This window comes from Gouania willdenowi, chromosome 6 (genome assembly GCF_900634775.1).
Source record: "Gouania willdenowi chromosome 6, fGouWil2.1, whole genome shotgun sequence".
Lineage (NCBI taxonomy): Eukaryota > Metazoa > Chordata > Actinopteri > Blenniiformes > Gobiesocidae > Gouania > Gouania willdenowi.
Genome location: NC_041049.1, coordinates 71,432,543 through 71,672,955, shown reverse-complemented (window position 1 = coordinate 71,672,955; position 240,413 = coordinate 71,432,543). Strand labels below are relative to the sequence as shown.

At 35.7% G+C, this 240,413-nt stretch overlaps 6 protein-coding genes and 1 long non-coding RNA gene across 17 annotated transcripts; 4 read left to right on the top strand and 3 right to left on the bottom strand.

Annotated features, from left to right (window-relative positions):
* Window positions 1–6,739: 6,739 nt before the first annotated feature.
* On the bottom strand, window positions 6,740–70,596 carry kif21a (kinesin family member 21A). 7 transcript variants are annotated; one of them, XM_028448803.1, is made up of 36 exons: window positions 70,203–70,596; window positions 47,923–48,145; window positions 44,590–44,772; window positions 42,504–42,644; window positions 41,361–41,492; window positions 41,111–41,281; window positions 39,631–39,746; window positions 38,521–38,716; window positions 38,267–38,456; window positions 37,180–37,246; window positions 36,903–37,106; window positions 36,631–36,702; window positions 35,511–35,595; window positions 35,327–35,432; window positions 34,042–34,230; window positions 32,967–33,166; window positions 31,482–31,589; window positions 31,317–31,385; window positions 31,096–31,238; window positions 29,760–29,904; window positions 29,409–29,603; window positions 29,216–29,317; window positions 28,362–28,527; window positions 27,408–27,428; window positions 26,170–26,227; window positions 25,854–25,908; window positions 25,363–25,565; window positions 23,961–24,086; window positions 18,723–18,788; window positions 16,755–16,891; window positions 15,438–15,612; window positions 13,495–13,659; window positions 11,801–11,918; window positions 11,553–11,723; window positions 11,279–11,478; window positions 6,740–8,307 (listed from the first exon to the last, which is right to left on the bottom strand). In XM_028448803.1, exons 1-36 carry the CDS (start codon window positions 70,244–70,246, stop codon window positions 8,217–8,219), a joined length of 4,833 nt encoding a protein of 1,610 aa, XP_028304604.1. In that variant the 5' UTR covers window positions 70,247–70,596; the 3' UTR covers window positions 6,740–8,216. The 7 variants fall into 7 exon arrangements, with proteins under 7 accessions (XP_028304604.1, XP_028304605.1, XP_028304607.1 ...); XM_028448804.1 differs by having other exon boundaries at window positions 41,111–41,278; XM_028448806.1 differs by lacking the exon at window positions 18,723–18,788.
* Window positions 70,597–73,028: 2,432 nt separating this feature from the next.
* LOC114464552 (proton myo-inositol cotransporter-like) lies at window positions 73,029–86,796 on the bottom strand. 4 transcript variants are annotated; one of them, XM_028448844.1, is made up of 13 exons: window positions 85,992–86,175; window positions 84,579–85,052; window positions 82,903–83,062; window positions 82,612–82,817; window positions 81,180–81,288; window positions 80,117–80,280; window positions 79,400–79,514; window positions 78,452–78,577; window positions 78,222–78,334; window positions 77,272–77,424; window positions 75,666–75,838; window positions 73,566–73,634; window positions 73,029–73,476 (listed from the first exon to the last, which is right to left on the bottom strand). In XM_028448844.1, exons 2-13 carry the CDS (start codon window positions 85,009–85,011, stop codon window positions 73,468–73,470), a joined length of 1,830 nt encoding a protein of 609 aa, XP_028304645.1. In that variant the 5' UTR covers window positions 85,012–85,052; window positions 85,992–86,175; the 3' UTR covers window positions 73,029–73,467. The 4 variants fall into 4 exon arrangements, with proteins under 4 accessions (XP_028304645.1, XP_028304644.1, XP_028304643.1 ...); XM_028448843.1 differs by adding an exon at window positions 77,587–77,597 and having other exon boundaries at window positions 73,029–73,634; window positions 77,272–77,420; window positions 78,229–78,334; XM_028448842.1 differs by lacking the exon at window positions 85,992–86,175 and adding an exon at window positions 86,763–86,796 and having other exon boundaries at window positions 73,029–73,634.
* Window positions 86,797–87,736: 940 nt separating this feature from the next.
* On the top strand, window positions 87,737–135,724 carry lrrk2 (leucine-rich repeat kinase 2). Of its 2 annotated transcripts, none has more exons than XM_028448838.1 (52): window positions 87,737–88,353; window positions 91,131–91,216; window positions 92,266–92,375; window positions 93,364–93,476; window positions 94,020–94,154; window positions 95,917–96,051; window positions 96,484–96,615; window positions 98,359–98,478; window positions 98,552–98,712; window positions 100,373–100,455; window positions 101,545–101,651; window positions 101,723–101,852; window positions 101,946–102,070; window positions 103,665–103,792; window positions 105,101–105,245; window positions 105,849–105,988; window positions 106,061–106,186; window positions 106,477–106,647; window positions 108,197–108,455; window positions 108,528–108,710; window positions 110,723–110,829; window positions 110,983–111,055; window positions 111,554–111,750; window positions 113,789–114,039; window positions 114,326–114,474; window positions 115,337–115,430; window positions 115,520–115,706; window positions 115,776–115,957; window positions 116,609–116,832; window positions 117,424–117,551; window positions 118,273–118,491; window positions 118,579–118,780; window positions 119,501–119,589; window positions 120,344–120,528; window positions 120,588–120,742; window positions 120,820–120,966; window positions 122,067–122,258; window positions 122,335–122,481; window positions 123,932–124,044; window positions 124,163–124,353; window positions 125,107–125,267; window positions 125,472–125,642; window positions 126,247–126,347; window positions 126,507–126,713; window positions 127,913–128,106; window positions 129,648–129,720; window positions 129,801–129,991; window positions 130,159–130,311; window positions 131,448–131,638; window positions 133,627–133,695; window positions 133,817–133,943; window positions 135,351–135,724. In XM_028448838.1, exons 1-51 carry the CDS (start codon window positions 88,218–88,220, stop codon window positions 133,939–133,941), a joined length of 7,593 nt encoding a protein of 2,530 aa, XP_028304639.1. In that variant the 5' UTR covers window positions 87,737–88,217; the 3' UTR covers window positions 133,942–133,943; window positions 135,351–135,724. The 2 variants fall into 2 exon arrangements, with proteins under 2 accessions (XP_028304639.1, XP_028304640.1); XM_028448839.1 differs by lacking the exon at window positions 135,351–135,724 and adding an exon at window positions 134,877–135,291.
* Window positions 135,725–138,318: 2,594 nt separating this feature from the next.
* slc6a15 (solute carrier family 6 member 15) lies at window positions 138,319–160,415 on the bottom strand. Its single transcript, XM_028449669.1, has 12 exons — window positions 160,281–160,415; window positions 155,092–155,624; window positions 150,391–150,548; window positions 148,236–148,362; window positions 147,984–148,165; window positions 144,788–144,898; window positions 143,626–143,867; window positions 143,330–143,528; window positions 143,065–143,257; window positions 141,372–141,531; window positions 141,117–141,279; window positions 138,319–139,487 (listed from the first exon to the last, which is right to left on the bottom strand). Exons 2-12 carry the CDS (start codon window positions 155,390–155,392, stop codon window positions 139,122–139,124), a joined length of 2,202 nt encoding a protein of 733 aa, XP_028305470.1. The 5' UTR covers window positions 155,393–155,624; window positions 160,281–160,415; the 3' UTR covers window positions 138,319–139,121.
* Window positions 141,230–148,117, top strand: LOC114464976 (uncharacterized). The gene is made up of 3 exons (XR_003674274.1): window positions 141,230–141,352; window positions 144,766–144,986; window positions 147,992–148,117. It is a non-coding gene; the product is annotated as an uncharacterized LOC114464976 (long non-coding RNA).
* A 10,494-nt stretch (window positions 160,416–170,909) lies between the features above and the next one.
* Window positions 170,910–204,451, top strand: lrriq1 (leucine-rich repeats and IQ motif containing 1). The gene is given in 29 exon segments (XM_028448350.1): window positions 170,910–171,107; window positions 172,732–172,828; window positions 172,921–172,988; window positions 173,072–173,132; window positions 173,704–173,846; window positions 174,941–175,015; window positions 176,083–176,288; window positions 176,290–176,975; window positions 177,137–177,498; window positions 178,095–178,162; window positions 178,164–178,245; window positions 178,312–178,462; window positions 179,327–179,520; window positions 180,628–180,755; window positions 180,913–180,986; window positions 181,721–181,814; window positions 184,793–184,954; window positions 188,348–188,692; window positions 189,188–189,371; window positions 191,545–191,670; window positions 192,465–192,533; window positions 194,058–194,167; window positions 195,379–195,447; window positions 195,548–195,636; window positions 196,487–196,588; window positions 199,827–199,941; window positions 201,428–201,488; window positions 203,316–203,436; window positions 204,276–204,451. Coding segments are annotated over 29 exon segments (4,284 nt in total). The 5' UTR covers window positions 170,910–171,032; the 3' UTR covers window positions 204,443–204,451.
* A 15,193-nt stretch (window positions 204,452–219,644) lies between these two features.
* alx1 (ALX homeobox 1) lies at window positions 219,645–225,882 on the top strand. The gene is made up of 4 exons (XM_028451005.1): window positions 219,645–219,840; window positions 220,340–220,629; window positions 221,443–221,571; window positions 225,459–225,882. The coding sequence occupies exons 1-4, from the start codon at window positions 219,651–219,653 to the stop codon at window positions 225,798–225,800; spliced, it is 951 nt and encodes a 316-aa protein (XP_028306806.1). The 5' UTR covers window positions 219,645–219,650; the 3' UTR covers window positions 225,801–225,882.
* Window positions 225,883–240,413: the final 14,531 nt, after the last annotated feature.

The window sequence follows — 240,413 nt, the reverse complement described above, 5'->3', positions numbered from 1 at the left end:
AAAAATGGGCAATGAGTGTCGCATCCAATCAGAGTGAAGACATAGAGTTCATTCTGCAGGTCCAACACCTGTTTCATTTCCATTTTGAAAGGATTTCTCTCGCTGCTCACTATACAACCGTAAGTGATGTCATAGTCGTTTCTCAGCAAATGGCCTTAAATAAAGTAGTGAATACTCTGACAATGCAGAGAAGACAATACACAAAGGAGTTATAGGCAGTCCCTCAAGGGATTCGTGGCCAATTTGTGAGATTGTTGCGACTCAAACACCTGATTTTGTAGCAGCTTTTTTTTTTTAAATGGAGGCAGAATTTTTTTAGGCTTTATGGTTTTCTTAAACTTTGCATAAACAGGTAAAAAAAATGCCTTTGAATTCTTTCAAAAGGGCTCGGATTCAAAACATTCTAACAAAATATGGGTCATTTCCATCACATTTCAAAGGTTTTCAGGGCAGAGAATATTACAGAGAATAAGTGGTTGTATATGTTTTTACAACAAAAACATACATATAAATAAATAAATGGTACTTTTCCTGTAAGATTCTCCTTGTTGCAAGATTGACTCTGAAAGGCAAATGTTTAGGTAACAACGCTATCCTCACACATCTGTTAAAAAATAAGGACAGCGTATTTTATAAACAATAAAATGCAATAAAAATGGATTAATAGCTGCCAACAACGGATCAGGATTATCGGGTTTATACAATGGGACTGTTATTGTAACTAAAGTGCGTGCAAACATGTATATCGATGCACAAATGTGTGATCTGTTCTTTGGCTTATGCTACACCTGCGTCGTAGAAGAGTCACATGCTTGTAGCGATTTGTAAATTTGTGTGGAGATCCCAACGGGGGCGCATCAGCCTCCGGCTTTGGTAGCTGAAGGTGGTGAAACTGTCCGTAGATTTGTACTGGCTGTTGTGACACTCCTGGCTTTGTAAGATTCGTAAAAATTGCAGAAATGTTGAAAAATAAGCCACGACATCAGGGGTAGCTTGGACCTTTTTCACAAGACCTGCATCCCTGGATAGTCTTCATTGAATCAGATCATTTAACATAAGTCTCCATTCCTTAGTTTAGCTTGATGGGAGGGGGTAATGGTTTTGGGGTGGGCCATCTGGGGTGGGAGGAAGCAGTTTGCGTATGAATGTGTAGTGTTTCACAATGGTGAAGTTTTGGCATATTTCATAATGAAACGACTGCATTGTTACGTACTGTTGTACTATGTTGAAGTGTGTTGTTTTCTGTTTATGTAATTGTATTTTGTGATTATAAAACAAATAAACAGATTTTTAAAAAATAATTAAAAAACATGCAGAAATGTTGCTATGATTGGACATAACAGGGCCGTGCAGTATTTGCAGAGATTGGCTAAAGTTGTATTATATTTGTGAGGGTGGTGTACTTTACAATATGATTCCTTCTACTATTAACTCCTGTCATTATATAATATAAAGGAAAGCATCATTTGCCTTTCCTACATCATATTCTGGGACAGAACCCTTTACCTGTTTTATGACAGACATTAAACCCCAACACTTCATGGGTTTACCAGAGTCTCAAATACATTCCACAACTGTCAGTTTACAAACCATGATGTGTTCTACTTGTGTTGAAAATCAGTTACAAAAAAAAGTGAATCTTCTTCTTTGGTCTAATGGAAGAAGAATCAAACGCTGAAGATTGTTGTACCTTGTGTTTCATCACATGCTGTTATTTCGTGTCCAAGCCTTGCATCAGTGCCAAACGTAAACTGTTCACGTACCTTTCCAATCAAAAGGAAAACACCTGCTGATGCTGATTCAAGGCAGAAACAGAGAAAACCACAGAAAGTGTGAAAAGTTTGAGCTTCACACATTTAATCACTGTGTTACAGTTGCTGACAAGTACATCGCATTCTAGATAAGATCTTTTAGCAAGTTGACGATCATTGATCATGTGTTATTGCTGTAGCTTAAAACTTACAGTGTGTGTTGTTTTTTTTTTTTCATTTCAAAGTGAGACACAGGCACAGAGACGTTATTTAGAGAGAGAGACATCTCCCAGGACACACTGGTGATGCATGAGTTTACAGCTGAATATGTGCATGTTCTGTTGACGTGGTTAGATTGTGCCAGCAAAACCGTGGTAAAGACAAGACAAGCTAACATGGCCAGTACGCATGGGCATCAGACTGGTAGGGTAAACGGTCCTGAGTACCCTCAGAAATCTGTTTTATATACTGTATATGCACGTACACATTTTAAAGATTTTTAGATAATTTATATTCAAATAAAAGGGCCCTGTGTAAAAAGAAGCTGGTTGTTAAGCACAGTTTTATACTAAAAACAGTTATTCATGCTGCATTAGGACCCGAGCTACCACCCCTTTAAAACAGTGCAAATGGTACGACGCTCATGTGTGCACTGTGGCAGGTATTCTGAACTGTGGATGTTACAAGGAGCAGGAGATAGACAGCAGCAGGAAACCATGTCTTTCCTCAAGAAACGAAAACCAGTCCAAAAACACAATGAAAAAAAGGAGAAGGAGAAATGAGTGAAAGCAACTGTTTACTCAATTCTTCAGAGGTCAGCTTTAAAACATTCACATCTTTTTTAGGCAATATTTTATTGCGATCGAAATAAACTACGTGCAATTCACACATTTGAATGCTAGAAAATTTCATCTAACCCTAATCCTAACCATTCAGCTGAGGGAGTGAGTCCGGATATAACTTTCAGTCCCAGAACAAGGGTCACTAAGTCTTAAGTAGGTGGCCAGAGTGTCCCCATGATTCTATCATTCTATCTTTACCTTTTATTAAAAAGATTAATATAGCAATAGGATTAATAGAAGTTTACTAGCCTCACAGTAAAAATATAGAATTTATCAACCTTTCCAAAACAATGGATTTCAAATATACATATATACATATATTTATTATATATACATATATTTATTATATATATACACTACTGGTCAAAAGTTTTAGAACACCCAAATTTTTCCAGGCATTTATTGTAATCCCAGTCGTGTAAGTCCAAAGAATAGCTTAAAATGGTCCAAAGATTAGAACTGAACAGCCAGAGGATAAAAAAAAGGTTTGGTTCCCCAATTTCAGAATGATACTAATAGGCCTTTTTCAGGTAACATGAAGTGTGTTAACAACGTAAATCTGTTCTGCATCAATAAAGGTTGAATCAGTTTGAAAAAGCTGGTGCTACTCATTCCTACAGGTGTTCCTACTTTTCTTGGTTCCTTCCTTCCTCCTCTGTCTGTATAAAAACAGTGTTAGAACACACTGTAGTACCAGACCCTCATGAGCACCAGCTGAACAGTATTGTTCATGGATTCCATCATTTCTTTTTACACTATAATTACCTATATTTGTTCTATGCTTTCATTTCAGAGTGCAATGACACAATAATCTGAATATTTTTCAGTAAAAAACTGGATAAAATGTGTGGTGTTCTAAAACTTTTGGTCGGTATTGTATACTAAATATATATATATATATATATATATATATATATATATATATGTATGTCAACAACACAATATTAATTAAACCACTAAAATGTAGTAGAGCAGATTTATGAAATACAACCAGTAGATATGGAGTCATTAGGTTATTGTGAAAAAAAAGAAAGTTTATATAATAATGTAATAATATTAGTATAGTTTATAGTGTACATAACTTACAATAGAGGTCCAACAAGATGCTTTGTACCCAAGGCCTAAAATCACAGAATCACATGACTATCTTTACATAGCTATTAGCTACCAATTAGCAGGAGTTAAAGCTATCTCTCTGTCTGACACTAAACCCTTAGTGATTATATAAAGTCAGGACTTAATGAGTCACAAGCACAAAGAGAACCTTGTACATGATATAGAGCAGGTGTCTTTAATGCTGCGGGTGATGAATATGTAAGCCTTTTATTCATGTCAGGTCTTCTCTATAGTCTAAGGGCCGTATATTGGTTCACAACGGCCTTGAGGGGGTGATCCAGATGATGAGGGGAGCTCCATCGGTTGTAATGAGAAAGGGACTGATTAAAGACTGCATGGTCTAACTCCTCAGGGTGGTTCGCTGAAAAATGAGCTTTATTATCCTTTTATCACACTTTGCACCTCCTCGCTGTATTATTTCTTTACATCTTCTGGTCTTACAAAGAAAAGCTTTAAAAACTAAGACGTGAATAAGAAAAGAAAAGGGTTTTGAAGGTTTTTGTCTTCCTCATCTTTCGATTCTGCTTTTGCTCATTAGGATAAAAATAACTAAAGCTGTCTCTGGGATGGTGTGAGTTAACTACTGGGCAATGAGTGTCAAAATGTATCTGTGGATACTCCTCCGTGTCAGTAGGTGGCAGTAAAAAAAGACTGAAAAGCTGTAGCGATAGTGAAACATTAGGAGCTTATATTCAAACCAGTTTAGACACTTTTATAATGGAAATGCTTTTCAGAGAAATGAACAAATGTTTACGGAGAGGTCAAAGGTTAATGGTCCGACTGGTCGTTGATGAGAGCACATCATTAGGGTTGCAGCCTGTTAGAAATGTAAATAACAGATCCCCAACTTGACTCCATCAACAAAACATTTATATATTTAAATATTAAATGTTTTCTCCTAACAATAAATATTTATTTATTAATTACAAATCCAATCATTTGGTTTGTTCTTTAAATAACCATACATAATATGTATATTGGTTGATAGTACTACTGTAAATTAAATGAGCATAAGCAACAGCCCCATACACACCATAGGAACTATGAAACCACAGGTGTACCTAATAAAATGGCACATGTATTTTAATAGGTTGTGGAGAAAAGACTAAGTTTAAAACAAAACCACTACAACCAGAGTTTGCTAACTCCCTACACACATGTTAAACCAAAAGACAAACAGCTCGTCCCGCTGTGTAAACCAGTTTAAATCAAGGTGGTCTTCGATGGGAGTTTTTGCACCAGCACAGCTACTTTTATCAAAGTTTAGTTCACAGGGTGGTTGACCAACGATTGGTGTGAAAAACCTGGTTTTTGCTGACGTTGGTCAAAATCTCCCTCTGAGGGTCAGTGATACTCACGGCAATGAGCGCCATAAACCAGCGTTAAAATTGTGCCCATCTCTGCATGTTGTTGAAACAGCTGCTGGTGCAGTTTTTAAATGAGGATTGATAGACTCATATCGCACAAAGAGGCTATAGCGACTGACAGCCATGTCAGATATGCTTGTGAAAAAAGCCGGCTGAGCCATTTGTGTGTACAGCTGCTGGGTGCTTTGGAAAACAGGATGACGCGTGTTTAATACACGGTGTTTGGCTGTCCATGGTTTGGCTTTGTGAAGATTAAAAAGGTCGATCCTCTCTCGGAGGTGTTCAGCCCAACGACTAAACTCAGAGACGAGCGCACAATTAGAGCCTGAGCTCTCACATCAGGTGGCCGGTGATTGGTGCGTCTGATTGACAGTTGTGCAGACTTGACGTCTGATGGCCTCCAGAGCAGCTCCTCAATCATCTGAACAAGTTGCTGAGAGTTCAACAGAAGCTATTCTCACTGTTTTAACCTTAACTAAAGTGTCAGGGTATTAACCTGCAATACTCGAGTACATGTAGCTAAGCTAACTCTGGGAAGAATTTATTTATTTTTCTCCCTAAATTAATGTTTTGCATCTCCCTATTTTTGTTTTTTTTAAAAAGTATGCATGGTGACTTTCATTGTGCGTTTTTGTTTGAGGTTTTATACCACGTGTCAAACTCAAGGTCCCGGGCCAAATACGGCTCTTTGGGGCATCCACATGTCTGGCGGGAGAAAGTAAAAATGACAGAGATAACGTACAACATTTTCCATCCATCTTCTGTCGCGAGGGCAGCATCCTTAGCAGGGAGGCCCACACTCTTCCCAGCCACTTCATCCAGCTCTTCCAGGGGGATGCTGAGGCATTCCCAGGCCAGACATGGTTCCTCCAGTGTGTCATGGGTCTTTCTCGGGGTCTCCTTCCGGAGGGACGTGCCCTGAACGTCTCACCAGAGAGACGTCCTGGGGGTATCCTAATTAGGTGCCCGAGCCACCTCATCTGGCTCTTCTCAATGCTGAGGAGCAGCAGCTCTACTTCGAGCTCCTCCCAGATGTCTGAGCTTCTCACCCATCTCTAAGGGAGAGCCCAGCCACCCTACGGAGGAAACTCATTTTGGCCGTTTGTACAAAGCTCATGACCGTAGGTGAGGGTAGGAACGTAGAGAGATTACAAAATAATTCTTCCAAATATCGAAATTCACAAATTGAAGGAAACGTCCCAATATTTACAGTTTTCCTGTGCTTATGTCACGAGTGCATTCACTTCTCATATTAGATTGTGGAAAGATCTACATTTTTCAAAAATCCATTGTTTTTTTCTCTCGGTCTCAGAAGATTTAGTAACAGAGAAATATCGCTAACATTCTTTAAGCTAAATAGTGACTAAAGTAGACACAGGTCAGCTCTACTCTATGAGTCAAAGTGTTTCTGCTGCCATCTAGTGTCTCCTCCTCCCTTTAAACATCTGGAGAAACAACGTCCTCAGAGGGGTTGGGTTAGAAATATTACAGCAAACAATAAGACATGGTACAGTATCTGCAGGTTTAATCACTCTCTACTACTTGTATGAAGAATAGTTAAAACGTGTTAAAAGAAATAAAGAAAACAATAGATAGAATGCAAATATTGAAATTGTTATCCAACCTTGAGATAATCTTTGTAAAATCATCCACACAGAGCTGCTGTGTTTTGACAGATGGCGTTTATTCTCACCAGGCATCTGACATCAGAATCACTACAGAGTCGGCCATTAACGAACGGCTACTGGAGCTCCACAGGGTTTGAGGGGAAGGCCTTGGTTATTAAAACAAATAGAGAATTAGAAAAACCAAAAACAACACATCTGTAATGGTTGGTCTCTAAACACCTTTAGTGGAGGAACAGCTAAACGTCCTGTCAAAGCTGGTCCTTTATCAAGTGTGAGACTTAACATTCATTCACATTAGAATAACATTGTTACAGTTACAGACATGTTGCTGCTCTTACACTGAACATTCTGAGGGTCAGACTCATACAAACCCTCTGATCCAACATTTAAAGTCTAGATTTGAGAAACAGATGCTGGTCGATGCACTTTAGACCAACACCACTACAGACCACTCCTCTGCTAAAGAAACATAAAATAAAAAGGCATAAATACTAAATACACAGAGCTACATTACTAAGAGATGCAGAATGTGAGACGTAGCAGCTTTAGGAGTTACAGTAGTTTAAGTTTAGAGAGTGTTACGAGCACGTACACAGAGTGAAAATACAAATATTACATTAACCACGAGTGTAAAATAGTCTTAGTGACCTGTGGGATTTATTCATAAAAGAATAACTGGACATGGCACGTGAAAGACTATCCTAGGATAACTGTGATAATCAATAACTACAGCTACAAGATGATTAGTTTGCAGCTGTTCTCAGTGACTGAGAATAATTGTTCCACCTCTGATTAGTAGATTATGGCTCTTTAACTACAGGATGCTCCTAATGCTGATAGGATGCCATAAACAGCATCATGTGCGTGATGTATATTCAGCATTAAGCATGGAGAGCTCAGTAGCTTTGCTGATATGTTTGTTGGTCTTTGAAATGTATGGTTAGCATTACATGTGAATTGTGGCTAAATATTAAACACACATCAAAGAGGTGAGACTTTGTTATGCGACAGTGAACATCTGTGCTTCATTACTTTAACAATAATCTGACAATAAGTGAAGCCGATCTGACACGTAGCAAAGTTTGGTCGCTGAGGACAAGTAGAAGGGTGGGGGAGGGGCTGAAGGTGTACGTTTTTATATGTGATGAAAAGTTCCCAGGGTTATTTAAAGTCTGAGGATTAAAGTTGGGTTGTGAGGACCAGCTACAACCCGTCGCCTTTCCTTGTTCAACATCCTTCAAACTGCACAAGTGTTTGACTCCAGAATTCCAGGTTTTTCCACAGAATCCATCAAATGAATCCTTTGAAATGCAAACGAGTCTTTAGACGAATCCTTATCAGATGTTTCCTCTGAAGAGCTTCTCTGCTGTCTTCAGATGAAATGACGATGGGTGGAATACTCCAAGACATCTCAGAGTGTGGAAATGCGTGGTAGGACTGGGCGATAATGTTGAAGGGGTCAAAGTGCAGGGCAGGCCTCATTAAAGCATGCTGGAACAACCTCTGCAGTGGTCAGTTACTAACCACGTCATCCACATTGTCAACCGACTCTAAAGTGCTGTCCAGTCCACCACGTGCTCGCCAGATCTTCACAGTTCGGTCACTGGAAAACAGGAAAGTAACAGGAAAGGCTTTGGTAAATAGTATTTCATATCTTATATAATTAGAATATCATAAAAAAGTTGATTTATTTCAGTAATTCCATTCAAAAAGTGAAACTTGTATATTATATTCATTCATTACACACAGACTGATATATTTTAAGTGTTTATTTCTTTTCATTTTGATGATTATAACTGACAACCGGTGTTGCAACGTTACTTTTGACAGTAACTAGTACTGTAACGCAATATTTTTTAAAGAAATAACGCAGTTACCGTTAAAATATGGTGCGTTTGTCCGTTACTTTGCTAGCTGCAGTGTACTTCCTGTTTACAGTGACGCTACATTTTTTTGAGGGACACCGTGCCAAACACAGTAAAACAGAAGAAGAAGAAACATAGTCAGCGTGTTTCTGTTTACATCACGTGCACCAATCATGACGAGTCAATACGAGAGCAGGACGAGCTTCTCAGAGCGGAAATATGTGCATTATTTACTTATCTGTCTCCAAAAGATGCATCGGTGAAGCTAAGCTAACGCTGCGTTGGTGGACGTGATGGAAGCCTCTGCACCAAAACAACAGCGTGACTGTTATCCAGGGACTATTGATCAGTATGTTGTTGTAAATAAACAGTCTGTCGCTACTGCTGAGTCATCGCTAACAGCAGCTTGTTAGCCTGATACGTTTAGCATTGTATAGCTGAGAAAAATGCATTTTCAACAGCAGAATGTGCACCTGGAATACACACAGCTTACTTTCATTACTGTGCTAAGGCTGAAAAATTACTGTTTTAGTTTTGGAGCAGCTGTTTTGTGCTTTAAATGCACATCATTTATGGTCGTTTTATAGCAGGTTTTGTAAAGCAGAATTGGTCAAAATTTATACCGAATATTATTCAGATTGTTGACATTTATTTATTTTAGAAAGTTTTTTGTGTTTGTGTATATGTTGAACATTATTGCTAGTTTTTGTACTTTTGAACATTCGAAGGCTAAACACAACCTGTTTATAATGCTGAAGCCACTTTAATTTTGGATCTTTGATTTTGAATACTATTCTTGTCTTTTTCTTCTCTTTGCCTCTGACTTAAAGAGTCAGAAGGTTTTCAGTTTAGTTATGCAGAATGTTTCAGAAATGAATTGAACTTTTGGGTTATGGTTAGACGTCCAGTCACCTCCACAAGGACTGACTTTAGTTTTATCTCCATTTGTGAATTAGACAAGCAATTTTTCCCTTTTTGGAGCCAATATATTTTTATAGTTTTCAATGAGGAAACTTAAAATGAACTCTAGCATCTTTGATTTGAGAACTTGGTTGGTTAAAGAACCAAACCCCTTCAGGCCCAGACAACATCCATTGAGCCAGTACAGAAAAGATGAAGAATCCTGGTGAAACGCACCAGGAAAGGCTTCTCACGTTACACAACAGAGCTGTCGTACACACACACAATTCTGGCAAAAGGTGGTCTACAACCTAACGAATTCTCTCAATCAAAACTTCTACATTCATAGTCCATAATATTGATTTTAGTAAAGTTTTATTAATTTCATTACTTTAACAGAGCGTTAGAAACCATTACATAACACTCATAATGTGTACATATCAAAAGATTAGTGTACATAATGTGAATACTAATGAGTCATAATAACTGCCTACTATGTATCATCATGTTTGTAACCTCTGTAAAATAAACATGAACATATTGTAAACACTGCATTTTTATTGACATTTAAACATTTATTAAACCTCTATTCTGACGTCAAGAACAGAAAACTGTAACAATGAATTAAATGAAGTGATCTAGATTCTAGAACGCTTAAAAACTCAATTAACCAAACATATTCAAATTAATAATTCATATTTTTTATATTAATTACACTTTGTTCCGCTACAAAAACTAATCCATGCATGTGTTACATCTAGATTAGATTATTATAACTCTATACTGTCAGGATGTCCTAGTAAGTCATTAAAAAGTCTCCAGTTAATTCAGAATACTGCAGCTAGAATACTAACAGGTACTAACAGGAGAGAACATATTTCTACAGTAATGGCTTCTCTTCATTGACTTCCTGTAAAATCTAGAATAGAGTTTAAAATTCTCCTGTTAGCATACAAAGCTCTACATGATCTAGCTCCTGTATATCTATAGACACCTGTTAGTGTCCTATCATCCAGGTAAATTGTACTTAAAAACCCTGTTATGTTTATTTTGAAATGTGAGACTAATTACAATCATAAAATCATACTTGTTACGTGTTAAATTTAAGACAATTTAAAACACTGATTTAAGACATTTTAACGACAATTAAGGGCTTATTTTTAGATTCATGAATTTAATGCCTTTTAATACTTTTTAAGGATCTATAAACTAGTCAACTTTGATTATTAACTGTAACTTGATTTAATCAGCTTTGTTGATTTTTGTTTCAGTTTTTTAACTTGTGAATGAGGAAGTTTTGGAATAATCATTTGTGACACTATATTTTATATTAAAAACTGACTTGATGAAATTTGTGTAGTAAATATTAAATTATTAATATTATGTACATATCATGTACATGTATGTCTGTATTTATGTGTGAACATATATGTATATATGTTTGATGTGCATGTATAAACTGTATATATAGAACTTTGTGCAGAATATATATTGAATGTGTTTTGTAAAACAAGTAACATTAATTTCCTAATTATTATTATTACATATTTTTTATATTATGTAGAGAACCATGTTTTGTTTGTTGTGATGGGATCAGTGTGGATAAGATTTTGCTTCAACCTATTGATTGATTAGTTAAACAATTGTTTATTTCTGTTATTCTGAAGACTGCCAAAATAAAATTCTAATAAAAAAAAAAAAAAAATATATATATATATATATATATATATATATATATATAGTCAGACACGCAGGCTTAAGTAATCAATCACAGATGAGAGGATAAACAGATCCTGATGTGGGACTCACTCAGAGGCGGTGAACAGGTGAGTGCTGTTAGTGGAGATGCTGTTGATGGGACTTTCGTGACCTTTGAGCTCCCCGAGAGTCCCCAAAGTGTCCGTGTGCCACAGCTTGAGAACCCCAGCTCTGCAGCCGCTCAGCAAGGCAGGGGATCCTGGCACCACCCCCAGTGCACAAACCCAGTCACGGTGAGCGTTTGGGACTTGCTAATGTTTGAAAAGGAGACGGTTAGTAACCAATAGTGATCATTGTTGTACATTCACTGTTTACTCTGTAGTACCTGCACCAAGTCTTTACGAGTCAGATCCCATTTTTTAATGCCATTGTCTCGGGACCCGCTGAAGAAAACGTCGCCCTGAATGACCAGTGACTCGATACCATCATAATGGGGGGGTTCAAAGTTGTGTGTGGGACCAATGCTTCCCAGAGAGACTTCAGACACATCAAACAGCTGCAGGAGCAAAACAGTGATTTACATCATTTCCAGAATATGAAAATAAACTAATGATGACTTCAGATGAATCCTACCTTGATGTAATGGTCCTTGGACCCAGTGATCACAAGATCTTGGTTATTTCCAGACTGATCCACAGTCAGACACATCACTGGGCCAAGGTGACCAGTCAGTTTTCCAGTGGATGCAAATCTGATAGAAAACAATAAAAACAATGCTCATAAAGTTAAATTAAGAATATCACAAATATTGTTACTAGTTTTAGTTGGAGGCGGGACTTTTTAGACAAGCAGCCAATAGTAGTGAATCTAATATACCTCGATTTATGAGTAAAAATAAAAGTATGAAATAGTATTGGAGATGCTTGTTTACAAATATATTTCCTTTAGGATGTTTTTGACCTCTTTGAAATTATATTTTATTTTATATTTATGCAAAGTTGTTGAGGAAGCATTTGGCACTTCCACTGAGGACTTCACACAGACCATCACTAATAAGAAGAAATAAAAATGACACATAATAAATGATTTTCTAAATAACATTTTAATCTCAGACCAGCAACACATGAAAACAGTAGAGCTTTGGTGCCAGATTCACTACAAACCATAAACGTTTGCCTTCGAGGACAGTCTTGAAAATTTAGACTCAGTTAATTATTATTATTTTTTTTTTTACATTAGCTTTGTAGAAAACATTAAAGTCAAATGAATGTGAATGGCATTCTAATGTTATGATTAGCTCAGTTGCCTTTAATTACGGGGAGAACTTACTCATCAAGGGCAGTAATGTGTGTCATTTGCATTTTCTTTGTAGTTTTTCTTTTTAAGCTTCTTCCCACATTTTTATGACAGAATATTACAAATCTAATTGTTGAGTGTAAGTGGCAATATGCGTAAAAAGTCAGATAATATTTCATTAAAACATAAATTTAGGGACAATTATAGTGTAGTTTAGTATAATAATGTGTTTTACTTCCAAAAGTCAATGAATCCAGTTTGTGAGCAGCTGTTGAATCAGATAGCGTGGGAACAAATATGGCTTTATATCGACACACGGTGCGTGTTAGGCATTTGAAAGTGGGACAGCTACTGTATCTCAGGGAGTGCAGGAAAACAAATGAAACACATGATAAACAGTGTAAGCACATACAGTAAGCTCTGATAGGATGCTATCTCAGTTTGAACACTGATGACCATCTGTTATTTGTCTATTGTACAAATTCAACTCAAACAACTTTTAAACTAATATGACAAATGAACAAAAAACATAAGTTTTTGTGTTAATTTTACAAGTTATTTTAGTGTAAAACCACAACAAACAAGCAGATCAGACCCGTCAGGATGTACAGTGTTAACTCAGCCTTAATCAAAGCTATGAAAACAAACCAACACAGACATAAAAAAAGAAATCATCATTATTTAAAGTCTTTGATGATAGAAATATCAGCTCAATCATCCATGTGTGTAGATGAGATACAGTCTTGTAATTAACGTCATTAGCGTGCTGTTGCATTATTTTGGTCGTTATGTGCCAAAATGTTTGTTGTTTACATATTTTAGTCTGATGATGTATTCATAGTTCAAAAATAAGGTTTGAGGCCCATTTGGAAACATTACAGTATCAAAGATTATTATATTATAAACCTTTTAACCCTTTAAATTCAAACACATACAAACAGTCCACCATGATATTTGAAAGTGTTGTAAATTCCCACTTGCAGACTAGTCTGAACCCTAAAAAGCTGAATGCTTCCACAAGTCCTCCTTACCGTCTTAAATCCCACACTCTAACAGAGTTTCCAGCGGCAGCGTAGAGGACGCTCCCGTTGGGGTTTAGAGCGATCTGGTTGACCTGGTTTTCTCCTGCTGGGATGGCGACGGTCCGACTAATGGCCGACGCACACGCGTCTCCAACATTCACCTGACCAGAAGACCTGGAAACAAAGGAACAACATTTCTACTAGTCAGTAAAGACATAGAGGAAATAAATGAAGGATTAACTCCTCTTTGTTTGTTACTTCCACCAAGGAGGTAATAATACCGTAATTTACAGTCTACTTTTTTCCCACGCTTTGAACCCTGCGGCTTAAACATTGACGCGACTAATTTGTGGAATTTTTCAGTTTTCAAGCTTCATGACGCCAAAAAATTGAGCTCTATCACATTAGACCAGGTGGACAAATGAAACTATTTACATTAAATAGTTAACGCTCCCATTGAATATTGATCAGCACCGGGTAAAAGTCGGAATTCTGCCGGAACTCAGAATTCCGCCACACACACACACAGACACACACACACACAAACAATTATTTAGTGAATTAATTTTGAGTTTTTACTGTTTAAAAAATGTAATATGTTTTTGTTATCTATTTTTTTATCTCCAGAAGATGGATGAATATTGATTTTATTAAATTATTCTTATTATTCCGAGTTCCGGCGGAATTCCGGCTTTTACCGGGACCCATATTGATCAGTGATTTTGTCATGAACACACTCCCTCATCACCATGGCAATGACATGTCAGAAACTGCTTAAAGACGTTAAATTACTGCGTTAATCTAGTTCAGCAGTGATTGGTGCTCTGAGGGTTGGGTAGGTCAGGCTGGGGTGAGAGGCGGGGCTAGAGGAGGTGCCGCCGCCCTCCTCTACCAGAGATGGAGAAGCTTACGTAAAGAGGACAGACAGACGTGTTCTGATTGGCCGATTCATCTGAAGGACACCCTCATCAGCCAATAGGGTGTGGCCTATGTTTGTGTAGATTTTTCTTAGAAAATTGCTAAATTATTGGAATGCGGCCCATATATTGGTGCACTTTATAGCCTGAAAACCAGCGTTATCTATTCATTTGTTTGTCTGTTAACAGAATTAAAGATAAAAAGCTTTTGGATTTTAGACAAATATTTTACCAAAGATAGAACTTAAGCCACAGAAGATTCTATTAAACTATGGAGGGAATCAGGATCAATAAACTGATTCAGGATCAGTTTCAAAAATCAAAAATCCTAATCTCTCATCATTGGGGAAATGTTAAAAAATTAATATCTCAGTTTGTAATTGACTAATGTTTATGAAATTCTGGATTGCATATTTCATTGCAATTTTTCCCCAAAAAATGGAGGTGACCATACATATGGACTACTGTATTGTTATTAATAGGGATAGAAATGTGTTCCAAGGCTTGGTTTTTTTAGTTGTTTGTTTGAAAAGGACAGTGCACATTGATGAACAAATGTAAAAAATTACATATTGGAAATGCACCAGATTCACAAGGCATAAATACAATCAATTAATCAACAATACAAAGTGTATTAATAGAATAGTTACAGTTAAAGTGCTTAGGTTAAGGTGTGTATGTCAGTGTTTGAGTTATTAAGAAAAACCACTCACCATACACATACACAAAATCAACAAATGCAATGTATGTATACATGCGTTTATGCAAAAATTTTAGAAAAAGGTGTGAATTTTAAAGTGTAAATGAACATGTACAATCTTCAGGATCTCTGATCCAGATACAGTAAGTGGCAATATCAACACATCTGATCTAACAATGTGCCCCTGAGACCTTTTGACCTCACAATATAAAGTGTTTGCTAAAGAATTTCTCCCCATCACCAAAAACTCTTTCAGTTTTTCAATCTTGCAAAAATGCAGCAATATCTGTGTAATTAAGACTTCCATGATTAGATGTAGCTTTTTTCTTACTTACGTTAGCGTTCGGATGCACTTGGCAGATTCACGGATGTCCCAGACTTTGATATACGAGGTGGAGACGGTGAAGACCAAACTGGAGCTGTAGCGCACTGACACTATGTTATTGGGGTGTCCGGCCAGAGACATGATCTCCTGACCCGTCACCAGATTCCACACCTTACAGGTTCGATCTGGAGGAAAATTCACACTGTCAGTGTTAAAACGCATTTCATGTTATGAGGCAAGTTGAAAATAAAGCACAGGCTTAATTGTAGCTAGTGATCGATTGATTTTTTTTTTTTTTTTTGTGGAGGCAGACATAGTAAGAGCTGAACAAAAATGGTCCAAAAGTCACAAAAATGTGGCGTGTGGGCTCCGCAAATGGCTGCTCCGATGTGTTGATGTGTATTCTTTCACTGCAACTACCAAGTCAAATTCCTAGTATTGTTGTAAACTGTACTTGGCAAATAAAGCATCTGATTCTGATTCTGAAGAAAAGAGTGAAAAGTGACTAAAATGGGCCAAAAAATATGAAACAAGTGGTATTTATTGGGCAAAAGGTAGCTTACCAGGATGAAAAGTGGCCAAAAACATTAAAGAAAATTGGATAAACGTGTCGCCTCCCTCGGAGGTGTTTCAGGCATGTCCTACTGGGAAGAGGCCTCGTGGAAGGCCCATCACACGCTGGAGGGACTATGTCTCTGAGCTGGCCTGGTGTCACCTCGGGGTCCCCCCAGAACGGCTGGAGGAGGTCTGCGTGGATCGGGAGGTCTGGGCATCTCTGCTGAGACTGCTGCCTCCACGACCCGGCCCCGAATAAAAGCGGAAGAAAATGGATGGATGGAGTGTCAAAAAAAAAAAACATGCAAAAATTGACAAATAATAGGGAAAAAAGGATATTTATTGGCAAAAGATAGTTTTGAAAAAAGTTTTGAAAAGGGGCAAAAATGGGACAAAAAAAAAGGGGTTAAAGTTCCCCCTTTTCAGGTTTTCTGGGTGAATAATAATTAAAAATAAGACAAAGAGTCACATAGTGAGCAGTAATGGCTTCTACCATCTCTGTCCCAGTCCATCACTGGTGGTTGGAGATCTACAGCACCAGGACTTACTAGATATCAAAGCTATTTCACATTTTATTGTATCTACAGTATTGATTCATACTGAACATAATCCAGAATTCCAGGGTTGATTTTCTGTTAGGTAACAACATAGCAGTATGTCGAGGTGTAATACATGTTTAGCACTGTAACAGGAACACCAACTAAAGGCGTAAAGCTGAAAAATAAGCCCTAATTAAAGGAAGGTGTGATGGAGCAACAGACTGGTGGTTTACCTTTGGATCCAGTGAAGAGGAGGTCATCTGTGCAGTCGACACAAAGGACAGCTTTACTGTGTCCCTCTGCCACATGGACGCACTGCAAGGTTGCCGACCTGCTGCTCTTAGTGGATGGCACTTGGTGAATAATCCCCCTGGAAAACACAGACGTGTGACGTTAGCATGGACGTTAGCATGGACGTGACCTTATGAGACAACCTGAGTGCATCAGAAAAGAAAAGACAAACAGCATCATGCACATAATGCAACCCAGTGTGGTGTTAGAAATCAAATGCAGAAAGACATGGAAAAGATTATGAGCCGTCACCTTCGTCAACTGAGAAGAAAAGATATGAATCAATAGTCGAAAAATCTATAAACACAATCCAAGATGCTAAAGAAGGGCATGAGCATCATCTGAAGCCTTGATCGTTCACTAATGGCCTGATGACATTGTTTAATCATAGAGTATTATTGTAAACACACAAAAGCTGTAGGAATAAATATGAGCGTAGCAGCATAGAGTCAATATTCAGCATGAGGGAGGAACAAAAGCTCTGCGTTAGGAAAAATTAATGGAAATGGAAAAAAAAGGCTGATGAATGGAAAGAGATTAATGAGGCTTTGGGGTGAAGTTGGTATTTAGCCTAAAATGCTGACATTGTGCTAATAATTGTCCTGCTTATGAAAGGAAAGGGGTGTGCCCCGGTGCTTTCATATCAGCTGATCAACTAAATCAATGCATCTTTGGGTTTACATCAAATAAAAGTTGAAACACATAAAGGACCAGAGGGATGTTCCAGAAAAAAGAAAGTATCCAGTTCTATTACAGCTGGTATGAAGTGGGTCAATCAACTCTAAGTATGTCAATCTTGAGTTACTCACGTGCACGAGCACGATAAAAAGCCATCATCAATGGAGCAAAGCTATCACGAGCTACCATGGCAACGCGCCGGAAGAGAGCAGCTTATTTCACCCTGATGGAGCTTGACGTTCTCTTGCAGGTATTTGTGGAATATGAAACTATTCTAAAGGCGTGTTCACACCCAATAGTCGTATTGAGGTGGGCGGAGCCAGATAGTAACCCAGGGTCTCTCATACATAACCTGTCAGTAAGCAGGTTCAGTTCACGGAGAGTTACCGTGTCCTTTTGGAGCTTCTGTATTCCAAACTTTAAGAATGTTTTATAACATTTCCTCTTATGCTTTGATTTTTATGCAAACAGGAAACTTTAAAATTAATCAAGCCCTGCTCTCATCTCTCTCCATTTATGAATATAAAAATTATGCTAATGCTTTCTCATAAATCGTGTCATTTCTTTGGATTTGTTTGTTGTTCACAATTGTGCTCTTTTCTCTTTTAGTCACAAAATAAGACACCGTACTATATACAGTATATGATTAACATAACTTAGTAAACACTACAGGGTGAGCTCAATGTTTGAAATGTAAGCTGTTGTTTTTGGATACTGAATGATTGAAGTCCTCGTCAAAGTGCCCTTTGATTAATTTGACCTTATGCTAATGACTGTACTGGATCTGTGATTACTGGAAAGCGAGATGAAACAATTCTTGATTGGATTTTGTAAGCAGATCATCAGGATTTACAGAACATTAAGTAGACTAGGAGACCACATGGTGGGGCGCTAGTTAGCTACGCCGCCTGGCAGATGGAAGGATGAAGGATTGTGTCCTAGTCTGGTATAAATACTCTCCATTTATTGTTCTCACAATCACGTTCAGCACGCACCTTTAGAGCCTTGATCCAGGACATCACAAGTTTAAACAAGTAAAGTTAGAACAGACATAGATAATTCATTGGTAGACGTAGAGAGATTAATATTCATGAGTAAAATGTGTCCCATTAGGCTTTAAAGAGATCTCCTAACACACCATGTGACTGGGTTAAAGATCCCCCATTGGCCTATACACCCACAGAGAAGTATTAGTGAGCTTTGAGGTAAAAAATCAACAGAAAATCATGTACTTGTGTTGATCACAAAGAAGAGGGCGAAGAGATTTGTTGGAATTGAAGTGGTGGCATCTGTCATTCCTAGAGGGAAAAAAGCAATCAGGAGTTTTGGGAAATTCCTTAGAATGTTTAACACTTCCTCATGTTTTAGTATCATAGGACCTGTAATAAAAGTTAATATTCCCATTACACTGAAGTTTGATGTCCATGAATGCTTTGTACCTTCCATTCTGCCTCGTTAGTCCTTTTTATGAATGAAAGGATAAAAGCGACATTCAGAGCACAATTAAAACACATGAGGAAAGAAGCTAATTATTAATAATAATAAAATGTCCACTGACAAAGGCTTTGATGCAGCTTATTCACATAAAAAGAGGTTTCAGAGGAAGAAGCAGATGTTCCTCTTAGTTTTACAAACAGCTGGACAGTTTACAAATGTACTTCCTTTGGGATATTTTTGACCTCTTTTTTTTTTTTAGACGTGTGCAAAATTTTGAAGAACCATTTGGTACTTCCACTGAGGTGTGAACAGGTTTGGGGTCAATTATCATTGTAATCATGTAATTGATAATTCATTACAATTAAGGCGTTCTTAAGGTCTGAACCCAATGGTGTGTAGGACCCTATTGTAATGCAGCGCTTTTTAAAAAAAATTATTATTCTTATTACAAAAAAGTGATCGCGTTTTTGCGTTAAAAAACTCATGAACATTTAAATAGAAAAAAAATAATATTTTGAGAGAATTGAACATGCGCTCAGCTGGCATTGATGACATCATCACTGTGGAACTTCTGCAAAATTCTGACTGGATTTCTCTGATCTGGGTTAATACTGTTATTTATTTTTACCACAAACACATTCTCAAAGATTACACAATGTAACATTATTGTCTAATGATTTACATCTGTTTTATATTCACACAGAAACAAATCAAACACCTCCTAAACCACATGAGGACGCGGGAACAGACGCCATCGGTGAGCCAGACGTTGTTTCTTTTTTTAAAACTAATTTTTATCTATTCAATAAATATCTTTGACATATCAACTTTCTATCAATGTGTCACAATGAGGAAAAACACGTCTACGTCATTATTAAATAATTTATACACACACACACACACACACACACACACACACACACACACACACACACACACACACACACACACACACACACACACACACACACACACACACACACACACACACACACACACACACACACACACACACCTTGCTTTTATAGAGATACGTCTTGCATCCAACACTGCACTGTTAAAGTACTTCACACATTCATATTTTTGTTTTAAACATACATGTTTATTTGGTTGTGTTATTAAACAATCTTGACAATAAAGTTGAATGTTTATAAATATACCTCTTAGCAGCCTGTTCACTAGGATGATGTGCTATGTTTATGGAAGTTATTAACAGTTTGTAGAGCTAATAGATGCTAATTAATTATAGCAGCTTTCATTTGTATTCCAAAAAAATTAGTTATCGTTTAACCCAACCGTCATTCATAGTCATAGCACCACCTATTGGTAAAAGGAAATCATAGACATTATATTTGCACAGAACAATGCAGGAAAGTTTGTGATATAATCCTTGAAAATGATCAGCTACACTTTAACATTTCTGCCACGCCCCAACATCAACACACCTCAACGTGCATCACGTACAGACGTGTGTGTGTGGTTACGAGGGCCCGTTCAACGCTGCTTACAATATATAATTATAATTGTAATTTTAAAAATCTGTTGCTGTCGTGAACGTAATTAAATTGAAATTGAGTTTAAATAATTGAGTTTGTAATTGCCATGAAAATTCTATAAAAATTCTCAAATATAAGTTAACGCAAAACTGGGAAACCATGTTACAGTTCCATGTACAGTTCAACACATATGTAGTTAATAATTATTCAAATATGTTTCATATCAAGCTTTCCTACATTTTACTCTATACTGAAAAATATTTATGTATTTTATTTATTTATTTATTCTGTTTATTTCCAACATGGTTCCATTCACTTTTTTAAATTTTTTTTTATACATGCCGAAAAAGGAGACGAGAGAAATCTAGAGGTATACAGACAACCACACCAAAAATATTAAAACCTATATTTTCATTGATTATGAAGCCGAACAAGGTAATCAATAGATAGGAAATAAATTAGCTGATAGATATTAGTTTTTAGTGTATTTTACAACTGATTTATGACCCGTTAGCATTAGAGATGGTTCACTTTTATTAGGTCATTTATTTCAGGCACAGTAATTGTGTTTAATTGTAATTGAACTTTAGTAATTACAAAATACCTGGAATTTAATTTCTAAGTGGTAAAAATTCTAGTAACTAATTGAACATGGGTAATTGAAAAAGTAATTGTAAATAAGATAAGATAACCTTTATCATCCCAAAAAGGGAAGTTCCAGCAGCAGATAAATAAAATAAAATAAAAAAACTGCATAATAAAAAATAGACGATATATACACACATGTACATAGTACAGAGAGAAGAAAGGACAGTGCTCAATAAAAAACAGAATATATACATATACACACTAAACTAGTTTAATGAAATGAAAAATGTAACTGACCATAACCCTAAAGTGAACTCACAAACGTGAATGAATTATTTACAATATTGTAATCATGTAAAGGTCTCCTTAACTGGAATAAATAGTAGTTTTAGATATTTTTTAGTCGTCTGTATTTATTGTTCATGCTGCAGGACAACCACAGCCCTCCCAGATATGGTGTCACATGGCTGCGTGCAGCGACGTAGTTACTGCATGCAGTGATGTGGGGGAGGAAGTAGTGGGCTGCTCCTCTGGTTCCTGATGACAAGGCTATGAAAAGAGATGGTAGTGCTGCTAATTACGCTGCATAATTAAAGCGTGTGCTGAGCTGTTTAAACAGGGCTGGTAGAAGTGTAGGACTGCATGGAGTCAGAATATGGGAACAACTGAAATCAAAGCCCACCTCTTCTATTTATTTCAACCTTTTACAAATCTACTGTTCCATGTGCTCTTCATTACATCATTTTATAATAATAACAAGGTTGTTACGTACCACGTTCACAAGAATTCAGTCAGATGACTCGGTTCCATCGAGTAATAAAAGGTCTGAGAGGCTCTAGACATTTGCTCATAGAATATCTATGTCAAATTACAGATGATTCAACGAGCATTAACGGAGGAGTAGTCACTTGAAGAATGTGGCCCACATATGGAGAAATGGGTCCCATTCATATATCGGTATGTGTCAATGATTCGGTATCACCAACCGTCGTAATATTTGACTCACAAATACATGAGAAATTGATTTTTGTTTTTCTTTTCTGTCCTGGACTCCAAACTGAAAATCGGGCTGTGATTGAATCCCATAGCACGGCATGAGAACTGAAACCAAAACAATCTGAAAAACAAAGACTTTTTTCAGTGTGTAAACGATAGCTGTGAAAGTGTAAATAACAATAACAGTAGTTTGAAATGTAAAAATAGTGTTCACACACATGAAGTCTCACTGCACAGAACAGGAAAGAAAATGGGTGGATGATGAATACAATGAGAAGAACAAAAAAGTCACAATTAGCTCGAGGCTGGTGGCAGAGTTAATGCTATGCTGTATCTGGAGGTTTAATCTACTCAGATTACACTTTTAGTCAGAACTCATACAGTCAAATAGCAGTAATCCTGCTTTTTGGAACAACAGGGAATAGAAAGACTGTGTACATGACAGAGTTCCAAGAACAACAGAAATATAGGAAAACCAAAGTTTGTTAATAGAAAGCACCATTTTTAAAGAATTAACGCTAATATTCTTAGCACTGTTCTTGCTGTATTTATTGCATTAATAATTATTATTCCATTTAGGAGCATGTTTTATTAGCCTCTTATTATTTAAACATGCTTCAAGAAGATAAACTTTATGTATTCATATTTAAATAGTAAGTATATGTGTTAAAGGTAAAAATAGTAAATAGGTGAGTATATACTTGTGTATGATGAATGTATAGGTGATATAAGATTATATGTATTCCTATAAATTAATATTTATACAGGCTTCACATGAAACCATTTGTTCTCTCTTTGCTTTGTTTGATTTATTGTTATTTAAATTATTTTTATCATTGTGGTAAATACACTGATTTTCATATTCTGCATATGCTACTCTGACATATTGTACAGTAATTATTCTTTATACAGTATGTGCACATGACAACCAGAGCTTTCTACATGCTTCCATAGACATATTCTGCTTTACATAGATTCAGATTTACACTAAAAACCATGAGCTGTGCTTTTTCTTTTTTATCTTTGCAGTTACGTTTGAGTCCAGGTGATGGCAGTAATGCAACAATCAATAAGGAACAAACCACAATCAAAATCAATAATAGTTGTGGTACGTTGAATGGTCGAGATTTTTTTTTCTACGTTTGGCAGATTTTTAATGAACAACAACAAGTTGATGTAAGAATTTGTAAAGATTTCTGTTTCATTGTGTAAAAAATGAGTAAAAATGAACTCAGGTAATCTGAGATTTATGGGGACTTTAAAAACTGAAATGAGGTTTTAGAGTTATTTTTTATTTTCAATTCTTGTAGCTGAAGTGAACCGATGCATGGTTCTACAGTAAAGCATTGTGTCATGTGATGTGATTAAAAACTGTAAGCTTGTCAAAATATTAGTGACATTTGTGTTTTAATGAGAGAACATTTAATTTGACTGTAAAATATTATTTAATGTATAAGTGGCGACAAGGTAAACTTTTATTTTTTATTTTCTAATGTGCATTGTTGGAATTCAGTGCTAAATAAATATTTTCATATTTTTTATTTATTTATTTTTTGAAGCATTAATATGAATTTCATAAAATTGTTTGGTTTTTGGTTTCGGGCAAAAAATTTCATTTCAGGATATGTCTGTCTGTATGGAATATTCCATTATTTCACATTTAATTTGCCAATTTTGGTGTCAATAAGTAACTTTTTTTTTCCTGACAAAAGTGGAAAAGATAGAAGTTGTTGAAATCAGAATCACATGGACCAGAGGAAGAACGGTGAAAAATTACGTTCAATAGTAAGTTTGAGTCAAAGAGAATAAAGAAGAATCCCATGAATCACTGTTATGTACAGTATAGAACTTAGATTTAACACCACATGCTTATTAAAAAGCAGTATTAGTAGAAGCTGTGCTGCGTTTCGTTTTCAGCTTTGCAGCCACAGCGCTTGGCGAACAAGTTCTTACTGTTTAATTTCTTTGACCTTTGCCCTGTCAGCCGCTGCGTGTGCTTTTTCGTACGTCTTCCTGCGAGACAGCGGCGAAGGCTCCGCAGCTCGCCTTTCCACCGCTGGTGAAGCTCTGGTGCCAGAACTGAACGTTGGGTTTGAACATTTTAATCACAAAACACAATGAGGAGACAACACTAAATTAATAAAACATGACACAAAACAAATAAAACACATGATGGAAACAAACAAACATGATCTTTGTTCCTACAAAGAGTTTTATTTTATTTAAAATGTTCATTTCACACTAAGTTTTCTGATAAACTAATGCAGAGGTCACCAACCTTTCTGAACCTTAATGAACTACGACCACTTTAAAAACACTTCATAAATATTAACTTTTCACTTCACGTTTCAACAATTAATTTCTCCTTATTATTATTGATTTAATTTCTCTTTATTGATTAATAGTTCTTTGTTTTAATCACAGTTTTTGCTATTGTTGTTTTAACTTGTAAAGTGTCTTATTTTCATGAAAAGCATTTTTGAATGAAATATATTATTATATTTAACAGTTGATCTCGTAGGAGTTTCTTTTTTTTCTCCTCCTCGACTATTAATGCAGCACTAATGCAGTCGACCTTTTCTGAAGCCTCAAGGTCAAGGTCAAGTGTCAAAAAACAGCATTTTCCATATCTCTATGAATATTTATTACATTTATAAAAAGCTCATCTCAAGTGGACTATTTGATTTAATTAGACCAAAGCTGTACGACCTACCAGTAAAAAGATCAGTAGGGGTCAAAGTTCATGACGTCACATAAAAAAAATAACAATAATAAATACTTTTTTCACTATAACTTGGAGATCCAGTACCATTCCTGCATTATTACTTTTATTCAATTGGTAAAAAGAACAACATTAAGGGACATTACTCAACAAAATACACACAATAAAATGTCTTTCACATGAACAATTGTATTTGGCAATTTAATTTTCAATTGCCAATTACATATTTGCCATGTGAATACAGGTTTTACCTAGTTATCATTACCATTATTGTTTTTCAATCATTTACAAACATATACCTTTTTTTTTTTAAGATGGGCAATGAAATACAGCAGAATGTAACTCTACTACATCTATTGTGGGTTTTAGATGGAGCTGATTGGTCTAACGATACTAAATCTCTGTTAGGCCTTAGAACCGTTCTAGGTCCCAGAATCTCCTTTAGAGTACGTCTACATCTGTAATATGTCACTCGAATTTTCTTAGACAACAGGAAATTCAGCTGAAAATATGTAGCATGCCTGTCCAAAGTGAGTGTATAATGAAAACAGAATGTTGGATGATGTGTGTGGGACGACTGAAACAAAACAGGAAGCAGTAGAAATATACGTTATCAGAGAAACCCAGACTTACATGTTTCCTGCTTTGGAGGAGAACCCAGGAGACAGAGCTGTGTAGTCTCTGCTGGATGAACCCGACACGTCCACGTCTCCTCCTCCATCTGTGGTTTCTGCCAGAGGCAGCATTGGACCAGAGAAGTCTGCACTGGGTGTGTCAGGGCCAGCGTCGCTGTTAGCGTACAGCAGCTCCATCTGGGTGGTGGTCCTCCTTCTAGCCTGGACACGTACACACACATTTAAAAAATACAATCAAACTAGCATCAACAAAACACACGCACACACACACACACACAGGGCTGTACTTTGTATTTTATTTATCATCTAATTTCATTACATGTATGTGCGCGCACACACACGCACACGCACACAGTTAAGAGGAAATCTAAATAGGATGTTAAAAGGTAAATATGACTCCAATGAGAACATTTAAATTACTTCTGTTGAAATATAAAAAAATAAACATAACTGTGATGTAACATTTATTAATGAACATTCTAGACGTACTTTATTCCTTGACTTGGTTTCTCCACAGAGCTTCATCAGATCTGATGCCAAACAGCTACAAACAAACAAATAGAATAATTTACATCGAACTGTTACAAGTTGTGACTCACACACAACATGATGGGAATACAACAATAATAGATTATAATAGAATATATACAGTAACCTAAACAAAGATGAAGTAATCGGCTTTAAAATAAAAAAAACAACTAGAGAACTTCATCCAACAATTCAATAGAACATGTACAATAGCTGAAAATAATGAAAATGATGCTGGACTCTAGTCACTAATATCATAATTATGGGATGTACTCACTTTCCGTCAGCAGACGGGCTCTGGGCTGACTCGTCACTGCTACTGTCGTCTCCGTTTTCTGTTTCAGAAAAAAAGAGAGAAAATCATTTAAAAACCTCTGAGTTATTCTGAGTTTAATAAGTTTGAGTGCCTGAAATCTGGTTAAAATGATGTAAAAGAGAGAATATAAGGTGATGCAGCTTCATGCTACTGATAAACTCAGTCCTCACTGAGTTTGATGAGAAAAGATGAATCAAAGAGTCAGCGTGGGGTCAGCTCAGAAAGGTTATAAAGACAAACAAACGTTTTATCACAGCAGGGCTTGTTTGATCAGAGGGTCACATGATCAACATTCATGTCTGCATTAGAATAATGAATGATCTGAGCATCAATACAGGAAAGAACACAGAGTTATTATAGTTATTTTGTGTTTTTCTACTCATTCTGTGTATGTTTATTATTGTCTTGCTCATTGTGAGGATTTTGTGCGTTTCTGTAGTCCTTTTGTGTATTTTTTCTGTAAAATGTATGTTTTTTGGAGTCATATTGTGTATTTGTGCTGTCATTTTGTGTTTTTGGCAGAAATGTTTGTATATTTCTGTTGCCGTTTTACTTATTTATTAGAACTGTGTTTGCAGAGCCATTTTTGGGGTTTTTCGGATTCATTTTGTGTAATATTGTTGTCATTTTGCTCATTTTTGTGTGTTTCTGGAGTATTTTCTGTGTTTTTCTCTTGTCTTTTACTGTATTTTCCTGCAATGTGGTATTTTTTTGTTGATTTAATCTATTCTTGCACTTGTTTAGTGTATTTTTCGGTCATTTTGTACATTGACTTTGAGGGATGCATAAAATGAGACTGAGGGCCGAATGTGGCCCCCGGGCCACCAGTTGCCTACGTCTGGTGTAGATGGTGTAAATGTGAAGTTTAGATGGCTGACGTGTGACAACATAATGAAAGGTCATTATTTTGCTGCTCCTGATGAGCAGCGCGGTCAGCTGACCTACAGAGCGGTAACAGCCACAATCCTACGGTTCCTGTGGAAGGGGACAGATGTTAGCAGGTGCTAAAGCATGGAGGCAATAGTACATGTAGGAGGGGAAAGAGTGGAGTAAGGTCAGCCAACAGATGGGGAGGGAAGTCAGACCTCGCTGCACCTCATGCACCTGCTCATGTTACACATTTAGTTTAGTTCTGAGTGCAACAAGGGGAGGAAACATGCGTCGTTACACAGATTAAACGCTGAAAGGACTTTACTCACCAGGAGGGACGTTACCTAACTCTGCCAAAACATAAAAACAACAAAGAAGAACAAAAATGTGGGGGGACAGAAAAAAAGGCAATGCACAAATCAAAAACAGTCCCCCATAATAACCAAAAAATAAAAGATAGTATAACATAATGCATACTGAACAGAGGCTGGTAAAGTGTGGACTGTGTCTCATATTCAGTGACTAATATTTGTACAATTTGTTGAGATGAAAAGATCTTAAAATAGGATTTCAACAATTCACCCAGTTGTCAGTTTAAAGTGTAAAAACACCCCCAGGTTTATGCTGACCTGTCACGAGCAGGAAATGGTAAAAAAAAAGCCTTGATTGTGGGCGTTGCTATTAGTTAAGACACGCCCAGTCACAGCAGCCCCGCCTCCACAGCGCTGCACAGTTCCTCATGGAGCTGTCAATCAATGCTCACTGAGGAAACCAGTCCCTCCTCCCATCGTTTATAGGAAGGGCGGGGTCAACAGTGACGGTTAATGACATCACTGATCCAAAATGATCAGTCACTGATCTGAACTCAGCCAATAGAAACATTTTATTGTAATAGCCTCATTCAACCCATAGAGGGCAGTCACTGACATTTTACAAATTAAAATAAAAATTAAAATACTTGAATAAAAAATGTGACGAGACGGGAATCAATAAACTCCATTACCTAATACTTCATTATATATTTATTCAGCAAAAAAAGGTTTTAGGGTTTAAGGCTTAGATTATGTTTAGGCCCCTCCCCCAGGGTGTCCTTACACTTTGATTTAAAAGGACCAGCTTCTATTTAGCAGAAGGAAAGTGAAGCAGAAACATCTGTAAAGGTCTAAACATGCACCTGAGCTGATCACTTCTGACTGAAACAGACGTTCAATCCTTTACATCAATTCCACAAAGTCTCTAAACGTCACTATTGCATCACGAGTCCATCTGGAACGGGTTGGTACCTTGCAGGGCGTTGCCCAGCAGAGCGTCCAGCTCAGGGTTAAACTCCGCCTTCTCCTTCAGCATGTGGAACAGCAGCTGGTTCTGGGTGGCGCTGGTGATTTCAGTCTGCTTCAGACGACCCTCCATCACCTTCACCTGAGACTCCCGCTGAGCCGCCTGCAGACCCTGACCAGGAAACGTAAAGTGGTGAAGACAACCATCTGTTTGTCTACATTTATAGTTATTTTTATTTACTGTATTCATTCATTCTATTATTTGTTTCTATTTTCATTCATTTGTGTTGCTGTTAATAAATACTTTTCCTTTAGAGATTAATATTGTACCTAAAGCCCCGCCCCCCCACTAGGGTTGGGTATCGGTTGGGTTTTTTCCAATACCAATTTTTTAAACAGTTTCAAAGCTTAAACTGGTACTTTTAAAGAAATTAAATCACTGCTCTTTTAATCTGTCTCTCTCATGAACTTTGGTCCTCTTTCACTTTTCCTCAGCATGTTTAATTATTCGGTCATATGTGTATATATATATATATATATGTGTATATATATATATATACAGTATATATATAAATATATATCAGAAACTGGTGGAATTTCACAGACATTAGCAGAGTTACAGTCTTTTAAATGAACGTGTTCCTGAGATGCCTTCATGGTCCCTGGGAAACCAAGAAAAGTTCATGAATCTATAAAACATCTCTGGACAGTTCAGACAAGCAGTGAAGGTAGAACATCTCCAGGTAAATCTGGACTTATGGTCACCATAGTTTATTTATTGAGGTGATGATGGAGCACCATTATTATTATTATTGGTATTTATTTATTGTGGTTAAATAGTTTCATTGTGATGTGGGTACCTTGTTAATTGCCATAGACATGAAGTGATCCAAGAGGAAACGAGCTTCACCCAAAGTACAGGAACCAATCACAGCCGATACATCCACTGTGTCTCCTTCCTCCTGGAGAGAAATAAAAGGATTTTCAGTGCAAATGTTAAAGTTTTTCATGTAAAATGAATGAATGATGAACTCATAGATACTGGTTTCTCACCTTGGTTTCCTCCATCTGCATGATGTTAGCCTGGCAGTCGGCGATGCTGTCGTTAATGTAGTCGATGTTTGCCGTCAGAGCGTCCACTTCCTCACTGAGGGAGACCCCCGTCCTCTCCGCCTCCATCCCGTCTCGGACCAGACGCTCTCTCTTCCTGACCACCTTCTCTTTGCGTTTGGTCAGATCCTCTCGTTGCTGGAACCACAACCACACACAGATCTAACGTATACGCACCAGTTACACGTTTTTTTTGATCATGGCAACAAAACTTGTTAGTTTGTTCTTTTAAAAAAAACATTATGAAATCAGAAAAGGTAGAATTTTACAGGAGATACTCAGCGATGTGCTCACTTTAAGAAGGCGGTTCATGTCAGCCTCCATGTTGGAGATGGTCATCCTCTGCATGATGATGTCAGAGATCCGTCGCTCCAAACACTGCCATTTGTTGCGAGCGATTCTGGTGGAGTAAAGTCCGCCTGTACGTCTGTAGAAAGAGCTGCACACAGAGCAGATGATCTGATATTAAATCATATTCAGGGATGATGATGTAGAACAGTGGTTCTCAAACCTTCTCTAACTTTTGAATAGAAGTACCGCCTTTGGACGACTACTACATTTTGTTTAGAAAAAAACAACTATTGATCATAAATGATGGAATAAATGAGCGATAATACACATTTTAAAGAATCTCATTTTGTAAATAAGTGAATAAAAACAGTATTTAGTGCCTCATGAATAGATTTAATTCTATAGTTTTTTTTTCATTTCTGGTCATCTCCCTCAACACGCCTTATATTATAAGTTCACGTTCTAATCAATATTATTCCCATCATCATTATTATGATGATCATTTTTAACTAAAAATAATAAAAAATATTTAAACCCCATATTTTTAATGCTTCCATTTGTTAATTTCTATCCCTCAGTACCCCCGTAGTGCTGGAGCCTTACATTACTTATATTTAGGGATGTAATGATTAATCGTAACGCAGTTAAAAATGGATTCTTAGGTATCACGATTCACATCGATACTGTGTAAATTGAATTACAGTAACTTCACAGTAAACACAATTGGGGGAAAACACCACATCAGTGACACACGGTTCATTTTCTTTCCAGTATCTCGTGCAGACGTGACTGACACAAATAAACAAAATCACTCCAAAAACACAAGATGACCTAAAAAATAACCAGAAATCTAGAAAACAACAAAAAACCAAAAAATAAAAAACATCATTTAGAAAAATCTTTGTCGGACAGGCAATACATTTACATTTTCCAATGTTGTTTATATATATATTAAAAAAAAAAATGAATGTTATCATTTATTTTTAAATGAGAGACTAATTAATTTACAATGATAATATCATACATATAACGTGTTAAAATGTAAGACCTTTGAAACATTGATTTAAGACCTTTTAATGATAATTAAGGCCTTATTTTTAGATGCATGAATTTAATGCTTTTTAAGAGTTTTTAAGGATCCACTGTAACCCTGAAAAACGTAAATGAAAAGCATAAAAGCGTTATCCCAGTTATTCCCAAACTAAAACTGTTAAATAATGTCTTTCCCATCAAGCACAATCAGGTTGTACGACAGTGTTATTGATCAGTGAACTTTCTGATTAGCACTTCTTTTTGCCGCTCTTTAAAACAATCGTACCAGGTGTAAACGTGACCTCACCGTGTGCCGTTTGGAGCGGCGTTCCCAGAGGAGTACATGCGTCCAGAGGAGGAGCGATGAGGAGAGTCCTGTTGTTCGGGTAGGTTGACTTTCCTGATGACCTTCCCAGACGTAGGTCTAGCCTGTCTCCTCAGAGCCGTCACCTGAATCACATTCAGTCAAAAAGTGAAGATGGAGAAACATAGACACAAACACATAGAAGTGCACAGAACAATGTTCACCTCCTCCGTCTTTCTCCTCAGGATGAGCTCCTGCTGCCTTTTCTGTGCTTCTAATAACTTCAGTTGATGCTGAAAAGAAGAAAAGTGTCATTTTATACTTTAAACTTGTTACAATGAGGGAAAGTGACCACAGCAGGGGAAATAAAGGGGTCTTGGCACCCCCACCTCTTGCTTGCGCTGATCTTTTTTCAATGAAGCAATTTCTCGGTTTCTGCGAGACTCGTTCATGCGGTTTTTCTCCTGCTGCTCCTTCATCTGTTTCATCAGACGAACCTGCACAAATTAACATCAGAACTTCATTTTAAACATCTCTGACTTTTTAGGAGGTATTTATAAACAAAAGTACGCAACAAATAATTGAATCCCATTTTTTTCCCACAGTAAATGTAAAAAATGTTCCATATTATTATTATTATTATTATAAAACTAGTCCAGTTTGTTTTTCAAGCTCAAAGCTGAAAGTCACAGATGGATTATTCTTTCTAAACATGATCATACAACATACAGTACGTCTATTTAAGCTTCATCCATTGTTTGAGATGAGAACAAAATCCTCTGGTTTTCATCATTGATTGAAGTCTTTATTTCAAACAAGGAAAATGATAACAGAATAGTTCAATAATAATAAATTACAACAGCAGAAACAAACCATTGATTTGATCCACAATCACTTAAACCTCTGTGTGTGAAAAAGTAATAGTAGTGTAAATAGATCAAATACATAGTTCAGGTCAAAACTCATGTTTCATGTGTTCTAGAACTTTCCTCATGTTATACGATGTTATACTGTCTACGTAGCATTTACATTGATAATCTGTCATGTGTGTTTACTGTTTGTTTTTAAAATCATTTTCTTCTAAACATTAAATATGTAAAAAACAATTTAGCTTTTTTTTTTTTTTTAAATAAAAAATGTAACCATTAATAATATAATTATGGAGCTAGGATTCACAAACTGTTTACAATTCCTGTGTCCTAGATTTAATGGGCGGGTCAGAAATCATAAGTAACGGAGCCCTTCCCACGCGTGGGCGTGGTTCCAGCGCCTCTAACTGACACGCCCCCAGTGTTTCAGAGCAGAGAGAAGTGTTGGTTTTTCCATGATTTTGAGAAATAATTTTTTCATCTTTCACATGTGTCTCAGTGGACAATGACACATGTTTCTGTGGTGTGAGAACCATCCTGTGATCGTTCCTCCTCAGCTACGTTCTCTGATCAGATCCTTATATCAGGAAAGTGTTCAATAAATCTTTACATTTGTTTATAAACAGAATATATAATAGTTATGGTCTTTAAGTGATGTTTTCTAGTGTAAATAATGAAGGAAGTGCCAGGTTATTTACTCTGTGTGGACATTAGAAAATTCTATATTTGAAGATATTTGAACAAATGCTTTGTTGGTTCTAAGCTCTTCAAACGACATGAAAGTGTATTCCTTGTATAGTTTAATATATATCCTTAGAGTCTGACTGTACACAACACGCTACATAAATCAACTTATTTTAAGTGGTCATATCACCTGTTACTGACAGAAGGTGTTAGCTGCTCACGGTTATATTTAAAAACTATACATTTTTAAATAATAAAAACCAACCGCCTGCTGCTGATTATGAATAAAAGACATGGTAGTCAGTGAGATGAACGTTATACCTTTGTCTTTTTCATCTCTGCCACGTCCATCTGAAGCTTCTTCAGCTGTTTCTCGTACTGTGATTGGTTCTTCAGCAGGCGGGCGTGTTCTTTCTGAGCCGACTGGAGCTTCTGAAGCTCTTTGTTCATCACGCTCAGCTTCTTCTCATATTCAGCCTTTATTTTACGAGCCTTGTCGTCTGTACCACTTTCAACTGAATCTGGAAATGTGTTTAACAAAGTGACTAAATTAAATGACTGTAAAAACACATTTAGGAACAAATAGAAAAACAAGCAGAATGTTTAAACACTAAGGGTGTGATTCATCGCTATATTTCACAATGTTATTATATTATCGATCCAAAAAATGTCCAAATGGGTTTTTTTTACTAATGTTTTACACCCAGTCACTATAGGTGTCAGTGAACGCTCCATCAGACATTGTTAAAATATGTCACTCCTCAATAAATTATAACTGTACTTTATTTTCATAAAACATACTGGACACTTTTATAGATTTATGTATTTTTTTTATAGAATTTAAGAACTTCACAGAATCAGAATCTGTTGCAGAAACAAAAGTTAAACTTTCTTCAAAAATGTAATTTGACAGTTTGATAATAATATTAGTTAATTACCATTTACTTAAACTACAAGTTTAAAAAAATATTTCATACCATTGTGTACTATAATGTGAAATGTGTAATTGTTGATATTGTAATATATATATCGTATTGTTTAGTATCGGGATATATCGTATCGTGACATGCACATTGTGAATCGCATCGTATCGTCAGATTCGTTGTAACACCCTAATTAAGCACGCAGATAAAACAAAAGAACAAATAAAAACAATTGGCACAAATGTAAAAGAATATTGCTTAAAAATTAAAGGTTATCAATTTGTTTGTAAAGCAAATAAGTTTAAATCAATTTCTTAGAAGTTATTTGTCTGAACTTTAATCTTTATTTAAAAAAATAAGAGTCTGAATGCAGTAAATAACTAATTAAAATAGGTCAAAACCATCATAAAGATATGTTTTTTCCTGAGACTGGAGGATATTAAAGTATAAAAGTCTAAGGGCGACGTTCTCACTCATGTTTAGGAGGACACGGTCTCTCTCCAGCTGAGTGTCTTTGATCTTGCACTGCAGCATCATCAGCTTCTGTTCGTACTGTTGTTTCAACGTGTGCAGACGCCGCTGGCTGTTCTCCAACTCATCAATCAGCTTCTGCTTGATGGCGATCTCACAGGTGATGTTGGCCAGATCCTCCTGGAAGTTCTCTGACAAACACACAAATAAAATATACTGTAAAGAAATGAACAGAATGTAAAGAAGCAGAAATAATAATCTGATGCAGAACTAAAGGACCAGGAACTAAAGGACCAGGAACTAAAGGACCAGGAACTAAAGGACCAGGAACTAAATGACCAGGAACTAAAGGACCAGGAACTAAAGGACCAGGAACTAAAGGACCAGGAACTAAAGGACCAGGAACTAAAGGACGCTGGAGGATTGTTTGAGATTAAAATGGGATGTTTCATGACCCTGATGCAGGTCAGTATGTACAGAAGTCTCATCTAAAGTTATTCTAAAAGTCTATTACATAAAGATTATATAAAGTGATGCTATAGTCAGTTAGGGGTCCAAACACCTGGACCTCCATCACACCTACAATCAGAGAACGCACAGTTAGGAGGACCAATAGTCTAGAAGATCCACCTGAGATTTGAAGCCAAAATAACGTTAAATAGCTTTAACTCTTTAATTCATGCACTTTGTATTGTTGAATGACTGTTTTGTATTTATGTACATTATGTTTGTTTTATAACCTGCCAAAGGACAACAGATGCAAATGAGCCTTTTTGATAAATCTGGTGCATTTACAATATACATATATATATAATTTTTAAATGTATTCATCAACGTACACAGTCTCTTTCAAAAATAAAATAAAGACAATACTGATGTCTCCTTGTCCTGTTTTTGACTTGTTATTTTTTCCTCAATATTCTTTGATTATAATTTACTTTTTAATGTGATTTTCATCAAAAGATCTTTTATCACCTCAGGAGGTTTAGAATATGAATAAATACATTTTTCATTGTAATCAGTATAAAATCAACCCAATCAGAGGTGATTAAGAAAATAATAAAGTAACAAAAACATGTGTAAATGCTTAATCAGCATAATTTGCAGAGTGACTGGTATTGATGTGATGACATTTGATGAACACAGGTTTTATACTGAGCTGATCTTAACAATGACTTTTTAATCATTTTAAACCTTAGAAAAACAATAAAAACATCTGCTCATGGATACATGACAACACACACAAATAATGAAAAGTTACAAAGGTTATAATTCAAAGTTTGGGACCTTTTTCATCTGACTCTGAGTCAGATTCATCAGAACTCTCCTCTACATCCATCTCTTCTTCATCTTCTTCCTCCTCTTCATCTCCTTCCTCGTGCTCACTTCCCTCCTGCAGCAGAACATTAGAAAGGCTCAGCATCTTTTCAAAAGGCATCACAAAAAAATATGATTGATTTATAACTTGTACCATTTCCAGGTCCTCGCTGATGCGTTCGTTCACTTCTTTTTCCGTTCCCTTTTCCACCTCGTTGTCAGGAACTTCTTTGTTGGCACTGAAAGATCCAGATGTTGGAGATATTGAGGACAGTAGTTTACAGTCACATGGTACAAATATGTAGCTTCAACCACATTTATCAGGCAAACAAAAACATAAAACTATTACATGAAGGCAACTTACTTTGCAAATAAATGTAAATATAAATATATATATAAAGAATAAACACCAACTCAGTCATTTCCTGCTGTCACAGGTTAAATATGATTACATACACGACTCATTGGCTGCAAAGACGCAGATAAAGATTTGAATATTAATTAAATTGTGGGCGTAGAGAATACAGGGTGTAGACTACAGTATACTTAAACATTAGTAAAATTACACACTTTAAAAAGAAATAAATACAATCTAATTAATTACAGTAACGTGAGAGTTTGTAATTCATTACTTCCACACCTGTACAGTTCACCTGGAATATTTTTATCTTGTAAAAAAAACACTTGATCTTTAACAATAAATCTATTTGTTGAAAGATGAAAGTTTAGATCCACCTACATTAGAAAATAGGAAATGATTGTGTTGGTACACGGTGGGCTGGTCGTATAGAATAAACATTGTAATAGTGATAAACATAATAAAAGCTTAAGCAGCAAAGGTTGAAATAATAACAAACAGAAAACAGACTTGTGAAGCAGAGCAATATTTAGATATGATCGTTGACAAAAGAAGTGATGACAGAATGAACAGAAAAAGGAAAATGGCATCTAAACTGTTTTTATAGCAACATTTAGTGTCTATTAAATTATTGCTAATAAACGTCTTACGTTATTTGGGGTTGTTACAAAAGCATAATACAAAGCTTGAAATATTACAGAAAGTATGACAGAATTATAAAATACATAGATGAAGAAAACATCACATAGAGCTGAAAAGACAAGTTTATAAAGTGAAAAACTAAATCTAATGAAAGTGAGTAAGATCTGCTGCTGCACTCCAGGAAGATAAATACCTGATGAATTAAACAGAAAGATAAAAAGAAGAGTAAAATGGGAAGCAAGGGATGATGGGATAGTGACGAGCTGGGACAAACCTGGTTTCCTCAACCTCCTCCCTCATCTCCTCCCCTTCCTCCCTCTCTCTCTCCTCCAGAAGCAGCTGGAGTCTTCACGGAGAGGTTGAGGGTCAAACGAGAGAAGGAAGAAAGAAATGAACGAGGGAAGAGTGAAGGACAGAATGGTCAGAGGAACAGGAAGACCTAAATGTGTCCCTTAGCACGACTCAACAACACACGTCCTCAAATAAAATACCTTCATCAGATTCTTATTAATACATGTTTTAACATCCTCTGTCAGGTCGTGTCACCTTTTCTTCTTCTTCTTCTCCCTCTTCTTTAGTTTCTCCAGGTCTTTTTTAGCCAGTTCGATGATGTCAGAGGTTTCCTTCTCGGGGGCCAGCATAGAGGAGGTGAAGGGCCCGGGGCCCCCGAAAAACGACTGACGACTGGAGACGCGAGACAGGTTCTTTCTGAGGTTCTCGTTTACGGCCTCGCTCTCCAACAGTTTGGCCCTGAGCAACAAACACATTCTTAACCTTTTAAACTCAATTAGCTGCACATTGAACATTTATCAGAGATGTTTACCGTAGGTCTTCAATCTCTTTGATGTAGCCGTGAATCATGTTTCCTATTTCCTCTGTGCCTCCTTCCCCTGCAACACGTTGAACACGACATCATCAATAAGCTCCTTGTCATTGATTATATCATCCTGGCCCTCATTTATCAACCGTTCATATGTTCAGATCTATGTTCAGTTCGCCCATATTCACGCCAGCTTTGGTTTTTATCAGTTTACGCTACGATCAGATCTCATCATCATGTACGCTAATCTGAGTAAGTCAAATATTAAACAAACCTCAGCTGTTATTCAAACATTTAGAACAGATCAAAACAAATTATTAAGAAGAATTGAACAAAATAAAATGAATTTTAAAAAAGCCCACGTGATAGGTCATAGGTTCACCCAGTGTGCACACGCTAACGGACACAGCGCTACCACTGCTGTCTTTGACCGAGGGAACGCTACTGTTTACCTCAAAGAAAGACATTATTTTTAGCAGTTTTTCCACAACATTGCATTGATAAATGAAGCACGTTTTGATGTGCACAACGTTGCCTGTACAGAGGAAATAAAACCTCATTAATGCTTTTAAAATATAAAATGTACTTTAAACTTTTACAAATCCGCTACAGTATTTAATCAGTAATGTGATTAATGATAGGTGAAATTGGCTGAATGCATAATAAACAAAAGGAACAACATTTAGTCTTTTTTAAGATTTTTTAACGTTCATTTGTTTTAATGTGATATTTATTGCTTCAAGCATGCAGACAATGGAGGTCAATATAAACGTCATATCCGTGTGTCTCTGTTGTGAAGTTACTCACAGCGCACACAGGGGGGCAGACTTCTCTTCTACACAGCTTTTAAATGACCTAAGTCCAATTTTCACACGTTCAGAAAACAAATATTTGTTTTGCTCCACCTTTGATGTGAGAATTTTATTTTGTTAATGTTTCTTTTCTTGTTAGACCTCAGTGGGCGGGGCCTCTGAAACAGGAGGGACATTTGGTCTTGTCGTACGACCAAACGCACTGAGATTTGCACCCGTTTTTATGAAAAGGTGGTAAATGAGGGTCCGTGTGTGTGTGTGAGGTGCAGCAGCGCTACCTGCTCTGGAGAGCGCCTGGTTGGCCTGGTCACTGATCAGCTGTGTGAGCCGTGCTCGCTGTGCGTCGATTGTCTCCTGCATGGCTTTCACTCGCACTCTGAGGTTTCCGTTCTCCGTCTGCAGCATGGAGTTCTCATGAAACATATCGCTGAAGCTCTCCACACCATCCTCACCCACCAAACGTTTGCCCTGCGACAGGGAAACAGCTCGTTATTAAACACCTTCAAACTGCTGAAGTTTTACATCTCCTCACCGTCTTGTACTCCATCAGCTCCATCTGCAGTCGGGCGATCTCCGTCCTCAGAGCGCTGATCTGCTGGCTGGCTTTGTCCTGGTTCACCATCACTTTGTTTTTGATGTTCCTGGCTCGGTTGGCATATTTTAACGTGTTCAGTGTCTCCATAAAGTCACGATCGGACGGACTGATGCATGCAATCATCACAGTTTGGCTGAATTAAAAACACAGAGATCATTTTTAATGTTAACACTAAAAAAGCCTAAATTGAACTAAACAAATGTGGTTATTTTCTCCTCTTGGTAAAACAAATAAAGTTAAAATCCTCTGTGGTCGGTCAGCTGTAATGTGTATGTTTATAAACTAATATTCTTAAAAACATTTTAGGGTTTTTAAAAAGATGTATTGATCATTATTTTACAGGTCCAATCCTGTATGTGACCCTAATCACCCCCAGATATAGAAACTTTACTTGAACTTCAGCAATGGTCTATGGTGTTATTAAATCACTTTGGGAAATTTAAGTTTTGACAGTTTCTGCACATTACTGATACTGAATAAAACCTGTGTTCTTTAAATCAGCTATTCTCAACTGGTGGGTCGGGACCCAAAAGTGGGTTGTGCACCTATACTGGGTGGGTCATAAACCGCTGGTCAGAATATAAATAAATACTCTCAATTTGGACTATTCTTTTATTTTGAAAGAAAGAAACTTTTCTTTTGACAGGCATGCTGTGAAATACATGTTGCATAGGAAAATATATAGATTTATGTTTTAAAAAATATTAAATATTTGTGTTTTCAACAGCTATTTAAAAAAATAAATAAATACATTTGGTGGTTGGATTCTAAAAAAAATAATTTTTAATTTGATTTAATGACCGTGGCAAAATGTGGGTTCCAGGGTGAGAACAGTTAAGAACCCCAGCTTTAGAACACCTTTAAATGTTCATTTAATAGCAATATGTGAATTAAAGCATTTAGCAACACTTTCCAAGAATATTGTCACATTGGACATAAATATTCAATTATTGTTTTGATTCCATGTAATCACAGGAATGTGGTGCCACAAAGAGCTTTCATTGATCCTAAATGTATTGATGATGGTGAAAGAATCAATACACAGACCTGTTTCCTCCTAACGAGTCCTGCAGGAGTCGAGTGAGCTTAGAGTCTCTGTAAGGCACATGTGATGAGCGTTTGCTCCGATCCCCCAGAGCGCTGATTACGTTCCCTAAAGCCAGCTTCACCAGCAAAGAAAGGAAAAAATACGTTATTTTAAGATGGAATTAAGATGAAGTTTTATCAGAGATCATTCCTGACCAGGAAGTGTTTCTGATCAAACTTTAAGTGTTTGAGAACACCTGCAGACAAACAGACGTTACATTTTTAATGTTGTTGGACACAAAAACTGAATTAAATGTGATGCATTATCTGACAATGTTTCAGAAAACGTCTGTTTCTGTGTTTTATGTTTGTTGCTTTATTTGAAAAACAGTCTGTAACTACTGTATATTTGTCATACACGTGTATGTTCATAGAGTAGATTCTGTGCCAAGATTAACTGTGTTTTTATGCAGAATTTAACAATCACGTGCATTTTGATTCACTTTGATCTTCTATACCTTGTACATATTTATCGTAACTATTTTTTAAATTATTATAATTATTGTAATTATACTTTTATTTTCTTTGTTTTGTTCTTCATGTCAAATTTATTTTGTTTTTCTTTGTGACGTCCAGTGTGAACAGCAAAGTAAGAATTTAATTGTACAGATAAACATGTTTTTTACTGTGCACATGATAATAAAAATAAATAAACATAAACGTTTACCAAGCTCTGCCACTAGATGGCAGTCAAGCTTCATGCTGCAAAGTCACTTTACAGATATTTAACAAATAAAAACTATCAACAGCAGTTTTTCAAAATACAAAAAATAAATCCCAATATTCATTTGAAAAACAAATGTCAGTTTTAACCTGAGAAACAATGATAACATTATCTAATCAGTGGCTGAAATGTATTCAAATCATCTTTTATTGAAACAATGAAAAAAACTGAAATCTGTACATCTCACTGTATATAACAAGTTCATTCATTCTTTTCTGAAATTCAAGTTTTAAAAAATGTAAAGTAAAGGTAGATTCCAAGGCCAGTTTCCACTTAAAAAAAAAACTATAAATGTGTGAATGAATCAAACCATTTCAATATAAACAAACAGCTATCAGATCAAATTATTTTAGCATTGATTCCAACATTGTTTGGTTGTTTACAGTGTATATCATATTTTTACTGTATGCATATTTAAAATAACCTCTGCTTGTTCTTTTATTGTTGTAATTTAATGCATTATGTCACTTGTACATTAACATGCTTGTTTATTAATGTGTAAAACTTTCAATACTTTATGATACAGAAAATTAGTTGGAACACTTTACTAAGATAATTAACAGAAAAATGATGAAATTCTGTAAAAACAAAAAACAAAACAATAAATCCTCTTAAATTAAAAACAAAGAATTTTCCCTTGTTTTTAACCTGAAAAATGTCTGAAAACCCATAAAAGATCCATAACCCATGTGGCTGGTCGTAGACATATATGCTCACCAGTCCACAGTTAATGGAAATCCCCTCTTTGGCTCGTTCGCCTGTAGCTCCAGTTCTCTTCAGCCTCTCAGAACCAGCCAGGTCCACAAAGTGAAACTTGGCTGAAAGGGTCTCGTACTCGTCCATCTCAGCGTTACCGTTGGAGACTCTGTTATCAGGCTCATTTTCCTGCTGAGTAATCAAAGTTTAAACGTTATTCAGCAGCTAAAGGATGCGACACTATGATCTACTGATGTGGAGTTCTACAAACATTGCTAGAGGCACAGACGCGGACTTGGCACAGGTGGATGGTGAAGATGGCGTGGGAACGGGAGCTCTGTACGTTCATCTGGGTGCTGGCTGTGGTGCGGGATAGAGCTCCCAACTTTAGGCACTGCATCATCTAAAGAGCAGAACAAAGGTGGTTCTCATGCATTATTACGCTGATTCACTGGAAACATCTGTGTAGTAATGAAAACATCAGCACTACACAAAGCACCATTTAAAAAGACCTGTAGGTTAAAGCATATTTATGTTTGATGCATGTTCTTTAATTCATCAAAAACTGTCTATAAAATATTAGAATATAATTAAATGCATTAGAAATTTTTGAAACATTGTTTTTAAAATTATTTTATTTAAAAAAATTAAATTTGAACACTTCAACTGTTTTACTTTGTAAAACCATTGAAGTGTTCTAAACAAATTTTCCATTTTGTTTAGTATTTGTTTCCATTCATCTAGTGCAGTGTTTCTCAGATGGGGGTACGTGTACCCCTCGGGGTACACGATGTCACTATGAGGGGTACTTGAGAAAGAGAGAGAGGTAAATTAACAAATAAAGTGTTCGTCCTGGTTCCACCCCAGGCGTGAGATGACCTGACATGATACAAACTATAGAAATAAATCTATTCAGGAGCCACTAAATCAGTGGTTTTCAACCTTTGGGTCGGGACCCCATGTGGGGTCATCTGACATTTTTGAAATATTTAAATAGAGGTTTGAAACAACTGTATTTCTATACTTTCACTTTGTGAAATATAAATCTAGTTCAACTAAAATGCATTTTAAAAAAATGAAATCTGAGCTCAAACATGAACAAAAATTAATTCTAGAAAAAAACTGTCTTTGGGGTCACCAGAAATTCTTGATATCAAAATGAGGTCACGATACAAAAAATGTTGTGAACCACTGACCTATATACTGTTTATTTCCAACTTATTTACACAATGAGATCATTTAAAATGTGTGTTACCATTCATTAATTCATCATTATGATGTATAGATGTTTTTAAATAGTTTTATAAACTAAATGTTGCAGGTGGGGAAAGGGGGGACTAGGATTCAGAAATAAGAGAAAAGCCGACTAGAGCATAAAGAGTTTGAGAACCAATCAGCTGGCGCTCTCGTTCACCTCGGCTTTGGAGGTCACGGTCCTCGTGGTCACGCCCACGGTGTAGATCCCTCCACTGGCGTCCTCGTGAATCTTGATTTGAGATTTCTGCTTCATGTCTCGTGTGGAGTCAAACAGGTCGAGAACTTCTTCATTGTAAAGCTGCAAAAAAACAAGTCAAACAGTTCCTCAGATAATAAATGATACAAGAACAGAAGGACAAACTCATCAAAGAAACAATGTAGCAAAACACCAGCAACAGTTCATTATTATTATTATTCTTATTATGTTGTTTACAGTTAATAAATGTGTACATTTTACTTATACCTAAAAAATGACAGACACTACTTCAGCCATCCTAAACAACAAACAGCTACTTTTTAAAAACAATATTATTTATCATTTGTAGGGAACATGTTGAACATAACACACATCATAAAAACATCCATAACAACAAAACACATACAATGAAAACAAAATAGTAACTTTAAAAAAAAAGAGAAAAAACTTAAACAAGCTGTCACTCAATCCCTTTAATCAACAGCTTCTTTCGTGCAAAACTGGACAGAAAATACAATTTTGGACTGATTTGGACATTTCCATTGGCTGATACATATTTTTCCCACACTATAAAACAAATAAATTATTTTATTATTATTTTTATTACTATTATAAACTTGAATAATACAATAAGCTCAAACCCTGCTCTAATTCAATGTGTTCTGAACATTTGACATTAAATTAAAAACACAAAAATCAAACATCTAAGTCAATGTAACTGGGTGTTGGAATTCATCATTAACATATTTCAGTGCAGATATAAAACTTGGTAATATGATGTTTTATTTGTTCCTATATGTACACAGTAGAGTATGATGTCAATGGTAATAGAAGATAAACGTATTCTTGTATTAATGAAGTCAAAAGTAAAATATTCATCTGGCCTTGAAAAGCAGTACAAGCAGTTTATAGAAGTAACAAGTGGACGATAGAGCTGTAACGATTAATCGTAAGGCAGTTAAAAATTGATTCATAGGTGTCAAGGTTCATATCGATACTCTGAAAATTGAACCGCAGTACTTTTTTTTTTTTAAACTGCAGAGTATATTATTCTATTTATCCTTCTCTTGTCCAGAAGCATAGGCAGCAGGCGGAATCTGCTACTACTCTTAAACATGTTCATAAATGATTCCTTACCCCTTTAGCACCGAAAGAATATCTGTAATATTACGTGAATATCTGTAAAAGTCACTTTTTTCTATTAGCTCTGTGTGCTAGCATAGCATCTCTTCTTCACTGCTAGAATATCTGCATGCCAACCGTTACCAGCGCCCTCTGCTGGTCCAAACAAATATCTGCTGTAAATACAGTGCAATTACTTTTTTTTTAAAGTCCAATTGTTAAGGCACAAAATACATTTTCAGTTGCATTTTTAAAAAGAAAAAGAACTATTATGCAGTTTTGCATTGTTTACTATAGAACCAGAATTTAAATTAATAGTCTTCTTCATTTGTATTATTCCTTTATTTATTTCATTCAAGATTTATTTTTAGTTAAATTGCATTGTTTTGAATAGTTTATCAAGGGATTCTTTTGACAATGAAAAATAAAAGGAAAATAATACAGTTTTTCTAGTTTTTTTCCGAAAAAAATAAAGGAATATTTTTCAGTCATTTATCTACAGTCCCATTTTGTAAAATAAAGTGTGAGAGAATCGTATCGTGAACCCAGTATCGTGAATCAAATTGTATTGGGAGCTGAGTGAATCGTTACATCCCTAGTGGGTTTAGTTCATATTTATTATCCACAGTTTTTACACCTCTCTCTGGTTTCAACCCGTTTTTCTCTAGAAGTCTGAACTTTGTTAAAGTCTGAAAGATCAGCACATCTGTTGACTCGTCTAGTCCTGAATGACACGCCCACTAAAGCGTCCCCTAACCCCCACTGACAGATGTGGAGGCTTTCAGTGATGAAGCGTCGATGCTGAGGCTCGTTAAACGATGGCGTCAACAAACACGATCCTGACCTGTGACACCTCTCTAGAGCGTGTTCTAACGCAGATGGCTGCTCGTTTCTGATGGACTGGGGAAGAAGATAAAAGATGTACCTCGAGAAATTGGGCATTAATCTTGAACTCCGGCACTGGGCGTCCCTGGTCCTGGGCGGCCTGCCGGCGCTCCTCGATGCCCGTGTAGAGGTGGTGCACAGCGCGGGGAATGATGCCCAGCTCGTCGTCCATAATATTGACATCAAAACCAGTTCCCATGGTGTACGTCTTCCCTGAACCCGTCTGTGAGGAGAGAATTAAGAGTCTCACACAAGATGCAGGGATGTAGGATAAAAAATAAATGTACAATGCACAGCAAGTGCAAATAAGTGTCATTGTGTTTTAACAGTGTTTCTCAAATGGGGGTACGTGTACCCCTAGGGGTATGCAATGGGACTACAGAGAGACAGAGAGATATAAAATTAACAAATAAAGAGTCATATATGTTGTAGATTAAGCTAAATGTTGTAGTCGTATAAAGGCGGGACTAGGATTCAGAAATAAGAGAAAAGGGGACTAGAGCCTAAAACCACCGTGTTGTAATGTGACTGCTTTCAGGGACAACACTGGTTAGTGATCACAGTTTGTTTTTTATTACTAAAACTCAGAAAATCAACATTCCCCAACAAAACAATCATTTAAGCTACAAACGTAAACGTCACTGTTCGTGATCCAACTCTGAAATTAGGAGAAAGGAACTTTATTGCTGTAAAGAGTGAGTTTTATTTTGAAAAGTGCGATATAAAACAGACTTATTAATATTACTGCTGGAAAAACTTCAATACATTTTAAGTAATTAATAAAAAGAAGTTGATCAACTGTTGTGACCCAAATCCTTTCCAGGGTAACAGGAGATGGTGATTTAAATCTTGATTTAACATAGAAAAGTTTTCATTAATCTAAACAAACACTTCAAAACTTAAATCCTGACCAATGTGTTAGGAGTGACCATAATAATAATAATAATAATGTATCCTTTATTAATGACCATAGTGAAATTCTCTCTCTGTATTTAACCCATTTTCCTTGAAGCGTAGCAGTGGGCGGAGCATTGGGGGGTGAAGGGACTTGCTCAGTGTCCTACAGTGATGGCCGACTACAAGCCCGACATCCTTAACCACTTTATTTTATTTATTCACACATACTTTGAAGTCAATAAATGTATTTATTGAATATGTTTACGGTAACTGGAGGAATTGTACAGTATCTCTACCCCGTCTGTTAATTAATTTAATCATTTCATTTAATTTTTAACACTGCTTTAAAGCTGAATCTGACCATAGCTGACTTATGGAAACATTAAACATATCTAAAGAGTTTGTGCCTCCTAACTGCCTGTATAGAATTAGAATATGGTACAGTGTAAAGCAGGGCTGTCACTCATTTTAGTTCAGAAGCCAAACATGGAGCGGTTTGATCTCAAGTGTTCCACAAATGTTATGTTGGGAAAATAAGTAATTTTAACATTATTGTTCCTAGTTTACACTTCTACATATACATAAAATACTAAATATGTAAGAAACCGATAATATAAGCAATAAGTGACAGATATCAGTCCAAACACGATCTTCACTTTACATTTATTAGATTGTGTGAACAATTTCTATTTAAATAAGGGAAATATTAAGCCATAATTTCAGGAAAATTGAAGGTTTGCCTAATCATGTGATATAAGCACCGGGAAAACTGTGAGAACCTGCAAATATTGTTGAGTTTCATTTACACAAAGTTTTATGTTTTCTATGTCATTTTTACTTTCTCCTGCAGGCCAAAATGGATGATCCAAAGGACCAGATTTGGCCCCCGGGCCATGAGTTTGACATGGAAATGATAATACAAGTGTGCTGAGCTAAAAGGGTTGAAGGCTTAAACTGAGCACATGCACAAAGTAACAGTGGATTAGAAAACCTGTGATTTAACAAAACTTAAGATAATTACAAAGACTTCTTACACGTTTACAACCCTCCCTTTTTATGACTTTCACCTGACCATCGTCTGGATTATATTTCTATAACTACATAATCCCTAATCTGCTCCACCATGATTTCTTGTGTAATCTCAAGAGTTGTCTCAGACAAATGTACAAAAAGCTTAAAATGAGTCTTTTGTTAATCTGTAAATCCTTCGTTCTTTGGTTAAGTTTTAAAAACAAATCAAAATAACCAATAAACAGTGGTTATTTTGTTTTACTGACTTAAAACCAAAACAGAAATACAGAAACATCGAAAACCAGACAAGCAGCGTTTTTTTGTTTGAACATTAAATCTTCTGTTAGTGTGATATTTGGATATTTATGGGAAACAAGGACGAGAGCTTTAAGTTTTAAGCTCAACACACAGAGTGGACCCACAGACGGGGGCAGACAAAAAAGGATCAACGCATACGTCACATTACTGATGAACTGGTGAACCAAAACGTTATTAATACAATCAAAACAAAGAAAAAGTATGTTACGTAAAATATGCACATGATATGTGATTAAAGGAACCAGAGGTGGTGTAATGAATCTACTGGTGCTCCTTGTTTCTTAAGATCAACTTCTGTGTGTGTTGACGGCTTCCGTTAGTGCTTAGCATTATTATAACTTGCAAAATACTATTTGGACCATAACACTGTTAAGATCACCTACACCATAAAACAATTCACTTAAAATGTGAGCAGCTTTATACGAGATAAAACATCCACAGACTGAATGCAAACAGGAGCAGGACCAGAAAACTGCAGAAATGACTCCTAAACAGTCCTATTGTGTGTCAGAATCAGAATAGATGTTATTCACCAGGTACAGTTTAAAAACTTTGTTGTTGGAGCGAAAGAACACAAATCAACACACGGAGGAGGCCATCTGCCACGCCATCATGCTTAGATGGAAAGTGGGAAAAACAGGAGGAAGAAAGGGGAGGGGCGAGAAAAAAAGGCAGGATTTAAACTGAGTTCCATGGGAGAGCTCAGTATAGATCTATGAAAAAACGTCCTGTGGAGACATGGAGCAGGACGTGGGGAGGGAAACCAATTCAATTCAACTTTATGTATATAGAGCTAATAACAAAGTCATCTCAAAGCGCAGGTGCAGCAGATTTCTGTTCTCGCTCTAATTCCCTCGTAATTATCCAAACATCTCACAAACAGAACAATATTTATATATATATATATATATATATATATAGATATATATTTTTTTTTTTTTTTTTTTTTAAACAGAAAAACGCTGCTCATGTGGTTTTTGGTTTTTCTGTATACATGTAAATCAGTAAAACACAATAACCACATGGTTTATTTCTTATTTTGATTTGGTTTTAAACCAGAATAAACAAAGAATGAAGGTACACAGATTATTTTTCTTTCCGTCCTCACACATGCATGAGTTCGTCTCCACTGAGGACAAAGACTTGCCTGTCCGTACGCAAACACTGTGGCGTTGTAGCCCTCAAAGCAACCCTCCACCAGCTTCTCTGTGCAGGTGCTGTAGATGGCGTCCTGCTGGGAGTCCATGTCGAACACGTAGTCGTAGGTGAAGGCCTTGTCTTTGCCCAGGATCACCTGAGGCTCCCCAGGCATCACGTAGGTACAAATATGACATCCTTCAATCTTCTCCCTGGCCAGCTGAGGACGAATCCTGGAGAAAACACACAACGAACATCAGGGAACATCATTTATGGCCAAATGGATTAAATGTAACATTTTCCTTCTGTTTCTCATTGTTTTCAATTGTAATATTAATAAAAAATAATGTAATAAAAAAACAAAAAAACAGTATGGATTTGACTAGAACCGTCTGTTTCTATACTTTGGAGTGAATATTGTTGTGAATAATGTTTGTGACTTTCTAAATAAAAAGATAACATCAACAAAAAAAAAGTTAAAGTAATTTTCACAATCCCCATTAGGCGCCATCATCCAATTTATTCAACTCATCACCAAATATGTTTTACATGAAATGTCGTCCGTCCACTTTTCCTTTGATCTGATGCCAAATGCACGTGTGTTCAAATCTTCAATAGATTGTAGACATTATGAAGGCAGGAAGTCAGATACAATGACACTTTCATAACAAAGGATTTGGCAAGTAGAGAGAGTACATATTTATTTTGTGTTAAGATATTTCTACTGTGGCCATTAATAACCTTTAGAAATATCTGAAATAACTGCAGGAGAACCTGAACATGAACCCTTCCTCAGACATCAAACATAATAAAGATGAACTGAAATCATTTCCTAATGGGATGGAAATATTCGAGGCAGGTTTGCATATAAAAATAATAATAACTTTAATTTGTAAAGCACTTTACATTCAGAAATCTCAAAGTGCTACAGAGACAAGGGCAGTGAGAAAAAAATAAAAATAATTCAACAGATAAATAACAATAAAACCAACAGCAAATAAAATCAAATAAACATAAGAAGCTTTTTAAAAGTTTTAAAGGCCTTGTTTAAAAAACTCAATCTCAGTGTTTTGTTCTGTGTTCATAGGAAGGTGAACACATCCAACAACAACAACATGCTGCTTTTTTCATCCATAATAATGTGCTGCAGCTGTTTGGTTTATAAACAGGGTCAACATCCTCTTACTGTGAGCCTATAAAACTATAAAACTATACTGGGTTATTATGCTCTGTCCAAGTCTGTCACTCTTTCACTAAACTGATCAAGGACTGAATGATGGTAATGCTAATGTGAATGCTAACCAGCTATGTGGAAACGTGAAGAAAAGTGTTATATAGTTATAAAATAAAATATCTAATAAAAAACAACATGAGGACAAACTCGTCTGGCAATGAACATTTTAACGACCACAATATTTTTTGACCTTGAGTTGAAACCACAGAAGTGAAAGTAATGGATTATAAGTACTCACGTTACTGTAATTCAGTTGTTTTTATGGCGACTTGTACTTTTTTTGAGTATATTTCTAAATCAGTCATTTTACTTTTTAAAGAGAAGAGGTGTCCTAATCCGATATTGATATCAATCCGAAATCAGCCAGAAAACAAATATTGGATTTTATGACACAGCATCTAAAATCACTGATTTTACCTCCTGTTGCTGACTATTGTTCTCTGTTTGAGTGACATCACATGATCAAAGCGTTTCTAACATGTCACACTACAAAATAAGTCAGAAAAGTATGATTTGTGCCGATATCGCAACGGATCAATATCGGCTGCAATATCGGTATCATATCGGAGGGGACATCCCTATTAAAGAGCGTGTTTTTAAAAAAGTAAAGAAATTCAAACAAATGTATACACTCAATACATACTGAGTAAATTGTATGTTTTTGTTTTGAAATGATCAGCAAACATTATGAAACAACAAAAAATAAAATAACCAGACAACAATCAAATATGTCACATCGTAGCCGACCAATCAGATTAAACGTAATGCACCGTATTAAAACACTAGTAAATAATGAAGATTTTTCTCAGTTTTAGAGTTCATAAACGTATTGTACTTTTTTAAATTTTGATTTAAAATCATTGGTGTTATTTTATTTACAAATAATTGTACATTTTGACCTTTTATTTTATACAGATAACTTTGTGGAAAATAAATTAAGTTCCAATTGTTGTATATTTGATCTCTTCCTTTTTCAGTTTCAGAGATGTTTACTGTACGTAAGGAACCGTACCAAGATTTATTAGCAACAATAAACGTAGGGGGTGAAAGTAACTAACTTTTACTTTGAGTATTATTTAATTGAGCTACGTTTTATTTGTACTTGAATCAAATATGAGAACTTCTACTTAGATATATCAGTACGCTTTACACATCTGTCAAACCAATAATGGTACATGAGATGATGTCCTATGGGTGAATGTGAGGAGGATTAAAATGACTAAAGTCTTATAAAGATGATTATTATTAATATGATGACCAAAATATCAGTCATTGACCAGAGATAGAGATTGATGAGTGTCTGAGTTCTTGTTGTTTCTTTTATCAAATTATAAAACAAACCCCTTTTTACTCATTTATATAAACATTTGTTACATACATTATTTTGTGTTCAGACTCTAATAATCTACTGTAAACTGCCCTAATTACAAAAGCATGTTTAAACCAAGTTTGTGGATGAATTTGGTTTTAGTTTTGTCTTATATTGAGGCCACAATAATAAAGGCACCTGCCAGCAGACTGTCCGTCTGTGGTCACTACGAATAAGAGCCTCATTGTGCCTCTGGTGTCCACAGACAGAACAATGGTGTGAGGGGAACCACAGAGGAACCATTGTGTCAGTGTGAGTGACACGGAACCCTTGTGGTGAAACTGTTGCTTTATCACAGAGAAAGTCCTGAAAAAGTATTTATCATCTGGCTTCTGTAAGGTCAGCTATAAATACTGACGTTAGGGTTGGGCAATATGGACCAAAACTCTTATCTCAATATTTTTTTTTTTTTTTCAAAATGGTGATATACTGTAACTGGCAGAATGTGCTTAATTAACACACACTAATAAGTGACTGTCTTTGATTGTCCAGTAAACTGGCCTGATCTGAACCCTAAACGTAGAGAATCTATTGGCTGAAGACGGACACCTGACCCAACAATGCAGAGGACCTGAATCAAGACCACCTGGCCTTCCATTGACCCTGAGCCACAGGTTGATCACCTCCATTGATTCATGTAAAAAGAGGCCCAACCAAGTATAAAGTACATACAAATGAACATACTTTTCAGAATCTTGACATTTCTGTTTAAAATGTTTTGTTTTTTTATTGATCTTATGTAATATTCTAATTTTCTGAGACAATGAATTTTGGGTTTTCATTATCTGTAAGCATTAATCATCAACAAGAAATAAAGGCTTGAAATATTTCACGCTATGCGTCATCCTGAGTCTATATTTTTTATTATTTTATCATAGACTTCACATGTGTCAAACTCAAGGCCCGGGGGCCAATTCCAGCCCTTTGGAGAATCCAATTTGGCCCGCAGGAGAAAGTAAATATGCCAATATCGAACGATTGCAGTCATTTTTAAAATTCTTATAAAAATCCTTAAACTGTCCTCAAATTATGAAATAATGTTTCCCTTAAATAAATAGAAATTAGTCACGAAATCCAGGGAATTTAAAGTGAAGATCCTGTTGGGACAGAGATCTGTCACTTATTGCTTGTATATAGTCAGTGTCTTACATATTATGTATTTTATGTATACGTAGAAGTGCAATAATGAAATTACTTGTTTTCCAGCATAAAATCTGTGTCTCACTAAGGATTAAACTGTTCATATTTGGCCCCTGAACTAAAATGAGTTTAACACCTCTGATATACTGTATGACTTTCACTTTCTGTAACAAGTGACTAAAAACATTTCTTTGTGATTTTATTTTTTAGATGTACCTGTATGTGCTTATTTTAAATAAAAGGTGAATTTAGTCTCTTGCTGTATCATCACAAACAAAGAATAAAAAAAAATCACTGCTCAGAAAAGAAATGCGGTTTCTGGTCTATTTTAAAAATATTGTTGTTTAAGCGTTATTAGAGAAGCAGAATTCTGGGTCAGGGTCAGGTCAAAGGTCATCGGGGCACAAAACTAAGCATGTCCAGCTAATGATAGCTGCTAATCCATATAAGTTTGAAGTCTTTGGGTGGAAACATTGGTGTTTTAAAACTTTCTAAAGTTCTTAAAGCTGAGATCTGGAGTTTTTGATAAATCTATGTTTATGTATCATTCTTTTACTTTACTATGTTTTACTGCTGGTGGTCATTCATATACATTAATGTATATAAGTCCCTCCTTCCTCCTATAAACGCCTATACACATGGAAACGAGTGTGCCCAGCCAATAGGCTTCCACTTCCTGTTCTTGAGACTGTCAATCAACGTGAATGTGGAACTGTACACAGAAACAAGTAAATATGGTTTTGGCTCTAACCTGACCCATAGATCTATATCAATGTGACCTTGTTATGTTCCACGATGTGCGTGCAGAAAAGTAGAGGCGTGGCTTCTGGTAGATTGGGAGAGGCAGTGGGAGGAAGTGGAGAATTAGGGCGGGACATCGAGACGTTTCTCAGAAACTCTGGAGATCAGCTTTAACGTAACAACTTAACGACAACCATTCCAGGTATTCACCAACTTTCTAACATTAATGTTTTGCTTGTTTGCTGTGTTCATTTTTACACAATGTATAACAGCTGAAACCTAAGCATCAATAATAAGAAATCCCTGAAAGGCAGGACCAACGTGTGACTGATGAAACATTGGTATCTGACCAATCCCAGCGCACCAATGATCGGGTGTTCATAAACGCTGCGGCTGAATTTGATCGTCATTAACATGTTACGCCCTCAAATATTCCTGGTTCGGAGGCCCCGCCCACTGATGTCAAACAAACATTGGCAAGAAAATAAATCCCTGATATGTGAACAAAACAATTGTTTACATTTCGATGAGTCAGGCTGGAGAGAGAGAACCTGTGCACATTTGAATTAGGTTTGTGAATTTGGTCCAACGCACGTCGTACGCTCAGATCTGAACATACGAACAGTTGATAAATGAGGGCCAATGGGTTCTCCTCTTTGGATACTCAAAATACTGCTGCAGCACTTTGGAGCCAGGGTATTTTTAGCAACCTTTAGATGCAACTTCAGCACATAAATATAGTAAAATCAAGTTCAGATGAACTACGGCCGGGCTAGCCAATTAGCACGTACCACGTTCCCCAGAATTCAGTCAAATGACTCGGTTCCACGGAGTAAAAAATGTCTCTGAAAAGCTGTTCACATTCACTCATAGAACATCCATGTCAAATTACAGCCTGATTCAACGAGCATTAACGGAGGAGTAGTTATTTAAAAAAATGGGCCCAAGGAGTAATGGGCCCCAGTCATATATTGGTATTTGTCAATGATTCGGTATCACCAACTGTCACAATATTTGACTCACAAATAAATGAGAAAAACACTTTAATGGAAATTGCCAAAAAAAGGCCCTCGGGCCCCTAATCGAATTGTGCGAGGCATAATCGTAATCTACGTTGAATTACCTTTGAATCAATATATCACGACTGTTCCCATAAATTTGGAAATTACCGGAAATGGGGGGTGGGCCCCCGGGCCCCATTTCAAAACAAGGGCCCCGAGCTTCTCATCATACTCATTCATAGAATATTCATACCAAACTGCATTCCGATCTAACGGAGGAGTAGTCATTTGCAAAATGAGGCCCCTGGGGGGGTAATGGGCCCCATTTATATATTGGTATGTGCCAATGCTTCAGTACCACCAACCATCGTAATATTTGACTTGCAAATAAATGATAAATCCACTTTTTTTTGTTTGTTTTGGGGGAGGGGGGGCTCCTTGGGGCTCGGGTTCTGAGCATCAATGCGTACACATCCATAGATTATAGCTACCATATTTCAGCCCAATCTGTTCAGGAATAACACAGCAGTAGTGATTTTAACTAGTGTACACAACAACTAGAAGAAGAAGAACAAAGTGAGGGGTGTTTGGAGTCCGGTACCCCGGCCTAAATATGTAAGGGGTTACCGTAGTGAGAAAAACTATATTATTTATATTGACAGACTCTTTTGCAGCACTACAAAATCAAAAATGAAAAGTGAAATCCCTGAGTGGAGGAAAAAGTAGGGCTGATATAACAAACATAAAGAGGTGAACACTGAGGACCAGTGCAGAGGAGATGTTACAGCGGAACGTTCCACTGTCCTCCACAGAGGAGACACTGAGGCCAGTGTGAGCGCATCACACTGAAGACACAACCGCCCTCGCCAGAGAAAGTGTGCGTCAGGGAAAGGACACGCCGTCACCGGCCCCACAAGGGCTGACGTAGAGCCAAACACGTAGAGCCAAACACGTAGAGCCAAACACGTAGAGCCAAACACGTAGAGCCAAACAAAACAAAGCAGCGTTGGTGAGTTCAGCAGCACAGGTGTATATGTGTCGAGGCCGTTGGCTTTGAAAATGGTTTTAAACAACACTGCGTGCCAGAAGGGTGTGGCTTGTCTTTTCTTACAAACATACTGGAAAAACTCAGAACTAGTCAGACAAGTTGAAAATGACTGGAACGAGAACATTAATTACTTTGCAGCTCGTTGCTGTTACATGCCTCAAGTCATCCTGTCAATCAATCATAATCAATAGCAATTCACGTCCAATTGTTGGTGGATGAACACGTTTAGGTCTTTAGGAGAATAAAATGACTAGACTACAACTCTAGGTTACAGAGGACCCACTCACTGCAACATCAGCACAATCTCATTTTAAAACAGTTTTCTACTTCACATGAAAACATGAAGTACAAACAGGGTTCAATTTGAATTGTTTTTTTATTATTTTTTTTTTTAGAAAGGGTGGGGAAGAATAGATTGTTTTACAGTGAGGGTGAGATGTGAAGTTATAGAATATATTGTGCTTATGTTGTGTAATCCAGCCAGTATAGTGACGTGTGAAGCTTATCTATAATGGTGGTGGCTGTGAACAGGGGGAATGAGTGAATGGTAGTACCTAAAGCAGGTATTTAGGATTAACGTGTCTAAAGTTAAACCCAGTATGAGTTTTATTCCACATCCCAAGGTGTGCCAGTGCATCGTAGACCAGTATATGTGCAAAAAAACGCTACCGCAAACCCAGGAACTTCCCTGGGCCCGCAGATGCAGCCAGGGCAGCAGAAAGAGTGGGGGCCAGGGAGCCCCAGGCCACCCCCCCACGGCCGAGCAGCCCCCCAGACGCCCCCAAGATCCCAGGCTGAGAGGCAGCCACCACGAGCTGATACTGCAAACATGGCTGCAGCTTGGTTCAAAGATGTGCAACGTTGTATTTGCACATGCACGTGCACACGCAAGGTATATATAATAAAAATATACTAAATGAGTAAAATCTTAACATTTATACAAAAAGTAAACAAAACGACAACAGAAATGCACAAAATGACAATAAAAATCAACAAAATAACTGTTAATATAGAAAAAGGCTCCAAAAAAAACACACATTACAGAAAAATACACCAAACAACAAAAAATATGAAAATTAGTCAAAAACACAAAACCAAATATTTATACAAAAAATACACAAAATGAGTCCAGAATCACTACAATGGCAACAAAAACTATAATTGTACAAAAAATGCACAAAAAGAAAACAGAAAGATAGAAAAATACACATAACGACTCCAAAAAACATACATTACAGAAAAATACACCAAAGAAAACTAAAAAAAAAAGTAGAAAAACAACACATTTATCATGTCATTAAACCAGGTAAATCACTATAACACTACAGAGTACAGAGTATGTACAGTATGTACAGTACACCTCTGTACATCCAACCTTCAAACACATACTTCCCACGAGCACTGCACTAGTTTTGTAAATCAACCATATTTAGTGCAGTCGTTCACAATCTTTTTTGCATCGTGACCCCATTTTAAAGAATTTCTGGTGACCCCAAAGAAATTTTGAAGCCGGGCTACCGGACTCTAAACACCCCTCACTGTGTTGTTGTTGCTGTTGTTTTGTACATGCAGACCTGGCCGTAGTTCATCATAACTTGTTTTTTTAGAATTTGTTTTTTATTCATTTTAGTTGAACTAGATTTATATTTCACAAGGTGAAAGTATGGAAATACTTAAATAAAGATTGTGCACTTTAATAATTAAAAAAAATAATACTACTTTATAAATCTATTTTCATTTTTCAGAAATTTCAGGTGACCCCAAATGGGGTCCTGACCCCAAGGTTTAAAATTACTGCTTTAGTGGCTCCTGAATCATTTCTGGTCATCTCACGCCTGGGGTGGGACTAAAACTGACTTTATTTGTTCATTTTCCACTCCCCTCTCTCCAGTACCCCCTGAAGTGACACTGCGTACCCCTATTTGAGAAACACTGGTCTAAGGAACTGAATGACACATAACTAAGTGATAAAACGCACTACAGAGTAACACTAGGAGCAGTAATCCTGACATGCTGAGAATATGGGGATACTATACCTTTATTTTAATGACATTTCTTGACTAATTAGCCTTAAGCTGCCATTACTACTGAAACATGACTGTTTAATATAGCACTAATTAAACATCAGTATAGTTCATCTATCCTGCTGCTCCAGTTTAGGGATTGCTTCTGAAGAGCCATGTCGTACAATTAGAACTAAGTGACAATTTTAGCAGCGAGAGCCCCAGTTCTGCTTTTAGCCTCAGCATTAGTACAGAAGCATTAGTACAGAAGCATTAGTACAGAAGCATTAGTACAGAAGCATTAGTACAGAAGCATTAGTACTGAAGCATTAGTACTGAAGCATTAGTACAGAAGCATTAGTACAGAAGCATTAGTACTGAAGCATTAGTACAGAAGCATTAGTACTGAAGCATTAGTACAGAAGCATCAGTACTGAAGCATTAGTACAGAAGCATTAGTACAGAAGCATTAGTACAGAAGCATTAGTACAGACACACTGTAGCAGTAGATGAGCAGGAAACGATGCCACAAATCCTTCCATTTCCTGAGTCCCAGATACACTATGACCCTCCGTGTGCACACACACAATAACACTGTGTGCGGTGCGTGACATTTAAGAGGTTGTCATAGTGACCACTACTGGAGGTAAAGAATTAAACTCATAATCTGATTCCAGCTGGACATAAAACTGGTGTGTCTGAATAAAAGATGAATTGAGTCATCATGTTTAACATACCGTTACCATGGGCAACAGAGGGCCATCAAAAGGATTATTTCATTCACATCTATAAAGTAAATGAAATTAAACTAGCTGGTTGGATCAGGCTAGGGGTGGGCAAAAAATAGATTTATCGAATTTGTAGATAAAAACTATTTTTATTTTGCAAATTTGAGTTTAAAAAAAGAAAAAAAAATATAATATATATTTTTTTTTCACCATAGTTTTTTCAGAGTTTTTGGCATTCCGATGTGAGCCCGCCCCTAACCCTAACTCTAACCCCTTGTTTACCCTTTGAGTTATTGTATGTGTGCCACAGCCACTATTCTGAGATGCTAAGGGAAGAGTTTATTAATGTTTTAATTGTAATGTTATATGTTATAAAATATGTAGTTATCTGATTTCTTAATCAGAACATTTAAGCTACTGTGAAGTTGCTGTTGCACTTTTGCTTAAACCTGAGTTAAAGCTAATATTGTTGAATGACAGAGCCTCGTTTACTTTTTATTTTGGGATTGTTTTATGTATTTTAACTCTAGAGGACAATCACAGCAGACAGTTTGTTTTGCTGCTTTCATTACTTCTCAGAACACCACGAAAAGCAGCGTTAAATGGATTTATGAATGCATTCTAACCCAGAAATTCATCTAAACAAGCCACACTACAGAACTCACTCACACGTGCTGTCCATTTATAGGAGGAAAAGCCTAAAGTGGCAAATATTGTGTAGCTGTTTGTTAATAAATGAGCCTGTGTGGCATTTTTCACAAGACTTTGAGTAAAAAATATCCAGATTAATATGGTATATCAACAAAAAATATCGAGATATGAGTTTTGGTCCATATCGCCCAGCTCTAATCAATGTGAAAGAAAGAATGTGCACAGCTATGTTTTCACTCATGGTCATAACTCCCTGACACCCACTTAAATATCACAGTCATGATGGAAAACAAAGCCATGAGAACATTGGTTCAACTTACTCAAAAAAGGAAGTTAAAATGCCGTGTTTATGGGATGCTTTGCTTTATGAAAAATGTTTTTTCCAGAACAAACGAGGGCACACCATATCCCTGTGGTGGGCTGATAAATGCTTTGCTGCTTCCTGAGTGATGGAGGTCAGGGCGCAGACTGCCGCCGCCCCCCACCCCCCATAATCAGAGCAGAGAGAGGTTAGACAACGCACAGTCTGTTAGCTAAAGTGTTTTTTCATTCAAACGACTCAGCTTGATCGGCTCGCTGAGAGTTTCTTTCAGTGACGTTCCAGTCCAGACAAGAATCAGCGTTCTACAATCTTTAGTCTAGTTACAGTATTATATATGAAAAAATGACTTTGTAAATGGTACGATAAGTTTATGACAAACCCTGCTAACTGAGCTGAACTGAGTTAATGCTATAGTGGGAAAGCCTTATTGGACTGTAAACGGTCTTAATGAATGTTCCCATGATGCAGTCTGGGAAATAGTTCCAGTTAGGGCTGCACAATTAATCAAATTTTAATTGTTATCAGGATTTTGTTCACCATGATTAAATGAACTCTGTAATAGTGTATTTATTCATTTAGCCTTTGGTACATTTAAAATTATTTTAATTAAAATAAATCTTTAAAGCTTCATTTTGCACTGTAAATTATACACATACTGTTTGTTTAAAAGTAGTGCAATAAAAGCACACATTTTTCTCTAATATGGTAAATATTTGTGATTATATTCGTGACTGATACAAAATAATCATATAATAACCCAGCCCTAGTTCAAGTGTTAGTAATTTGAAATATAACTTCCCAACACCATCAAATCTTGATTAATATCAAGAAAATCTGATTTAAAACCTTTTGTAAATCAAAGTGGATCTTGTTGGGTTTTTTCTTTCTTATTATGAATTTTATATATTTTGATAAGCGCATTGAGATGACTGTTGTAAATTAAAATATACAAGTTGAATTTAATTGAAATATTATTCATAGCCTCAAAATGCAACACTAGGGCAGAACAATATCAATTACTAGAGAGAATAAAATGGAATTTCCAAGAGAAAAATGTAAATATTTGTATTAAAGTGTGAAGCCATTGAACCATGTGTTGACAGAAATCTGTATTAATTATGAACCAGGACTAAAGTCAGTGTGTGTGTGTGTGTGTGTGTGTGTGTGTGTGTCTAGTCTACACGCGACACACCATCTGCAGCGTTCCAGTCTGATAGAAGATAACAGTTTAAAGGTAAACAAGTCATTCTAGGTGGAGTGGAAGTGGCTGCAGCCCAAAAGTTAAACATTTATACGTGATGCCATCACAAACGCTAAATATTAACAAAGACGTCACCATCACTGAGGCACCTGCAGCAGGAGATCAAAATACCCACAGATTTTAAATATGCAACTTTCTGAGGCGGGGGGTCGACTTTAGCCACACCCACTAAAAAAAACCTCAATCAAGACAATGTTGAACAAGGAATTCATCAATTAAAGGTGGTTTATAATCATCACAAACACCTTCAATACTGTGTAGTGTAATTAAAACATGTAAATTCAATTCAGTGCCTTTATTGTCATTATACAAAGTATAACAATATTTGGGAGCTTCTCCTGTTTACAATGCAGAATAGGGGTGGGAACCTCTGGGTACCTCACGATACACAGCTCACGATAACGATTATCCCACGATATGACGATACTGCAATTATCGATATATTGGTCAGAAATAAATCTCCGATAAGTGTCAACATACCAATGTAAACAAAGAAATATCTCCAATAGTGCTTTATGTAAACAATAAATAGGGTCTTTATTACCAGTGACATTATTATAGTGAAATATTCCAGTAAACAATATATTGGTTCCTTCAACAAACAGTGACAACATTTCTGTGAAGACGTACCTGTACATTTTAGTAAAAAAACGGTAAAAAGGTTTTGAAAAAAAATAAATAAAAAATCTATACCTAGCAGAGCATATCAATAATCGATCGTGCAGAAAAATATCGCGATATATCACCGTATCAAGATATTGTCACACTCCTAGTGCAGAACATGTTAAAATAATACAAACATTACAGTTATTAAAAAAGTGCAAAACAATATAGGGATAAAAAAGATAAATTATTATAAATGTAAAGATTAATTATGATCTTTGGAAATTTAAGAATGAATTCATATTGGTTGATAATAAAATTGAGGTTAGAGTTTTTTTCACCACTACTCCAAACAACTATGATCATACTGTACATGTTGGGCCAAACTTTAAAAAGATCAGTGTAAGTTAGTTATTATTACTGCTTGTTGAGTGACTTACATGTGAACCAATTATAAATATTTCTTTTAATAAATCATTTGGATGTGCATCTTTTCAAAGGCACAACTGTTCCTGAGTTTTAAAAAGGACATTTGCTGATTCAGCAGTTTTCATTTGCCGTGCCAAACTTACGACAGTATCAGAAATAGAAGCCGTTAAAGGCTCCGCCTCTGAAGCTACAAGGTTAAGGGATTTATTTAGGGATATTTCTGATATGCCAATTATATTTTCCAGCACAAGATTTCAGATTTTTACTAAAACCGATAAATACACAGATCTGCTCCAGACCAAGCTTATTTTAGGTTCAATAACACAACAGCTTATGGCTACGCTACATGTATTCCACAACTTAAACATCATCTGTGCAAAACAGTTATGGAAAAAAGCCATATTTATTTTCATTATGTTGTCTCAAACATCATATATCAGTTTTTTTAAATATCGGTGGAAAAATCGATGTCAAAACATATCCCATTTTATAGCTAATACAGCACGATGTATCAGTGGACCGATAATATTGTCCATCTCTGTTTTAATTAATTAGTCCTTTAATTAGTTTTTTTCTTGAGCATGGATTATAATTTGGACCAAATCTTCAACTGCTGCGATACTAAATTTTCACTTAGAAAGTCATTTAAAACATGAACAACACATGTGACCTATGGTAGTTTGTTTGGATATTAGAATATTCTTTATTATGGGGAAATTTACTGTCATCACAGCTCAATAAAACAAGACAACAGAAGGAAACACAGAAGAACCCAAAAAATAGTGCAATGAAGATAAAATAAAACTATACATGTATTAATAAGGCCAATACATATTTAGCAACTGAAAATTTAAAAAAAACGGCAGAAATAACAACCTGTATCTGAAGTTTGTTCTTTTTACTAATTACATTTTAAGTAATAACAGAAGACTGACCTTGACCTTAAATATGACTAAGCGAAGGTCAAGGTCACACATTGAAATTAAATTAGATTAGATTAAATCGGGCTTTCGCCTTTAATTGGCCATGTAATGTTAGTACATTATTGGAATTTGTCTTCTGCACTTAACCCATCCCTGAGGAGCAGTCGGCAGCCATTTTTGCGGCGCCTGGGGAGCAGTTCGGGGTTAAGGGACTTGCTCAACATCCCACAGTGACGGCCCCGGTGAGGCTTGAACCGGCAACCCTCCGATTACAAGCCCACAAGCCCAGCGTCCTTAACCACTAGGCCACCACTCCCCTCAAATGTTGTTCAATGGTACCAGTCTGATTTGTGGCCAATTTATATATATATATATATTGTGACGTGATGAACTTTGACCCCTACTGATCTTTATACTGGTAGGTCGTACAGCTTTGGTCCTACAAAATAAAATACTCCACTTGAGATGAGCTTTTCAGAAATGTAAACATTAAACTCTTACGATAAATATTTGTAGAGATATGGAAACTTTTCAATTGCCAAATACAAAAAGAAATACAATAATATAAATAGAAATGTAACTACAAAAATACATATATAAAGTGTGTATGCAACTTGAAAGTAGCCACAAATGCAACTTTTGTCTCATCTTTTGTATGAAATACTTTTCCATGGAGGGGTCAAATCCCAGTTATTGACAGAAACTCAGCTTAAATCCCACCAGTGATTTACTAAACAAGGTGGCAGCAAACACAGCTATTTGTGACAGTGCGTTGGCAGATTCATGATGGATGTTAGGTTACATCCCTCTACTATTTGTGTCACCATTGCCACATTTAGAACCCAGCTACCCTTTATTAGACAGGTCAGTACAATATGAAACCAACATGAGGAGAAAACACAAGACAAAGGAACTAAAAAACTGTTTCTACTGCTTCATTTAAAGAGTTTCATTACATAAAACCATTACTTTTATGTAACTGCTTTTTTTGCTTGGGGACGGACCATGAGGAGGCTTTCTGTACATCTGGTAGAAATGTGCTGACTCATCAGGTCATGATATAGATAACTATATAACTGCTGCTCCAGTGGCTATTTGTGAGCAGAGCTCAGTTCAAATGTAGACTAAGCTTAGCATCATCTTAGAGTGAGAAGTGCTTCAAAAAGCAGGTCATGATTACAGAAATAAAATCATCGAGGTCAGACATAAGCAACGGTTGGCCCAGGGGCCACATGTGGCCCTCGGTCTAATTTTGTGCGGCCCTCAAATTAACGTCACAAAATGATAGAAAAATAGACAAAAGGACAACAAAAACACACAGAATGAATCCAAAAATGCATGAAAGGAAAATAAAAATATAAAAACGGCCACCAAAAACATATCAAATGAGTAAAAATTTACACATAACAGAAATTCATAAAATGATTAAAACAACACAAAATGAGAAAAAAATATACAAAATGATAATAAAATACAATACAAAATAACTCCATAAGCTCATAAAATGAGAAAAATAGACAAAACGACAACAAAAAAAAACATAAAATGACTTTAAAAACACAAAAAGAGAGACAGTAAAAAAAAAATCATAACAAAAAAAAGAAAATAAACTACAAAAACACACAGGGGGGAAAAATACAAAAAAATGACTCAAAAAACACATCAAATAAGAGAAATTTACATAACAAAAATTCCTATAATGAGAGAAAAATACACAAAATGAGGAAATGTGGACGTCGGATCAAACACACTTATTTTGTGGCTCAAACTGTGGTTAACGTTACATATATTTAATCAAGGTTATTAACAATACTGGCTTACAAAACACCTGAAAACTAACTGGTTTTGTAGTCTTCATAAACTGTTGCACTTACAGTAAATTATTTTTAACTAGGAGTGTGACGATATCTCGATACGGCAATATATCGCAATATTTTTCCACACGATCGATTATCGATACGTTCCCGCAAAGAATAATTTCTTTTTTATCCGATTTTTTTTTTTTTCAAAACCTTTCGTTTTTTCACTAAAATGTACAGATACGTCTTTACAGAAATGTTGTCACTGTTTGTTGAAGGAACCAATATATTGTTTACTGTAATATTTCACTATAATGACGTCACTGGTAATAAAGACCATATTTATTGTTTACATAAAGCACTATTGGAGATACTTATTAGTTTACATTGATATGTTGACACTTATTTACAGAAATGTTGCACTAAAATAGTGTCACTGTTCATAGGACACTTTTTATATTTATTGTTTTTCAGAGATAGAAAATAAAAATGGTATTTTTTCATTTAAGCTTAAATAGATTATCGTAGATTGATTTCTGACCAATATATTGATAATCACAGTATCGCCATATCGTGAGATAATCGTTATCGTGTGCTGTGTATCATATCGTATCATGAGGCACCCATTAGGTTCCCATCCCTATTTTTAACACTATCAAAATGGCAGCGTTGACAACAAGAAAACTTGGGAGGAAATTGTAGAAGAACAAACACCGTAAAGAACCAAATCTGTTCATAGACGAGTTCTCAGCGAGGAAACAGGAAAACTATTGTTATTCATAGTCCTGGTAACTTAGCAACACGTTCACACATTGTGGAACGCTTAAAGAGACATGAGTTACAGTTTTCTCTATCCACAGCTTTTCTTAAATAAAAAGGGAAGAAGAATAGAAAAAATACCTAGAAGATGCAGAAATTACGAGAAACAAAGATCTACACAGTTTGTTGCATTAGCATGAGTCCAAGATGACAAGATGAAAATTACAATAGGACAGAATCCAAAAGTACTGCTACATTACACCTTTTACACACTCCAATATCATTCATCCTGTTTTACTTAATACTGTATATACTGTATTTAAACTCCACTTCTAGATGTTTCATAACATACAAAATTAGAGAAAGATTCTAAAAAGGACAAAAAAATGACTCCAAAAACTTACTACAGTAAATGACCAAAAGACACAAACTAAAAAAATTATGACAGAAAAATGCACAAAATGACAAGAAAACACAAAACAACAACAGCAAAAACCCCCACATGAATTAATGTGTAAAATAAATCAAATAAAACAGATTTTAGATTCAGAATAGTGGACCAATATCTGATATTAATATTGGATCGGGACAAAAAGTTTTCCAAAATATTTTAACAAAGTTTCATGACTTAGTTCTGAATCAAGACCATGAACTTTAGTCACGCCCCAAAACATGCACTCCACTTCTAAAAAGCTCTCTGATTGGCTGAAAGGATTTGTAAAGGTCTCATCCAGGACCAGGAGAAGCAGCAGATCCACCATTTGGTTGATTCCTGCTCAATGACGCTGCTGGTATAATAATGCTTAACATCTTTGGGGTTGAACATATTTTAAATATAAAATGGGCTATATTTCCAAAACATTATAATTAGTTTGTGACTTTTTAAGATTGGAAAATAGTTTGTTTAAATTCTGTAACTTTTCCAGGTATTTCCTGAGCGTGGGGACCCCGCTTGGTGGTAAGTGTGTATTTGTACTTGAGCAGCTCATGATATTTGACACGTCTGTAAGTTTGTTATTTTAGTTTAAGATTTCTGCTAGTTCCGTTTGTGTGATTCTGTAGCTTTTTGTAGTTTAGAGGGAGGAACGCTGGGTGTCCTCCCTACCTTTGTTCAGTTGGGTCAGGGTCTCCAGTCCGTTTTGTTTGGTTCTGTTGCTACTTTCTTAATCTTTGTTAATAAATACTTTTGATAATTGCGTCTCAAGCCTTTGGTGTTACATCCTGGAGGGGGCCACACACCACAGTAAAGCGTAGCAGCTTAGCTGAGTACATGTGTTCTTAACTATCCTGTTGACGTCCACCTGTTGCCATGGCTGTCGTTATGGTACCTACGGTCTGTTTCCAAAGCTACTGCACCTTTACCAGGGCTGTATTCTTTAGTCCATTACAAACACTATTTTACAATCTGATATTTGATTTTTATGATACAAAATCAATGAATAATGCATTTTGTTGTTGTTTTCCTACAACAGCTTCTTCTGGCTTCATTCTCACTACGAGTGTTTTTTGTTCCTTTCAAACCTCCCTCATCCTGAAGCACCTTGTTACGTTAGCACCGCCCACCCCCTGTGGGTTTGTCAGCTGTTGTTGTTTCACAGCCAAGTGGGATCCCGTTCTAGTCGTAGATACTTTACTCCAACACAGAGGTTGATTTTAACAAGATTATTTTTCTCTCCCGTTAACCCCGTCTGACCCACTTAGACCAGTCGCTACATGCCTGCGTGTCGTTACCTTAACACTCTAAGAGGTTTAGACTAGAGGCCTATTTAAAGCCATTATCTCAATTGTTCTGCTCTTCAACAAAGAAATAAGAATGTGTCACTAATTGACACCAAGTCAGGGTGTGTGATCTGATGATATGAAAAAATGAAGGATTAAAACATGGCGTCGATATGCCAAATCACGGAGATCATAGAACCGTCTGGAGTGCACATTTTATCCCTCGCGGTGCCTTGTCTGTGGCTCAGACACAGCACATCCAAAGGGTTTTTACACCATTTCAAAGTGGCTCAAAATGATGTTGATATTGTGCTGCTAGCGATTAATAAAAGGGTCTTGGTGTTACATCGTAGAGGGGGCCACACACCACAGTAAAGCGTAGTAGATGTAGATGAAGCACAGTGAAGCACCGACTTTGACCCATTATTGTTTTTCTTGTAAAACTATAATGAAAGTTTACAGTATATCACCTATTGCCATTTTGAGGAAAACTATTGAAATATGAATATTGTTCCATATCACACAGGCCTAATGTAATCAAAGCAATGATTGTCCAAACTGTGTGAAATGAAAAGACTGTTTAAAGTAGGATTTTATTAATATGAGTGTTTTACCTCAAAAACAAATGGAAATCACTGGACTGATCTGCTGCCTTGTTATGTAGCAAGTGTTGCTAATGCTAATGCTACACTATTTTTTTATTAAATCAAGTAAAAAGACTGTGTGACTAAAAGCACTTTGAAGTTTTGCATGTGAACCTATTTCTTGTTGTATAAAGTAGTACTAATCACCTGAGCAGGCAGGTTCAGCAAGTCCTCACTTTAAGTGAACCAATCCCCTCTGTACACACCAACTATTGACACATCAATACAAATAAAGCAGCAACAGTTCAAAGCTGTACACACAGGGTTCTACAGCTTCAGTCAAATTACATTCTAGACTTTTTAAGTTTAAGACCAACTTTACAGTAAACACAATTGGGGGGGAAACCGCACATGAATTACATACTGTAGGGTTAGGGTCAATTTGTTCCAGGGTCTAGTGCAGATGTGCAACTGGTGGGTGGTGGCCCCCAAAGTAAACACACAAAAATACACAAAATATCAGTAAAATACACAGAAAAAGACTATAAATAGAATATTTGCATTTCCTGAAGAAAATGCAAGTGAGGATGCAGGTGCTGGCCCACGTCGCACTGCATTAGCATTAGCAATAGTTACCATTAGCTAGCATTAGCATTAGCAATAGTTACCTTTAGCTAGCATTAACATTAGCAATAGTTACCATTAGCTAGCATTAGCAATAGTTACCATTAGCTAGCATTAACATTAGCAATAGTTACCATTAGCTAGCATTAACATTAGCAATACTTACCATTAGCTAGCATTAGCAATAGTTACCATTCGCTAGCATTAACATTAGCAACAGATACCATTAGCTAGCATTAGCAATAATTACCATTAGCTAGCATTAACATTAGCAATAGTTACCATTAGCTAGCATTAACATTAGCAATAGCGACCATTAACATAAGAATTAGCTAGCATTAACATTAGCTCGCATTAGCAGTAACATTAGCATTAGCTAGCTTTAGCAATAGCTACCATTAGCTAGCATTAACATTAGCTAACATTAACATTAAAATCAGCTAGCATTAACATTCGCTAGCATTAGCTAGCATTAGTGAAAGTTACCATTAACTAGCATTAACATTATCATAGCAATAGTATTAACCTAGCAATAGCCTAGCAATGGCAATAACCGTGCATTAGCATTCATCTAGCATCAGTTTCCCATTAGCAATAAGGTTGAAGAAGGTTAAAATGTGTTGAAGGTCGTAGCTGAACATGTTAAAGGTCAAATGAATGTCTGGGGATGAAGGGGTTAAAAGTTGAAAAAGCTAAAATTTCCAATAGAAATTAATGTGAAAGAAAAAATGTAACAAGTCAAAAGGTTTAAAAGTTACAAATTATAAAAGTACAAGCATAAATCTCTGAAACTTTCAGAATTTTTTGGTAGTTTAATTGTCAAAAATTGTACAAACGATGTAGGAGGAGTTAACAGACGGAATAAAAAACAAATAACAATAGTGAGGACGTCTCCTGTATCCTCAATAATAAACAAAATCACTCCAAAAACCTACAAGATGATGACAATTATAACCAGAAATATATCAAACAAAAAATACAATAAATAAAAACATTAAGAAAAGTAATTAAGGAAAAAATCTTCGTTAATATTTCTCATGTTGTTGAAAGTTACTACAAGCATGAAGCGCATCATGTTAGAGTTCCTCTGAAACCACGTCACTGTTCTGTAGTTGGTTCTGCTGATTGCACAATGTTACAGTAAATTACTGATATTTAAAATGTGAGACTAATTACAATAATAAAATCCTATTTATTAAGTGTTAAAATGTAAGTAAAATTGATATAAAGGTATTGTGGAGGATGTTATTTTGGCTTCAAATTCTAGGTGGATCATCAAGACTATTAGTCCTCTTAAATGTCAATCATTCTGACGTCACATTTCTGTGTGAGCACAACATACAAATAAATAAATAAATAAATAAGCTGAAATCACAGAGAACCACTGCTCAGCTGAACTGGGTTCTTAACCCGATTAAACAGACTCAAGCTGAGGCCTGTTGGACCTTAAAGACACCCCCCACCCCACACCCCCCCTTTAAGACTGTATAATCTGGGATGAAGTAATATGGATTAAACTGATGATGAATTCTCTGCTTGTTTTCCTTATATGGACAAAACAATCTGTAAGAGTCTTATTTACAAGAGCTGGATATGTTTAGTTTTTCCTACAGGTTATGGAATACAACGTGTTTGTTTGACTATGTAAAAAAATTATATTAATGACACACTATAGGTTATAATATTAGAAAAAACAAACTATCACTTTTAGAAAGTTAAAAACATGTTATTTTCTTATTGTTTCTAATGATCCTTTATTTACATAGAGAAATTTAACTCATGTAAATCATTGTTCCTGAATAATCCCTATATTCTAATAGTATTTAGCATTATCAGCACTTTTCTTTAACTTCTGAGCAGCATGGAGAACTTACTGGATGGATGGATGGATGGATGGATGGATGGATAAATCATATCAACATGTACATGCACTTTTAAGGCCAGTATCATGTACTGAGTGTGCATCGTACTGAGATTGTAAATACGGATGCACTCTACCGGAAAATTAATTTTTGCACAAACATTTTTGTGAACTGACACATGCTTTATTTGTTTATTGGATTATGTTAGGGTTATAATCTCAGTACGGAGGTAAACTCAGATGCCCTCACTTTGTTCTTCTAGTTGTTGTGTACACTAGTTAAAATCACTGAAATATGGTATCTATAATATATGGATGTGTACGCATCGACAACCAGAGCCCGATTTTCATTCAAGGGGACCCTAAAAAAAAAAAAGTACATTTATTTGCCAGTCAAATATTATGACGGTTGGTGGTACCCAATCATTGGCACATACCAATATACAGTATAAATGGGGCCCATTACCCCGTATGTGTCACGGGGCGCCAAGGGCCCCATTTTTCAATTGACTATTCCTCCATTAGTTCTGTTAGATCAGAATACAGTTTGGTATGAATACTCTATGAATGAATATGATGAGACGCTATAAGCCTTTATTTATTTTTAAATGGAGCCCAACCCCCATTTTCAGTCATTTCAAAATGTATGGGAACATAGTCTGATATATCGTTTCAAAGTTAATTATGATTATGTCTCAGACATGATTATAGTCCCAGAGGATATTAAATCAGAATTACAACAATAGTTCATAAAACCTGACTAGTGACAAACTGTCAATCTGGAATAAAGGACCATTGTTAACCATCCATGATAATTATAAAAATATAAATCTGTGTCTTCATGTTCAAAGGATGTGATGCTTTGGTGAATGTATCAATAGGTGAATCAGTGATTTCTAACATTAATCAATAGATAAATCAATGATAACATTAATCAATAGATAAATCAATGATTTCTAACATTAATCAATAGATAAATCAATGATTTCTAACATTAATCAATAGATAAATCAATGATAACATTAATCAATAGATAAATCAATGATAACATTAATCAATAGATAAATCAATGATAACATTAATCAATAGATAAATCAATGATAACATTAATCAATAGATAAATCAATGATAACATTAATCAATAGATAAATCAATGATTTCTAACATTAATCAATAGATAAATCAATGATTTCTAACATTAATCAATAGATAAATCAATGATAACATTAATCAATAGATAAATCAATGATAACATTAATCAATAGATAAATCAATGATAACATTAATCAATAGATAAATCAATGATAACATTAATCAATAGATAAATCAATGATAACATTAATCAATAGATAAATCAATGATTTCTAACAGTATATGATGATGAAAGCAGATGCTGAGCGGCAGGTGTTCACTAGGCCCGCGGCGCTGACTGACAGGTGTCTGATAAATAAAACATTTAAAACCGTTTTAATGGATTAATCAAAGACTCACCTCAGAGCCACGCGGACAGAACTCTCATCTTGTCCCGTGGTCATGGTAGCTCGACCAAAACAACTCAGTGAGGAGAGGAACAAACGGTCCGTCACCGCCACAATAAAGTGCGCAGACCCCGCACTGAGCAGCTGAAGGACTGCGCGTGCTTACCTCCACCTCAGCGGCGCCATTTCCACACAAACACACACACACACAATGTGAGCGGAACCTAGTTCCAGGTGGGCAGTAGTGGGCAGCTGGGTGCACATGATGCCTCCTCCTCCTGCTGTGCGCGCGCTCACAAAGTGCTGCTGCTGCTATGTGAGCCACCGGCACGCGCGTTCACGTGCATAACAACACGAAACACACGGCCGCGCGCGCCGCTGCGCCGCCCTCACCTCACTTGTCAATGCGTGCGCGCACTGGCAACCGAGCCGCAATGCGTCAGAAAACCACGCCCACCACGAGGCTTGCGACATTTGGGGGGTGACGTCATAAAGGGGAGTATCCATAGAAAGGATGTGAGTTAATGTTGAGGTGGAATAAATAATGACTAATTTATTTATTTATATTTTGTATGTGTGATTCTTCTATGACCCTTTTCTATATATTTGTATTGTACAATTCTGACTTGTTGAAATTTTGTATTTTTCAATAAACAAAAAACTAAAATAAATACATAAATAAAGATATGAGTTAATGTCAGCTATTGTACATCGTATCAATAAAATAATAAAAATGTATGTCATCAATAGATCGTTTCCTTTAAACAGTTGGAGAATCAAAGCAGAGCTGAGGCCACATTTCTATATGCACAATAAGTTCTTAAAAAGAACTTTTATTCTTCAAAAACTATGCATTACAAATACAATGTAAACACATTTCATATATATATATATATATATATATATATATATATATATATACGTATATATTAATTTAACACAATGGAACCTCCCAGAACCCTCTTAAGGTGTTCCTACCCTCTGGGGAAACTTTTAGCTGCAACACATGGATCAATTATATATTATAAACTTATACATGACTTTGTGTGGCAGGTCCACAGCCATGGGAAAGACAACCAATAAACATTTGTTTTTAAAACATAATGTGCATATGTCTTTAATCCAACAACTAATGGACTTTATTTTACAAGATAAAAAATATACAATATTTTTGAAGTGGAAAAATGACTGATTTACTATTATTTATTGTTTTCTTTCAATTCTGTATGTATGATTCTTGCTTGTTTGTCCCCTTTCTGTATCGTTGTATAGTGTACACTTATGACTTGAAAACATATATTTCAAAAAATATTAAAAAAAATATATAGAAAGCATATATCCAATATTATATAGAATCCATCAAATTAATCAATAATAAGTCTATTCACAACTTAATAAATGATTTATTTATTGATTAGAATTCTGACTGCTGTAATCTTTAACTTAGACTGATCTACCTTATTTCTATTTCATTTATACAATTTATCTAATTTTTATATCGTTTGTCATGTATGTTCTATGCACTTATTTTTTTACTGTTACTGAGAAGCATGAATGTACTGTGCATAACATTCAATAAAAAAAAACATCTTTTTTCATAAACATTCTGTTTTGTATATGTATTTTATCAATAATTAACAAAACTAACAAAAAATAAAGGATATTTCCCAATTTTTATATTGTAAATTGAAAAAGGAGCAAATGGGTAAGAAAGTGGATGGATGGATATATTGTTCTGTAAATTGTAAACCTGTGAAAGTTGTCAAAGTATTGAAAACAAAAATAAGAGATTTATTTTATGGTGTTTCCTTTCCGTCACATTGCAAATACTTTTCCTGTGTCTGGTCTAAAATTAACCTGAGATTTAGGCTTTTTATTTCACTATTTCTGATGTTTTGGCTCTTTTAAGTTTTTATCTGGGAAACACTTATGTACTGTATGTAAGCCTGTATATATGTGCACATGCTGTACTCTATTAGTAGGCATATTTATACTATGGATCACAAGGACATGGTATACCATAGTAGTCATAGTGTTTGCCTCATCCTGTGATTTGCTCTAACTGGCTCAACACTATAAAGGCTGGATATCGTTGTTTTTTTAAGCTTTAAGACATGCTTATTCCATATTCAACCAAACAATCATCTTTCCATCAATTATTAGCATTAAGCCTTAAATTAAATAGACATTGTAAGAATATTCCATGATTCTGTTATCTTCATTTCACTACAAAATGTATGACAGATATTATAATGTGTTAGTGTGTGACGCAGAGGACTTAAGTCTTCAGTCGATGCAAATGTAGCCACATAAACAGCTGTGGTTAAATGCATTACAGATGTGTAAATGTGTTGAAGATCTGAGAAAAACACTAACATAACAAAAGACCACAGATATACCGTATTTAGATAACGGAAAGATAATTGGTATCTGCAGGCTGTATCAATCAACTTGTTTTGAAACTTATTCTTCTTTGTATTTGTAAAATTAAGATCTACAAAATCAATACGTGACGACCGTAATACCTGCAAATTGTAAGATAATAAATTGAGGTTTAAAATGATTTAATAACTCTTGGTTTTGTATTGCCCCCTTGTGGCTGAAATCGCTGTGACACTAAATTGATCACTTCAAAAGCAGAAATTAAACCCGAAAATATAATGTGAAAATATCCTGAGCTGATGATTGGTGTATTGAAGTGTAACATGAAACATCTAAATTAAAAGAGTCAATGATTCATATTGTGGAGCACTAAAGTGCAGAGAAACTTGACTTTTTTCTTATTTTTTGGGATCATTACTCAGCACTTTTCTAGAGGCAGTAAAAAACAAACAAAATATTCACTTTTGGACAAAACCTTTTTTATTTTTACAACACTTTAAAACAAACACAATTTATTATGTGTTTAAGTTAAATGTTAAAGTCATTTGTCACAAAAATGATTTAAAACAGGTCCCTTATTGCAATAAAACAAGATCATCATAAATATTTGGTTAAACTAGACAAAAACAGCCTGTTCAGCATAAAGTATTTTTACATTTATCTTTATTAACAAAGCCAATATTATTCCCAAGGAATCCAAATAAATTAGTTAAAACTTTCCCCAATAACACACCTAATAAAATGACTTACAGTTTTACTGTAAACCTTATAAAGACAAACCTTTAGTACGACATACTTGATTGTGTGACTAGTAGCTGATCAAGTCTCCTGATGCACATACGGCCTTAAATACAAAGCTGCTCAATCAGAAGATGTTGAAGAGTAACTGGTCACAATTATTTGAGCTGCAAGAACGGGTGTAACATTAAAATGGCAAGTAGAGATCTGTCACAGCACAGTAACACATCCATAAACATCTTGACATAGTACTTACAGTTATATAAGCAATGCCCCTCTCTGAGCCCACCGCTCCGTACTGTGCTGCGCTGAGTGGGGGACCACGCTAAAAAAATGGAACAACTTATTCGAGCAAATCAGCATTTTAGAAAAATCACAATAGAAAAACCAACCTAGCACACATCCTGACCTTTTAAAGTGCAACTGCTCTGTTGCTGAACCAGCACATCAGATGGTTGGTTAGCAAGTGTAGCTATTAGCTGAATTAGCAAAACAATACCCACTATCATAATGATACATTAAACTCATTTGGAGCATCAGTAATAATGTAAACAAATGTTTAGAGTTTTGATACCTGAAATATAAAAGATGGACTTTCAATATGAAAATACAGGCCAAACCATTATTATCGTACATTTTACTTTTTTCTTCCTTTTTTGAAGAGAGAAAATGATACCCCAAAATAATTTAATGCATCTAAAAATGGAATTAATGAAGATTCATAATCATCGTTGGAAACAGACAAAGGAGAGTAGCATCATTACACAATAACAGTGATTTAAGGCTCCACCCAAAGCAAAAAACAATGTGTAGAACAAGTTCAACAACATCACAGAGCGATTCATATTGTTGTGTTCATTTAACGCAGAAGTAGCAACTGGTGCGGATTCAAAGGACATTTGGTAAGCTAACAGACAAGATATAAAAAAATAATTAGTGTGATATTGGAGATGATCTGTGAGGTGTACAGTATCTAGAACAGGTTTTGGAGCATAGTGTGGATGTTTGGCTCGTTCTACAGCACCACCTGTTGGTGACTTTGCACCTCTAAACATGGCAGAGGTTTGTGCTCTGAGGGGCGGAGTCACTAAAGGTTTAGGGGTATTAAAACGTGTGCAAACGTCACTCCATGTGCTAATAAGGGGTACAAACCCCAGGTAATCAGGACTGCACGTCACAATGCACCCACAATCCATTTAGTGCATTTCCCTCATCAATATGTAAAGTAGGCGGATCTCACAAGGGGCGCAAAAAAATGGGAGGAGGAAATGCAAATAATGCAGAGGAAGCAATGCAATTCATCAAAACAGGAACTGCTTGCGGTGACTGTTTCTGCACCAAAAAAATAGTTCGACTCACATTCAGGTGCAAACACACACGCAGAGATCATAGCTGCAGTAAATGTTGACACAATAACCGTGGAGATGAAAAAAATGCTCCAGTTAACCTTTCTAGTACAATAAAATAATTTAAATAAAATAATAGTCAATATTAACAGCCACTGAATGAGTAAAGAGTGTGTGTGAGAGAGAAACAGCTGGTGTGGCTTGTTAACAGTTGCATTGCTTCCAAAAATACTTTTATAGCAATAATATTAGTATTATCCTGTTAGTGATAACTGATCTTTGTTTTCTTTTAAAGATAATTATTGGTATTTGCTATGGAAAACTGCATTTAAAAAATAAATTGTTTATAAACCCACTGCAGCAGTCGTCGTGCCCAGCATTCTGAGAGGAGATCATGGAACCTTCCAGCAATACTGTATAATATTACAAAGATAAAACAACCTATTTTCATCAGGTTCAAGTTGCTGCACCAGACCCCAGCTGACACGTAGCAGACCCTTCCCTTATCATCACACATTAATCCCTGACACAGGGTTTTGAAAATAAGACCTTTTAGGGAATTGGGAATATCGTACATGAGTGTAAATATGTAACTGGCACAACCAGTAACTCATGCTTTAATCAGAATTTCAAAAATGACTGATTGCAAAGTGCAGTACTGAAGATTCACGTAGGAAACATTGAAGTTAAGGCTCTTTGCCAGTTACATTTGTTATTGATCCTAATCTAATCACTTCCTGTTTCCATTTCCAACAAACAAAACATTCAAAAGCAAAAGTCATAAAATGATACCCAATGATTATCACCCAGAACAAAGGGGAAAAATGAAAGGTAAAATAATAATGCCTTAAGATTGACATGTATTTCTTCCTGTTGGATCCCAACCATCAGTCACTGGTATAAACAAGTCACTCCTCAGGTAAGAAGGCAGAGAAATCTAAGAAAACCATCTCAGTCTAGTCTACGTCTGAGCCATCATTGTCAGAGTGACAGGAGTTGTAGTTGTTTACCGGGGCGTACTGGACGTGACGGTCATCGTTCGGGGACATGTCGCCACAGAAGCAGGTTGGACCGTTAAACAGCTGCTCTATGTCCTCCAGCTGCAGCCCTTTGGTCTCTGGGAGACACGCCCATATGAAGAACATGCCCAGCACCACCAGAGCAGTGTACAGAAAGAATGCACCTAGAGGACCAGAACAGAGCTTTACCTCCAAGTCACGGGAAGATCACAAGTGTGTGTGTGTGTGTGTGTGTGTGTGTGTGTGTGTGTGTGTGAAAGTTTTTTTAAAGGATTTTAACAATAACGCTTGAATTTTGTTTCTGTGGAAACTTAAGAGAATTTACAAATAAGATTCTGCTTAATATTTATGGCTGCACCATAGAAAGTGTGTTTGTTAGCTCTATGACTGTGTGGTTTGGTAACATCACAGCTAAAGAAAGGAGAACTCTGAACAAGGTGGTTCTCTCTGTAAAAAGGACTGTGATCTGTCTGTTCTGGAGGTTCTCTATGATTACAGACTCTTTAATCGATCTCTGATAATCATCAATGATTTTTCTGGTACTGGTCACCCTGGTAAAGCCATGGTCCAGATCCTTCCCTCCAGGAGAAGATATCGTTCATTGAGATGCAGGACATCTCGACACATTAACAACTTCTTCCCACAAACTGTTATTAGGCTGAACAAAGCACTTTGAAGACTGTTCTTGTACTTTTATTGTTTTATTGTTGTTATTGTTTTAAGTAGGTTATATGTGTGTTTTTATTACCTCACTTCATATTGTCAAATGTTTCCCTTTGAACTTTTACTGTTCATTTATTTTGTTTATGTTGGTGTTTGTTGTTGCTGTCTCTGGTGAATTCTGGTAGATTTTTGCACAAATATTTCAATGTCGTTTCTTTTCACCGCAAATGAAAAATAAATTGAACTTGAATCACAGACACAGGGGAGGGGGGGTGTGGGGGGGGGGGATGGGGGTCAATTTTCGTGCGTAATTTTTCGTCCAATTTCAGCTTCCAATATCTAAAAAATTACAGCACATAGGAAACTGAAGTTTGGTATAGTAATAAGCTCCACCCACTCTCTCAGAATATAGAAATAGATCTGCTATACATCCTATCTGGTGGACATGTCAGCTCCTCTAAATAGTCACAAAGTCAGTGTGTGTTTGGGTCTGGAACATGTTTGGGTCTTCAGTAAACTACTTAGCATATGTCTCAGCTCCCTGTAATGTGATCAGCTTAGAGCTATGAACATAGACTGTTTGTTCACATCACTAATGATTAGTCACAGATATGCATTGGTTCTAGACTCACACGCTCTGGAAACATGAGTAGTCATTAGCCAATAACCTCATGTGGGAATGTAAGAAACAATCTAATCTGTTTTAATTTATAGTATAAAGTTACTCTTTATTGGGATGCAGAAGTATTTTTTTTAAATGCAAACCTGCAGAGTATTTGAATGAGCTATAAATATATATATTTACAAATGTGCTCAACATTGTGAGGAACTTGTATTCAGAGATGCCTCTTAATGAACTGTACCATCACTGGATCAGGATCACTGAAGACCTTCATTCCATTGACATTCAGACATTGAAGGTTCTTATTCTTACCATAGTATGTGAGAAACTGAGCCACATGAAGAAACGTCAGAGACACCAGGACATTGAAAATCCAGTTGACCCCAGCTGAACAGGCATTGCCAGTGCTCCGTGCCCAAAGTGGGTATATCTCTGAGTTCACCGTCCAAGGCATGGTGCCCATACCTGTTACAGCATTATACAGGTCATGGTATTTCATCTTAGACGTTCTCTATTGTTATTCAAACTTCAACTTTACAGAGCAGATAAGAACAAACATTCGTATCGTAGTGCAGGATAAAAAAGTCGCGAAGTAGTATTTAAAAAATAAGGTGCAGATATAGATACAAAAAAAAAAGCTATGTGTAAAATTACGATACAGATACATTTGTTCTTTATATGCAGTACTTGCATTATGCTAATATTTCAGAAGCATTCTTTTACAATTTTATTTTCAAATAAACACCATAGAAAAGCTTAAACTTAACATGAAAACAGGATCATCTGCAAGCGTCATATTAGGGTATCAATACATTTCATTCAAATAAAGAAATAGAATTTAAAAAAAAAATCAAAATAATAATAACTATAATAGCTTCAAGATGCCTTATGTATTAAGAATTTGCACAGCATAAATCACACACAAAGATATTTAGTTGAGCTGTAAACATAGTTGATTGTAGGTATAATCAATAAGGTGACCATTTACTACTGTAATCCTTGATTCTATTCAACAACCTGTAGGACAGTCTTTCTAATGCTGTGAGCTAAAGGGGATTTACACTCACTCACCAGTATGCTCATTTTCTCCCTAACATAATAAAAGTTTGAGCCCATTGTGAGAGAGAAGAGGGTAAAATATCCAGAACCGAGGGATCCCCAATAATGTAAAGCCTACTACAGCAGGAGATGTCAAAACAAACAACATTCTCTACCACTTTATTATTTTTATTTTTTACCTTTAAAAAAACAATTTGACCAACCTGGAGCAAAAAATGCAAGGTAGAGTATGAGGCCCATCAGGATGATCCATGAGTAGGATGTAGGGCAGTAGTTGTAGGCCCAAAATGGGCTCAAATCAGTCTGATTGGAACACCTGTTGGAAAGGAAAAACAGATGAAAATTTGTTTTCTATCTAATGAATAAAAAAAAACACATTTAAAAACAATATAACACAAGAAAAGCTTTCTGAAGCAATGCCAGTGACAGTCACCGTCCCCAGGCTGCGTGGTCTGAGCTCGCTTCATCGACAGGAACGCAGGAAGAATCATAGACCTCTGTGGTATTTTCACGATAACAGAATCCACAGCTGGGATCCAACATGCAAGATTCACAGGACCTGCACAGTAGAGCTGTATGTCAAACAAGTTGTAATGTTTCTGTCAACAATCACAACATGTAATGATCTTTGACTGGAACATGTACTAAAATTACAATCAACATTTTAGGCAGGGAAAATTTATTTGTATAGCGCATTTCATACACAAGGCAACTCAATGTGCTTTACATGATAAAATAATCAACAGCTTAAAATCAATAAGAACATTTAAAATCATCAACAAACACATGACATCATCAACATGACCATAAATCTCTCTCAATCATATACAGTAGAGAAAAAAAGTTCTTTTAACTTTGATTTAAAAATGTTCACATGTGATGCTGACTTCAGCTCTGCTGCAGTTTGTTCCACTTCTTTGCAGCATAACAACTAAACACAGCATCACCATGGTTACTGTGAGCTCTGGGCTCCACTATCTGACCTGTGTCCATAGATCTGAGAGACCTGCTGGGTTCATACCTGACTAACATCTCACTGATGTATTCTGGACCAAACCCATTCACACATTTATAACCAGCAGCAGAACTTTACAGTCTCCTCTGAGGCTGACTGGGAGCTAGTGTAAAGACTTTAAATGTGTTCTGACCTCTTTGTTGTGGTTCAGACCTGAGCTGTTTTTATTATTCCTAGAAAGCTTTAGCTCTAACAAACCTTTGATTGGTGACATTATCTTTTAATGTTTCAGTTAATGTTCAAACATCTGTGGGAGGAGGTTTCTGGTTCTAAGATCTTACAATTGTCCTTTTAAATTAACTTGTTTTTTGTAAGGAGATTCCAAACATTTTTGTGGGAGGAGTAGAACAAACTTTTCATTCTTACCCGTAATGAGAACAAGATGAGTTGTACAAGTCCACAGGGTGGAGGGTTATGGATGGAGAGTGCTGGGCGGACAGCAAGAAGCCGACAGCCAACAAAGACAGACTCAGACCAGTTCCTACACACGCAACAATAAAGCTTTAAAGGCAAAAAAACTATTCAAGCATCAGTGGAAGATTTCTCATCACGCACATACGGTCATTATTTTAGAAACATGGGCTGCATCCAAATAGTCCCTCCTATCTCCTTTCCTATCCACTTTTCCTTAACCTGTGGATGATGTCAGAGGGTTAAGAAAAGGAGTTAGGAGACTTCCTAAAGGAGTTTGGGAAAGGCTATCACATGGTTTAAATTTCCAAAAATTTCCAACACTTTCCACTGATATAATCTCAAAAATCACAGGTTTGAATGTAAATCAAAGGAAAGGAGGCTACCTGGCTACGAGGAACAAAAGTGAAACTAAAAGAACATCACATTGAGAAGGAAATTTGTATTTTTTTCACGACGGCAGACGTCACTAACCTTTGCCGCTGTCAGATTATTGTCACCTAGTGGAAGTGCGTCTGATTGTCAAAACAGCATAACTCCTTTAGGAAGTCTCCTAACACCTTTCCTTAACCTTGTGACATCATCCACGGAGTTAAAGGAAAGTGGATAGGAAAGGAGATAGGAAGAAATATTCAGACGCAGCCACAATTTATTCATCAGTGCAAAACAAACCTAAAAGACTGCCCAGGGTCAGCTTCCTGCGCCCCACTCTTTCTACGAGCCACACACCAACAAAGGTAAACACAAAGTTGGTGGCGGAAGTGGCAGCAGCCAACCAGATGGCTTGTTTATCATCCCGGACACCAGCCATCTGCAGAATGGTGGCACTGTAGTACCTGCACATGGAATCAAGACTGTGTTACAACAAAAGTAAGATACAAGGATGAGAAATGATTGGGGAAGTTACAGCAGCAGAACAGATGACATCATCGTGAAATTAACAACAAACACAGTGGTTCTGAACCTTTTTTTAGATTGTGACCCAATTGATTGATATCAAGAATGTCTGGTCTCTAGAATTAGTTTTTGATGATGTTTGTTATACTGTATTACAAATACAGAGTAGCCAGGATTAGTGACACGATCGGCCAGCTCAGATACAGTATTTATTTTACTGCATTTTAAATCAAATTAGAACTACATTTATATTTGACAAAATTAAAGAATAGAATACATACAGTGAAGAAAATAAGTATTTGAACACCCTGCTATTTTGCAAGTTCTCCCACTTAGAAATCATGGAGGAGTCTGGAATTTTCATGGAAGGTGCATGTCCACTGTATGAGAGATAACCTAAAAAGAAAAATCCAGAAATCACAATCTATGATTTTTTAACAATTTATTCGTGTGATACAGCTGAAAATAAGTATGATTTCTAAGTAGGAGAACTTGCAAAATAGCAGGGTGTTCAAATACTTTCTTTCTTCACTGTATTCTGTGAAGTTGAAAAGAATAACACTTTTTTTTTAAATCAGAGTTTTTTTGTTTTTGACACTTTTGTATTGCTAGACATTTCAGGCAACCCCATATAAACTCCAAGCGACCCCACCTGGGGCTCCGACCCCCAGATTGAAAAACATTGCACCGATGTAAACTATTTATTTTTGTACAAATGCAGCTGTTTTGTCTTTAAAGTTATATGTATCACATCTTCAATTTGTTTCTTTGATTAATCAAAAATGTTTTAATAGATAACACACAACTAATAAGTTGGAATGGGGAACATTTGACCTACATGACTGTGTTAATTCCAGACAGCTGCTGAAACATCTGGAGGCCACAACCAACAATGAGAGCCCTGCGAGTCGGACCGTGGTTAAGAATGCGCAGAATCACCGGGCCATCTAGAAATAAACAGATTTAAAATGCATGTCATACAAAATACATCATTCACATGAATAAAGGCTTTAAATACATATATATAATGTAAATGTGAAACAATGGGTTAACCATGGAACTTCCACAAATGGAGGTGAAATAAAAACTTTATAAAATGCAACTATCATTATTTCTGGAGTGGATGTTTGGGGATCATATTTTACTCCTAGAGCTGGGCGATATCGACCAAAATTCATATCTCGATAATTCTCCTCAAAATGGTGATATATGATATAAATCTAGATATTTTCACCTCTAAGTGTGACCAGAAACACAATTATTTGATCAAATTTATTAACAAACAGCTGCACAATATGTGCCAATTTTGGCTTTTTCTCCAATAAGGGACAGCACGTGTGAGTGACTTGTGTGGCTTGTTTAGGGGAAGCTCTGGGTGAGGACGCACTCAGTAATCCATTTAACTGTCTTTTCATTCTGTTCTCAGAAGTAGAAAAAGCAGCAACGCCTGAAAATGGATTTTTAAATACAAAATAAGCTATGAAATAAAATTATTCATTTTAGGTGATAATGTAATTTTCTGTGTTAACAAAACATAAATCTTGATATAACTTGAATCTCAATGTATTGCACCGGCTTAAATGCTCCCCTTTCATCATTACATTAGGTCAGACATAGGCAACTGGAGGCCCATCTAATTGTATGTGGCCCACAAATGAAACGCACAAAATGACATTAAAATACACAAAACAACAGCAAGAACACACTGAAATATACACAAAATTACATTACAGAAAAATACTGTAAAAGACTAGGAAAAAACTCCAGAAACACACAAAACTACTACAAGAATTAACAAAACAACAACAAATATACACAAGATGACTCACAAAAAGACACAAAATTAGACAAAGATACAAGAAAAATACAAAAAAGACACAAACTAACAAAATGACAACAGAAATGGAAGAAAAAAAATGTAAAATGACAACACAAATACACAATAAGTATTTTTTTTACAGGGAAAAATACACAAAACAACAACAGAATGACAGAAAAACACACAAAAATGTTGTTGTTTCCTGTGTTAAGGCTCAGATTGGTCATTATTCTAATGCTGATATTAATGTACATAATGTGGCCCTTCAAACACATTTTTGTGGCCCCCACTCTGATAAAAATTGCCCACCCCTATATTATGTTGTGACAAGTATCCTTATTAGAATTTAATGTGGACAAAAAAGTAGGTCCTAACTGCTTCTTTTGAAATACATTTACTGATAAATGTTTTTTCCCAAATCAGCATAAAACCAGTTAATCCTGAGATTTACCTCCACCTGAATCTTTCTCCTCATCGATGCTGGCCTTGATAGTTTCAAACTCCTCGTCGACATCGGAGCGTCCTCTGATTCTGCTCAGAACTCGACTAGCCTCTTGGCTGAAACCCTTTTGGAGGAGCCAGCGGGGGCTCTCTGGCAGGAAGAGAAAACCAAAGAACTGCAGCACAGCAGGAACAACGGACAGGCCCATCATGTACCTTAGAATACAAACAAGAAGGGTTCTTCTCAGCTAGACAAAGGTTATAAAAAACACAAGTAGGTGTGTAAACGCTAAACACCTACCTCCAACCATCATGGCTCAGGTAGCTGAAAGCCCCATCGACCACACTGGCTATGAACTGGCCCCCAGTGATGAAAAGAGAGTTGATGGTCACCAGCTGACCTCTGAGGTGAGTCGGGGAAACCTCAGCGATGTACACAGGGACGGTCATAGAAGCAATGCCTGAAAGATGGAGATCATTTTCAGAAAATAGTTTGTGAAAGAGTAACTAAACCACTTTTTTTCTGTTGAATACAAATATATGTGGGTATGAAGTGGTGTTATTTATTGATCCTGGTCCAACTCTCAACGTTTTAGTCAAAGTATTTAGTTATAAAATGTCAGAGTGACTGCCCTCTATGGGTTGAAACTAGGATATTACAGTTGATTTTTGCTATTGGCTGAGAATAAGATCATGTGACATTTTGGGCCCATCTTGCATCACAGACCAGCACTGTTAGCCCCGCCCCTTTTATAAAACTATCACCTGTGGGCTCTACAATGTGTGGTGAGAGAAGAGTGAATAGAGAGCTATAGTGAGTAATGAGTAGCTAGTTAGCATAGCATAGATTGTTCATTGGAGATGTTATAGTATAGAGTGGGCATGTCTTAACTGCTTCAGTAGTACCGCCCATAATCAAGGCATTTTTTTTAATTTCCCTCCTAGTGGTAGGTCAGGAGAAAGCAGGGGTTTAGTTATTCTTTAAAGTTATATATATTAAAACAGTGTTAATTTTTACAGCAAATTCTGATTTAGTTTTAGTCATGGTTTATTGACTAAAATAAGTTTTGACTTAGTTTTAGTCCAAATTTAGTCATTAGGACTATTTCAGTTATAGTCTACTTTTAGTCAGTTAAATTTAGTTGACTAAATCTGGTACAGTGGACTAAAATATACAGAATAAGAGTTTATGCATTTTCTCAAAGTTTATTTACAGTACCATTGATTAACCTTATATGGAATGGTGTAAAAGTAAAACAATGTAAACACAAATGTGATGTGAGACCACATGATCACATGAGTTCTGATTGATTTCATCACATGTAACTATAGTTCAGTTTAGTTTTTATCAGTCAATGAAAATATAAATATATTTGGATATAGTTTTATATATTTGTATGTATATATTGTATAGTTATTGTTACTTAAGAAGATGTAGTCGACGAAAACTACCGGTATAACAAATATTTAAGTCGACAAAAATTGCCACATGCTTTCCACTGCATTTGTTAGTTTTTTTTTCTGTCCCAGTTTTACTTTGCTTTTTAATTTTATTTTTGCCCCATCTTGTCAGACTTCTTTCCCAAGCAGCGGGAATATATTTTTCCCCCTAAGATAATCAATAAGCAGATTTAGCCCATCCCCCTTTGGACAAAACCTAAAACTTTTATTAAATTCCTAACTGTAGCATCACTTTTATCAACTAAATGAGATAGAAATACTACATGAGCTTTGCACTTTAAAAACTTACACATATTTGCATCAGTGCATTGCATTCAAGTCTTTGAATTTTAAAAGGGGTTGGGTTATTTATGTTCTCACAATTAAATGACTTTAGAAATAAGATCAGTGCGTAAATGTATGTGGGGCGTTGCTTCCAATGAGACAATGTGAAATGATTGCACATTGAATAGGTGAAAGCTTGTCATGCACAGATTTGGGTGAATATGAAAATAAAAACAATGTAAATGTACTTACCTATGCCCAGTCCAACAATGATTCTCCCAACAAGAAGCACCCCCTTATCAGGGGCAAAACTTAAGAGCAAACCTCCTGCTGTGAAAATGGCGCTGGCCACTAGAATACAGATCCTGCGTCCAAGCCAGCCATTCAAAAAGCCCCCGGTCAATGCGGAGAGAGCAGCAGCAGCCACAGTGCTGGAGACCAAGAGCTCCTGCCACAAAGCATTCAGGTTCATCTCCTTCTTGATGAGCAGCATGGCCCCAGAAACCACCCCAGTGTCATACCCAAAGAGGAACCCTCCCAATGCAGAAAAGAAAGCCAACACATAGACAAACACTGGGGTGGAGGACGTGGCCTGGTCCACGAGATCTCCATCACAGGCCCCTGATGGAGATCTGATGAGACTCCGCCCCCCATCGTCCACTGATTCCTGGTTCTTGCAGGCCATGAGGGTTCCTCGTAGGTTTCAGGATGTGTTCATTGCCGTTCCTGGACATAGAGAAGGAAGAGGAGGTTAAACTGACCAATGATCAGAAGAACAAATAAACATACACACAGAAAGAGTTCAGTTCACCCATTATCACTCTGTAGAAGGTCTGCCAGAGTCTCGCCTAACCCATAATAAACCCTTAAAGAATAGATATTAAATGCTGCTTCATCCCACTCCCATTCAAGCAGTGTATTTATGTTTATTAAGTACTCACGTTACTGTAATTGAGTTGCTTTAATAGGTACTTGTACTAATTTTACTTACCAACCGTTACTGAGTACATTTTTGTTTTTTGATTTTAAAATGATCAACAGACATTGTGAAAGTAGAAAAAATTGAAATGACCAGACAACAATTAAATGTATCACATCATAGCCGACCAATCAAATGAAACGTAATGCACTGCACCAACAGCATTGAATGGAGGTTATATTGTCAGTTTTAAAGTTTATAAATGTATCTATACTTAGAGACTGATAATTATTTTATTTTGAATTCAATCAATTGCTGTTATTTGATTTATATATTTATTTTTCAAATTGTACATTTTGACAAACCTTTTATTTTATACAGATGCCCTTATAGAAAATGAATTAGGATTTGGTCTCTTCCTTTTTATGTTTATACATGAGATGTTTAAGTAAAGGGTGAAAGTAACTAGTAACTTTTACTTTGAGTACAATTTTAATTGAGCTACATTTACTTGTACTTGAGTCCAATTTAAATCAAGTAACAGTACTTCAATACTCTTTACACCTCTTGTTAATACATATCATGTATATTAGCCAAAAAAATGGAAACATGTATGCACTTATACTACGAAAGCTTTTCTGTTTCTATTAAATTTCTAATAAATAAATAAATAAAAATAAAAATATATATATTTGGCATGTATAGCAACAAGACACAGCAGGAAGCAGGTAAACACAGATACATACCTGTTCAGCGTCTATTACATCTATTTGCTTAACAACCGAATCCAACCACACCATGTTAACTCACTGTAGGGGATTTAAACACGTTCCGCACAGGAAAACCACACAAAACTATTATTTTTGACGTATTAAAAATGGAAAAGAGACGATTTTCCTCCGTCCTGAAAGTTGGCTGCGGCGTAACGCTCGTGACGTCATCACGTTTCCTTCGTGGTCATGATTTTTTTTTTCCTGTATAAACTTTATTAACAAATAAATGTATTAATGTAGAATTAACAATTAGAAACCTGATTTAATTAAGAAATTTCACTACATTTACTGCAATCACATTTTACATGACTTGTTTACAAATGTGGGAGAAAAAAGATGTTTCAGCAGCAAGATTGAAATGAGTTGAGTTTTAGTTTGAATGTTTCATATTTTGAAATAACCTTTATGTCAAAATAGGATTTTAAAAAGAGTTGGGATTGTGCGCACTCCCACATATGTAGGCGTAACTGGTGGGCTATATTTTTATTTTACATTATTTTGTACTTTTTGATCTGGGAAATTAAACCTGGAATTGTGACAGCATAGATGCTGACGTCTTTCAATGCATGGAGTACAGTTCCATTGGTGCTATCTTCAGTTGATAGATCGTGTTTTAAAATAAGTTTATGTCAGGTTGATTACTTACGTGACCATTTTATGGAGTTCGAATGAACTAAAAACAAGGCCAGAAGTAATTATGTAATTAATAATGATTCGATACATGACAAATGTGTTAGTACTCACTTTGCAGCGTTCCTTTTAGTGTGTAATCAGGAAGTGTCCAGAATACACAAACATCATATGATCTCAAAGGCAGGGCACGCCCACTGTGTCCCATGTGTCAAGTTAAAACAACTGTTACTGCAAGCAATTAAATCTGAATACTGGACTGAGTTACAATAAAAATACATCCAAGAAAATCAAGAAAACCCGTTTATAATTTTGACAAGTGGTTTTCAAACTTTTTTTTTGGCTCAAGTTTATACATTAAGAAACTGTGGCGGTAGATGTGTGTCTTTATTATTCAATAATTAAAAAAAAAAAAACTTTTCAATGAAAAGAAAAATCATTTCAATCAAAAGAAACATTCAAAAAACGTTTACTTAAATTTTTTTTAAAAACATGTCAATCAAAAAATAAAAGTGTTCAAATGCAAAATAATATTCAAGACCCTAATGATTGCATTTGAACATTTTTTTCTTTGATTGAAAATGTTTTTGTTTTTTTTTTAATCGAAATTTTAATTATTTTTTTATTTATTTATTGAATAAGTAAAGACAATACACAAATATACTACCCATAATATGACCCAAATACAAAAAAGATTACTTCAATTAAAACAAAAACAAAAAAACTTTTCAATGAAAAAAGTTGATAAATCTACCTCCATACCCTGGTCAGTGACTGACATAGACATTATATGTTATATTATGTCTATGTGACTCATGGCCTATTTCTGGAATATTTTCACTACAACATTTTGTTGCCATGTCGGGCTAATTCCCGGCATTCAAGGCAGTTTATAACTCGTTTTTTTTTTTTTTTAATCAAATATATCAAGTAGTTTAATAACTAATGTCATTACACAATGAAAACCCAAAATGGACGTAGTTAGAGGATTGTACGGGGTTTATTTTTCCCCAAAAGGTCGAGGTGGGACGTAAATTAATCCGCTGTATCTGGCAACACATGTGTGATTTTTAAAAAAAAGCATCTTCTGCTACCTACAGTTTGCTCTGCTGTTACCTGACAACTTCTAGAAGCTTGTTCTTGCTTAACTAAATTAAATAAAAAGACCCCGTGAGTTAAATATTTAAATATATACAGTGTTATGTAGGTAATGAGGTACCAGCCCGCCCTCCTTCCAGCTGCCTCCTCCTCTGACCGACGGGACTTTTCCTGAGTCATGTGATGTGAGCCAGGAGGAGAAAGTAGCTAACTAAGCTAACTTCTCCCACAAAAACACTCTCTAAGTGTTAGAAACAGGGACAGAAGCCCGGGCGGTCCGTGGAGAGTTAGCAGAGGACGTGACGTCATCGTGGGAACTGAAAGTGCACCACAGCAGTGACTGTTTTCATTTCACTGTAATGACTGTAACCACCGGTAGTAATGTAACACCGCTACTCCATTACTCAGCTGTAATGAGTAACGTGTTTAGGATGCTTTGGGATGGAGGTGCTGCAGTGATTGTAGGCTAACATGGAGAACCAGGACCAGCTGGAGGAGAGGTTCAGGAGGCTGTTGGTGAGGCTGAGGACCACCCAGGAGGACAGACCACTGGGTACCCTGATCCAGATCATAGAGGACCTGCTGTACCTGGCCCACACCGACTGTGGTACGACTAAACATCTTTATTAACATTGTTTAAATGTTTCTTTTTAACATACTATAAATAAATGTCTTTATACTCAATAATTCTATTTATAAAATATATTCAGGTCAACGTGTTACTGCTATTTTCAGAACAAGGACAAACAGATTTAAAACATTTCAACTTAATCTAAATCTAACAACAACAACACAAATAATAGATATAATCACCAGACACTCAGATTAACACTAAAAAATCAAAAATCATTACAAATAAGAATATTTCTATTTTAAATACTAAACTTAATACACAATAAACAACTTATGTACATATACCTAATAAATCAAATAAAGCAGACACAATAGAGCCCTAAATGATAAATAATAATAATGAATAAATCAATAATCTTGTACATAATTTGTTTTGTTTTTAATCAACAGTAAATGTCATCTTTAAATAACTGATAGTTTGATTTCTAAATGTAAATTATCTTCTAATGAAAATATTACTGTTAGATGTAAACTTATAAATGTCTTTATCTTTGATGAGCTAATGTTTGACTCTGACAATCACTAATGTTTTACGTATCATAACAAAATAAGTCACGTGTCTCAGCCATGTGCAGCCAAGGAAGGGGAATAAAAAAGCTGGGAAAACTAGGTTCGAGGCCCAGGGAGTGAGCAGACCCTGAGGCCCACAGCTGTGTATTAGATGAGTGTCGGTTCTATCCTATTAACTTGATATTGTTGCTGATTGATTTCTGCTCATCTCCAATAAATTGATTGATTGATTGATTGATTGATTGATTGATTGATTGATTGATTGATTGATTGATTCAGCAAAGGCACACCTCTGACTATGTCTCTGAATGTAAACTCTACTATAATGCATGTATTAGCCCAGTGTTTCTCAAACAGGGGGCACTACAGGGGGTACTTAAAAGTGTGAGACAGAGAGAGGAAAATTAACAAATAAAAGCATGAAAAATATGGGTATTTTCAAAATGTGTGATTTTGGTAAAAAAAAAAATATATATAATCATAGTAATGATGATGAAAATGATCTTGATTCCAACATGAACTAAAAATACAAATGTCATTCTTGGTCCTACACCAAGTGGGAGATAACAGAAAATGATAATTAAAAAAAAAAAAACAACAACTTTATAAATTAATCTATTCAGGAAGCTATGGATGAAAGCACATTAACGCCACTGAAAAAAAACAAGAAATCACTATGGAAAGTCATAATTATGAGATACAAATTGAGCATTTGCTGCAGCAGTCTACTGACTGTTACCATTCTTAATGACACTGAATAATAATTCATTCAAACCACATATTTTATGTGTTTATTCAGTTCTAAGAATTCAACACATGGTTCAAAGTGTATAAAATAGTGGAAGAACATAAATACGTCTTTATTGCAAAAATGATTCTGTCACTTTTTTTTAAGATGTTTCTTTGCAACTTTACATAAAAAATAACTTAATCATAATTTTGAATTTCTTTCTAAACATTGTGACTTTCTATCTCATAATTATTAATTTAATAACTTGGGATTATGGCTTTTCATAGTGATTATTTTTTTTAGTAGTAGTAAACGGGTTTCCATAGGAAACACTCGGTACTGTTTATTTCCACTTATTTACGAAGTGAGATTCTTTAAAATGTGTTTATCACTCGTTCATTCCATCATTATGCTTTATAGTTATTTTTCAAACAGTATTCTGAACAAAATGTTGTAGGGGTGCATCCATTCAGAAACAAGAGAATGGGGGTACTTGAGTCAAACATGCTTGTGTAGTTCTGGGGCCAAATGTGGACTAGCTAGGGCTGGGTGACATGGACCAAAATTCATATCTTGATAGACGGTTCAGGTTGATATTTTCTCCTGAAAAATGTATAAACAGTGTTTGGATGTTTAGGGGAGGGTCTCAACGCACTCAGAAATCCACCTAGCGAAGTAGCAGCAAATGCAGTGACTCCTAAAACAAGTTTTTTAATATAGAAAATATTGATATAGGTGATATTGTAATTTTTTATATCAGGCAAAATAGAAAGCTTGATATATGTTGACTCTTAATATTTTTCCCTGGTTGAGGAGCAGTTTGATTTGAAATGGGTCACAGACACAGACTATAGGAAACCAGCCATACCAGTCACTGACGGATCTTCTCTTTACATTTCCTGCATTTTGTGACCATTTATTTATTTACATTTGGGAACATTTTGTGGAATAATGTGAGGAAAATTGCAGGATTCTGGAAACATTACGAGAAAAATGACTTCCATCTTGTGATATAATCATCAGGAAACTGTGAGTCCTTAATGTGGAGTTTAATTACATTTGCTTAAAGAATAATTTAGAAACAATGTTGTAAGACAACTCAGTGATATCTGGTTTTATATGTAATATTCTGTAATAAATTTAGTGTTTTTGTTTATTAGGATCATTTGACAGATCAAAATGACTTAATTTTTCAAGATTTCTTCTGATGCTTTAGTCAAGGTTGTGTGTGTGTGTGTGTGTGTGTGTGTGTGTGTGTGTGTGTGTGTGTGTGTGTGTGTGTGTGTGTGTGTGTGTGTGTGTGTGTGTGTGTGTGTGTGTGTGTGTGTGTGTGTGTGTGTGTGTGTGTGTGTGTGTGTGTGTGTGTGTGTGTGTGTGTGTATATATACACATATATGAGTATATAGGTGAGTGAATTGATGGATGTATAAAATCCTAAATGCTGATGTTTAGATTTAGAACATATGATTCATAATGTGTGTATTTTTCTTGTTCATCACCTTTTGTTAAAGCTGCTGAGCTGTTTGAAGACAAAGACGTTCACATCCCTCTCACGGTGGTGCTGTCGTCCTACATGAGTAGCAGAGAAGTGCAGCAGGTACAGTAGAAGATAACTCCTCGTTCATTGGTGTCTCCATCCATGTATTTTATTTATTTATTCATTTAGCAAAATAACAATGAGCTTTTTCCTAATGCAGACTCACTGTCCTGGTTAGTTTTTGTGTTTAATACGTCCCAGAAATAATCGAAAGCTTGCCTTTAAACTGAACACGTCTGTTCATCTTCTGACCAAAAGTTTGACGACAGATTTCAAAAGTGAAATTCATCAACAGAAAACTAAAATAGTTGTAGTCCTGGTTAGGGCTGTGCAATTAATCGAAGTTTGATTACGACTTTGATTATTACACCCAACGATTCCAAAAATAACATAATCGAGAAAAAAATAAAAAAAATGATATATGTTTTAGTTGCTTAAAGCTGATATCCGGAGTTTCTGAGAGGACGTCTCGATGTCCCGCCCTCAACAGCTCCACTTCCTCCCACTGCCTCTGTAATTTATCAGAAGCCACGCCTCTACTTTTCTGCACACATCGCGGAACGTAACAATCTCGCATCGGGCCGCATTGATATACAGTAGGTCTATAGGTCAGGTTAGAGCCATATTCATATTTACATGTTTGCTGTTGTGATGCGTGGCCTTGTTTCCGTGTACAGTTCCACATTCACTTTGATTGACAGTCTCAAAAACAGGAAGTGGAAGCCTATTGGTCTGTAAGGAGGGACTTATATACATTAATGTATATGAATGATTACCAGCAGTAGACCATAGTAAAATACTAGTTAGAGATTTTTATGAATTTCAAAAGAATGATACATAAACATAGATTTATGTTCAAGCGTATATACAGCGTCTTGTGACTTTATTGTAGACTTTATCAGCGGTGAGTGTACTTACTGATAGTTGAATTGCGTGACTGGTTTATGAGGTCAGTTATGTCAGAAAAGCCTTTTCAGGTTCACATCCACTTTCACTATCACGTTCCTGTTCACTCACAGGCTGCTCCGTTCATTTCCTGTTTTGTTTTTTTTTCAATATTTATGTATATATATATATTTATATATGTGTGTGTGTTTTTCCCCCTGTAGGTGGGCTGGTCTTTGTTGTGTCGGTTGATTGAAATATGCCCCAGTACACTGACCCACCTCACCAGACCTCTGCAAGAATGCAAGGACTGGGATGTAATAGGTGTTCACCAGTAAGTTAATATATTCAGGGTTGATCCTGTGTTTTTTGACTGTTATTGATCAACTAGAATGGGTCCGGCTCTGATCTCAAACCAATTTATGAACTATTTTGTTGCTACTTTTTCTGCCACCTTTGACTTAACACTGGGAGAAATACAATAGTTAATTGCTTACAATTTTATTTTGCTTTTCTATTTATTTATTTATTTAATCATGTTTACTGTTTCAAATTTGAGCAACTTTATTTTCAAATATTTATTTACATTTTATTCCAAAAATATAGTTTGCTGAAGTTTGCTTTTTCCTATTTATCAGTAGCTTTACATTTCTTATGTCGACAGTGTTTCAATTAAAGTTCCTTATTTTAATTTACTAGTTTTTTGTTTCTTTGTCATTAAATCATATTTTGGTGTTATAAGAACTTGTTCATGTTCAGTAAATATACTGTGTATCAATGTTCTTAGTTTATATATTGGTCGATACATTAGTTATCAGCTAATACATTTATGGGATATAATCCCCAATGTTTACTTCCTTTACAAAGCTAAATAAAATGAAGAATAAAATGATTCATGAATATTAAGTTGAGCAAATAGATGTGTTTGATATTGTTTTATATATATAAGTATGCTGGTGTTCCACAGGTAATGAATGGTACATAACATGTGTGTGGAGGGAAAAGGATAGGCTGAAAATAAGCTTTTGCTTCTTGCTTATTCCTGTTTTTAATTTTTAATGAAATCTGTTTGTATTTTAATGCAATGTACAATATTAACCAAAATAAACAGAATCATTCATTCATTGGTACAGTGGTAAACAATGCTTACTGTTAACTGTCAACACGTTTTTAATATTGATTTGATAAATAAGAACTTGTGTGTTTGTTTGAACCAGGGACTCAGTTCCAAATCAGATATCAGCGTATTCTAAAAAATACTTTGTACATGTTTAAGCATGTGTTTGGCTGCAGGTTGAACCAATGTGTGATGTGTTTTCCAGGCAGATCCTGAAGGTTCTCGCTCTGTACATCTTGGATTGTCCAGTGACAATGGTTGGACTCAGAGCCCTGGCACTGCTCCTCAGATCAGACACAAAACTGAAGAACAACACCAGTATGTAGCCTTCCCAACCCCATCTACGCCCTGCCTGGTATTCTTGGATCAAGGACACAAATAGTTTATTATATATACATATATATGAGTTATTCTGTATTGAATATTTATGTATCACTACTGTGAAGCTGTTATGGAAGTGTAGAAATGAACCATAAAATAGTTCAGTTCTACTGGCTTTAGTGTGAGGCTTATTATCATTGAAAAAAAGAGTTTCCGCTGTACGTTGACATACCACTGTCTGCATATTTCTAGAACCCACAAATATTCTGTTATGAAACTTCAGCAGGGCACCTTTTTGTCTCAGGTACTTTGTTTATTTGTTAAAAAACACAAATAACCCCTGGATAATGAAACCATGACCTGTTCTATAGCGCCTCCATCAGGACTAACTTTGAAATTAAAATGACTGGTAGTTTTTCTTAAATAGTTTCCATTTAAATCTTCTGACATTTACTGACATTACCTCATGATCAACAGTAAAGACATGCAGACTAATGCCATTTGCTTTTTATCTTATTTTTCTTGTATAACTTTACAAAGGCGTGGCTGCACAGCTCGTGCTGGAAGAGGAGGAGGATGTATTATCACTGGTCGTTCAGGCAATGAAGACCTTTCCAACCAGCGAAGAAGTGCAGATCCAAGGCTGCAAAGCTTTGCAACTTCTCCTGGAGAACGGTAATCAAACACACACTCCAGTCACGGCCTAAACTAAAATCATTATAGGTATAATTATCAAACTACTGGTATAGGTCGTGCTTTAGTCATTTACAATACATTTAAGGAGTTTAAAGTAAAAACTGTTTTGTTTTCACCAATCTGTTTATAATGATTGAAGACTTTTGAGCGGCTTGTACTGGACTTTATTAAGAACCAGATCCCTGCGTGTGTCGATCCGCTACAGTTTACGTACAAAGAAAACAGGAGCGTCCTTTACTTTAAACTGTGTTTACCAACATTTGGACAATGCTAAATCTCACACTAGAATGTTGTTCATTGATTACAGCTCTGCATTTAATTCTCTTGTCTCAGGTAAACTGGTTGAAAAACTCACATCTCTTGGTCTGAATGATGCTATGTATAAGTGGATTTTTAGCTTTTTAACTGGTAGATCATAGAGAGTAAAATATATATGACTGTCTTTCTGACAAAGTGTTCATGAGTCCTGGATCTCCTCAGGGGGACATTTTAAGTCCTTTACTTTTTACTCTGTACACTCATGATTGTGCAGCTTCTTCTGACTGACTGACTGATGATGTCACCATTATTGGTCTCATCACTGAGAATGATGATTAATCTTATAGAGCAGAAATTGAAAATGTTGTTCAGTGGAGTAAAGAAAACAACTCTGGTACTGGTCACCCTGGTAAAGCCATGGTCCAGATCCTTCTCTCCAGGAGAAGATATCGTTCATTGAGATGCAGGACATCTCGACACATTAACAACTTCTTCTCACAAACTGTTATTAGGCTGAACAAAGCACTTTGAAGACTGTTCTTGTACTTTTATTGTTTTATTGCTGTATTGTTTTAAGTAGGTTATATGTGTGTTTTATTACCTCACTAGTGTTTAACCTTTAAGAATAAACATGTAGAACCTGTGTTATCAGATCAACTGTACATTAATGAGGTCACACACACAGACAAACTTCTGAAGATGATCTGTTGTTTTAAAGTAACAGCCACTTTGAGTTCTTTAACTTTTACAAAAAAAGATTTCATTGATCGAGACAGTTTTTTTGTAGCACACATCAGCCAAATCAGGAGGCTTTCTAGGTTCTGTTTGTGATGAATCACTGCAAAGGTTATCTCTAGATGTTTATTTCACTAGCAAACAGTGCAAAGAAATCCCATCCATTTACTACTGTGGAGGAATAGTCAGCAAAAGTGTCTCCACACAATGGATTGACAGTTAAATATTAAGAAAGGTCTGTTTTTGCTTTTTTCATCATGGAGATAGCTGGTGATGTGACGAGCTCTTTGTCCTCGTCTCATTGCCAGACTAAAAGTGCATTTTATTTTGAAAAGTTGATGCTATAAATGGCATTAAACAATGTAGAACATGCAGACAGAAGGGGATAGAATGACCCTGATATTTATGTTCTCTCTTTAAACAACATACAGTACAGTTTGTTACCATGTGACAAATCAACAGAATGGAACAGTTATTTGATTCACTTTTTCTACATTCACCACATCAGGTTGACAGATGTTCACTTGTAACACTTCGATACAGCCATTATTTAATATTTGGCCTACGATCACAAGATTAATCTTCTTATCTTAAGCTGTCACTCAGGTTTCATTGTGAGGAATGATGAGTCAATTTACTGTATTTCTCCATCTGCACAATCTGACTTTTGTTACGTAACATTGTATTTGTGATCTTTGTGTTCTTATTGTTCCATTTGCATGTCTTTGTTGTGTCTCTGTGTTTCCAGTGAGCGATGTTCATCTTGTGGAGTTTGTTGAGAACCAGGATCATGATGTGGTTCTTGCAGCTCTGCGAGGTTTCTCCAACAGTCCTGATCTACTCCTGGAAGCTCTGAGAGTGCTGCTCCCCCTGGCTGGCCCTGGTAAAGGTTCATTACACCCAGTGATAGGAGTTATCTATGTATGTAATGGATAAACAGGGGACAATAATCTCACACTGTACCATAGCGCTCTTTAGCAGGAATAATTTGTCATGATGAAATCAATCTAACCATGAAAAAATGTTTTTCACTCATAATTTTTCACAGTCAATGGAAGCTGTTTGAAGACAATGCTTGTATTTATAAGTGACTTTTTCTGTTCTGCGTTAAACTCTTCCACTTATTTTTAATACTGTGTAATTACAAGACACGGTATGTACTTTTACATTTTACATAACATTGTACAATTTGTATGTAATTTGAATGTACTATTCTGATCTGCGGAATGTTAAACAATTAGTAATTTTAATGTGTTTTTTAAATATAATGAGGAATGACCAAAACATCTTAGTGCCATTATGTTTGTTTCTCTAGGGAGTAACTTGGAGGTTCTGATGTCTGGAGGTACTCGGTGTTACAGTCTAATCGTCACAGCCATGGATGCCTTCCCACAGGTTGAGGAGCTCCAGGAGACGGCGTGTTATCTGCTCAGAAAGTTTACATCAGGTCAGCAGCAGTTAGCAAAGAAATATGTTACTAAATAAAGCTGAACCTTAAATGTACCAAACACTACAAAAAGCTTTTTAATTCATTTATTTATTGCCTTAGATAGGAGCGTCTATAACTGATTACTCTATGTATGTGACTTTTTAGTGGCTGGTATCCACTTATATTGACAGGTTTTATACAGGTGTGGGTTTATTATACACCAGACATGGGCAACTGCTGGCCCGGGGGCCACATGTGGCCCACTGTCTATTATGTGTGTGTGGCCCCCATTAACACATGACAAAAATGCACACAAAACGACAGAAAAATAAACAAGAAACACACATACAGTAATGACAGCAGAATCACACAAAAATACAGAAAAATACAAAGAATGACTCAAAAGAAATGCTGAGCACTACTCTGTATCTGTAAAACATGATCAAAAACTAACTCTAGAAATAAAAGAAAAATGTCTCTGGGGTTGCCAGACATTTATGATATCACCTCTGTGTTATGGGGTTTGACACAGTATTTAAATTAAAGGGGACATATCATGGTTTTAAATCCTTCCTTTTTTCATATAAATCATACAGCTGATATTTTCAACCACTACAGTGGATGTCACCAGTCTAAATAGGAACCCCAAGGTGGGTCATGTGACCTTCTGCATGTTTTTAACTATCCAAGGGTGGGTTTATAATTGGTGGGGCTTCAAAATGTTTTTTTTTTTATTGGGCTTTAAACCAACAACTGGCTCTAGTGTGTATCATATGTCAGTTTATTTAAAGATAAATTTGAATAAATCAAGTTTAGTTGCTACAGTAAAGCTTAAATCCTGAGGAAATATTTAGATATTTGACTCAGTGGTTTAAACTTGATCAATTATTTATTCAAACCAATATATTATTTATTAATAATTTGGAATTTTATATTTCACCAGATTTCATTAGATTAACACAAGCAAATCAGATCAAATGCTATATTGATCACGTTCATGTATATTTTCATTTGATGGATTTTGTGATTTAATTTTGTTGAAGAATAGTTTGATATTTTTTTAAAAAGACCAAATACATTTTATTAGATCAGTGGTTCTCAAACTTTTTAGGCTTTAGTTCTCTTTTCTCTTATTTCTGAATCCTATTTCCCCCTTTGTCCGACTACAACGTTTAGTTTATAAAACTATTTAAAAACATCTATAGATCATAATGATGGAATGATAACACACATTTTATACAATCTCATTTTGTAAATAAATGGAAATAAACAGTATTTAGTGCAGTGGTTCACAGCCTTTTTTGGATCGTGACCCCATTTTCATATAAAGAATTTCTGGCGACCCCAAAGACATTTTTTTCTAGAATTAGTTTTGGATCATATTTGATCTCAGAAATATATATATATAATTTTTTTTTTACTGCATTTTAGTTGAACTAGATTATTATTATTAAGTTAAAGTACATAAATAGTTATTTAAGATTGTGCGTTGATTAAATTTCTTTAAAAAAATAAAAATAATTAAAACATTTCAAAAATCTATTTTAATTTTTCCGAAATTTCAGGTGACCTCATATGGATTTATTTTTATAGTTTGGGTGGGACCAACACTAACACTTTATCTATTAATTTTCCTCTCACGCTCTCAAGTACCCCCTGTAGTGCCATTAGGTACCCCTAGGGGTACACGTACCCCCATTTGAGAAACACTGTCAGACCAACAGGAGCAGGAGTTTAAATCAGGCTGTGTTTGGTTGACAGAAAACTACTACAACATGCTGGTGCTGAACGGCATCCAGAGAGTGGCGCTCAGAGCCTGTCGGACGTTCCCAGATAACGCCACGCTGCAGGCTGCTGCTCTTTCTATCCTGGCTGAGCTCAGTGAGAACACACGCTCATATTTATAGATTAGTGGTGAGACAAACATAACTTTGGTTTTTCCTCCTGTTAACAGCTGCAACTATCGTCCAGAACAAAGCAGTGTCAGATGAGGGTCTGGAGGAAGGAGAAGAGGTGGAAAACAGAGGGAGGGAGCAGGTGGACGACTTAGGCCTGGGATGGATGAAGGACTGCTGCACTGCTCTGGAGCTCCATGCTGATGAACCACATGTTCAGGTTAGTCTAGCTTTTTAAAGCTATTGAACACTATAGTAGACTTTAAATACTTTATCTCCAGTCATACATTAAACCAAAACAATTTCAATCCTGGCAGTGTAAAAACCTGTGGTGAGGTGATTAATGGATAGACATGTATGGCATTCATACATGTCTATGTTTATTTTCTTACTTTTTTTAACTGAATTTTGCAGATATACAATATCCTGAAAGAAGGATGGTCATCAAAAACAAGGCTTTAAAAAAAAAACTAAGATTAGATATATTCACATTGGGACTGTAAAGCCAATGCACACACAAAAGAAGAATAAATAATAATGTGAGCAACTTAAAAAACAGTGGTAGATAAAAACATAAAAAAATAAATAGCTGTAAAAATATAACCAAATAGAATTGGTTATGTAGTAAATAAGTAAGTAACATTTGTATAGCACAGAGAAAGCTCACACAGTGCCTTACAGCAGAGTTTCTCAAATGGGGGTACGCGTTGGTACTACAAGGGGTACTTTAGAGAGTGAAAAATGTGGTCCTGCCCCAGGCATGAGATAAATGGTAAATGGTAAATGGACTTGATTTTATATAGAGCTTTATCACCACTGAAACAGTCTCAAAGAGCTTTACATATCAGCTCATTCACCCAATCACTCTCACATTCACACACCAGTGGGACAGGACTGCCATGCAAGGTGCTAGTCGACCACTGGGAGCAACTTAGGGTTCAGTGTCTTGCCCAAGGACACTTCGACACATAGTCAGGTACTGGGATCGAACCCCCAACCTCTCGATCAGAAGACGACCTCTACCACCTGAGCCACGGTCGTGAGATGACCAGAAATGATAAAAAACTATAGTTATAAGTCCATAGGAGCCACTACCAGGGTTTTTCAACCTTGGGGTAGGGACCCCATGTGGGGTCACCTGAAATTTCAGAAAAACTAAATTAAGATTTTTGAGTTTTTTTTAATTATTATTCTTTTTTTTATTAATAAACAACACATATTCTTAAACTGCATTTCTATACTTTCACTTTGTGAAATTTAAATCTAGTTAAACTAAAATGCAGTTAAAAAATAAATGTCTGAGCTCAAAATGATCAAAAACTATTTCTAGAAAAAAATGTCTTTGGGATCGCCAGAAATTCCTGATATCAAAATAGGGTCACGATCCAAAAAAGGTTGTGAACCACTGCACTTAATACTGTTTAATTCATCTTATTTACAAAATGAGATTTTTAAAAACGTGTATTATCACTCGTTCATTCCATCATTTTGATCTATAGATGTTTATGAATAGTTTTCTGAGTAAAATATTGTAGTCAGACAAAGGGGGGACTAGGAAGAAGGAAGGAAAAGTACAGCTGAATGTCATCAGCGTACATGTTGCCGTTAAAACCACTGATAACGTTTCTGAGACGTCGTAGTATATAGATACCAACACACACAGAGGTGTAAAGAATACTGATATATGCCATAAAAGCAACTGAATTACAGTAACGTGAGTACCATTACTTTCACCTGTGCCAACAGAATTACTAAACAACAGGTGCATTAACATAGATGAATGAAAGAATGACAGCAAAAGCTTATTTTCTATTATCTTTCTCTTTTTTATTTTTTATGTTACAAAGAAACATTTTCATCATTTTTTCCTGTTTCTTTAGGAAGCTGCTAGCTGGGCCATTCATAACCTGCTGCTGCACGGAGCTGAAGGAGAAAACGCAGAGGAGGCGGAGCTTAATGGAAGGTAAACACATCCAACAGACTCATGACCCTGACCAGGGTTGGGGTCAATTACATTTTCAATTACCCATGTTCTATTACAATTCAATTATGATTACAGTTACCAGCAATTTTTGTAATTGCAATTCAATTACAACATTTTTTTATCCTCAGAAAGTCAATTTCAATTACGTTCTCAATTACAAAAGTTTAATTCCAATCACAATTACTGAGCCTGAAATCAATAACCTAATAAAAGTTAGCCTACCTTTTTGTGTTAGCTTTCTGTTAGCATCTCTAATGCTAACGGGTCCTAAATCAGCAGTAAATACACTAAAAACAAATATCTATCATCTAATTTATTTCCTATTTATTGGTTACCTTGTTAGGCTTCATAATCAATTAATATGTTTTTTATGAGCTTTATATGAAACATGTTTTAATAATAATTAACTACATATGTGGAGAACTGTACATAGAACTGTAAAATCGATCCCCAATTTTGAGTTAAATTATAATTGACAATTTTTATTAAGGATGGGGGGGGAAAATTATTTTATGATATATCGCGATTTTTTTGGGTGCCAATTTTAAAAATAAATTCTTCTTCCCATTTTTTAAATTTTTTTTATATTTAATTGATATCTTTCTTATTATTGTTCACATATTCGTGGACGACCGCTGAGTGGCGGTCTGTTAATGCACAGGTGATTGCACACACGAGGAAGACTAGTAGCAGCTGTGATTTCCTTTTTGGTGGACAAAGATGGTGGACAAAGATGGCGGACAAAGATGGCGGACAAAGCGACACCTCTGCATATTTCTAGGAGTGTAGGATTCAACTAATGTTGGGATAAGGAAAAAAATAGTCATAATCGTCACTGTAGAATCGCATTACTTGTAAAATCGAATCCTGACAAAATGGTATCATCCCAGCCCTAATTTTTATATGGCAATTACAATTACAAATGCAATTATCTGAACTAAATTAAAATGTAATTATGATTACGACAGCAACACATTTATAAATGTACACCATATTTATAATGAATTATCAGGTAGGTGATTAAAATTGTAATTGAGCCCAACCCTGAGCATAAGGTTTGTGTTTCAGGATTCCTATTCACAGACAGTTAATGTTGGCCATGTTGGTGGACCCCACCTCTCCCCGTGTGTTTGAAGCTGCTACCAGTGCCATGGCCACACTCATCACCAACAACAGTGAGTCTTCCATTAGACTGCTTCTCTTTATCACCTGACTGACTGCATCACACATGATGGGCTGTTTGCAGGTAGAATGCAGTCTCTGCTGCTGTCCAGTGGCCTTCATGTGAATTTAGTGGAAAGGATGAAGAACTATTCAACCTCAGCAGAAGTGTCCATCTGTGCGTGCAGGCTGCTGAAGCTACTTTTCCAAGGAAGGTCTGCACACGCCTGTTGTTTTTTTAAAAAAAGAAGTTCATATTTAAGCATGTGTTGAAACATTTCTGAATAACTGTTATCCCATATTTTTAGGAGCGCCAACGGCGATGACCTGAACATGGTGATGACACAGATTATTAGCACCATGAAAGTCCACAACTTCCATCCAGAGGTCCAGTTAGAGGCTCTGCAGACCAGCTTGGTCTTTCTTTGCCCAGGTACTCTCAAGATGTTTTAGTTAAAACAGCCTCATTTATTAATATGAATGAACTGAAGGGCGGGGCAGTACTTGATTACATTATTTATACCTGTGAGTAAATCTAATCTAACAAACTCATAAATCATGGGTTATATTTTTATTGCTCAGTAGGTGGATTGAATACTTTTTATTATATAATGGCATCTGCTTAGTTTGAAACAGTTGTTCCAGAGAAAAGTCCAATAAACACAAAATTGACCAAAAGAATAAGAACAATCCTCAAAATGCTGGTTTAACAGACACATTTATTCTGATGATTAGTTTAAATTGCACCGCCAGGTTATGATTTATATATAAGTCACCAGCTTATTAAAGTGTTGATAAAAACAACACTAAGGGATATGCTTGATCAGATAAAGATCATTATTATTTGATTATTAGAAGTGGAATACATGTTCCTCCTTTAATATTGTAATATATTTGTGCATACTAAAAACTAAATCATTCAATGTAATAAATGCATGTTAGAAATGGAAAAACTGCCAATCTCGCCAAAACCATAGGCAGATGCTAACTGTATAAAAGTCAGTTCTCTTTCTCTATGTTTTATTTTTATTTTTTGTTTATACCTCAATGCGTTTTTGTAAAGCAAAGCAGCAGCAGCATGTAGCCCATTAAGTACCACATGATCAGTACAGTATATAACCCCACAGGGTCATCAGCGTTCAACAGTTCAAACATGTGGGGCAGGTTTATCACTTGTTTTATTTTGAAAATCAATGTAAATAAATATATGGGAATCCGTTATCTCCATCATCTTATTACTCCAGTTAGTTACGTTAATCTGATTGAACATTGATAAGATTGATCGGATTTTTACCAGGGTTGGGTGAATGACATTTTTTCCAATTAAATTACATAATTTTTTATCCTCGGAAAGTCAATTACAATTATGTTTTCAATTGCTAAATTTCCCAATTACAATTAATCACAATTTCTGAGCCTTTAATAAATAACCTAATAAAAGTGAAGCATCTCTAATGATAACTGGTCCTAAATCAGCTGTAAAATACACTAAAAACTAATATCTATCATCTAATTTATTTCCTATTTATTGATTACCTTGTTAGGCTTCATAATCAATGAAAATATCGGTTTTAATATTTTTGTTGTGTATTTTGTAGAGTTTTGTCAGTATAGATTTGAGTTTTTTTTAAATGGTAAAATGTGGTAAAACTTTACACATTTTAATAACTGTTAACTACATATGTGTAGAACTGTAACATGGTTCATCAGTTTTTAGTTAAATTATAAGTGAGAATTTTAACTCAATTACTTTTTCCCACTCCTTTTCAGACGTGAACATTACATTTATATAGAAAGTATTTGAGAGCTTGTTTGTATGATACCGTTCATTGTTTGTCCATTATACTTTTTTTACATTTGCATTTTTCTCTCTTTTTTTTTATTTTTATTTTTACATGTTTGAAATGAACTAAACTACTACTGCTAATTACCATTTTATTACTTATACGACAGCAACAGATTTATAAAATTCCATTTATTTATTTTTGTGTGTGTGTGTGTGTGTGTGCGTGTGCGTGTGTTCCTAGATAGGAGTTTAAGGGAGCATGGCATCTCCGTGGCAGATCCAGACCTTGCCGATTTGCCGCTAAAGGTCCTAAAAAACCAGTGTGTGGTGGAAGAAGCTCACACCCTCTACCTGGAGGTCCTCAATCGGGTATGGTACCGACACATAACTGCTCTTACTTTGTATGATCTACATTGTTTTTGCAGTTACAAGTGTGAGGGCAAAACTGTCCTGTTGTATAATAAATAAAAACTTAAAAAACACCAACCTTCAGCTGACTTTTTTAATCAGTTAAGGAGCACAGCAGCACTAAGCCAATGATTCACTAGTATATATATATTTACATTTCTAATAAAAGGTTTGAAAAATAATATAAGATACCCATTCACTGGGGAAAGTATTTTGGAATGTTGTGCTACTGCTAATTGTGTGTAACTGCATTTATGAGATTTCAGAATAAGAGCTGCGAGTTTGTTCTTTTAGCTGTTAGCAACTACCCTAACTTTATTCCCCAATTATTACTAGTATAGAATTTAAAATGAAAAAGTGACTTACATCCTCTGCAACAATAAACAACCCCTAATGATTATTATTACATAGCTTATGTTTTTGCTAGCATTATTTTATATACTTATTTATTCATCTGACAACAGCCTAACTCTCATTGAGATACTGATAACTGGCAATATCTGGCAAAATATGGATATTTGGTGTTTGGTGGAGGTTTGTGCTCTCTGAATACTCTTGTTTTTACAGTAAAGTATATTATTTGGTTTAAAACAAAAGAAAGCAGTACCACCGTGTCTAAACTGTGATGTTTGTCACTCACACAGTGTCTAGTACTCAGGAATTATTGATGATTTAATACATTTTATTTTCGCACCAAGTAGTTGATACATGTTCATGTGGAATAGTTAGGTTTTTTGCTTCAGGATATTATATTTTATTTTTATATTTTTACATTTTATATTTTATATCTTTTATTTGTTATTTTAGTTAAAATTGTGAATGTCACAATCTAAAATGTGCCAGAACAGAAGATCAGAAAACTAAATGAACATCTCATGATTCTATTTCATGCTGAAAATAGCTTTAAAAAAAAAAAAAACAGCCTCAAGATTCACACTAATTAAATTAAACCATGTTAACGTGATGTTCCTGTTAAAGAAGAAAATGCTCATGCTGTATCTGACAAATTACCTCATTCAAAAAATACAATAAGGCTCCTAACATGTACACATGTATGTAATTTTACACCAGTGTCAATTTTTACCCAATAATGACAATATATTAAAATGCTTTGTTGATGTAAATGTATATAGTGTATGTCAAGGATCTCTGAAATCCCTATTCCACTACTAAGTGGCATTAAGGCATTTAATGCACTGTGACTGCAGTTTTTGAAGTTTGCTTAGATGAACCATATTGTGTGATGCTTAGTTCTGTCTTTGTCCACAGTTCATCCACAGCGCTGCCATTCAGAGGTGTGGCTTTAAGGTGCTTTTCACTCTGGCTGACTGCTCCGGTGCAGTGGACCTGCTGTGCCAACAGGGGGCGATAGACACTGTACTGCATACACTACAAATGTTCCCACAGGACCGAGGTACAGTACACACCACCCTTCATAGTCTGCTAATGGCCCAATTAAAGGAGAATTTTTATTCATGTTACTTTCATACGCACAGTTCAGAGAAGTTAAGTTAATTTGGCCATTTGCACAAACCATAGAAGAAGAGTTATATTGTATAGAAGCCAGTTGGTTCATTGTGTGTTCCTGGTCTTTTCTTTTTTGCATGTTATTGTATGCACTGAGTGATCATTTCATTTGAAATACAAATCTGTTAATGTTACTTTTAGTTTAAATAATGATAAGAAGGTTTAGAATCGAATAAAATAAAATCCTTTTTATTGTCATAAAGTACAACAAAATTGTTACATGCCCCTCCCACAACATTCAAGTACACTTAAAAAATTCAAGCCAAAACAGACACAGTTATCATAAAAACAACATAAGATTAAGTTCATTTTAAACTTAAGTATAAAAGTTAATCCGAATGGGTATAAAAATATAAAAAAGTTCATAGTTAATTTTAGTTTGTTTAGTTCAAATGAAATTAAAATATTTAAAGCTTTGGATTCAGACCACTCAAATGTATGTCTTCTTAACTCTGTTGTGCACTTTGCGCTTTTGTTGACTTTCGTGCAGAGATACACTACTGGGGGCTGACACTGCTCAACTGCTTGGTAACCAAGAAGAGTGTGTCACTAATGATGGTTCCGTTTCTGGCCTTCGTCGTGGTTCCCTCCATGACTCGCTACAGAGACGACTCTGAGCTGCTGCTGATGGTGAGCAGATACTGTATTCAGCATTTATTATGCTTCAAAATGAACAAACCATGATGGCTGTGTATTTTTCAGTGTTTTCAAGTAGCACTGAGGATGATGGAGGCCAGTTCAAAAGCAGCTGCTGAATTGCAGAAAAAAGACTTTGACAGAGAAATCTTCCAGTACATACAGGACGACTCTGACCAAAGCATTTCCCTGGTATGTGATGGTTGATATGCTTGGAATAACAACTACTCACAACCATATTTATTCAAATCCAACCAACATTTCAAGGTCTTTTGTGGTAAAATTACATAACTGTCATCATGTAAATGAAAAATATTAGTGTTTTTGTTGTTAGAATGAGTGTTTGTTAGTTTTATTTATTTATTTTTATTTTTTTAACTTGTCTTCACATGCTGTCAAAGGTCAACACCACAGTGTTAGTTAGTTTTAAAAGCTCCAGTTCTGTTTGTAAACTCTGACCCTCCATGTTTGAAACACTGCAGCTCCGTAGGACCGTCTGTCTGGCTCTGGCCAGGATGTGGTGTGATGCAGAGCTTCATTGCAGCATGTTGGAAAAGGCCTGCGAGGACGGAGACACTACGATAGCCGAGTGTTTGATTGAGCTGGGTGCGGACGTCAACAGAAGAACCAAATCAGAGTCATTGATTTATCAGGTCAGATCCAACAGATAATTAACTGGTTTTATTTTCATTCATTTTTAGAGCTTTGTGCTATTGTTGAGGGCCATGATTACAGAATGATTTCTAGACCTTTAAATTAAGTATAAATATTTGATAGTTTTAGACAACTCTGACTAAATGTGTACCTTTTGTATCATTGTTTGTTGTTGTAATACACACTTACACCAAGCTGTAAAACTGATAACTGTCATATTTTAAATAATGTTTTTTTTATTATATATATTTAAATACATCAATTGTAATTCAATTAAGTCCATTTAACTGGTTGTACACTAGAAATTAGGTTTTGCATCAATGCATGGTCATTCTGACATAATAATCAATTATCAATGCATACATTTTCAATAATCGTTTATTTAAATGGTAAATTACATGAAACAATGTTAAAAGATATTTTAAAAGCTTTTTGGACTTAAGTGTATGGGAGAATAGAGCACTAAATCAGCAGCTCAACCATAGTGCTTTTAAAAATATCTGTTTATTATATATAGTAAACTGTATATAATATATCAATTAAAACCTCTCTTTTTGTTTAGTGTTTGTTTATTGTATGGTATATGTTACAAACAAGGATGCTGCTATGTTGGCAGTTTACTACGCAGTTTCATGCTTGTATGCTTTGCTTTATTTTGTGCAAGTAACTGAAAACAACAAAACATAACACGAGATCAGTAAAAACAACAATAACAATAGTATAAACAACAATAACAATAGTATAAATAACAATAGTATAAACAGTAACATAGTACCAACTACAGATGGACGTTCAGAAGAAATCAAGAATGTTTGACCAGAGAGACATGTAAACCCATGTAAATTTGCGATGGTAAAACAGGGGACGGGACCCGGATAAGCAAACTGCTTCTCTCGTCTCCTTTTTCGGCATGTACAAAAAAAGAAAAAAAAAAAAAAAAAAAAAAAAGTGAATGTAACCATGTCGGAAATAAACTGAATAAATAAAAAAAAAATAAAAAATAGTAAAAACAACAATTGCATTAGCATTAACAGTAACAATAGCATAAACAAAAATAACATAGTAAAAACAACAGTAACAATACCATAAACAACAAGAACAATAGCATAAACAACAATAATAAGATGCCAGCATGTTTGAAAAGGAGTAGGATGAAGCATAACCTTATTAAATCCACTTTTCCACTATTCAACTAATAGTCACTGTCATCCACACATACAGTATATATATATATATATTTACATAATTCCCTCTAAGAAATAGAAAATATACAGAGTAGATAAAGAAATAAATTAATAGTTCTAACAGTTTTAACTTAACAGTTTACATCCTCTGCTGGTTTGGTAAAAAGTGAAAGAATGTAAATGCTATCTTTTTAAAAACAACAATTCATCAGTGGGCACGGTGAGAAACTAAGAATTGCTATTAAAATGTGCATCATGATCCGTATAATGATAATCTAACAGAATCATGAGTTGCCTAAAGATTTCCACCACTACATGCAGGTAAACTCTGAGTTAATCCTGGCGTTTGTGCTTTCACTGTCAGGTGTGTGAAAGAGGCGGTCCTGTGGAGCTTGTGGAGCTCCTGTTGAGGCATGGTGCCCATGAGCAGCAGCTGCGTAGAGCTCTGAGTGTGAGCGTGAAGAGAGGTGATGGGCCTATAGTGGTTCTGTTGTTGGCTCGTCTTGGTCTGGACCTCAACAACAACGCCCTCTGCCTGGGGGGCTTCAGGCTGGGCCGCTTGGATGCCTCCTGGCTGAGCCCCCTGCTGGTGGAACGAGGCCTCACACACAGTCAGCGTTACAGTAAGTGTCAGATTCTTTGACTTCGTGTCACACTTTATGTTTATATTAAAAACCCTTTTTCCTGTCCTGCAGGTAAAGGCATCAGTTTAGCCAAGTACATCCAGTCCCTGCAGAGGTCCAAGAGCACATCTCAGCCCCCCAGGAGAACGACCGACCCATGCATGACCTCAGGCTACATTTCTGACGAGAGCGACGACTCCAGCTTTGTGTCCATGGAAGATAATCTGTTTTTCAACGATGACATGGAGAGCGACGGTAAACTATGACCTTAAATCCAGCAACTTCATTTTATCTCCTTTTTCAAAATGACATGTTAAGGTTTCATTTATTCAGACAACTTTTTTCAGGAAATTTACTTTGATCTCCCAACATGTTTCGACTGCCAACTGTCAGTCTTCCGCAGAGGCATTTACTGATTGCTTTGATGTATCTTTAGTAGGGTTGTAAAGATTAATCGTGAGGCAGTTAAAAATGATTCAAAGATATCACGGTTCACATCGATACTCTGAAATTGAATCTGCATTGAACAGCAGAGGGCGCTATCTATTTAGAATTTGAAATTCAGGACGCACCACCGTGTTTTAAATCAAAAGTGTGGAAGCATTTTGGCTTCCCCAAGACAAAACGAGAGAAGTGAGAAAGAAAGAACGTGTGACATACAAGGTCAGAGGTCACAGAGAGGAAAGAGAGAAACAAGAGAGAGAATGAAAGCCATAGTTTGTTTATTTATATTATTTCTTTGATATGGGATTTGTGTTTAAGTTGTTAAGGCACAAAATATATTTTCAGTTGCGCTTTTAAAAAGAAAAGGAACTATTATGTAGTTTAGCATAGTTTACTGTAAAATTGTTAAATTGCATTGTTTTGCATAATTTATCAAGGAATTCTTTTGACAATGAAAGATAAAAGAAAATAGTACAGTATTTATTTATTTTTTTGTAATTTTTTTACAATTGTCTACAATCTCATTTTGTAAAATAAATCGTGAGAGAATCGTATCATGAACCCAGTATCGTATCGGGAGTTGAGTGAATCGTTACATCCCTAATCCTTACGAGTTCTGTCATGCTGGCCACGCCCACTTTCACCGTGTAGAAGACTTGGGACATCAAAGCAATCAGTAGATGCCTCTGAGGAAGACTGACAGTTAGCAGTCGAAACATGTCGAGAGATCAAAGTAAAATTCAAAGTAAGTTTCCTAAAAAAAAGTGGTCTAATTAAATGAACATATAAGCTTTGACCTTGACTTAATATCGTTGATCACATGTTTGAAATCTAAGGCTCAGGGGCCAAATGTGGCCCTTTAGAGCATCTAACTAACTCAAATCTTGACATTTTTAATCTGATTTAATTATTAACCCAGTCTTTATTGTCTTGGTTTATTGATGTGGGACAGAGGAGTTAATCACATTACAATGATGTAATGACAGATTCTCTCATTGCAATAATCCACTTTGTACCTGAAGGTAATCGTACATGTAGTGTTGAGTTAATTTGTTGTTCCATTTTCAGAACATCATGCACAATTAACATGATCACATTTTCCACTTCTATTGATCCACATGTAATCCATCCTAATCCTTTACATGTTTGAGAGAAGATTCAGGAATTAGTCATGGGTCTGTGAATAGTTTTATTATTATTATATTATTCTTCTACAGTGTTTGATCACTAAAGGAATTGACATGTGATGTTTCACTTTGCATTTATTGGTGGTTTATTTGTATAAACTCCAGGGCTGTGCAATGGTTGTTACTGCTCCAAAGAATTAATCCCAACAAAGAATAAAAAAAAAAACATGTCAATATTTTGTTATTACTAACAATAGAAGACCTAAAGTGAACAGACCTATCCCACTTCCCCTCCTTTATGCTCATTTGTTTTATTATTCCACCTCTTTTTATATATTTTTTCTTTTCAAAGACATGCATTGATACTGTCAGTGATCACAGGAGCAAATAATAATTTATGACGATATGTCTACAACATGTTATAAACGTGTTTCCCTCAACCAACCCACATGGTGCACCTCCCTTTTTGTTTCAGAACTAAAACTTCTGTTGTGTTTTACATTTATTTTCATTCTGTTCTTCCACTTTTGTATTTCTGTTTTCAAATTAAAGCTTTTCTAAATCATGCTTTCACTGCTCCTAAACGTGCACTAACGCCTTCAATAATGAGAGTTTGTGCTTATATAGTGATTGTCTGATAATTGTTGATGTATAAAACAATCCTAATTCTGATATTTTGTGCGTTACTTTTGGCAGGAAGTGATTCGCTGTTTGGTGCATTGTCTCCAAGGCCTCATACCAACTCTACTGAGGAGCTGAGAGGGGATTCCCTCAGAAGGAAACACCGTCATACCAGTGCAGAGGTCTGCTGCTCTGTGACCAGGAGTTATTTCAGCCTTACATGCTTTATTTCATGGACTTTTAATAGCATATATATGATTTTATCTACTTTGTAACTTTATTATCTTTAATCCCAGGATTAAATTGTTATAAATGTTTTTTTTTTCTGTTTTCAGAGCAGTAAGACAGAGATTGACCATAGCGATCCTGTCCAGAGAAGATACGGACAGCCTGGCACAAACCAAAGACGTAACAACTTCATATTTAATTTTTATCGGCCTATTTGCTTTTTAAATGCGATCTTAGTGTCAGGAACAAATCAAGCAAAGATTTTTTCATCGGTCAGAACTTTTTTCTAATGTAATGTTAAAGATAAACAAAGGAAACACGGATTGCTTTTTTAAAGAATATTTGCATTTATTTGCGGGAAAGCCAGCTAAGTAGATCTTATTGTGTTTCAAACTGCAAAGCATCCATAACAAAGTTAAATTACAACGTTTATGTTAAAGAAAATACTTTTTAAAAATGATCTTTAATTGTGTTAACAATCTTTCCATTACCACAGTTATAATAGAAACATAAAATTCATGTAATACATTAACAGAAAATAGAAAAAGGGCTACATTTTTCACCAATAGGTAAATAATCTTATAACAAAGTTTTTAAATTGTGATGATACAGTATATTTGGGTCTACAGGCTGTATGACATCAGTAGATCTCTGTGTGTTCTGCTGTTGTCTCCTCAGTGCTGGGTTTCAGTGAGAGCTCCATGTGTTCACTGAAAGAGAAGGACTCCATCCACCTGCTGGACTTGTCAGGAAACGAGCTGCTGTCTCTGTCCTGTCTAACAGACGACGTCTTCGTTCAGCAGCATCTGTGGCATCTCCTTCGTCTGGACCTGAGCAACAACTGTTTGCTGGATTTTCCCCCCACGCTCTGTCAGGTGACAAAACCAAAAACATAAAAACTCAGAGGCAAAACTGATGAATAAGACAGAAAGAATCACATTCTATTTCAAACCTAAGTCAGTCTCAAAGTATAAAGGTTTAGAAAAATGTGTTTAGTAGCTGCAGTCTCACCAGAAACAAACAAGTCATTGAAAACAACAACTTAAAATTAATGTCAATTACAGAGAGAAGAATAATTGTTTGACTATATTGTGTCATTTTGGTAGAACTCACATATACAATAAAATAACGCTTTATTCTAAGGAGCTTGTAATAAGCAGTAGTTAAATATTAAGAGGCTTATTCAATTGTAATTAACATTAATAAAGCTATATAAGTGTTGATAAAAAGCCTCAATAATATGTATTAATGTTATTAACACACTAAAGCTGCTTGTAGTAAGTGCATAATAATGACTTTATGAATCCTCATAAAGCACTGTTCTCACTTTAGGTGCAGGAGCTGCAGAGCAGCATTGTTAGTTATCAATAAGTGTAAAATAAAAGGGTTTATTATTATTATTATTATTATTATTACTATTTTTACAAGTCCTTATTAGGGATGTTTATTAAATTATAATTACTGCTTAAATAGCATTAATAAATATATTTATGAACCTTTTGTTTTACTAACACTCATCTAGACTTATTATGATTAATAATAACGCATTTAACAAGGCAGTATTAAGAAGCTCATTAACATATAATTACTGCTTATTACGAGCAGCTTCAGTTTGTTAATAACAATAATAATTATATAAAAAACTTTTTTTAACACTTACTTAGCCTTAATAATGTTAATATTTAATCATTAATATGGCCCTATTAAGAGCCTATTACCTATTTAATTACTGCTTATGAAGTCTAATTACAAACACTGTATTTAAAGTGCTAACAAAATAAATAATAGTTGTTGACGTGTCTGATTCTGCTACACCTTTTGAAATATATATATATATATATATGTATATATGTATCTGTCTGTTGATTATTGTTCATTTTAAAACTATATTCAGTTATTGTGATTTTCCTGATGACGCTCTAAAACTCAAACATAATCTAAACACACGGAACCAGTGACACATGTTATCATACTGTACTATAAAGGAAGAACCTGGAGGGTACGGGGTCATGTTGCTCACTAGGGGTGAGTATTGGCAAGGATGTTGCAATACGATACGTATCACGATACGTTGGTCACGATACGATATTATATATCGCGATATTCTACCCAGTTAATCAAAATTAAACGTAGAGATGAAAAATGAAGTTGCTGTATATGTTCATCAGAAGATATTGATCATTCAGAACAAATTGAGTCAAAACTATTTACTTCAAAACATCCTATTTATTATTTATTATTAGTGTTTTTGTACATTTTCACTGAAAAAAGAAAATACAGTGTTACACAGTCAGCACAAAACAAAGTGCAACAAGTTTCTTTTCACTGAAACTACTGTGTAGAAGTCTCAAAGTAACCATGACAACATAATGATGGCATTGTAACAACTGTAAGTGAGAACATTAAGGATCATTCACCGATAATGTACAGAAATAAGAAACAATCATGTATCCTATTCTATCAGTTTAAACACTGACCTGAACAGATTATATGAAAATAAAATGTATGTGAATACATAAATATTACAGGTATTACACACATAAAAGTCAAATAACCATTGCAACACATTGAAAGCATTGTAACCACTGAACTATTGCACAAATACACAAAATTATTGATTAAATAAAGTAAAAAAATTTAAAATCGGCACCCAAAAAATTGCGATATATTGTGAAATTGATTTTTTTCACACCCCTATTTCTCACTGTGTTTAAATTGTATCTTTCAGAAGGAAACAGGTGTGTTTTTGTTTGAAATAAAGAACTTAATAAATATTATACTTTGACACAGAGTTAATTTAACACAAAGGGAGCAGTGTCACATAAGATAGTATATAATCACCTCGCTATATATTTACTATACATGCATATTGAAGGTTTTGTAAAAAGTGGGTTTTGCTTTGAATTTGTGCAGAGTTTAAAAAGTCTGACTCGACTAGACCTTCAGGGAAACCAACTGGAGCGTCTACCAGCGGAGCTGCTTTCTCTGCCCTCACTGGGAACGCTCAACATCTCTCGTAACTGCATCGGCCCTCTGCTGACCTTTGACCCTGCCCTTTCCCGCCAGTCGCTGAGGCATCTCAACCTTTCCTTCAACAGAATCACAGAATTCCCTCATCATCTCAGCTGCACCATGACTCAGCTTGAGGAGCTGTTTCTGGAAGGGTAAACATTTACAGTTTATTCACACCTACACATGAACATTTGGTGGACTTCACACACTAAAAAAAGACATTTGTTTGTCACTTGTTTTTAAGAATCAAATCAGTTTGATTTTGAAAGTTGTTTAAATGTTTTTTATTCTTCAAATGTGCCTGTATGTCTCCAGTAGGATAAATGTACTGTATATATAGCATCCAAAGTGGAGTATTGTACTTTAAAACTATTATTATTTGCTATTAGAGTTTGTACATTTTCCTTTATGAATTTCTGGTATTTACCCTTTTTTCAGTAACTGCATAGCTGAGTTGTCTGCACCTCTGCACCTGCCAGAAATAAAGCTAATAGATGTGAGCAAGAACAGTGTGGAAACTATTTCTCCAGATTTCCTGAATGGCTGCTCCAAACTAGAAACTTTAACTGCCTCTGCAAACAAGATAAGTAAGTGCTGTACTTTTTACATTCATATCTATGTAAATCAGTGACTCATATTATATCACGTGTCACAACCAACTTTCTGTTAAATCCTTTTTGTAGCCTTCATGTGTTTTTTTGTTAATGTGAGCTTTCATTTTAGGTAACAGCTACTTTACATACAGTTTTATCCAAAAACATGCTGGTGAATGTCAAATAATTTTACTCATAGGCTTGTACACAAAATAAGACAAATTCACACAGATAAAGCTGCTGGAGACAACGTTTATTTTATCAGATAAATCCACAGTGTAGGCCCCATAGATCAATACATCCAAGATCATTTAATTGAAAAAAGATATAAAAGGTTTAAATTTCCACTGAAAAGTTTAAGCACTTTGATTGTTGACATTTTCAGAAATGTTTTGTGTGCGTAAACAGTTGCGTATGAGTGTTTTTCCTTCATTCTTACTGAGATTTCTTGTATTTCTTCACCAGATGAGGAGGACAGTTCCTTTGTTGTAGTTTATTACCGGTTTATTATCTTATCATATCGCCTCACTGGTATTTTTTTCTTCTAAACTGGAAAATTAAACATCTGCTGTTGTTTTGCAATAAACTTCCAGTTTATGAAAATCACCTGAAATGTGATAGAAAGTTAAGTTATTGGAAGTGTTTGTCAACAAAATGTTTACAATGAAGATGAAAACACAATTTTGAGCAGCAATTTTAACTTTTACATCTGCGAACAAATTATCTTTGATTATTTGATCTAGAGGCCAACGCTATGTCTTTATCTGATTTAAAAAAAAAAAAAAAAAAAAAAAGCTCTCATATTTTTTTGTGTACTTGTTCAAAAGTGTTTAAAAGTGATTAATGTCTTTTCCAGGTTTTCTGCCACATCTTCCATCTAAAATCACAACTTTGAAACTGGCAAATAACGCCTTTACCACTATTTCTGTGGCTATACTTGAACTTCCAAAGTAAGTGTGAGATCCCGTTTCACCAGTAATCAATAATACACCTCAACATTTTGATGCTTTATGATTTATTTTTCGCTTTTCTTCTGTAGCCTCCGGTCAGTAGACATGAGGACCAACAGAATCAATGCTCTTCCTGGGCCGGGACACTGGGCATCATGTAACATTAGAGAGCTGATGTTTAGTCAGAACTTTATCAAAGCACTGGATCTAACTGGACCAGTTTACAAGTGGGTCAGGCTGGAAAAACTCCACCTTAGTGAAAACATGCTGACTGAGGTAAGAATGCTGTTAGAGGATGACATAAGAAACAACTATCAGGGAGTCACACTGTGTTGTGTGTTGCAGATACCTCCACAGATCGGCCTGCTGGAGGGTCTGACATCACTGGATGTGAGTCAGAACGTTGGACTGAGGTCCTTCCCATATGAGATGGGAAAACTGAGCCGACTGTGGGACCTGCCTCTGGACGGCCTTCGGCTACAGATGGACTTCAAAATCATCGGCAACAAGACCAAAGACATCATTCGGTCAGGACTGCTTTTATAGATCTTTATTTATCTTTATAGATCTAACAGCTGTTAGTGTTTATTTAAAGCTGATGGAGACGATAATGTCTCATCAGATAAAGACATAGTGTAGACCTCATACTGTGGATCAATCAGTTGAAGATCATTGTTGAAAGTTTGTTTTGATCTCCACTGTAAACACAAAGGTTTGTGCATTGCATTGTGGGATGTGGAGTCAGACACTGTTTGTATCTGATAAGAAACATTTTGTCCCCTGCTACTTGAACTTTTCTCAATCGTGGGGTCGTCACCTCATATGGGGTCACCTGGAATTCATATGGGGTCGCCTGAAATGTCTAGTAATCAAAAAAATTATTGATTACAGTTATATATATATATTTTTTGTTTTTTAATTATTATTATTTTTCAAATGAAGACATCACACACGAATTCAAACACTTTTATTCTATACTTTTACTTTCTCAAAATCTTGTCAGTTTGTGCACTAATCCTGGATACTCCAAACCCAATATCACAAACATGTTCCAAAACTAATTCTAGGGGGAAAAAATAGGGTCACGACCCAAAAACTGTTGAGATCTACTGCAAAAGAACCATAATCTTGATTATTATTAGTGATAATTAACAGATACCTTTGTCTCTTCCTCCTAGATTCCTGCAGCAGCGATTGAGGAAAGCGGTGCCGTATTATAGAATGAAACTAATCATCGTAGGAAACTCTGGCAGTGGGAAAACTACGCTGATCCAGCAGCTGATGAAGCTTAAACGTTCCCAGCTGAACATGAGGCAAAGCACTGCGGGCGTTGATGTGCGGGACTGGACCATAATAGGACGGGACAAGAAGAAACTGGTGCTGAATGTCTGGGACTTCTCAGGTTGGTCTGTGCATCATATCGAGGACGACTGTGATCAATCATCAGGGTTTTTCCAACTTGTATTGTGTTGTATTATTTTAATTGGTGCTAAATACATAGTTTCAAATCAGCACTTTTTTATCTAATATGTTGTCATTGCAGTCAACATTGGGATTGTCAAAGAAATGTATATGATAACAATATATGTTGTACATAACTATGGTTATTTGTTACATTTGAATTGAAATTAACATCCATTTGCAAGTAATTACATTTTATTTCATGCATGTTCATAAAAACTCATAAAAATGTCCTTTTAATGACTTAATCAGAGTCACTGAAATACAGTTAAATGTCCTTATGTTCGAAGTTTAGCATGTTTCAGCTAAAAGAAAGACAATCTTAATTTAGTTGCATGTTACTATTCAATCCATTAATGTTAAGGCTGTAGAAGTAGTAAAATAAATACATTAAAGCTCCAGTTATGTCATTTTGAAAGGACACATTTCTTTAGACTAGTATTTGTTTTGGATGAGTAAGCACTTTGCTGTTTTGGGAGGTGTTTGATAATGAGTGTTTAATAATGTCTGTCTTTGCTTCTTCCCCTGCCAGGAGGGGAAGAGTTCAGTGGCTACCACCCCCACTTCCTAACATCTCGAGCTCTGTATCTGGTGGTCTACAACCTCAGCAAAGGTCCCAGTCAGGTGGACGCTCTCAAACCCTGGCTCTTCAACATTAAAGTGAGAAGGAAGATGAAACGGAATCTGGGTTAGGGTTAGGGTTAGGCTAACCTGTTACTCACCTGAGTCAGGAATAGGAGACTATAGAGTATTTTATTTACATTTCTGGTGTAAGAAGCCCAAATCAAAATTTGTTTTTGTGACTCAATGAGTCTGTTTTTTTTCACACAAACTATTAGTTTCATGTAAAGCTGTCCTTACATAGTGATAGCTTTAGCAAATATGACAAAAAGTCACTTTTATAAGAGTTGCAGACTGCACCTTTAATTTGTGTTAACCCTCCTATAATCCTTGGGGTCAATTTGACCCCATTCAGTTTTCATCATTTGCTTCATGTTTCACGTATTTTCCTAATTTGATGGGTATAATTGATTAAGAATAACATTATCATGATGATATTTTTTCAATCTGCTGAAAACATGTTGCACGTTTTCATGTTCATATGTTTTAGCTGTGTTAAAGTAGTCTGTCTATGTGTGACCTTACATCCCCATTGACCTGATGTTGGCGCTGCAGGAAAGGTCATCATATCATCACCACAACCAATAGGATTAGAGTTAGCAAACTATTCAAGATAAATTCATTCTAATTTAAAAGTTTGGCCTGATGGTGGCGCTAGAGAACAGGTCAAGGTTTTATTATCAAGGGGTTATTTATGATTCAACAAATAAGTGTGTGTGTGCGTGCGTGTATGATGATGATTCTTGTTCTTCTTCCTCAGGCTGTGGCGCCGCTCTCTCCAGTCATCCTGGTGGGAACTCACACAGATGTGAGTGATGATCAGCAGCTGCAGGCCTGCCTCAGTAAAATCAAAGAGGAGCTACTGAGCCACCAGAGCTTTCCCACCATCAGTGATTACCACATGGTCTGTGCTTGTGACTACTCGGACGCCATCAGCAAACTCCGCAAGGCAATCGCCAGAGAAGCGACCAGCTTCAAGGTGAAACAGAGGCAGAGATGGGATTCAGAGGTTATCCCGCGCTCTGTTTTTTTTTTTTTTTTTAAATCTCCACTCCATGCTTTCCAGATCCAGGACCAGCCAGTTATGGGTCAGCTGGTGCCTGATAGCTATGTGGAGCTGGAACGCCGGGTTGTCCAGGAGCGGCAGAAGGTCTCCCCAGAGTTCCCAGTGCTCAACCACCACGAGCTTCTGCAGCTCATTCAAGAAAGCCAGCTGCAGCTAGAGGAGGCGGAGCTACCTCACGCCATCCACTTTCTGAGTGAAGTCGGTCAGTACGGAGGAAACCCCAGGGTTAGAGACACTGATGGAGTCAACCACCCTGGATATTTATGTTCCTTAGCTTTAGATAATAAATAATACACTGACTAAACTCACTAGTACAATTAAATTAAAGATGGTTCCTAATCTTTTTTATCCTGTGTACCCACACTTTATATCATAAGTACCCTCTCCATAATTTCATATGTTTTTTCATTTGTGGAACAGCAGGTTCTCCTAAACCCATAACTGTGTCTTGAATATGAGTGGAATTTATTTAAAAAAAATACTCTATGCACTTTTATGTGATTATTTCAATAGTGAGTAAATACGACCTCTTTTGTAAAATGTAGCTAGTTATTGTCTCCTATTGTCAGAAGTGTTTTAAAATGACCTCTACAGCGTAATATAATCCTGTTTCAATCAATTAAAATAAAATATGGTATTTTATTGAGCAATAGTACTGTTAGTTTGTGGTGAATTTGACCAAAAATAGCCTAAAAAGGAACTAGGAACATTTATTGATTCATTTTAAATTAATTGTTAAATTTTTTCGAGTACCCCTGTGTGGGAACCACTGGTGTAAGGACATTAAAAGATTCTAAGTTGTAAAATAGTCTTTGTTATGATGCAGCTGCTGCTTTCACTGGCATGGATAATAACAATAATAATGGTGATAAGGATGATAATGATATTTTGGTGTGAACTCCATATTATTTTATGTCGTTAGGAATTCTGTTGCACTTTGAGGATTCTGCGCTTCAGCTCCAAGATCTTTATTTCATTGAGCCCCGCTGGCTGTTCAGCATCCTCTCACAGGTGAGTCTGCACAAAGATTTAGTGACAAATATTTTATATTTTGCACTTTCAGTATGTGGCTTCAGATATCAATTTAGCACTTGATTTATAACCTGAAAATACAAATATATTGGCAAAAAAAGAAGCAATTATACTTTGATATCTTAGAGAGTGTCAGTGCAAAGCTGTCAGCGTCCAGTCTGCATGGTCGTTACCGTAACAACTGTGGAGGTCATTTCTGTTAACTTTAACCCTCACTTCAGATGAAATGAGATTTAAAACTCTGTAGATGATACTTTAATAAAAAATAATTCAAATTCTAAATCTCAGTAAATACAGTGAGCAGCAGATTAGTCATAAGCTGTTTATTAATGTGTTTGTTTGTTTGTTTGTTTGTAGAATTACGTCAAAAATACTTAGAGAATTTTAACCAAAGATAAACTTTTTCATCATGGAAGATTCCATTAATACAGATCAATATACTGATTCTGGATCTATTTAAAAAAAAAAACTAAAAATGTCTTATCATTGGCAAAATTTTTTATGAATTTTGACTCATTTTTGTCGAGTTTCTTATTTACCCAGAGTTTCATCCTGATCAGATCCAGATTGTGCATTTCATCGTGGTTTTTGCAAAAATACAGGGTGCCCATACATTTGGACCTATTGTATAGTTAATAATGGGGATAAAAATGTCTTCAAACCCTTTAAAGAGTGAGTGATCATGTTACCAGGGTCTGGAGTGAAAGTCATTTGGTTTCTTTCTTCTGTGTAGAAATGTACTTCTAAGAGCGACGTGTGGGAGAACGCTGAAGGAGTCGTTCAGCGCTGTGTCGTGGAAAAGTCTTTGTTTGAGAACAAATGTTTCCCAAAGATCCACCTCACGCAGTTCTTTAAGCTGCTGGAGAAGTTTCAGATCGCACTTCCATTTAGTGAGGACCAGCTTTTCATTCCCAGCAGGTGAGTTTGTGTCGTAACTTTTACCATCTAACGTCAGTCACATTCTACTCTTTGTGTAGTTTGTCCAAACACAGGCCTGAGATCGATCTTCCTCACTGTGAGAACTCTGAAGTGATCGTGCGTCTTTATGAGATGCCATACTTCCCAATGGATTACTGGTCTCGGCAGATTAGCCGCCTCCTCGAGGTCTCCCCCTATTTACTTTATGGAAGAGGTAAAACGAACACATTTAAAACGTCCTTTTCTGTAACTCAGGATTTAAAGAAAACTCTGTCTTGCTTTATGTTTCAGAGAAAGTGGTGCAACCAAAAAGGATCTACTGGAGGAGTGGCATTTACCTCAAGTGGTTCCCAGAGGCGTACTGTCTGCTGGAGGCTGCGTCAGTGGAGAACAGTCCTTCAAGCTTTGTCAAAATAACGGTGCCCTCGTCCCACAAAGGTGTCGCTATATTTTGGGTTATTTACAGATTACAAAAGTCATTTGTTTTAAACACTGTAGGACAGTGTTATTCAACCTTTGGGTCGTGAAACCATGTGGGCTCGCCAGGAATTTAAATGGGGTCCCCTGAAATGTCTAGTAGTAGTATTGACTATTGCCAAAAAAAGTTTCTGACTTTTTTTTTTCTTTTCAAAATGAAAACACAATCTTTAACAACTATAGTCTATATTTTCCCTTTTCTAAAATATAAATTTAAAATATTGTTATATATAATATAATATTTATATAAATATATATAAATAAATAATATAATATAATGTACTTTTTTTTTATAACTAATCCGAGCTACCCTGTGTTCGTAACACAGTATAAAAAACATGATCAAAAACTCGTTCTAGAAGGAAAAATAAAACCAGAAATTTGTGATATTAAAATGGGATCATCATCTGAAAAACATTGTTGTATGTTGCTAAATCTAGATTCTATATCACTCGTAAAATTGACCAAACCCTCCTAAAGATTGACATTTCATTATAAAAAACAGCGTGGGTAACTTTTACAACAGTGGGGGCCACAAAAATATAATAACTTCATTTCTGACCTTGTCACAGAGTGGTTGTCCACTGCAGAATACTTTCCTGTTTTTAAGAAGGAAATCGTGATGAAATTATCATAGACAGAACTATGCGTTCACGGACAATGGAACATTTGTATTTGACTACACAAAGGCATCCTTGTTTTATTCTTTTTTTAGGTCCTTTAAATGTTTGCTCTGTGTCGGGTTGTGGATGGTGATGATTACAGACACATTCACTCCCATGGTTCATTTAGAAACCTATATTTAAACCTACATTTTCAAACCATTTTTTGTTTAACAGATCAGTCACTAAATTAATGTATTACACATGCATCTATTTCCCCTTAAAACCAAAAGTAGACCATTTATAACTTTAATTTATCTCTGCAAAGCTTTATGTAGAAATGCATTAATTCCAGGTTATTGAAATGAGTTTCCTTCATTTTCCTAATTGATTGAATCTGCCTGTGGTAAAGACTTTTATTTTGATAATATGTTAACGGCTGTGTTCTACCACCTTTAGGCCGTGTGTTGCTGGGCCAGGTGGTGGATCAGGTGGACTCTCTGCTGGAGGAATGGTTTCCAGGTCTGCTCAACACTGACATGCACGGCACAGGAGAGCCTCTGCTGAAGAAGTGGGCTTTGTATAGCTTTGAAGATGGACAGCAGCTCAGCAAGATTCTCCTGGAGGATCTCTTCACCTATTTTAAAAACGGTATGTTCAGATCACAGGAATGGTGATTGAGCTGGGTTCACACTGTACTAGTTACTTATTTTAATGTCCATCACAGATTTCCTGCTGACAAACCCGGAAAATTCGCGCTGCACGCTCCCCATCTCCCAGATCGCCCCTGACCTGCTGCTGCATGATCAGCCTGCAGGAACTATATTAGACAGTGAGGAGCTGGTGGTCGATCAGTCCAAAGAAAACAGACTAGGTACAGTTATTTTACTACACATATACAGTATATAGTCTCTGACTTAATAACAGGTTCTTTTTAAAGGTTTCGACACTAAAAATCATGTGAATGCTTAATTCAAGAACACATCCTAAATAGTGTCTCCATGAAATATTTAACAATATTATGTCCATCTTAACGTTAAATTTTACGGTTACTTTCGGGGCATGACCATATATGGGTTCTGACGTAGAGAACGGACAATGCGAGGCTTTCCTTCAGCTTCACTGCAGAGTTACAACACCTACAGAGTTACAGTAGATAGCACCATAACCATAGTTATTCAATATGTTTGTCCATGTTTGACTTCCGCTTGTGCTCGATGATAACAAGTTTTGAACAAAAAAGTTTACCTCCATTTTTATGAAGCAGCGTTGGGTTCTGTTTTAAACGGTCTTGAGCCGATATTTTTGCAAGCAAATGCGAGTTGTTTCTATCGCACGACTCCATTGAATGCTTTCTGTATAATTCATCACTGTAACCTGACAGCTTGATTGTTGTAAATATCTGTATCATATTTGTATTATTATTATTATTAATCTTACTTTATTTTTTACTACTGTAATGTGTGTTTATCTGATCATTATTTTTTCCAGTTTTTTACTTAATTAGACACTTAATTAATGTTTATTTTTTCTTTCATCTTTGTTAAATGTTTTATTCTTTTATTTGTGATTTTTCTTAAGTGAACGTAAGGAATTCTGATTCTGATTTCTCCTGGCACTGGTTGAAAACAGGATGTGACATAGGCATTTTCTTCTTCGTAGGTTCCTTGTAAGCAAGCAGCGCAAAGCATAGACATAAGATGCATAGACGTACTGCTCTAGTGGGTGACAGTGGAAGTCATCACCACAACAATCATCCATAATAAAAGTAACTGATGTGAAACTAGTGCTGAACTTTTGCACTGCCTCCACCAGCTAACACATTAGCTAGAAGCTTCAAAAATGTAGAAAAATAATCAATTAGGTAAAGGTAGTACCGATCCATCATAAATGTATTTATTATTTACATCCATATTTTACGTTTGTCAGGATCTGGTCTTTCATTGAGGAGTTTAAATGATAAAAGGAGTCAATCACGTGCATCATGCAGTAATTTAAAAAACATTCTCCTGTTTTCATTTCACAAATGTGCCTAATTATGGCCTTTAATGGCATTAAATACTAAACATAACTTCACAGTTTGCTCGCATAGATACGATGTCTATTACCAGTTAGCTACTCACTGGTGAGTTGCTGCCACCTATTGGTGTGGAATGCATAGCAGTAAATCTGGAAGGCAAAGGAAGCTATGGAAGCCTTTAAACGTTGTTTGAATGATTGGTTTTATGTGTTTCCTAAATCATAGACTCTCTACTGTTTGTAGATGCATGTACTTAAGGTTCCTACAAAGCTGTCAAAAACATCAGTTTGTCTTTTCATTTTAGGTGATGGGGGATTTGGAACCGTTTATCGGGGGATTTATAAAAATGAAGAAGTGGCTGTGAAGATGTTCAATAGACACGCATCAGAGCTCTACGTCCACCGACTCCTCAGACAGGTACACAAAAACCTCAACAGGTAGTGAGAGATATGAAACTGTTTTATTTACATTTTCACCTAAGTTCCTGTCGATGTTTCTCCTCACGTTAAACGTCCTACCTGTGTATCTTTGTAAGGAGTTAATGGTGTTGGGTCGTCTTCGTCATCCCAGCCTGGTGGGCTTGCTTGCAGCCGGCTCACTTCCTCAAGTCCTGGTGATGGAGCTGGCTCTGCGAGGTTCCTTAGATGCACTTTTTGAACATGAAAATGGAAGTCTCAACCAGAAACTGCAGCACAGGATCGCACTGCAGGTCGCAGATGGACTCAGGTATACGTGGAAAATCTGACTGTATAGCTCTTCATTTTATTAAGCTTTTGGTTTGAACGCCAGTGATTATTGTCCAACTTCTAATCTCATTTAAATCCCTGAGTTTTGGGAACAATATTCTTGACTGTATTTCCAGCTAAAATGAAGAGGGTAAACGCTGTTTAGTTTCATATAGTTAATTAATGAAATGACTGTCTTAATGGCTTTAAAATCATGCAAAAACTACTTAATTTTTTTATTTATTTATTTTTTTTTTTTTATAGATGTGCATATACCATATTTTGTATATTGGTAATACATTAAACACATTTTATATTATATACAAGACTCGTGCAGGAACTCTTTAAGTTAATTTCCACTACAAAGATCTAAAATATTTAAGTTAAAACATTGATAGAATAGATGGTTTCCTTGGTATCGAGGGCTATAAACGGCAGTAAATTGTGTTTAAATAATGAGAGGATTATGATCATTTTTTTCTCTGCTGTAACTGATCCATGGATCCACAAGGTTTGAGAACTTTTGCTGTAAGTAACAAATGTTATTGTGCAGCATCACATTGTGGAGATTAGGTTCAACTGTTTGTCTCTTCTCAAGGACTAAGATCTTGTCCAGGATGTGCCCCGCCCTCTAAGGAGTTGTTAAACTGGGATAGATTCCAACACAGTATAACAAGTGTTCAGGGTCAGAGACACAAGTATCAGTAAAGGAGGAAACAAGATAACTAACCCATATGAATCTTTTTGGACTCAGGTACCTTCACTCAGTCATGGTTATTTATCGAGACCTGAAGCCACACAACGTTCTCCTCTTTAACCTGAAGACTGATTCAGAGATTATCGCCAAAATCACAGACTACGGGATCTCCCAGTACTGCTGCAGCATGGGTGTGAGGAGCTCTGAGGGAACACCAGGTCAGATACTTCCCTAACCTTCCTTGCCTCCTCAGATCCAGGTAACAGAGTTATCAGGATGGGAGCTTAGTATAAAGACTCTGATTGGTTGAATATATTTGAGTTCTTCTTGATCTTTCTAAAAGCATCAGTGGTGCTGACCTTTCTCATCAGTTATGTCATTATATTTCCCTACTTTACGGTTCCTTTCCTCGTACCTCACAGGTTTTCGAGCACCAGAGGTTGCTCGAGGTAATGTGATCTACAACCAGCAGGCTGATGTGTTTTCCTTTGGTCTGCTGCTCTATGACCTTCTGACCTGTGGTGAACGTATCTCTGATGGTATGAAGTTCCCCAGTGAGTTTGATGAGATCGCAGTGCAGGGAAAACTACCAGGTAATTAAAATTATTTGAAGTATTTACTCTAAGCATATGATTAATACTGGTTTACAAGGCAATAATGGATTTAGGCTGATCTTTTGTATTGCTCGTCTAATAATTATAAAAAACTGATTGCTGCTTTGAAACACTATCAAGACTTCCACGATGCTGAGATGTGACTTAGAATTAGACCAAAAATAACGATGTATCTTATCTTATACCTGATGTTGTCATCGTCACAGGGAAACCCTGAAAAGTCTAAATTGATAAAACATTTGATCCATTCCTCCATGCATTTTTTCCTATATAATGATAGTAATGATTGGATTTATATAGACTCAAAGCGCTTCACAGAAAATATTATTCATCCATACCAGTGGTGGTAAGCTTCATTGTAGCCACAGCTGCCCTGGGGTATACTGACAGAAGTGTATCTGCCCATCACCAACATTAATGCACAATTCATACTCATTCATACCTTTCTTTATTTGCTTTAAAGGGAGCGATGCTGGATTTTTAATTCAGTATGGTCACATGATCTCATTAAATCACTGAAATGCTATAGTTTGATAGATTCCCCATAAATAACTAACTTAATGTTTCTACTGTCCATGTGTAGATCCTGTGAAACACTATGGTTGCTCACCTTGGGCAGGTTTTCAGAGGCTGATGAAGGAGTGTCTGAGGGAAAGCCCACAACATCGACCAACCTCTGCTCAGGTACCAGCAAGTAACCACACAGTGGGGGTCATCACCTAATGTCCCCCTGAATGGTTCCTCCTTTAGAATATGTGTCTAAATATAGAGCCCAGTATAACACATTCTCTCAGTAGTTGTTGTTTTCATGATTGTTTGTGTGAACGTCTGTTACCTGTGCAGGTGTACGAGCGGTTGAGTTCAGGTGAGATGTTGTGTTTAATGAGAGAGCTGCTGATTCCTCGGCCCCGTAAGGCTGAGTGTTTTACTGTCAGCTCCTGCACTGACTCCTCCCCTATTCCCACGGCCTGGCTGGGGGGGGGCAGCAGCACCCAGAGAGTTGGTTCTATTACTGCTGTGGACCTCGACACCAACACATTCACAACAGAGGTACGGACACGCCCACTCATTGCAGGTTTCAGGTTTCTGTGCCCTAGTTTACACTATCATGTAAAACTGATTTATACGACGGCATATTAGAGCCACAAGTTGTAATTTATGAGAATAACATTGAAATACTGTACATCTTGTCTGCATTTAGTGAGATTATATTTTTCTTTAGGTTTCACACATGATGAAATACTAAGACTTTGAACCATCACCACCAAACTGTTTAAACACTGTTAACTTTAAACCTCTGTGCAGACGATTGTGTTTGTTCTGATTTAGAGCAAAAAGCCTCTTTATTGGAGGAGGAGCTACAGGAAGTGGTCGATTTAAGGGCTATCGGTGTTAGTTGTATTCACTTTAACAGGAAATTATGAGCGCTATACCATTAGGAGTTTTTTAAGATATGGCTTTATTCTCATAACATTACGACTCTATTCTCAAAATATTGTGACTTTATTCTCATAAAATACCGACTTTGTTCTCGAAATATTACGACTTTAATCTCGTAGTGCCCAGATTTATTTAAATTTTAATCTCGTTCTAATATAAGCAGTTTGTAAAGCAATAAATGCCAGATGTCAGTTCCTGTGGGATCAATTCAATATTTCTTGATTTTGTGAAGAAAATGTCTGTAATTTAGGGCAAATTTGTTGGGATATTTAAGAGAAATTTCAAGATTTAGAGTTCTTTTGACAATTTGTGATTTTAGTCATATGTTAAATATGGAAAATAGTGAATAATCTCGAGTTTCAATGAATTTATACATTTGGAGGAAGATATCTACAGTTGAATTATTTGGTAATTATAATAATAACACAGTGATTAATGCTTTCGCTCTGATTTTTGCTTGTTTTCTGTGAGCTGATGTGAATGTTCTAAAGACCAGATTTGTCCCCTGGGCCTTGATGTTAATCAAACGTGTCTGAAAGGAATGAACAAACCTCAAGTTTGAAATGAATGTTTTATGAGTGTCTGCTGCTCTAAAAGTGCTGGTCCTTAATTATTCTAGAACTTAGAAACTGGATAAAAAAGTGTGGATCGGGTTCAGATTTTAGGACTTTAAAGATGACATATTTTTAAACATCTATAAGTCTGTTTGACTCTTTGTTTTATCATTTGATTTCATTATCTTTTCATATTGTGAGCCTCACACCATCATTTACGCTTACTCATGACATTTTCTCTCTGCGTGTCAACAGGAAGTGGACTGCAGCCCTGTGCTTTGCCTCGTGACGGTCCAACTTCCAGGTGAGTGTTGTGATTGGCTGGTGGCGGGAACGCAGTCCGGCAGCTTGGTCGTCATCAGCACGCAAAACGCGTCGACTCGGCACAACCTGCAGAGCGTCACGGATGCTGTAACCTCACTGTACTTCCATGTTCATCCTCGTCGCACGTGAGCAGCGTTACATTACTACACTGTTTAATTATTACTAATTAATAATATATCCCTTTGATTAGAGTGGGCCGATATCCAGACATGAAAGTAATGGATTACACCTACTCATGTTACTGTAATTCAGTTGCTTTTATGGCTACTTGTACTTTTTTGAGTATTTTTCTAAATCAGTAATTTTACTTAATAATTAGTTATATTTCTACACCCAACCGTTACTGAGTAAATTATTTATTTTTGTTTTTTAAAATGATCAACAGACATTGTGAAACTACAAAAAATGAAATGATCAGACAACAATTAAATGCATCACATCATAGCCGACCAATCAGATTAAACATAATGTATCACATCATAGCCGACCAATCAGATTAAACATAATGCATCACATCATAGCCGACCAATCAGATTAAACATAATGCATCACATCATAGCCGACCAATCAGATTAAACATAATGTATCACATCATAGCCGACCAATCAGATTAAACCTAATGCATCACATCATAGCCGACCAATCAGATTAAACATAATGCATCACATCATAGCCGACCAATCAGATTAAACATAATGCATCACATCATAGCCGACCAATCAGATTAAACATAATGCATCACATCATAGCCGACCAATCAGATTAAACATAATGCATCACATCATAGCCGACCAATCAGATTAAACATAATGCATCACATCATAGCCGACCAATCAGATTAAACATAATGCATCACATCATAGCCGACCAATCAGATTAAACATAATGCATCACATCATAGCCGACCAATCAGATTAAACATAATGCATGGCACCAAAAACAGCATTGAACGTAGGTTATTTTCATAAATGTTGCTATTAGAGACTGAGAATTTTTCAATTTTGAATTGAATTCTTGGTGTTATTTTATTTAAGAAATAATTTTACTGTATATATAAAAAAAATAATAATTAAGAAATACATTTCATAGGTTTTTAACACCTTAACAAAACACATACACTTGGCTCATAAATACATTATTTTAAACATTTAAAGTCAGACAGGCTCAGGATATACATCATGCATCAGTAAAGAAAGAGATAGTTAGTGAATACAAAAATAGTAAAAAATAAAACAAAAATAAAAAAATAACGTTAACATTTTGTGTCTATAACACAAAGCTTATTATAAGAATAGTAAAAACATTTAGTTCAATATACTGTATGTCAGAAAGGGTTCTCATGTTCTGCAGAACAGAATTACACATGTTGACAAAGCTTTTATTTTACACAGATGCCTTTGTGAAAATAAAATTGTGTCTTTTCCTTTTTAAGATTATACATGAGATTTATTATTAAAAATAAACGTGGGGGGTGAAAGTAACTTTTACTTTGAGTATTATTTAATTGAGCTACTTTTTACTTGTACTTGAGTATTATTACAATAAAGTAACAGTATTTCTACATTAGTACTCGATAAATCTCTGCTCATATCTAGTGTTTGTTTGTATAAGTTTTATGATATTAACTTTATGGACAAACATAACGAACTTCATGATATTTTTGCAGCCAAAGGAAGAATTACCTCCTGGTTGGAGCTGCAGATGGAATCCTCAGTGTTTATGAGGATTCTGTGATGATGGTAAATAACGTGTTAACACTGTGACTCTGTTAATGCTCAATGCATGAGCCTCTGATCATCTGTGTTTTTGCTCTTTCCAGCAGGAGAACGGTCAGCCAGTCAGAACTCTCCATCTGGGCAGCGTTAACACCCCCATGGTGTGTTTGGGCCAATCAGTGCATCCGCAGGACAACAGGGCCGTGTGGGCTGCCTGTGAGACCAGAATCCTCTCCTTCAGCGCTGATTACAGCGTCTCCAAAGTCATCGACACCAGAACAAACATCGTTTTACAGTAAGTGTGCATGAAAAATCATTTTACAGTAAGTGTGCATGAAAAATCATTTTACAATAAGTGTGCATGAAAAACTGATTCCTAACCCTATGATAAAAGTGTTAATTCATGGATTCTCCACACAGTTTTACTCCAGCGTGCGTGTTGCGTGTGTGCGTGTGTTACAGGCAGCAGCACTCGCTGCATGGAGAGGCGAGTATTTCTCGCATGATTGTGGATAAATATGTGTACCTGAGTAAAAATGGGGCGTCTGCTGTGGAAGTGTGGGACAAGAGGAGCGAGAGGATGGTGGAGTGTATCGACTGTGCTCTGATTATCAGGTTGGTACTGTACATATAACGCTGCAGTTTCATCCATTCACACATCTGGTCACAGAGGTTTAGTTTATTTGTACATGTTTAATTTATAGAATAGAATAAATTCATGCATCAGCTTAAATAAATATAATAACAACCAATAAACACATCCGTTAATCATTTGTTTATTAAACACAGAGAAGAAAAACTGAAGATTTAAAGAAAGAAAAAGTTACATTTCATAGATTTCACCAATGATCAGAGATTTTTTATTTATTTTGAAACTGATCCAGAATCAGTTTATTGCTGCAGATCTTCCATTATGTCATTTTAACCTTTAGTTAAAACATCTGTAAAGTGCTTTTGATGTAATCCTGCTGACAGACAAACTAACACATAAATAAATACCTGTAAAAATATTAGCTTTAGTAGAGGTAATAAAATCATTAAAATGTTCGAGAACCTAGGTTCCCAAAGTGGGGTACGGAAGTTTTCATATGGGGTACCAGTACTATTGCTTGGCTAAAGCTAAGCTAATTCTAGCAAATGTTAATGCTAATATTAGACTAATGCTAATATTAGACTAATGCTAATATTAGACTAATGCTATGCTGATGATAATGCTAATGCCAGTGCTCGAAATATTAATGTTAATGCTAAGCAAATGCTAATGTTAACTAATGCTAATGTTCAATAGCACCAGCATCCTCACTTTTCTTCAGGAAATGTAATTATTCTATTTATATATTTTTCCTCAACAGGAAAATTCAGAGACAGTTTTCACTGTAGGGCTACACGATATATCACATTACATGATAATGTTTTTTAAGTGTGCAGGAGTAGGGGGGTACATGGAAGAGGTACGGGATTATGAAAAGTTTGGGAACCCCTGATATAGAATACACTAATAGATTATTGTAAATAATGTTAGAATGAAAAATAAAACGATAAAACTTTAATAAAACAATAAAAGGCAGCTGAAATTATAAAATAGATTAACATAACATTTCTAATATCCTTTAAGGAAAATGTATTTCAAACCTAAAATTAATAAAGAACTGGTTTTGAGTTTGTGTTTATGAACGATGAGGTTCTCTGATGTTCTCCTGTACTCAGACGATGCAGTGGTGTTTGTTTCAAACGTTCCTCTGGATTCACAGAAACCACTCCGTCAGCAGTGGGCGGGACCCAGAGTTAGCAGTCAAAGCCCTGCTGGTGCAGAGCGGCTCAGTGCTGTGGGTGGGTACCAGAGGGGGTCACCTCCTGCTGGTGGAGCTCTCCAAACATCAGACGCTGCAGGTGTTGAGACCTCACTGTGACTCTGTCCGCTGCATTTCCTCAGCGTTCATAAGTAAGTTTATCTGTGAGAGGAGCGTTCATACTGTATTACATCATCTCATTTCTATCTGCTTGGTTTAAGAAAAGAAATGACAAAACAACAGAAATAAATACACGTCAACAGATTCATATGGGTTATTTATATGGGTTTTTATTTCAAAGAAAATAATGTAGCTAAACTAAAGTCTAGGTTTATGGCCCAGGGGCCACATGCACCCCAAAACCAGCCCAAAAAATTTCATTCAAGAAGTTGAAATGAATACGAAGTCAATGTAATATAGAAAATAACTAAAAACTCACAGAATTATTCCAAAATGACTGATAAATCAACAAAAGTACACAAATAATAACAAAAATCCACAAAGATTTCAAAGAGGCACAAAATAAATAACAAAACAACAAAATACACACAAAACAACTACTACTACTACTTTTCTGACTATAAGTCACACTTATAATCCTTTAATTTTCTCAAAAATCGACAGTGCGCCTTATAATCTGGTGCGCCTCATGTATGAAATTAATATGTCAAAATGTTTTAGTACAACTTTGGTAAACTATGAAGCTGCACTGCTTGATGGATTTTTGGCACTTTAGGGCTACTGTAGTCAGAGTGATGTGTACCTGTACTGTGCTTCAACATACTGAACTGAATAAGTGAGTGTAATGTTCTGTATTTTATGTGTTAAACCTGAACAATGTTGAGAGTTATTGTTAATGAGTTGAATAAAGTCTGACTATTTTGTTTCGCTTAATGCGTCTTAATATTAATAATAATAATAATAATAATAATAATAATCACAAACCAGTGCGCCTCATGTATGAAAATAGACCCAGTCAGACCCATTCATTGATAGTGTGCCTTATAATCCGGTGCACCTTATAGTCTGCAAAATACGGTTCAACTTTATTTATATAGCACAAATTACAACAAACAAAATCATACTTAAGTACTCAGAATGACTTCATATACACATAAAACAATAACTCACAAAATGACTCCTAAGATACACGTCAATAAAATAGAATTACACAAATTCAGAGAAAAATGCTCAAATTGAAAATAAAAACACACAAAATGAACACACAAAATAACACAATAATAATTCTCAAAAATCTCACCAAACACCCCCACAAAATGACTCTAAAAACACACAAAATAAAAACCAAAAACATATGACAGAAAAGAATACAAAATGGTTTATAAAACTATTATTTTCAAGACTTGCAAAACAACAAAAAACTCAACAAATCATCCAGAAAAATACACACAATTTCTCTAAAAATTCAGAACAACATGACAATAAATAAAGAGCAAACATTTTGTTTATTTCTTGTATTAATGCTCATATTGATCATTATTCTACTGCTGACGTGAACGTAGAACATGCGGACGTTGGATCAGATAATCATATTTTTGTGGCCTCCACTGTAATAAAAGTGGCGTAACGAACATATGTATGTTCAATCTGACATTAAATGTTTGTTAAATAACACTGTACCATAAAATAACATTATTATAGATTCACTGAAACTCTTCATATTTTAACATGTAAAACACTCACCCAAACGTATTCTAACCAATCACATCATAGTAAGTTTGTACGTTATTTTGATTTTGAAAGTTGTCTGATATTTATATCACATTAAATGTCTTAGTTTGAACCTTAAAGCTTTTTATGAGTGCTTTCTACTATACAGTTTAACAAAAAACAAAAGGAAAACACATGTTTATTATATTCTCTATTTAACTATAAAAAAAATTAGCAATCTATTCAAATGCTATATTTTATTTGTTATTTTATAAAACAATGTATATAATTCTCATTTGTCTGTTGGTCTGAAGAAAATAGAATTACAATAAAGAATATATTAACAGAATGTATTTTAAAAGTGTGTTTAGAGATACTACTGTATATACTGTACATCATGGTTAGTTAGAAATAGTGAAACTGTTTGTCTGCACAGGGAGCGACTCACCTGTGTTTATTTTTCACACAGAAACCTTCAACTGGAAGAACGTGGTGCTGCTTCTGGGTCGTAGAACTTCACTAGACAAACATCAGGACGGTGAGCTGTGACACACGGGGGCGTCGGACTGTGGGTGGGGGGTGGGGGGGGAGGGTGACCCAGCAGTGTGTGTGTGTGTGTGTGTGTGTGAAAACAAATGTCTGTGTGCGTCTGTGTTCAGACGAGCAGTCAGTGCTGATGGTGTGGAGCAGTGCGCTCCCTGTGGAGGTGAAGGAGATGAGAAAACACTGTGAGAAGAGAGAGCAGATCTCCACTAGGATGAGAGAACAGCTACAACACGTCTGAAGGTCAGATGATTCTCTACATGAGGTTCACAGATCACTGGAAACAGAAAGACATAACGATAGGACCCCCACTCACTTTCATTGGTTAGAATCTAAACTGATGGATTAAAACACACGTTCTAATCCCAACAAATACTGAACTTCTGTTTTAGTAAAATCACATTTTAATTTATAAGACCTAAAATATGTTCTAAGTTAGTGAGATAAACACAGAAAGAAAGAAATAATGATTTCCTCATTCTGATAGAAATGTGACATGACATCATTTAAAAGGTCCATCAACCCCAGCCATGGGTAACTTTTATTATTATATATTTTATATAATACCATATATATTATTATATATTACTGTGATTGTGTGATCTGAGTTCTAGATTTTATTTTAATTTTTATTAAGATTCACACACACACACACACACACACACACACACACACACATTATTGTCTGAAAAGAAAACAGGTTTTTTCTCATTTTGTGTGTTTTTCTGTCATTTTTTTGACATTTTGTGTGTTTTTTCTCAATTTGTGTAATTGTTTTGTGGCCGCACAAATTCAGACCAAGGGTCTTATGTGACTTTTGTGAACCATTGGTTCCTATTTCACTAACTTAAAGTCTGTGTAAAACAAATTCTGTCATTTCCTTAAAACATGTAAAAAGCCATTCAACCATTTATAATGTAATTATGAAGCTAAGATTCATAAACTATTTCATATTTCTGTGTCCAGGATTTAATGGGCGGGTCAGAAATCATAGCCACGTTACGTAGCGGAGCCCTCATTAGCATAAACCTGACCCTGCTGCTGAAGCACACTAAACTTCCACGGCCTCCAGCGGGCACAGTACGGCCCCTAGCTGAAAACAAACCACATGTTGGGACTCACAGTTTCTATGAAATGAGCACTTTTTTACACCACGATTGTGTGTTTTGCCTCTAGCGGACACAGTTCTGACTCTACCCAGGGTAGATGAACAGTTTCAGACTTGGGCGGAGCTAACCTTTCTGCTGACACATCGTTTGGCGTGAGCCGACCACTTTAGGAAAACCAATGAGAGAAGCACTATTGATGCTGGAGCGTCTTTCACACTGCTCTCTCCCATAGACACAGTAAGGAGGTGTGGGCGTGGTTCCAGCACCTCTAACTGACACGCCCCCACAGCAGAGAGAAGTGCTTGTTTTTCCATGATTTTGAGAAATAATTTTATATACTTAGTGAATTATTTCATCTTTCAAATGTGTCTCAGTGTAAATGACACATGTTTCTGTGGTGAGACAAACTCATCATACATTTATTTCTGCTTTACATCAACTTTAACTTTGAATTTGAACCCACATAATGAATCTACTGTTATAAACTGTTAATGTTGGATCTGCATTTAGTTCAACATGTTTTCTTTCTTTGATTTTCTAGAACTAATGCACTGAACCAGAATGAGCCTCCATTGAAGAGCAGAGCGCTCCACAATGAATCAATCACAACCATCAACATGATCAATATCTCCAACTACTTAGTTTATAGTGTTTTAACTGCTGAAGACAATCTTTGAAATAGTTTATGATGACAGATATATTAATGTTTTACTGAGGACGAGCCATAAAAACCAAAGATCATTCACTGTTGATAATTTATGTTTACGTGTGTGTTTGTCTTTGTGTTATTGATATTTTTGTTATGTAAAGTCACTTTGTAAAACTGAACCAGGCGACAAACATTTTTTACACTTTTGTTTTTTTTTAAAAAGCAGAAAGTTTGTCTTTATTAAAAAGAAGACGTTTCTCACACAATTTGGGAGTGATTTTATTTTTTACTTTAATAAAGGTTTTAAAGGTGGTGTCAAACTGTATTCTCATAATTCATCATTAATTACAATTATGGCATAATTATAATTGTAATTTAAAACATCTGTTGCCCTCATAACCTTAATTAAATTGTAATTGAGTTTAGATAATTGGCTTTGTAATTGTAATTGCCTTGAAATTTGTAATGAAATTGTCAATTATAATTTACCACTAAACTGGGGATCTATGTTACAGTTCTACACATATGTAGTTAATAATTATGAAAATATGTTTCGTATCAAGCTTTCTCACATTTTATCATTTAAAAAAAATGTAATCTATGGGTTTAGTGACACAAAACAGACTCAGACGTCCACACCATAAATATTAAAACCTATATTTTCATTGATTATGAAGCCTAACAAGGTAATCAATAGATAGGAAATAAATTAAATGATAGATATTAGTTTTTAGTGTATTTTACAGCTGATTTAGGACCTGTTAGCATTAGAGATGCTAACAGAAAGCTAACACAAGAGGAAGGATAACTTTAATTAGGTTATTTATTTTATACTCAGTAATTATGATTAATTGTAATTGACTTTCTGAGGACAAAACAATAATTATAAATGGAAAAAATGCTGGTCACTGTAATCTTAACTGAATTGTAATTGTACATGGTTAATTGAAAATGTAATTGATTCCAACCCTAAATAAGCAGCTTAAGAAAATCTGTGACTACGTTAAACTATTTTCTCAAACGACGTTTTATCTCGATTCATTGCAAACAATATTTTTTTTAAGTGAAAATCACACGTGTGCGTTGGTCGATGAAAACTCAGTCACGTGACTTCCAGAGCTCTCATCTTCCCATAATGCATCATTCTTTAAGGTTTAATTTAATTTTCTTGGCTTTAATATTAATTTCAACTTATTGAATTACAATAAATCTACATGTTTGTTCATATATTGTATAAATAAGCAATAATTTTGAAGATTAAATGTTAAAAGAAAGTTAAATCAAGATGAATTCAAAGAGAAGACATTTTGGACAGGACTGTTTGATCTTTATTGAGGGAGAAAAACATTGCATTTGAAGCCATTTCATGAAAAAACAAACAAACATATTTTTACACAGAGTCCTCGCCAACACTGACGCCACGTTAGTAAAAACAAAGAGACGAGGGTTACACATCTGACCCTAAAAACACTGTTCTGATATCCAAACTGTTAACATAAATATATTTATAATATTTATATTATATTTACAGAATACATCAAATATACACCTTCTGTTGTGTATTCTATAAACAAATATAAATGACTTAGGCACACTTTAGTCTCTAACAATCGTGGGAGCAAGTTTTCAAAGGCCTTCTGAGCAAACATGTTAGAACCCATAACAATGTGATATCGGGGGTATTTATAAAACATGTTAGAACCCATAACAATGTGATATCGGGGGTATTTATAAAACATGTTAGAACCCATAACAATGTGATATCGGGGGTATTTATAAAACATGTTAGAACCCATAACAATGTGATATCGGGGGTATTTATAAAACATGTTAGAACCCATAACAATGTGATATCGGGGGTATTTATAAAACATGTTAGAACCCATAATGTGATATCGAGGGTCACTATGCACTGCTGAAGGTAGAATAATCTGAATATCCTGTAAACAGTGTGAAAACCATCTGCTGTCTATAAGGAGATATTTCTATCCAAATTCTTCACACGATTTAAAAATCCACAAATACATCTACAATTTTAACATTTTTTAGTGAATTATTTGTAAATCTCCAGTTGCTTCACTAGTGCACGAGTAAATAGTAAATTCTGTGTTACCAACATTACTCGTAGACTTCAAAATTTTGTTACGACTAAAAACTCACTTTTTGCTTCATTAGTGACAATGTTTTTTCTTTTTTACAATTTTATTTCACTTTTATCCAAAGTACAACCTGAGCAGTTAGGGCAGAGGTTCCAAACCTTTTTTTGGGTCGTGACCCCATTTTGATACCACAAGTTTCTGTCAATCCAAATTTTCTGTTGGTACAATTAGTTTTCGCTCATATTTGTCATCATGTGTTATAAATACAGAGAAACCAGGATGAATGATTCAAATGCAGCATCTCAGATATTTTTATTTTATTTCATTTGAACTACATTTATATTTGAGAACGTTAGAATATTGTTTGATATTGTGTGACTGATGTGTTCATTTGAAAATGAAGAATATAAATTTAATCAGTAATTTCATGGCGACCCCATTTTTATTCCTGGTGGCCCCACATGGGGTCACGGGCCCAACGTTGGACCTTTTTATGGGTATTTGTACTTTTTTGCGTATATTTCTCAATCAGTAATTTTAATTGTACTTAAGTAAGTTTTAAGGGAACTAAAGTAACTAGTTACACTTCTACACCAATTACTGAATAAATGATTATTTTTTGATCAACAGACATTGTGAAACTACGAAAAACTGAAATAATAAGACAACAATTAAATGCATCACATCATAGCCGACCAATCAGATTAAACGTAACACACGGCACCAAAACATCATTAAATGAAGTTTATTTATTCAGTTTTAGAGTTTATAAATGTAGCTTTAATTAAAGCCTGATCATTTTTTAAATTTTGAATTGAATTAATTTGTTATTTTATTTTTAAAATAATTGTATATTTTGACAAACCTTTTATTTTATACAGAATACAATACAAATTGCATTTCCTAAAATTCCAATTGTAGTAGATTAGGTGTCTTCCTTTTTACGTTTATACATGAGATGTTTACTGTATGTAAAGGAACCAAAAAATAAACGTGGGTTTATTAAATTGAGCTACTTTCAATCAACAGAACTTCTATTTACGTAGATATATCAGTATTCTACACCTGCTTGCACACTAGTAAACCAACTTTGAGTACATGTATTCCATAAAGATGTACATGCAGATCCACTGTTGACTTGAAGGCCCCGCCCCTTCCTCTCCATCCACTAGGGGGCAGTGCTGTCTATGGATACATTTGTGGATATTGAAAACTGTGAACAATTTTGATCCAAATCTCTTCCCGTAGCCGTCTCTACAGACTTCTGATGAAAAACGGCTGCTGGAGAATCCACCTCATTGCTCCGCCCCCCCGTGTGTGTAGCGAGGAGCGCTCAAAGGCGTGGGAGGGAAGTGTTACACTCTATGGTTTATTTCTTCTAAAAACACTTTGTTAAATGTTGAACGTCTCAGACACAGACAGCAGATCAGCTACAATATCTACAAATAATACAGAGAACAAGTAAAAATACATGGATTAAACGCACGCTGAGGGAACGAGGAGGCGGGGTTGGGGGGAGGGTTGGCCAGTGAAGGAGGCCAACCAGGGCTTCCTATTGGTCAACCTACAAGTCTGACTCGGGCACGTCTGCCATCAGGTAGCCAATACCGTAACGGCCATTAGGCGTGGTGTCCACATCGCCACCGCCGCCGCTTTGCTTCCGGTAAATGTTGCCAGGCATTGGCGAGGGCGCCTCACTGGGGGATTTACCTTGGATCAAACTGGCATCGTCATCCTCGCCCGGCCGGGCGCTCTCCTTGATGATGCGACCTTTCTTATAGGAGACGCTGGAGCGGCCGCCGCTTTTCTCGTCGATGATATTGAAGTAACGCAAACCGAAGACGACGGGCACGGGAAGGACGGCCATCGCCACCAGGGAGATGCACACCACGATGCCCCACACTGGGAACTTTAAGGTTTTCTCAGTGGCCTGAAGAAGGAAACAGGAAACACAAATAATGCTAAATACACAAACTGAACTACTTCCTTTAAATCATTCATTTCAACTCAAATATTTACACATTATCCAGATGTTTTCATCTGGTGTGTTTCTGACACGCCCCCACAGAGACCAAAACCAAGCAAAGCCTTTTTGTTCTTAAATGTTCTTTTTCTTAAATATATTCATTGAACATTAGTTTTAACTAGGGATGTAACGATTAATCGTAAGGCAGTTAAAAATGGATTCATAGGTATCACGGTTGATATCGATTTTCTGAAAATTGAATCGCAGTACTTTTTTTAACCAGCAGAGGGCGCTATCCACAGGTGTAGGCGGTGGGCGGAGTCTGCTAATACTTTCTTTCTGGCTGCCTTCTACTCTTAAATATGTTAATAAATGATTCATTACCCCTTTAGCACCGAAAGAATATCTGTAATAGTCACGTTTTTCTATTAGCTCTGTCTGCTAGCATAGCTTCTCTTCTTCACTGCAAGATATCTGCATGCCAACCGACCACTGGGTTACCAGCGCCCTCTGCTGGTCCAAACAAATATGACGTAAATTTTTTTTTTTAAAAGTCCAATTGTTAAGGCACAAAATACATTTTCAGTTGCACTTTTAAAAAGAAAAACAACTATTATGCAGTTTTGCATTGTTTATTATAGAACCAGAATTTAAATTAATAGGCTTCATTTTCATTTGTATTATTCCTTTGTTTATTTCATTCAAGGTTTATTTTTAGTTAAAATGCATTGTTTTGAATAGTTTATCAAGGGATTCTTTTGACAATGAAAAATAAAAGGAAAATAGTACAGTATTGTCTACAGTCCCATTTTGTAAAATAAATCGTGAGAGAATCGTATCGTGAACCCAGTATCGTGAATCGAATCGTATCGGGAGTTGAGTGAATCGTTACATCCCTAGTTTTAACACTGGATACTTTGCTCGTTACTTCCTGTTCATTTTATTTTATCTAATTATTCAGAACACATGAAAAAAAAAAACAACATTAAAGGTGAAACTAAGGAACAAACAAGGAATTTAGAATAAGGCCTAACAAATAAACACAAAATGCACAATTAAACTTTGATATATGAACTTTGATCAAAAGACAAATGAACAAAAAAATACAAACTTAAAACATAAATACACAAACTCATACACACAAGCAAATACAAACATACATATTACACGTAGACTGTATTCATGGTGACACAGAATAAAGTGAGAGAGGGAATAAAGTCATTAAATGTGATGTTGGAGGAGTTACTGTATAAATATAGGAGGATATGGATCTTATTTGGGAAGTTAAACTATTCCTCTAGGATATGTTACATTAGTGATGTAATGTACAGGCAAAGGGTAGATATAGAGAATAATTATTGTCATTACTGTGTTTTGTACAGTATAATTGTATATTTAAGTCAAAATAAAAAAAATTAGAAAAGTGACAAAAACATCTGCTTACTTTAAATAAACGTATGTAAAAACAAAGATGTCAGACAGATGTTTAGCTTGTGTTAGAATCACATGTGGATCCGTTAGTAACGCTTATTATTTTATTAACGAGCATCACATGATTGTTTCTATCCAGTGTCTGTGGATGGAGAACTTCACCTCTTCCTGTATCCAGGCGCTGTAGCTGGGCGGAGTCATGGCCAGCTGGATGAAGCTGGAGCAGAGGAGGACCAGCAGCAGGATGGGGGTGATGTACTTCCACATGTAGTAGTAGAAACGGTACGGAGTGAAGCCCAACATGTCCTTCAAGTCTTCAAAGAACCTGAAGAGCAACAAATGAGCAGAACAGCCACGTGTCAGATGGTTCTTCTGAAACAGAAGACGTGAAGTACGTGGTGAGTGTTGTGCTCGTACTTATCGATCCCGTAAAACCAGGCGATAGCAACATTCTCCAGTACGACCACGATTAGCAGAGGTAAGGTGGCGGAGTAGTCGTCAAACATGGTCACAAAGTAGTTCCCCGAGCGCTGAACAAACAACAGACCGATGGAGAACGCCAGCAAACAGCAGCCGACTGTAAGAAAGGAGCAGGAAGTCTCACTTTATTTATTTTTCTATCATTTCTATCCTTTAAAAATGTTTCTATAATGAATTAAACCTTTAACCACATCATGGAGACGACACGTGACTTACACATCAATAAATCTAGGGATGCACAACATTATGAAATGTTATCTTCATCAGGCAATATCAGCTTTAAAATGAAGTATCAGACATCTATCAGCCAATAGGAAACAGGCTTTGCTTCCTTGATCAACCCATGGAGATGTACTGTACGTTTTATTATTTTTATTGTAATATTTCTCTGTAACACAAGTCATTTCCCCCTAAGATACACAAAGTATTTCTGATTCTGAGATCATGTACATGGACGCATCAACAAAAGTAAAAGGCAATCAATAATCCCAAAGTCCAATTATTCACCAAATTGATTATTTTCTCATATTTACTGTACAGATACAGTAGCTATGACACAGAATGCTTAGATTTTGTCAAAATGCTGTTTTTAACACTCAAACACAACATTTTAGTAGATAGCAACGGTTTTAAGTGTGAGCGTGTGTGTGTGTGTGTGTGTGTGTGTGTGTGTATCACCAGGCACCTCGCGATAGGACATCGCAATATTTTTGCCCACATTAACAATATCATCAGGATACAGAGGTGATCAATATATCGTGGAAAATTTCAATATCTGTGTCACTGAAGAAATTCAGAATTTATCGACTGCACTGAATCCATTTCACAGGAAGTAAAACAATGTGTACACACACACACACACTGATCACATGACCTTGTGTTATGTTTAAGTCTTTAAGACTGAGACAAAATAATGCTTCACCAAAATATTGTTGTTAACTTTAAATCATTAAAAACAAGAATACAGAAAATAATCATTTCAGTGCTAATATTATCAACTTCTCTGTAAACATAGACATATATAATATATATAAACATATATATTTATCAGTGCTGCTTAACAAACACAATGAACTTGTTTGATGAAAACTGGAAAATTTCACTGCATATGAAAAATAAAGGTTTCAGTCAGTGCATTATTCTGGCATTGATGTGTCGTCCACAACAAAACACAACTTTTCCCACGGACCTTCTGTCGCTCTGATGAGATGTTAACACTCAGAGTTTCACAGGCACAGCAACATGAATGGTCAGCTCTGTATTTAGGAGTCACTGATGATTTGCGTAGTTTTTGGCAGTTTAGAAGGTGTTTCAGGTGGTTTGGGCGGAGTTTAATGCAGCTAAGATGGGAGGAGGGAGGGCGGGGCATCTAATGAGCGCTCCCTAGAAACTTCCCTATAAAAAATGTTCCGTGCCTCACGGTGATGCATTTGATGCCGATTCTGTCCATTTGATTCTCTCCGCGATTCCGTTAACATGGATTTTATAGAGCCCTATATTTAACTTGTGTAATAAGGAAAACAATATATAAATAAATATTGATATTTGGCCAGTGATTGGATAACGAACCATTAGACGAAACCTTGTGATATATAGTTGTATCGATATTTTGGCACATCCTTAATCTAACCTGTCAGAAACTCCTTCCGGACTTTGAAGGTGTCAATCAGCGGCGTGAGGATCCCCTCGATGGTTCCGAACATGCTGCCGAGGCCGAGGTTCACCAACATGAGGAAGAACATGACGGACCAGAAAGGAGAAGCTGGGAAGTGAGTCATGGCTTCTGTGAAGGCAATGAAGGCCAGGCCTGTGCCTTGGACCGCCTGTTGGTAGAGAGGAAACAACAGTGGCTAGGTTAGCATTAGCTCAGCTCAGTGAGACATTAAATCATAGACCTTATTGAGCTCATCTTCAATGCTACATGTGTCCAGTCCCAGTTTGTCGTAGTCGTCCTCCTTCACTCCTCGGATAATCTCGATCATCTTGTGGTAGTCGTCTGCGCTGACCTCACTGACCTGAGTGAGGTTGATGTGGTGTGGAATCAGACTGGATTCAATCCCATTCCCCAACAAAGCCACGATCCTGTTTGTGTTCCTACACGAGAAGAAAAGTCCTCGATTGGTCGAACAAGTAATGAAAGGGCCCACAGTGAAGAATCTAGTATCGTTATTGCAGTGAAGGTTGGACTCACAGAGAAACACATTTGTTGTTCATGATGTTTGCTTTGAAGCCCAGCACAGCAAACACCACCAACGTTGCCAGCACGGAGGTGAAGAAGTTAATAAAAGACACCAGGACGGCGTCAAAGTGGCAGTTGTTGTCGCGCTTGTTGTAGCTAGAGAAGGCGATGACGCCGCCAAAGCCGAGGCCTAACGCAAAGAAAACCTGCGTGGCCGCCTCACGCCACACCTTGGCCTCCAACATGATCTCCAACTGGAAGCACAACACCATACACATCATCATTAAGAATAAATGTAATGTTTATATCAGGGTCACCAACCTTACGTAATAGATACTGTATAGTTAAAAAAACACTTTATATCCAATACAGGCGTGAGGATCACATCCCTATGTGTATTTATAACGTACACACTGAAAATATGTGATATGATCAAAATATTTGGATTGATTCTAATTCAGTCTCAGTTTGTTTTGGTTCCAGACTCTTTAAAGTCGTGTTCTAAGCCTTCCAGGAGCTCTGGTCTGCTCCGCCCATTCCTGTTTCTGCTCCGCCCTTTCCTGTTTCTGCCTCTCCCTCCATGTGTCGTCTTTCCTAATCCCAGCTCACACGCTGAGTCACTACATGTTGTTGCTGGTGTGTTTTATGGATGATTTAAGGGCAGACGCTACAGACAGACAGTGGGTGACTAGACTGACTGCCTTGTTTCCATGGTGACATGTTTCCCTGACTTGAGTCGTTATTGGCTCATTGACGTTAGAGCCAGCCAATGGAGGAACAGAGTGGAGCCTTTTGAGTTGTGACATTATTTGAAGTTACAGAGACAAAGTAAACAAAGAGGGTTAATTTTCCTCTTTCACGTTCCAAGGAATCACATTCCATCATATTTTTCCAATATTTGAGAATGACTTTGTAAAACTTTCTACTTGAAGCTTCTATTCAACACAAAGTAGTAAATAACTTAGTATTGTTTGCTTTAACTAGTGTGTACATAGCTTTTATCTGGAAATAAATGAACTTATATGGAAGTAAATGTCATTAAATACAACAGTGCTGTTGATTTATATACTGTATGTATTTTTTACAGTATATATTATATGCAGAGGCACTCTCTCCCACTCAGAGACAAATAAAGTTAACTTTATCCTGCAGATTTCTCTTGGTGCTGCGTTACCTTGGGTGTGAACATGTGACGAATCCCATCAAAGGAACCTTTCAGGAGCAACGCTCGCACCAAGAAGCAGATCAGCACCACATACGGGAACAAAGAGCTGAAGTACATCACCTGGAAGAAAACACAAAGTCTATCATCACACTGATCAGAGGGTCCGCCTCCCTACGCCCTGTCCCGTTCATTTCCCAGTGGACCCCTGGTGTGTGGGGGTGCTGCAGTGCATTGTGGGGCTTTAGATGCCAGCTGTCTGTTTGTTTGGGACTGAGTCATGAGTGTGTTTGTGGTTCAGAGGATTGTGTTGATATTCTCAATAGAGAGAAAAGTCCTGAGGATTTAATCCATTATTAAAAGGTTTTCATTTTTAATGTTTACCTTTTTTACATGTAAACACTCATTTTATTTGACTGGTTATGTTTAAAAGAAGAACCCCAAACAATAGAGGTGAGAATAATGGATTACAAGTACTCACAGTACTGTAATTGATTTTATGGGCTTTTATGGGGGGGGGGAGGATATGTCAGTACATTAAGTATTAAACTCTTCAAGTCTCAACGTTTTTTAATATTATACTCTTATCAATAATTGTAGTTATTAAACGTGTTTCCTTAAATCCAGCATCGCTCACAAGAAATACCAGAGATTTTTCTCCCTGTTTTTGTTCAAACCACACTCAACAATCAAGCCAAGCCAAAAGAGCGCGTATTACCATGGCAACCAAATGGTGTGATCCCCTTTTACCACACACACACACACACACACACACACAGTAGGGTTATTCCTTGGAAAAGGGCTTTTGTGTGCATGTGAGAGGGGAGGGCATTAATATTCTTTTGTATCACACACTGCTGATTAAACTTCAAACACACCTCGAGGCGGCCCCACGTCCAGGGAAAGTTAATACCCACCCACAGGGTCGCAGGAGGACGACCATCTGTCTGTAACTGTACAATCAGAGGCAGCTTGGGTGGTTTGGATGACTTCAGGCTAATTAGCTCAGTTGATTAGAACTTATGTCTATTAACTCTTCTGATAGAACAGCATCGATACAACCAACCGTAGTAGTTACAGATCAGAGCTCAACACAAAGTGTTCAGCGCTGTAAATCTCAGAGGAATCACAGTTTAAGTTCTGTTATTAAAAAATAAAAGCATCCATCTTGCTTTGACTGTGGCTGAGCCAAACAAACACTCAGAGGGAAAAGTACATTTAGATGGAGATGAGTGGCTTGTTGTTGTTGTTGTTGTTACCTGCTATGAAGTCACATTTTACATTGGGGCTCAAAAGCTCCAAAACTGAGCTGGAATTTTATTTGATTTTATTGTTTTCTTTCAGTGACGTCACCTCATGGTAAAATTCTAATGTACTTTTACCTGTAAAATCTGTTAACTTTACACAAAAGCCTATTGACAATAATCATTCAAAGTGTGTCTTCATAGAAGGAGTGCACACAAGGCAAGAGTTAACTTTATTAATAAATAATAACTGTATTGCTCTGAACATATTGGTTATTTTGCTTGTAGAAGGCAGAAGATCTCAGTTCCATCTCCACATTTTACAAACAATGCTGAAGAAAGTTCAACATTTAATAGTGAAAACAGACTGTGAAAGCTAGTAGCTTTTCATTTGAGAATAGTTATTCAAAATTATTTATAAAATGTTAGATTCACATAAAAATAAACGGCTTTGAGGGTAGGACGATCAATACTACGTTACCATGACAACCGCCCTGTTACAGCCATCGTCAAGTAGCTAAAAGGATTAGCTCTGAAAGACGTTAAACATCCTGGGCTCAATTTTTTAAATATTCTTTTAGCCTAAAAGCAGGTTTTTAACGGTTCAGTACAGTTTTGGCCTGTAGGGGGCAGAGAAGCTCTGGAAATCACCAGCAATGTTTGTCATGTGACGCATTAAAGTGTAAAAATAATAACGATCACATCCACAAAATAAAGATAAAGGGCAGGGTGGATTTAACATGTGAATGGCTACAGTTACATAATGTATTTTTAATTGTTTACATGGTAATAGTAACTCTAAATTGAGGCTTCCATGGAAAACCAGTTTGTTCGACTTTATTTATTTCAGCTTTAGGTCTGGGGGTATCGAAGGCTCTGATTGGACAGGAGGAGAACGTAACGTATCACGTCTATCAGAAAAAACACAACAAACCTTTTATTGTCAGCTGTAACACAGAACACCACATTAGAACTGTTTTCACTTTTATTTTGATTTAGTTTTGAAGCAGCAGCTCAACAATAACACACGGTTTCACTTTGGTTCGCTGAACAGAAGGAGATATGAACTAATCACCGGTAAATAAAACAAAAACCAGGAATAAATATTTACTCCCTGGTAAAACATAGTAGCTCTAACAACTGGTACAATGATAAACTGGTGATATTACAGCCTATACATACAGTACGGGGACGTGTTTATTCCATCTCCAGGTTTTAGTATCACCGTCTGATGAAACCTGTTCCATTTGCAGATCTCCGTGTGTTTAATAAGTTCATGATTTTGTGTGAATGTCTGCACCTTTATGCTTCCATATTATATCCATGTCTTCTAAGGCTCTTAAATAAATAGTCTCTGCTCTAGTCTGGGCCGCCATCTTGGATTATGTCGTCACCAGCGCGTCATCACGAGAAGTCGCGCATGCGCAGAACGACTGGAATTAACTTAAAGAGGAATTACTGTAAGTGTTTATAAGAAAGATTAATTATTTAAATAAATAAATAAACCTGCGACCTAATTCAGATTTAAGTTTAGTTCAAAATTGAATTAGCATTAGGAATATAGTGTTTACAGAGGAATTATCTTTAATTCTGAATTAAAGAGGAATTAACGCTCCCATGTAAACGTGGCCACTGACAACCGTTAGCCACTGAGCTAATCCTTTCAGATGGTGGTCACACCACTGTCAGCTCTGTTACACTAAGCTAAGGCAAGTGGAGCCAGAAATCCCACAAGAGATCACATGAGCATCCGTAAACCTATCTGAGGCCCAATCATTAGAAAGATTTGTCGAGTCACATGACGGTGATCACCTCTGAGCACTTTGAGATCCGTGTGTGTCAGAAGATTTCAAAGAGAAATCGTCTCGTGTTCTGGTCACTTGAGGGTAAAAAAGGATGGAGTTCCATTCTTTATACAAAGCATTAGTTCCACAGTAGCTGTAGACTAATGAACTTCTCCCTACCTTCCCAGATGACTGGATTCCTTTGATCATAGCAAGACAAACCATGGACCAAGCTGCTAGCAGGCACAGGGTCATCCTCCAGTTGAGCCCCCCACCTTCAGAGATGCTGTCTGAGATGTCAAGAGCCTCGCGGTACCAGTAGTAAGTGGTGGCTGAGCTTTTTTCACATTCTGGCACCACGACTGAGGAGAAGAAGGTCAGAACAAGGTAAGAACACTGAAGCTCTGACCATCAAACCAGTAACGGACTCACATGTACTGGTTTTGTTCTTGATGAGCGGACACTCATGCCAGGGCAATGGTTGCTGGAAGGACTGGGAGAAGTAGAAGAGACTCCAACTGATGATGACATTGTAGTAAAGAGCCACGAAGAAGCAGACCTGCAGCAGAGTAAGTGTTATTGACTGTAACGTTACTACAAATGAACACCTACAGAAACCTCCATTTCTACGTTCTGTATACATTTAACAACAAACATGTCACTCAAGGTTTCATTTACATCTGACATGGACAACTGTCAGTTTGAACACAGAAGAAGATAAATAGACAAGAACCTTTGTTCTTTCCTGTATTATGTTCAGCTTGGTACTAATGAGGACCAAGGTTACAAACGAATTTGGATGAAATTTTCAGGAAATGTTGATAATGGGACAAGGAACACGTGATGAACTTTTAATGATGTTCTGAATTACCAAAAATTAGAAAATAACAAAAAATAGGAGAATAGGAGCAGTGCCTGAGCCTGCTCCTTTAAGCGCAGTGGCTTATGGGTAATGTAGTAGTGGTAGGGAGGTGCATTGTGTGTATGTCCCACCCAGTACTCGGGCTGTACTTGGTGGAGGTCCTTGGATCAGACAATCATATCATAGTGGCCCCTGCTGTGATTAAAGTTACCTTAAATCTGTGATTTATATTATTTAGTTTCTACTTGGATTGTAATGATCCATCGACCTGGAACGATACATATTGATTGGTTAAGAAATGATCCAAAGAAATGGATGGAAACTCAAACCATTGATCAACATTTTCATTTAAATGTCTGAAACCTATCAAAACATCAAATTTGCTTGGTATTTTATTTCTAGCTTTAGGTGAAATATAACCTATTGTTTTAATTGTGTTAAATGGGTTTATAATATTGGTATATAATATTGGTATATATTATGGGTATATAATATGGGTATATATTATGGGTATATAATATGGGTATATATTATGGGTATATAATATTGGTATATAATACTGGTATATAATATTGGTATATAATATTGGTATATAATATTGGTATATAATATGGGTATATATTATGGGTATATAATATGGGTATATAATATTGGTATATAATATGGGTATATATTATGGGTATATAATATTGGTATATAATATTGGTATATAATATGGGTATATATTATGGGTATATAATATGGGTATATATTATGGGTATATAATATTGGTATATAATATTGGTATATAATATGGGTATATATTATGGGTATATAATATGGGTATATATTATGGGTATATAATATGGGTATATATTATGGGTATATAATATGGGTATATAATATTGGTATATAATATGGGTATATCATATGGGTATATATTATGGGTATATAATATGGGTATATATTATGGGTATATAATATGGGTATATATTATGGGTATATAATATTGGTATATAATACTGGTATATAATATTGGTATATAATATGGGTATATATTATGGGTATATAATATGGGTATATATTATGGGTATATAATATTGGTATATAATATTGGTATATAATATGGGTATATATTATGGGTATATAATATGGGTATATATTATGGGTATATAATATTGGTATATAATACTGGTATATAATATTGGTATATAATATGGGTATATATTATGGGTATATAATATGGGTATATATTATGGGTATATAATATTGGTATATAATATGGGTATATATTATGGGTATATAATATGGGTATATATTATGGGTATATAATATTGGTATATAATATTGGTATATAATTTTGGTATATAAAATTATAAATCAATCAAAGGCCCATGAATTCAATCACAATCGATTTGTGATGTTGTCCAAAGAATCACTATCATATGAAACTGGTCATTTACATCCTAGTTACTAAGTTTGAGTTTATAAAGGTTTAATCATTACAACTTTCTTAAATTAAATTATTAATTATTTAGACAACAAAGAAATAAGGACAACATCAAACACAGTAACGATGATCAATTGATCTTTTTTCATTTAGCCCTTTAAGAATGAATAGAAAAATCATATCTACTGTATTTATCAAAGTAACTGCTAACAGTGTCTTTAAGGGAACGTTGTTTTCAAACTATTTGGGGTAAAAAAAGCTTCATTTTGTAAATGAAGGCTGACAGTGGGACCCACCACGCAGCTGGCAAAGCCGATGCCTCCCAGTCGAGGGCTGATGTAGTTCCACACCCCGATGCTGCCCCGGCGGATTCGCTGGCCTACTGCCAGCTCCAGGAAGAAGAGCGGGATTCCGATCAGCACCAGCAGGATAAGATACGGCACCAAGTAGGCTCCTTAAAAACCAGGTCATCAGATTAACATTTTCACTTCCTCCTCTGCATTCAAAATGTCTGACACACGTTGTTATACGTATACCTGATAAAACACATTACCTTTAAAAAGCATCTGAAACTAGTTAAACACACCTCACATACCCCATGGTGTGTTGGGCAGACAGTCTGCCAAAGTCTAAGATTATTTTAATTACAGTGGGATTACTTGACAGACACTGCATTGCTTTCTAAACTTAAGGTTTCAGAATGCATGACTAACAATGAGAACGGCTGTAATCATGTGGGTTAGAAACGTGTGAAAAAATGACTTGTGACCAAAGTACTGATGGGAAACTAAACTGTAAGTTGACTGCGACAAAATGTCTGAATTTCCTGTTAGAATAAAGATTTTAGGAGCTAACAGAAGTATTGTCACATCATGAGTGTAAACCTTCTTAGTTAATCTCATCTCCTGAGATATTTACGCCTCTTTTCCTGCTTTTCTTTTCTTTGTTGGCCTTGATTAGCGTGTTCTTCAGAACACTGAAGAACAAAATGTTTGTGTACTGTATGTGTGTTCTTCTGTTTAAAGCTCTGTGTGTTTGTGTTTCTAATAATAATAATAATAATAATGCATCTAAATCAGGTAAGTCAGTATAAAACAACACGCCCTTTCCTTCACCTTTGTCTTTTATAAACCTCGACAGCTTCCTTTGAAAAGAAAACGCGCTTTGATGCTACTTTCAGGAAGAAGACGAGAGGATTTTCTTCATGTCTGCATATTTTCCTAAAATAGTTTCCCCCTCTGCACGATTGCATGAAATTAAGTTCATCAAAGTGGGAAATACAGGGTTCTTTTCTACACCAGGTTATAAAGGCTGTAAACAAATCTCTGAATGATGATCTTTCAGTTCCACACAGTAAACAATTATTTTAATATTTTTACATCATCTTACTATGCTTAGGGTTGTTTTTGAAATAAATACACATTTACTTTGACTGTGTTGTCTTACAGAATTAATGCTTGCCTCTCTCACAGTAAGCAAAAACAACAATTAGAATAAAAAGGCATAACTGGTCATAAAATACATTTATTTACGAATACCCTGTTTTGACAGCATGTGCAAAAGTAAGACTGTGGAACTAATTCAAAAACAAATAAAATGAACAATTTGTTTTGTTCTTTGTTTTTTCTGAAGAAGAGAAACATCCTAAACTATTAATATGTGAGGAGGTACCAGCCAGAAATGTTCATGATAAATGTCTTCCTCTTTTTTTTTTTTTTAAATAAAAAATCCTTGCTACTGTATAAAAAACCAGACTCCAAACTATAGTTGCTGTGCAGTAATGGTCTGGGCCACACAATTTTAGATAAAACAAGGCAGCAACCGTTACCGTGTAAAGGTAGATTTCAAACGGCTTTCAAAAATTCAGTATTTCAAAAAAAAATTCTAAAAATACGCATATTGCTTCTAGAAGATGTTGATAGTATTCTTTAAACAATGATTTATTGGCTCCATCAGTTAAAAACTGATGTTGTTTTTGCATTGATTCCAATTGTTCACATGAGAGCAAAAATCAAATTGCTGTAAAAAAAATAAAAAATAAATTCAGTTATTGAGATAAAATTCTGATCCTCAATTTTTGATAAATCAAAAATCAGCATGGATAGTTTGTGTAGGACAGTCTGGTGTCAGTCAAACAAAAATGAGAAATGACAAAAAAACAAAGTAATTGATTTATAATTTGCAGAAGAAATCTATTTTTTTTTCACATTAGAGGTTTACTGTACCGCCACCGTTAGGACTATTGTCCTGTTTTTACAGCTGAGACAAGCTGCAATGGGACTGGACCTTTGTGCAAAATGTGATTGTTTGATTGTTCTTGATTGGGAAGTAGGATTTCCTCTGATGAAGAAGAACAACGCGGGGGGTAACAATAGCCTCGCCCCCACCTAGACACAGACACCAAGCATCTTCAAGTTCACCTCCTAAACAAGCTGCTTCATTGTTCTTCATAGTTTGAAATGTGACTTTTCAGAAAGTTGTTTTTAAATTATTTTATAGTTATTTGAGTTTAATCTAACATTAATCTGCTGTTTTTTACTGATCATAAAAAAAGAAATAAAATTAAAGCTGTAAGCAGTGATGAACAGGCCTTAGCAACCACACACACGTCTGTACGTGATGCACGTTGAGGTGTGTTGATGTTGGGGTGTGGCAGAAATGTTAAAGTGTTGAGACGTAGCTGATTTTTTTCAAGGATTATATCACAAACTTTCCTGCATTGTTTTGTGCAAATATAATGTCTATGATTTCCTTTTACCAATAGGTGGCGCTATGACTATGAATGACAGTTGGGTTAAACCATGACTCATTTTTTTTGGAATACAAATGAAAGCTGCTATAATTAATTAGCATCTATTAGCTCTACAAACTGTTAATAACTTCCATAAACGTAGCACATCATCCTAGTGAACAGGCTGCTAAGAGGAATATTTATAAACATTCAACTTTATTGTCAAGATTGTTTAATAACACAACCAAATAAACATGTATGTTTAAAACAAAAATATGAATGTGTGAAGTCTGTGATGATGATGTCATCACTATAGAGCATGATGATGTCAGAATTTTGTAGAAGTTCCACAGTGATGATGCCCCATTTTCAAGGGGGCGCCATTGAGTCATTTTGCCATTCACATGTGCAATTCCCCCAAAATATCACATTTTTCATAAGTCCTGATATGTGTTTAAATTTTCATGAGTTTTTGAACAAATGCAATCACTTTTTTGTAAGAATAATAATAAATAATAATGGTCTATTTAATATCTGGTGAGTGGATGATCAGAGGAAATGGTTACAGTTTGTGTTCACACAGACTCACATGGAGACCAGTCATTTAATCTAATTACAGCTGAGCACAGTGGGGTGGGGGGGAGTGTGTGATTCCACTGACACACACACATTAACATTAACATGTAAACACACACCCATACATACAGTGACAACATGGGTCGACTTCTCTAAGGGTTCAACAACGACTCTCACGCTTTCATTTAATCTTCTTACTACACGTAGTCACAGGATTAACATAATCCACTGTAGCTACATTTCACACCTTATTGGACTCTTCTATGATCCAAACTCTGCATCAGAGTGTTTGTGAATGTGTGTCTGCAGTGTGAGCTCAGCAATGCTTTCTCAATCCTAATCATCTTAATCAAACAATATCATAAGCTTTGCTTTTTGTATTTTCTTAATATTTGTCTGAGAAGATTGAGTTAAAACTCTGTAAAAAAAATATCATTACAGGTAATAACTTTCAATCTTAAATCTTAACATTCAGATTACAGTAGTTACAGTATTTTTTCTATTTTTAAATGACTTATGTTATCATTAAAATGTGATGATAGTGTAATATTTGAGAGTTAGACATCCACAGCGTTGCCTTTGCATTGTGAGGACATGCTGACATGTAGACATGGTTTCAGAGATAACAGATGAATGTTTCCAGTGTTAGATGTCATTGCAACACACAGAGTACGCTAGTCATAGTGAAGAAGCTAAAAGGAAGTGCTAGCTGGTTTGTAGAGAGGGTTTGCTATTTCCACACATGCATGTGTTCAAAGGATGTCATGTAATCTACAGTCAACAAGACCAAACAAACTAATCCATTTTTAAATATAAGCACATGAAAGACAATACATAATATGTATAATATTATAAAACAAATAAGTAAAAGAAAGATTAAGATAAGTTTGTCCTACCTGATCTGGATTCATAAACGTAATAGATATATAGATCTAAAAAGTAATTTGTTGAAGCATTACCACTCCCTTATAATCAACAAACTATGAGTTTTAAAAGCCTTAAATACATTGGTTGGTGATAAGATTCAGTCGTCAGGTGACGTGGCATGAATGCAGGAAGTATATGTGAGATAAGACAGGAAGTATGAGCAGACAAATCAAGGAGAGAAATGATTGTCAGTTTAGTAGATTTGTAAGAAAATGATAAACTTTACAGGAAGTCAATGTAGAGAATGTTTCTTGGAGTAACTGTATAACTCTGTTCTTGTTGTGAGTGAAACATACATGCACAGTTTATATTTTTGTGTGGCGACAGTATAAACAGTATAAACAGTATAAACAGTATAGTCTAGTTTATAACTTACAGAATCAAACTGGAACCTAACAAATCTACTCTGGTGCAAAGCGTTTGTTCAAAGACATCTGAGCAAATTTAGGAACTGGAAAAAAAATTCATTTGTAGACCTGACATTAACTCATTCAGTGCCAGACATTTTAGTGCATTTTGACTGATTTTTGGATATGATTTTTGACCCGCCCATTAAATCCTGAACACAGAAATATGAAACAGTTTATGAAACCGAGCTCCATAATTACATTATAAATGGTTAAATGGCTTTTTACATGTTTTAAGGAAAACATTTATGATCTATTTAATGTGTTTAGAAGAAAATGGCTGAATTTGCTTTACACAGACTTTAAAATGGTGCTTGTGGTACCCAAGGCAGCAGTAGATTAAAGCTCTAACTCACCCCCTCCATTCTTCTGACACAGGTAAGGGAACCTCCAGACGTTGCCCAGGCCAACGGAGAAGCCGACCTGAGCGAGGATGTACTGGAGTTTGCTGTTCCAGGCCGGGCGCTCCTCCTCTTCGCCATCGGAAGCCCCTTCCTCCACGTCGCAGTCCTTCCCTTCCCCCGCCTGGTTGTCAACGATCAGCGAGCTCTTCTTGAAGGAATCGTCACAAGCATCCTCGTTGGACAGCAGGTCTTTGACAGACTCGGTAACATCGTCGTCAAGTTCTCTCTTGACGGCCTTGCCGTTTTTGGGCATTTGATAATGCAAACAAGGGGCGAGGGGTGGTGGAATGTCTTCTTTTGGATTGTCAGACTGTGAAAGTGAGACCTAAAGTCTGTAAATGATGTTTTTTTTATTCTAAGAACTTTGACTGAACAAACAGATGTTTTTGAAGGCTTTTAGGTGTTTTTAAGAGTAAAAAATTAGGATTCAAATATATTAGTGGCAGTTGTGTGATTAGGGAGTGTTCTTCATTATTACCAAATATCTGTGGAGAAGAAAAGGAAAACCTTGGTTACATGGTAGCCAGTAAATGTATAAATGTTCTTATTTCATCAAACTTCATTTATCATTTTAATTTTCTATATGACAAACATCATAAACATTACGCAGAAATCTGCAAAGATAAAGTAGAGATTTCAGACAGACACATTGTCACAGTGCAGCCTCATTCTGCTACTTAGCGCCACCTATTGATAGAACAGAGCATTTATTTTTCACTGAAGAGCTACAATGATACATCTATAACAAATTAATTGCACCTAAAATAGTTAAATTCTATACATGTTAGTCTTTACTTATTGTGTTATATTGGTATATTAACTGGTACTGCAATTCAATTTTCAGAAAATCGATATCAACTGTGATACCTATGAATCGATTTTTAACTGCCTTACGATTAATCGTTACATCCCTACAGCATTTTGTGCATTTCATAGCCTAAATAACTAAACATTGCTATTTCCTGGTACGGTAGAGATGCTGGACAGTCTCACTCCACTGTAAGGCAGGAGGAGGAGCCAGGAGGAGACCACACCCTCTTCGAAAAGCACATTGCTGCACTGCCTCTGTTTCCATAGCATGTTTTTATGTGTTTGCACATGCTCAGTCAGTTCCCCAAGATGAAAACCATTTACGTCCAAAGGCAGCTCTCTTTGGACGTAACCGCTGCCTTTGGACGTAACCGTGCTATGCTAAATGCTATACGTACGTTCACAGTGCATTAGTGAATTGATCCAGCGTGGCTGCTGCTACGTTCTCTAGCTAGTGGGCGGGATAACACTACAGTCATGATGACAGCGCTAGAGACGATAAAGAAACTTTGTTTTGAGGAAAAACAACAGCTTTTAAAAGATGGAGACCAACACCTGAGCTACCAGACCTTCAGCAAAGGTAAGGTCAGAACATTGTTGGTACTTTCTACAGTGAATGGATGTTCTGAGTTGTTGTTATTGTTATTTTCTCCATGTTTCTGTGTTTCCAACACAAACAACAGAAGTGCTGTCGTGTCATGAGATATATGTTGTTGGGAGAGTATGGAGGCTATATTAAATAATTGTTTATGTTTCTTTAATGGTGTTTATGATGTTGATTTTATTAGATGATAAATAATTGTTCATGTGGATCATGTTGGGTTTTTTCTTTCTTATTATGAATTTTATATTTTGATAAGTGTATTGAGATGACTTTGTTGTAAATTGCTTTATACAAATAAAGTTGAATTTAATTGAATTAACACTTGCCAGCAGAAACATATGAAATTGACATTGGTGGTCTCCATTTGCGACGCCCTGCCTACCCAACCCTAGTGGTCACAGCACGTCACTGGTAACATAGGCCCTTTAAGTAATATTTTGTAGTATCTGTACTTTACTTTAGGGGACATTTTGTATTTTCACTACATTATTAAATAAATAATGGGTGGGTAGGACTAGAAAAGTTTGACACCTCTTGTCCCTTTTGAAGATGAGTATCTTTAATGAGAAGATTACCAAATATGCTTTTCTTTATTTATCTATTATTATTATCCTGCTGTATCACATCCATTCTGTGAAAATTGAAGTCAAACACCCTTATTTTATGTATTATATGTACACACACCTTAGGCTCTGAAAGACTCTCAAACTGTTCAAAACAGCATCATCTCTTTATGGAGATGATGCTGTTTTGAACAGAATCAGTAGGAGAGTTTGTCCAACCCAAACACTAATACTAAGAGAAGTGGCAAACGTTCACAGTTAATGACCCCAGGCAGAATAAGTCAGGAGCTGATGGGGCTCAATAAAATGAAATGATGATGTCATCAAAATGTCTCCGGTATTGTACATACATACATTCAGTGTTGATAAATTAAGTAAATATACTATTACGACTAAAAGCAACAGTGGGTTTTGTGAGCCCACAGTCAGGAAATATGTGTTTTCTCCTAATGCTAATGCTAATGCTAATGGTGGCTTAATGTAGTTCTAGTGTGTTCTGTCTCCACAGCTTCATCTCCAACTCTCTGTAGTTAAAGCTAACTTCAGCTTGAGGGTTAACGCCCTCGCTTCACAGCAGTTATTGAGTATGACATGGGATTCCGGTTTAATTCAACAGCTGCAACGTTTATTTTGCCAATCACTAAAAACGGCGTACAGTTCATAATCAATCTGCTCCGGTCTCACACGCTCCCTCACTCTGCACATGGTCGAGCGACCAGCACATTCATTTGCAGTTAAAGGGCCACACACACACACACACACACACACACACACACACACACACACACACACCCGTTTTTATCACACCGTGAGGACCAATGACAGAATGGTGTCTTATGGGATCCACCCTTTCTGAAGGTCATACAGATCTGATTTTAACTTCTAAAATCATGAAAAATTTAAGGGAACACAAATCACTTGAAACATCTAACACTCACTGGTCCCCACGGGGAAAATCGGTCCCCACGGCGTGAGTGATATTTCAGGAGGTGGACCCCACCAGGGTAGAAAAACCAACACACACACACACACAACAAATGTTATGTTCAAGTCCTGCATGGAAATTCTTCCACTCTGTCACAGTCACAAGGCGGCGTTTGATTTTTGTGAATCTGTATCAGGTAGTACCAAAGGAACTTGATCGATACCTAAAAAAACAACCTGAATTTATATGATCGGATCGGTGATTGTTTTTTTTTAAAACTCACTGATCAGCGATGGGTGATCGGCCCAAAAATTCTGATCATGTAAAACCTAATAATGACTAATGATCTAAACATTAATACAGGACAGAACAAAGGCTTTTGTGTGTTTTTTATGGTAATTTTGTGCATTTTCATTGTCATTTTTAGTATTATTCTGTCATTTTGTGTGTTTTTAGATTTAGTTTGTGAATTCACTTTTGGGGCCACGCAAAATAGACAGAGGGCTGCATGTGACATTCTCTGGGGCGAATGGTTTATTCCATGGACCTTGAGTTTGATACGCACACTGTAAAATATGTGCAACACAACATGATTGCTTTGTTGTTGAAGGTATAGGCCACGGCGTAAAGCAGGGCTCTGACACAGCAAAGCTACAGACTATATCAAGTTACTTATCTTGTAAATAATTGAGATGACAAAGCATTTGCATACAAACCTAAACACTGCGTGTCTCCTGGAGTTCATTGAGAAAAACACAGCAAATCTAATTTTGTGATAATGACAATTCATAAGAGATTTTTAGATTCCATTATACTTTATTTTATCCCACAGTTTGGAAATTAACATGTTCCAGCAGCCAAAGACACAAAGAACAAGCAATAAAGCTAAATACAAAAATGCAGAAAGGAAAATAAATAATAGATATTGGCCAAGATAACGATAGAGAAAAAATATAAATAAGCATTAAGTGGGCTTTTACAGTGAGTAATGGGCAGAGGTTTAAAAAGTACTCAAAGCAAAAGTTAAGTTACTTTCATCCTCCATGTTTATTGTTGGTAATAAATCTTGCTACAGTTCCCTTGCATACAGTAAACATCTCATGTAGTAGAGAACACATTTTGATTTATTTTCCACAAAGACATCTGTATAAAATAAAAGGTTTGTCAAAATTTCCATTATTCATTTTAGTCCACATAAAGAGCAGTTCTTATTCTGGCATAACGTTCAATCTGATTGGTCGGCTGTGATGTCATGCATTAGATTGTTGACTGGTCGTTTCATTTTTAAAAAAATATAGTTTCACAAATATGTCCTTTGATAAGTTTAAAACAAAAATATATAATTTACTCATTAACGGTTAGGTGTAGAAATGTAACTAATTACTTTACTTCTTTTGAAACAGAAGTAAGATTACTGATGTAGGAATATACTACTACACATAAAAGCAACTCAATTACAGTGACGTGAGTACTTGTAATCCATTACTTTCACCTGTGGTAGTGGGTAATATTGAACATATTCAGGCTCTATTATGGAACATAATTAATGGAAACAATCAAAGGGAGTGTCACTTTCACTTCTGTTCATTCTCTGCTTTTCTTTCTTCCAAAAACCTTTTAAAGAAATACAGCGAGAATGATGCGGCCTTTGACAATAGTGGGTTAACACACACACACACACACGCACACGCACACACACACACACACACACACACACACACACACACACACACACACGTCTTTTGCCGCTTTACGATTGGCCTGATGAAAGTAAAGGCCGTCGGTAAATACAATACAATGAACGCAGCCCGGATAATAATAATAATAATAATAATAATAATAATAATAATAATAATAATAATAATAATAATAATAAAGATCATCGGTGATGCAGAGGAAACACATGTTAACCTATAATTAACGTTTAATTAAATGTATATAGGCAACATTGAAATATAAATCCTGAATAAATCCTGATGTGGTTTTTCCTTGAATCCAACGATGACTCAGGTGTGATGTGTGAAAAACAGGAGGGTGAGGATGACAAACAGAGGAGCGTTATGTCTGTATTGTGTCTGTAACTGACGCCCACCCACCTTCATCCATGTGAGGTGTTTCATCATACACTGTAACAACCGCCAGCGCGTGCCCATCCCTCGCCCCGCACACACAAACGCGCACGTACACGGTTAAATACCACTATACACACGCACACGATGGTTTAAATGCTAAGTCTTACCTGTGAATGTGTTAAAATGCGTCTCAGGGAATGAAATTGTGAGCACACATGCAGGGAGACATCATCACCGGCGGTGGTCCATCGGCTGAGTGCAGCAGCCTCCGTCTATCAGCCCTGTCCACCCGACCGCTCCACCCATACCCAGCGGGGGGTTTTCATCCTATATCCTCCCGAAATGGGCTTTTCATTTAAACTATATTCCCTATAATCTGTTTCCACATCGTAACAAACCACATTTCATGTATTTTCTTTGGGTATTAGCTGATTTTATCGCGTTTATACTTGGTTCCCATCCCCCCTTTTTTCTAATCTCTTGGTACATTCCACTACTACTAATCCGACAAAGAAACAAAGTGGGCAATGTGCGTCTGTTTGTAAACGCGCAGTCGCACGTTGTGCGTCATGTGTTTGAACTAATGGTCGAAATATTAATAATTATGAGAGTTGATGTCCAGAATTTTAGTGTCATGAAACAATTTTGAACTGCAGTTACAAAAGATAGAGAAAGTGGATAATTAACAAAACTATGGATTTTTTTTTTTTTTTTTTTTTTTATTCTAAAAAAAATAAATAAATAAATAAATAAATAAATAAATAAATAAATAAATAAATAAATAAATAAAATAATAAAAAAAATAATATTAAATAAATTATCTTGATTAGAACATAAACTGAAAAAAAGGGTCAGTCTTGGTCCCACACCAGGTGGGAGATGGCCATAAATTATAAAAATTATACAAATAAATATCTTAATGAGTCACTAGATACTGTTTCATTCCACTTATTTACAAAGTGATATTTTTTTAAAATATGCATAATCACTCATTATTTTCATCATTTTGCTCTATAACTTTTTTCATTATATTCTGAGCAAAATGTTGTAGTCGGACAAAGGGGGGACTTGGATTCAGAAATAAGAGAAAGGAGGGACTTGTATGTTGGGGATGTCCTGATCCGATACTGATATCGGATATTAGTCCGATATCAGCCAGAAAATGAATACCAAATTTTATAGGACTGCATCTAAAATTTCTGATATAAGCGCTCCTATTTGTTGTTTTTGTCCCCGCCCTCAGTTGTTCCCACCATATACTGACAGTAATAAATAACTGAAGTGAACTTGCTGACTATTGTTTTTCTAACATTCCACACTACAAAATAAGTAATAAAAGTATGTATGATTTGTGATGATATTGTATTAATATCGGCATCAACCACTACTCACGGTTGCAATATCTGTATTGTATTGGAAGTGAAGAAGTTGTATCGGGACATCCCTAGTTCTAATACAACTATAACTAGATCATGAAATTTCAACAATATACAAAAAAAAAGTTCTTCAGTAGCTTTGATTTATTTTTAAAACAATGAAAGCTACTGTTGAAACAGAATAATAATTAATGATAGGTTATAAACCACATGTGTCAAACTCAAGGCCCCAGGGGCCAAATCTGGCCCTTCAGAACATCTGATTTGGCCACAGGAAAAAGTGAAAGACAGAAAACATGAATCATGTGTAAATCCCCAAATAATTCAGTTGTAAATTGTTGTTAAAAATGTTCCCAAATCCTACAGTCTTCTCAAATAATTCCACAAAATCTCCTCAAATTAAACAATAATTAAAAAAATAATAAAAAAAACCCAAAGGACATTTACAAGTATCTGTTATTTATTGCTTTTATATTGTAACCCTCATGAGACTACCATACTTTGGCACAAACATCACATCCCATGTTTAATGATTCTGCACCACTCTATGTCTGAAAAACCAAAAATCGAAAATAAACTATTGGCAGTTATTTTCAGAAATAAGTTGAAAAGAAGATTTTCATTCACATTCTTTATATTTCACATATTTTACGTGGACATAATCAGTAAAGTAGGGCCAGACAGGATGATGCAATGATGATGCTGTGTGACTCATAAAATGCTGTTTCATCAGCCGGTTCATTCACATCACCATGTAGTCAGCTGCTTCTGTGTGAGAAGAAAATAAAGTTATTCTTAAAAAAAAGTGAGGTTTGGCATATTTGACCTGATTGTTTAAGAGTGTGTGTGTGTGTTTTCCCTAGTTTAACCTTGAGTTCACCACATTAATGCTGGTTAAGTTGGGAAATTATGGCCTTTAATGTCCTGACATTTTCCCATAAAAGAAGAATCATACCAGCGTGGATCAGCTGAGCGATGACAACACTGATTAAAGTGATTTCATTGGAGCAGATAATGATGTATCTTTTTTGATCTGCATATTTCTCTGAACCCAACAAAGTAGGCTAAGGACAAGCATCTGCTGTATGTCCTGATTTGATTCAGAGCCATGGTAGTCCACCACCATCCAGGGGGTTTGACCAGGTATTAAATAATTAAATAATACTTTTGTTTTTATCACATCGACTCTGTTTTCCAGCTCTACAGGACTACATCGCCTATAGCTACTGTGTGCCCGTGCTGCAGGCTGTTGTCCTTAGCGACAGAATTCCCAGAATCATGCTCGCTCACTGCAGTTTTCTCTCTCTCTTTACAGAAAATAAGCAAAAGTAAATATATTGATTGTCATTAATAGACTCGATCTCATCAGGTTATAAAAGCCGTAAATGAAAACCAGTGCACAAGTTATTTATTTAATGACATTTGATTTTTTTCCTGAACTGGCAGGCTTTAGTTCACCACTGACACAAACCCTAACCCATTAATCAAATCACCAATGATCTAATGTGACTGAAGGAGCAAAGCTGCAATTATTCAATATTTTTGAAAAAGTGTAATTAGTAGATTATGTCATTTGGTTTGGTTTACCAGGAAACAACAGAAAACCCAGTTTGTGTTTTAACAATCTAAAAAAAGAAGAAACAAAAACATCAACAACAACCCAAAGTGTAGAAGTAGGAGGATCATAACATATATTGGTATAGACTTAACATTTATTACAGCACACAGAGAAAATAAAATAAAATAAACACCTATGAACATAACATGCATTTTACATTTTAAGTTTTCTTTGCAGCTTGGTACCAAACAGTCCACAGACTGGTACCAGTTTAACTTTTAGTTCTTTTCATATTGATGTATTTGGTGTGTTTGTAATATTTGTGAATTAGTATTGTGATAAACTATTGTAACTTTTCTCAATGACTAAGAGCTTTCTTAACTCGACACTAATAAGGCATGGATGCCTAAATGGAGACATTAATTTAGCTAAAAATTAGGACGTAAAGAAATTGTATAAAGTAAAGAAAAACCTTGTCTTTTGTTGTGTTGTTTTGTGCTATAAACAAACAAACATTGACTCCACATTTTGATTTTTGACTAATATTAATATCGTTTTTGTAAGAGACTAACTGAGCTTAGTTGTTTCCACACATGGTGATCCCTCTGCTGTGAGGTCATGTTTTGATTTGTACAGTGGTAAACACAGAGGCCGTTACAGATGCTAGCTTATCCTGCGTACCTGTTGAATTGTTCATGAACTGACCCTGAACTGGGTAACAGGATGCCGTCAGCCTGTCACGAGTTTACCTTTCAAAGACCTCTGATGGAAACTTTGCGTGTAGCGTGTGGGTTTTCACTGCGTCACAGTGACACGTGTCGGACTCTGCAGCCAATCCAACGACATCAGTCTGAATAATAGATGGTAAATCTTTGATTTGATTTAACTCATGATTCTTTACATTCAGATCTAAAAATCATCCATCTTTAATTCTGGTTGTCATAGAATCTTTTACTCAGAAACCTTTTGGAATTATGTATGTATTTAATTAAACAGTAATATGTTGATCTTTCATTTTTAATAATTACTGCCCTTTTAATTTGTTGAAAACTTTTTTTACTTCGTAAGAGGAAACCCACGCAGCACAGCAAGAACATGCAAACTCCACACAGAAAGTGTTCACCCCAGGGCTTGAACCCAGGACCTTCTTGCTGTGAGGTGGACATAAGCCACCATGAGCCCCTCCCCCCTGGCCTGTTTATATACACCTAATTGGTTCATAAATTCCTATTATATTTTATACCTATCCTGCATCCATCCTTCACATTTTGTGAGTCAAAACCATACTTTGAAGTAGTAGATGATTCTGCAGCCCATCAGCAGAGAGATTTTCACCACAAAGAACCTTATCGTCTAGTTCATGTTGGATGATTTGATTTATAAATCCCTTTTATTGCCACCAAGGTAGTCCCACATTCACGCTCCATCTGACAGAGCTACCATGCAAGGTACTGCTCTACCATTTATATATCTATAAAGCAAGGAATCTCTGTCTGTGTGTCTGTCTGTTCCACGAATCAGGCTCAGATTGACCTGAGACTTTCAACATGGCTGCTGCCTGGTTCAAAGGGTGTACAATGTCAAATTTGTTAGGAATGTAATGATGCCGTTAATAAAATATTTCATAAAATTGTCTTAAATGCAGCTTTGTAGAACAGCTCAATGTTGACAGGTAGTCATAGTAAATCAGGATAAGTTGAAAGCTGCATAGAATCTACAGGAGTGACTGTACAAAGGGCTTTTAAAAACAACTACAGTGGGTCTAATATCCTAAAAAACACCCCGTAAATATTAACCAGCAGGGGTCCTCAGTGAGCAATGTTTGTAACTAACACCGTAAGTTTGTAACAACTAATGGTTCAGTGTCTTGCTCAAGGACAGTTCAACACATTATATGAATTAATTAAAGAGGTATGGTTTTATACGCAAGCATATTACTAGATTCAAGAATGTACATAAACTATATAAACTATATATATGTATATATATTAACTAGAGATGCTATTGAAGCTATTCCTTAAACTGATATCTTTAAAAACAGGCTGTGTTCCCAGTGCGATCCCTTTGTTCTGTGTCTGCTAGATTTGGTCGTTGTGCTGTGATAAACAAAGTGCATCTTGGGACTAACTTGATAAGACAAAAGAAAACGTCCTTTGCTGAGATTACAATGACGTCCATGTGACGACCTCGATGTTGTTTAATGTTTTAGTTTCACATTGAGAACAAGAGTCAAAATGAAGCATTGGGGGGTGGGGGTGGGGGTGGTGGTGGGGTGTGAGTTTGAATCCACAAAAGAAGCACAAAACTGAATGGAAACACTTTGTAGTGATGAATGTTATCGCCTTCAGCTGCTGTTGTGTCTTCCACAAACTAAAGTGTCATATTGTCTTTAGAATAGTAGCTTCATTGTTTTTCTTCTTGCTCTGGTCTTAAGTGAAGAGTTCAAGGTCTTCCCTTTTTATTTCTCTTTTTATTCTGTTCCTCATGTATTACAAAGAGAGAAACACCTTCTAGTATTGAAGAGTTGACCGTCATCTTTTGTTGGTCATCTTTTGTTGCAGCTCTGATAATATTAAGATTATTGAGTCAAACATTGAGACAAAACAAGATAACTGGACAAGATGCAGGTCAACAAAAATAATACAATGTGTAAAACAGGCCTGGACAAACAAGATGGATGTTTGGACAGACGGTTTATCATAATGTAAGCTGATAAATCCTGTACAAATAGAGCTCGATGACGCATTTGTGTAGAAGTTATTAAGTGGTTGATAATCAGTTTAAAACAATGCTAAAAACTATAATCTTACATTTATTCTTCTCAAGGTAGATACAACTAATTTTTGTTATTCAAACAAAAACATCACACACTATATACCCCCCAACTCACATATACACAAAAAAATGATAATATTGATAATTATAATAATATATATGTATATATATATATATATATATATACATATATATACACAAAAATAAGAAAAAATACTGTATGCATATATTTATATAAACACATACATATACACAAAAACAATAATAATAAAAATAACAAAACAACAAAAAAAAGTTAGATAAATAGGTAAACAAAGATAAAGTAAAACCAGTGTAAATACACAGATATATTATGTAAATTTAGATATACCAATTAATCTAACTTGCCTGTTTTTGGACCGTCTGAGCAACATGTTGTACCCTATACTGTACATAGAACATGCAAACTCAGCACAGAACGACTTTGATGTTTGTTCCCATTATAAAGTGAGACATTTAAAAATATGGTAAATTATACAAGATATTCCAAAATAAAACTTGATTTTAAATGAAATTGAGAATGAAATTCCTGAACCTCCAGCAACACATTCCCAGCACCCCCTCATGTGGGGGGGGATCTTATCACAGTAATCCCACAGTCATTTGAGGCAGATTTAAAAGTGCAAAGGTCACACTGCCAACATGATTTTAACTTTGAAAGACAAACTAAATCTGGATTGAGTTCCATATGAGTTACAGCTGCTGTGAATCTACTCAACGTAAGTTCAGAAACTGTATAAACTGGGTGAACCTGGGTCTCAAGACCAGCTGGAGTCTCAGCAGAGAAGGTGAAACAAAAAAAGAACCTAGTGAAGGTTTTTTTCTGCATAAATCAGAGCTGATTTGACAGCAGATAACTCCAAGTATGCAACACCAGAGCAATAAGCCTTACGATGGATTTTACAGAGGATTAGCTTATACTTAAAAGTTTTGCGCCTCACATGCACGTGATAATTTCAGGCCTCAATCAGGTCAATTTACAGGTTTTGTTTTCAGAGGTTTATAATCTTAAGGAGAATGATTCGATTTACTCATGGTTTTAAATCACATTTTTATTTTTGACATGCATTTTTATTTAATTATGGTTTTTGTTTTTTATTGTTATTCATTTTTTTCCTCACAAACCTTGGGGTTTGAAATGTTCACTTCAAGAATGAAAGGTGTTGCCAAGGTTACCAAATACCAATAGTCTTGTATTAGCATGAGTCCGTTTTGAGAATCAACTATATCGTATGTTTATAAATTCTCTGGACAAGCATTAGAAAGTTTAATGCTGGTTATGGATGTCGCTGGTAGTTTTTCACTCCAATCCCTACCTTTGTCATGGACTCTAGATGGAATTGATAGGCCAGATGGATCCAATGGCTGCCAAGATAATGGCTACAGACCAGTAACAGAAAACCCTTGACAGTGTAAACACACAGCTGCTGTCCAAACCACTGCTGCGTTGGGGACGGAGCCACCATTGACTGGCATAATCTGCTGTATAAATCTGCAGTGTGTATCTGTCTGGCCACTGTCTGGGTTCTGTGCACTTAGACAAAAGCAATGGACACCTTACCCACCAACAAAGGACTGGGCCCTAATCAGAGCAGACAAGCCATGCTGACGGAGGATTTGTAAGCAATTGAACTTGGTCAATGAATCTTAGAGGACATAATAAAACATAGAGTACTGGCGATTTGACTTTTGCAAAAACTGTCCCGTATCTGTTCATCAGCCTTAGCAGTGAAGTTGTGCTTTGACCCATGATGGCGTTCTATGAAAATATAAGTCTGTGTAAAAAGTAGAGACATTTTTGAAGATGTTGAGCCTATTTCATGGGAAAGTAGTTCATTGTCATTCTGGTATACCTTTATGACTTCTGTTTCATTTGTAAACATCATTAAAATAGAGAAACCATTTTTCTTTTCTAAACAGGAGAACAAGTGTTGGTTTCCTTTGAAACTTTAAAGAACAAAACATCATTTTTGTTTTTGGAAGGTTCTGGAAAAACCTGTGTGGGACCCTGGAATCTTTACAGTGAGAAGGTTTACAATAGGAGCTCACAGTTCTCCAAACAGAAGAAAGAAACCAGTCATCGTGATCAAGAATGCCATCAATAATTGCACATTGTTCATGACTAAAGCCATTTGTGTTCCTCTGTTCATGCTTTTCACCTACAAGGTCTACTAACAGACCTCCTTTCTAGCTGGATGTCAAAAAAGCCCACACATATTTTTTCCTGTTAAAGTCACAGTGTGAGCGTTGGGAAAGATTTGCTTTGGTTAAAGAATAACAACTCTCTAATATATACTGTACCATTAACACCAGTAATACATATCACTAGTATCGTTTCTACATATCTTTTAGCCAATTTATCATTTTGTGTTTTTTTCTAAATGGTTAGAAGCAGGTCATATAAATTCTAATGCAAGCAAATGATTAAAAAAAAGAAAAACTTATTAGATGCAATAACACCAAATTGATTTAATATTGTATTTTTGCTAAAAAGTAAAGGTAACAGTAAAAGGACATGAGCTCATGTCACAGCTTTTTGTTTAAAGAGTTTTGCATGAATATTTTTAATATTTTCAACTAAAACTAGACTTTATGCATTAACACACCAAAGGTGGAGGGAGTCTAATACAGGTTCTTAAATCCACAGCGGTGGGTTGGATAATGTTGTCTTGCCAAATAAATAAAGCATTTCTATTGAACATGAGGACTAGCTGCACAATGCTAAACCTCTCTATGTGCTACCAACACATTATGTCATTATTATAGTGTTTAATGACGCCCATCTTTGTAGTGAAGGCAATCATGCAATTTCAACATAAATGTGCCGCAGTTTGCACTTCTGCTTATGAATGAAATGAAAAGTATTTAAAGCAACGACAGTATCCAAGCAATAAGTGACAGATATCAGTCTTCACTTAAATTTCCTTGATTTTGTGACCAATTTTTATTTAATTTGAGGAAATTGCATGGAAAGCGAATTTGAGGGAAAATTTAGTTTTTTTTTTTTTAAGAATGGAAAGTTTTCACAACAAATTCAAATACAAAATGACTGGCACCACATTATATTAACCATGTGAAAACTATTGTAGAGTGTCACTGAATGTGAGTATTTTTACAACTGAAATAGTTGGTCATTAAAACACACACATTCATGATTTCTCTGTTATTTTTGCTTTCTCCTGTAGGCCAAACTGGATGATTCAAATGGCCGGATTTGGACCCCTGCGCCTTGAGTTTGACACACATGGTTAACCCAGCCACAGGTATAAACAGAAGAGCAATCGAGCACCAACACACACACAAACCTCGTTTATCAAAATGTGCTCATTTGAAATGACTCATTTCCATAGAAATTCCATTTTGAAAATGAGCTTGTTATTTTTAAGACCTTTGAAGATGACGTCACAATGTAAAAAGAAGCAAACCGACGCGGTAGGAGAGGCTATTCCTTAGCAAAAAGTAGTTTATTCAAGTGTACAATAAGTATATTATTTTATACTAAAACTAAGGCAGTATACTTGAAGTGTACTTTTTATATACAGTACTATATTATATGCTTAAGAAAAGTATAGTGAAGTATACTTGGTTCAAGTCCCGATGCGGACAAAATATGGAAGTTGTTCTGGTATCTGGAAGGGTGCCTCCCGAGCACTGCCGATGTGCCAAACCCCAACACTGCTCTGGGTGTCCTCCCTTCATAGTAAAAATTACCGTGAAGCAGCAAAAAAAAAAAAAAAAAACCTGAATTTCCCTTGAGGGAAGAGGGAGGTATTTAAAATTTAGAAAATAAATAAATAAATACTAGTAGTTTATAGATAAGTGTACTTAAAATTACCGTAGAAAGTATACTTAAAGTATACTTTTATAAACTTAAAATGTTCCAAATTAGTCCGAAGAAGTATTAAATTAGTATACTTTCTAGTACAAGTACATATGGTTCATTATATACTTGCTATACTTATACTTAATAAAATAAACTACTGTTTGTTAAGGAGTTGCTCGTCAATGTGTCATTTTCTCACCAAAAAGGCCACGTCTCATTCCAGAAACCTGGAGAACATGATTCTCTTAAACTGAAAAATATTGGTAGTTTGAGCTTTTTTTCTGTTAGGACGGTCCTTTAGTTTTATGTTTAATATTTTCATGTTTTTAAAAAATGTTAAACTCAAAGCTGCTTTGGGTTTAGTTTAGCATTTTTTTTAATTTATTTTTTATTTCTAGGAACATTTTATTTACAAAATGTATTTATAATGAGAGATTAATTCTCCAGGTGTTCATTAATGGGAACAGATTTAACTTGTTTCCCAGTGTTATACAAGTTATTAAAAAAATAAATAAAAAGATATGGAATTTGCTGGTTTAAAAACCTCTCTTATTATTGAAGGGACATTTGTTTTACTTTTTTACTTAAGTACATTTAGTACCTTTTTACTTTTACTCAAGTAAGGGAGCAACTTCAATACTTTTACTTTTAGCAGAGTCATTTTTATTCACCTATTTATACTTATTATTTCACACTGATGTGCGTCCCACTGTGCACACACAACACACACATTTTAATCAACGAGTGTCTCATAATGCTACATTACAAAACAAATATAAATACATGCTTATTTACTCCTATTGATAAATTTAAGACTCATTTACATCAGAACATGTGGTTTATTGTTACCCAGGAACACAAAATAAAGAGTTCTTATTTTTAACTGTTTCTAATATAAAAAACAACACGATTTGATTACTAATTGTAAATCATTCTGTTCTGATTGTTCTTCATCGCTTGCCGTACTGGTCAACAGTGCGCATGCTCCACTTCTCTTATTCTACGGATACAGTCACGTTGTGAAGTTATGAATAAACCAACTAAAGGCTCACAATGGACTCCTCGCACATTTCTACACTAATATTTATCATTTGTTGGTTAAATAAACAGAAGCATAACTGTATCTGAAAGAAACACGTGCATGTCACGTTTTGCAATCTTCGCTTAATTTGTCCCTTTCGAGATTACGTAGCACGTTGCGTGGTTTCCATAGTAACCGTGCTAGTTAAAAGGCTAGCAGAAACAACATTCTACATGTTAAATAAATACATCATCTAAAACGAAACTTGACGATTCGCGGTTTCTACGATACTCGTGTGTACAGTAAACATCGTGTGTATTGTGAACAATGCTGGAGACAAACGATCATAACTTTATTGAAACTGAAGAAAAGGAAGATTCTACGGATTGTGATGAAGATCAGGCAAGTGTTGATATAAACAATTAAAAATCATTTTCAAACTTCTTAAAAATGGATAAATAGTTCAACTAAATAAATAGTTAAACACTAATAAAATTTATTATTATTGTTTTTTATTATGACGAAAATATAATGCATCATTTTATGCCCACAAAGCAATGGTAAAAATTAATTATTTAAAATTTAACCCTTAACATAGGGATAAGTTGACAAAATATCTTCTGATATTTTCACGTTTATGAGCAGATCTTATATATCGTATGAACAATACAATTATACACAAAAATAACAATAAAATGATATTGTTTGAACATATACTAATATGTTTGTACAATATAGTGATCGAACATATATTGTCTCCTGGAGGTCTATGCTTCCGTAATATATAAATAAATACAAATGATGAATATATTTGATAGCTGTGAAGTTCACATTAATATCTGTGTGTTTTATTTTACTGTAAGACTAATTAACCAACACATGCTTTATTAGTAGAATAAATAGACACTGGGAGGGGGTCGCTACATCCCTTCAAGATGAAATATATTTTTTGAACAATTTGAACCCATTTTTGTTTATTTTTACCCTTTTTCTGCAACAACCAAACTGTCTGTGTTTTAACCTATTTTCATCACATTTTCTCGCCATATTTTTGCTCCTTTTAATGCATTTTTGCTACACTTCTGTATTACATTTCAATGCCTTTTCTGCACATTTTTTCAATTTTCAGGATATTTTCACTTTTAAACCCTTTCCATCACTATTTCCACCTAATGTCACATATGTTGACCTATTATTGTCACTTTTAACCTCTTTTCATCATATTTCATGCTTAGAAATTTTTACCACTTTTTCTGTCTGTTTTTATCCACTCTAATTTGCAACTTTTAACCAATTTCTGTGTTTTTTAAAATCTCATTTCACCACCTTTTCCAACATTTTTGGTCACTTTGAACCATTTTATTAGTGATTAAAACCAGGATTTCCATCTTTAAGATGACTATAGTAATAATAATAATAAACGTTCCTGGATAACAGTGGATATTATTCAGATGAATAAATAAATGTGGTTATCACAGATTCATAGAACAATAGACCATCATTTTACTGACTTTATGGATGGACCCCAAAAATCTCTCCCCTTTATTCCCCCTTATAGATGGTCCTGTCTCCACATGACTGTTCTTCAATGTTCATGTCTGTGTTCAACCACCTTCAGTGGTGGTCCCCGCTCTCTGGGACCTTTATTTTGGAGGGTCCCTGCTATCTGGGACCTTTATTTTGGAGGGTCCCTGCTATCTGGGACCTTTATTTTGGAGGGGTCCCTGCTATCTGGGACCTTTATTTTGGAGATTGCAGGTTAAAAAGTTTGAGAAGCACTGGTCTAGATGACCTCTTATACCCAAGACTGTTCCAATCATCAGAACCTGTATGCCATCTCACATTTCAGCCTTAGTTCAGCATGATTTAGTTAGTTTAGAAGTCAGAGGATCTCAACACATCTAATTCCATTCTTTAACTAAATTTGCAGCTCATGCATTCTCTACAGTTTTCTATGTCTCATGATACTTTTTTTTAATATATATGTACATCTCATGATATTCTAAAGTTCACCATTTTGCTTTAGGCCTCAGAAGAGATTCCACAGTCGTTACTCAGCTACTTTGAGATTTCTCAAAGCAGAGCAGCAGTATGTGAGCGACTTATCCTCAATGAGCTAGAAGGTAACAAAATGTTTATTTTCCCAAAATAAAAACAGCAAATAATTCATTTCTGACAGATTCTATTTGTTTATTTTTATTTTTAAATTCCCCAGCATCTCATTACACTGAGGGGCAGGAGATGAATATCCCTAATAAAGATCTACAAACGCTGGATGAGCAGGTGAAACCGTCTCTTTCTTATCTTATTAAACACATTATTCCATAGTGCATGCTAACAGAGGTGTTTTTATTTATTTTGTATAGAATAAAAACGAGGAGAACCAGAATGATGACACCTTCTTAAATAAGCATCCCAACACTGAAGGTATTAAAATATGTACCACAAGGGGTCGCTGTTTGCATAGTTTGTGTTCACCTCCCACCATGTTCTAAAGCAGGGGTCTGCAACCTGTGGCTCTGGAGCCTCGTGTGGCTCTTTGACTCTTTTGCAATGGCTCCCTATAGCTTTAAAAAATGAGATATTGAGTTGTTATTTCTCACAGAGGGTATTGATTATTAATGACATTAACTTCAAATAGAATTATGATAAAACCATTTGCTAACCAAAAAAATAAATCACATTGTGCAATAACTCCGTACGTCACCTAATGAAACATCTGCAGAACATCAACTTCACCTGAACCTGTGGCTAACCTTAAGTTTTAAATCCCTGCTAAGATAATTAACAAAATTAATACAATTTAATTAATTAAATGATTTGATATAATTTGAATTTTTTTTTGCCTCCAGAAGGACTTTAGGTGAAATTAGGCAAAATAACTGCTTTGAATGTAAAGGTTGCAAACCTAAAGTAAATGTCATTAGTATATATCAGATGTATGAATGACAATTGTCACATTTATCTTCTTATCCTTTCTGGCTCATTTATGTCTCAGATGATGGTGCACTGGATGAAAGCTTAAAGGAGAAATACATTCATGATTTAGTGAAGTGTAAAAACAACCAGGAGGAGAAGCAAAGGAAACGGAGAGAAATTCACTTTCAAGAAGATCTGCAAAAGATAATGACATCAGAGAAGGTAAAGTAATTATCATTTCATTATGTAAGGCTTTAGAGAGTTTGAGGATGGATGGCAATAATATTACAAACAACTTTATAATTAAAGTCTGTTGTTTTAGTTTTAAACTCAATGTTTTTTCAATAATTTTTCTATCCAGTGGTAGTGATGTGTTAATGTAGTGTAGTAACTGATTTTGTGTTTATTCAATTAAATCTGCATTTTCATGGTACCTGCAGATGTCTCACTATAAATGCACCAAACGTTAAAATCATGAGTAGATATGATAAGATCCAACATCTTAAACTCCTGGATGTTGTTATCTCTTGAATATTATTGATTAAAATGAAGCTGGACCTCACACAGTCTACATGTTAATTTAATACTGTGTGACAATATCTAATATTTTACCTTCAAGTGATGTATTTTGTTAAACTTTTGCCATCAAAGGCTAAGGTAAGAAATCTCAGAACCAGAAAACCTCTGATAAACCCCATGTAGAATAATAAAACACTGTTATGTCACTGTTTAAACCAGCTTAACACATTATTGTATTTGACATTTGAAATCTGCCAAATACAATGTAATCATAGGAGTTATTATTATTATTTTTCTTTGTCGTGGAACTCCTCCTATCTATTAATGCAGCACTAATGACACATATATCATCTCATATTAACAATGTCAACAATTATTTGTAGAACTTTTTTGGAGCCAAATAGTCAAGATCAAGGTCAAGGTTGTGTCTTTTTTTCTCCATATCTCTATGAATATTTATTGTACAAGTTTGATGCTTATATTTATGAAAAGCTCATCTCAAGTGGAGTATTTTATTTCATTGGACCGAAGCTGTACGACCTACCAGTAAAAAGATTGGTAGGGGTCAAAATTCATGATGTCACCAAAAAAAAAGAGTGCTCAGACTTTTACCATTGAACAACATTTCCTTTCATTGTGTGACCTTGACCTTTGCTCAAAATTATATTTAAGGTCAAGGTCAGTCTTCTGTTTTCCTTGTATTATATATGTTGTCATATTTTCTAATTTTCAGTTGTCTCTTATTTTCAATTGCCAAATACGTATTTACCTTGTGAATTCATTATTATTTTCATCAGCATAATCAGGTGGAACTCGAGCTGAACAAAAGGAGAGATTATGAGAAACTTGAGCATGAGTTACAGCTTCAGCAGGTAATATTTATAATATTTACTATCACTGTCTGCCACGGTGGGGTTCAATTACATTTTTCAATTACAATTATGTCTTCAATTATCCATGTTGAATTGCAACTCAAATACAATTATGGTGACCTGCATTTTTTCCAATTACAATTATCATTTCCCCCTACAAGGAAATTACAATTATGTTCTCAATTACTAAATTCAATTACTAATAATCATAAATACCAAACCTGGAATAAATAAGCCCATAAAACGTGACCTTCCTCTTGTGTTAGCTTTCTCTTAGCATCTCTAATGATAACTGGTCCTAAATGAGCTGTATAATACATAAAAACTAATAACTATCATCTCATTAGTTTTTTTTAACCTCTTGGTTACTTTGTTAGTCTTCCTAATCAATAAACATATTGGTATTAATATTTTTGGTGTGGGTGTCTGAGGCTTTTTCTTTCAAAAATGGTAAAATGATTCTGAAGAGAAGTGACAGGTAGTGGGAAACATATTTGAATAATTGTTAACTATGTGTAAGCTATAGAACTGTAACATGGTTCCCCGGGTTTGCATTTAATTAAGTTGTAATTGACAGTTCTTATAGAATTTCCATGCCAATTGCAATTAAAAAGTCAATTATCTTAAACCCAATTACAACAGCAACATATTTTTCATTTACAATTACAATTATAATTATGCCATAATTGTAATTAATTCGTATTATAATTGACCTTAACCTTGCTGTCTGCGGCACATATTGTTGGAGTATAGAACTCACCTGTCAGGAGAACAAGACTGGAACTGGGCTTAAACATTTAATATTTGAATATGAGAATATATGTTATAAGTGATGACGGTAAGACATTGCCAATGTCAGTATATGGCAATAATGTAAGAAATGCTGCTAATATGTCTAGTTTGTTCTATTGTTAGCTAGTTAGCTCAAGTGCTAACTTAAGAGCAGCCTGTCCCACCTGACCAAGTACATACTGTTCAGTGTTAACATTTAAATTATGTAAATTAAACAATTTCCTACATGTTGGTATCTAGCTTTGGAACATAAATTATTATTTTTTTTGTTTAAGGAAAACATCAATAACCGACAAAAACAAGTTGAAGACATTAAAAGGATGATCGAAGTGGAGCAAAAAAGACAACAGGAAATAGATGAGAGGAAAATGGTGGAAAGGGAAGAAAGGAAGAGGAAGAAGGAAGAGAAAAGGCGTCAAGAGAGATTGATTAAGGAAGAAAAAAAGAGAAAAATGAAAGAGAGGAAGCTGAAAGAGGAGGAAAAAGAGGAAAGAAGAAGAGGAGGAGATGAGGAAGAAAGAGGAGGAAGAGAAAAGGAAAAGTGAGGAGGAAAATAGATTGCGAGAGGAAATGGCGAAAGAGGAGTTGAAGCGGAAAAAAGATGAAGAATTAAAGGAAGAAGAGAGGAAAACTGGCAGAAGAAATAAAGAGGAAGAAGAAGAAAGAAAAGAGAACCAGGAGGAGGTGAAGAGTGTAAAAAAAGATAATCATGAGGTTGTTATGAATTACAGACAAATAAAGAAACAAAATGAAGAAGAAAAACCAATTCAGGAAACAGACATGAAGCAACTAGAGGATGAGAAAAGAAACATAACAGAGGAAGAGAAAGAAAGAATAATAAAAGATAAGTGTATGATGGAGGTGACAGGAAGCAAGATGTCAGTGAAGGAAATTACACAAAGTGATTCAATGTCCAAGCTGAAAAACTCAGAAGAAGATAAGCAGAAAATAAATGATAAGGATGAGAACGGAAGTGAGGAAGTGATAAGATACGTTGACCAGTTAGTGAAGAACTGTGGAAAAATGGAGAAACAGAGGAGAAATGATTCTGAAGTGATAGAAAGGAAAAAGGTTAAAAATGAAATAAAGGAGTGGAAGACGGCGGTCGAACAAATAAAAACGTTCAGACAGAACGAAATCAGAAAAAAATGCAGGCAGGTGAAGATGGGTTGAAGAAGGAAAAACAGAGGGAAATAAGGAGAAGATGAGGAAGTGAACGGCCAAAAGAAGAATGTCACAGAACGCATGGAAGAGCTGAAAAGTGGTAGAATATTGGATACTGGAGATCAGGAAAGACACAGCAAAGAAGAAAACATCCAAACTGACACAAATACAACAGAAAAAAAAGCAGAGAGGGACTAAACGTTCCTGCTTTTCACTCCTTAAATCTTATTTCCTCTTCTGACAAAACCTGCTCCAGCATCTCTTTAAGACCAATCATCTGTCCAACATCTGGAGACGGAAGTCATCTCGAATCAACCGAGTGCCTTCCAGACCACACGGAGCAGAAAAAACTGTTGTGGATGAAGGAGTGCAATCCCTGGTCCAAGATGTCCCTTCAGAACCTGAGGAAACATGAAGGTTCATCCCAGAGAGGAACGGAGAGGACGAGGAGGAGAGTGAAGGACAATCTACCTCCACTGAGTGCAAACATACTGCTGCACTGCACAGGCTGCACATCTCTGGAGCAGGTAACATCCATCCATCATTACCAGGGATTAAAAAAATCATTTCATAAATAGTTCAGCTTTTATTGGTTCAAAGTGCATAAAAGCTTCATACAGGTGGCCAGAAAATGACTCTAAACACACAATATGACAACAAATGATAGAAAAGTATACAAAAATACACAAATTAGAAAAAATAACAATATGATGAGAAAATACCCAAAGACAGAGAAATTTACAAAACACAGTGAAATATGCAAAATGACTGCAAAAAATACAAACCAACAGGAGAAATCCCAAAATAAATTCAGACAACACATAAAATGAGAAAAACACAAAAAAATAAAAAAAATGACAAAGAAATATACAAACTGACAAAAACGCCCAAACCCTTTGTTTTTTTTTGTATTAATACACAGATTGGTCATTGTTTAAATGATGACATGATTGTTGATAATGTGGCTCTTGGATCAGGCAATCATATTCTTGTGGCCCCACAGTGGGTTAGTGGGTTTTCATCATCTAGTCTAAGTAAAATAGTTGATTCATTAATGTATTAATGTATATTTGGCAGTTTGTAGCTCTTCTAAGATGGACCAATGTAACTCTCTCTCCTTCAGGTAACCATGGTGACTTTGGAAGACTTGGATGGATGTAGTCTGTCCACTGTGGCCCAGTGCCCACTCCTCCTCCTTCACTCACTCACGCTGCGGCCTCCGAGCTTTGGAGGGCATCAGCAAGTTACAGAAGCTCCTCTACGTCGATGTACAGGTGTGTTCAGAACCAATGTGGTTATTTTTAAAGAAGATTAAACCAACATTTATTGTCTTTTTACAGGAAAATGACATTTCATATGTGGACTGTGAAAATATGACCAGTTTACGCATCCTTCGACTTTCTCACAACAAACTAACATCTATTCATGGTTTGAGGGGTGTCAACAATTTGGATTATCTGGACCTCTCCCACAACTCAATCATTCGAATTGGTGAGGATTAATAGTCATTATTTCATCTAATAGTCATGAGTTAAATACCTGTAACAGACTCTTTATAATGTTTGATCCAAAGTGTAATCAATAGTTTGAAAAAGCAGAAAGCGGGGCCACAAGCTGTCGTCCTCCTGAACAAAAAGACTTACTATAATCAAAAATAAAAATCTGTTTACACGTGTATATTTACTTTATTTTATTTTATTCATTATTGTCATTTTTATTTTTTCTTATACATAAGCATTTGGCACCTTATCACCATATTGTTATTTGGTTTACTTTACAACCTCCTTGTTTTCTGTGTGGGTGTGTATAATTAATATCACTAGTGTTGTTTTCATTTGTTATAATTATTATTATTGTTTTTTTTTTAATTTTCTTGATATGCCGTTCTTTGCCTTTTAATTACCCCACGAGGATAAATAAAGTAAAAAAACACCATCACTCCTATTGATTCCTACAAATGTCCACAAGAGGGCAGCAGCTCTTTTTTTCACCTACTTTTTTCATTCTTTTACTTTGAAACTTTTTCGTCAGTGGAAATAAAAAATGATAAACTGCATATTTGAAAAAACCCTCACGGATTGTATATAATATATATATATATATATATATATATATATATATTCCTAACTTATTTATGCTTATTTGTTGAAGTTATTTACTTTTTGTTTTGTTATTTATTCAGTAATTTCCCATCCATAAGGTTTACACTCAGAATTAAAAAATAAAAAAACAAATAAATGATTGTTTAGTCAATGTAAAGCATTTATCATTTTCTCTCTATCATTTTTCATTTCTTTTTGTGTGTACCTTTTTAAGTGCATACTTGAGTATTTATCATCTTGTTGTTATTTGTAGCTGGTCTAGAGTTCACGAGGAGACTGCAGAGGTTGTTAGTGGACCACAACCAGCTGATCAGCACTGAAGGCCTCAGAGATGTTCCTGCTCTCCTCCACCTGGACCTCTCACACAACCACCTGGCTGCTGTCGAGGGTCTGGAGAACAGCTCTCTACTCCACTCACTGGACCTCCGAGCCAACAGCCTTACTGAGGTAAACCACACTGAGGAGTGCTGCTGGTATTGTCCAAGACATTTAGTAGATAGAAAAACATGTTCCTTTACCCTAAAATAACTCTATAAAGCTCTAGAATATGTACAGCAGACGTCCCTGAATGTGTCAAACTCTAAAAATCTAAGCAATGAATTGTTAAAATGGACACAAGGGGTTTATTTTATGACAGTATTAATGTTGTGAAAGTATCTTTATGATTCCTCATCAGAGATAATTGTGATGTTTCATACTAAACAACTCGGCATTCTCAGATCTCAATGTTTTGAACATGAATAAATTATTAAATGAAGCGTAGACGCTTTAGTATGAACATTAGTATGAAAATGTATCACACTACCATTTTGATTTTTTTTTTTAAAACTTATTTCTGTTGATATGTGAAAAATAAATACAAATACAATATAATGGTTTATTATTATACTGACATAAATATACCTCTTTGGGCCCTAAAATTAATATCACTGGGTATGAAATAATTGTATTATGTTACGGTAGTTACTTCAGGACTTTTCCTTGTGACTCATTGGAGTTATTTTAACTTTGAATTCAGACCAGACTTTGACCTCAATTGCTGATTGAAAAAAACAAAAACAACATTATGTTTATTGAATAAATTATTAGAGACTGCTTTTCTATTATCAAGAAAAAAAAATGCTGTAATCAATATTTCTAGATCCACCGATATTTAAATGATTTCCATTATTCTGCATTTTAGATGACGTAATACGGAATCCACATTTTCTCAAGCAGTAACTTCCAGGAAACCACTGAATTTTTAATGCAACATATGCAATAAATATTTATCAATTAATTTACACCATATTATATTATATTATAAATAATTGATATCATGCTCTTTATTTATATTTATACCAGTACATTAAACATGTAAAACAGTATATCTTTAGGAACATTGAGGTTAGCTTTATACCTGCTGAGCTTCACTCAGGCCTGACACCAACAAAGGAACCCTAGCGTGGCTTAAAACAACTGACGATGATTAATGGGGTCACTGAGCGTCAGTCGCTCTAACTGTGCAGTGTGACCGTACAGTTAACTGACAGCTGTGGTGTTTTTCTTCCACAGATACCCATTCTGAACAACCAGGTTCTCCTCAGGGAGCTGTATGTTGATGACAACAACCTCTGCTCTCTGCAAGGCCTCAGTGCCTGCTGGTTGCCCCTCATGCACCACCTCTCAGTCGCCCAAAACAGGTACGGACTCATTTTAAGCCTTGCAAAGCTTGAATTTCAGTCTAAGGTTAGAAGATGCAGTTCTCAACCCTTATATTTGAATATTTATTTCATCTACTACTGTGTGTACTCTGCACTCTGCAACACTAACGTACGTTCTCCCACTGTTTTTAATCAGGATCATTGAGCTGCCGTCCATGTGGGATTTTGTGTCCCTACAAAACTTGGATCTTCGATTCAACCTTCTCTCCGGTAACTTCTGCCTAACTACAAACGATCATAATCAACCACTACATTTACAGACAGACAATAAATAATAACATTTATTGACATTTCCTTATGCTTGTCTCATAATGCAACAGCATTTTAGGTGTTAAGAAAATATCATTATTTCTATTGTTTTTCTTGATAACAGGTTTGATATTTTATTCTGAATATTTTGAAAATGAATAGTTGAGACAGTAGAATGAGCTTTTTATCTGCAAACAGTGCAACATCATGATCAGATAACAACTGTATTTTGTGTATACATACTATTGTTTATTTTTTCCCACATTTTGTTTAAGTTTCTTCTGCACTAAAAACCCACTGACTGTGATGGATGCTCATAGTGATTAAATATGCTAATTGCATAAAGAGTATCTAAAGTTACTCTAAACTGTTCATTCATTATGGAAAGAAATCCTTTAAGTCTAATTCATATGTTTTATTAGTTATAACACGTATATATGATCTTTCATTGTTAACTATGTAACTAAAAAGTTTTATATAGGCTATGAAGCAACTTTATCTCTGATCAGATGGTCAACAATATACGTCTATGCAGAGTTACCACACACACTTCAGATTAATACCTAGCATGACTCAGTTTTGTTGTGTAAATGAACATTTGTTGGAGCAAAAAACATTCAGCACCAAATCATCAAAGCAACAAACAAAGAGATCCATTAGTAAAACTGACCAGAAGTTTTTTCTTTCTCCCGCAGAGCTGAAGGATGTTTGTCGTAATCTTGAGGGATGCAACTTCTTGCATGTTGTCCATCTCGCAGGAAATCCACTTCAGCAGGAGAGTGACTGGAGGTAGGGCCACGGCAAACCATGTCGTTACTTTAGAATCCTGCTTTTTATCTAGTAAATGTCCAAACTTTCCAATTAACCAAATACAAACTAAATCAAATGTCATTTTTTTCTTGCCATGTTCTATTTTCTTTTTACATCTTTTTAAGATTACGTTGTTTTCTCAAGGTCTATAGATCTAAATCTGCAAACTGACAGTTTTATTGGTTGACTAACCACATTCCTCAATCTAATACTCAGTCTAAGTGGTGTAACTAAGTTTCCTGACTATTGTGAGGTTGAAGCTTCTTCTGACAGTGCAGTGTTGGGTGTTCAAAGGGTCAAACCATCACAAAGCCTTTATTTCGCTATCACTAATTCAGTCTATTGGCTCAGGTAGTCTAAACATTCCAGTGGAACGTGGGCCTCCCTGTCCACTCCTCAGGATTACCTCTGTGATCCACGTTGACTATTCAATTACTGTGAGGTTCCACCGACATCTGCGCTCGCGTATGCCACGCTAAGTTCACAAATATTGATACAGGAGACGCATTCATTCGTCTTTCGTTGTCAGTTTTCTCATTCACTTGCGTGTGTATCACTCTTTATGTAAAAATGATGCTATGAACATGTTGTCAACAGTGATGTCAGATAATGTATCTCGTGTTCTTCTGAGGTGTTCACACTTTACTGATGCTTATGTTTGAGCACTTGTCCTCCATATTTAACGTAACTCTGGTTAATTGAAACTCTTTCTTTTCCAAGCAAATCCTAAATGTCGTGATTTTATTCAGGTGAAAGACTTTTAAACATTTCTGCTTCTAGAATATTAACACACAGTAGTAAGGACTTGGCCAGTTAATTACAAACCGAAACACTGCTTTAATATTTCACTGAACTTTACCTAACCTCTTGTGCCAACAGTAGAATTAAGCCTCAGTATTTCCGCACTCATGGTTTGGTCCTTTCATCCAAGGCCAGTAATAACATTGACTTAATTAAAGCACCAAAAGGTAAATATTAAATTCACACAGACGTAGGTGAAGAAAAGGCTTGGATTGACTAATCAGGGCCACTCTGTGTTTTGGAGGAAGTCTTCACTTCATGAAATACGAACTTGAGCTCATATGAACCAGAAAATGAGAGTAAAGGAATGTAAGCAGAGAAAATAAAAAATGGCTGAATTAATTTGACATACAATCAGTTAAAAAATTATAATTAAATAATCTCGTCATACATCTCTGGTTACTTGGTGGTGTTAAATCAACCTTGAGTTATAAGTTCAAGAAATATTAATTTCCTTACAATCTTTGACAGGAATTGCTTCTTGTAAACATCAGCAGTTCATTAGATCTGTTACACTGTAAACATGTCTGCTCTGCATTCTCTACAAGTCGACATATGTGGCATCCATTAGAGAATTGGATTACAAGACCCCACCCAAGCTAGCTCATGTAACGACCTAAAGGTCCTATTTGGGTTTGAAGCTTCGTTGAAAAACAGGCAGTTATAGAGAGCATGCCCAAAGGGCTGGAATCGAATCCCAATCTGTGTTAGAGAGACCGACTGGGCTGCATCGAAACCGTGTCCATCTGACAGAAGGGAGTCCTTCCGCCACATTAGTTACGGTTGGGGTGTATTTATGTATTTGTGTGTGTATGTGCTGTTTATCTTACTTTCCAACTGCGTTAAAACTCATCAAAACTCTAAAAATGACTCTGATGTCTTCCCTACAGCATTCATTAGCTTTAGGTTTTCCTATATAACATCTTACTTTAATCCATCTCAAGGTTTATTACATAACACTTCACACTTTCTATCATTATTTCAGATAGAAGTTGGTCAGAGCAATTAAGAAAAATACTTAAAAGGTTTTGACATCCTTAGCTATACCAGCATTAAAAAGTAAACATACAGGTAATATCGCCAATTTAGACTTGCACATATTTGAAGTTGTCCGCATTAGAAAAACTCAAAATTAGGCCTCCAATTGTAGTATTTAAAAGTAATGATTTTTTTTGTCACTATCCATCTTTATTAAAGTAAAATATGTAAATGTTTAATGTAGATAAAACATACACTAAGTGCTTTTAAATCAAAGTTGTTTAATATCAGCATGCATGAAGTACTTTTAATGGGACTTTATTTAGACTTTACTCTAAAAATCCAGCTTAAATGGCCAAATCTAGACACATTTTTAAAAAAATGATTGTGTAGCCTGACGGCATGTATTTTTCTTCTGATAGTTACCAATCCCTAGTGTCCCGTCTACTTTCCGCTTTGCATTTTCTCATTTTCCCACTTAATGCAGACTACACATGACCATAGCGTAGATGGTCAGGCTCTGTTTTTGGGTCAGATAGTTCAGATTCTTCTGCTCGTACATCCTTAGCCTCAGGCAGGAATTACTTCTTCCCAGACTCCCTTGGTAGCTACTGAGGGCTGCCCTGCATCTGAAAACCAATACTATCTCTAATGTACGACATTCCATAATAATCTATCAGTGCATTAACATTGAAAAGAATATCATCTGTACATATCATGTTATATTTTTCTTCATGTTTGATATTTTTAGGTCAATTTATAGTTTACTAACACACATTATATATGTAAATTGTATTAAATACATTGATATTATTGCCTCTAACAAAAAGAAAGTCATTATGTTTGATCAGTCTTAGATTTTAATACAAACGACCAGTGAGATAATCTGTAAACCTAAAATAAAGATATATCACATGAAAGACTGATAACTAAAAATAAATCATTTGTTCATGTCTTTAATACATTTTTACACCATCTTTACCAACTCAGCCAACGTCGTTCTACAGATCCATCCGTTAATTTAACCCATTTATCCACTTTTGTAATAAAGGGCGTTAGAGGCTCAAGGCTGGAGACCCTGTGGACTTTGTTTAGATAAATATTGATAATCCTATAAAAATGTTTTCATTTCCGTTAACTTTTCTCAAAGGTATTTAAATGTGCACCAATCTTTTCAGGTGCACTCTTCAGACTGCAGTGTCTGGGCTAAAGGCCATAGATGACCAGCAGACCGACTCCTTTCAGCAGGTGAACTCATCACCAGGCTTTTTCCAAACATTCTGTCAGGCTCAGCTTAAGCAGACTCGAGATTTGGAGCAGCGTCACAGCAGGAGACTAAAGTAAGAAGACATCTCAGACATACACTCAGACTGTGATGATTTAGATTTTGATATTTTGATCCCATTGTAAATAAAAGTTGCATTGAGGAAGAAAAACCACTGACAAAAACAACGGGAATAAGTACAATGGTGAACTCAAATTAATATAAAATCAAACATTTTCACATTAAATTTAAGAGCTGAACTTATTCACAAAATTTGGGCTTGCTGACATTAAGCATGAAAATAACTTTATTATTACTATTCTAAAATTTTTGAATGTAAATTTTATGTTATTTTTATGAATTTTAAGAAGAAAAGACATAGAAAAAAAAAAAAAAAATTTTTTAAATAAGTGTTACATTTTTAATTTTTTTTGGTACTCATTTTGTTGAAATGTTTTTTAGATGTAGGGGGCCCTGAATTTCAAAAGGAGCAAGTGCAAGAAAAAAGGTTTTAGAACCATCAACATACATGTTTTTGAATGGTTGGAGGAAATTAGAGTGAGTAAAGGAATATTATGCAAACTCCACACAAGAAGAATGGTCTTCTTTGACAGAATGCATCGAGACATCTGAGGCATCTGCTGATTGCTTTGATGTGTCCTTGACTTCCATCTAGTAATTACAGCAACTTTATTTTGAGTAATACAGGTATGTTAAGGTTTCATTTATTCAGACAACTTTTTGCCTCTGAAGAAGACTGGCAGTTCACAGTCAAAACATGAAAAGAGATCAAAGTAAATTTCCTGAAAAAAAATTGCCTGAATAAATTTAACATTAATATAAGAAAACAAAATGAACTTGCTGTAATTACAAATTCATAAGAGTTGAAATACCCTTTAACAGAAACAACCTCACAATTTATATGAATTAAACTAAGTTTTGCTAAAACTTGGAAAGAATAAAAAAGTGCTCAAGAAAAACTTGAAAGCTTAAAGATAAATTGTAGAGGAATTTTGTAAACGGACTAGAAATGCTAAGTAACAAACCTGTTTACAAGAGGTTAAGTTACATGTTGTCACTTTGCGCTGATCAGACAGTCGGACTAGCAGACACCAAGCAGTGAGGAATGTGAGCTATCTCCTTGTTATGTCTGATACACAGGGCGCAGCAGGCCCTAAGACAACGTCCATCTATTTTCTCAAGTCCTTCGGTGTCACTGCCCTCCGCACACATTGATACTCCACTGGCAGGAGGACCACCAGCACTAAACAGTGGTCAACTTTCTGCGTACCTTCCTGACCCTTCCAAATTACACTCCACAAAAGATGAAACGTGGCCAAGACTGCTCCAGCGGGTCACCATGAGGACTCCCATGGCTCGGGGGGCTAGAGTGGTACTCGCCTAGCTTTGCCCCTTGCTGTGTGCCCTCTACCCCTCCTGGCCTCTGGACAATGAGCCATTTTGGGGGCTTAGCGAGAGCACATAGCCATTTAACCCCAGGCCTGACCTCATGTCAGACTGACGTTTAGAGGCAGTGAGTGGACTCGCCACACGCCAACACGTACGTTATCACAGAGAGAAAGTCATTATTAAACTTTCTCCATCCATACATCCAACTGCCCGTTCATTCATCCATACAACTGTCTTTCCGCTCATCCATTCCTTCATCCATCCATCCATCCATCCATCCATTAAAAAAAGACATATGGTCAAAGAGAACATGCAAACTCTGCAGACAGACCTAGTTCGCTTACAATGGCGTGAACACATGACCTTTGATCTGTGAGACAATATTAACAACCATGTCAGTGGTTGTGAGCGAAGTAAGAAGATATTTTGACTTGTATCAAGAGGTTCACCTTATTTTAACAAGATTTTTCTTGAACATTTTAAAAAAAAAATAATAATAATTTCAGTCTTTCATTTTTTATTCTTTACATTTCTTTTACTTTCTATACCTATATATTATGTACAGCATCACAGGTAATACACTCAGATACCAATCATCACAGATCTAATACCCAGGACCAGATAGTGAGATTCACTTTAAATATTCCAGTTAAATTCATGAACAAGTTTAGTTAAAAAACAATTACTCGTATATAATTACTTGGCCCTTGACATAGCATGCTACATCTTTACCGTGTAAAATGGTTTCCTTCTTGTACCAGGCTACACTCTTACTGTGACCGTGTGGTGAACCAGCAGGTACAGAGACAGGGGGTCACTGGGGTCACAATCCTTTTGGACCTTCTGACTCCCCTCTCTCTCTTGACCCATTGAGAAGGAAGAGCTGGGTCTTTGTGGTCTGTCAGACTGGCCGAGTGTCTGTGGAACCCTCAGGGATGAAGGAGAGCCAAGCATTACTAATAGATTAATTAAGCTTCCATTGAGGTGGCTTTGTGGTCGGCTTATCCCCTCAGTCAAAGAGACATTATATGGTATTAGTGCACATGTAGAGCAGACACACACACATTTAAACACACTTTGGGAAAAATCTCATCACCCATTGGGAACTTGTCAAGTGATAGTTTTGGAAAAGTCAAAAGAAAATCTGAAAACTTCTGTTCGACTTTTTAATGTGTTTTTTTGTCTGCTGCTTCAAAAATATGAAAATCTGTTTTAATTAGAAAATATGCATAGTTGGATCAAACTAAATCAGACGTCACTTAAAATAGTATTTGATTGTAAAAGGTAAACAATCTGAATGATCATTTAGAAATAATGCAACATCATCAAATCTCAAAGCAATTATCCTAGTGTACAGTATATGTGTGTGTTTTGTATGCGTACCTGCCATCTCTACAGTAGTTTGGCTTTAACAAACAGCATTAAAATCTCTGCCAATAAGTTTTAAAGCTGTTTTTTGTCTGTTAGCACGATTACATTAAAAGTTCTTAACAGATTTTAACCCAACTTTAACCAAAGACAAACCTTACACCATGGAAGATTCAGATTTTTGGAGCAAATCTGGATCAATATTCTGATTCTCGACCAGTCTGAAAAAAATGAAAATTAATAATTCATATCTCACCAAGTTTCATCTGATCCAAAACTGCGTTTCATCGTGATTTTTGAAAAAAATGGGTGTTCCCATAGATTTAGACCTACTGTATCATTATTAATGGAAATGACAAGCCTTTAAAGTGTGAATGGTCATGGTACCATGATCAGGATCACTGATCCAGATAACTGACAATATCTGACAAAGAGGAGATTTGATGCTTGGCAGAGGTTGTGTTCTTGTATTAAATATTCTTTTCTGTGTTTTTTAGAAAACATTTTATTTTCAAGCTCATGCATAAATTCAAAGTGTGATTACAGAACATAAAGACAGATGATTTCTTATTGGTATTAAGATGGTGAGAGGGATTTTTTAAATCAGAATACCTATGATCCTTTCTTGTTTCCCCATTTGTAAGCCACCTATCACTGCTTATGGATTATTCCGTTTTGTGTTTGTTCACAGCATTGCATCGCCTACCTATGGAGCCATTAAAGAATTGTGTCTACACTTCAACTTGACCCTAAAGCTGGCAGAGAATCAGAGATTTGCTCATGAGTACGGAGACACAACTGTGTCTAAACACTGGGAAACAGATTTAACAACTAAGGAAAACACTTCAAACTGCAGGAATGAAGAAAACCTTATTGGTTACACGGAAGAAACAACGTCAAGCAATGAACTACCAGATATTTTTAAAGAGGTGGCACCTGCAGAGACAGAGTTTAGCATTAACCACAGCCTTAAACAGGATCCAGTCAATGGAAGGACATCTTTCGCTCCACAAAGAACATCAGTGGACCTCAAAAGGTAAATCTTTTTAAGTTTTATTTGAACACATCCACCCATTTCATTAAACTCAATACTGTTGGTGACAGATCAGCTGATATACTGAATGTAATGAAAGTCTTCAAATTCTTTCATGCAACACAATTGCTCACTGCAGCCTTAAAAAAACACCGCCCGGCCTTTATATCATTCTTTTTTTATAGCGACTTAGAATTTTTATTAGTTTTTGCCGCAGAACATTTGTCATCATTGGAATCTCCTCTATTTGATTTACAGCACAAGATGTTGAAGATCTTACTCATTTTAACACGCAGCCCTATCATTAACATTACTCTATCTCTGAGAGGACAATAGATCTTCGATATGTGGGGTGAATCTGGACAGGCTTAAAGTCTTCTGCTCTCCAGATGTGTGCGCTAAAAAAAAATTGTTTTGAGAGATGGAGGTGCTATGACATCATGTGTGCCCCTTACTTTGTGTGTGTGTGTGTGTGTGTGTGTGTGTCTTTTGGAACAGCACTGCAGCAGCAGTGATTCAGCAACGGTGGAGGAAATACAAGGAGAAATGTAGGAATGTTAATGCACTCGTCATCGTGAAAAAAGAAGTAGAAATAGGAGAATGTGAAGGAAAGCCAGAGTCAGAACCATCCTGCATGAACACGCATGCTCTTAATCAGGACTCTGCAGCATGTGCCATCCAGGTAAAACCTTTGGTGCTGTCTATGTATAAATACAGTGTACAATGATTATTACTTTAACAGTGCAATGCACTGGGAAACACTCTAAAGCCCTTGAAATTCCACATTGACAGTTAACTTAGTTAATTTTAATATACTAGCAGTGTCTGTAGGAAGTATGTCTTGCGATAGAAAAGTGGGAGGGTCCATGTTACGCTAAATGAACATATCTGTGCTTTAAACATGATAAAGTTCTATTAGGGCTTCATACACGTGTCCAAAGTGTTTTTTTCATTGATTCCATCAATCATTAGTTAGAGGATGATTTGCTACTTTATTACTACAGGGTGAACACAAACACCTCACTACAATTTAATGACGCTTTCCCACTTTGATGACAAATTTAATGCGGCACTGAGCTGGAGAAGCCACGCCTCCAGGAAGCTCTCTGCCGTGATTGACATGTAAACAGACACGCCCACTAAGGTGAGCATTTCAGCGTCCTTTGCGCAGTGCTATGTATGTATTTTCTACAATCTGTACCGACTAACGCCCCGCCCCCACGCTCTGTCTCGTGTTTATAAAGCAACATGAGCTCGGCTAAGAAGTGGGTGGGAGGAGGGTGGGCCGTCCTCTGGCCCTACATCACCGTGCGGGGAGGAGGAAGTCAAATACTTTGTTTTTAGAGTTCTTAGAACAAATGGAGATGGGTGAAAAATAGCATGACATGGAACCTTTAAGTAGGTTTATATGGAAGCTTTAATTCCTCTTTAATTTAGAATAAAAGTTAAATCCTCTTTAAACTGACCTTGTAAACACTTCATTCTTAATGCAAATTGAATTCTGAATTTAACACACACACACATGCACACACACACACACACACAGACGGCGCCCCAGCCCCGGGCCGCCGTGGCGCCTCCGCCCGAGATAGGCAGCCTCCAGCCGGACACCGCCCGCCGGCTGCCCCGCTGCCCACAGAGTGATTGGTGCCCCCACAGGCTGCCTCTAACTCGGCCAAATGTTCCGCGCGTTCAAAACCAGCAAAGGCTCAATCCACAGTGATGATGTCATCAGTTCTAAAATTTGATAAAAATTGTCCGCTTCGGGTGGACAATAAACATACATACCGCTTATTTTTTAATTGGTGCTTGAATTACAGTTAGTTACCATTTACTTGTTCTCCCAAGTTAAAAAAATGCAATAAATTGTATTTCATACCATTTTGTACTTTGTGTAAAGGTGAAATTTGTAATAATTGATAATGCGATATATCGCAATGTACATTGTGTTGTTTAGTATCAGATATATTGGGATATATCGTATCATGAATTGTATCGTATCATCAGATTCATGGAAATGCACTCCCCTAGTGTTTAATAACACTTTTGAAATCTGAAAAATTATAAGATGTGTTCAATGTCAACATTTCAAATTGTCCATGGTGGTCTATGTGGGAAGTAGAATCTTTGTGTTCTTTGCTGTGAGACAGAAGTGCTAACCATGCTGTCAACATCTAAGCTCATTTTGACAGTTTTGTATGGAGTGGGTGGGGCTAAATTCTAAAGATGAAAACAAAGCAGCACATTTAAACATCAATTACCAATTTAAAATTGGTATTTTCCAACAAAATTCCTGATATCCCGTTTACTGTTTATTTGATGTCCATGTTTATCTTTAAATCCTGTTTTCAAATTGCTAACTTTATTAACAATCTGCACTGAGGAGTAAGCTGCTCTTCTTAAAACACTACTTCATAATTTTAACAAATCCTTCTCATCATGCAACGTGTTGGATGAGTCCTTTAAGGCTCTCCAAGGAAGAATGTGGGGGTAGTGTTTCAGCAGAGGTCTGCGCGCATGTTTGTTTTGGGGTTTTTCCGAGTGATTAATTAGATTCCAAAGAAGTGCAGTAGTAAGAGTTCTAGGATTCCTGCTCGACTTAACTTGAAGTGCTGTGTACCCCCACAGCCCTCTGGGAATTGGAGGATTTAGAGGCACAGTGGAGCCTCCATTTGTCTCTGAACACCAGAGTCACGTAGAGTTCAGAAAGCAGAGCACTGAGCAATTTAAAAAAAAACAGAAAAGAAAAGGGGGTTAACATGTTTTATCTCCCTAATGGGATAACATCCAGTATTTACATTTGGCCTGAACTTCCAGGGGAGTTGTCTGCCATTTCTAACTTTGGGTTCCTTCAGGCTTTTTGGAGGGGCTTCGCTCTGAGGAGGAGGCTGACATCTGCTCTCGCTGCCGTCACGTGCCCTGATGCTGCAGAGGATGACACTTTGGAGGAGGTGGACTTAGACGAATTTGTTTTTGATGAGGTATGCACACAAGTTCATGCTTTCTGCACTTTCATGGTTCAATCATTTCCAACCCTGTGCCCATAAGAGACATGGTTGAGAGTGTACATTTCTACGGTATGTGCACTTCCAGGCTTCATCATTCTCATCACATTTTTTAGATTTAGTCAACTTTATCCAAAACCTTTGTATTCTACTACTCTATTACTTATTTCATAATTTGAGATCCGCCCTGTTTGGTTTCAAGTAGGCCAGACTGAAAAAAAAGTTTTAAGTGAAAAATAGGAATTTCAACATTATTTTTCCATATTTTTAACATTCTACTTGTAAACGACCGTATTTAAATCAAGTTCTTTAGGTGTAAAGCATCCAACTTTGTGTGATGTATTTAACAATTACTGCTTTCCCTGTTATTTTCACTATGAGTGAAATCATACACTGCACCAAAATAAAGGCCTTAGGCTTAAATATGACCTGATTATTCATTCAACTAACGTAAGATCTACCGTTATTCTTTAGCTGGTGCTGGTATGTTGAAACTTCCCAAAACTAACATTGCTTTGGTGAGTAATAACTAATAAAACAAAAATTAAAAGCTTTCATTTGTATGAGTTCATTACAACAGTAAGACTTAATAATTCTCATGATGGTGATAGTAGCTGTTTCAGATGTTTCTGCTGCCATGCATTGTCCTCCTCTGAATCACTAGAATGTGATCCAACACGTTTCAGGCCAGAACCTTTTGAAACAGACTACTCTTGTTGTGAATCCATATTTATATTCAAACAATTCATTCTCCATTTTTGCTTTTAAAGGAATTATTTACATTTTCTGAGGACTTTCTACATGACTCTGCTGAATCCGAGCAGCGACTGCATTTACAGGTAAAGTTTTAGGATATTCTCTACTCAGTTTGTTGGTAGCATCTGTGAATTATTAAAGTTATTATTATTTTTCACTCACTAATTGTTTTTACCTTTTTTTTGGTTTTCTAATTCTGACAAAACCATTTAATTTCAAAACTGTTCCTTGGTGGTGTATGTTATTACTCTTAATAAGGTGTTGAGCTGTCAAAAAGCTCAAAATAACACCAACTAATGTTGTTTTCACTTTAGCTTAATAGTTATTTATTCCATCATTATTTTCAATTCAATTCAACTTTATTTATAATGCACAAAATACATCAAAGTCTCAAAGCGTTGAACAAAATATAAAGTCCACAGTAATAAAGAAAGAACCTGATTGGATGTGTAGTTTGGTGCTTTACGTTATAGTCGCCTGGTTGAGGGCAGCTGATACAGTGCAGCTGGTGTGGCCTGTCAACTGTGAGGTTTACAGTACAGAACATTTTTATGCTTTATCAAAGACTAACAGGACTGTGGTGAGTATTTAAACTGTTAGCCAAAAACCTCAGATGTAAATATAGTTGGTCTACATTGCACTAAATGTTTTCAAGAGACATTGTACATGTGTTATCAAATTTATTAGAATAATTATGAAGTTAAATTGTTGACACTGATCTTTACTGATTTATGTGGTTTAAGCATTATTTAGGAAAATAAACCAAAAATTAGGGTTTAAATTCCCTGAATAAAAATAAAGATGTATTTTATTGATACTGTACGGTAGACAGATGGAACAAGTTATGGAAAGGATGTAGAAGAAGCATTGATGGTGTTCTGGTTAAAAAAATATAAAAAGGCATTGATTTAACTGCTTTGGTTCTATAGCCTAATGCCTTAAAGCGATTCAATTGTTTAAATGGCTCGCTGTATTTGCTCCTCCCCCTTACGTACAGCCTTTGACGTAGAGACATATATAAATATACTATATATATATATATTTATAATATTAGATAAGCAATAGTAGAAATATGATTTGACATCCTGTAACACACACAGTCTTGATATATGAGTGAGTTTAATGAAAATTCAGACTTCCGACAGATTCTAGTTTCTTTTTCTTAATTTTGCCCCAATTTTGAAAATGTTGTTCTGAAATATTATAAACAACAACAACAAAACATCTGTTATGTGGTGGACATTTGAATATCTGCTAAAAACGACATAAATTCTCCTTTCAAAGCTCACGTAATCCTGTTGAAACACACTGAATGATAGACAGTATATACTGTAGATGCTGCACCACCATCAACTGCAGTGTTGAATAGATGAGAAGAAATTGTTGAAATAAGTGAGAAGAAAAAGAAGCGTTTGTTTATTCTGAAAATCCAATTATCCTCAGTTTATGAATATGAGCTGACAGCAGGAGATTTCTGTACTGACACAATTATTTGCGCTTAATCTGTAGAAATTCTTGAATTGTGATCATTTGAATCAGTAAATCAAAACAGGATATTTCTTAAAGATGTATTCATGATGTAAATGTAATTTCTTTGTTCAATGCAGCCTATCAGACCTTATTTGGATCTCTACCAGCGCAAACCTGCCTCATCACCACCTAAACAAACTGCAAAGCAGGCCTGGGTCACGGCTCAGCATTCAGCGACACCTGACAGGTTAAAAATATGCTTTATATATTTTGTCTTCAGTAATCATATGTTCAAAACTATCAGCAAAACCCTCATCATGTGCATTTATAAGGTTGTGAATGTACTGTTGGGATTAGCTAAACTTAATGGGTTGTTAAAAGTCTGAGTTTAATGAGCTATACCAAGGTTAGTCTCACACTCATGAATCAGTGTCATACATACAGTAAAGATGAGCCTGTCAACAGAAAACTAGAAAGTTGAACTTAAATTGTTAATTAATTTAGGATTCAATGACACTTATCTCAGTTTTCCTAAAAGTGGGAATTTTCTTCCAAACATTTCTTTCGTGTACAGACAAGTGAGAGCTCTTTGACCAAAAAATTAACTTTTTATTCGTACGTAGGCTAAGAAAATGTAAAGATTTGCATATGAATTCAACACCTAATGAAAGACAATAGTTTTTTTTGCTATATTCAGACTATTAATATTACAGGGTTGTTGCGTTTTACACCCAACTATTTTCTAGTTGAATCATTATCATACTGATCAACTGCTGCTATTATTACCACTAACATATATAATTCAGGTGCATCACATTCAGCCAATCAGGGAGATGACAGCTGATTTTATTTTATTTATTTTACTAAGGAGCAAAGTTGTCAGTGTTTAAATCTAATAATTGTCAACATTTCCCCAAAGTCAAACCTACTGATATTGAATTTAATCGGCTTTTTATTTGTACGGAATATTTTTAAATGAAGCCTTTAATGCGTATGCTACTGTGTCGTTCAGTAAAATGGTGTCAATAAAAGGCAGGTTTAAAGGTTTGGTTGATGTAAACTATATTCTCAGTGGTATTTGGGAGCTTTGAGTAAACATTACGTATTGTGCATTTATTTTTTTTAACTTAACAAAAAATTGGCAGTGATGATCACATTTGTGACAAAACAAAGTTTATGTAGTTTATGTAGTACCTGTTGGGAGTTCTAACGATCAAACAATCACATATAAGAATATTTTTAGAAAGAAAGGTTTTAAATAAACTTTTTAAAAGTACATATAGAGCAAATGAGTTTTTAAAACACATTTGCACATATTTTATTTATTGGTAATGTAATAAACACATTTTATTTTATTTTATTTTCCACTACATTCTAACCTTTAAATATTTGTCTGTTTAAAACGTTATTTGTTGCATTTTCTGACTCTATAACCAATAAATTTTATTGTCTTTTCAGAACCAAATTTTCTTCAACTTCAGTGCCTGAAGGCCTCTCAAATAGAACAGAGAGTATTCAAGAAGAATGGTAAATAATTGGGTTATCATAGTTTGCATCTTCCAAATATGTTCCTTTTATACTGAAAGGAATTTTTCTCATTGTTTAACGTTTGGGTTCTTGTGTTTAGGGGCCTGAGTGACAGCAACACAGTTCTTCTGATGTTAAAAAGAGCTCAAAACATGAAGTCTACGAAACAGCTGCCAAAGAAACATCAGGGTGAGTGAGTTCAGAGCGGAATAAATGAAAATATGTGTATTCAAAGTATTCCTTCTTTTCTGGTTTGTGTTTTTGTTTGTGCCATACGGAGGGTTCCAGCAGTCCACTCCATATGCTAGCAACATGTTCAAATTGAATTGTTGTAAAGGTTGTGAAAGATTAAGAAAATTGTCTGGCTGATTTTCTACAAATGATAACAAATGCTTTAAAAAAAGTAATTTTCTAATATTATTTGACTACAGTCCTCAGATAATGGAAATAACTGCTGTTAAAAGTTATCTGCTGGCTAAGAGGGAAAAAGACCCTTACTAGTGTTAACGTCTTTCCCTTCTCATCTGTATTCCTTCAACCAAGCTTCATTACCAGCCAGGCTTTCCACCCAATGTATGTTAACAAGCCATTACAGACAGCAGAAGTCTGGGCCTGTCACCTCTCATTCAGCTGGGTTCAAAATCCTGCAAAGGAAATCACAATTGCCAAGAAAACTCTTGACAAGTTGTCTTGTGGTGACTCTCATTGCACTGGTTGAGTTTAGCTGCAAGTGAAAGGTGACCTCACCTCAAATCTGCTCCAAGAAACAGAAGTCGTGCCACAGCTATCATGCTGTGGTCTTGTTGAGGGCGGTTACTCTTTGATCACAGTTGGGTTTGCGTGGTTTTAAATGGCAGCGCTCTTGTCATCCTACCCCACCAACATGCAGGTCTATGTCTATGATAAGTGCAAATGGCATCTGCTTCAGTGGAACTGGAGCACTGTTCTAATATTTTCCGAATGTTGAGTTGTGGATTTCTGCTTCTGGTTTTGAGATCCTCCTTGTCCTTCTTTAACCTTGTTTTCTTTACTCCCTTAGGTCAGCCTGTCACTCAAACCTCGGTCAGAAACTCTAATTACCTACTGGGTACTAGCGAGACTCGCCAAAGGCCGGCTCCACGCAAGAGAAGTTTCATAAGAGGTACAATAAAATGTTCACAATACTGTTGAAAATGATATACCAAAAATGAAAGGGGTAACACATTTTAATGCATGTCTTTGATCTTTGTGCTAGTATAATATCAGCCTAAAGCAGTGTTTAGTTCATATCTAGCTGGTCCTGTACTGCACACTTTTTTACTGTAATATTTGGAGATTCTTCTTGAATCTACTGGAGCCTCTTTATTAGGTTTCATGCTCTGATTATTACCATGGTGACCACTGTTGTCTTCATCCTCCACATCTTCTACAGCTCCTCCTTGAGCCCATGGTTATTATCCAGATTCTCAAATTCCTTCTGAATGATGTTATTGTCACTTGGGATTGTGTTGCCTATCACTCCTACCTTCCTCTGATCTTTGTCCTCCACCTTTCTGTCCGGCTGGTTGCTCATCACCACTCACCAGTTTGTCTGTCTGGATCTGGAAGCCCCACAGAATTATTGTGTGATTATTTCTCCTACCCTCTGGGGTTCTTCTCCCATTTTGATGAGGGGACCTTTAAACCTGCACCAGCACAGATGTTCTTGTACTTTAGTCCCATCCACACTTTTCTACTCCCAACCTCATTTTGAAATGGACTGGTCATGAAGGTTTACCGTCACACACAGGTATCATCAATATCAACGTTTATCCATCTTCTTTTGAGTTGTTTGGTCTTCTCCTTGGTGCTCAGCTTTAGCAGGTTGAACTTTGGGCGTACTCCTGTTGTTGGAATGTGATGAGCTGTGGTGTAGTGGTACTTTGTGTTTTTAAATTGGTCAAACCTCTGTAGCTACACTGGTGCTGACCTGACAAAGGCACCCCCCTGCTCCGGATCCATCCCTAGTGCCTGGGGCCTATCCAGCCCAGCCCAGCTCAGCCCAGTTCATTCAGTGCTCCCTGACAGGGGCTAACGTTTCAGGCTTTGAGTCAAGCCCCTTCTGGAGGTGATTAGCCCCAAACCCATGACAGATTCTTTCCAAGATATCTGACGCGGCGTGTTTATTTTATCCGGGCTCTTTGTGTGGATGTGCTGGACATGAGTAACCAACTTGAAATGGATATCAACTTACATACACAGAGAAGAAGAGAATGCTGCAGAGCCGCAAGAAATATTCGTTTAAAGGACAAAAAAAATACAGATATACTCTTCGCTGTTTTGAATGATTTGCATCTTCAAGTGTCAGGGCACTACAGATGTTGTAGCTCCGAGCCTTATTCCAGTCGTGCTCTTACTTTGAACCAATGCCCCTCAATCAAGCACTAAATGTCTTTGAGACAGAATAATATACATTTTAAAGGTTGGAACCTAAACCTTTTAAGCACTTGTCTTGATTTCATACTTAGGGTTTTATACAAATGTCATTTGCAAGTTTGCAATGAAACTTTTTGATCAGCATCGAATATATAGAGCTGCACACAATTTCACTCACAGGATTGGTGCTCATAAAAACTAATTCTTTTGGAAAAATGTACTTATTAAAATGATTGCGTTAGCCCAAACCTGCTTTAAATGATTGACAGAAATGTCACTGCACGACTCTATATGAGGTTGTAGAGCTTTTATATAACAGGGCTGTTTAAAAGTCATATTCACACATTAAGACAAGTGTGAAAAGATTAAAAGTCTGGCTTTGTATTAGTTTAGTCTGTAAACAACTTCCTTTTAGTTTTTAGTAATTTAATTGTTTTTTTTCTTTTTCTCAGACTTCTGGAGCCATATAAAATACATTACTTTAGTAGTAGTAATAATAATAATAATAGTAAATAATAATATAATAATAATAATAATAATAATAATATATATATAATAATAATAATAATAGTAAATAATAATCAACTCATAGTAGTAATAATAATAATAATAACAATATAATAATAATAATAATAATAATAATAATAATAATTGGCCTACTCACTTGTAGTGAATGGATTGGTAACTTAAACATAGAAACATGTTTTACTTTTCTTACTAAATTTTATTAGGGGAGCTAATAAAATGGTGATAGAAGCCTTTGAACTTTCTTTATTAGGATGTTTCTTTAAAATAATTTTTTTTGTTACTTGCATTTATTCCTTCCAATGATGCGCTGAGTCGGGACCCCCAAGCACCATCTTAGGTTCTCCCTTCATCTAAATGGCTTGTGGGCTTAAACTAAACTAAAACTGTCGCCTTCCCTCCACCTTTAAACTTCAGCTCTCTGATATTGACATAACGCTCTCTCTTTCTGGTTGAGGGGTGATCACTTAATGTGCTTAGGAGCCCTCCCTTAACAGCCGTGACTCCTACACCCCCCTCCTGATATCCTGCAGGAGGGCTGGAGGGGATTCAGGAGGTTGTAGAGGGTCATTTAGCCTACAGCTATTTTTAAACTTGTATTGACGCTCTTTTAAGAATCTTTTAGAATGAATGTTTTATATAAGCTTTGCTTTGATCACTGAGCTTTTAAAAGAATAGTTTTTAAACAACAGCATTTCTGGATGTGCTTCCTCCTATCTCAGCTCTCGCTTTTAGCTTTTAGAAGTGTGAGTAGCCAATTCCTGGCCTTTACTGCCCCGGGGGGAGGCATCCATCACTTGACATTTTTAGTGGGGCTTCTCAATTAACCCCATGAAAACTGTAAAGGTTTTCTTCTCTTTTTACAGCTCCGCAAAAACAAGTGAACGACTTAAACAAAGGCATCATTAGTTCCAGCGTTGAGCTGTCAAAATTCATTATCAGTTCACAGCTGTCTGCAGAAGCTTTACTGTCAGCACAACATAAATGTTTGTTTTGAATTACGGCTCGATTCTGGGATTTCGCACAATGAGTAAATCAGCTGCTGCGAGATATGTGTCTTGAAACCCTTTGAAGAACGTTGAAATACTGCAACCTCTTCATTGCACCTGTCAGCGACTTTTCAAATAATGCAGTAAAATCTTTGTGTCCGCTAAATAAATATACAACCTCAAGCTCCAGCATAAACAGGCAGAACTCAGACTATTCATCTGTCATGGTGCTGCAAACATGGCTGTATAATTACAACAAACTATGTCAAACATTGCCACAGATCAGGCTTGTTTATTTATCAAGCTTGTACACCGTCAGCGTAGCTCCTTCACTGTAGTATCGATTACCCGTCCTGTCATTTACAGACACCGCTTTGTCTCACTGATAAAGCTGCACTCGTTTTTTCCCACCAATCGTTATCGTGACCCAAACATAGACTAACACATGTGATGTGATGTGTTGTGTTGCAGTGGGAGGAGCCAAGCTGGGTCTGCAGCAGGTCGACGGGACTGAGCAAACCAAGCAGGAACCAACTCAGCGGTGGATTCACACGCAAGCTGCTCGGTCTGACCAGCTCCCAGAAAGGTGAGGTCACATGGTGTGGGGGAGGAGTTTCATAACGTTGGAGGTGATGTGTTGGCGTGCTAGACATGAACCAATAACCAAAGCTATGGAAACATGTTGTCAAAACGATCATTGGAAGCAGCAAGTCATGGACGTGTACTTTTATTTTGAAAGTTCACTGTGAGATTTGAGTTAATTACAGACAATACCTTTGGTGGTAATAACAAAATAAAACTGATGTTAAACAAATACAAAACATTTAAGTTTATTTAAAACGCATAAAAAACAGTAAAATGAATTCAGCCAAACCAAGTTAACACACATCAAACAAAATATAGAATAACATTCATCTCACAGCTTAAGATAGATAGATACTATACATGGATATATAGATAGCAATAGATATATAGATATAGATAGTTAGATAGATACTATAGATATAGATATAGATAGATAGATAGATACTATAGATATAGATAGTTAGAAAGATAGATAGATAGATACTATAGATAGATATATAGATATAGATAGATAAATAGATATATACTATAGAAATAATATAGATATAGATAGATAAATAGATATATACTATAGAAATATAATAGATATAGATAGATAGATACTATAGATATATATAAAATAGATAGATAAATAGATAGATACTATATATAAATATAGATTGATAAATAGATAGATACTATAGATAGATAGATATATAGATAGATAGATAGATAGATATAGATAGATATAGATAGATAGATATATAGATAGATAGATAGATACCTTTATTTAAGACTCAAGGTCCATAAAAACCATACAAACAAACACATAAAAAGGTCTAACAGTCAATATATTTATAATAATTATACTCATAGTTTTATGACTAATCTACGACATGATATATTATGGACACTTGGATGTGTGTTAAAACTGGATTGTAAGTAGATGCGTTATTTGTCAATAAATTATTTTTATTAATAGTGTTTTCTAATAAATGACCAATAGCCGACCACAGCTTGTTTGACACCTTTAACAAAAGCAAGAATATATTTTAAGGATCATTCAAGTTATCAATGCCTTTAGTGGCTTTAGTTCTTATATTAAACAATTCTAATAATCGCAGAGATTTTGAAAAGTTTTTTTTAAAAAAAATCGTTTTCTCCTGATGGAAATTTTTGTTCTGATCTTTCTTTTTATTTACATTTTGTCAAGATGAAATCCTTAAAACCGAGATTATGAGCAATGACTGTAGAAGGTTCTACAGTTTTAGAAATTTTAGCCTTTTTTTTTAATTCAGTGCATCTTAGATTTGTTGAGTTTTTATGGGTAAAATTAAGGTCTTTGCTACTGATGCAACAAGTGGTTGTTCCTGTAAAATTACAGTTATTTACATTTGCATATTGTTTTGCATCCAGATTAAATAAAAAAGTTAAACATACAAATATAATATAAAAATAAGAATTATCAAAGCACCAACAGCCTTACATTGCTGTGTTTTATTTTTCAGTGGAACATTTTCTACCAGATATTCACTCGTCCATAAACGGAGGCAAATGTGCAGCTCCGCTGTGAGTAAATCCTCTCTGGTTTTCACGATGGGAAACAAAGTTATACTTGATTGAATGTTTTCTGTGTGGGTGGGGGGCGGGGGGGAGTTATACTGTATGTGTGTGATGTAGAAGGCAGAGCGCTGCTCTCATGAGGAGGAAAATGGAGGGAGGCCACCCTGAGGTTCAGACCATGCAGTGACACTTTCAATTGAATCAACTCGCTGCAATTTCTCCATTTCAGTTGCAGAGTTCCCTGTGTCACTTTACAGCAATGTTGATTCTCACAGAACCCTTTGAAGTCACAGACATGCACGTTCCCTGTGTCGTGTTTTGAGTAGTGGAGCCTCCCATGCTGCCTTATGGCTGTGTTCAAAATGGTACACTCCGTACTATACACTACAAACTCAATGACTGTATATACTGTCTACTATTTATAATAAGTATGGTTAGGAGGATGAGTGTTCCTACTGAAGTATACTTCAAAGTTTCCAAGATGCTTTTCTAACCTACAATGACAAAAACCTGAATCACACTGATGCTAAATATCTCCTTTGAAAGTTCTGAAAACATACAGTATGTACATGTGTTCATATAATGCTCTATTCTCCCAAGTCTAAAACGCCGCACAGTGGAGCTGTTTCTGGCTGTACGCTATTCTCCTCCTGTACTTAAATCAGTCGTTGCACGCCTTCATCCCATTTACTCCCTGTGGGTGGAGCAACCCTGAAATGTGGGCGTTCCCATTAAAATCTGGCTTTACGTGCATTCTCCGGTGTGCGTAAGTCCTTTTCCTCTTACACGCCTCTAACCCTGTAATAAGTACAGCGCCCCCATAAGGTGAAACATTATATTATTGCACTAGAAATATGGACTTAGTTACATTTGAAGCCACACAGACTCGTGCGTCGCACAGCAGCAGCTGTGATCACTCAGCTGCTGCTGTGTGATTAATTAAAACTCAGACTTCTGTCCACGTTGGTCACAGTGATTCAACTATTTTCATACTATGTCCAACGTAAAGTCACAGTTTGATCCACTACAGAGTGAAACATGCTGTCATATGCAGATGAGGATGGACCACAAACTGTTCCCACACATATTTTAATGAATCCTCAGTCACACAGCAATAATCTGATCAATAATCTGATCAATAATCTGATCAATAATCTGATCAAAATCAACCTGTTATATTGTTTATCAACGAAGGCGTTTCAAATTAAAACTGAACTTTATTATTTTCACGGATTTCAATGACATTTACAAGCGTTGGTAAAACTCCATGTTCCGTGATTTCTAGACAGCAAAAAAAAAAAATGACATCACCACCTCCTTTCCTTCAGCCCGCCTCCATTCACACAAACGCACTTTTGGCTCCTTACGCATGCTGGGCGTGTCAGCAGCCTGGACCAGAAAATACGCGTAGGAGAGAAGTGCGTAACTGCAGGTGCGTAAAAAAACGCTTAAATCCAGACGGGAGAATAGAGCCGTTGATGCATAAATCTTGCGGAAAACACATTTCATGTCGACATTTTGGAGATTTAAGGGACCCACCGTTGTGCTTACTGACAAAACTTCTTATTAGGGTTAGTGGATGTTTAATTGTTAGCTTGAAGCCGATCCCAGGACGATCCGCTGGCAATGCATCATGAGTATGACTAGTGTGTCCACTGTGCACACTTAAAACATTACCGATATAATATGGTATTTATTACATGTACTCAATCTTTTCATACTATCTAATGTGAACGCACTACATACTCATTTTGACGTCAGACTTTGTGTTTGAAATGGCACACTAACATACTACTCATATGTTTCTGTGTGTTGTCTTTGGTGTGTGTGCAGGGCCAGGCTGATCCAACATATGCAGATCGTCAGCATCATTCAACTGGATTTTGGGCCTTAAGCAGTTTACCAGCTCAGCTTGTAAACAATTATCCACGTGGTAATGCAATGCATCATACTAGTAAGTCATCATAACTTCCCTTCCTGTTTACCAACTTGATCACAGTGTTGTTGTTGTTGTTGTTGTTGTTGACTATTTTCTTTCAAAAGTCCATCTAAAACTAGACCAATGCATTGTTGTAAAATAAGTTAAAGAACAACTAAACCCCTGCTTTCTCCTGACCTTTCACTAGGGGGGAAATTAAAAAAGGCCTTGATTATGGGCGGGGCTCGTGAAGCATTTAAGACACGCCCAGTCTATACTATAAAATTTACAATAAACAATCTATGCTATGCTAACTAGCTACTCATTACTCAGTGTACCTCTCTATTCACTCTTCTTTCAGTCTAACCTACTCACCACAGATTGTAGAGCCCACAGGTGATAGTATTTATAAAAGGGGCGGGGCTAACGGTGCTTGTTTGTGATGGACGATGGTACCAAAATGTCACATGATCTTGTTCTCAGCCAATAGCAAAAATCCATTGTAATATGATTTCAACCCATAGAGGGCAGTCACTCTGACATTTCACAACAAAATATGACAAATTGAAATAGTTTGACTAAAATTTTGAGAGTTGGACCAGAATTCATCAACAGCGCTACTTCATACCCACATATATTAGTATTCAGCAGAAAAAAAGTTTGGGGTTTAGTTACTCTTTAAACATTTTTCTCAGCTCATGAGGAAAGTACTCAACTGTACTACGAAGATGAAACAAATGAACCAGAACCACGCCTACAAACCACACCCACAATCACATGACTTGTCTATTTACACGCAGTCATCCTCCACAACTCAATTTGGTTCAAACTATTCAACCCACACTTTCTCTCTCTTGTCTCCGTACATAATCCAGGTATAGGGGGGCTGAAGCTCAGCTCAGATAGAGAACGCCCGACACGGAGCCCCCACTCTGGGTCTCCCTCCGCTACGCTCCAGAACTTCCTTCCTGATGTGTCTGATGATCCTCCCTCACGAGTCCGACATCCCTCTCAGACGTGTCTTCGAAGAATCACCTTTTAACTCTGATCAACTCCCAACTTTTCTAATTGCATTAAATAATTCATAAATCACATCAGTGAGTACAAGTTGTTTTTTAATACCATGACAGTGAGGAAATGCAACCCTGTGCCCAAATCGATAATTAAGACTTATTGATCAGGAACTAAACTAAGCTGATGCAAACAAAGATCATTGATGATTTCTGATTAAATATGGAACAAAATCAGAATTGTGGTCAGGTGTAGGTGTAGTTGAATATATGTCATTCTTACTGAAGGGTGATTCAAGAGTTCTGTTTTTAGTCGTTTATAGACCCCCAAAATATTCTGGAGAATTCATGGATGAGTTTGCTGAACTGCTGTCAGTTGTATGCACTGAATACAACTTTTTAATAATAACAGGTGACTTAAATATTCATGTAGACAATAACATGGACAATACTGCCAAAGAACTGTATGCTTTAATGGATACTTTTGGTCTTACACAACATGTGACTGGTCCGACACACACTCAAGGTCACACTTTGGATCTGGTTATCTCTAAAGGTGTTGATATCTCTGCTGTTGATGTAAGAGACTTAGCTCTATCTGATCATTTCTTTTTTGACCTAGAGACTGTAACATCTGTTCCCCCTAGTTATGTGTGTTTAAAGAAAAGGTACATAAATGAGAACACAAGTGCACAGTTTATGGAAGCCATAGCAATGACACCAACATTGAGTGCTGAGACAGTTGATGATCTTCTGGATGAGTATAATAGAAACGTCTGTAATGTCATAGATGTGGTGGCTCCAATCAAAACTAAGAGAAAACCAAACACACAGAAAACACCTTGGAGGAGGACTGAGATAATGCAGAATTTGAAATCTGACTGTAGAAGAGCTGAGCGTAAATGGAGATCAACAAAACTCCAAATTCATCTAGAACTGTACAAAATAAGTCTGCGAAAATTCAATGATGGCTTGTTCAAAGCAAGGCAGCAATACTTTCTGAAATTATTGCCAAAAATGTCAACAACTCTCGCACGTTGTTTTCTGTAATTGAAAAGCTCACAACCCCCCCAGATCAGATAGCCCCTGAATTACTGTCAGCTGGAAAATGTAATGAATTTGCTGTATATTTCAATGAAAAAATACAATCAATAAGGTCAAACATCAGAACAAACCAGCAAAATCACAAAAAGCTTGAACAGCTTCAACCACTGAGGGATGAGTCAACTACAATGTTAGAGTTTATTACAGTGAACCCAAAAACAATAGAGGAGACTGTTCAGCAGCTGAATCCATCAACGTGTTGCCTTGACACAATACCCTCAAACTTCTTTAAAACTGTTGTAAAGTCAATTGTCACTGATTTGTGTCAGATAATTAACTGCTCATTCAAATCAGGCACTGTACCAAAATCCCTGAAAGTAGCTGCTGTGAAACCGCTGTTAAAAAAGAGAACACTGGATGCCTCTATACTGGCTAACTATAGACCAATCAGCAACCTTCCATTCATGGCCAAGATCATTGAGAAGGTGGTCTTCAACCAACTGAGTCAATTCTTAACATTCAACAAAATATTTGATAAATTTCAGTCAGGTTTTCGTTCTCATCACAGCACTGAAACTGCTCTTATCAAAGTGATCAATGACATAAGGTTGAACACTGATTCAGGAAAAGTATCTGTTCTCATTCTGTTGGATCTAAGTGCTGCATTTGACACTGTAGATCATACAATTTTGTTGCACAGATTGCAAACATGGGTTGGACTAAATGGAAAAGTAATGCAATGGTTTAAGTCATACTTGGAGGAGCGAAGCTATTTTGTAAGCATTGGAAACTTTGAATCTGACAGATTACTAATGTCCTGTGGGGTTCCTCAGGGATCTGTTCTTGGACCCCTTCTGTTTAACCTTTACATGCTTCCTTTAGGACAAATTTTACAGAACTGTAAGGTTGATTATCAGAGCTATGCAGATGACACACAATTATATCTATCACTGAACCCAGATGACCATGGTCCCATTGAGGTGTTGTGTGACTGTTTAGAAAAAGTAAACTGCTGGATGAGTGAAAACTTCCTTCAACTAAACCATGACAAGACAGAGGTGATTGTCTTTGGTAACAAGGAAAAGAGGACTGCTGTCAGCAATTATCTTGAGTCTCGATCTTTAAAAGCTAAAGACCAAGTCAAAAACCTTGGTGTTCTGATTGACTCAGATCTTACATTCAGCAGTCAGATCAAATCTATCACAAAAACAGCCTTCTACCACCTAAAGAACATCTCCAGAGTGAAAGGTTTAATGGCTCAGAAAGATCAGGAGAAACTGGTCCATGCTTTTATCTCCAGCAGACTGGACTATTGTAATGGTCTTCTGACAGGAATCCCCCAAAAGAGCATCAAACAGCTACAGCTGGTTCAGAACGCTGCAGCTCGGGTCTTAACCAGAACAAAGAGGTCAGAGCACATTACTCCAGTTTTAAAGTCTTTACACTGGCTCCCAGTCAGCCTCAGAATAGACTTTAAAGTTCTGCTGCTGGTGTATAAATCTGTGAATGGGTTTGGTCCAGAATACATCAGTGACATGTTAGTCAGGTATGAACCCAGCAGGTCTCTCAGATCTATGGACACAGGTCACATAGTGGAGCCCAGAGTTCACAGTAAACATGGTGATGCTGCTTTTAGTTGTTATGCTGCAAAGAAGTGGAACAAACTGCCAGCGGAGCTGAAGTCAGCATCCAATGTGAACATTTTTAAATCAAAGTTAAAGGCACTTTTTTTCTCTACTGCATATGATTGAGAGAGAGATTTTTTGTCATGTTGTTGATGTCATGATGATTTTACTGATGATTTTAATTGATTTTACTGATGATTTTAAATGTTCTTATTGATTTAAATGTTCTTATTGATTTTAAACAATTGAATGTTTTATCATGTAAAGCACATTGAGTTGCCTTGAGTATGAAATGCGCTATATAAATAAATTTGCCTTGCCTTGCCTTGCCTTGCCTTGCATGACCATGTCGGTGATTCTCAACAAGTGGATCTTTGTGTCTTATTTTTAATTATTACTCGGCCAGAAAACCTTAAGAGGGGGAAACTTTTTACCTATTTCCTTTGGCCATTTTGCAACTTCTTTGTTCAATTTTGCCCCTTTTCAGAAAGTTCTGACACTTTTTTTAGACTTTAGCTCCTTTTGCCAATAAATACAAATTTTTTCTATTTTTTGTCCTTTCTTCAATTTCCTTCATTTCCACTTTATATAATAAAACTGACTTTTGACCAATAAATACTACTTGTTTCCTTTTTCCCTACATTTGGCCTCCTTTTGTTCCACGTTTGCCCTTTTTTCACTATTGTTTGACACATTTTGCCCATTTAAATTACCCTTTGCCATTACATACCACCTGGTTCCTCTTCATTTGCCCATTTTTTGGCCACTCTTGTCGGCTTTTGGCTCATTTTAGTCACTTTTCACACGTATTTCCCACTTTTGGACCATTTTTGGCCATTTGTTACCATGTCTGCCTCCACTCACTCATAAAAAAAACCCCCAAACGTAACCGACCGGCCCGGCCCATTTTGGGTCGACGGCCCACCGGGACGATGCCCGGTATGCCAGATGGCCAGTCCCCCCCTGTGTAGTAGGTGTAATAGGAGGAAGGGGTTTTTTACATGCAGACATAAAACAGGCTCCTGCTCAATGAGTGCTGTCAAATGTTACAACACAGTAAGAACTTATTGCTTCTATAACACAATGATACCATGCAATAGATGTGGACATATGATTCAAAATACTGAAACCTTAAATTGGATGATATGTTTTATTTGAGGTGATATGAAACATAAATCAGTAAATGTAGTATATTATGAGCACAACAACAGTGGAAATGAAGAAGGAGAATGTAAATCTCACAGATGTTGATGGAGCCTGTGAATTTTGTTTGGTTTTTGTGCTGTTTTTCTTAATAGCGCGATTGAAATATTTATTTTTATTGTCAATTTAGTTTATTTCATTGGTTTTTGCAGTTGTTAATGGTGAAGAATGGGGGTAGGACTGGACAAGCCTTGGATTCTTCCTATCCCGGGTCGAATGAATCAAATGTATTAGATTGAAATGGATTTTTATTTCATAGAGATTTCTGTTTAGATTTGTTAATTCATTTTTGTTTATAAGTCACTGCAAACATGCATGTATGCATTTTCTTTATGTCTCTGTGGATGTTTTTGACGAAGGCCGCTGCTTTTTCAGTCTGGTCTTAATCCACCAGTGTTACTTCTTTTGGTCGGGGAGGGGAGCCGTAAAGGTTGGGGTGGGGACAGCGTGCCATGAATTTCTCCTCTGACAGGAAACGGGGCCGAGAGAGGAGTAAAAAGTTAATCCTTTCAGAGGAGAATGACTGGCCCTTGTGTGAGGAGATGTGGGGCTCAGGAGTTGGAATGACAAAGATTCCACTGACACGCTCGACAAGCAGATGACCACATTAAACAAGTCCTGGATTTGGAGTGAAGGGGAGCCCTGTTCCATGTAACGAAGCCAAATTGGATTCCGATGATGATGTGAAAATGAAATCCACGAGGTGCAGCAGCAGCAGTGAGGGCTCACGTACGCAGCACGCAGGTCCATGTTCTGTTTGTTTGCACCATTAAAAACTTCACTCATCTGTATCAATAAAAACAAACAGAATACAGTGTATGTGTCAGGCCAATGAGATAAATATACATAAATATGTAAACATTAGGGATGTTTGATATTAGCCTTTTTTTTTGCTGATATGGTTCTGCAGTTAATTTCTGATATTAACCAATACAACACATACTTAGACCCCTCCCCCCACACCTACCTGTAGCTCATATGATGTACATCTCCATGGAAATAACACATTAGGCAACTTTAATCTGATGCTCCCTAAATGTATTCCATCATCAGTGCAAAATAAGAATTATTCAACTTTAGTTATGGAAAAGGTTCCATAATCAGGGTTTTTAAAAAAAAAAAAAATATTATTAATATCACATATTATGACCAATATCGGCCAAAAATATCACCCATATCTATTTACAATGTGCTTGTCTTACCATTGTTATAATACTGATGCATTTCTACGAATGACTGAACTAATCAATGACAGAAGTTATTCAAAACACACTGACTTGTTTTTAAAAAGGCTTGTTAAACTAGGTGACCTGAAATGTTTTATTATTGGCCGATAATATTGCCCATCTCTAGTCAACTTCAAAACAACAACAACAACAAACAAAAAAAGGTTTGTGGATTTAAATCTTTTATCTTCTCCCTGGAATTAAGTTGAATCATTCTTCTTCTCAAACACAACACAAAGTTTATTATTTATGTTTATTAACAGTTGTTGATTAATTTGAGTGAATGTATTTTTATTATCCTTTTGTCAGTAATATTTCTTTCAGTTGAAACTCATGTTTAGTTTGGTTTGCAGCTCCTCAGAATATAAAGAAAGTGACATCATCCAAGATGGCTTCTAAAGGAGGGCGGAGTTAAAGCAGAAACTACCATCTTAGGGGAGCCACTGGGGGGGGGAGCTGCCTGTTTTATTTGTTTAGGTAATTTAATAGGGAATTAGAAATTATAGTTCACATTTATATTTGAACGTTTGATAATGCTTATAGTTTTATTCAGATTAATTGCTCCCATTAGTTTAATTGTGGGTTCCACCGGTTGGTATGTTTGTAATCCCCCCCAACAATTATCTTTGTTGGCTATCCAGCGTGTATATAAACCCCTCCATGTGTCATTGGTTCGGTCAGTTAGAAGAAGTTAAGTTTCTGTGTTTCATCAGTTTTGTTTCTTACTTTGCTGGTGTGTATTTGTTAACTAAAATAAATCAAACTTATATTGTGTTTAAGTCTTTGCTGTTTGGTCCCTGACAATCATATCAAGCATATTATAAAACAAACCCTTTTAGTGAAATAATGTCTCCCATTAAAACCAAATCCAATATTCTAAAAAAAACCTGAGATTGGCTCATTGTTGAACTGTAGTAGAAAAACAACGGACATGCTACTATAGGTGTTACCTGTGAGTGGACTGATATTCTATACAGTGAACCTCCATGTGCACCCCCATATCAACAAAAGAGCCCTTCCTGCTGTTCAGCTCCCTGTGTGGTGGTTGAGCAGACCGCCGGCTCAGGTCCGACACGTGGAACGCATCATACCCGGTAGAAGTGGCTCCTTTGTACTGGTTGTTGAAAAGCTTTGTAGTGATTCCCAGGTGAAATAGAAGAGCCTCTGATACAGCTCACTGTGGTCTGGAGGGACAAAGACGCTACCTGCTCACACTTATGGTCAACAGAGGGAGGGTCATTGGCTCCAGTCTTTCCAATCAGACGTCGAAGATGCACAATATATACACACTTTCATATGATCAATATTTAATACACATCAATCCAACTTACTGTATATACCCACTTATCCTGTTCAGGGTCACTGGATGCTGAAGCTTATATAAGCAGATGACAGTCAGTATAGTTTATCTCAGCACAGATACACACATAATCACAGATATTATACAGTTAACGTCCACCATCCTGAAAACGGGTCAAAATGTATTTTCTCACTCATTCACATGTCACAAGTATCATATACCGTTTAAAAGCTTAGAATCTTACATTGTTTACCATATAAACCATTCTAAGACACAACCATCACAGCAAACACACAATTATTTTGTCAAACTTGTGAGAAAAAATGTCGACATAAACAAACCAGTGCTGCTCACCTTTAAAGCGATGTTTTACTGAATCCATTAAAAGTCAAAGACATTCAAAAATCCAATAAATCCCATCATTTAGACCAAAACAAAATAAAACAGCTGTAAAAAATAAAAATGTAACATCCTATTCAAAAGAAGAAATCAGCACTAATTTAACTCTGTGAGGCTGATTGTGTCATTAAACTCTATCAGTTTGATTGACACCTCATTTTAGCCAATCAGACCCAGTGTTACTAAACTATGGGTAAAATAAGACCTTATTTTAAGTTATGATGTGTAGAAAAAGAACAGTCAGAGAGCGCAAACCTCCACCAAGCACCACATGCCCTCATTGTCAGATATTAGTAGTTATTGGATTATTGATCCTGATCATGGTATGATGATCATTCACACTGAAAATACTATTTACATTAAAAATGATCCAAATGTATGGGAAACATTTTACTTTTAATTGCAAGGAAATGCTCATTCCAGATCCAATCAGAGAAAACTTGATGGGGTTATTGAAGGTAATTGAAGGTAATTAAGGGTAATTGAGTATAATTGAGGAACCAACCTAACGTAACTGAACCAAATTTCATTGATATTTGTCCATTAAGAACCAAGACATGAATTTCAGAAACATTTTACCCCCAAAGCCATAAGCACGCTGACCACACATATACTTACTGTATGTGCAATAAACCCCACCCCCCACCCCACCCCCCTCACCTGATGTGAACTACACACTGTAAATATGTAGCCTACAAAATTTTATGTGTAATAATGTTCTCTGTATTTTTTGTTAAATACATTACATAGCAGTGCTCCTACTTTCATTTTATGCAACAAAGGTTTTTAATTTAATTTAATTTAATTTAATTTTTGAAATTTTGTCAGTGGTGAGAGATAGGAATTTTTAGATTTTTTAAATTGATCCACAATCAATGTATTGATCTGGATGCCCTCATAAATCTAATGGAATCTTCCATGGCGTAAGGTCTAGCTTTGGTTAAAATGTGGTCAAAATCTGTATTTGTATTTTTTAATGTAATTCTTCATGCTGACAGACAAACAAACACATAATTAAACACTAGTTAAAATATTACCTCTTTGGCTTTGGTAATAATATTGTAAATATTACTATAGATGTTGTCAAGAGTGAAACAATAACAATATCAATAGGTTGGATGTTATGTAAAACACTAAATAAAGTGATGCTTCATAACATCTTCACTTATTACACGTTCCAGGCCCAGAAACATCATGTGACATCATCATGATGATAAACTCTGACACATCCGTGCTGCATGAAATCATACGCGGGACATTTGACGGAGAGTTTCTGGGGAAAAAAAAAAGTAGAGTTTGAGGACATAGATGCTGAGCAGAAGCTTTAACTAACATTTCTGTTGTTGGATGATTATGTTGTTTATCCATAATTATGAAATAGGTGGAAAAAAACAAGACAAAGAGAGTTTAAATTTGTTCAACGGGAAATAAATTGAAAATCTTTATTTAACAAAGAGATAGAACTACTTAGACATGCAAACTCACTTAATAGTAAACTTTAATTTGACCTGCTTCTTTAAGAAATATTTAATGTACTTGATTTTTACTATTGGGTTAATGTTCACATGCAACCTGTATTAGCATTTAGCATGTGATGTCTCTAATAAACAGTTTATTTATTATTATTTATGATTGAGAGTAATACATAGACTGTTGTTATATTACTGAAAACCATTTGTATTTGTTGATAAATGTGTATTATATTTGGATCATTTCTTTTTAAAGTAAAAAATAATTTGAAGCTAATCTATTAGAATAGTTATTTTTCAATCAAACATATCGGACTGATTAACTGATAATGACATTATTGTTTGGCAATGGTTGGATTTTACTGGTTAATATTGAACCAAATAATTGTAAAGAATATACTTTTAATGTTACAGTTGTTTTAATTTCACGCTTCATAATGACACTATTATATCAGCCTGTCTTTGTTTACAGAGATCGATGTCCTTATAATATCTCTACATGACCACTGTTAAAATCCTGTGTAGATGTTGTGTTTTGTCTTTGATTCAATGTGTGAAAGAACTTTTCTTTCCTTCTCAACTTAAAACACACCTCCATCGTTTCCTTCTCCTTTTGAAAACCAGAGGTTTTGTGTCAAACTCAAACATCTTTAGGCAATGTTGCTATTTATGTCAAAGAATCAGGTACACTGAAGCATCACAGCGTGTGCTAAACAGCAGCCAACCAGCACTAAAACGTCCTGTAAATGACACGCTTCATATGTAATTATTGGCAGGAAATAGGAACCAGGAACCTTACAACATGAGTACGTACTGTATGTCTGTTTGGATGCAACAATGTTTTTGTTTTTTTACCTATATGCATGATAAGAACCTGTCTTATCTATTTATTGTGTCTATTTATCTATAAAAAGTGGATGTTATTTTACATTTTAAATATTACCGTAATCGCATTTTCTTCATGAACTTCTTCATGGCCCTGAGAGATGTTTTTTGGTATTACACTTTAAACCATTCTTATTGTAATGTACCTCAAATGTATAGTCTGTCTAAAAACCTTTGGCTTTCTTCATAAGATCCAGTTTGAATTATTCATCACGTATAAGCTACGGCAGCCTTGTCAGTGTGTTTGATTTAAAAGAAAAGAGAAAAGGATGTCCGTGCACTAACAGTGTCTGACCGCAGAGCTGAACCTCAGGGGTTTGAAGGTTCTTTGCTGGACCGCTGCCTGAAAAAGATCAGTTAATGGATATGAAAATAAATACAGCTCTAGAGAAACGCTCTGGCAGGAAATGCACGTCTGTCCATTTATTTTCTTTCTATCTTTCACTCACAGACTAAAGGATGAGTTTGGACAGAAGCACGAGCTGGTTGTAGTCCAGCAGTGATGATGATGATGATGATGATGATGATGATGATGATGATGACAGTCAGTTTGGTTCAACCTGAAATATGGTTTTATCACATAATCTTATGTTAGTTTGTGAAATGCTAAACTACGGGGGATAAATTAGTTTTGGGCAAAACCAGAAAAAAGTTGAAATTTCAAGATTAAAGTCAAAATATCGATTATAAAGTTGAAATGTCAAAAATATAGTTAAATAAGTAAAATTGAAATGTCGAGAATTAAGTTGAAATTTGAAAATTAAAGTCAAAATGTCGAGAATAAAATTGAAATTTTGAGATTAACGTTGAAATGTCAAGAATAATGTTGAAATTTCAAGATTAAAGTCAAAATGTAGAGAATAAAGTCGAAATGTCAAAAATAAAGTTGAAATGTCGATAATATAGTTGAAATTTTGAGATTAAAGTCGAAATGTTGAGAATAAAGTTAAGACGGCAAGAATAACATTGAAATGTTGAGATTAAAGTCGAAAAGTCGAGAATAAAGTCAAAATGTTGAGAATATAGTCGAAATGTCAAAAATAAAGTCGAAATGTCGAGGATAAAGTTGAAATTTCAAAATTAAAGTCAAAATGTTGAGAATAAAATAAAAATGTCGAGATTAAAGTCGAAATGTCAAAAATAAAGTTGAAATGTCGATAATATAGTTGAAATTTCAAGATTAAAGTCGAAATGTCAAGAATAAAGTCAAAAGGTTGAAATTAAAGTTGAAATGTTGAGAATAAAGTCAAAATGTCGAGATTTAGGTCGAAATTTTAAGATTAAAGTTGAAATGTCTAGAATAAAGTTGAAATTTTGAGAATAAAGTTTAAATATAATATTGAGATAAAAGTTCAAAAGACAAGGTTAAAGTTGAAATTTTAAGAATAAACTCAAAATACAAAATTGTGATAAAAATTGAAGATTTGCTAATGAAGTCAAATCAATGGAAACTGACTCTGGCCAATTCACTATATATGACAACAGTCTCCATCAAAGTTAATTATTATTATTTCAGTTTCAATTTGCAATGAAATTGGGAAATTAAAAAAAACAATAACTGAAAAGTTCTGGATTGCAATGAACTAGTCGACCAGATGACAAAACAACAAAACTGTATGATAAATAAACAAAGTTTATCACTGTAACGTATACATTTAAATGATATATAACAAGCAGAGCTGCTGCTTTATTCTTTGTTTGGCTGCATTAAAGACGGACTGAGGTCAACGTGGATTGAACTCATCTGGTTTCTGATAAATCACAATGTGTGCAACATTATCCCTCCTTCATTGTACACGTTATAAAGTCAGCATTACTGTTCACATTTCATCTTCTTTCAGCAAAACATTAACAACTGTACATTTTGTCCTTTTTGATTTAAACTACATTACCCGACACATGACATGGCCTTGACTCCAGGTTGACAGGCGCCGTGAAATGGAACGACTCCTTGTCTGTAACAACTCCCTCTACAATGATGTTGTTGAGCTGTTGTCCACAAATCCTCACCTGACACGTTTACTGGTTTAATGTTGTATATACAGTATATACTATGTAAAATTGGGACATCAAAGAGCCAAAATGTCTCAAACTGCCCGCCTAACCACACCCTTAATTCAAGCTAATGTTGTCAAATAGCAGACATGTCCTGTCTTTATCTGACGTCTCAAAATGAAATAAAATACATTCAAGAAGTCCCCAAATTATATTATATTATTTATTAGTATACTTGTTGTGGATTGTTGACAATTCCAGGGAGCCACAGGTTTCCATCCAGTGATTTTTATTATTATCTGGTGTTTTGGTAACCGTGAGTTATTCTATATTTGGTGTCCAAAACATGCACTGTGGGCGGATTAGACTGTATATAAAGTCATGGTAGGAGTACATGTGCTTACAATCCTGTCCAGTGTTTGTGTCTTTAGTCAGGTACAGTATGATCAAACCTGCTTGTTCAACAGGACCAGTAGACAGTAGCTACATGTGTTTCCATGACCCTCGGAAATGTGTCAAATCTAAATAACGCAATAAAAACTAGTAATGGAACACCTGAATTTAGAAAAAACCACTTAAATATGACTAAAAAGTTTTTACGCTTTCATGAGGAGGAATTTCAGACATTTTGATATTGAAATGTGTCGCAGAAGCTTTTTCTGCAAATACACGACACAGAGTGTGACGTACCTGGTCACATGACCACTGCTCTCTGAGGAAACATGATGTGGTACATGTAAACAGTAGAGGAGACTGTTATTATTATGCTTAAAAATTATTACTGCCACATTAGACATGAAATGATAAAGGAATATAGAATATTATAAGGAGGTTCTGAGCGTCCATCTTTCTACAACAAAGTCTAGCAGAATGAGATTTTATGGGAGTTAAGAGGCTCCTCCCCCAAAACAATGTTAAATGGAAACACATTCAAAGCGTAATTATACTTTGTCAACATTTAGAAATATTGCTTTTATTTTGCGAAAATCTGTAATGGAAACGTAGCTAGTGTTTGCTCCTACGGTAGGACTATGAGTCTACAATACGTTGGACAATAATGGGCTTGTGATAACAATACAATTAACATTTTTGAAAAGGTAAAAAGACAACAAAAAAAAGTAGTTGGAAAAATAATCGTGTCTTTATTTGACCTTAACTTTGGAGATTTGAAAAATCCTGAACCAAACCAAAGCAGAACAATGTGGTGTGTAGTAGATCTGCACCATCCCTCCTTCTGCCCTCGTACCCTCAACATACGTTTTGTGATGTTTTAATATCGCAATATCTTCTTGCACGATTTACCATGCTCCATAACATTAAATTGTATCCAGCATTATTCTTATGATTTTATGAAAATTTGATTTTGTTTCTCCTTAGAAATGTTCCTTATTTTACAATGTGTTTGTATTCCATTTCCATCACTTTTAAATTTTGGTTTAATTGGGTCAAAAAATAGAAATAAACATATGTGATGATAGTTCTGTTGCAAAGCGGGAAATGAGTTAAAAGATAATCCTGGTCTTATAAAGTCTGTGACTGACTCTATGACGACGTTTGTCAACCCTCAGGATTCTTCCATGAATAAAGGAAAAACAACTCTAAAAACAAACATTGGTGGCTTTGCCTTTCTGTTTTTCCAGCAGCGTTATGAGTTCTGCAACGCTCTGACGTCACATAAACTTCACTCAGAAAGACAGCGTCTAAATAGATATTTGTTTGAGTTTGGTGGGTAAAGTGTGCATATTGAATTAGACTGGAGGGTGACTATGGGCACAGTGATGTCATGCTGGTGTCTTCAGCTCATGCCATAAGGCCTCTCATGTTGGACTAACGACAGTCACTTCAAAGCTCTGATGACTGACGATATGTTCACTTCAATCATCATTTCTACGTCACCAATGGGTGGCTGCTCATGTGTTTGTTAAAGATGTGGGTATTTTTAGGCTTGCTCACATGTCATGTTGGTTGCAGCACTTAAATAATTAGTCCATCTGATCAACTTATGGTTGACCATGAGACCCGTGCTATGCAGCAGCAGATATTAGCTGGAATTTCCATCTTAAAGGTCCTCTAAACCACAGTGAACTTTTCACATTTTCTTCTCAGCATGAGGCAGCGTGCGAGGTCATTTCTGAACCCCTGCTACTTTAGAACTCTGCTGTTTATTTTTATTTTTTCTCTTGTGGCACCGTGCAGCCCCAGGTTACTGCCACTGACCCTACAGCGAACCAAAGCTATGCACGCACGGCATCGCAGGCGGTGGATGGAGACTTTAGGTTTGTGCTACAATTCACCCAAAAGGCAGTGGAAGTTTGACTTGTCCTGTCCTTTTTCACCAGGAATGAATGAATGAATGAATATCTATTCATTTCTTTGAAATCGGCAATCAACGGATGTAAAACACAAGATAAAAACAATAAACACACAGGAGCCATATAGTATACTAGATCAGTGATTCTCAACTGGTGGGTTGGGACCCAAAAGTGGGTCGCGGACCTGCATGGGTGGGTCGTGGACAGCTGGTCAAAAATAGATAAATATTTAATGTCTCTCATGCTGGACTTGTTGTTTATCTTGAAAGAAACTTTTCTTTTGACGGGCATGCTGTGAAATGCATGTTACACAGGAAAATATATTGACTTATGTTTTAAAAAACATTAAATATTTTCAACTGCTATTTTTGAAAAACTAAATTTGATTGGTTAAATTCTAAAAAGAAGTGGGTCATAATTTAATTACGTGGCAAAATGTGGGTCCCAGGATTAGAGTTGAGAACCCCTGTTTAGATTACAATTAGAAATACTTTTTATTTAAAATTAAGAATATTCTAGTGCATGTTTTCTATATATGCTCTATAAATAACACTGATTGTTTTGTAACTTGTTTTTTTGTTTCTGTTTTTTAAACTGTTTTAATCTCTGACCAGAACTTTGTATTTTTTATTTTCTAATGTACAGCTGCCTTTAGAAAGCACTTTGTAACGTGTTTTGAAAAGTGTTATATAGATAAAGTTTATTATTATTATTATTATTTGTTAATGTATTTCATAAAAGTACAGCACAATTGTATTTTTTTGTTTTTGTGTAAACAACTTATCATTATATGGTGCTTATTCCTGCAGAGGACAGTGATTGAGTGCTGGACGATGATGTTCCAAATCACACCTGAAAGGAAACAATGTGTAGAAATGTCTTTAATAAAATCCCTTTGAGTATCAGAAATGACACATTACTGAAAATATTTACCTCAGATCAATACTGGTGCCCTGGGATTAAATAAGAATAGAATTATATTTTAGAAAATAAAAAAGTGATTTATTTTAAATCTTTAAAATGAAATATTCTGTAATCTGTGCATTACTATTGTTTAACTTTCATTGAATAATTAATGTAATTTTTTTTATGTCAAATTCAAGAAAGACGTATAAGAAAAAAAGTTCCTATATTATTTGTTTGCAACAAGCAAAAAAAAAAAAAAAAAAAAAATAATAATAATAATAATAATAATAATAATAATAATAATTTTGCCTTTATGCTTTTTGAGTACATCAAACAATACTTAATTCAGTATGTAGGTGAGATTTATTATTATTATTCAATCAAAAAAACATTTATTTTCAATCAAAAAAAGTGTTCAAATGCAATTATTTGGGTCTCAAAATTTATTTATTTTTAATTTTTTTTTGCATTTGAACATTTTTTTCCCCCAATTTTTCAATTTGAATGAAAATATTTATTTTTGACTGAATAATTAAGACACAAATCTACCTCCATAATTCTGCTCCTTGTGTAAACGGTGAGTTGAACAGTTTGTGAGACATTTAAATATGGAATTGTCCAATTTTGTAGTGAATGAGTGAGTCTGGATCAGACCATGTGGTCGTTTCTGAGCTGATGATGAATCTGGACTGATTTGGACCATGAACCATGGGAGGGGCTGGATCTGGATCATAGAGGAGGGGGAGGAGGGGGAGGTCGCTCCTGCTGATTCTACGTCTCTGTGAAGGATATAAAGACCCCGTCCCCTCCACACACGCATTAGTGCATTAACATCATCAGTGTTTCATCCCATGGTGAGACTTGATTTAGAGAAAGATGATGGAATACATGGAGGATAAATTCACTTTAAAAAGCCAAGTAATGAAGGCCAGTGATTACTACATGGACCAGGTTATGGAGAGTCTGGACGGACCACCGTACTTCACTAAGACTTCCCCCAAGTGTGTGCAGGCCTTCGGGCTGCAGGGCGCCGATCAGCGGTCCTCTCCGTGCGGGGACCACAACGGTAGGAGAGCTTTATTCAAGTTTGTATTCATTATCAATAATAATAATAATAATAATAATAATAATAATGTCCAGAGTGGTGTCGTTTGCTGTTTTTGAATGACACACGCATCTCATGTGTGTGTAGCAGATTGTAGCAGATATGAATAAATCAAATTGTCTTTAAATAAATAATTACGCTTAATACAAAGGCCTCAATATAATATAATATAATATAATATAATATAATATAATATAATATAATATAATATAATATAATATAATATAGAGAAATTAATTAACAAGGAAAACATAAAGAAAATATGTTTTTTCTTCAGTAATATCAGGAAATTATTTTGGATAATTTTATCAACCGAAATGTAAATGTTGGATGCTGTATATTTAAATCTCATTTTTGGACCCAGTTAAATAAGTCAATATTCCACCTTTTGGGGGAAAACCCGTGATAAAATATTAAGATGAAAACATGGAGTTTTAAAAACATTTTTTCCTCGTTCCAGGCAATTACGCATTGACAAAAACAGACGAGGAGACGTTGCGCTCCATGGACAGCTGCTGCACTCTGAGAACCTCCCCGGTGAGCACCGGGCCCGACAAAACCGACCTGGACGACGTTGGAGACAAATGTGACAGTAACGTGTCCAGCAGCAAGAAAAGACGGCACCGAACCACCTTTACCAGTGCACAGCTGGAGGAGCTGGAGAAGGTGTTCCAGAAAACACACTATCCAGATGTTTACGTGAGGGAACAGCTGGCCATGCGGACGGAGTTAACGGAGGCTCGAGTGCAGGTTAGTCTCCACATTCCTGTGTGTGGAAAGTTTTACAAATAAACATTTTATTCTTCTTTTGAAATGCATTGGAAAAATGTCCTTTGCACCAAAATAAATAATTAAAGACACAAAAAAGTTTAAACAAAATGAAAAGTCCCTCAAAAACTAAATACTTTTTCATTAAATTTCGTTCTGAATATTTTTAGTGACTTGATATATAAATTTTTTTGAAAAAATTAAAATAACCTGAACTTTTTTAGTGAAAAAAAATTAGTAAATTATTCAATTGGATCATTTCAGAAAACAAATTATTCCCTCCAAAAAAAAAAAAAAAAAACTTTAAAAATTGTAATTCTATATATGTATGTATTTCATTTTAATTAATTGTTTTTTTTTATTTTATTTTTTTTAAAAAAAGTGAACAAAAAAAATATTCTGTAATAAAATAAATAAAAAAGATTATAATTATGTATGTATTTCTTTTGAATAAATTGTCATATGCAATTTTTTTTTGAAAATTTGTAAAAATCGGAACTTATGTAGTGGGGAAAAACAATTAAATGATTAAATTGGATAATTTCAGAAAATAAATTGTCCCCCCCAAAAAAAGGTTTTTAAAAACTCAAACATAATGGAAATCCCAAAAAAAGACAATTTAAAAATTGTAATTGAAATGTATGAATTTCTTTTGAATGAATTGTTATATTACATTTTTTTTTTTTAATTCTTAACATTTTTCAGTGAAAATTCTAATAATTATAAAGATTAAACAATCGATTAGTTTTTTGATTTCTTCTTAATTTGTATTCTTATAATTTTTGGTGCATTTAGGTGTGGTTTCAGAACAGAAGAGCAAAGTGGAGGAAAAGAGAGCGCTATGGACAGATCCAACAAGCCAAAACTCACTTTGCAGCCACCTACGACCTGTCGGTGTTACCGAGGACCGACAGTTACACACAGGTACACACTTTTCACTCATAGTCGTAGTTTAACTGTGGCAGAAAAAGATAGAAAACCTCTTTCCTGGAATGTGGATCCACGTTTTTCTTGTGCGTAAAACATGCGTAAAAATCCCAGCCGTCCTAAGACACTTCATTAATGTGTCACTCCAAAATGCATGAAAAGACCGTGCATGTGCCATTACAGCTCTATTAATCTGTTACTGTGAAGCATATATTTAGATAAGAGTGTTCAGGATGTTGATTAGAGCCTCTGTGAGGTGTCACTGCTGGATGGATGAGCTAATATCACATTTCATGTTGGATGAACATTTGTCTTGCTTTTTGGACAAAGGTCAGGTAAAAGATGAGGTGAGAGGAGATGCACAATGTCACTTTGTTCCCTTTCCATTTCGGAACTATATAGATTAGGGCTTTCCTGGGTTGTATTGAGCCTAAATTCAATCAAAAAGACATAATAAATAATAAGATACCAGACTTACAGAAGTAATTAGGTTAGGAAAATGATTTGTTATCTCTGTTAGCACACTTTAACTTTTAAAAATAAATCTCAAGCATTTTTTTTAATTTTGTAAAACAAATGTATTCATGGTTGTCTGATAAATCAACCAATGCAAATGCAAATAAAATATTCGATGAAAACTGTTTTTTTTAATCAGCAAAAGCCATACAATAATTATTAATACAATTTAGCAAAATGTGCTAAAATGTTAGATCATGATTTATTATGAAAAAAAGTGTTACAGATCGAGTTCATGTAGTTTAATATCCTATAATACAGAAATGATGTGTTGACATGCCCCAAAAAACAAAAACACAAGGAATAATAATAATAATAATAAAAGATAATAAAAAAAAACTATTTGTTTTCAGTTACGGAACAATTCCAACCTGCAGATATATTTACTGATTGGTAAAATATTGAAAAATAGTTTGTTGTATACTGTGGAATTGCGCTAAATGTCTACATGATGCCGTTAACGAATTGCTTAAAACAGGGGTTCTCAACTGGGACCCACATTTGGCCATGGTTATTAATTTTTTTAGAATTCAACCAACCAAATTTAGTTTTTAAAAATATTGCTGTTGAAAACACACACATATTTAATCTCTTTTTAAAACATAAATCTATATATTTTCCTGTGTAACACATTTCACAGTATGCCTGTCAAAAGAAAAGTTTCTTACAAAATAAAGAACAATTCTAACATGAGAGACATTAAGTATTTACTTATTTTTGACCAGCTGTCTGTGACCCACTTTTTGGTCCTGACCCACCAGTTGAGAATCGCTGTCCTAAAATACAGAAATCAATAGCTACATGTGTGTTAACATGCATCAAAAAACAAAACAATCAAAACAAAAACAAAAAAACAGGAATTAAGACAATAATAATGTATGGAACAAAGTCAAATCTATTAAAGATACATTTATTGATTGAAGAAATAAATAAAGGAGTTTAAAATATTGAAAAATAGTTTGTTGTATACTGTGGAATTGTGCTAACTGTCTACATGATGCCATTAACAAATACTCTAAAATGTAATCTAATTACTGCATGGCGTCCAGTTTGATTCCATTGACATACACTTTAAAAGGAAATTAACTAAGTTAGGGTTGTAACATAAGTGAATAAAAAAGTAATAAACATTGTTGTTTTTTAAAGAAAGTTGTGTTATGACTAAATAACGTAAACAAACCGTGAACATTTGGTAATAAATGGTTTATTCAGACTAACTTGATATTATGTTCGTGTGTGAAAAAGCCACAGAGAAGGAATAATAATATCTGCAAATCCACAAAACAAACTCTCTCCCTAAAGTTTATATTCAAGCATATTTTCAACTTTTTCAAGGGGTTTGTCTATAGCAGTGGTTCTCAAACTGGGGTACGTGTACTCCTAGGGGTGCTTGAACATCTCTCAGGAAGTACACATAAACATTTGTCAGTTTCTTTTTTAACATTCAACATGTTAATTTTTTTTTTTACATGCACACAGACTTTTTTTCTCATCTATTAATAAAATTTTGTGGCACAACTCATTAAAATACACCAAAAGGTAAAATTCAAATTCTAAAACGAGCAAAAATCTCAGAAATAAATGAATAAAGGCCTAAATTTAAGGTTTATGTTGGACGAGACACAAGAGAGCGTTTAGACGAGGCGGCAGACACTAATAAATAATGTAAATAATGTATAACGTGAGCTAAGGGTAGAAGTTTGTGAAACACTCGTCTCCATAGCAACCCATTAAACTTACAAAAAATATTCTTGGATTTGTTGGATATGTATATAAGTGGGAACTCAGAGGTTTTGGGTTCACGATGTAAAACACTTTGGTCTGACCTCGACCAGGTCAGAAATCAGCTGCACCGTCTCACATGTGTCTCACATGTGCTTCTGATTGACCTATGGTTGGCAGCTTTGCCCATGCAGCTGATTCTGATTACTGTCATTGAACGTCGGCATGTTGCCATGTTGGCAGTGGCTCATTCTGTCTCTCAGACTCACGAACACGTTGGATATTGAGGGAATTTATGAGGCTTTTAGGCACCCTTGGGTCTTCTTTTGTTGACTTTGAGGTTTGGTCATTGCTGCGGCTTCTTTCCACCCATGAATACATTTAAGTCTCTGCATAAGAAAGTACAAATGTGAATGTTGGAATGTTAATAAAGTCACTGATGGTAAAACCACACTGTCATTTTGGAATGTTTAACTCTAATAATTGATTAAACAGGCATCTGGATATGTCAAATGTGTCAAATTGTTTGACTTACACTTTTACACTTTCTATACAGTGTGGAATAGTTTTGTTTAGAAATAAGTTTCTAAAGACAATTGTGTTTATTTAGTAACTAATTTGAGCTTTGAAAAGAATTTACATTATAATGCACTTTAACTAAATATTGGAAATGCCACCTAAACAAAAAACCCAGAAGAAGAAAAGACAGAACATTTTTGAAACAGAATTAATACAATGTCTTATGATAGACTGGGTTCTGTCTGAGTTGCCTTTTACCCTGTTTCTATGGAGACAGGCTCAGCTATTCCCTCAACTTTTAAAGTCAAAGTGTTAAACTAATGTTCACAGAAGGCCTCTGATAGTTTCTGTGAAATGACACCAACATGGTCACTTATGGAAATTGTAATATAAAGGAATTATTTTATTTTGTAATAAATAATAATAATGTATCTCTATACATATGCACATGATTTAAGGACAGTCTAGTAGGAGATTTGCTACACTAAACTACCCTGATAATATTTTAATAAGATAAAATCATATGCCTCATAGTCATAGATCAATGACTTCAACATAATTTACTAATTTACATAATTACTTTAAAAAGTGGAATTAGCCGCTCTGTTTGTTGAAATGTTCACGCATTGCATTGTGGGGTGTGGAGTTGTGTAGAAGTGGCATTAATATATATTTTATTCTGATATCACGGGGAACAAACTAGAACAAAAAATGGTGTTGAGTGAATAATGTCCCACAATCTGGTGGAAAAAATAAGAAGTAAAAACACTTCTATGCATCTGTCTACGGGACTCCATATCCCATAATGCAATGCGCAAAATGTCAATAAAAGGATTGTTTATGGTGGAGATGAAAACTCATTTTTTAACAGCATTTTTAACTCTTTCCTTTCTTTTTGGAGTAAATTATGTTTTTAGGCAAGAATTTTATCTGGTACAAAATGATTGTGGGGAGCAGCGTGTGTGTGTGTGTGTGTGTGTGTGTGTGTGTGTGTACAACTTGATCAACCCTTTACTCACTCCTGTGTTGCTTCTATACTTCTATATTTTCTGAATGACAGTATTTTTTTGTGAGCTTTTCTATCCTAGGTTTGTAGTTCTTGTCTAATGTCTTCTCTTGCTCAACAGATCCCCAACAACCTGTGGCCCAGCCCCCCTCCCAGTGCCTCTGTGGTCTCCTCCTGCATGCTGCCTCGAGGGTCTCCGCCCTGCGTCACTTCCTACTCTCACAACTCCCGCTCGGCCCCGTCCTCTGTGGACCACGGCTACGTCGGCTTCCCCAATCAGCAGAACAAGTTTGGTCACATGTCCCTCAACAACTTCTTCAGTGCAGACTCCCTCCTCACGCCCCCTGCCAACAGCCACCCGGCCTTCGAGGCCAAGCCGGAGTTCGAGAGGCGTTCGTCTAGTATTGCTGTCCTGCGCATGAAGGCCAAGGAGCACACGGCCAACATCTCCTGGGCCATGTGATCACCATCCCTCCATAGGTCTGAGAATCATCTTTAGAGCTTTCAATTATGGAAAATGTTGAGAAATTCCCTAGTTTATCATTTGTCCCAACAACATAAACTAAACGACTGTCAGGTCATGAAGGTCCACATGAAAGATTCAAAAAGGCACGAGTTATGACCACGTGAATCTGAGCTCCATTCAGTCCATTAAAACATCCTCCAACCTATGTTTATGTCACATGTGCAGCCTAGTACCTCCCACTTTGAAAAGCATTTGCATCAAATCAGCATATTTAAAACAGCATAAAGACAACATCATGACAGTCTACTCATGGGTAAATCAGTGCATAGACCAGACTGCTGATAAAAAATTATCTTCTGACAGGTTGTCATAACAACCCAAATGTGGGAGGGTCTCAGTTAGTCAATACTGACTGAAACCTAAGGAATTAAAGACTGTTGGCATGGTGACCAATGAAGAAAAGAATAAAGACTTCTATAAAACAAGTCTGAGAATGACAAACAAAGTTCATTTAAGGTTATTTTATACAAGCAGAATAATAAATACACCAACTGTAAAAAGCTAAACAATTGTATTCTTCTTGAAGATATTGGAAAAAGATGATAGATGTAGAGTTTTACTGATCGACCATTAAATTATGACCAGATACAAAAAGTAATGTTTGCAGCTTTATACAATCAGACTAAAATCTGCCTTTTTTAGTGAGTATTAACTGCCTCATTTGCTCTGACACATGCATTGTTTTTCATTTGGTTTTTCCTCCTTTTGATTGGTTCTAACCAACACAGACATGGAAACATTCAGTGTTAGTTGGTCTCATCATTACAATCATCACTGTTTTTAATTTAAAAATAATTCTGTAACACTAACACTGATGCAAGATCATTACTTTTGCCAATTATCCATCAACAAATGGACAACATGACAATATTGGTCAGCATATATAATGTAGAAAGTGATATGTTTACCAATGTGCTCCACAGATCCTGATGGAATATAAACATTAATAACCATAAGCATGTTTATAATAACTGTTCATCCTCAGACGACAAAGTTTGGATTCAACTTTCAATCAAAGGCTATTCTAAAAATCTATACATTTTTTGTGCATGTGAAACTGCATGTACTTTCAGTTTCTCACAGCAGAAATAAAATTAAAAGCTTTATCCTTAAAAATGAAGAGTTTAGCAGAAAAGTTCAGTCACAGGTCAAAGTAGCGGAGACGTGCACCTCGACACGAATAGTCACAACTAATCATGTGACAGTGATTCAGATCAGATGTGTCACATTTGTGGCCGGCGGGTCAGATGTGGCGTTTTGGAGGATTTTGTTAAAATAAAAATGACTCATGATGTGTAATTAATTACCATATAATTCAGTTGTAAATGTCCCACTCCCTCCAATTAAAAAAATCCACAATATAGACATTTACTCACATTTATTCTGTGTTCATCATTGATTGCCGTCATCTTTAAATGCAAATCATCACAAGAACTCCAAAATTTCTTAAAATTCCACAGTTTTCCACCAATAATTTAGTTAAATTTCTAAATTTATTGCAACATTTTTATTTCTGAGAAAAGTTGTGGTAAAATTGAGGAATTTGGAAGTGAAAATCCTGAAGCTTTCTGATGTCTTTAACCTTTTGCTTGAATGTTACTGAAATAAACTGTTCATAAATGACACAATATTGATTAATTTTAAAAAAAAAACAAAAAATCAAATCCTTTAAAAAAAATCTGAATTTTTCGTGGTGCTGCCCATTTGGAATTAAACTCATATATGACCCATCAACGAAAATAAGTTTGACACTCTGTAATAGATCATATATATATATATATTGTAATCAGAATCAGAATCAGAATCAGAATCATCTTTATTGGCCAAGTGTATGTTGTACACACGAGGAATTTGACTCGGTCAACGTAAGGCAGGGATTTCAGTTTTAAAGCAGAATGTTGACAAGTGAATATTACCTATAAACACACAAATGAGCAGTTTTTATTTTCTCTTTAACAGAAACATGAACCAAAGCCTCATTATGGATTTCATTAATAAAAATGTTTCAGCTCTGGAACATGAGCAGGATGGAGACGACGCTATTGTGACTTTGTGCTTTGCAGCAAAGCTCTATATTCATAATTCTGCCTTTTGTTCTGTAATAAATAGAAGGAAGCAGAATCTGGAGATTGTGTTATAAATTTATGTGTTGAAAGCATAATAAATAAATGAATGTCACATGATTTTGATGAATTTTTTGAAATGTAGGTTTTTTTATATCACTTTAGGGCTGTACCATGGATACTATTATGGAAACAACTGTCTATGTTCAAACAGAAGTAGCTGATTCATCATAAATATGATGTCAGTAGTTAATAATGTTTTGTTGTATTATTAATTTAGATATTTATTATTTTATAACAATTAACAGGAGTTTAAGCTGTCAGATGATAAATGAATTCATAAACCAGCCTATATCTAAAGATGGTGATCTTATTTTGAAAGGTTTAAGTAGCAGATATTATTCATGTGTTTGCAACACTTTAAGTCTGTGTCCAACCAACAGTGTGCTATAATGATCAGGTGATATAATGTGTTACTCATATCAGTGATGTATGACTCATACACTAAATATGGTGGAGCTAACTATGCACATTTTGCCACAGTCATTGAATCGTGACCAAATTTATGTTTTCAAAAATACCTTTTGAAAACACACAAATATATTCTTTTTTTTTTAAAATATAAGTCTATATATTTTCCTGTGCAACATGTATTTTACAGCATGCATGTCCAAAGACAATATTAATAATGCATCAATTTATGGACACTCAAAGTCACTTTACAGAATTAAAGCATTATTCTTTCACTCCACACTTAGTGGTGGTAAGCTACTATTGCACCATTGGCCCCTCCCACCACCACCACCACCAACACTCACTCACACACTACATTCATACTAGGCAATGTGGGTGAAGTGCCTTGCCCAAGGACACAATGACAGATACCACTGGGTGACTGTCCCCCACTGTGGCCCCTGGAACTCTCAGTGGTCTCCATCACCTACTGACCAGGACCAGACCTGCTTATCTTCAGAGATCTAACAGGATCAGACAATGACAGGATGGTATGGACACATGAAAGGTTTCTTTCAAAATAAAAGACAAGTCCAAAATGATACATTTTTATCTTTTTATTTATATTTGATCAGCTGTCCATGACCCACTCAGTCAGGGTCAGGGTCAATTACATTTTCAGTTACAATTACATTTTCAATCACCTATGTTCAATTACAATTCAATTACAATGATTTTTTATACTCAGAAAGTCAATTACAATTACATTCTCAATTACTACAGTGCAATTACAATTAATCCCACTTTCTGAGCTTAAAATAAATAACCTGATAAAAGTTAACATTCCTCTTTTGTTAGCTTTCTGTTAGCATCTCTAATGCTAACTGGTTCTAAATCAGCTGTAAAATACACTAAATATCTGTCATCTAATTTATTTCCTATCTATTGATTACCTTGTTAGGCTTCCTAATCAATAAAACTATAGGTTTTAATTGTTCTGGTGTCTGAGCATTTTTTCTGTCACTATTCCCCTAGATTGAAATGTTTTTTATAACGGTAAAATGTAGGAAAGCTTAATGAAACATATTTTAAGAATTATTATTTACATATGTGTACAACTGTACATAGAACTGTAACATGGTTTCCAAATTTAGTGTTAAATTATAATTTAAAATTTTCATAAATTTTTCACAACAATTACAATTACAAAGTGAATTATCTGAACTCAATCACAATTTAATTACAATTATGACAGCAACAGTTTTTTTTATTACGATTATAATTATGCTATAATTGTAATTAATGTTAAATTATGCAATTACAATTATAACTGACCCCAACCTTGGGTCCCTACCCACCAGTTGAGAATCGCTGCTACAGAGAACTGTATTACTAGTTAATTTGTTGACAAGATGATTAACATAAAATATCAAAACTTCACTCTTTATTTTAATTCCTTCCAAAACATGCCTTGTCATTGATTCCTTAGAGTGATTGATTATTGTGTTTAGTCATAGCAACCAATCCACCAAGCACTTTTACAACACTGTGCTGTTCTTCATCCCATCGTGTGGTATAGATTGTAATTTAAAACATGTCTCCTCACTGACATCATGAGATCACAGTCTGTGGTGCAGCTTTTCCAGGGAAACCCTCGTGTCCGTTCGCTGCTGGGCTTGATTTCATTATGTCTGTAACTTGTGTCAGATGCTTTGGTTTGGAAACAACTTTGCTTCCTTGAGGTGCTTCCTGCTCGCTGCCATTCAAAAGTCAAAAACGCAGATTTTTATCTGCACGCATCATAACACTGAAGCTTTGATCCTGGACTGGTTACGGAAAGAGGTTTGGACGTGTTTCCTAATGTTGCAGATATTGTCTCTGCCAAAGAGATGGAGATAAAGGCAATTGTGTGATCACTTCGATTCTTAGGTATTAACAATGAATGCACAATGTATTTACATGATATAGAGGAATATTAACTCTGACTTCAAACAATACTTTATCAGAGTTAAACAACTATGTGCTGTATTTAATGATTGTCTGTGTTTTAAACCGTATCAATAAATGTTACACAATATGTCACAATACTATATATATATAGATACATACATGGTATAGGTCTTTAGATCAATAAATCAAAGCTGCTTGAAAGTTTGTTTTGATCTCCAAGCCAATCACTGTCCTCCGTTTCTGGTGAAGAAACACAAGAAACCACGATAAGACTGAAGGAAAGGTCTATGGGACTCCACATCCCACAATGCAATGCATGAAACTTTTCCAACAATATATAAATTGATTTATGAATAAACCGAGTGTTTACATTGGAGATCAAAACAAACTTTCGAGTCTCAAATTCAACTTTTTATGTTTTTCTTTTAGGTTCGTCTTCCATTTATTGATCTATGAGAATATGGATTTATCTGATAAAATATCATCACCTCTGAAAAAAAACCTCAACAAAACATGTTACAAAGTTTTCTATCAGTGTGTGTGAACCTGAAATGTCTAGTTAAAAAAAAACAACTTAAAATGACATTTTTATATTTCTTGAACAATTATTCTTTTCAAATACACATCACACAAGATCCATATTAAAGAACTGCATCCTGAACTTTCTCTGTCATACATTTAGTTCAAATAAAATGCACAATGATAATATCTGAGGTCACTCTCTGTATTTATAACCAGTGTTTACTGTAACTCATTACAAAAGTAATGAGTTACAGTAATATATTCCTTTTTTTCTGTAACGCAGTAATATAACGCGTTACTGAAACAAAAATCTGCAAAATATTACTCATTACAATCTCAACAACGTTACATGGAGACATTAATGAATTTCTAATGAAAATGAAAAAGAGTAAAAATTCTACCTCTTTCTGAGGCGTAGAAGAAGAATCTCTGCATTGTGATATAATATGCTCAATTATTCTATTATTTAGACAAAAGCTTTTTATCTAAGTTACACAAACCTTTATTTTGTATATAGCCTTTTTGGCTCGAAGAAATATTTTATATTTTATTTGAATTACATTAAAAATCACATGATTAAATGTTGTATTATATGCCTATGTTTAGGCATGTTGCACATTTTAAAGCATTGATTCTACATTTACATTGTTAAATAAGAATATGTTAAGGTATTGATGGCTGTTTCAAAGGTAAATAAGATATTATAATGAAAAATTGAATGTTTTGTGGTGTCACATTTGTAGACATTAATCTATCAATTTAATAAGATTAATATTTTAAAATGACTTCACATAACATAAATGTGCGATTAGCTAAAAGTAACTTAAAGTAGTGTAACTCCATTACATTTTGTAGATAGTAATAATGTAATACAAATATGTAATCTGTTTGTAACACACTTTAATAAACTTGATCAAAAACTAATTCTAGGAGAAAAAATAATGTCTATGGTGTCGCTGGACATTTGTGAGATGAAAATGGCCTTAAAAGAATATTTTGTGACTTTGACACTATAGTGTTTCCTCCTCCATCCACATCATTGTTTATCAAAACTTACTTTGACCATCACGCTGTGAGCGACCAATCAAAGCAGGTCATGTGACAAGGCCTGTGTAAGACGGAGAGAGAGAGAGAGCGAGAGAGAGAGAGAGAGAGAGAGAGAGAGAGAGAGAGAGAGAGAAAGCTCGAGCAGAACGGATCCATCAACAGCTCCAATGGCTTTGACCTTCTCAGGTCAAACACAGCCATTAATAAAAGAGCTTCACACACACACACACACACACACACACACACACACACACACACACACACACACACACACACACACACACACACACACACACACACACACACACACACACACACACACACACACACACACACACAAAGATCAAACAGTGGTCACGTATGTTCCACTGCAGAGATCTATGCTCTATAGCTCGCTGTCATCCCACTGTTGTCCTTCTAATCACTCAACGCTGGTGTTCTAGTTCTACGTTCTACCACTCATCATTTCTCTTCTTACAGTAGAACTGTTTTTCATAAGTTTCCTCACCAGTTATGTGTTGTGTTCGATGACTGGTTGTGAACCTTTAGTGGGAATTTATTACTCAAGAGATTCAAATTCTACTGAAGGTACGTTTTTTTAAAGAGCATATTAATGTAAGCTATAAAATATGAGATTAGCATCAAACAAAAAGTATTAAAAAATGTAATAAATACAAATAAAACATAAATTAAAAAAATCTCTCTCAATTTATTTAACATTTGATACCTGAAAGAAACCTAATATAGAATAAAATTAATAACACATTTACACAATTTATTTAAAGTTTTGCTCCTTCAACCATTCTGTTGTATGTATGCATAGTTATGTTTAGAATAAATAATAAAAAAAAAAAACTAAATGCCACCTTATGGTGGGGTCATTTCACCCCTTACAGTTACAACATACCTTCATGCTGACTTTTCTGCAAAAACAAATGTGGATGAACTACGGCTGGGCCTGCGGAACGTCTCCACGGGCTAATTGAGTTGTATGAGGCATAACCTTAATCTACGTTGAATTACCTTTGAAACGATATATCACATGACTATGTTCCCATAAATTTGGAAATTAATAAAAATGGGGGGAGGGTCCCATTTAAAAAAAGGGCTCAGAGCGTCTCATCATATTCATTCATAGAATATTCATATCAAACTGCATTCTGATCTAACCCATTTATATATTGGTGCCAATGATTCGGTACCACCAACCATTATAATATTTGACTCGCAAATAAATGAGAAATCGACTTTCTGCTTTTTTTTTTCTTTTGGGGCCCCCCTGGACCCCAAATCCAAAATCAGCTCCGAGTGTTGATGTGTACACATCCATAGATTATAGCTACCATATTTCAGCCTGATCTGTTCACAAATAACAGACGAATAGTGATTTTACCTAGTGTGAAGAAGAAGAAGAAGAAGAAGAAGAAGAAGAAGAAGAAGAAGAAGAAGAAGAAGAAGAAGAAGAAGAAGAAGAAGAAGAGGAGGAGTCAAAACATTCAAATATGTCGTCCATGATTTCACAATTAGGGAGCAGACAATCAGCTGTCATATTTGATCAGGTCACCCTATAGAAGCTGGTTATACTGATGTGTTATGATCAGCAGATGATGTTCTTTAAAGCACATTTCATGCAACACAATGTGCTTCACAGTCATCTCAACAATGGACTTTCAAATTAAAAATACAATATAAAAATTCAGAATAAAAGCTCAACATGTACATAAAGTAGATCACACACACACACACACACACACACACACACACACACACACACACACACACACACACACACACACATACACACACAATGAAAAAAGTAGAGTTTTTAATTTGCTTTTAAAAGTGTTTAATGTCAGATCTACAGGTCGTTCCATTTACCAGGGGCGTAAAAACAGGAAGCAGCCTCCCCCACCTTGGAACGTAAACGTGGAACAGGTTAAAGGCCACTACCTTTAGACCTGAGAGTTCTATCTGGTATATTTTTATATGTATTGAGGAGAAAAGTCATTTTAAACAAGTATTAAAATCTAAAAATCCTTATTGTTGGTGAACTGTGCAGGATGAACATCACCAACTGTAGACAATGATTAGAACGTCCACTTTAAATGCAGATTAAAACCACAAACCTGTTAATGAATAGTACTGGACCATGGACGCAGACAGAGCGTTGTCCTGTGCAGTAAAGACAGTGAGACAGTAACAACAGATCGAGTCACAACATAAACTATATATGTTTATAACATGTGTGGGGATTTAATACAAGTTAAATATTGACATAATATGAGAAAGAAAATAGAGCATATGAGAGAAGCAATAAATAAATACAAGTCATTGATAAATTATTTGACAAAAAATCTCATTGATGCCACTACTTAATCAAATAGAAATATTGATACATACTGTTTATAGTTAGACAGTAGATAATAAAAGTTCTGTGGAGGTCACAGAGTTTTATGTGTGGTTATATGAGATTTAGAGATATTAGTTCAATCGTTCCCAACCTTTTTCAGTTTTTATATCACAAATTTTTGATTTTGATACAAATAGAAAATAGCCATGATTATTGCACAAAGTGACAAGATGCATCCCATACGGGATCGCGAACCCAAGGTTGAAAAACAGCTAGTCCTTAAAACTACTTTTTATTAAGGTAGCACCAAAAATGAATTAACATTATGACAGCATCAGTATCACGTTACGTTAGGAAAATATTTTTTTTTTAAAAAAGAAGACAAATACATTTGGATAAGATGGTTTTATTTTGCATCAGCAGCAAACCACCTCCACACAGCTGTTTCTGCATCTGTTCATAGCAAAAGTTATTTAAACTCACAAGTTTTATGTTATTGTTGTTGTTTTTTTTTAAATATATTACAACATTTTCAAAGCCAGAATACATGACATGTTACTTGAAAAGTTCATGTTTATGTATTGATTTAAATTAATTGAATTGCTTAAAATTCTGCTTAGGTCATCATATATGGCATCTCAGAAGTGAATGTCATTTCATAGAAGGAGGCAGAGCAGGTCATCCTGACAGGTCCTGTTGCACATCAAAGGTAGGAGGAGAAAAGTAGGAATTTCTGAGTATATTGTTGGTTCTTCTTTCCCAGTATTTATCATTTTATCTGTTTTCAGTGAAGTGGACGAGTTCTGCAGAAAGCAGACGAGGAAGGAAGGAGCACTGCCATAAAGGAAGTGTACTCAAGCTCATACAATAAAACATTTAAAACAATAAAATAATTTCATCTCATCCTATTCATTGTTGGTTATTTTGTAAAAATAACCCCATATAGAAGATTTAAAAAAAGCATTTTATTTCATTAAAGGCTATTTAAAAAAATTTTCTTCCAAAAAAAGTTTAAAAGTGTTCCAAGCTTCACAAACAATTCAAGGCTGTGCAGTTGCAACTTTAGAATCAACCACTAGGTGGCACTGTCGAAAAACCACAAGGGTCTGAACGTGCGGGGCAACAAATGTGGGGTCTGGGTCTGCAGCCACATACTGCAGCATTATGAGGAGGGGTTTCTCACTTATGCCCTCTTGTGGTCATTTATGATATGTCCAATTAGCAGGAGATGTGTAGGTAATAAATAAATAGATTTCACTCTGTAATTAGTAATTTAATGGCTAAGATGCTTAATTACTTATATCAATGTGGGCATTTATTCTTTTTCTTTTTTTTTTACTGGAGGCCTACTTTACTTTTAGGCTGGGCTAACAGACTCAAAACCTTTATTTGTGAGTCAAATATTACTGATATGATATGATATGATGGATAAGAAGAATGCACACAGAGAATGTTACCAACCTGTGGACCAGAGACATAAGAACGATCCTAAACATCCTGTGAAACCTAAAGTGATCAAAAGCATGTTCCTTCATGATCCAATACGTTCCTCCTCATGGAGGACCAGATAAAAGATCAAATGGGGATGAGCCAGGAAAACAAAAAACAAGGAGGAAAGGAGAGCTCAGAAACGAGCCATGCAATCAATGTTTTTGTTAAGCTAGTATTTTATCTGTTTCTGTTTAGCACTAGCTGCTAACATTAGCATGGTCGCTCTGCTAGCTTGTTTGACTATCATTGATTAATAAATGAATAATAAATAAATAAACCTCTGGCTTTTCCACGTTTTCTTCCTCTTCTTTCCATTTTCATGACGTCACTTGGTGCAGCAGTAAATAACAAACAACTGGTTCGAGCTGACGTCACGCCTCTGACGTCACGCCTCAGAACTGAACTGTCAAACGATTTGGTGGGTGGGAATAAAACTTTTTTTTTATTTTCATTAAAACTAGACTTAGTTAATAATAATACTACTAAGTTTAGTTTGCTAAAAATATCAGAGCTTTGATTGTTTAATTAATTAAAAAAATACAATTTTGCGCCCCCTATGATGGCCGGCGCCCCTAGAATTTGCTTATACTGCCTGTGCCACGGGCCAGCCCTGCGTTCTCCCCTGGTGCCCCCTTGACAGGTATGGGGTAATGGGCTCCATTTATATACTGGTATGTGCCAATGATTCGGTACCACCAACCGTCGTAATATTTGACTCACAAATAAATGAGAAATCAATTATTTTTTTTTTCTTCTTTTTGGGGACCCAAGGGCCCCCCTGGGCCCCCCTGGGCCACAAATCAAAAATCAGGCTCCGAGCGTGAAGAAGAAGAACAAAGTCAGGGTGTTTAGAGTCTGGTAGCCCCGCCTAAAAAAATGTGAAATATCAAAATGTATCATAAACTTTTTTGGAGCAAGTGATTTTTTATTGTCCTGTAAAGGAAATCCTAGAATTTCAGATTCCACTTTTACCTACACTCAGGCTTAAAGCCATCCCTGTGTTTTATGTGAAGTTTGAATTCCCTGTGGTCAGTTAATGCTGGAGATACTGTAACACTGACACATTAACCTGGTGAAGATACTCAAACCTTAACAGGTAGTTTTTAGCCTAGCTTGATTATGAAGCCTTATTACAGATTTCCTTGTCCTTTGTAATGCATGTGAACTAAAAAATATTAGATAAAAGCTCTGAGATAAACATATTATACGTTTAAAAGCATAGCCAAGAGAAAAGCTACTGATATTGCCAATAGGAGAGTTAAAAACTATCAAAATGTTGCAGGTTTTTGCAGAAAATACTAAATTAGGATTCACTGAGCTTCACTTTTTATTGATACGTATCTGGTTTGAATGAGTATCATTGACTTTATTTGACATACTTCAGCACAGATATAATCATTGAGTTTAAATAAGTCAGTGTAGATCAGAATGAGTTACACTGTGGCTTTGTTGACCTGGAGAAAGTTCAACAGTGAAAGTTGATGGAAAAGAACGTGTGTGAAGATGGTGATGAGGACAGTGAGATATACAGAACATGCATTTTATAACTGAGAAACATAAAAAAACAAGATAAATATTTGACATAAAATGTATGTTTGCATGAGTTCAAAATACTAATGTAATTTCAACATCGATTCACACTAATTTATCTTTGAATCAAAAGTGCACTTAAACAATGTTCACTCACAGGGAAGATAACATCCTAAAGATGGAGACCAGAGAGACAGCATTCATCATGTAATGTTGTTTCCCCCACAGAGATGAACGTGCTCTCCACATGAACGCTGACAGGGTAAATATACAGTAGCTCCTGCTGTGTGGAAGCCAAACCAAAGTACATCCAGGTTCCTGCAGCTCCACAGTGACCCATAAACGTGACACGTCTGTAGTTGGTTTGAAACTTCTGGGCACTTCATGCTGTCATAAATATACATGAGACATGGACACTTGAATCAAACCATTATTTAGATGTAGAACTTTGGTACACACACACACACACACACACACACACACACACACACACACACACACACACACACACACACACACACACACACACACACACACACACACACACGCACACACACACACACACACACACACAAAGAGTGACCTATTGAAGTATTATTTACATTTGTCTTGTAATGGAATTAAAAAAGGTATTTTAGAAATATAAATGATTAAATAATATATAAATGTACATCAGTATCATTTTTTAGAAAATGTAGACAGTTATGCTCTTGTCCGCTAGGTGGCAGCACATGATCATCCTTTAAGTCAAGAATTCAAAAGGCTAAAAAAAAAAAACATGAGAATAAATAGAATATCATAATTTTTCTTGAGTCGACTATCAAGATAATTCTGTTTTTTTTTTTTTTAAAGTTTATATATATATATATACAGTGAACAGGTCTGGATGAATCATTGGTGTATATTTATTGGATGAGCAGCTCTTTCAGAATGTACTGTATCTTCAGCCCAGATGAACAAAGAAGTGACTAAACAGAACTGATAGAGAATGAAAACTACATGAAGCGAAATCATCTGTGATAAACTCAATGTACTCTCTGATAAAAGCCTCACGTTAAACTATGTGAGGAAACCAGGCTGTGCATGTGTTGGATAAGGCTTTGCAGGCATGTTATGATATTAAAAATACTGTAACTAGGCAAGACCTGTATTACAAAGACAAATACGTATTTGGCAATTTGAAAAAAATGTAAAAAATGGTCAAGAAGATCAAGATGCCAGATGTTCCTAAAAGTAAATACTAACTTTAAAGGAACAGTATTAGGAAAAAATAACTTTATAAAGGTTTTACTACAGTTGTATACTGTACATTCCTTTAGCCTGATTCAGAGGGACAAAGTGTAAAAAGTTATGTTTCCTCCATTGTTATTCCACATTTTGTAAAAAGTCCAAACAGGACAGTCGAATCTTGCCCAGCGTGTGACATCACCGACCTGAAACTCCTCCTCCTGACAATTCTGGCTCCTCCTACCCTTTAAGAATGTGAGCTCCTCCCTCTCAAACTACCTCACAGCTAAAAAAAACATAACAAAGGCAGGTTGATATTACAGTTAATATCTTTACATTCAGTATATAAATAATTCAGTTTATAGATAAACCAAAGAGCGCTCACAACAGTTCCATTTTTAGTAGCCGTTATACCGCCTTATATCTCCTTTATGGGATGATCTGACAAAACAATGGACTATCTTCTTAAATGGAATATTCCTGTGGTCAGACAAGGTGGGGAGGAGAAGAAAGACTATTCATGATTTACTGCATCTGTGTTTAATTCAATTAATTTAAATTCAATTGGGCTTTAAGCCTTTATTGGTATATATGTTGTTACACACATTAATTTGTCCTCTGCAATATGACCCATCCCTGAGGGGCAGTTTACGCTGACTCATGCATATGCACGAAGGCCTAAAAACAGCCTGTTTTTAGGAGCGCTCTGAAAGGAAATGTTCATAGGCTAAAACTCCAGAAAACAGGTGAGTTTATGAAAATAAACCATGTTGTTGGGGTTTTTAGAACAAAGGGAGATTGACCTTTAATTATCAAGTTCATCATTTCACATTTCAGGTGGATCACATCTAATAAATCATTTCTCTGTCATCCATGAGTGAGAAATAGTTGTTCTTTTGTGGTATGAAGCAGAGACAAGCTCTTAAATTAATATCATCCAACATTTCCTTAATGTGAGCGACATTTCTTGAGGATATTTGAGTCCACAACAACCAAAGCTGGTGTCAAACTTCATGGATGTGAGCATGACTAACCTCTGAGATTCTGTTGGAGATGAAGAGAACAGGATCTCATGTCAAACAACAATAGTCTCAGGACATATTGCACCACATCTGCACGGTATCCTGTTGCTGAGTGAAACGCTTCACACGGAAGGATCTGATCCACCGCTGGTGGGCGTTTGTTTCATGGTTTATCACAACAGTACAAACAGCTTTTCATCCATAGGTGTAACTAAATACAGCAAGTATCCCATAAGTAAAAATCTAAAAAAAACCATTATTAATTATGTTGTTATAGTTTAGTCCTGTTTATTTATTAGCTCTTTAATGAAATTCAAACTGCTTAGCGGACAAAGACAATAGTCATCTCATCCTTTGTTGAATTCAGGACAACAGAGCCTCAGCTGGACGACTGAATGACTCAGCACAAATTAAACTACCAATTACAATTCAACCACAGACTCAGACGATGACTCGTGACGATAATATTTATCATTAACGATGCGCTTATCAAAAACGATAAAGGGCAAAAAAATACTGTAAATACTGTGTACATTGTGTATATATACATACTATTTTGTGTATGGTGTAGTGCTTATATCTACTGTAACATTTAGCTTATTAACTATCAGAGATACTTTATTTATCCCACAGGGAGATTTATTTTTTAGTTTTTACAGATGCTCCAGAATAATGAATGAGGATAACAAACGTGTAATTGAATAAAATACTGTTAATTAAATAAAGATTAAATATAAGTGCACACCTCCAGGAAAAAAATTATAAAATAATACAAATATATAGATATAGATAAAAAGAGGTCTAATTACTGCTAAGAGTAACAAAACTATTCGTTGGACAATGTTTGCTAACTTATTTAATGAAATATTGGAGATTGTACCAACATATTAAAAGG

Excerpts from the sequence above, each read along its gene's own strand:
- kif21a (XM_028448803.1), bottom strand. The coding sequence starts at position 70,246 with ATGACCACGGGACAAGATGAGAGTTCTGTCCGCGTGGCTCTGAG. Across the intron at positions 25,566-25,853 it reads AAACCAAGTCAAGGAATAAA|GCTAGAAGGAGGACCACCAC; the intron begins GTACGTCTAGAA and ends GTACGTGTCCAG. Across the intron at positions 8,308-11,278 it reads CACCTGTTCACCGCCTCTGA|TGACCGAACTGTGAAGATCT; the intron begins GTGAGTCCCACA and ends CCTGTTTTCCAG.
- alx1 (XM_028451005.1), top strand. The coding sequence starts at position 219,651 with ATGATGGAATACATGGAGGATAAATTCACTTTAAAAAGCCAAGTAATG. Across the intron at positions 220,630-221,442 it reads TAACGGAGGCTCGAGTGCAG|GTGTGGTTTCAGAACAGAAG; the intron begins GTTAGTCTCCAC and ends TGGTGCATTTAG. Across the intron at positions 221,572-225,458 it reads GGACCGACAGTTACACACAG|ATCCCCAACAACCTGTGGCC; the intron begins GTACACACTTTT and ends CTTGCTCAACAG.
- lrrk2 (XM_028448838.1), top strand. The coding sequence starts at position 88,218 with ATGGAGAACCAGGACCAGCTGGAGGAGAGGTTCAGGAGGCTGTTGGTG. Across the intron at positions 94,155-95,916 it reads GCAACTTCTCCTGGAGAACG|TGAGCGATGTTCATCTTGTG; the intron begins GTAATCAAACAC and ends CTGTGTTTCCAG. Across the intron at positions 105,989-106,060 it reads ACTCTGAGCTGCTGCTGATG|TGTTTTCAAGTAGCACTGAG; the intron begins GTGAGCAGATAC and ends TGTATTTTTCAG.
- slc6a15 (XM_028449669.1), bottom strand. The coding sequence starts at position 155,392 with ATGCCCAAAAACGGCAAGGCCGTCAAGAGAGAACTTGACGACGATGTT. Across the intron at positions 150,549-155,091 it reads GTGTCAGAAGAATGGAGGGG|GAGCCTACTTGGTGCCGTAT; the intron begins GTGAGTTAGAGC and ends CTGGTTTTTAAG. Across the intron at positions 141,280-141,371 it reads TGGTTTTACGGGATCGATAA|GTTCTTTGAAGACTTGAAGG; the intron begins GTACGAGCACAA and ends GTTGCTCTTCAG.
- LOC114464552 (XM_028448842.1), bottom strand. The coding sequence starts at position 85,011 with ATGGCCTGCAAGAACCAGGAATCAGTGGACGATGGGGGGCGGAGTCTC. Across the intron at positions 78,578-79,399 it reads TCATCTTGTTCTCATTACGG|GTCCTGTGAATCTTGCATGT; the intron begins GTAAGAATGAAA and ends TCTACTGTGCAG. Across the intron at positions 78,335-78,451 it reads GACCACGCAGCCTGGGGACG|GTGTTCCAATCAGACTGATT; the intron begins GTGACTGTCACT and ends CCTTTCCAACAG.